The following is a 251,955-nucleotide window of genomic DNA, read 5'->3' on the forward strand; positions in this document are numbered from 1 at the left end:
TATGAAAAGCTTTATAGCATGATTTCTTAAATGTAAATAAGATATTTCCAAGTTGTAGTTAGATATAGACATAACAGATGCTGATAGATATTGATAATGAAAGATACTGATTGATAAAAAATCATTAGACAGCAACTAAAAATGAATAATAAAAATGAATATAACAAAAATATAATAAAATGAATTATAAGTAAATAAATTAGTTTACTTATGCACATATTATTTATGGTTCTATAAATTCAGAATCATAATATCTTATCATTTAACTATTTTAAATCATTTTATGAATGCTATCTTATTCACCCATAATGTTTACCCACATATATAATAAATGTGTTATGTTGAGTTTGGGATGAAGTTAGAACATGTATTTAAAGCAGTGAAGTTAGAACAGGAAAATAGGAGCCATGAAAGAAATCTGTAGAAATAATCTCCATAAGATGTAGAATTCATGACTAAGAATTCATACTAAGGGCTGGAGCAATAGCACAACAGTAGCGAGTTCGCCTTTCATGGGACCGACCCATGTTTGATTCTTCCACCCCTCTCGGAGAGCCCGGCAAGCTACCAAGAGTATCAAGCCAGCACGGCAGAGCCTGGCAAGCTACCCGTGGCGTATTGGATATGCAAAAAACAGTAACAATAAGTTTCACAATGAGAGACGTTACTGGTGCCCGCTCAAACAAATCAATGAGCAATGGAATGACAGTGACAGTGAACATAAAGAGGTAGAATTCATACTAAGTATCACATAGCTAATGCCTGTAGCTTAACATAAGAATTGGTTTATCTAAGAGCTAAATCTAAATTCAAAGGAGCGTTAAGCTATTGTTTATATGCACCTTAGTTTTTCCATCTCTACATTGATATGAAAATGTCTGAGTTTCCTGTATTTTACAATAATGGCAAACTTAGAAATTAATGTTCTACATGGCTCAGATCCCACATTCTCTAATGTGTAAATAACTCTTTAATCCTATGGTTGCACACAGACAGAGTCCATTCCCAAGGGTCCTGGAGAGAATTAGCAGATAGTATCTATATAAAACACATTGTACTTTGGCATCAGTGGTGTTCATACTGCCAGTCCCCCAGCCAATGTACTACTCATAGAACATATTTAGTGCAATTATTGAGCAATGCTTAAAAGTATAGCGACTGCATTATGTATGAGAAGAATCCATTTTAAAAAGACCATAGACATTTAAGCCCAACACTTCATGAGTTGAAAATAAAATTCATTTTCTGTTTTATCAGAATAACACAAACTTATTTCTGAACTTAAAAAATATGATTTAATAACCTAAACTACATAAAGACACTTTAACAGTATCTGACACATAACAAAGCCTTCAGAAAATAAGTGTTTCCCCAGGCCAGAGAGATAGAACAGCAGGCAGGGTGCTTGCCTTGCATGCAGCCAAGTGGAATTCAATCACCGGGACCCCTGTATGGTTCCCCAAGCAAAGACAGGGAGTAAGCCCTGAGCACTCCTGGGTGTGGTTTCCAAACAAAACAAAAATATTTGTTCCCAGTATTCTTTGATTTTCCCTAAAATAGTTCATATAGAAATTTTGGGACTGGAGCCATAGCACAGTGGGCAGGGCATTTGCTTCACATGCAGCTGACCCAGGTTCTATTCCCAGCATCCCAGATGGTCCCCTGAGCACCAACAGGCTTGATTCCTGAGTGCAGAGCCAAGAGTAACCCCTGTGCATCACCAGGTATGAACCAAAAAGTAAAAAAAGAAAAAAAAAGAAATTTAAAAAAATTAATGTCTTTTTTTTGGGGGGTGTTGTTTCAGAGCCAATCCCAGAAGTGCTCAGGGTATAGTCTGTGCTCAGGGAGCATCTCTGGTGGACTCGAAGGGCCATATATGGTGCCACTGGGATCAAACCCAGGTTGGCGGCATGCAAGGCAAATGTCCTACTCTTAGAGTATATCTCTGGTCCCAATTTTGTATCACATAATGAAAATACCCATACTGATTCTAATATTGTGAATTAGTGCTGGAATCAGACAAAAATCATGATTTAGAGAAAGTACATATGACAAACATTAATTACAGGGTAGGGGTAGGGCATATTTTATGATTCTATAATTAACTAAAGATTGTTTTATTATGAGTCAAAGAATTTCAACAGCAGTTCCAATTTGATAAAGATAAATCTACACTCCACTGCAATAAACCTACAAATCAGAAATTTTGGTGGAGTGATTAAAGTTTTTAATTGGAAGGGAAAGTATACAATTCACAAAATATATTTAATTAGTTCTCAGAACAACTCAGTAATTCAACAAATAATTTTGTAAACAATTGTGAATTTCAATAAAAAATAGAACCATATTATTATCCATATTATAAAACTCAAACAAGCTAGTACTTATAGCGTAAATGAGTCTTGATTGGATGAATTGTAGTCCTATTTTTTGGCATTTAACCCAATTTTCCTCAATGTTTCACTTCTCTCAAGATTATTTTTTTATTAAGTACACAAGTCATTAGTATTAAAAGGCAATATAATGACTTCAAGAAGTAGCTTCACAGACTATCTGCATATTTAATCAACTACCTCTAAATTTTTAATCATTTGAATCCAGGTTTTTGTCTTGAAGCTTAACTTGATCATAAACTTAGCAACTTGTAGAAATAATTGGTACAGAATTAGTCAATAATTTATAAGGAAAGGGGGAAAATATTGCATCTTACAAAGGTAAAGTCACCCGCCTTATTTATTTCGGAAATGTAAAAGCAAAAAGTGTCTGGCTCTAAATTTCCATGGAACACTGGTGACATCCTCTGGCTGTCCCTTGGCATTGTTAAAGTTCAATGGGTTTTACATATTTATACCTTTCTTTAATGTTAACATCAATTGTAATAACATACACATACTTTACATGCAATGCATTATGTGTCTGATGTTTAAAAGGTTCAAAATCAATAATATATGAAGGATCATGCTCTGTTCTATGCATTAGAGTGACTCTGGTGAAAACCCTCACTGATAAATTTGGAAAAATGTCTTTCAAACAGAAACAAAGTGAAAGGAGATAATGCCTTCACTGATTATGCAATAATTGATATTGTCATTTTATACAAATGGCGATTTGTTGAACTGTCTAGCAATGTCACTTTGAAACAATGATATAAAGACTAGAAATGCACAAATATACTAGCGGGCACTTAGAGGTAATAAAAGTTTAGCAATCCTCGGGATCATTGAATAACTTATTACAGATGTAGATTTCTGTGTCCCATTGCAGAAATACATCAGAATATTTGAAAGAACTTTTTGATCATTGATTTTATCATGGCTGGTAAAGTCACATTGTTATACTCAATACTCCAGATACAGAATTCCATATAGAATTCATTTCACACACTATTTCGGATCACTTAGTGGAGGCAACATGAGGAGAAAGTCCAGCTTAATAGTGGAACTAATTCTTTAAATAATTCGTTTTGTGTTGGGGGCTGGAGTGATAGCACAGCGGGTAGGGTGCTTGCCTTGCATGAGGCCGACCCGGGTTCGATTCCCAGCATCCCATATGGTCCCCTGAGCAGCGCCAGGGGTAATTCCTGAGTGCAGAGCCAGGAGTGACCCCTGTGCATCGCCGAGTGTGATACAAAAAGAAAAAAAAAAGATAAAATAAAGAATTTATTTTGAGTTATGTCACTTCCTAAAATTTGAGTACCAAATTAGCAGGGAAATATTTTTAACTTTCTTCTTCCCTTCCTTCTTGCTGTTACAATATAGGGGGCTGTTCACACACCGAGGCATGGTGCTTACTATAGGTCACATCCCAGGTAACATACCTAAGCGTACTTGAGGCTGCACTCCTTTGTGTTGTTTGCGCACATGCTTAATCGGGGTCACATTCTTTATCTGTGCTCATCTATTTTCTGGTCATGATGCTAACTAGATGTCACTTGCGGTATTCACACAGGTGATTACCAGAGGTTAGTCTTCCTGGCCATAGTGTTTGAACATATTTTTACATGTCACTCATCAGTGGTTACTCCTTTTTAGTGGTGGTGCTCATAGACCTGTAGTTACACAACCAAAATTGTTTACAGCTTTGCATCACAGAGAGCAGAATTTCCAGGATTGGCCACAGTACATGGAACAACACTAGGAATTGGACTTGTGGGTTTAGATTTGCAAAACAGGCATTTGAGGCCCTTTGGATGGGTTGTTAAAGAGAAAAATAATCCCTGTTTAGACCGTGCATGCAAGGCATAAATATCCTATGATTGTTTATAGATATAAATCAGATGTTCAGAGGCAGAAGAGGTAGTGAAGCCCATAAGGTGCTTGCCTTGCATGCGGATGACTTGGGTTCAATCCCCAACATCCCATATGATCCCCCAAGCACTGCCAGGATTTATTGCAGAACTAGGAGTGACCCCCAAGTACCACCAGGTGTTGCCCCCACACCAAATATTAATAAAATCAAAGCAGATGTCCAGTTCCTATGCCAGTGTTTGTGAGGCCCAGTGTTCGATTCCTTGTACTTGTGGTCCCTAAAAACTATATTGCTGAGTATCACTGGGAGTGACCCTTTGGCCTTCTGGCCCTAGCACCAGTGTCTGCTCTTTTTAAAAAGTCAGGAACCCAGAAAAAGATGGTATTAAATGAGTGGCAGGTAATTAATGTAAGAAATTCAAAATTAATATATAAATTGTACATATTATGCAGATCAGTGTGTTAGTAGTATTGGTAATTTGTATATGTTAATACTTAAAGTGACAAATTTTTGTTGTCTTTATTTTTCTGCAATGAAAATGTGGTTTATATGAAATTATTTTAAGTTTAGTCAAATATGAACTACAGATTCTAGGGAAGTTATGATTAGACTGGGAGAAGATAGTGATGAATTCTGCAGTCTTCATTGTCATCATCATTATCATCATCATCATTATCATCATCATCATCATTCCCTTTAATGCCATAGCTAAGTTTTTAATTAACCAGAAAGTTCAAGGATGATTTTTTTTTCTTTTTGGGTCACACCTGGCAATGCACAGGGTCTACTCCTGGCTCTGCACTCAGGAATTACTCTTGGCAATGCTCAGGGGACCATATGTGATGCTGGGATTCGAACCCGGGTCAGCCGCATGCAGGGCAAATGCCCTACCCTCTGTGCTATCGCCCCAGCCCCTTCAAGGATTATTTTTAAGAATTGAGTCACCAAGCAAAAAAAATGGCGTATTTTCTTGGAAGCTCTGATGTAATAACTTTAAGTTAATAATTGTGACTTGGAGTAAAAGACAATTTTGAAAAGCACCAAGAAGGTAAGTTACATAGGGCAAGAAAGCACAAAGGCTAAGCTATTTTCTAAGAGACACCAATAAACGATATTACCGACAGGGGTTATGAAAGAATAATAACAGTAGAGATGCATTTGGGACTAAGAAGTAAAAGATTTTCTTTTTCTTTCTTTCTTTCTTTCTTTCTTTCTTTCTTTCTTTCTTTCTTTCTTTCTTTCTTTCTTTCTTTCTTTCTTTCTTTCTTTCTTTCTTTCTTTCTTTCTTTCTTTCTTTCTTTCTTTCTTTCTTTCATTCTTTCTTTCTTTCTTTCTTTCTTTTTCTTTCTCTCTTTCTTTCTTTCTTTCTTTCTTTCTTTCTTTCTTTCTTTCTTTCTTTCTTTCTTTCTTTCTTTCTTTCTTTCTCTTTCATTCTCTTTCTTTCCTCCTTTCTTTTCTTTCTTTCTTTCTTTTTCTTTCTTTCTTTCTTTCTTTCTTTCTTTCTTTCTTTCTTTCTTTCTTTCTTTCTTTCTTTCTTTCTTTCTTTCTTTTTCATTCTCTTTCTTTCCTCCTTTCTTTTCTTTCTTTCTTTCTTTCTTACTCTCTTTCCTCCTTTCTTTCTTTCTTTTTCTTTCTTTCTTTCTTTCTTTCTTTCTTTCTTTCTTTCTTTCTTTCTTTCTTTCTTTCTTTCTTTCTTTCTTTCTTTACTCTTTCCCTTTTTCTACTCCTTCCTTCCTTCTTTCCTACCTCCCTTTCTCCCTCCCTCCCTCCCTTCCTTCCTTCCTTCCTTCCTTCCTTCCTTCCTTCCTTCCTTCCTTCCTTCCTTCCTTCCTTTCCTTCCTCCCTCCCCCACTCCCTCCCTCCCTTCTTTCCTTCCTTCCTTCCTTCCTTCCTTCCTTCCTTCCTTCCTTCCTTCCTTCCTTCCTTCCTTCCTTCCTTCCTTCCTTCTTTCCTTCCTTCCTCCCTCTGTTCCTCCCTCCCTCTCTCCCTTCTTCCTTTCCTTCCTTTCTTCCTTCCTTCCTTCCTCCCTCTGTCCCTCCCTCCCTCTCTCTCTCCCTTCTTCCTTTCTTTCCTTCCTTCCCTCCTTCCTTCCCTCCTTTCTTCCTTCCTTCCTTACTTTCTTTTTTCTTTCTTTCTTTCTTTCTTTCTTTCTTTCTTTCTTTCTTTCTTTCTTTCTTTCTTCTTCTTCTTTCTTTCTTTCTTTCTTTCTTTCTTTCTCTCTCTTTCTTTCTTTCTTTCCTCCTTTCTTTTCTTTCTTTCTCTCTCTTTATTTCTTTCTTTCTCTCTCTTTCATTCTCTTTCTTTCCTCCTTTCTTTCTTTCTTTCTTTCTTTCTTTCTTTCTTTCTTTCTTTCTTTCTTTCTTTCTTTCTTTCTTTCTTCCTTTCTTTCTTTTTTCTCTTCCTTCCTTCCTTCCTTCCTTCCTTCCTTCCTTCCTTCCTTCCTTCCTTCTTTCCTTCCTTCCTTAGGAGGACTTAAAATTAACCAATTATATTTCAACCCAGATAAATTGTTTCAGTTTACTATAGTAATATGTCATGTATTTGAATGTATAGCAGAATGTCTTCTTAGAAACAAGCTCAGCAACCTTCAATCTCTCAAGGACCTCTGTCGGATTCCTGTGTGTCAGAGCTAATGCCACTGGAAGAGGACTCGGTTTGATATTAAAGCCATGTTGTAATCTTGACTAGATGCTCAGGATAAAAGGTGAAAGCTAGCCTCTTCTCAGAAGGTAAAAAATGGTTCTTTGCTTATGAAAATTCTCTCATCCTTTGAGTTTCAAAGAGCAGAGCTCAGAGAGAAAGACTAAATGTAGACTTCTCCATGAAATTCATGTATAAATGTATGTACACAGAGACCATCTTGCTGAGTGAAATGAGTCAGACAGGATGACTGCAGAATGATTGCACTTATTTGTGGAATACTAAGAAAAAACATAATATGAGACTCATACCCGAGGACAATGGAAACAAGGGCCAGGAGGAATTGTCCATGGTTAGAAGATGGTCATAAGAGGTGGTATAGCGAGGGACGCTAGGATAGAGAAGGGACAATGATGTCAAAGATAGTTGGAAAAGATCACTATAGACAAGATGTGAGTGCTGAAAGTCGATAAAGGACAAACGTGATAAACTTTCAGTACCTCTGTTGCAAACTGTAATGCCTAAGAAAAAGGGCATTATAAATAAAGAGAAATAAAGAGAGAGAGAGAGAGAGAGAGAGGGAGGGAGGGAGCAAAGAAAAGTGTCTCCTCCATAGAGGTAGGATGGGGCAGGGGGTGGGAGGGAAACTGGGGACATTGGTGGTGGGTAAAATACACTGGTGAAGTGATGGGCAATGAAACACTGCATGACTGAAACCCAATCATGAATAATTTTGTAACTGCTTCTCGTGATGATTCAATTAAAATTAAATAATAAAATAAATTAAAACATAAAGAAAAAATTTAAACTTTTCTACTGTTCTCATGATTTGGGCAGGCATCTGCCAAGAGGTGTTTCATTGACTTATGAGAGTAATAGAAAATAACTAATTTACATATTTTGGAAAATAACAACATGCTCTGATTCAAACACTAATTAGGATGGAGAAAACATGCAAAAATCAACATGTATATTTTAGTAAACAAGACTTCCAACTCACATTAAGAAACTACAGCGACTGCACAGAATGGGAAAGAATATTTACCCAACTGATGAAAGATTAATATCCAGGATATACAAGAGACTAGAAGAATTGTGTAAGAAAAAACTTCCAACCCCATCAAAAACTGAGGAGAAGAAATGTACAGAATTTTCCTAAAAAAAAGAAACATTAAAAAAAAAACACAAATGGCCAAAAGGCACATGAAAAAATGCTCCACATCACTGGTCATCAAGGAGATGCAAATCAAAACAACAATGAGATATCATCTCACACCACAGAGACTGGCACACATTCAAAAGAACAAAAGCAACCATGCTGGCGTGGATGTGGGGATAAAGGGATGCTCTTCCACTGTTAGTGGGAATGCCGACTGGTCCAGCCTTTCTGGAAAACAATATGGACAGTCCTTCAAAAACTAGAAATTGAACCTCCATATGACTCTGCAGTACCATATCTCAGAGGATGCAAAAAAGCACAGGTGAAATGATTTATGTACCTATATGTTCATTGCAGCACTGGTCACTATAGCCAAAACCTTTAAATAACCCACGTGCCCTAGAACAGATGACTGGTTAAAGGTACTTTGATACATCTACACAATGGAATACTATACATCTGTTAGGAGAGATGGAATCATGAAATTTGCTTATAAATGGATAGACATGGAGAGCATCAAGCTAAGTGAAATGAGTCAGAAAGAGAGGGACAGACATAGAACGACTGCACTCATTTGTGGAGTATAGAATAACATCACATGAGGCTGACACCCAAGGACAGTAGATACAAGGGGCCAGAGGATTGCCCCATAGCTGGAAGCCTGCTTCGTGAGTGGAGGGGATAAGGTAGATGGAATAGAGAAGGGAACTAAGGAAGTTATGGCTGGAGGAATCAGTCGAGATAGGAGATGTGTGCCGAAAGCAGATAATGAACCAAACATGATGACCTCTCAGTGTCTGTGTTGCAAGCCATAATACCCAAAAGTAGAGAGAGAGTATGGGGAATATTGTCTGCCATAGAGGCAGGGGAAGGGTGGGAAAGGGGGGGTATACCTGGGATATTGGTGGTGGGGAATATGCACTGGTGAAGGGATGGGTGTTTGATCATTGTGAGATTGTAACCCAAACATAAAAGCTTGTAACTATCTCACAGTGATTTAATAAAATTTTTTTAAAAAGTTAAAAGAAAGGAAGAATCTACAGTGGCTGTAAAAATACCACAGAAGTTAAGTCACTTGCATGCAGCAGCTTCTGGCAAGAGTCTGGTTTAAACCCCAGCTCCTTTTAGCCTATAGTAGCCTGAACACTCTCAGGGGTCCCTCCTGAGGATAAAGCCAAGAATAACCTCTGAGAAGCCCAAGTCTCCCCTGTAAAAATTAAATAAAATACATAATAAATTTTATTAAATTTTATTAAGATAGAAAAATTGAATTTTCCCTGTATAGATGAATTATTTCTACTCTAAAATAAATTTTTCCCAATAACAAAAAATGCATCCACTATAAAAATCTATAAAATTAAAAAAATATAGAAATAGCAAAAGATTGAACTTTTTTATGTTATGGGCAGAACAAGATCAAGTACTTCTATTACTTCTGTGGACATTATGCCTGCATGCCTATGTGTGGGAAACATGGATGTACACACCACACACATAGCTGTATTTGTGAACATTTTTTGTATCAGTCAATAAGATGTAGGTTCATCCATTTTGGTGATCATATATTAAATTCCTTACTTAATCATTATTTCCAAAATTTTACTATTCTAAATAGTGTTTTAAACATTTATTTTTCCCACTTCCCATTTATTTTCTACAAAAATTTTAATGGTAACCTTGTTCAAATAATTTCTATTTATCATTACCATCAATGATTTGCCATTGTATTTACCCTTAGAATGAAACCCAAATTACTTTTCATGACCAAAAATAGGCTATGTTAACTCAATATCAACATCTCTTCAGAACCTGTCCTCCTTATTCACCATGCCCAAGTATTGTGCTTCATATTTTTATTTACCTTACGAATAGTGTGCTTTTGTTTCCTTTTTCTTTCTTGTCTTTTTAAGAAGCACTTCACCCATAGGACTTGTGCATAATTCCTATTTAATATTTTTCTTTTTTATTCTTTCCACCCAAAAAAAAATCTAAATAAGGTATTGGATAGTAGCACTGTAGCAGTGTCGTCCCTTCTTCATCAATTTGCTCAAGCGGGCACCAGTAACATCTCCATTGTGAGACTTGTTACTCTTTTTGGCATATCGAATATGCCCCGGGTAGCTCGCCAGGCTCTGCCATGCGGGCGAGATACTCTTGGTAACTTGTCAGGCTCTCTGAAAGGGATGAAGGAATCAAACCCGGGTCAACCAGGTGCAAGGCAAACATGCTACCCGTTGTGCTATTGATCCAGCCTATTGGACAGTAGTATTACATAAATTTCAGTTTTTCACAGTTACACCAAAATTTATATATACTAGCTATGTTTGCCTTGAAACATCTAGCTTCCTTTTTTCACCATACTCTTACCTGGTCAGCTCCCACCTCCCCTTTGAAGCATATATTCTCTTCCCTCTGGTAGTATTCTGTTCATATAGCCTAAGAGTTGTTGTGTTATTGTTATTGTTGTAGGTCTTAACTTGTTCTGTTCATTTTGTTTCTTTAGCTCATACATATGAGTGAAATTATAAAGATTTTGTTTTACTTTTTCTGACGTGACATTTCACTAAGCATAGTACCCTTCAACCCCATCCAATTTTTGATAAATGGCAGGTTTTTTGTGCCTGGTTTTTTGTCATATTTATCTGATTGTATACTGATGACATTTTGGGGTATTTTCAATTTTTTTTGGGGGGGGTCACACCTGGCGATGCACAGGGGCTACTCCTGGCTCTGCACTCAGGAATTACTCCTGGTGGTGCTCAGGGGACCATATGGGATGCTGGGAATCGAACCCGGGTTGGCCGAGTGCAAGGCAAACGCCCTACCCGTTGTGCTATTGCTCCAGCCCCAAGTATTTTCAATTCTTAACTGAATAATGCTACAAAGTTGTGCAAATATTGGAACAGATTGGTGTTTTTTAATCTTTGGGTAAAAATCCAAAAGTGGAATAGATGGATTATACGTTATTTCTTTTCTTAGCATTCTGAGGAATTTCTATGCTGCTTTCCAAAATGGCTGCACTGACACCTTTTTCTCCATATCCTCATAAATACCTTTTATTTCTTGTTTCAGCCTTTTGAAGATAACCGTTTTATAGCTGTAAGGTGGTATCTCACTATGGCTTTGTTTTTTATTTTTTATATCCATTTTTTCATATGGATATTGGCTATATGTATGTCCTCCCTGGGAAACATTTACTAAGATATCCCTCCCATTTTTAATCAGGTTGTTTTCATTTTGTCGTTGAGTTTTAGGAGTTTTCATTTAATTTGGATATTGATCCCTTGGATTTGGGGTTGTACACTTTTATTTTATATTTTTTGTTCTCTTGGGTTTTGCCTCTATGTTTATGTTCTTTAACCAAAAATAAGCTATGTAAGACCTTTGATTATGTCTTTTACATACATAAATTTTCATATAAGCATAAAATGAGCACTAACAAAATATCTCTTGTATGAATAGTGAACAAATAGTGAATTGATAAAGACATCTAGACACAACACTTGATCAATTCTATCACACAATGAATTCTGGAGTTTCTAAACAAAGAAAAGTCACATTTCTATTTCATATAAATATTTCCATATATTATTCTATTATAGAAAGAAAGGAAATCTGTATAGGTTACAGTATGGATAAACCCTAATGGTATTATGCCAAGTGGAGAAACTTAATCATACCCTGAAGATATGAGAATTACATCAAGACACTTCTGATTTTCTTGGCTCTCGCTCTTGCCTACAGCCTTTTCAGGTAGAGAATAGCTCCAAAGCAAAACTTCAGCTCAGTCACTATGAGCTATTCATGCCCGCTCAAGCAAATTGATGAGCAACGGGATGACAGTGACAGTGATAGTGACAGCTAAAAATTAACTAGATACATTATTAGTTTAGGAGAGGTGCAGCAATCAATGAAAAGATATGGATATACTATTTTTCCTCACCCAAAGAGAGAACTTATCCCACACAAAATTAATCCTGGAGTTGTCTTACTAAAAACCTGGGAAAATGAATCTTCCTATCAATGACTATTATATGGATGAGACTTTACGAAGTTATCTTAGCACTCCCACTGCTATAAAACTTGATGAAATTTCTAGTTAGGTTCATGAGGAGAAAATGAGTTCATCTTCATCATCTGGTGATCAGACTCTGACAGAGAGCCTATAGAGGATTTGAAACTTCTCTTAAGAAAACCCAACGTTAAAAATTAAGTTAGGTCTGTTAATTTTCAACATGTCTTCACGGGGATAAATAAAAGGAGAAACAATTTCCTTTGCAGCAGACTCATCAGAATGCGAAAGAAAGGAACAAAAGCTTATACTATGGCTATTTCTTTTTGCTTTTTGGGTCACACCCATAGTTTCACAGGGTTTACTCCTGGCTCATGCACTCAGGAATTACTCCTGACGGTGATTGAGGGACCATATGGGATGCTGGAAATCAACCCAGATTGGCTACATGCAGGGTAAACACCCTACCCAGTGTGCTACTGCTCCAGCCTCACTATGCTATTTCTTTCTTGTCCTTTTAAACATGCAGCCTTCCCTGGGTCAGGGAAAGCTTTTCTTCTCTAGGGGAGAACAGAAAGAAAGAAAGAAAGAAAGAAAGAAAGAAAGAAAGAAAGAAAGAAAGAAAGAAAGAAAGAAAGAAAGAAAGAAAGAAAGAAAGAAAGAAAGAAAGAAAGAAAGAAAAGAAAAAGAAAGAAAGAAAGAAAGAAAGAAAGAAAGAAAGAAAGAAAGAAAGAGGGAGGGAGGGAGGGAGGGAGGGAAGGAGGGAGGGAGGAAGGAAGGAAGGGAGGAAGGAAGGAAGGAAGGAAGGAAGGAAGGAAGGAAGGAAGGAAGGAAGGAAGGAAGGAAGGAAGGAAGGAAGGAAGGAAGGAGGGAAGAAGGAAGGAAGGAAGGAAGGAAGGAAGGAAGGAAGGAAGGAAGGATGGAAGGAAGGAAGGAAGGAAGGAAGGAAGGAAGGAAGGAAGGAAGGAAGGAAGGAAGGAAGGAAGGAAGGAAGGAAGGAGAGAAAGAAATCTAATCTATCTGATTTGTTTTTCAGACTAGGAGCTGTAGGACCCAATAAACCATTGGCTTTAGCATGAGCTTTCACAGAAGACCTTAACACAAATATTACTTAAAAATTCAAAGGGGTTAAATCTGGGGGTGGGATGTTATGGCAGATAGATTGTATGGTCCTGGTAATGAACTTTTAGAAAATAATAAAACTTAAGGACACATTGCCCAGCCCTGAAGGAGTCTAGAGGCATGGAGAAATATACCATTGAGATTCAAACCCTGTGCTCGTTAAAGATGGAGAAGCAGAGGCACAATTCAGAAACCAAGATCCTTAGAGAAAAAGTGGATAGAGGAGAATTGAAAGGTCATTATGTGACTACAATAGGACCATCAATTTTGCAAGACTTTCCCAGTGGCAATGTATGCTGTGAGAGCTCTAAGACAAGATGATTTGGAGAAATTGTATGTTGCCTTCATTTATTATTCATTTAGTTAGTTTGTACTGGGGCCACACCCAGAGGTGCTCAGGGGTTACTCCTGGCTCTGAACTCAGGGCTCGTTCCTGGTGGGCTCTGGGAACCATATGGCATGCCAGGAATCAAACCCAGACCAGTCATGTGCAAGGTAGTCTCCCTCATCACTTCTTCACTGCACTATTTCTTGGCTCCTCTACATGCCTTTCAATAAAAAACTATTTGCTGAGAGAAAGAGAAAATAATGCATATGTTCACCTGAATGTGGAATCAAAGAGAAAAAATTAGATATGAAAGTTGGTAACTGTCAGAGGTGAGGGATTGTGGAATGGATGAAATGAGTGAAGGTCATCTAAAAGCATAAATCTTTCAGAAGATAAATCTCTTAAGGATGTAATGTACAGTATGGTGATTATAGATAAAAATTCTACATCATGCATGAAAAGTTTCTAAGAATAAATCTTAAGTTTTAATCACACACAGAGAAATTATGCGTGTGATACCAGAGTGATAGTACAGTACTTGTCTTGCACGTGGGCCACTGGGGTACAATCTGTAGCATCCGATACAGTCCCCTAAGCTCCACTAGGAGTGATCCCTGAGTGCAGAGCCAAGAGTTAAGTCCTGGACATATTTAGATGTGACCCCCAAACAACCTCCACACCTTCTCCTCTCCCCCACCCTCCCACCACACAATAATATTGCTTTCTGAGGGATCTTTTTCCATCATAAATGAAACTGGTACTCTGGAAGGTCTATTACTAACTCTAGGGACTGCTGTTGAAGTCCTGTCTAAGCGCTGAGGAGATAGTCCAGTGGATAGGGTGCTTGCTTTGCCTGTGGCTGATGTGGGTTCAATCCTCCACCTTCCATATCGTTCTACTTCCCCAAATCAGGCAAGAAATTAGCAAAAGTATTCTATTAGATTTTTTTCAAAGTAAAACAAATCTAATTGAGTCACCATGAGAGATACAGTTACAAAGTTGTTCATGATTTGGTTTCAGTCATACAATATTCCAACACCCATCCTTCTATCGGTGTACATTTCTCACAACCAATGTCCCCAGTTTTTCCTCCTGCCACCACCATAAGCAGCCTGGCTCGATGGCAGACACTTTATCTTCTCTCTCTGTTTCTCTCTAGGCATTATGGTTTGCAACGCAGGTACTGAAACGTAATCATGTAATCTTTACCTCCTTCTAGTACTCAGTTCTTCAGAGTGATCAGATTCTTCTCTTGTCAGTTATCAGAAAAAATCACCGAAACTAAGTTTCTTCAATATATATCAGTGATATCCTCTTTTCCAGTATTTTAAAATTTCCTTTGTAGTATCACAACCCTTTCAAGCTGCTCCTGGTTATTCTTGTGTTTATTATTAAAAAAATACTTATCATTTCTGCGCTTACTGGACAGTTTGCTTTTCTGATCACCCACCCTCTCCAATGTTTCCCAAAGTGGGTGATTCTGACCCTCAGGCCCACTGGAATGTATCATGTGAGTATGTATATTTATTCTTATGGAAAATTTTATTCTATCAAAGGAAAAATGATTGCATTTTGATGGAATTGTACTGAACTTTTAGTTTTGTTATTAAGACTCTAGCAATTTTTGTTTGTACAATTTATGAGGATTGGGGCCACAATTCGCAATGCTCGTAGCTAACTCCTGGTTCTGTGCTCACACATCACTCCTGGTGGGTTTCTGGACACCCTATGTGGTGCTATGAATGGAACCTGCGTCAGCTGCATGCAATGGTTACCTGTTGTACTATCTCTTCGACTCTTCTAACAATTTTTTAAAGAAAGAATAGGAGAGATACTATGCCACTGGCCCAGAAAAATAGGAAATTTTCATCAAATTTGATGTGAATGCAACTCCCAAATAAGAATAAATTTTCAATGAAGAAAAACAAGAAGGAATAGAGATGAGAATAATAATCATATTAGGTGAATAATCACAACCTATCTGAATTCTGATATTTCTGAGGCTATATGCACATCAGCATGTACATATATATATTCACAGATAACTAAATTTATATTTCTAAATGTCTAGAATATTGACCTTATAAATATTGCACAGAAAATCTAGAATTAGAAGTTCCAGGATTTACCTTATATTCTGTTCCTATCTATTTCTATACTGATCCGTTCAACAAATTGCTATTAAACTCTTAATATATTCTTAGGCAACTTGTTAAGTTCTGAGGTAGTTTGAACAATATAGCCAGAATTTATATCTAAAAGGGAACACAAAGCTTAGTTAGTAATTCAATATAGTTGCAATTATCATAACAGAAATATTGATAGGTTATACTGTAAATGCATACTACTGGTCAAGGAATTGGTTCTGAAAAAAGTGGCATATTACATAAGCTCTAAAAGGGAAGCAGGACTAGCTAAATCAGACAGAAGGGTAAAGGAATATGTTCAAGGTAAGGGGAAGAACGGGTGCTTTAGGTTACCACAAAGTGCTGGAATGCATGATTTGCATGCAACTGTCCTGGTTCAATCGCCAGCACATGGTCGCTAGAGCATGTCCAAAACAAAACAAATGACAAAGGAAATTATATGTGCAAAGGTACAAAGTTTTAAAAAAAAGTGTCAGAGCAGACCTTACTCTAAGGAGTAGGCCAGAAAATAAATTGAGAGGGAGAATCGCTAAAGATGATGCTACAAATACAAAGGTCAAAACATGAAAGTCCTGTAGTCTTTTAGGGCAGCCTTGATTTAAGGGCAACAGCAAGCCACTGAAGCTTTTAAGTCGAAAGATACTACAATCGAGTGGGTGTTTTTGAGAGAAAACTCTGTAGAGTGTAGAGTGAACTTGGGGAGGGTAAATGTGGAATAAAAGCAGTGGAAGACCTTTCAAAGGTCTGCACTGGGATAAAAGTGTCCTATTGGACTAGTCAAAACATAAGGACCCAGTGATGGAAGGTTTTGGGCACTTTACTGGCGATTGGGTGCAGTCACTTTATACATCAATATCATAAACTTTAACACAACTGTTACTCCCTGTGCCATAATAAAATAAAACAAAACATGAAAAAGAATTATGACATATTACACAGATATAACAGATATATGCAGTATTTGGTATTCATTGACAGTGAGGCTTTTGACTTTGGTATATTTAATCATGGCACCATGTTTACTGTGAAGCGCTGCTTTAGAAAAGATCAGATCATGAGGAAAAATAAATCTTTGGAAATATGGAGTATGGTTTACCTGTAAAATTGGGATACTAAACAGGTATAACCAGTCTCATATTGCTGAATGTATAGGCTTAAAGGAGATATAGATTTCAAAGCCAGTTCAATAGTATGTAAACCCATGGAAATTAAGAAGTCTATAAGGGTGCAGTAAAGTTAAGAAGGAAGGAGAATTAAGCCTAGTCTTAGCATGAAATTATTTAAAGTTTAAATTGAAAGATGAGTTTGTAAAAGACCAAGAGAAGCAACCAAGATAGGAAGAATTTGAGAAAATCTATCAGTAGGGAGTCTAAGAAAAGGGTCTTTTCCAAGGATTGGTTGTTCATTAGCACCTGTGTTGTTGAAATAGTAGGAAATATCTCAAAAGTTTTCTTTCATGTCGTTTCTTTTACAACTTCAGACAGGTAGAAGAGATGTCAGTAATTTCGACCTAAGCCAGCAAATAAATAGTGATGTGCAAGAAGGTAGATTAAACAGTAGGGTCAAAGTGAGTAAAGTTTTATGCTAAGGTCTTTGAAAGGTGTTTGTGACTACTGACCAAGCAAGTGGAAATATAAATAAACAAATGGGACTACATTAAACTAAGAAGCTTCAGCACCTTAAAAGAAACAGTGACCAAAATACAGAAAGAGACCACAGAATGTGAAAGACTATTTACCCAATACCCATCTGATCAAGGATTAATATCCAGGATATACAAGACACTAGGAGAATTGTATAAGAATAAAACCTCTAGCCCCATCAAAAATGGGGAGAATAAACGAACAGAAGCTTCCTCAAAAAAGAAATGCAAGTGGCCAAAAGGGCACATGAAAAAGTGCTCTATATAGCTAATCATTAGGGAGATGCAAATCAAAACAAAAATGAAATATCATCTCACAACAGAGACTGGCACACATTCAAAAGAACAAAAGCAACCAGTGCTGGCATGGATGTGGGGAGAAAGGAATGCTCCTTTACTGTTTGTGGGAATGCTTACTGGTCCAGCCTTTTTGGACCATTAAACAATATGGGAGTACATTCAAAAACTAGAAATTGAGCTTCCAAATGACCCTGCAATAAAATTTCTGGGAATATATCCCGAGGGTGCAAAAAAGCACAGTATAAATCACATCTGCACCTGTATGTTTATTGCAGCACTGTTCACAATAGCCAGAATCTGGAAATAACCCGATTCCCCAAGAATAGACGACTGGTTAAAAAAACCTTTGGCACATCTACACAATGGAATACTATGCAACTGTTAAGAGAGATGAAGTCATAAAATTTGCTTATAAGTGGATGGTCATGGAGAGTATCATAATAAGTGAAATGAGTCAGAAAGAGATGGATATAGAATGACTGCACTCTTTTGCGGAACATAAAATAACATGAGACTGACACCGAAGGATAGTAGACACAAGGGCCAGGAATATTGCTCCATAGTTGGAAGCCTGCCTCATGAGCTGGGAGAGCAGCTGGAATAGAGAAGGAATCATTAAGAATCATTAAGTCAATGATGGTTGGAGGAATTGTTCGAGATAGAGTTGTGTGCTGAAAGTAGATAAAGGACCAAATGTGATAGCCTCTCTGTATCTATATTACAAACCATAATACCCAAAGGTAGAGAGAGAATATGGGGAAAATTGTCTGCCACAGAGGCAGGGGGAGGGTTGGGAAGGTGGGGGGCTGGATTCTGGGGACATTAGTGGTAGAAAATGTGCACTGGTAGAGGGATGGGTGTTCGATCATTGTATGATTGAAACTCAAACATAAAAGCTTTATAAGTATCTTACGATGATTCAATAAAAAAAAGTCACTGTCACTGTGATCCCATTGCTCATTAATTTGCTCAAATGGGCACATTGTACCGTCTTCATTGTGAGACTTGTTGTTACAGTTTTTGGCATATTGAATACACCATGGGTAGTTTGCCAGGCTCTACGGTGTGGGTGTGATACTTTCGGTAGCTTGCCAGGCTTTCCAAGAGGGACGGAGAAATTGAACCCAGGTCGGCCACATGCAAGGCAAATGCCCTACATGCTGTGCTAATGAAAAGGAATTGGAAATATGTGCCTACTGAAAATGAACCAATTGGGCAATAATTTTAATGGTATCATTGGTTGTATTTGCATCTATGATGGATTTAGCAGACAGGAGAATCTGAGCATTTTGAGAAGTTCAAAAATTATGCAAAATTGAGCACACCTTCTTGCTTTTACTTTAATTATCATTTCTTAACACTTCTTTCTTCTACCCCTTATGTGTTTGCTTATAGAAGAATGAAGAACTATTCTCTAACACGACTCTTAAATGCTTATCTGAAATAAGTTAGAGCTAACACATGACTGGGTTGATAAGTAAATTTAAAAAGACAAAAGGTGTTTGTGGGTTTCTGTTCTATTATAGAAAGTCCAAGTTATATGTTAAAGCAGCCTAACCTTGGTGTTTGTAAAACAAATTACATCCTTTTGGAAAGTAAATGCCTTAATCAAAAATTGTTACTTGTTTCTGCAGTTTAAATTTCCTATTTCTGACCAACATCCATTTGTTTTTATCTTACCTTTACATAATGTCTAAACCTAAATGTGAACCTGTACTTTCCACAAGTCTCTTCCCAGTCATTTTTGTGTATGTGAGACTTGATTTTAAGTGTGACATGACAGAGTTGGTTAAATGTGGAATTCAGAGAAAACAACATCCTAAAACATATTTATTCAAAGACCATGTTCTTAAGAGTTGTTTAGCCAGCTGGTCTCTGGGCTTTCTCAATGGCCATATCAGGATGGTGGGAGATCTTTTTAGTCTCCTATCATGCTCTTAGGCCTTTTATCATTCTCTCACTACATCTCTCTACTTTCATGTCCAAATTTTTCTACGCAAAAGTTTTCTGTACACCACTTACTTTTTGTTAGAAGCTTTCAAGACTAACCTCCCTAAACAAAAGGGGTTACAATGACAATTCTTTACAATGGTTTATGCCTGTTAAAAATCATTTTTGTGCCATCAAAATTATCACCATCTTCCTATTTTCTTTGGTCCTAATTATTTTTGTCTGCTTCCTTTTCTTTCTTAATCACCGATTTACACCATTCTCTAGAATTATTTCTGTTTTGGGGCAACACCTGGTGATGTTTACTCCTGGCTCTGCACTCAGGACTTGCTCCTTGGTGGCACTTGGGCAATTTTAAGTGATGACGGGGATCAAACCTGGGTGGCCTGTATGCAAAGGAAGTGCCCTGCCTACTCTACTATCACCCTGACCCCTGAATCATTTTTCAGCACTAAAGCCCTAGAGCAATCAGTCTGTCCTGAATATTGTCAAAATCACTTAATTTGGGGGAAGAGGCAGAGTGCTGGAGACTGAACTCATGTCTTGTGAAGCATGTACTCTACTACTGAGCTTACATCCCTTGACCCCTTTCAATGCTGTCTTGATAGATTGCCTTCTTTTGTTTCTTTTTTCCATTTTTGTTCCATTTTGAAAACAATTGTTTTTCTAAATAGATATATTCAGGATGCTTACATATTTTGATTATTTCATTTACTCAGCATTTCTAAGGTTTCTAAGACACAGGAAAGATATTAAAAAATGAATAAAGCAATGTGCCTACAAATTAAGTACCAGAGGATGACTTGCCTTAACTAAATTTTCAGCCATTTTTCTAAATATTGCAGTAGGAGCCTGACTACACAGTTATGAATAGTCATGAATGTCTGGTTCACAATGAGGCTACCATTTACTGAACAACTACAACTGAAATTCAATTTGTGTGTTTTCCAGGCCACTTTTCATTGCCACTCTTTGATGACACTGTAGAGTTCTCCAAGATTTTGTAAATTCAGCTGCTATAGATCATTAAAGGCTCAGTCTATTTCTGCCATCTTCTAAGGAGTGAAACTAATGTCTCTCTCCTTTTATAAAGGAGTCTGACTTCTCAAACAGATACTTAAAAATCAGTACTCTATTATTTTATTTTGAATCTTTAAAAACGTCTTTCACATAATAGAACTCAAGATATGCAAAAGTGAGCTTAAAAGCATATAAGATCATAGTTTTCAGGTTCTAATCTGATTGCTAAAATTATAAGAGCTTCTGAAGCAAGCAGAATCCACTCTGTTTGACCAATAAACATATTCAGGAGTGAAGATCAATTACTACTACAGGTCACCTGTCACCTAGCAGTTTTTCATCTTCCATTTATGCATCAGCTCATTTTCTATATTGCTCTGGTGGAGTCAGTTGTTTGTATTTTTCATCCTGCTAATCACTGTTATTTGAGAGAAGATAAAAATATAAGAATACAAAATTTCATTTTGTATCCTTAATATGTAAGAGGAAGAAAGCATGTACATGAAGGATCTGGTGCATGTAGGCACTCTTTACACTAAAGTCATAACCACATCCTTCATAAAATTGTGAGTCATATTAATACCAACATGTCAACAGAGAAAACAATCCTAAGCCTAAACCTTATTGAAAATGGTTTTGATAGCAGAAGTTAAATTGAAATAAAATATAAACCAGAAGTAACTCATTTTTTGAAAATCCATTTTAATACTGTACTAATTCTGAAGGTATGCAACATTCTCATATTTAATTTTATATTAGATTTACACACGCATACTCACACATTCAAAACCCCTTATCAGAGGAATCAGGAATGATAATGCTAACCTTTCCTCAATAATTTTTCTTGACTCATGCTTTCAGATCAAAGTAAGCAATTACATACAAAATCTGGGATCCACAATAATAAATTTAGGTTCTCAATGAAGTTAAAGATGCAAGTAACAAAGACAAGCACAAGTAGGTCAATTTATGAGACTCTACTATTTAAAATATTACATTATATGATATTGTTGATTTCAGTTGGGCGCAAATCACGTTTTAATTCAGAACAGAGAGTTTTTTGGTAAGTTGAAAACAAATCAGAAATACTCAGAAAAATACTATTCTGAAAGGGGCAAGTGTGTTTATCACTTGCCTCTCCATTTAGAGTCTGTGTGTCCTCCAAGATAGCAGATCAATATTTTATAGCAGATTTATACTCTAAGTTTTAGAAGTTTAAAAGTTAAGTTTGCATTGGCTAAAAATAAATTTAATATTTTAAAAATTTCACCAATAATTCTTTTATTACCAACAAATGATTTATTTGCATTTAATGTTTTCAGAAGCCTTGCTTAAAATGTACCTTCTTTAAAATTAAAGTGTGTATTTAAAAATAGTGTCTAAAACATTTTCTCTCAACTTTCTCAAAATGTCGTCTAAGTCAATTAGAGGAGATGAGCGATATTTTTGTATGCTTTTAATGTGTATCTTGGATAATTTGGTTTTTTCTTATTGTTTTCCTTTTAATACAATGAGTATCTTCCCACAGAGTAAGAAAACAGAATCATAGAATTCCAAATGGTATTAGAACTACAAGGGAGGTTACTTTCATAAGTTTCAAAAATCTTTGGCTCCCATATTGATGCTGTCATGGTAAATACTCAAAAATTTAAAGAAAAGAAAAGAAAAATGAAATGTAAATTAGAAAAAAAGAAAGAAAAAAAGGGTATCTGTTGGGGAGGAGGGAAGCAAAGAGAATAGTGCAGATTGACCTGTTAGTATCTTTCTAGATTTTGAAACTTTGTTACCAATTTAGATCAGGTTAGTAATCCAACTGTAAAAGTATATGAAGATAGAAAGAGCTGCCTGAAAGTTGCAGCACGGTATAAAATTTGAACTGTTAAGGAGACAATGCTACACTGTTATAGATGATGTGCTCAAAGGCAGAATGTGCAACTTACATAAATCCCCCCTATATTTTGACCATTTTTTAAAAAACAACTGGTTCCAGTCAACTATTAAATGAACGAAAAAATGTAATGAATAAGGTACCACTAAAAATAGGTACAATACCAGTGTAAATATTACTGTAAGTTAATAACTTAATGTAATAAAAGTCATCCTGAAAAAAATCAATATATGTTAAATTAAGTTTAAGTTGCTACTTCAAAATGTGGTTTAATTTTAAGGTTATAATAAACTCAGAAAAAATATAATTTAAGAGTTTTTAATTTATTACTAGGTTATAGGTAGCTGCTTGTAATTAGGAATGCAAGTATTTATCATTTAAGTTACAAAAATGTCATGTAATTGAAATCTGGTCTGCAAATAATTCATTCTGAATCTCTACTTTTCTCATTACTTTGTGGTTGAGAATTCCAATGACTCTAAACAAAAAAAAATGTTTAAAATTTGCTTATCTGAAGAAAATATCATAGTAATGTAAAATCACACAAGAATACACATCATTTTTTCTGAGTTTTAATTTTAACTAATAAACTTTAAATGATGAAAGTAATCGCAATCCAAATCTTTGCTTCTATGCAGTGCTCAAATCATAATTTGTAACTTGTAGGTAAAACACATTCTTTTCACCATGACAATATTCATTTGTGATCATTCTTTTTTCTTTCTCTTAAGTCCTTTTCCTTCAACAGTTTAACAAGTCACTTTTGGCTTTGCTAAAGAGCAATTCGGGCACAATAATGTTTCAGCTTGCAAGGAAGAACGCCCTTATTGAGCTGATAGAACTCCACCAGCTGAATTAGATCTGTAAATCTGGTATGGCCTTCATCTAGGGTGTGGAACATTTCACCATCATCTTCTACCTGAAGACAGAAAACAATAAACCTGTAAGAAGGTCACAATCTCAAAAGAACAATCATGTACTATAGCATATTCTGTCTTTATATATCATACCTGACAAGTTTAGAAAAGTGAAGGCTAAGAAAAAGAATGATGACACACCTACCTCGTTTTGTGTAAATCACTTTGTATTTAAAAGAAATATCTTATTCTAAGAAAAGCAGTGACTTTACTTTTCTCTCTCAATTCTTCCAATGTTCTGTAGTTAGAAAGGTCTATTTTTAATCAATAAACAGTGATATATTTGCGCTATTCTGTGTACAATAATAACAATTAAATATTATGTAGAACATTTTTATGTATTTTATATTTTAATTTGTATAGAACTTAACTCTTAATATCCACTGAAAAATTTAGCATTGAAAATAAATATTCAGGGGCTGGAGTGATAGCACAGCGGGTAGGGCGTTTGCCTTTCACGCGCTGACCTGGGTTCGATTCCCAGCATCCAAATGGTCCCCTGAGCACCACCAGAAGTAATTCCTAAGTGCATCAGCCAAGAGTAACCCTGTGCATCACTGGGTGTGACCCAAAAAGCAATAAATAAATAAATATATATTCACTAATTCATATTGGTGACTTGATATTGGAGCAATGAATCATACTATTGATAGACTGATAGCTATCTGTTTTGTGGGAGGGGAAATAAAGAGTATCATTAAATAATTTTATTTTCTAGGGCTGGTTTACATAACCAATGAAACAGGATACTTTACGTGGGTATTAGATCATTCTAAAGAGGGAAAAAAAAGACCATCTGAAATTAAACACTAGCCAATTCAGGCACAGCACTTCCTGATACTATACTGAATTTCTATTGTATACTAGAGCCTTATCCCCTTATACCTTTGTATATACAAATCACATGAATATACACTAACAGAGACATACGAACATATGGAAATGAGAAAAACACAAAAAGAGAATAACAGACAACTTTAAATGTACTTAGAATAATTTAAATGTTCTATAATTTAACCTACTTACACATCTACTTGTAATGACTGAAAAATATTTTGAGATAATAGGAAAATCAATTTTTAAAGAACCACTGGAAGTACTGAGAAAGAGTCTTTAGTGGCCTTTTAACAATCAGTGACATGGAGTCTATGCGATATTGCTATATCACATTTCATAGGAAAGCAAAATTTAATTTTAAGAATTCCTGCATTTCTGATATTAATTTAGGTCTATAAAACCATTTCTGTCAAACTTCAGTCTAGTCAAAACAAAAACTCCTAAACTGTATTTAAAAAAAGAACCAAAGTAAACCAAACCTTCCAACATCTTATGTTTTAAGGTAATTTCTATTATGAGTGTGAAATCATAAATTACTTACAGGTATAATTTGAAAGTGCTTTATTTTTTGTCCATGACTCATTGACAGTACGAAAGTTTTGGGGTTACTCTGACTATCGCGAACCAAGAAAACACTAAGGAGAGAGAAAGAATTTTAATATGCTTCTACATTTACTCATGGATATCATAGAAATGCAGCATATAAAAAATTCAGGAAAAATATTCATAAATATCATAAAAGCATTTCTTTGTTGTCTAAACACTGAGACCATCCAACACTTAAACAAAATAGTATAAAGCAATCCTACACATGAAACTGATGTTACTGCTAATATAATTTTATTATCATAAATATATAGTCCCCTTGTCAAATTATTTACTAAGAATAGCAAATATAATGCTAAGCAGGCATTAATAATTAGTGTTGTGTTCTTTTTTCCATCTGGGATAACCATAACCATATTTCCATAAAAGTCTTTTGAGGATAATAAGGAATTAGTACATAAATATTCTTACTCTGAATCATGTTATTAGGCTTCAATAAGAAAATTATTTAAACTGAAATAATTTCTAAACTTCCTTTTACCCTGCATGCTACTTTTACTTTTGATTCAGATTCCTACTATTATATAGCACTGTAGCACTGTCGTCCCGTTGTTCATCGATTTGCTCGAGTGGGCACCAGTAACATCTCCACTGTGAGACTTGTTGTTACTGTTTTTGGCATATCAAATATGCTTCGGGTAGCTTGCCAGGCTCTGCTGTGCAGGCAGTATAATCTTGGCAGCTTGCCAGGCTCTCCGAGAGGGACAAAGGAATCGAACCCAGGTCGGAGGAATCAAACTCGAGTCGGTCACGTGCAAGGCAAACACCCTACCTGCTGGGCTACCATTCCAGTCCACTGTTATATATGTAACAGAAATTAAGAAATAAATACTAAAAAAAATCAGTACTGAAATAATTTATTAAATGCTTGAGCAAAATGTTTTAAGTAAAAGAAACACCTAAATGACATATATTTTAACTCTAAAGAACATAGTCAAAAAGTTTTAATAATGTTATGCTACAAAAATGAAACATGGATCACTTCTAGGCCTTTTGGCTAAGATCAAGTGTAGTATGTGTAAAAATGAAACATGGACTAATATCTTAAGAGGAAAGGCTCCCAGGCGTGGATTCTAATCTGCTGGCAAAACTGTGCAAAATACGCTTCCTATGAATTGTGGGGGAAACACAGTCTCCACTGTGACTCAAATACTAATTTCATTGTGCCTGGGAAAAGCTTTAGGCAACTAAATTTGAGTCATCGCAGATACCTAATTAGATTAGCCATTTCATTTGTTTAGTGTGAGATTCCAACATTCCAACACTGAGAAACATTACAAAAAGGAATTTCGTTGATAAACTAAGGTGCAATGCTTTCCTCATTCCCATAGAACACCACTACCACCTAGTGGACTAACTGCAGTCATTGCATTCATCCAAAAGAACCCTCACATTTATTTGACATAAAAAATAAAGATAATGCTACTGTTCACACAATTATTTACAAACACTGTGCTCAAAAGTGAAGGATATAATAAAATTATTTTGACAACTATTTATGATTTTGTGGGATATCATCACATTGCAATTCTATAGATTGCTCAAATTTGTATCTAAAAGAATTCTGCTGTGAAATGCTGACTCTCACATTATAATTCTATGGATTGTTCAAATTTGTGTATAAGAGAATTCTGTGCTAATTCCTCTCCTTTCTTTTATTGCCACACCCAACAGTCCTCAGGGCTTACTCCTAACTGTGCATTCAGAGGTCACTTCTGGCAGGTGCTTTGGGGACAGAACCCTGGCTAGCCACATGCAAGGCCAGAACCCTACCCACTACTCTATTGTTCCAGCCCAACGCTGAGTTTCTATAAAAGGCATTTTAATCTAAATGTGAATATAAAACCACCTTGAAATCTTATTATAATCTTACGCTAACCCTGAGGTAAGCAATCCTTGTTTCACTTGTTTAAATAAATGCTAGCTTCATTTCTTCAGACAAACCCCAAGATAACTTTACTTTGCATTGCATTTTATTTTTGCTTTGGGGCACAGCTGGTGGTGATCAGGAGTTACTCCTGAATCTGCACTGAGGAATTACTCCTGGCAGCGCTCAGGGGATTCTATGCTGAGGATTGAACCCGGGTCAGTCATGTGCAAAGCAAATATCTTACCCACTGTAATATGTCTCTGGCGCCCTATACTGAATTTGAGTAGAGACTTTAGCTAGTATTAGAAACGTTATAGAAAATACTAATTTGAGAACAAAGACAGTTCTTCAGATAATGCAATTCTCTCAATTTGTTCAGAAGGCATTTAATATTTCTCTTGTAATCTATGGCACTTTACTAAAAAACAAGAGAAAACAGTTAAGAAGTATTATTTTCATAGGTTTCTATTAGCTATACAGAAATTTTAAAGAGAACTTTTATGAAAAATGGTTTTGCAAACATAAAAAATAAAACAAATAGTCAAAATAGTAAGAACAGTGGGGTGGAGGCAACATTGAATCACTGGTGGACAGATGCTGACAAGTTGGTGGGTTTGGAGTTGGAACATTGTATGCTTGCAACTCTATCATTAACAACTTTGTAAATCACTGTGCCCCAAAAAAACTATGTAAGAAATATTTAGGAACAGTTCTTTAGTCAATACTGTACTAAACTTAAGAATATATAACATGTAAGATAATGTCATGAATACTTTAAAATCATATGTTCAAATTCCATACTTTCCAATTCCATTTTCAAATCAAAACATTAACAACACAAAATAGCTCAGTTGCCCCAAGCCCTAACTCCCCATCAATTAGTATCTGAAGTGCTAGTCTGGTCACAGAAAGGGTATTTTTAGTAATCACTGACTAAGAGCAGAACATTCTATACAACTCTCTCTTTATGTAAAAATACCAACTGAACACTATGTAAGGACAGCACAGGGATACAATCACCTTCAAAGGAAAACATTCCTTTTGCTTTATGATAAACTGAAGTCAAAATTCTTTGGCACGTTAAGTAAGAAATTGCTGATTATGAGAAAAATCAAAATCACTGTCCCTCCAAATTAAACTTACCCATCTACAAGTCCTTGCTGAATAATTAATCGTTGAGCTTCATCTCTAGAAATTTTGTGGTGAAACCATGGTTGGGATCGGTGGATAGCTGAAGAAACAAAAGGGAACAATACAAAGTTTTGCTTGAAATTCTAACAATATAATTGCCTGTACTTTCCTCTGGAATCACACAGTGGCTATGCCCAAGTGCACATCCATTCATTCAGTCATAGTGAACATGCACAGACATACCCATGTTTGTGGCAGAACTCTGTGAAGAGGCCGTGGGGCTACCATGAGTACCCAGGCGTAAACATCCTTTTTTCTGTACAAGGAAGGGGGAATACATGTAAACTTTGGGGGTGACTGACATTTAAAACTGTAAGTATGTGAAGAATGTGAAGCTATTTGTACCCTCCAAGCAAGTCCTTCTTCAACTGCGACTGACAGGGCTTCAGTGGGATTTTCTATGACTCTGCTTTTCTGGCCCGAGAAGTCCATTGCAACCAGGGAATTCTCTGATATACTTCTCTGGAAATAAACATATATTTTATGATGAAATTATTGTTGAAAATTATTTCAGTGTATTGCTTGTAATGCAACATTTTCATTCTAGAATGTGATGCCTAAGGTGGATGGAAAGATATTTTTTTAATTATAAGAGAAAATGGTGCTATAAAACATTTGGTTAAATAAGTAATATAACTGTTCATTAAGGTCATTGGATTAAGTATTGAATAAAGTTATAAAAGCTTTCAAAGTAATCATGTATTTCTCCTCATTCTATCATCTACATTCTCTATAAAATGAAAAACACCAACTTAGAAAGAAATAATGCTTTCTGTGGTTAAAAAAGATTCACAACTTCTGATGTGATTTTTCTATTATGCTTTGGGATTCATCATTTATCCATTAAATTGGAAATCATCTAGCTTACGAAGCAGCAGTTTTAGAAGATTCAATCAAGATAAACAAAGGCTATATTTCTTTATCACTTCTTTAGGAAAAAATAGTACTCATATTTTATAATGGAACAAACAACAGTCTATAGTTTTAATATTTTTCATACTAGAATCATCTTATAAATGAAACAATAGTTGAAATAACTCCATGATAGTAAAATTTATATAACAATGCAAATATTTTTATTTTTCATGAATATGACAAAATTACAGTTTAATGTGTGTGAATGACAAAACAGCTAATATCAAAGGAAAACATCTTAAAACAGAGTCAACAAGTAACAAGTTTGAACAAGGAAAAAATAAGTGACAGGTCATATTTATCAATAATAATTTGTATTTATGAACCCTGATGGGTGAAAATACAGCCCAAGATTGGGCCTTATTTTTATTTTTCTTGCCTCGGGATTTAGTTTGCTACTATCACTTAAAATGTATGCCAAGATACAATGAGTCATATATCCTAAAAAAATAAAAGGCAAAATCTCCAGTTACTCTCATTCAGTTTATAAGAACTGAAAACTCTAGAGAAGAGAAAACTCAAACAACAAATGGAAAATGTTTTTAAAATACATGTAAACTTTGGGTTTATCCCCAACTAGTGAAGACTGGAACAAAAACAAAGAAAATACAGTTCAACTAGAAAGGGAGTTCTAGTGTGAAGTAGGGGCCAAGCTGCAGCCAGAGGCCTGTGGTTTAAGATCACTTTCTATTTCTACATATGGATTCCGTAACCCCTAGATGGATACAATATATTATAGCTCAATTAAAACTTAAAACAAAACCTTTCTTACACACACACACACACACACACACACACACGCACACACACAGAACTAGTTTATCAGTGCACCACACATTCACTTTATTAGCATTTTTTATTTTCTTTTCAGACCATACCTTAGTGGTCCACAATCTTATTATTGCTCATCTTTATTTCTGGAGATCCAGCATGCAATCTTTCATTTGTTACAGGAGCCTTTATAACTGACAGCTGCTCTTTCCTGACAGATGCTGTCTCTGTAATCTCTATTTGCTGTCACACCTTACTTTGCCCTTCTCACCTCATGATCTTCTGTGCCGGGCTGTGGACCAGTTGGATATACTTTTGCTTTGCTGACATTAATGAAAAGCCTCCACCTGCCCAAACCACAGAGTAACTAATCTCAATCATAATGATAGCTTTATCCTTATAATATCTCTACCATCACATGCCAAGATGGGTTCTGTTTGTCACAGGCCCTGATAACACAAAAATACTGTTAGGGAAGAAAAATAAACATAACAAGTTATTCCTGTTCTCTTGCCTTCCCCAGCATCCATTCTTTTTCACTTTGCCTACAAAATGAAAGTACTAAAGATAAAATAAGATCTCTAGTACCGTAATTACTTGATATAAGTAGGGACACTATAATACAAATAAGTAATTTCACATGTTACATTAAAGACACTGGAAGAAACAAAGGAATATAGTAAATATTTTCTGCTGAATGGCAGGTGGTGAATGAAAAATTAATAGTTTACCTTTGGTGGACAAAAAAATGTAAGTGAAGCAGAATCGGATTTGAACTCCAAAGGTCATTTTCAGCTCAATTTCTTTCACATAGAAAAGTGATGTTGATAACATTCAGAATCGGTGACTTTTTCAACATTTTCCCCTTTTCTAGCTCTTTCTTCTGGTGGGGTAAATAGGGAAAACTTTAAAAAAAAAGGGGGGGGGGTTCCTGCCTTTAATGGCATGCCTCTCTTGTTTAGGAACAAGAGGCCTGTAGTTCAGTCTGGATTATCCGGGCCACCTGAGATCAGATCCATCACTCTTAGTGAGGCTCAACATAAAATGTTTCCCAAGCAGTTTGGCAAGGTGGCATCTAGTAACTATGCAAAGTCAACCCCATTTCAAAGATCTAGATAAAGTGCAAGAGGGTACAGAATCTCGTCTGATACTATTCTCTCATGTGCTTCTCACCAAGTCACAGGACACAAGAGCTGACAGTAGTTCTGGAGATTATGAAAACATCATATTTTATACTGCAGGACACCAGTGACTTGTCTAAGGACATACAGAATTTATAGTAAAGCCAGTGACAGTAAAATCAGTGCTTTTCTGTATCACAGACTGAAAGAAACAGGAAAGAAATTGCAGTTCAAAATGTCTAATTGAGGGTCAAAAGTGAGAAGCAACAAGAATTTGAAAACATTTATTTTCTTATTCCCTTAGTCCCAAGACCAATATAACAGACCCACTGTTAAGGGAATTCTTGGCTTGTTTTAATCTTGGTGGTTTTTTGTTGTTGTTTTGTTTGTTTTGGGGACCACACTCATCTGTACTCAGGATTTACTCCTGGCTCTGTGCTCAGGATCACTCCCGGCAGGGCTTGGGGGACCATGTGGGATGCCAGGGACTAAATCCTGGTCAGTCATGTACAAGGTAAGCTGTACACAAGGTAAACTGCTGTTCGGTCTCTTTTCATTTTTGTTTATTTACTTTGGAGGTTTGAAGTCACACCAGACAGTGTTCAGGAGGATGTTCCTGGCTCTGTGGTCAGAAGGGAACCCTGGCTTTGCTCAGGGAAACATATGGTGCTGAGGATTCGACCCAGGGTTTGCCACTTGCAAGTCAAACACCGTACTTCTTTAACTACATCTCTGACCATTCCTTTAGTTTGCAAAATACCAAAATGTTTTCATTACTTTTTACATGTTAATTTATTGCCAGGGAAGAGCAAATAATAGTGACAATGACATATCATCTCACACCAGTGAGCATGGCCTCAAAAGGATTGGAAACAATTTCAAAGGGGATGTGGTGAGAAGGAATACCCATTTACTGTTGCTGGAAATGTCATGTGGTTCAGTCTCTATGGAAAACTGTAGACAATTCTCAGAAGAGTAAAAAGAAAGCCTGCATATGACACAGCAATTCTATTTCTGGGCATCTACCACCATTCTCCCACCAAATACAAAAACATTAATTCATAAAGAAATGTGTACTCATATATTTATTACAGCATTAAGAACAATCGCCAAGACATGAAAACAACTGGAATGCCCAATGAAGTTGCAGGATATATGCACAACAGAATATTATATAGCTATGAGAAAAGATACCATTATGAAATGGCTATAACTTTAATGACATTGAAATGTATCTTGTTAAGTAAAGTAAGTCAGATGGAGAAAAAAAAATGTCAGATGATCTCAATCATCTGTGAAATATAAAGGAACCAAACCAGAGAATAGATAGATTAGAATGAGGACAAACCCTTGACCTTACATTACAAAATTGAAAATACCAAGCAGCGTAAGGAGGGAATAAGGGGTTATCAAGAGGTGGACTGGAAGTAACATACAACTTAAGTAACATAAAATAACATAAAATTCACGTAGAGAGTCATGATCACATTATTGGTCATGAGATACACTAACTGTACACCAAGACCATAAACATTAACACCAGTGAAACCATGTTACCTAACCAATATTAATATGTTTTTAGTAAGTAAAAACATACACCCCCACATGTATATATGATATATATATATATGATCCTCTAAAATATCTAATGTTGTTTTCCATTTCAAAGGCTGACAGGGCTGGCTATTATGTGTGACATACAGTTATGATGCTCATCCCAGTGTGCAATTTTTTCTTCTTTATCTTCTCAAAAAGTATTCCTTAAAAACTTAAGAATGTTTTTTCTTGAAAAATAATATAATTAAATATTCTAAGTTTGCTCATTTGCTCACTGAAAGCAGCGCTTAGATAAAGCCAGCAAAGGCAGTTGAGGTCACAGGCATCTATTAAGTAGGCTACTGATTCTTTGATGAAAATCAAGAGAGACAGGATTCATACATACACCAGAGCAAATATGAACACGTCCAAAATGTATTAGTTTTATTTGTGGAAATTAAAAAGAGTAAAGATGAATCCTCAGATGATACTGTCTCTGGTTTTGAACAAGTGCCACACAATATGGGCATGCCCTCAGCATAAAGGCACATACATCTCTGTTTTTTCATTGTATTGGGGGATAACTTCCCTCATCATGGTTCTAATAAAAGTTACTCTGTCATACATGATGATCAATAGTAGGTCACTGCATTCATTGTTGTTTGATTTGGGTTTTGAGGTTATATACAATGTTGCTTGGGGCTTACTCCTGACTCTGTGCTTAGGGATCATTTCTGGCAGGGCTTGGGGGACCAGATAAGGGACTGAACCCAGGTAGGCTTGAATGCAAGACAAGTGCCCTATCCACTGTACTATCACTCTAGCACCAATAGTTGGACTCGTTGAAAAAAAAAATCAGTATCAAGCATGATACTGATTACAATGATATTAAGAAGTTATTTGCAGTAATACTATTCTCTGATTAAAAGGACACCAAATAATAACCATTCCCAAATACATTGCTCCTATTAGTATGCTCATCCTAAAAGCATTATACGCTAAAAGAAATTCAGAAGGACTCTGGAAAGATACGAAAATTCATTTTTTATTTTACATGTCAATATTGAAAGGAAAAGGCAAATTTTCTATGATGAAAAATTACATAAGCGCAATTGTTGATAAAAAAATTATTGCATCCCATAATTTCTTACAAACATTATGGTACAAAGATGAACAGTTATGCTTCCATAACTTAAGGCAGTGCAACTACAGAATTGGAGTTCCTGTTCCATATTAGTATATCAGACTTCATAATCAACATTATTTCATGCCTCATTCCTAGAACTGAGTGTTTCACCTACTACATTACATTAGGTAGGGAAATGCACCTCCCTCATGACACCATGAAGAGGCTATTTTCAACTGAAGTAGAAATGCAGCATGTTAGCCAACCTGTAACACAGACACATACCTATGGATTCCTAAAGTACTCATTAGTAAAAAGTCCAAATGAAAACAGAAGAACAAACCTGTAGGATTACATAGCCTCAGGTAGTTTAGGTTTATTGGGTTACTCCCATTACTGTGCTCCCACTCCTCTTTGTTTATTTGTAGCTTCTTAGTGTTCTGTTGACTTGTAAATATTGTTTTTCTCCTCTCCTTGAGTCCTTTGCATAGTTTATTCAGAGCAATGTCCTTTTTGTATGGACACAGGAAGACTTAGCAAATGCTATGCTTTTGTAACCTGGGAGTCATTTGACTCTACATGATATTTTCATCTGTTCTCTCGACCTAAGCCTCAGCTGCCCTTACTTCCTAGCACCCCCAAAAGCAGGGTCCCAACGAGGGACGAGACGGACCCAGGGCAAGCGGTGAGTTGTGTGCTACCCTGGCATCGAGATGGGCCTGGCCAAAGTGCCTAATGCTTAACTATAAGTTAAGAGCTTGATCATGGACAAATGCTGTCATGATCCAAACAGTGATAACTAGATTTGGACCCTGCTAGGGTGAGGAATGATTAATCTGGCCTGAGTGCTGTGGTCTGAGTCTGTGGCAAGATGTTGCCTGGAGAGCTGCCTTGCAAGCCTCAATGTATCTCTTGCTATGTCCATGCAAAAATAACTAGTATTAAGATGTTAATAAGTGTTTGGACTAAGGAAAGGAAAAAAAACCTTAAGAGTCAGGAAGGGCTTTGGAATGCCCTGCCCTCAGAAAGGGCTTTCTTATGTTGATTTTTGCTATCTGGCTGGGTGTAGCCTAGAGGGCAAGGTGGGAGAGACTAGTAGGAGGAGAGACAGAGAACAGAGAGGCTGCAGTAGATCCAGAGTGAGGACGGATCTAGGAGTGCGGGAGAGGAGAAAGACGGAAGATTGAATAAACGGTAACTAATCAGCAACCAGCTTGGTCCTCGTTCTTTCACCTGTCCTTGGCCAATGGCCGTCCGGATCCAGACCATACACAGCGGTTCCAGGTTCCAGAGCACCGAACGCTGGCAGTGAGACAGAGCCAGAGCCGCCCGGAGAGCCTGAGAGTGTACGTGCCCCTCGGTGTGCTATAGTTTTTTTTTTTTTTTTGCTTGTTGGGTCACACCCAGCAATGCTCAGGGGCGCAGCGTGCAAGGCAAACGCCCTACCCACTGTGCTATCGCTCCGGCCCCGGTGTGCTATAGTTTTTTACACAAACCTTAAATTCAAAAATAAATTTCTTGAATGAATGCAGAGGAAACTAAAGTTAGGTCAGTGAGAAGGGAGAAGGCATACCTATATGTATTTGTAAATAAATTTCCAAGTGACATTAATCTGAGAAACAGTTAGTCTTTTTTTTTTTGATTTTTTTTTTTTTTTTTTGCTTTTTGGGTCACACCCGGCAACGCACAGGGGTTACTCCTGGCTCATGCACTAAGGAATTACTCCTGGCGGTGCTCGGGGGACCATATGGGATGCTGGGAACCGAACCCGGGTCGGCTGCGTGCAAGGCCCTACCTGCTGTACTATTGCTCCAGCCCCAGAGTTAGTCTTAATGTAGCATATGGCTGACACTTGGTTAGCAACTTTTTTGGTTTCCTGGAGAGAGTAATTAGCTTTTCAAAGATGTATAACTTAAAATTTTTAATTCGTAGAAAACAAAATGCATAAGAGCATACAGATGTATCAGGCAGAATTGAAAACTACAAACCAGACCCAGGGAGATAACTCAAAAGGTCTACCTGAAGCCCTAATGACATTTATAGTACTGTATTGTCCCCCAAGTATTCGTAGAGCTACCCTACAATATAGAGCTTAGAGCAGTGACTGAGCATTCTCATTTGTGACTCCCAAGTCAAAATAAATAAACAAAAATCCCAAACCACTGGCATCTTTCTATTAGACTATGAAAACACAATAATTAGCATTAAAGTAAAAAAATCAATCATCAAAAACAATTACTAAGAAAACATCTATAATCCCAAGGAAAATATCTAGGACATAATTATCCTATCAAGACCCAATCCTGAAATGTGTTGACAAAGAATTCACATAATTCTTCTAAGTATCTAAAATTTTTTCATTAATGTACTTACCCTAATGGACTACTCCTTGTATATCCTGTACACCTGTGATTTTATCGCATAGGTTCCTATCATATAACACCCAGAATAAATTAATAAAGATTTTGTGATAATGTGATGGCAAATAATCAACAACAGGAGACATACAATATTGTTATTTTTAATGTGATGCATAACTTCCAATTAATACAATTACAAGACAAAATATAGGTTCTGAAACAATGCTTACCATGGGTGATATACTCTGAGAATTGCTGCCACTTCTACCTTGATATGGATGCATATAATTCTGGTACAGTTGCATGCCATACTGCAGAATAAATATATAAATAAATTAAGACAATTTCACCACTTTCACTTTAGGAATAATCAACATTAAAAAGAAAAGCAACAAAAACTTAAAAGGTAACTTTTTAGTGTCCTACAATGAGATAATAGAAAATATTTTCAACTGGACCCTTACTTTTGACACACAAATAACTGGAATTCTTGCTTATTACTCTTAGCAAGAGCACCAAGACTATCTTAAGTGGTACATCACCTGGAGATCAAAGAGTTCAAATGGATGGGTACCAGGCATGAAGACTCCAAAAATCTCACACACTCAACGCTTAACCAGGTAAAATTTAACCAGACTCATCAATCACTGGCTGAATTACACTATCCCTTTGGTAAACCTGTAAGTCTGATCGATAGTGAAAATTCTTTGCACTTTGCCATTCTCTTGTAACAATACCCTTAGTCATTACTTAAGGTTTGGTTTTAAATTCAGAAAATTCTCAATTGAGGCATAAGTCTGATTCCAGACAAAGAGTCACAAAATACAAAGTAAATGGCAGTAGTGAAAAACTGCAGCTTGTTTACTTTTAGGACAATGCTGTGTGAAAACTGGGCTGTCAGGCAACAAGAGAATGAGGGTCTGGATTACAATTAGATTTTTTGTTTGAGGAAGATTAAGAATGACAAGTTCTGTGACTGAACTTAATCTTGTAGGTGTTCCCATCTGAAGCTAAAAGATGGCCTCCTTGGAGTAAAGTCATTTTGTTAAAAAGAAAGAAAGAAGCAAACAACAAAGGAGATAAATAGCACCTGGGTTTTTTCTCCCTTCTTCCTTTTTGGTTGTACTCTACTATTCTCTTCTTTACACGAAGCCAAAATGATTTAAAGCAGATTCTATAAAGTAGATGAGAGAGAGAGAGAAAGATAGAGAGAGGGAAGAGAGAGAGAGAGAGAGAGAGAGAGAGGGAGAGAGAGAGAGAGAGAGAGAGAGAGAGAGAGAGAGAGAGAGAGAGAGAGAGAGAGAGAGAGAGAGAGAGAGAGAGGAGAGGAGAGGAGACACCCTGGACTATGATCTTAGCTTCAGGATGAATTCCATTTCAACAATCCAACAGCGGTGTTTCTCTACTAAAGATTATTTTCTGAAAAGTAACTCTAGCAAAGTGAGTATGTTTGGTAATGATAATTAGGCAGAAAATCAGAACGGGGATGGCAGAATCACTTTTAACATGAAACAAACCCACACTTACGTAAAGTTCTCTGTGTTGACGGCTTCACCCAATTATTTTCTACTTCTGAAAACTTAATTTTTAAATTTCAGGTTTGATTGACATTAATAGGATCTAATGAAATTTATTTTCAGTCAACTCGATGTTAACAATAACTTAAAAGGAAGACAGAGAAGCTGAATTCCTAGTCAAGTTCATTTAGGAAAATCTACAAGAGCCCTCAGCTACCACTTTCACAAGGCACTGCTGCTTTAGTTGCCTTTCACTTATTTGCAGCAAAAAGCCTGCAACCTACTAATAAGATGGTTTTCTTCAGGGGACTGGAGCCCGAGCCCGGCGGGTAGGGCGTTTGCCTTGCACGCGGCCGACTCGGGTTCGTATTCCAAGCATCCCATATGGTCCCCTGAGCACTGCCAGGGGTAATTCCTGAGTGCAGAGCCAGGAGTGACCCCTGAGCATCGCCGGGTGTGACCCAAAAAGAAAAAAAAAAAAAGATGGTTTTGGTTTTCTTCAGAGATGAACTGTTGCTGGTACCTGTGGTGTTGGGCAATTGCTTCAGTGGTGCGGGAGGTCTTCAGTAGGCATTTAGTTTAGTGCTGGTGAGTAGCAGGGCATGGGTCACCTTACCATTTCTCTGTCCTTTGGAGGGTAAATAAGTGACCAAAATACATAGGAGACAAGCTAGGAGAGTTATAATTGAAGGAAAGGGAAGACAAGTAGCTCAGATATTGTGCATGAGCAAATCTCTCCTTTTTTTAAATCCCTAAAACTGGAGAGAATGGAAGTATCTCTATCTATACATGAAGATTATACACAGATATAAAAACAAAAGGAAATAAAATTAAAAGGTTAAATTCTTGGGGTGAGTGACAACTAATAAGGAAGTAACCATTTAATGGACACAAAGTTTGCTTCTGAAGTGATGAAAATACTTGGTTACTATCTAGAAGGGATGGTTGCACAATATTTTGAATTTACTAAATGTCACTGAATTGTTCACATAAAGTTAAATTTGCTAAACTATGCTATGTAAATGTTATGTTAATCTCTAAATATATAATTAAAATAACCATTTTTTCAAACCTGCTTTTGCCAACTAATAATTTTGATTAAGACTGATTTTTCTTTGGATCTAAATGTTTGATTTTTTTAAATTATAAGTTTGATGCTGTATTAAATTTACTATCATAAGTTTTGGAAAATATGTATTTTCTATCTGTTCTATAAGAATCAACTCTATGTCTCTCTTCCTTACCTACCAACAGAACATTTAATTCCACTTAAAACACTCAGTAATATATTATTTATGCTTATGAAAGCTATAATTTCTACTTAGCACAATACCAGTGTTTCAAAAATACAGTTAGAATAAAATTTATATAACCATTTGAGTAATACTTACCAAGCCAACAAATTAATTTCTACAACACTTAAATGAAGTATAAACAAATGCATGAAGCATAATCATATGGGTACATTTTAAAGTACATTTTATAAAGGATTGAGGCTACTACTTAAAAAATTTAAAATAATGTTCAAGAAAAGCTTGTCAATTATACTGGCTACCTGTAATGCTCTTTCAAAAATAAAAATCAGAATATTTCTTAAAAAGAATTCTCACTCCCTACACAAAAGATAAATGTATCAGGTCATTCTCTACTCTGCAAATGTGTATCTTTAAGATTAAAAACAAAAAATTAAGCACATGCATTTCATGATGGTTCTGTTTCTTATCTCTCCTAGATGTACAGAGATTCACAGTGGGTCTTTATGTAATGAAATCAGATGTTTTCAAGCTTCTGTGGTATTACTGAGCACTTACTAGATGTTCATGCCTGCAGTGAGATTACCTTAAGCAATCTAATGGCGGTCACCCAGCACGTCCTACTCTGCTCTTCTTCTGCACAGAGCATTTTCAGGTCTCGGGGCCCTCCCGCTTTGTTAGGCTAGAAGGCCACAGCACATTGTTTATCGTTAATGCATATCTTGAAGGTAACACCTGTTGAAATAAAAGTCACTAAAATTCTCCTATATATAAGAGAAAGCTGTCTCTTTTTTCTTAAAAGAAATTAAAAGAAACTCAAGCTTACCTAAAAGGCTGAGGCTTGCTTTATTCATTCTATCAAAATATTAAGCCTGTACCTTAAAGCAGAATCCATAGTTAGTCGGTGCTCCGTGTTTTTTTTTGCCTGCCAGTGACACATAAATATCACTATTGCCAAATTCGCTGAAAAACTGCAAATGCCGTGGTTCCTTTAAAAAGATACGTATATGTGAGGGTTGAAATATTTATGTTCTTTTTGCATTCTTTTTTACAATGTTTACTTTTTTATATCACATTATAAAATCTGTACCTAAGCAAAAATCAATCCAAACATGATCACAGAAACATAAAGGCATTCTGCTTATTTTTACCATTAAATAAGTAGAAGTTAGGTTATTTATTTAAAAAGTGGCAATTTGCTTTTGAGCTAATCTCCAATATGCAAAAAAAATTATCCTCTATTTCAAATTATTTTATTTAGCCATCATTTCAAGGAATCTGAGGGAGAGAAGCAAAATATGACTTTTCAAAATTGTTTTCCTTGTCCAGATTTCAAAGAACAGTAATTTAACAAGAAGAAGAAGAAGGTGAGCTTGAACTTCTTCAGCAGTTGAGGAGGAAACAGGAAACAGGTGATGATTCTGTTTTGTTCAGAAATGACTACCCTTCATGTTTGTGCACTGTCTAATACACCACAGCAAGCAAAGTGATGGGAAACATAACTATCTCTCCAGAAAAAAGAAGGCAGTGCGTACAGATGATTTCAGGGAAATTACCTGGCAGAAGAGTGTATGTGAAGCTCAAAGCAAAGAGGAATCATGAACAGTTATTCCTTCTCTGGGAAATTCACGAAACTTAGAGATGGTTATGGGAAATCACTGGGTCATATTATTCTGCGATAGGTTAATAGCTTGGAGAAGTGCTTAATGCGCAGGTTGAATGTATAATCAAAACTGACCATAATGCATTTGTTCTTTCAAACCTTGCTGCTAGTAGTTTAGTCCTAGACCACAATATCAGCAACACCTGGGAGCTTCTTACAACGGCAGAATCTCAGAACGCATCCCAGACTACCAAATCAAACCCTTCATTTGAACAAGATCCTAGTAATTTATAGGCACTGAAATTTGAGGGAAAATGCTTTTTAAAAAGAGAGACTGAAACAGCATTCAGCAATTTGAAAAATCCAGTCAAATCTCAATCCAAGGACACATCAGTCATTTATCATCCCTAACCACTGACAAAACAAGAGCTTCTTTGCAAGTCATTGTTTCTGTCTGTGTCATTGTTCTCAAGAATTTTGGCATAAGATCATTGAACAGCCAGAGTTTCCAATTCCATGTGAAAATAAAACAGAAAAGAAAATTATTACTAGAGATCCAATCTAGGAGCTTCAAACAGGGGAAGGAAAAATAATCTTATAGTCATGACTTTAAAAAGTTTATCCCTCCATAGAAACTGGTTTACTGCTTAAAAATGGCTGGCTTCTTTGAAAATGGACTAAAGTAATCCCTATGAAATGATATTGTAAATGTCAATGTTGTTGGATCCCTAGGATGTGAGAAGAAGCAGTTAAAGAAACCCCATAAGGCAGGATAAGTATTTTTCTTTTGACTGATCAAGGCTTATGGCATTATCAGGGAGAATTGGCATGGTCTGCAAAAGTTAGGCATGAATGGGTATATATAAAAGAAGGTCATTGGAGAGCTACTTTGGTGTTTCTATGCAAAGAGAAGTTATAGACACATCTCTAAGTCCAAGCAGTGGCATTCTAAATCCCACACATATAGATCTTTGAAAGTAAAATGGAAAAGATCCCATACAAAATATCATCATATATTTTGGAAAACCTGCATATTTTGTGACAATGCTATAATCCCTGAGATTATCTAATACTTGATTTCCTTTTTGAGGGGCAATTTAAAATCATTTTCAAATATAGATTATGGTGCACAAGCTTATTAGGCTAGGGAAAAGAATATTATGTACTGATGCACAGCAGTCAGCCACTAGTTTGTTGAGAGCTAAGATACAGCCTGAGAATAGAGATTTGATGTTAATAATTTTGTCTAGGCAGGGGGGAATTCCTAGCAAAGCCAAAGACCACTGAAAGGAAAAAAACAACATGATTCTAGTAGTTAGAATCAGAGCTTTCTTGTACAACGTTATGTCTAAGAGGAAAAGGAGATGATAATTAAAAATATAATGGGAAGTAAATTTCAATGAGCAATCTGTTAGAGAAGTCAGAATTTAGAGATCTCTGAGATTACCATGGCAGGGGAGCAGGGGGGAAGCAGACACTCTAGTGAAGGATGTGGTGCTGGAGCATCATATACATGGTCCTTCATCATTAATAATATTTTAAATTATAGTGCCTCAAATTTAAAAAAAAGTTCTCGTCTCAAGAAAAGTACTTGGGGAGGCCCACTAACTACTTTCGGCACCCAGCGGCTTCTTGCAGAAATGCCTCTAGACTGTGAATTAAGCTACATACGGTTCCATGCTGCCCCGGGAGGGGAAATGTTTCTCTCTCTCGGCCTTTCCTTTCACTGGTGGCGTAGCGACCGCCATCTTATAAGGCCCACTAAACAGAGGTACCAGCTTGCAGTGATGCGACTTCTGGCAGAAATTTCTCTGGACTTAATTACTAAAATACCAGAAATCCAAAACCTCTCGGCTGAAGCCACCTGACCTCATATGCTTTTCATTCTCAGCAATGGAAAACAAATTATCAAATGATGCCTTTTCGGCAGGTCTGATTGTTGGAAGAAAATTTCAAAGAATAACAGTGAGTTTTCTGCTGAAATATTGAATGTAATCAAAGTAAAGAGACAGTAACGTGAAAATCATCAGCCACACAGGCGGGGGATGGTGATGGGATGGGAGGTATACTGGATTTCTTGGTGGTGAAACAAGTGCACTGGTGAAAGGATGGGTGTTCGATCATTGTATGAATGAGACTTAAACCTGAAAGCTTTGTAAATTTTCATGTGGTGATTCAATTAAAAACTTAAAAAAAAAGAAAAATATTTGGCAACTATAAATTTATGATGACAGATATAAACTAGACTTTCATGTGATCATCTTGTAACATAAATATGAGTAGTGAATCACTAAAAAAATAGAGATTATCATATCTTCTAATGAAGAATCACTGAAAATAGTGAGACAAACATGATTGCTGGATTTAGAAACCACCGCATATGTATGTTAAAAGTAAAAAAGATAATCCAGCACACACTTGTTTAAAAAACAGTTACTGGTTATTTCGTGCAGTAGGAACAATGGAGAAAGAGTACCTAATTAAAATTTTAAGAAAGTTCTACAATTTTAATTTAAAAACTGGGTATTTATTCACCCTGCTATTTCATCCTAAGATTTTTTTGGGGGAAGGGGTGTCACAGCGATGCTCATGGGTTAATCCTGGGTTTCGCTCAGGAATTACCCCTGGTGGTGCTTGTGGAACCATGTGGGATACCGGGGACTGAACCCGGGTCGGCTGAGTGCAAGACAAATGCTCCACCTGCTGTTCTATTTCTATACGCCCCTAAGATTTTTTATGACAAAAACATTTAAGTGTTCAAGAAAAATTAGATAAGTGCATATGTATGATAGAAAGTAGTCAAACAATACATACTTAAGTATCTGTGTAAGGAAATGGGTCACAAACTAGTACAGCCCAATTTTACTGACAAAGCGAAGTGTTCCAACACATACACCTCAAGGAAATATAAATATGCACAACATACACACATATATATGCCCCACAAGAACATATATACACCCCCACACAAACACACACGCCAAATATAAGCACACATAAAGCAACAAAATAAAACTACATAGAAAAGAGAGGAGGAAACTGCAGAAGCAATCAGATAAAAACATGGAAGAGTCAGGCATCACTTCTTTCAGATCTGTATTTCCTATTCAATGTCCAAATGTCTGGTCTTTGTCATTAGTTGTGTTCTGAGCATTTTCACTTAGAACTTGACTCTCGACATGCTATGTCTGAAATGATCAACTTTATTCTAAAAGAGCAATCATCTGGCAAAGCTCATCTTGTTCTTTATTCTATCTAATCATTCTCTAAGAACATTTACAAATCTTCCTCTTCTTTCATCTGAGTAAAAAAAATCTAGATAATGGTGTTTTAACCATACACCTTTCACTTTCTTTACTCCAGTTCCCATCTAATCACCTCTATTATGAATATTCAATATATAAATATGATGTTTGACTCAAATCAACTTCTCTCTTTAGCTTTCTTTCTCCATGATCTACAAAACTCCCTTTTTCATTTCTCCCTATTTTTACATGATTTTAATTGGGAGGTTGCCAAGTAGTGCACAGGAAGGCCTCAGGACCAGCTGTACAATGCAGAGTCAAGCATGTGGTGCTACTTGGGCTCTGTGGTGCCTGTGGGTGTCCAGGTCACCCCAACAGCAAAGCATTGGGCCTCTCCAGAGCTACATCTTGTAATGCTCAGGGAACAATATGGTTGTTCCCAACAATAATGGTGCATATTTTGACTACTTTCTATCATACATAATCCCAACAATATGCTAATTAGGATTCAACCAAGTAGGCCACATTTAAGTTACACTTTCAGACCTATACTATCTCTCCAGCTCCTTTCTACATGATTTTTCAAAACACTCACTCAGTACTTGACTTAAAGCTCCCCAAGGTCATTCTAAACTTCTAGTAACTTGATCATTTCAGTTTCTTGTTCAATAGTTTCAGTGACTTCATGACACAAGTTGAATAGAAATTTTTTTTAAAACATCTGTATTTTTATGCCTGAAATCCAAGAACCTGTGAATGCTTCTTTTGGAAAAATGGTCTCTGTGCATGTAATTAAGCTATGAATCCACATATAGACTGTCTATGGTTCTACTGATGGGTCCCAAACTCAAAGATAGTACCAGTGTAAGAGATACAAATAGAAGAGTAGACAGTGAAGAGAGAGTTTGAAAGGGGTGGGGTGGTAGGGAAAGAGACAGGCATAGGCAGAGACAGAGAGATACTAGAGTTAAAAGCCAAAAGTACAGGGACAAAAAATAAATTTTAAAATAAGAGACATTGGAGTCATTACTGGCAATGACTGAAAATCTACTGAAAGTTTAATATTTTCAATAAAGGCAATGATAAATAAATAAAGGATGAACGTGCCAAGCATAAAATAAAAATATGTATGTACAAATTGAATACATGTGCCAGAGATCAAATTTAGCTGAATTTATAAGAATATAACTAGAAATATGAAAAGAAAATTACACAAACTAAGTTATAATAATATTTGAAAAACTTTTAGAGAAAGATGGAAAGATGCAACAATGTTCCCACTGTCAAAACTGCATGAAAAGAGAATCATAAAAGCTCTCTAAAGTAATCATACTGAAAAGATCAGTGCAGAGCCCAGACATGGGGTGGGGGATGGTTCAGTGGCTAAATACATCTGCCTTGAGAATCTGGGACTCTCCGTATCCTTAGTGATACCCACAAGCTCTGAGTGTGGCTCGGATCCCCATGCTTGACTGGGTATATGAATGCCACAGCAAGTGTGTGTGTGAGAGAGAGCTGGACATCACAAAACAGCACAAAGGAAAGGGAGTCAAAAGCATGAGCACATTGCCTAAAATTTCAATACTTATATAGATCATATGGAACTGTTGGCATCTACTACACCACCTAGAAACACAGACCATACAATTCTGAGTCTGATAGAAAATACAAGACTACAAGATTGTCTCTTTGTGCATGAACTCTACAAGGATAGATCTATATAACATTATACAAAGTATACAAGTATACAATATACAAAGGCAAAAATATGAAAGTATAGCAATAGACATGTGTATCTACTCTTAATCATAACATGATGATTTCTTCTAGGAATTTGCAGTATCCATGAGGAGACATATCTAACTCAAAGAAATTAAAGAACTTTTTAAGTTAGTCATCCTAAAGTTACAAAGTTGTTAATGACTGGGTTTTAGGTATACAGGGTTTCAATATCTCTCTTCACTAGTGTCCACTTCCCTCCATCTCACCTCACTCCCACCTCCCACCATTTGTCCCCTACCCACCAGTTTGCTTATATGGTTTCATACATAACATTTTACCACCTTTCAGTACCACTCCTCCTCCCAGCTAAGTGCTTCCCTGCATTCATACTACCTTCCTCCCACCAGCATACTATTCCTATTCCCTCACCATGCTATCCTTATTTCCCTTCAGTGGCCTACTTCCTACTGAATACCAGTTCTTATGCTCTTTGTTTCCATTGTCTAGAAATTAAAGAACAATTATGGTATCAGGTGAGTATTACTAATTGCATCAGAATAAACAGAAGTTCAGAAGTGGACAAGAGTAGTCATAGAATCTGGGGTAAAGATAAAGGTTGTAAAGTATGTTTGGCTTCAAAATCTGCATTTGAAAATAAACAAGGAAAGTAAAAAGTAAATAAGATATATGACACTGAAATATGACATAGAGTCCTTCAAAGGATGCATATTGAAGTTAATGGGGTGAGGGGGATGAATAGTTTTGAGAGAATTACAGCAAATGTTTGAAATTTCAGTTTGCCAACTCTTCATATCAACAAAATAAGAAAGAAAATAGAAGCTATTTTAACCCTCTACCTGTATATGATTCATAACATATCACAGCTATCACAATTTACCTTTGATGTCCCTTTAGTAGAAAAATATAAACCCGATCTTCTCAGAAGGAAGTAAATCTTTTTCCAGGACTTCTTTCCCTGTTCTTTTGCATGTAAGAAGCCATGGATTTCAGGATATGTGCTTGAACTTAGAAACATCTGGAAAGAAAATTTTGATGCTCTCAAACTGTTTTGGCTATTATATAGTAATCCCATAAAATTCAAATGCAAATATAAATTATACAACATTGATACCATTTACTTCTTATAGAAATGACCATATATACAACAGTAAATGTCTTTGAAGAAGTCAAAGGCAAATTTTAAAGTAATATATGCTCACAAAAAACATGTATTCTAAATGATGATAAGACTTGAATGCCACTTGAAAAGTTGGATTCCTCTATGGTGCCACTTGAAAAGTTGGATTCCTCTATGGACTTAAGTCCTGACACTGTACGTTTTACTATCGTTGATCCTGAGATGGTAGGTTGCTCCATCAGATTCAGACTCACTCAAAATAAGGCCACAATTCTGGCTTTATCTATTTAATTATTCGAGAAGTTGAGACATGTTCACCTCTTTGATAGAGATAAAGCTAACCATCTCTTCTTTGTTCTTTCTGTCTCTCAGTTGTGGTGCAGGCTTTGTTTTTCAAAGTGAGTGGGTGAGACTGAGTGTGTGGAAAGAAAAAGGCCATGAAAATACCCAGTACAAATAGTGAAAAACCCTATTAGATGGGAGGAATCCTCTATCTCCAAGATTCAGCGTGCCTCTGACATGACCCACCCAGCTAAGCCCTCACCAAATTTCTGACCCATAAAATTGTGGGCAAACTTTGAGTGGGTGCGTAAGTCATTAAGATTTCGGATAGTATGCTCTGGAGTAATAATTAACCAAGACGGTGGGCGTGTGCTGATCGGAAAAAGGAGAATGGAAAGGAACAGCTCTATCTGTGCGTGTGCCCAGCAGCTTTAATAAGACAGTGGACAGACATTAGCATTTCATTAGGAGAAGAAAATAGAAAGCCCCATTAACAAACAAATGCAAAAAGGAAAGAATGGAAAGTACAAGAAATTATTAACTAAAACATTGCAACATTTTTAAGCCTGCCCAGGAAAACACTGATAGCAGATATTTGTGGGTATTTTTTAAGTAAATTAATAAAAAATAATTCTTAATTTAATGAGCCACAGATAATAATTAATTGACATGCAAAACAGGCAAGTAGGACTTTTAGTTTGAGTGCTTTCCAAGTTATTAAACCAAACCAATTAAATTTTAAAAAGGGAGTCAGAGAGGTCACCCAAGAAGAAGAAAAAATGCTTTAAAAAGTGGAAACATTGCCTCAGTGGAGAGAAGAGGTCAGGGGCACATGCAGGGCTATCTGATTTCCAAGCTATGATTTTTCTTGCTTTTATAATTTAACACTAGAGTAATAGAACTCTATTAGAAGAGTATTTGGAAAAGGACACAGAAGAAAAACCCCAAGCCCACCAGCTCATCCTAGACCAATAGTCTTGAGAAGGTTGTGCTCTTGCTGCTACTATTCTATTCAACCCTAACATTCTGACCAGGTGTCTCCGAGAAAACTCAGGTTTTAGAAAAATCTTCTGAGATGGATCATATTTATAAAATACTCTAAGTGCAAAAAATAAAGTCTGCATTAAAAATTCAAGGAAAACAAATCTGTGGGAGCTATACCTCCCCAATATATTCAAATCATATGTACTTTGGAAGAATTAAAGGTTCCTTTGTTGGAGATCTAATACTGTTGAGTGAGGCAGGTAAAGCCTGGACTTGGCTCAAACATTTACCATTATAAAGAAAAATGCCTGCCATAGAGGCAGGTGGGGGTGGAGGGAGGAAATGATGGGAGGGGAACTGGGGACACTGGTGCTGGGAAACGTACACTGGTAGAGGAATAGGTGTTGGGACACTGACTGAAACCAAATTATGAACATCTTTGTAAAGATCTATCTCATAATGATTCAATAATAAAATATTTTAAAAAAAGACATTATTCAACCTGCTAATATGTAGAGCTACTCTTATAAAATATGTTTATCAAAAATAAAATTATAAAAATCTTTCCTAGCACTTTTAATTCAAGTAAGAACATTTCATAAACAGTAAGTATATCCATCTTAAGTTAACTAAATGTTAGTTATAAAATATATATGTATATATATATGTATGCACATACTCTTTTTCTCCTTTTATTTAATTGTTAAATATTTACAGATAATATTGTACAATTTATTATCAAGGCTCACACTGAATATGTGTTGATAAAAATCTGTAATTTCTTGGGATTTTGACTTAACAAAAAATCTAAAATCATTAAACATATCACAGAGCAATACAAATTTATTCCATGATTTATAATTCAGATACTTTAAATTCTTCGACAGTTGGGTAAAAGTAGGAAAAAAATATTGTTAGAGGGATTTATTGATTTTAGGGATTTCTTCATCCGAGTTTTTTCTTTTTGTTATCTTGCAGTTTTATTTCCAGCCAAAATTAATCATTAATCACCCACATGGGTAAATGTGGGTGATAAAGCTTTATCTTACTATTTAATTACTTATGTACTTTAATGAAAATATATTTTACCTGCAAAATCTGTGTGGGGGATATTTCACCATTGGTTTCAGTTGCAAAAGACACCATATGCTCTGGGAAAAAATACTGACAAAAAGATTCAAGTTATATTATCTAAGAACCCATGCAAGGAAAGATTAATTATAAACAATGCAGTAATCTAATGCAAAAGCTAAATCAGTGTATTGAAAATTCACCCAAAGTGTTTTCAAAAATGTTAGTCCCTATATGTATCTAGTTTCAGATACTATAATAAGATACATAATTAACTGCAAAATTTGCAAGCTCCAATAGGTAGCAAATGGAGAGAGCTCAATATACCTCCATTTGCAAAATAATACATCCACAAGTTAGTGCCATGGTTGCTTCCATAATTACTCCTCTACTCCTGCTAAAGCACCATGCACTCCTATTTTACAATTTCAAGGCTCAGGAAAGTAAAGCATATGCCCAAGGTCATTGTTCATAGTATTTGGAAGCCAGGATCTAAACAAGAGTCTGGCAGCTAATACTCCCATTGGCTTCACCCCTGCTTCATCAGATTTTATTTACCAAGGACAATTATTTTAAATAGGAATTTCTAGACCTCATTTCTGGAATGCCTGATTCAGTAGGTTTTGGTGGCATTCTCTCACTGTCCATGTAACTCCTATGATCAGACAAGTTTGTGAATATATTTATCACTAAATTGCCCTCTACAACAGTCCATTATACAGTTACTAATATAAAACAGGTAAAATTAATATTATATTAAAATTAGAATTTGGACAATACCAATACTTGGACTAATAATGCTCTGTTGTTGAAGCCATTCAATATAGTGCTGCATGTTTAGCAGCCTTTCTGGCCTTTCTTCCTTCACTTATGACAACCATCAATGTCCTCAGACATTGTGCAAAGGACTCCTTGCCCCCTTACTGCCACTTTAGTTGACAACCACTATACTGTGCCCACAAATTAAATCAGTTATTTTTGCTTGAACAAAATAAATGCAACACAAAGTGGAGGATAAACCACGTCTTAAACCTGACTTAAATTGTTGCTTTAATAATAATTCACACCAAAATAAAAAATCAATTTACCTTCAAATTCTATTAAATTTTTATTAGGATTTTATAGTCTTTGTTAAATATCAGCCATTATAATTCTATTATTAGTTCCAAATAAAAAAATTAAGAGGTCTTCTGGGTTTGAAAATATTCTGTTATGTGCTATGTATTTTTTTCAAAAATGTTCATTTCAATTGAATTATACAAGACTTAGTATAAAGAAATGCTTAGTATAAATAAATATAGCTCCAACTATAAAAAAATTGAAATAATGAGCCCAGAGGCTATCCTGACTTCTTCAGATCCCTAATCTTCATTAGAATGTGACATACATTTGTTTTCTTTTAAGGAGAACTACAATGAACATTAAGAAGTACTAACAAGATAATGTATTGATAATTACCTCTTTTCAACTAAGCTCAGTAATTATTGCACTCAAAACAAAATAATTTGGATCATTAAGACACATGTCAATCTTACATTACTAAATTACAACATTCCCAACAGTCATCAACCTGTTTTTACTTCAGAAATTTTTATTTTTTAATTTTTTTGCTTTGTTTTAGGGCCTCAAGAGTCCTCAAGGCCCTTGGGCTTTCACCTTTCACAAGGCCGACCCGAGTTCGATTCCTCTGCCCCTCTCGAAGAGCCTGGCAAACTACCAAGAGTATCGAGCCCGCACGGCAAAGCCTGGCAAGCTACCTGTGCGTATTGGATATGCCAAAAACAGTAAGTCTCTCAGTGAGAGACGTTACTGGTGCCCGCTCAAACAAATCAATGAGCAACGGGATGACAGTGACAGTGCTTTAGGGCCAAGTCTGGTAGTGCTCAGGGGTTACTCCTGGCTCTGTACTCAGGTATCACTCCTGGTAGACTCATGGTACCCTTTGGGATGTCAGGGGATCTTCTGTAAGACAAGGACCTTGCCCACTGCACTGTATCTTCAGCCCCAAAGTATATATTTTTTTAATCTAAAAAGCTATTAAGAAATCTAAGGTATATTTCTTAATATCTTACATTAATTATATCATCTAAACCGATCATAGATCAGACTTCTGGCAGTATAGCAAACAGAATTTAAAAATTTACCAGTGTATCTGAACTTCTGGATATGATGCTAATTTTGTCAGAACAAAAAAATCTGATAAGATTTGAAGTGACCAAAAATCATACCTACAACTTACCAGAAAAATGCATTTCATTGATAGTGACTGAATAAAATAGAAAATAAAATAAACTAATTCATTTATTTCCATCATCATTCAATGGCGATTCCACTTACCATTGGGTTTTTAAAGAATTCATATTTGGCATAATTTTTTCTAAAGTATAGCTTATTTTCTTCTTCCATTCCCCAGTTAGATAGCACTTCAATTACCAGCTCATGGTCTTCTATTGTTCTTTCTGTAAAGAATGTTTTAGTGAGTTGTATGTCAGTTGATGGATGATGGATGGATGAATAGATGAATAGAAGGAAAGATAGGTATACAAATACGTATTGATATGGACATATAGCCAAATAACATATAAATATATTATCAAGTACTTTTACTAACAATTATAAATATAACTCGCAACTCAATTCTGTAATAGCCAAATTGATAAATTTTCAATTTTAAATATGTAATGTTGAATTTTATATCAGTGAAGACTATAAACAAGTGAAAAATGACACAATACCACAATGTATTTCATGTTAATTCTCAATCCTTTTTTATTGCAATATAAATTATAAGTCTGATAATAAATCTGCACTAAGAACTTGGGAGCTATTATTTTTCTCCAACTCATCATGATGTCAAAATTAAAATATTTGCCTCAAGGTAGAACAATTCACCCCATTCAGAGATGAAAAATTTTGACAGGTTCAATATGCATCTAAGACACATAATCTGAACAGTTGAGCAAAATTAAAGACTTTAAAAGGAAAATTTTAATGCAAGTGCATACAAATTTTGAAGAAGCCTAATTTCCTGTGGCACTTTATATTTCTAAAACTAATATTCAGGCAATATACTTGTATTAACAATGAAGATAATTAGGTAGGATGGGAAGGCACTTAGTAGAAAAGGCACTTAATGAAATAAGCAGTGACAACATTGAAGAGGTGAACATAACATGCCCAAATTCTATTTTAATAAAAAACTCTGATGTTCACAGCAGTCCTAGTCATAATAGTACTAAAATGGAAATTATCCAAATGCCTATTAATATGAGATGAATAAATAAATTTTGTAAAATCATACACTAAAATATAAACTATAACAATGTACAAATGTTAGAATATAAACTATAACAATGTACAAATGTTGGATGAACTTTGCAAACATAATACATTATGGCAGTTTTCTTCCTTTTTTTTTTTTTTTTTGGGCCATGCCCAGTTCTTTTTGAGGGGTTTCTCTCAATTGTGCTAGTTGGACTATCTGTGGTGTTGGAGTTAGAACCTGTGTATCCTGTATGCAAAACATACACTATTTATAATATTAAATGAAAGACATTAGATAGAAGGAGAACATTTACATGAGGCCAAACAGGCAAAGCAAATCTATGGCTTTGGAGATCAGGATAATGGGAACAGTGGGTAAGTGCATAAGAACATGAAAGGAACCATTAGAATGTGGGGAATATTTTGTCAGTTAATTTGGGTGTAGGTGATCACATATATATAGCTATATATATATTTTTTTTTCAGCTAATATATATATATTAGATATATAGATATATATATTCGCTGAAAATTCATTTTTTGGTTCATATATGGCTTGCTCACTTTTCTTAAGTATGTCATATTTCAATAAAAAGTAACAAACAAACATAAAAATATTAATGTAGGGAGGGGGTCTACCCCCCTCAGGGGAGCCGCAGTGAAACGGCCTGGCTCAGGGTCTGGAGGCATGGTTATGGTGACCATCATGTTATGCTCCTTTCTGGGAGGGAAGGACACTCGATCTGGACAGTGGCTGATGACAAGATTATCTGGTGCCAGCCAGAGGTGGCTTATGGGCGTGACTGCTGAGTCGCCGGAGACAGGGGTTAGGGGTGGAGGATCTCCATTTGTCATCCCATTGAACCCAGAGTTCTCCCTCCCCAAAGGACCCAGCCCCAGCAGCTGAAAACCTCCAGAACCCAATTGTCACCATACCCATGGCCATTCTCCACAGCAGGCACCCACGAGTGAATCTATTCCTGGACCTCGTGGCTGCAACTTCAAACCACACACCTTACTCATACTCCAAGATTACCTCACCACATCTGATAGGGTTCAAAGCAGGAGGCAAATAATCTTAGAGAGAAATATACATTTTCTTTTACAGATAGAAAGCACACAAGGCTCAATCTTTAACAACATATAAGTAAACTCTTATAGAAGGGCTTAATGGCCCCTGGGTGAAATACAACAAACTCCACACTTTTTCCTCTAAGAATATATTTTTGGTGGCATTTTTCAGAAGTTTTTCATAACAAACAATACAAACTATATTATTTCAGTTCTGCTTTGGGGCAGGGATTGGGGTTCGGGATGGAAACATCAAAAATATGGTGGTGGAAAGGTGTAATGGTGGTGGGATCAGTGTTTGAATATTAAATGTAATGAATTATTGTGAATTCCTTTTAAAATAAAAAAGTTATAAAAAAGAAAAATATTAATGCAAAACAAGAAATGGAAAACAATAAAGAAGAGGCTTTCTGAAATTCTTTTGAAAAGTATCTGTGTTTTAGAAATTCAACACTCAATAGTGATCTGTGACCTACAAAACATGAACTCTTCAAAGTAATAATGTCATATTTAAACAGAAGCTCATTCACCCGAATGAAGTTCTTGTAAGAATGTCCAATGAATATGGATGAGTTTGAACTAAGTATGTATCCATACTCTGGATTCTATTTCTAACTTTGTTCCTTTTCTTTCTCATTGACTATATATCATAGCTTTTTTACCTCCTAAAATGAAGTCTTCAACTCTTTTATTTTTTAAAAACTAATTCACTAATTCAGTCTCCCTTCTTCAGTCACTATAACTGTCAAATTCATTGAAGTGAAATTACTACCTACCATTGCTTTCACTCACACTCCAGTCCTATCTGACTCTCTACTACTAAGAACAAATTTTGTAAATCCAAAGTAAGTAGGAAGAATTCTTAAAATATTAAACAATTCTAGCAATTCCGTATCTTTGTATCCATGCAAATAAAATGAAAGCAGGGCTGAAACAGATATCTATAGGGTATCATTCAGAATAGTATGATTTACACTAGCCAAAGGTAGAAACATTATCAATCCAGCAGATGAATGGACAAAAGAAATGTAAGACACACATACAATGGAATATTTAATCTTGGAATAAAAGTATGACCCACATCATCCAATATGAATGAAACTTAGAGATACTATGCTATGTAAATGTAGACAGAAAATAACATATTGCATGATTGCAATGTTTATAAAAATATATGACGGGTATAATATGGAGTCACTGTCAGGCCCTACAAGGACTTAATATAGAAATCAACTGCAGTTTCAACCTCTTCCCAAGTAGAAATTTTAAATCAATCAACCTATAATTTCTAATTAACACTAGTATGATAATCTGCATAATAAATCCCATAATATTCTTCTAAATTAAATTTATTTTACCTGAAACACTCTTTTCTTACACTAAAAGCTTTTCCCTGGCTCTGGATGTGGCCTAGAGATAGAGCAATTACCGTGCAAGTGTGAGGATCGGAGTTCCACTATAGCACTAAATCCATTCCACACCCCTATGCCTGCATTGGGAAAAAAAGAAAAGAAAAGAAAAAGAAAGAAAAGAAAAAGGAAGCAAAGCCAAGCATCTATCTTTGTGACTGCAAAATCTTCTAATTTTGCATAATTCTTGGGATACTTCTTCCATTAGATAGAACAAATGCTATCCATAAAAATGCCAGAACAAAAGAGATTCAACCTTCAAATTTCTTTCGATGATGTTTGTCTTTATAACACCATTTACTTAAGTATCTAGAATAGATAAATTCATAGAGACAGAAAGCAAAAAGCTGGTTGCCAGGGTTGGAGGAAGGAAGCAAAGAAGTTACTGCTTAATGGAAAGGTATATATGTATGTTAAATACAATGTAAATCTTAAAAGGTGGCAATAAATCAGGGAAGTGGGAAAGTGGATAATGTAAGAAGGGGAAAACATCCATTTTCCATAGTTTACCAAGGAATGCTTCACTGGGAGTCTGAACAAAGGCCCAAAAGATATGAGCTAAGATATGAGATAAGCAGATATCAGGACAAGGAAACAGAAGAAAGCCTTCAGGGCATGAGCAAGACTTACATTCAAAGCATAGCAATGATATTAATGTGACTATGTCTAGTGAGCAAAAGGAAAGCTACCAAGAGAAGTGATGTGTAAAATAACACAAAACCCAGAGATTCTTCTTCCAGCGATTTATTAAGAAACCTTCTCATGCAAACGGAAAAGAGGACCAACGAAGACTGGACGAACGAAGGAACAGGAACCAGGGGGAACCCACTAGCTAGGCAGCTTCCCCGCTTATATACCTCTCGCTGCTAGTTTACGCCCAAGTGTCTGCAGCTGATAGGCTAGTTACACCTTGTGGGCGTGACAGGACATCCTGTTTTCTTACACCTTGTGGGCGTGACAGGACATCCTGTTTTCAAAGCACGATGAAATTAACAAGAACAGGTGTTATTTACGAAGCACGGGGTCCTGTGGAGGCTCTCCACAGTGATGGTGGTAGTTTGTGTGTCTGTGGGGATGTGGGCACAAACAGAGAAAGAGAGATGTGCTGAATAATGCCTTGTGAGGATTTAACTTTTCTTTTGTGTTAAGTAAGAAATCATATTGAAAGAGGAATAATTGGGACTTATGCTTTCATTCACTCACAATAACTGATAAATTGTAAACTGGTTTTAGAAGACTTAAGGACAAAACAGTAGAATCATTTGGTAGACTGTTAAGAGAATCTTGGAAACTAGTGGCATTATCAAAGACATTCAGTTGTTCCTACCCAAATCTAGAGAAACTGTTAACTTTTACTAACCCTCTTGATACATAGTCATTGTGATCTAACAGCAATAGGTAGTTGTCATGCATCCTTCTTTTATTCCTAAAGATTCCAGAACTGGTAACATTGGAAATATGCCTCTTCTGAAAAGATTTTTCTGATCTCTTCATCACAATCAATATATTAAAACATTTTGTATGCAGAAGGCCAAGGTTCCAGGTTCAATCCTTTGCTCCTCTTGGTCCCCTGAGCACTGCCATGAGTAACCTCAAGCATAGAACTCTAACGTATAGCCTAAGCACAACCATGTGTACCCCTCCAATACACTGAAAACAACATTGAAAGAAAAGAAAGGAAAAGGTGGTCTGAATATGTATTGCAAGGACTATCTGAACTGAGGTCAGAAGGACAGAACAGTAATTAGGGCATTTTTCTTGCACATGGTCGTCAACCCATCTTGATACCTGGGATCCCACATGGTCTGCCAAGCACTACCAGGAGACCAGAAGTGATCACTGAGTACAGAGCCAAGAAAAAGTCCTGAGCACTGCCAGGTAAGGGCCAAAAACAAAATCAAACAAGCCAAAGGATTACATGAGCTTACTGCATCACTGTCATCCCCTTGTTCATCAATTTGCTTGATCGGGTGCCAGTAACGTCTCCATTTGTCCCTGTCTCATGCTAGTGTAGTCCAATGGTATACTGGGGGCACTTTCAGGGTCAGGGGAATGAGGACCATCGTTGTTACTGTTTTTGGCATATCAAGTATGCCACCCCTCATTTTCTCTTAATTCACCATATCCTTTAAATATTTCTCTTACCCAACAGTCAGAAAGATAGTTACTAAGTTATAGAATTGCATTCTCCTCTGTCAGTACCTCTAGAAATAACCCTTAGGAAACCATATGGCAATTTTTCAAAAGATTAAAACAGAATAACTATATGATATAACAATTCTTATTCCAATGATCTATTCTAAGATCATAAAAAACTAATTCCAAAAAGATGCATAAATACAATTATGGAAAAAAGATGATAAGTACAAATATTACTGTCTTTTAATATAGTGTATAAATACATCAAGTTGAAAAAGGCTATTAAAAAGATACACATATCTTGTTTTATCAAAGTAGTATATTTACAATAGCTAAGACATGAAAACAAAGAAACTCACCTAAACAAGTCAGGTGAGTAGGTAAAGAGGTTGTGGTATACATACATAAGAGAATACTACTTGGCCCTAAAAAATGAGAAAGTTTTTTGGTGCAAAATGGATGAAATTAGAGGGTTCTTATCATAATAAGTAAACTAAGTCAGAAGAAAAATAAAATACCAAATGATCTCACTCTTGTGTGGGAGTTAAAAACATAGTGCAAGGAAATAGAAAAAAGTCCAGTGGGGAGGAAAAAAAAAAAAACTCTTATGATTCTGACACCAAGGGAAATGTAAGACTGAAAAGGGTTGTAGTTTGTGGTATAGGATTATCGACACCTTGATGATGTTTGTAGAGTGGTAACATTATCCCACAAAGAATAAAAACATTCATATTCTTATATAATTCTAGGTCAAATTAATAATTTGAAGAAGTAAATATACCTTCTATTGATGGAAAGCTTCTCATTGTTAGTGTTTAACTTTCTGTGCAACAAATGATAAGCTCAACTTTACTACTACGAAGATTAATTCAATCAAAAAGGGATTAGATGATGCAGCCTAGATTAGAGTGGTAAGTAGTACACATGGGAGAAGTAGGCAGAATCTCTATATTTGTGAAAGGAAACAAGTCTTGCTGATAAATTTCATAAGGAATAAAAGAGGGAGAGTGGTTAAGGAAGAAATCAAAGTTTCCTGTGCTAAGAAACTGAAAAAATTAAGATGCCATCAATAAACTTGTAAGACTATACGAGATGTGAAATAGGGAAGATCTAGTTCAAAAACACGGAGGGGGGCGATAGCACAGAGGGTAGGGCATTTGCCTTGCATGTGGCCGACCCGGGTTTGATTCCCAGCATCCCATATGGTCCCCTGAGCACTTCCAGGAGTAGGTCCTGAGTGCATGAGCCAGGAGTGACCCCTGTGCATCACCAGGTGTGACCCAAAAAGCAAAAACAAAAACAAACAAACAAAAACACAAAGGGGGAAAAGTCACATCCTTAATAATCTTTCTATCACTGCTCTCATCTATTTTCATACAAACTCATCTGGCATTTACAGGCTTACTAAAGGTAGGTTTATGCTATTAAACTTCTATACATAAAATGCTGTTTATATGCATTGCAACTGCAGAAGTAATTGCCTGATATGCAAGGTATGCTTCTCTGTATCCATTGTTTCTCTCTACCACTAAGCAAATGACTTCTGTTTTGTTATCATAACATACTATATAGAAAAAGAAAGAACACAGATGCATGTTTCTTTTATTCTAAACTGTATGGTACACTTTATCACTCTTTGACAAATATAACTGTTTGGGGGAAAATCATACTTAGCCAATTCCATGATCTCATACAGGGATCGAAGGGAGTTTGAATTAAGAGGTTATTAGAGGAAAGGGTCCTATGATGATACAACTCCAGTGAAGTTTAATAGTGGAATCTGGTTCAAACTAGAGTCTAAGGAAATATCTAGCTTCAAATAGAAGCCTTGCTTCTGCCAGGTAGAGAAGCTATAGCTAAGTGCAATGTGGAGATGGATGAGTCCATTGTATAACCATATGGAGAAAGAGAGAAAGAGTAGTCCATCCAGTAGAAGGTGCATGGGAGGACTACAAAAAGATTACAAATATAAGGGGCTTTATGATACAGGCAAAATGCTTGAGAAAAGCAAATCTACTAGAACATAAAGAATATATATGTGTGTATATATATGTATATATATATATACATATACATACATAGCACTGTCGTCCCATTGTTTTTGGCATATTGAATATGCCATGGGGAGTATGCCAGGCTCTGCTGTGCAAGCAGGATACTCTTGGTAGCTTGCTGGACTCTCTGAGAGGGACAGAGGAATCGAACCTGGGTTGGCCCATGCAAGGCAAAAGCCCTATCTGCTGTGCTATCGCTCCAGTCCTGTCTGGTTAATTCCAATATATATACATACAGATATATATATACACATATATATATACATATATATATATACATATATATCTACATATGATTTTCTCTCCTGAAAATCAATTGCCCCCATTAGAGTATTAGAAGAGTTAAGGAAGGCCTGAAACTTTAGTAGAGAATATTTTAAAACTTTATGTATTCATTTACAAATTTGAATTGATCATTTAATCCAACAGGTCTAAGAACTATCTGGAAAGCAAATTGATGTATAACATTAAACAGTCATCAACAAGTCAGGAGACTCAGAGCAAGAAATTAATTCAAGTTCTTTATACAAAATAATATATAGTTATTAAGAAAGCTTTATCTCTGCAAGTCTCAATTTGGAAACTTTCATTTCTATAATTATATTTGCTGTAGGCTCAGTAATGTTCTTTGAGTGAAAACATTAGGTACTTATCTTTGGACCCTGCAAAGACCACTTGACGTTGCAAGACTTTGGAGATTAAATCAATTTAAGGATACTGAGATGAGAAGACTATCCCAGATTACTCAGGTAGTGCTCAAATCTAATTATAGCTATCTCTATAAGAATAATGCAAAAGAGGTTTTGACACAAAAAGAAAAGGCAATATGACTACAGAGTGACATGGCCATAGATAGGCAAAGAAAAGATGGCACCACCAAAGCTGGAACAGGCAAGGGAAGTATTCCAGCCAAAGTTCTGGAAAGGAGAAGGACCTTGTAAACACTTGATTTCAACCCAGTGAAATTATTTTTGGACTTCTCACCTCTATAACTATTAAAGACTACATTTCTTTTGTTTTATGTCATTAGACTTATGACAATTTATTATAGTGGCCCAAGGAGACTAAAGCAATAATCTAAAAAGCATAACACTCATTTACATTTCATAGAAAAAATAACCTAAATTTCTAAAAACCAAAATTTCCAAATTTGAATGGCAGCTTCACGCTTACCCCAAGCTTCCTATTTCAAGGTTTCTGATATAATTCTATTGAAAATACAGATAACGTCTAAGCAAGCAAGCAAGCAAACAATATGACTAAATGCTCCTAAAAGATTTTTTTTAATTAAAAAAGAATTCATCAGATAAGATCTGAAGCTGCCAAATGCGAAACAGACCCTCTGCTCCTAAAGACTATGATCCTAGAGGTCTTCTAACCCATTTTGGCACCCAGAGCGGCTTCTTACAGAAATGCATCTAGACTGTGAACTGAGCTAAAATATCAGAAATCCAAAAGCTCATAGAGTCTTTATTCTCAGCAATGGAAAGAAATGATTAAATGATGCCTTTTCAGCAGGCCTGATTGTTGGGGGAAAATTCCAAACAGTAATAGTGAGTCCTCTATTGAAATATTGAATGTATTCAAAGTATAGAGAGAATAAAGTGAAGAACATTAGCTACTTAGGTGGAGGCTGGGTGGGAGGGGGTATTTTGGGGTTCTTGGTGGTGAAACATGTGCACTGGTGAAGGGATGGGGGTTCAATCATTGTATGACTTAGACTTAAACCTGAAAGCTTTGTATTTTTTTCACGGTGATTCAATAAAACAAAACTTTTTTTAAAAAAAGAATTCATATCCTTATGTTGCAGCAAATATAAAACTTCTCTACTACACCATCTGCCTTATTGAAATTATTTTTAGTAACATTTTTTGTGATGTAAATTTTTCTGATTTATTTTTAGTGATTAGCAATGATTTATAATAGTGTAAATGTTTTAGGTATACAATGCGACTCCACCACACCTAACAACAAAATGCCAATATCTCCCCATGATTGCTTATAAGTTCCTTTCCAGCTGCTTCCTACCCCAATAACCACTTAAAATGATGGGGAGGACTTATTGAATCATATTTGGAGGATGTTTCTGACCATTCTGTTCAAAGCATGGAGTCTAGATCAGTCTTTTCATCTATGAATACTCTCCCAAATCTGTATGTCACTATTAATACTGAATGCTTAACTCAGCACTCGTCATTCAATAAAGTTTGCTTGATAACAACAGTAAAAAAAAAAAAGATAAAATAAAATAACATTCATGCCACAATCCCAATTTGGATGGCATATGCCATTTCTCAACAAAGACTAATTATGTTAAAAGACTAATAAAACAATAGTCAAATTACCTTAAGTAGCATAATTATTAGTAAATACTTACAAAAAAATTTTAATGCAGAAATTAAAATCCCCCCCTTAATAGAGAAAGTTCGACATGAAGACACGAGATGGCTCAATGAGTAACTCTGAGAAGAAAAGGAAAACATTTAAGGTTAAAAGTTTGAGACCATTTCTGCTCCTTATAGACCTAGACATAACACATAATCATCAAGACCTACAAAGGCGAAAAACAAAACAAAGCAATATTTTAGATACCTCCGAACTAACAGTCTTTATTTTTCTTTGGTTCTATTAGAAATCTATGGAGACTTTTACCAACTAAGTTACTCTATGAAGTATTGTAGCACAGTAGCACTGTAGTCCCATTGTCCACTGATTTGCTCAAGCTGGCACCAGTAACATCTCCATTGTGAGACTTATTGTTACTGTTTATGGCATATCGAATATGCCACGGGTAGCTTGCCAGGCTCTGCCGTGCAGGCAGGATATTCTCAGTAGCTTGTCGGGCTCTCCAAGAGGGACTGAGGAATCAAACCTGAGTCGGCAGTGTGCAAGGCAAACACCCTACCCACTGTGCTATCGCTCCAGTCAGAAGTAATTATATTTTTAAAATATCAAAAAAACCCACAAAATTCTATAACTAAGAATTATTAGCTGTAATGTTTAGAAACAATGACATGAATAAGAACTAGTCCAATAGAAAAATCATACTTTATAAACTTCGAATTCTACATATTTTTCAAATACTTTATTAAGTAAAACTCCACAAATCCACCTAAAATGTGCTATTAAAAAATGTTATTGACACGCCCTCGGCCCAGATAAATCCGGAGCCGCTGAGTGTGAAGCGGACCCTCTGCACCTAAAGACTTTGATTCCAGAGATCTAACACATTCGGGCATCCAGTGCAGCATCCAATAGCAATGCACTGGGACTGTGAACTGGGCTACAACTCTGTGCTGCCAGGGGGTGGATTTTTTTCCTCCCCACCCTGTCTTCCTGCACGGAAAACAGCGGGTTGGTGGCACCCACGTGGCAGGCGCCATCTTCTGAGACTCCAAACCCAGAGGTATTCAGTTTTTACTTTTGGGGCTCCAGGAACTCATGGGAAGGGGGCGTAACCGGCACGCCCTCGGCCCAGATAAATCCAGAGCCGTTGAGCGTGAAGCGGACCCTCTGCGCCTAAACACTTTGATTCCAGAGACTTCTTACAGCAATGCACTGGGACTGTGAGCTGGGCTATGCAATTTCTGGCAGAATTTTCCCTGGACTTTATACAGAAATCCAAAACCTTGACATTTATAATTGTCAGCAATTATAATTCATAATTGTCAGACTTAACATTTATAATTGTCAGCAATGTGAAACGGTTCCTTTTGAACAGGTCTGATTTGGGGGGGAAACTCCAAATAGTAACAGTAAGTTTTTGTTGAAATATTGAAGGTTATTAATGTAGCAGCCACCTCTCTGGACTGTGAACTAAGCAAAAGCCCCACGCTGCCGACGCGGCATGGTGTACACCATACTATGAGGCGCGGGAAGGGGGATGAGGGGGAAAAAAAAAAAGAAAAAAGGGAAAAGGAAAAAGGAAAAAAAAAAAAGAGAGAGTTATGTACTTGTAGCAGTGGGGCTACATATCTCTTCATTTCCAGCAATGGAAAACTAATTATCAAGTGCTTCCTTGGTAGTAGGTCTGTCTGTCTTGGGTGGAAACTCCAACAACTATAGTGAGTTTTGTGTTGAATTATGGAATGTAATCAAGGTAAAGAGAAAATGAAGTGAAATTCATTAGTTATACAGTAGGGTTTAGGGGGCGGGGGGGTATACTGGGGTTTTTGGTGGTGGAATATGGGCACTGGTGAAGGGATGGGTGTTTGAATATTGTATAACTGAGACATAAACCTGAGAACTTTGTAACTTTCCACATGGTGATTTAATAAAATGTTTAAAAAAAAAAAAGAAAGTTATATGAAATAGAGAACCCAAAAAAAAAAATGTTATTGAAACTTCAGCAGCCAGGGACATGACTCAGTGGTAGAATATATGTCTTGCATTTGAGTCACACAACCAACCACCACACATACACAGGTGCACATGTGTGCACACACAGACACACACACAGACACACACACACACACTCACACACACACACATCCCACATCTCCCACAGAAAAACCTTTTTTATAAACAAAGTTTTGAAGCAAGACTTAGGCACTGAAAAATAAAATTACAATGGCCAAATACCTATTCTTATGGAAGTTATAAACAGAACAGGGGAGAAACTTTCTCAATTCACTTTGACCCAGTAACCAAAGAAAAGGAAAAAGGAAAGAAAGCTTTCAAAAAGAAAGATAAAACAAAAGCTTCATGTTATTTGCTTTTGGTTTTTGATAACTTAATTAAGTTTTATGGTAATGGAAATATTACTAAGTAATGCAAGTTCATAAATTTATTTTCTAGTTTTCAAAACTTTTTCTTTGAGGAAAAAGTTTGTTCTAAAACTGTTGATTTAACTTCAAAGTCTTTTAAGAAAACCTCAATCCTACCAGAATGGAAAGTTTTCACCTGTGACCTTCTGCCTGAATTTCTTCTCTAAATCTACTGAAAGTACAGCTCGGGGCTCAAATAGAAACCCGAGTCCCTACTCTTCTCATCACCTGATAAGAGAAGAAACAAAAGTGGCTTTTACCTCTAATTCACCCAGAAAACAATTCTTTGTATACCTCTGTTACAGGAAACTCCAGGAGACAAATGGTCCTTGTACCTCTCCATGCTAGGTAGAAACTACATACATTTTGTCAATCTTATTTTTAGATAAAAATGAACAGCCTCTGACCAAGCAAAACATAAACTGGAGAAGAAAAGAATAAAACAAGGCTCAGTTTCTAAAAGTCTCCTTAACCTAAAAAGACCTACTTAATACCAGCAAGATCCCCAGGAAAATTGCCATGCCAGATTCAGTTCCTCAAGAGCAATAATAAGAAAATCTTGACACTTAAGCTTGATGGGTTTATAAAGGCCTTGTGGGTCATTCTTCAACAAATCAAAATAGTCCCTATATTAACTCTGTCTCAATGATCACAACTACGATTCAAAGAAAGTCTTATTTTTCCACAAAGTATTTGTATATATCTTATCTTAAGCTGACTGGTAAATATCTGAGTAGCTTAAAAGCCAGTTACCATAAATTCTGTTTCCTAATGCATCACTTAAGAACTCAGTAAATTTCCATCTGGGCATGATATATGATTTCTTTGGCTTCTTTACCATGCAAGTCCTTCCTATGTACTCTGTAATACATCCTTTGAGCTGTTTGATCAATTTAATACGGAAGTTCCCAAACACACTTATTTAGCCTAATGATCCCTTTCACATGCAAAACAAGAGTCTGATAGAACCTGGACCCTCCATGACATAAATTTCTTTCGCATTCCTTGTCTCAGCGCCTCTGACTGAACGAACATTCACACAACATCTGGTGCCCAACGTGTAGGCCCGAAGGAATATATTTGCAAACAGAGTCTCTTAACCCCATGCCTGGCTGTCTTCACCTGGGCCTCTTGAGTTTCCCTCCCCACCCCGAACAGAGCCTGGGCAGCCGAAGACCTCTGAAACCCAGCCACATGCTCAAGGCCACTCTCTACATGTTTGGATGAGCCTCGCACATGAAGAACCGGCAGAGGAACCCAGGTGTGTGGGACCCAGGGTTGAGATCTCCAAGCCTGCTTGGATCGGGCCTCCTCCACCCAGGTCCTCCATTTTCCAATAGCTTGGCAGCCACACCCACAAACTGCCCCCCGGCACTGTGTAATTCCCATCAATGGTCAAGATCCAGAGACTATAAAACAAAGCTTCCAGAAACGATCTCTAATAGCCTAGTTCTCCCTTTCAGAGATCCTGGCAAGGTACGGAGAGCAAACTACTTGCATGGCAGAGTCTGGCAAGCTCTCTGTGGCATATTCGACATGCCAAATACAGTAACAATGATGGATCTCATTACCCATACCCTGAAAGAGCCTCCAATGCAGCACCTCTGGGAAGAACGAGGAAAGAGAGGCTGCTAAAATCTCAGGGCTAGGACGAATGGAGACGTTACTGGTGCCCGCTCGAGCAAATCAATGATCAACGGGATGACAGTGATGACAGTGACAGTGATGACAGTGGTGACAGTGATGACAGTGCCCCTTTTAGCCCAGCTGAATTCTATCTTCTTTAAGCAAAGAAATAGAAAACACTGCACACCCTCCAACCACTGCACCAGAGAGAGGTTACCTATGGCCCTCCAAGCAGTAGGGTTCTGTGTATGTGTGTGTGATGTGTGTGTATATTGTTGTTGCTGTTGCTTTTAGGAAACACTAATACTTTATAGTTCAGTATAATTTTGTAGTTAAGTAAAACTAATTTATATTCCTCTTTCACTGAGTTAAAAGAGTCCCAGCTCTAAAGGAATTAGTTTCAACAACTTTATCACTATGACAATAAAAGTAAAAAACATTGGTAAGATAGACAATATGATGCCTGGCTTTAGAAAGGAAGTCTTGAAGAATCTTGTTAAAAAGATTTTGAAATTGGTTTCTCTTTGTGTATTTGGTAAAATAATTAATTTCTATTACAGAAAATTGAAAAGCACTTGACCATCTGTTTGCAAATCAATTAGTCAAAAATAAGAATTTAATATTTCAATATATTATCTTAACTTTTTGGGTTTGTTTGAGCATATTTGAGTATATGCTTTAGCACAATTTAGGAGTTACTACATATTAATATATGGCATATCAATGTGTTGCATATTTATCGTTAATATGTTAATATAGGTTTATATTAATATATGGTAAATAAACATTTAAAATAGTTTTTATTTAATCAGCATGAGATACACAGTTACAAAGTTGTTTATGATTGGGCTTCAGTTATATCTAAAGATATAATTATATATCTATATAATTTTAGATATAGTATAGATATAATTTAGATAATATATATTTAGATATAATCAATATATTTATATCACAAATATAAATTTAAATTATTATGAATTTTATGAAAATCTTTCACACATACACTCACATTTATGTTATACTTTTATTCTATCATCATTACAATCTGATATGCGTCCACAGTAGTGTGAAGGAAAAACTCCACAAATGTAACCCAAAGCTGAATAACTTTAAATTCTAGAGATGTATGTAATTCATAATTTCTATTATTTCGTAGCATTATGTCTTACTTTTCTAAATAATGGGAATCATAGATGATTCTGCCTGAATAGCCTTATGTCTAAGGTTATTCAAATTTGCTTGTTCAAATTTGCCCGTTTCCTGCATCTATCAATCACATGCACACAAAGGGGTATTGACTCCAGGACAACTTTTACCAGCATCACTAGTCCTTCCTATACCAGGAATCTGTTATTTTCAGGATTCGCAATTTCTTAAGAACTGTATGAGATTGGGTAGTGCCAATAAATATCCTAATCATCTCAAGGAATAGCACGGGAGAAGCAGAAGTCCATTCCTAGAAACCAGGCATATGGAAGAAGCAGCTGTCTCCCTTTATGAGATGGAAAGGCGGAATCCGGCTTCACAAGACCAGCCTTCAGCAGCTTTTCTTCCTAATTTATTTCTCCAGACTCTAGAACAAGATTAGCTGCCTGTCAGCTTGGCCAGCTGAGAGATTTCATCTTATTTTATTTACAAAGGTGATTTTATTTATTTCTTTTGAAATCTCACAACCATAATTTATTATGAAGATGAATCCAACACCCACAACAGGATTATCACTAGGATTTTGAGAACAACAATATTGAGTTCACTCATTTTGCTCTGCCTTCCAAAGAATGCATGTGAGAAAAGGAATCATCACTGCCTTCATAGCTAGCAGCTGTACTTTATTGGCATTTTTTGTTTGTTTTGTGGTACCAGTGATCTAATTAATACATTCTCTTGGTAAGCCTCATCACTGGCCCCATAACGGCCATCTTAAAATTCTGAATAAGTTTGGAAGCTGAACAAGCAATATTTTGACAGTTTGGAGGTGAGGAACCTATATACATCAAAATCCAAAACTCAAGAGTCAACACTGTTAGAACTATACAGTTGTACTGTTAACCCAAACTATAATAATTAGCTTTAAAAACAAACTGAGTTTTCTAAGAAAGTGTGGATGGGGAAGGGAGGGAACCTTGGTTATTGGTGGAGGGATCCTGGCACTGGTGGTCAGTTTTGAGGTAAAACATAGACGTTCAGAACTGTGTTATCAAAAGTTTTGCGTAAATCATGGTGTCTTAATTAAAAAAAAATAAAAATGAAAGAAAATAAGTCTGGTAAGGAGAGATGAGAACTCCCCCTTCACCTTCATCTTCACAGAAAATTAATTTGAGAGTCTTAACTGTATGAACAAGGAAACTAAGAACTGAAGCACAAGCAGGCTACTCCAGGCAGTTCTCCAATGGATGGAAGAGAAGGAGAAAAGAGGAAATTTCAAGTACGAGGCACACTGGGAAGGGGAGTCAGGTCACAGGTGACACAAACCCTGCAAGGGACTTTAGACAGTAAAGCAAATAGAATCAGGTCTGCATCGATACCTTGGAATGAGTGGAGGCAAGAGAATCAGAGAGGGGCTGAGGTAATGCCTTTAAAGAGAGATGTTGAAACCTGAACACAGGACACTGAGAAGGAAAATCAGGAAGAATGGGAGGCAACTGAACTCAAACTCTCCCATACTGCTGTTTTTATATTTCCTATCTCCAGCCTTGGGATGCCACCATGTGTCCTCAAAGTTAAGGAAAAGACCACCTCAGGCCAAGTAAAGTTCAAGGCTTCTTAATTATATTTGTGGGTGATGAACATGGTAACAACTCTGATGGCTGGTAGGTTACTGACAAGACAGCAAGTAGAAAGTAGAACTATACATCAGCTCCAGACAACACTAAAAATACCTGTGTCTCTTTTGTTTAAAAAAAGAGGAGGAAATAGGAAAAAAAAAGTGAAGATGCAGTTTCAAAGCAGCAGGCTCTTAAGGGTTCCCTCATGGCTGCTGCTGTGTATCACTTCTGTCTTAAAGAGATCACATGGCGGGGGTATGGTGCCGCCAGCAGGTAAACCTGTAACTGTGGGGTGAGTGCATCAGCAGCTTGATGATGCCTTCAGATTTCCAGATACTCCAAAATTGCTGCTGTGCCTTTGGCCAGACCCCAATGACTTCGGGCCAAGTTTACCAAGAATTAAATGGCCAAAAGTTAGGTATGTGGGAGACACACCCGTAAAACATCTCTAGCTCAGCTATATAAGCTCATTTATTGGCCTTATTTAAGAGACCCATAAATCTTGAAAGAGACTAAGAGATACAGTTAGGGCCTGTAGTGCAGAGGTAGGTGGGAACCCATGACTGAGAGCCCCAGGCTCGCTTGGATCCGGACTCAGCCTCCTCCTCCCAGGTCCCCAGTTTTCCAGTAGCTTGGTAGCTACACCCACAAACTGCCCCTGGCACCATGTAATCTAATCAATGGCTATAGCCCAGAGACTATAAACTAAAGCTCCCAGAAGAGAGCGGCACAGAATGCCCTGACCCTGCACTAGGCTGTCTTCACCGGGGCACCTTGGGGGGGGGGGTGGGTTGAGTTTCCCTCCCTGTCCCAACCAGAACCATGGCAGCCGAAAACCTCCAGAACCAACCACCACCATGCCTAAGGCCTCTCCCCAAACACTTGGACGAGCCTCACCCAAAACGGGATGAACCTCACCAGAGAGCAGACCGGCAGGAAAACCCAGATATGCGGGAACCCGTAACTGAGATCTCAAAGCCTGCTTGAATGGGGACTGGGCCTCCTCCCCCCAAGTCACCAGTTTTCCAGAAGCTTGGCAGTCACACCCACAAACTGCTCCTGTCGCTATGTAATCTCATCAATGGCCAAGACCTAGAGACTATAAACTAAAGCTCCCTGAATAGAATGACACAGAATTTCCGGGACATTATATTCTATCCATAATAAGCAATACAAAACAAAGTGTCTAGCACTGCCTTTTGGGCAGGTTTGAGTGATGGTGAGACTGGTGTCAAAATATCGAAAATAACCAAAGTAGAGAGAGTGTATGGGGGAAATTGTCTGCCACACAGCAGGGGATGGGTTGGAATGGGGCGGGGAGGCGGGGAATACTGGGGATTTTGGTGGTGAAAGTGTGCACTGGTGAAGGGATGGGTGTTTGATGATTATATGACCAAAGCTCAAACATGAAAGCTGTGTAGCTGGATCTCACGGTGAATCACAAAAATGGGGGGTATAATAATAATAAAATAAAGTTAACATTCAGAACAGAATAAAAAAAAGTAATGTGGAGTTCATGCCCAATTCCATCAGCTTAATCAATGACAAAACAAATAGCAGTACTCCTACATTATTTAAAAAGAGAGAGAGAGAGAGAGAGAGAGAGAGAGAGAGAGATCACATGGATTTAGCGGCACACATAAAAATGGTTTCATTAGAAGCCTTCCATTATTCATTTTGCTTATTAAAGCCACTCCACAATGATATTCATAATGGAACTCTCAGATGTCCCCAGCAATGACACTAAAACACAATTAATTCCTCTTCCCTAGGAGTCTACAGGTATGCACTTGAGTGTTAATTGCAACTGCTTCATATCATGGCTCCAATTAGGAATTAAAATGGGAGCACAAAAAACATGGACTCCATCAAATTCCAGAGGCCTTACAACTTAAGTGCCCCCCCCTCTCTCCTCTTTCACTGATTATTAAAGCCATGAGTCCATCTGGGGAACGACAGTGACATCCAGTGGCTGTCAAAGAAACATGTCAATGATAAAACTTGGTTTAGCGTGTCTTGAGAAAACTGTTGGTTTGATAATAGTTTAAGTTCAATGTCAAAACTGTGCATGCAACTAGAATATCATTGTAACCTAATATGATGCTTGGGAATTTGAATGCAGGAATAATATTCCAAACACTGTCTGTAATCATTAAAAATTGCTGAAAAATTTAATAGGCAGAGAAAGTCATCACAGATGGCTAAGCATCCCGGTTTGTTATAAATCTCAATTTTTCCTGATTTTGGAACACTAGTAGTAGTTATCACACCTATGGATTCACATTAAAAATATTAATAAGATTAAAGTTTCCTTTGACACAGAAAATATGATTCTAAAAATAATCTTTAGACTTCAGAAATCTATCATATTTTTAAATCTATCATCTTTTTCCTTTTGACTTTAGTGATTTGTACTTTAATGGATCAAAAGCCACACAACAGCACATTAACAGCATAGAACACCTCTGACATTTCCTCAGCTCATCATGATCATTAAAATAAACTGAAGTGCACTAACTCTCAACTCTCTATCCCATAAGTTGAAATGCACTTACCTGTAAGGGCCAGGATCTCAGAAACCATTAACTCTTATTTATCCCATGTCATAATGTTCTTACCTATAAGACTCAGGATGTTACAAACACTACACTTCATACATGTGAAGAACATAACATAAGAGGCATGTAGAACTAGACACAGGTGGACTCATGCAAAAGCAAAGGCACTTTTAGCCTTCAAAGCTCAAATCCTGCATTCTGGTTTCTTAGCAATATATTTGAAAGCCAATTCAGATTTATTACTTGCTAGACCCAGTGCTATCATTTCTTTTTCTCAATGTTAATGTCAATCCCCACTCCATGCAACCCTATTGGAGCAGGATTTGAGCTCGGCAACTCTCTGACTTTTCATGACTTCCCTTCTGACTGTGTTCATTATGGGGACCCTGGCCTTTTGGCTCTTTTCTGAACACAAGCAAGTTGTCACACTCAAGTCTTTCCTTCTCTGTTCCTTCTGCACAGAAGACTCTTCCATTTCACTGAGAGCCATGCTGCTGTTTCGGGCGTCAAACATTAAACCAGCAGGGAGGTCTTCTCAGCTCTCCATTTAAAGCCGACTCTTCCCAGCCCAGCACTCCCCCAAAGCCTTTCCTCTGCCTTCCTTTTCTCTCCACATCAGGCATTTTAAGTTTTAGTGATGGGTCTCTCATCTTTTCATATTCATTAGAAAGCAAACTCACTAGGGCAGTCTTTGTAAATTTTGTTTGCAAAATCGCACAAAAATATGACTCACAAAATTGTAACCCCAGAATCCACAGGATTGGTGAAAAAGGTTAAAACAAATGTTTGTTAAAATATGTCAGAAAAGCAACTGGGAAAGGCAGGGGGATTTCCCAATTTTTTATGTAACGTGTAAAATAAAAACTAAAACTACTATGAAGGTATTTTTTAGTTCATGTACATAGAAATTAAAGTAGGCCACAAAAATGAAAACTGTATAATTTCAGATTATGTCAAAATAGAGAAAATAACAAAAGCTATTGTACTGCTGTTAATTATGGATAGCACCATATCATTCAATTTTTAGCATCTATATATCTTACTTAAAATGAGCTGAGCTATTGTATATTAAAATATTGGTCAAGAAAACGTCACTTTCTCTATGTTCTATTCATTGAAAACTCATAATTTTGACTAAAGGGAGACCTAACATTCCTGAAAATTATAGAGAGCTCACAGCTAGTCAAAAAAGTTCTAGAAAACAGTTTGGTTCGTCATCAACTAATCTTTGGATCGGATGTACAGCTGCAGGTGTCAGTGTTATCCTATTGACAAAGGGCATCTACCACTGCCTTGCCTCTTAACTTTATCTATCCTATACGGGAGCCACCGTGGAAACTACTCTGAGGTCATGCAATGTTGAGCAAACTTGAGGCTTTGCAAATGTGAACCATATGCTCTATCATGTGAGCTATCTTCCCAGACCTGTGTGCCATCCTTAAGAGGCAAACACACTTTACTCTAGTTCTTTCCATTTATTTTAATATGCAAATGGGAGAATTACCTAGTACTGCTACTAGTCTAGATAGCTATTGCAAAAGCATTTACAAACCACGAACATAAAAAATAAAATCCCAAACCACTTCAGCTTTATCTGATAGAGGGAACCAAAGCTAGCCCCTCACAGTGGTCATTCTTCTGCTATGCATTAAATAAAGAAACGGAAGATGGCAAAACATATTAGCACCTAGAAAAGAGTAATGTCAGCAATTTTTCTTCCATTTGAAGTTATATTCTGACTTTTTAAAAAAAGAGCACAAGAAAGCTCTGGAACTCTATTACTCAAAAACTTTGGTGGCTGGTCCTGTACATGGCTGATGAAGGCACACGACCTTCTCAGATCTCTGACTTTAACAATTTTCCAGAAAATGGAGAAATATTTTTATGTTTGAATCCCAAATGCTCAAATCTAGTATGAAGCTCAAATTAATTCTTAATGTTTCATGTTAAGCCTGTACGTTAAAAGACTTGTGCTTTTTTTTATTCTTAAATTAATTTGCGGTTTTTTCAGTGAAAACTGCTGCTTTCGGGACACCTGGGCAGTCTCGGGCCGGGGCCGGTGCCCGCTCCAGCTCCGCCGAGATTCAACCCGGGTGGCCATGCCTTTGCACAGCCACTTGGCTGCTGAACGACCAGGATCCAGAGCCAGCTATATGACTTGGGGTTCCAGCGAGTACTTGCAGCCATGGATCCAGACTATGAACTAAGCTTTTGCCCCACGCGGCTAACGGAGGAAATATCCTTCTTCCTTGGTCTCTCTTCCCTCCAGGAGGAGGAGGTGTGGTGTCCACCATTTTACGGGACTTTTAAGCAGGTATGAACTTGGTGCCTCGGGAAAAAAAAAAGTGCTTTGAACTTGAAACAGCGGGACACCCGGGCAGTCTCGGGCCGGGGCCAGTGCCAGCTCCAGCTCTGTCAAGATTCAACCCGGGTGGCCATGCCTTTGCACAGCCGCTTGGCTGCTGAACGACCGGGATCCAGAGCCAGCTATATGACTTGGGGTTCCAGTGAGTGCTTGCAACTATGGATCCAGACTGTGAACTAAGCTTTTGCCCCATGCTGCTCCAGGAAGGGAAATGATTCAATTTCCAACTTAAATCTCCCTGGACTTAATTACTAAAATACAGAAATCCTAAACCGCGCGGCCGCGGCTTATATCTCGAGACTTTATATCTCTTCATTCTCATCAGTGGAAAACTAATTATCAAATATTTCCCTGTCAATAGGGCCGTATTCTTGGGGGATAAATTCCAACAAGAATAGTGAGTCTGTGTTGAAACTCCAACAACAATAGTGAGTTTTGTGTTGAAATATGGAATGTGATCAAGGTAAAGAGAAAAGGAAGTGAAATTTATCAGTTATGCAGGGGGAAGAGGGGGGTGAGGGGTGGGTTGTATACTGGTTGTTTTTTTGTGTGTGTGGTGGTGGTGGAATATGGGCACTGGTGAAAGGACAGGTGTTTGAGCATTGTATAACTGAGACATAAGCCTGAGAACTTTGTAACTTTCCACATGGTGATTCAATAAAATAAATTAAAAAAAACCTGCTGCTTGATTTACGCAGTAGATTTTATGCGTGAAACTCAGATTATTAGGAGTAGATTGTGTAATTATAACAAAGAAAAAGTTTTCGTGAAGTTTCCCCAAAGAAAAACTTATGAGCATAAAACAGTGTAACTATATATTATACTTTTGTACTTATAAAATGTTATATTTCTACAAGCATAAGTGAACAAAATAGTGAGCTATCGATTGAGTGAACACCAAATTTTGTGTTGTGTTTTTTTTTTTAATTAGTGAGTCACAGTGAGGGTACAGTTACAGATTCACTTGTTTTGTATTTCCCTCACACAGTGTTTGGGAGCCCATCTCTCCACCAGTGTCCATTCTCCACCACCAATGAACCCAGTATCCCTCCCACCCCTCAATCCCATCTCCCCCACCCTGCCTCTGTGGCAGGGCATTCCAATTTGTTCTCTCTCTCTCCTTTTGGGTGCTCTGCAATAGGGGTATTGAGTGGCCATCATGTTCGGTCACTAGTCCACTTTCAGCGCGCATTTCCCTTACCACGCGGGATCTCCACTCACAATTTACTTGGGAACACCAAATTTCTAAGAGATTAATTATCATGAGTAGAAGCTAAATTCGTCACAAATATCATGAAAAAGAATCTAAGTTGAGATTTTTTTCTGGTGTAGAAAATTGCGACAAGAAGTTGCACTGGCCAACAAAGCATACCTTAGAATCCATGTTTTCTTGGCAGGTATTTGTTCAACTGTCAAGATCAGCTGACATATTGTGACTCATCAACCATCAATAAGAATTTTAGATGGGGGACTAGGAGTAGGGGTGGGAGCTTGGGTTCAGAATCCCCCAGAAGACTGTCAACTTCTCGTCCACACGATTCACTCTGTCCTATCTCCAAGGTACTGACAGATGCCAGGACAACAGCCTTCAAATTGGGAGTCTATCAGCACATACAGAAACTTTCTGGGAATGGAGATAGTTTTCTATAACCCACGTCGAAGGATTTTTTTTAAAAGGGTGCCTCTGAAAAACCATGCCTTTTCTGAAAACTGTTTTCAATTTCATAAGACAAGAAGAAACTTGTCATTTGAATTGAACCTTATTTTGGTTTTTCACTCTGGGGTGTAAACTGGTCAATGCAATGTTTCACAAAGTGGGATATATTACTGATTGGTGGGCACTAGAAGGTTGTGGGTTGTGTATAGTTCTCTCAGGTAGAATTGTGGGTGGTTTTGTTGATTTAAAGATGATAAACCTCTGGTGGGATAGGGGTGTCTGAGTGATTTTCTTTTTCTGAAAGGAGGGGCGATAGGTCAAATAACTTTGGAATCCTCTAATGCATCAAAGAGAAAATCACATGCATCAGTAGCTAACTATACAAGAGTGAATAAGTTGCATGACAAGTATATGATTCTTTAAACAAACTGACGGAACTGACTGGGCTCTCTCTGATAACTATTGCAAATGACTTATTATTACTAAAATTTTTTTGGCATATAAAATGAAAGATTTTGTGACTTACTTCAGCTCGTCACAGACTGAACAAGGCCCCTAAAGACAGCCACATTTGAATCCAGTAAACACACATATGATATGAACAAACCCAGAACGTTACAGATGTGATTGAGTTAAAGACTGCAAAGAAAGATCATAATTTTTGATGATCTCAGTGAACCCTGAAAGCTCTTACAAGCAAGAGAGAGGAGAAGAGGGAGACTTGAAACACAGAAAGTAAAGCAAAGTGATCACTGAGGGTATAGAATAGAAATTACAGTGACTCAGTGACAGGAGAATAAGAAAAACTCCAAGAGGCAAGGAATTGATTTTCCCTTGAGTCTCATGTGGGAGTGTATCCCAACTGATGCCTTGATATCAACCCAGTTGTACTGATTTCAGACTTCCGGACTCTGGAGATGTGTTTCAAAGCTCTCGGGTGTTTCAAAGCTCTGCAGTTTTATGTTACAACCAAAAAAGACATAGAATTCGAAGAATTAAATTGCACTTCCATAAAAAGAATTCCTTCTTTCTCATTTATTTCTATTGCAACATAATTTTAACACCAATTTTCATAAAAATGAGAATATATGAGATACAATAACTGATGAATCCTGTCTCATTCTGGATGAATAAAAAAATGTATACCTATTGAATTAACTGAAGCAAAACTGAAAACATTACACCTCACCAAAAATGCATTTTCAATAAAAAATTTATAGTAATTGACTTATCACTAGCTCAACATGTAATGTGGTTTCAGGGAATTAAGGTCACAGGTCTGTATGTGTAAGTGACACTCCTTTGACCACCAAAGTTCTATTGCCATCCAGTAGCAAAAAGCCCTCTTCCTCCATATTCTTTCCATTCGATTTTTTCTCCTATAGTCACAAGCTTCTATAAAGTGTAGGCATTACTTTTGCTGCTTTCTACCAGTTAATTTGTTTTAGTTGTTCATACTCGACTGTAGGATTACATAGCTTCAGGTACTTTAGGTTTATTGGGTTACTCCCATCACAGTGCTCCCATTCCTCTGTGTTTATTTGTAGTTTCTTTCTTAGTGTTCTGTTGACTTGTAAATAATGTCTTTCTCTTCTCCTTGAGTCCTTTGCATAGCTTATTCAGAGCAAGTCCTTTTTGTATGGACAAAGAAAGACATTTATTAATATGCCTTTGCAATTGGGATTTAATTGGCTTTGAATATTATTAATTCCCGGACATCTGCTTTCTTGACTGTAGCCTTGGTTGCACAAAGTTCCTAGCCCTCTAAAAGGCAGGGTCCTAACGGGGGACGAGACGGACCCAGGGCAAGCGGTAAGTTATGTGCTACCCTGGCATCGAGATGGGCCTGGCCAAAGTGCCTCATTCTTAACTATAAGTTAAGAGTCTGATCATGGACAAGTACTGTGATGCTCTTAAAGTAATGGCGAGACTAGGACCCAGCTAGGGATAGGAAAGACTAATCTGGCGTGAGCACTGTAGTCTGAGATTGAGATGACCCCAGGAGAGCAATTCTAAAAGTTTAATGCATGTCTTGCTATGCCCATACAAAACGATTAATATTATGAATGCTTATATGTTTGTTGGACAAGGAGAGTAGAAACACAAGCATGGGATTTCATCATTGATGGGCCCTGCTGAAAGAGTATGTGTCCTAGAGAATAGGTGTTCTGCTATTGTTATTGAACCTTTTAAGCTTGAATTGTTACATTGTAGAATGGAGGCTGTGGCCCAGCTTAGTCTTTGGTATGTAGATTTCACGTGCTGCCTAGTTTGTAATTGAGAATGTAGATTTCATGTGGAGAGAGAGAGAGAGAGAGAGAGAGAAAGAGAGAGAGAGAGAGAGAGAGAGAGAGAGAGAGAGAGAGAGGCTGGAGCTGGGAGTGTGGAGATGGAACTTTAAAGATTGAATAAACAGTAACAAATCAACACTTTCCTTGACCACCGGCCATCCAGATCCAGTCCACACACTGCGGTTCCAGAGCACCGAACGCAGGTGGTGAGACAGAGCCACCAGGAGAGCCCTCGAGTGCACTCGCCCCTCTGCAAACCTTAGGTTTTTACACTCGACATATTTATTTATTGCTTTAAACCATTTATCAATTGCTTTACTTCTTTACTTATTTCACTTAGCATAATTTCCTCAAGATCTATCCATTTTGTCCCCAAAGTGATTTTATTTAAAAATTATTTTATATTTACATATTTTTTAATTTAAAGGGCAAACATAGGAGGCTCAGTTTAACCCCCAGCAATGCATGGCCCCATGAGCAACATCAGTGTACAGTATGGCCTCCTCCATATGGGCCCCATACACAAATAATGGTAAAGAAGTTATTTCTTTATGAAAAAAAACTAGGCTGTATATACCATAAAGAGCCAATACTGTGTATTTGTACCATGCCTATTAGTGTAATCTGAATTCGAAAATTAGTTCTAAAAGAAGCGGATTCTTTTATATTATTAAATTTATCTCTTAAAAAAATGGAGTGTATGTTTTAGCTGCAAATGTCCATAGATCATTATTTCATAGCTCATTAAACAAAAGGTGGTCAGTGTATGTAATTTCTAATTTTTTCACTTTGCATATATTATTTTGCATATATTATTTTCACTTTGCATATATTTGTCAATCAGATCTCAATAAAACTTAAAATTCTTTTGAATTTCCCCCTTTTAGTTTATTCTTTAATGCGAACATTTGAAATGTTAACTTGTTTTAAAATGTTTGCATATTTTCTAAATTCTAATATTTTTATCTATTTTGGTTTTATTCTCGGGCCACATTCCATAATGCTCAGAGGTTACTCCTGGCTTTGTGCTCGGGGTCCATATGGAGTGTTGGGATCAAATCCAGGTTGGGCACATAAAAGTCAAGCACCTTACCCACTATGGTATTTCTCTAACCCCTTGAATTTTGTTTTGTTTTGTTTTGCTTTGTTTTGGGGCCACACCTAGCAGTGCTCAGGGCTTACCCCTGGCTCTACATCGAGAGATCAATCTTAGGAGGCACCAGGGGACCTTATTGGGTGGCTGGGATGGAACCTATGTTGGCTGAGTATAAAACAAGAGCCTAACCCACTGTACTATCTTTCTGAGCCCAACTTTTAAAATTTTTATTTAGTCACTATAATTTATAAAGGTGTTTACAATAGGGCTTTAGGCATAAAATGTTCTACCATCACAATTTCTATTCTCATTTCCATCTTCTGCTATTTTGTCTGTAAACCACCAATGACAAAGAGAAAAGAATAAGGCAAAAACTATTAAAAAATTTTACCTACTTTTCAGGGCTGGGGCGATAGCACAGTGGTAAGGCGTTCGCCTTTCACGCAGCCAACCTGTGTTTGATTCCTCCGCCCCTCTCGGAGAGCCCGGCAAGCTACCAAGAGTATTGCGCCTGCACCGCAGAGCCTGGCAAGCTACCCGTGGCGTATTGGATATGCCAAAAACAGTAACAAGTCTCACAATGAGAGACGTTACTGGTGCCCACTCGACCAAATCGATGAGCAACGGGGTGACAGTGACAGTGACCTACTTTTCAACACCTGCAGAAAAGTTTTGAGATACGATTGAAAAGAAAAAGGACACAAAGGCAATGGTATGGCTAGGATTTTGTATTCTTACCTAGACCTGTATGAGGCAGGTGTTCAAAAAGGGTCCAGCTGTGGTCATCGATGTAATGATTCTTCAGGATCAAAAGCTGACAAACATCTCGGGCAGTTATATCACTGGGAACCTCTAGAGCCCTGCTTGTCTCATCTTCGCTGTACACTTTAATAACCTGTGCAGACAGACATAAGGAAATGTTTTAAATATACCTTAAAATATTTTAATATGTCATCATATTAACTCAATTATGAATTGCTCAGTTGTATATCTAACCTGCTTATACAATGCATGAATATTGCCTTCCCCAAACTTTTTATAATGAGTCAATATCACTTTGTCAGACAACTTTTACTCTTTTGTCTTCAGTGTCTATTTAAAGGCCAATGGCCATTCATTTCCCCATGTCTTTAGTCTATTAAGATGCTATTTCTCTCTAATCAATTTTTAAACTTTTCTATTTTTGTTTAAATCCTGTAAGTAATGCAAGTAATGGGCGATTTGTTTGCTGTTATATAAAATCTGTAAGTTAAGAAAATAGAATCCAGTTTGATGGAAAGAGTTCTCTAAAGAAATTTAGGTGAATAATGGCTAGATGTGTACCAAATCAGCAGTTGGGCGTTTGCCTTTCATGTGGCCGACCCGAGATCAATTCCTCTGCCCCTCTCGGAGAGCCCAGCAAGCTACCAAGAGTATGGAGCCCGAACGGCAGAGCCTGGCAAGCTACCCGTGCGTACTGGACATGCCAAAAACAGTAACAATAAGTCTCTCAATGAGAGATGTTACTAGTGCCCGCTCGAGCAAATCGATGAGCAGCAGGATGACAGTGACAATGACAGTAACCCATAAACTTGAGATTCAGTCAGTGGGATTATAAGCACAGACAGTGTTGAACTTCTAAGTTTATTTCCTAAAAATCTTCCACTGGTTTCCTCCATTCTCTTATATGACTTGTCTACAAAATTGAAAGAACTACACATAAAAGTACAACAAAGTACACTCCTATGGAACTTTATATGAATAGGAAGCCAACTTTCATTGTGTTAACTGATTACAAATTTACACTTATCTATTTTAATAGCAAGTGTGACCATTCTACACATTTATAGTTTTAAATATAACATATCTTGAAATAGTTAACAAGTTGTGCTCTAATGTTAGAATTTTTTACTATATCATGGCACATTATATATTAAGTAAACAAATTATAAAAATATAAGTAACAACAGAAGCAAAAATAGAAAATTCTATGAAAATTTAATAAAATACGCCTGTACAAAAATAAGGACATCTTAGCACTTCAAATAAATGCAAATTAACATAATGTTTCATTTTGTTCTATAAACTATTTTAAATTGACTATTAAAAATGCTGTCTTACAGCTAAATATGTATATACACAAATTGGCTGAACTATCTTGTACACCTATTGGAATGCTTTTAGCAAAAACATCAAAAAGTCCATTCCTTTCTTTAATATAGCAATTTCACTTTGGCAAACCATGTCCACAAATCTGTCCTGTATGTGGAAAATGGTTATCTGTATAAATATGTCTAGCAATGCACTATACACAATCCTCTCAACCTGAATATTCAACAAGAAAAATATAGTAAACTGCAATACCTTCACAGGATAAAAGTACAACACATTTTTAAAGAAACACGTAGGTAAAAATCTCACATGAAGCTTTAAAAGGTCACTTGTGGGAATGATAAAAGGACTTTCAAAAAAACTAAAGTAAAACAAGATCATGACATTTGCATATAACAGTGGTACAGTGTAAACTTTCTTGTTGGATTGACACCTGGTACCTACCCTCTCAGACAGGACTGATTTCTTAACAAAGGGACAGCAACAATTCCACCCTACCGATCAAGCCTGTGATTCTGGTGGCTCACCCTTCAGCAACACTGTGGTGTGCAGTAGCTGTAGGCTTGCAAAGGTTTTTAGACATTTAGGAACTTCGCAAGCTGGGCATCTTGACATCAGTCATCATAGGGTTATATACAACAAAGAAGCTAGCAAGTGCTACAAATAAAGATATTTTTTTAATTTAGAATTTTACTTCTTTTTTAAAATATTATTTTATTTTATTGAATCACCATGAGATGGAGCATTCCAAAGCTGTTTCCAATTAAGTTTCAGTCATACAATGTTCCAACACTCATCCCTCTACCAGTGCAATTTTCTAGCACTAATGTCCCCAGTTTCTCTCCCACCCCCCAAATCACCCCCTGCTCCAACCTGCCTCTATGGCAGGCACCTCTCATCTCTTGCTCTTCTCTTTATAGCTCTCATTTTAGGCATTATGGGTTTGCAATACAGATGCTGAAGGTTGTCATGTATATCCCCTTACCTATTTTCAACACTCAGTTCTCATCCAGAGTGATCATTTCCAACTAATGTTGTCATAATGGACCCTGCTCTTTCTTAACTACCCCACACCCTTGTGATAATTTCAAATCATTGGTTGGTCCTCCTGGTCCACTTCCCCTGGCCTTGGATATCAGTTTCATACACTCCCCGCTTGGCTCTAACCACCACCGAATTTCTGGTTTATCAATGTGAGAAACACATACTGGTCATCTTAATGGACATGAGTTCTTATGCTGAAGCACTTCCGAGAGGTAATTTCATTTTTTAACTGTTAAAACTGGATTTGTTTTCAGTGTTAATACTTGTCTTTTCAGCAAGATTTTTTTTTGTGTTGTTTCAAACATTTTTTATAAACTTCCTACTTATTTTAGTAGCATATCTTAAAAGGAAAGATGCAACTTCTTTTCTGACAACTTGGTTGAAATTATTAAAAGATGAGTTTTAATTTCTTCTAGTTACCTTAGGTATTCAAATTAGCCAGTAGGCCTTTTCAGGTTGGTTCTTGTGTTCTAAATCTACCTTAGTAGATGTCAATTAATTTTCTTGATATCTAATAATGGGCTGAAGTGATAGCACAGCGGGTAGGACGTTTGCCTTGCATACGGACAACCTGGGTTCAATTCCTCCGTCCCTCTTGGAGAGCCCGGCAAGCTACCAAGAGTATCTTGCCAGCACGGCAAAGCCTGGCCAAGCTACCCGTGACATATTTGATATGCCAAAAACAGTAACAAGAAGTCTCACAATTTGTTGTGAGACGTTACTGGTACCCGCTCGAGCAAATCGACGAACAACGGGAGGACACTGCTACAGTGCTACTATTTTTTTAATATCCCACAAATGAAGACAGTCATTCTATATATGTCCCTCTCCTTCTGACTCACACTGGGTGTTCCCAAGCAATGCTCAACCAGTGACCAACCAAGGAACAACGAGGGACCAAAATTGGTCCCTAGATCCTGGGTCCAGCAGTGCTTAACCATAGACCAACCAGGCTGGATGGTTCAACATCGGATCCTGATGATAATAACACTGCACAGGCTCAACAGTGCTGAGAAGCACCCCCCTCCCCACCACCAGACCCCTGAAGTGCATGGAGGCACAAAGAAGGATGTGGTCCAGAGATCAAATTTGGGACCTTAAACATGTAAATCATATACTTTGCACCCCTGATATCCATTCCCAGTCCTTAAATAAATCACTTTTACTAGTTGACTATTTCAATTGTACATAGAAAGGCTTATACAGATAAATCTATCAGAGCTCAGAATCCTGCTGGTGACCATGATTGTTTCAGAGATGGGAACATGACTAATCGGAGCCAGTCAATCCGCTTATCTGTTCACATCACCATAGAGTGGGATTTCCTTCTCCCTCTCTTTTCTTTTTTTAAACTGGGAACATTGAGGATTAAGCTGTCATTATTCTTACAGAGAGTGAATGTGAAAAAAAATAGGGCCCACATGAAGATAAGTTATGCCAAGAGATGGAAAGAGTGCTGAGAATATTCTAAGGATATCCCTAGGACTCTCCACCAAACCAATAAGCCTTTGAATTCTCGGTGCCTTTATCAGTGTGGACCATGAGGCTACACATCCCGAGTCACCACCCACCTACTTATCTCCTTGTTTTAGACATGGATTCCCTCCAAATCCTTCCCCAAGCTGCTAGCAGAATAAACTTTTAATAGCCAATCTAATCAGGTCACTCTGTTACTAAACTTTAGCGGCTTCTGTCATCCTAACTCAAGTGTCTCATTGTGTTGATTAACATGCAATGTACTTGTTTTATTTCTAAGTGTTTTAATGGAAGGTTGCCCTAGACATAGATGGGTTTTGTCCTCAAGGAGCTTAAAGCCTAGCGGAAAATTCAGTACTAAGAAAGCAACAATTACAAGTTTAGTAGGGCATGAAGACTCAGCATATTACCAAGATACAAAAGAGGGTTTGGAGTGACCCAAAAGATATCTAAGATTTAAGACAAGAGTTAAATCAGGGGCCAGGAAGAGAGCTCAATGGACTGAGTGCATGTAACTCATGGTTATTTGAGTGCTTTTAGGCATGACCCGAGTGTTGTCTGGGAGCTTGCCAGGTATAACACCTCCCAACCCGCCTCCCACCTTCACTGCCCCCTCCATAAAAATCACAGTATCCCTGGGGCAGAAAGGAGTTGGGCAAGTTCCAAGCCTGAGAGATATACAAGATGACAGAAGAGATACACAGGGAATGTATTTTGCATGGAAACTGAAGTAGTAAGCATGATAATGGGGACAGGACTATATGACCCTCTTTTCATAACTGGCATGAGGACCAACAAGCTTTTATAGGCAGTAACCAAACAAACGGACATGTATACATCTGACAAGGGAAAAAGGGAAGAAGAAAGAGAATCGAAGCCTAGAAATTCCAGTATTCAATGAGGCATTTGAGGTAAGGAAGTTTGAAAGATAAAGTGAGGGAAAAACAGAATCAGGGAGGGTGGAACCCCATGGAATACTGCCCTGACTCAACAGCAAACACACACTCCTAAATCAGTGAGCCTTACATAACAGGTCACTACGTGGTTCTTGGCAAATATTACAATTACCTGCAACCCATTCTCTCTCAGTTGGGAGTGAGGTTTCTTTACTCAGAACACATTTCAATTCTTCTCTCACCAACAGCATGCTTTACTTGACAAATCCTTACTTATCATTTGGCCCAGTTTCCACAATATTCTCAAAAAAAAAAAAGTGTTTCTCAAATGCTCAAGGCTTTTTATGTGCTTCTCCCATGTACATTTATTTTGCCTTCTTCTATCTGAATGCATTTCTCTTCAGCAATACTAGCAAGCTGTTTGAAGGAAAGAAACTCTCTTTATTCATTATTTAAAGCATAATCAAGATCTGTGGAACAAACAAACTTTGTGCTCCATGAAAAGGCTATCAAAATGTTTGGTAAAGAGCAGATACTCAATACAGACTTATAAATTTTAGTTATAGAAACATTTTTATTTCACAGTGTATAATTTATTGGATTTTGATGCTCAGAACATCAAACTTCTTAACAAACAATAGACATGATTGTTATTATAAACAATCCTACTTTTAAAAATGACTCAATATGATGCTGGGAACTAGTGAAAGAGCACTTGCCTTGCACATGGGAAGCCCTGGGTTTAGGCCCCTGCATAGGAAAAAAAGAAAGACAGCGGATGAAAGGAAGGAAGGGAAGGAGGGAGGGAGGGATGGGGAAGGGAAGGGAGGGGAGGGAGAGAGAAAGGAAAGAAGGAAGGAAGGAAGGAAGGAAGGAAGGAAGGAAGGAAGGAAGGAAGGAAGGAAGGAAGGAAGGAAGGAAGGAAAGAAGGAAGGAAGGAAGGAAGGAAGGAAGGAAGGGAGGGAGGGAGGGAGGGAGGCAGGGAGGGAGGGAGGGAGGGAGGGAGGGAGGATGGATAGCAGTTGGGATGGAGGATGCAGATACAGTTCTGGAGTTAAGGTGCTTTCCCTGTGTAAGGCTGACCCCAGTTTTATCTGTGGCCCTAAAAATGGTCCTCTGAGCATTTCCAGAAGTAACCCCTGAGCACATAGCCAGGAGCAGCCCCTGTGTACAATTGGGCATGTATCATCCCCTCAAAAAAAAAAAGTTAAAATGAACTCAATTTTGCTATTGATGACCAGGTCTTAGTTTTAAAGTAATGAAGATAGCTTATATAGTCAAAGAGAAAAACAGACCCCAAAAATATGCTGTCAAAATTATTCATTATAGGGGCTAGAGAGAGAGTACAGAGGTTAAGACACTTGCTTTGCATGCAGCTCATCCCAGTTTGATCCCCTGCATGGTATACTGTCCTCTGAGTACTGCCAGGAGTAAGCTCTGAGCACCGCTGGGTGTGACCCAACATTTAAAAAAAAAAATCACCATGTCAGAGTTTCACTTAAGTTCCTTTATTGAATTACTGACCCATGTGCCTTACTAAAGTCCCGCGTTTGTTCAGTATCTCAGTATTTCCTGTGTTTGCTGTGGACTAATGTGCCATGATGGTTTGTTTCTGTGGTGGGACTCTAAGGGACTATGGCCCATATTCATCCACACCGCTGTGGTAAACCCTAACTGGATGAAGCCAGGGCAGTGCAGGGGTGCGCCTGCCCAAAGCAGAAGGCCACTGCTGGGAGGATAAGAGACCCCAGCTCTCGGCTGCTCCTCAAGTGGAGCAGTGCTGAACACTGTTTCTGGGGCTGCTGCACTTTTCACACCAAGAAATGGAATGTGTCTGTGGGGGTGGGGGAGGAACAGAACAAGATTGGGAATGAGCTGAAGGTCATTGGAACAGCTCCTTGCACTTTCTCACTACCGTTTTATTAAATTGGTAGTTATAAACTACTAATACTGTTCTAATTTATTAAATCAGAAGAATTTAGAGAACAAATGACTAACAGACATTCTGGAACTCAGGTCAAATTCAAGAAAAGGGCAAGAATAGAGCAATAGATAACACTGGGTGTGTGTGTGGGGGGGGATATGTCACCTATCACGGAGTTCCTTTAATTTTTTGAAATTATATTGCTGAAAACTGAAAAGAAATTGGTGGAGAAGAACCAAAACACACATACTTAAAAGGGTTAGGTCCATTAAATTTCAGAAATAAATGCATATGAGATCTGAGAGATGGAAGTATGTTAAGGTGCTTGTCTTGCAAGTTGCCAAGTCCAATTCTATCTCTGGTAACACATGTGGTCCCTAAACATGGCCAGGAAAGATCTCTGAGGACAGAATAAAGAAAGATCTCTGAGAATAGCTAGGAGTAAGCCCCAAGTAGTTATGGCTGTGCCCAAGACCAAAACCAAAACACAAATAAAGAACACGTTCTGAAAATAAAAAATATCTAATGATACTTTTCTTTGTGTTAATTTCAACCCTTATTTAAAAAATTCTATTAAATAATGATATTTGCTCAAATACATATTATCTATAATAGTATCATATTTTTGTTAATATTCCACCGAAGTGTTTTCCTGTTCTCTCTTAGATCTGTTCAGTAATGAATTATGAAAAATCCCTTATGCTAAAGATTCAAAAGGGTGCCTTTGTTTGAAAGTTACATTTTATTTACATTCATTTCTCTAAAATGGAAAATAGGGATAAGACATTTTCTGCTTTAACTTTCCAGTAGAATTAAATAAGCATCAGGAAAAAATTACTACAAACCTTCCTACTTAAGGGAAAAATGTCATCAATGATGATGCATCACTAGCAGCCATTAAAACTTCGATGCAAACTACAATAAACGGGCCAACAGAAATGCAGCAATTGCCTTGCATATGTGAGGCCCTGGGTTTTGTCCCTACAAAATCTTAAAAAAGAAATAAATGAAATGCTAAGTGAAAAATGCTCTTGCCTATGTATAAAGCAAATAGCAGAGCTTGTCATGAGAATAATTTGGAGGGTTGAGGGATGTGGCAGCAACTGTATTGTAGGTGTGCAATTTCTGAGAGCACAGAGAGAACTCCCAAGGACAGCCAGTGGAGTACACACAGTCTGTGTTTAGGAAGCTCTTCCTTGTCACTGCAATCCTGACAATCAAAGCAACCTTGGCCTTTGGAGAGGTTTACAGCTTCAAGAACTGCTTTGGGAGCACAGGGTGTCTAGCAAAGGAAATTCGATGCGGAGCCCTGCAGAGGATATGCTGGAATGTGGGTGGAGCAGGTCTCTGTTTTGGCTGCCAGTCTTATCAACGCAGTTTATATACTTTCTAGCCCACCTCCATTAGATTGTCCTTCATAAAACATCACTGGAGGCAAGAGATTAAACAATTAACAGCAATCCATTTTTAAAGCACTAGACACAATAATGTTCAGATATGGCAAGCAATGGCTCTCTTCAGAGAAAATTTTCAACTTTCTAAAGCCTTGAAACTGAAAAGAAAAATAAATTAAAATATTAGAAAAAGACAGTTTTTGATAAAATGATATAAAAAATGGAATTTGAAAGTCAATCCAATATATTATCACTTTGCCCACAAAGTTAGTATTTCTCAGTTACAATTATCAGAAATTCTGGTTCTCAGAACAGATTAGGCAGAAAGTCTCAAGAAAGCACTGTGCAAGGACTAAGTAGCTAGTCTTCTATTCCTTGGGGATCCCAAGAGTGTGATGATATAACACAGCCTTTCCCAACCCGGCTCATGTAGAGTATCTGACACAAACTAGGGTAGTCATCTGGTCACCTGGAAATGCCACTGAATGAGAAACAAGCTGAATGGCCCAGTAAGTCCAGACTATTAACTCAGTAGATTTCCTTACTAATCCTTTGTCTCTTTAGAAGAGGGAGAGGTCGCTCCCTGCCCAGACGGAGACCCCAAGGGTGGCCACACATGAAAGGCTCCTCCGCTCCTAAAAGACCATGATCCTGAAGCCTAATGACTACTTTTGGCACCCAGCGGCTTCCTGCAGAAATGCCTCTAGACTGTGAACTAAGTTACGGCCCCATGCCATCCAGGGAGGGGAAAGGTTTTTCTCTCTTGGCCTTTCCTTTTCCAGCGACGTGATGGCTGCCATCTTATGAAGCCCACTAACTGGAGGTACGAGCTTGCAGTGATGCAACTTCTGGCATAAATTTCTCTGGACTTAATTACTAAAATACCAGTAATCCAAAATCGTATGGCCACTTTCGAGGCCTCACGACCTCATATTCTCTTCATTCTCAGTAATGGAAAACAAATCATCAAATGATGCCTTTTCAGCAGGTCTGATTTTGGGGGGGAAATTCCAATTAATAATAGTGAGTTTTCTGTTGAAATATTTAATGTAACCAAAGTAAAGTGAAAATCATCAGCCACACAGGCAGAGGGGGATGAGTGGGATGGGAGGTATACTGGGGGTTTTGGTGGTGGAACATGTGCACTGGTGAAGGGATGGGTGTTTGATCATTGTATGACTGAGACTTAAACCTGAAAGCTTTGTAACTTTTCTCATGATGATTCAATAAAAAAAAATATTTAAAAAAAAGAAGAGAGGAAAAATCAAGCAGCAAGAGGTTTTAATAAACAAACAACACAGATTAAGTATAAATTCATGAGCAAGAATCCATAGGAAAAAAGGGGCAAAAAATATTTGAGAAGGAGTGAGAGTGAAGGAAACAGAAAGTACAGCATCCTTATAGTCTTTGTTAATTTTCTATGGTGGGCTAAAGAGAGCTCAAAGAGCAAGAGTAAATGCTCCATATGTCGGCAGCCAGGGCTCCCAAATAGAAACAAGCGGAAATTCTATTCCAGTTCAATTTACTTTCTAAATTAACTACACATAAACATCACACTTTATATTTAATTAGTATTGTTTTTATTAATAACTAAAATACTTATACATTTTAAATGCCAAGGTCTTCTCACAAAAATATATTCTTTTTCAACAGAAATATAAGTCTGCATTTCCTATTAATTGCATATAGCTAATATATATACATATATATAAAACCAACAGAAAACATTAACATGGCCTATAGCTATTTACTTAGCTTCCAAAGTAAAGCTTATTTCCACGAATCATCCAAATACAACCAAATCATAAAGCAATCTCGAACTTATTGTTTGTAATTCTTTTCTGTGTGATAGCATAGCGGGCAGGGTGCTTGCCTTGCATGCAGCTGACCCGGGTTCAATTCCTCCGACCCTCTTGGAGAGCCCAGCAAGCTACCAAGAGTATATAGCCTGCACGGCAGAGCCTGGCAAGCTATCTGTGGAGTATTTAATATGCCAAAATCAGTAACAAGTCTCACAATGGAGACGTTACTGGTGCCCGCTCAAGCAAATCGATGAGCAATGGGATGACAGTGACAGTGACAATTCTTTTCTGTATCACCTCTAACAGATAGTCAATGCACCCAAAGCATGTAAAACAACAATAAGGTCAGAGTAGCCCAGGGTTTTTATATTCTTTTAAATAAGGAATGAAATGTCTTAAGGTAAGAAGACGCATTCATAGATATTTTTAATTAAACAACTGAATATGTTCTCTTAAAGAAAATAATAAATAATACATGCATTATCACTTATTCCAAATGTCTAAAAAAAGTTATATATTTTGGGGTCTGGAGAGATAATGCAGATGTTAACATGCTTGCCTTGCATACATCCAATCTAGATCTGATTCCCGGTTCTACACATGGTCCTTGAGCACAGAGCCAGGGAAAAGCTCCAAACAATGTAGATGTCCCCAAACCCAGAGAAAACGAAATCACTGTCATCACATCACTGTCATACCATTGCTCATTCTTTTGTTCGAGCGGGTACCAGTAATGTCTCCATTGTGAGACTAGTTGTTAGTGTTTTTGGCACATTGAACACGCCATGTGTAGCTTGCCAGGCTTTGCCATGTGGGCGAGATACTCTTGGTAGCGTGCTAGGCTCTCCGAGAGGGCAGAGAAATTGAACCCGGGTCAACTGCGTGCAAGGCAAATGCCCTACCCGCTGTGCTATCGCTCCAGCCCAGAGAAAAAGAAACACCAAAAAGTTTTATATATATATATATATATTAATTATAAAAGCTATTGCTTTATTATTTTCATCCTGCATTATTTTGAAAGTTGTCAAAGTTGTGAAATTTTGTGCCTCATAAATATTGAGGCACAAAATAACACATAGTTTAGAGAAATCAAGTCAGGGAGTCAAATTATTTCCACTGAAGGAGTCATCTTCAACATTTTCCTTAAGCACTAGTAGTGTATATTTAATGAGTTGCAATATATAAACTCAAAACTGTATCAGAATTACAGGAACTATGGAACACAAACAGATCCATTTCACATCCCTGGGGTCCCTTTATAATGCCTTACAATCCATTTCTTACGCTCAAACACTGATCATACAGTTTTTGGTTTTGTTTTTCCCCCTCATTGTATAGATGCAGGGTATTTGCACAACTACTCCTGCTGCTTGGAACACAGACTCCCTACCATTCATACTCTCGGTTCTTCAAACAAATCAAGACTTCTGTGGGGAAGCTCTCAATGATCATCCCAATTTCGGTCCAGGCCCTCTGGTGAATGCATGCAATGTGCAGCCCTATAATTACTATCCCATGGCCTCACCACTGCACTACAGAATCCTGCATGACAGCAGAGATGGTGTCCAAGAGAGGTTCCCATTATATCTTCAGCAGTTAGTACCTGGCACAGAATGGATGATCAAATATGATGATGAATGAAATCATCATATTTAAACAATACTGGAGGCAACCTTTGGCATTCCAAACTAGTTGCTAAGAAGCTTCACGGGGTTTGAAAATGTCAAGGGATTAAAAGGACACATAATGGGGTCAAATAAAAATGAAGGTTAAGTTTTCATGAAATTTGTGAAGTGAGGAGAGGTAGGTTAGGGGACTTGTGTGGCCCATTTTTCAAGTCTGGAATTCTATAAAAAGAAGATTACTGAAAAAGGTGGTGGGGCATAGAGAGAAATAAGAGGATCTCTAGATTAGATCATATTGTGAACAGATACTGATGGTAGAAAAGCAAAACTTACACAAAGGAACAGCAGATAATTTTGTTCAGAGAAACAAAGAAACTTATAGAAAGACATGAAACAATGCATATAGGTGTCAGGGACAGCCTGCAGTCTTCAGGGATCTTGGCCGGAAGTTAGGAGAGCATGAAGGTAAAGAAGAGGAAGATAACACAGACTCTAGAGACATTAAGGGGAATTTCAGGACTCTCTTTGTCTGGAGACTTCTTTTGGTCAGAGGCCTAGATGTGAAGGAGTCTATTCATTCACTCAGCACTCCTGAACTCAGGTTTGCTATTTTCCACTAGTACAAACTAACCAGGAGTCTCTACAACTGGGAATCCTTTGTTAATTATACAAACGCCAGGGGTCCATTTTTAAATGGTCGGAACTATGAAGTTTAAAATGACAGTTTCACATGGTTATGATTACAAGTATAAGAGTTTGATCTTAAATGGCCACCTGGTGACTAACTCATTTAGGTTTGGCTGCAACAAACTGAATCTCATCCTTATACTAGTTTAACCAAAGACAAGTTTATTGGTTTTTGTTTTATTGTTTTGTTGTTTTACTTTTTCTCTTCTCACACTAAGAACCATAGGCAAACTGCCCATGATGGGGAAGCCAGTTCATCAAGTCACTGGTAACCAGGCACTTCCTGTTAGTCCACAGTTTTTAAGGTCACAGGATGGATCACCACTACATCACCTCTATAACAACTCTGAACTTCTTGTACATTTGTATGTTATTACATTTCAACAGGAAAATTACTGAGCCAGCCTGGATAAAGAGAAGCAGTTAGAGGACTGCTCAGAGTTAAAGAACCTATGTTCCTGGGGTTGCATATAGATCTTCCAGGAGTTCTGGAGATAACGACTAAGTGTAAGAATGGAGCTTTCTGATATACTGATTTGCTTCCCATTCACATGAGGGTAGAGGGGCCCAGTGTTGTTTCATTACTGGAAATGCCCCAGAGTTGACCTGGCAAGATATTCAGCACTGCCACACCTGACAGCCTTGATCAGTGACACTGCAGAATCATGCCGCATCTAGGCTTCTGACCAAAAGAAGTCTCCAGGTGAAGGGAGTCCTGAAATTCCCCTTGAATGTCTCTAGAGTCTGTGTTATTCTTCTCTTTACCTTTGTGCCCTCCTAACTTCAGGCCAAAATCCCTGCAGACTGTTTTTTCTCTTGAGCTTCTCTCACATGTAGAAGGACTACATCAAATAGAGATTCAATTTTACAAAGACTGAAACTGGTAATCATTACATGCCATGTGCTCTGTTAGGTGGTGGCAAAGGAAACAGTCCCAATTTAATTATTAAAATGAAAATAAAACATTAAAAGCAAAGTCTGGAAATATCCAGTAACACACACATCTATCCTCCATATATGTACATATTACTTTAGGGCTTAAATTCAATATGAATAATGAGAAGGATCAAATCACAAATTTCATACTGTTTCCAATGACTTCATCAAAGGAAGCTTCTCTGAAGCCTCAGTGTTTTTAAAACTCATGTAATTCCTGCAAAGATGCCAGTGCTGACTAATTCATCTTTGAAGTGAAAAACCTTCACAAGTACTAATGCTTATTCACATTTAAAGCAGAAAACCACTGGTTTTGCTTATGTTGGACACAGTGTTATCCTAGTATCTCATTTCAGCTTTTTAAGCAATCATTTGTTCCCAGAATAACCATAAGACTTGTGGAAGTGAAAAATGTTAAAAACTCTTTCACACAAAGAGAAAGACAAGTAGAACTGTTTAGAAGAGAAAAGGAGGAAAACAGGAGAGGAAAGAAACTTTTCATTAGAGGCCAGAATACATCAGACTTTACTACAATTCTTCAACTGCCTGGCATCAATTGAAACATTTTCAGGGACTAAGTCATTTCACTGATATTTTGAAATCACATTTTTCTTTCTCACATTTAAATTTTTCTGAAGCTTGGATGGCAATTCACCATCAATGTATGTCATAGTTTAATTGGAAGCATATGAAATAATGATGCTCCTTGCAATTTTAGGTGCCACAGAATCCATAAAATATGCTATTTTTCATCTTTCTAAGAATTGAAGGTATTCAATTATACATGTAAAAAAGTATACAAACTATCACTTTCTAAAAAAATTCCACACTGGCAACACCCCAACTAATACCCATTTCTGTAGTTTTATTTTTTCCATTATTCTTCTAAATATTTATTCATTTCAGTGTAAAATGTGTGTTGAGTGGACTCTTCTAAAAGAAATTGAGGGGCTGGAGTGATAGCACAGCTGGTAGGGCGTTTGCCTTGCACTCGGCTGACCCTGGTTCATTTCCCAGCATCCTATATGGTCCCCTGAGCACCGCCAGGAGTAATTCCTGAGTACAGAGCCAGGAGTAACCCCTGCGCATTGCCGAGTATGAACCCCCCCCCAAAAAAAAAAAGAAGTTGAGTCGATGCTGTCAAAACTGTAAAGTCTAATAGTCAGAAGAGCTCTTAACAGAAATCTTCTCACATTACAGATTCAGAGGCAGAGGCTGAGGTTCAAGCAGATGTGATTTGCCTGGGTATCCCTGGCTGGCCACAGCAGAGGCAGCCATGGGACCCCAGCTTCGGGCTCCCACCTGCCTCCTGTTATTTCTGTTCCGCTCACACAGCTTGCATGCTGTGGTCGGCTGCTGCTTCTACACATCTTGGATAAAAGTAGCAGAGAAAATGGAAAAGCGCACATATGCCCCAAAGCACCGAGATTTTGAATGTCAAAAAAGGGTGTGTGTGTGTGTGTGTGTGTGTGTGTGTGTCTGTGTGTGTGTGTGTCTGTGTGTGTGTGTGTTTCACTTTTCTCAATAAGAAGCCAAAAAAAAAAAAAAAAAAAGCATACAGTGAAACAGCCAGCAGAGGGAGTCTTTATTTCTCATTGGGTACAAATAGAGAAAGAAAATGTTTTAAAAATTATAAGTCCGGTAGGCTCCCCAGAAAGCAACAGTCACTCAGAAAGAGTGGTACTGGTTTGAGGGTTTTTTAATCCCCCTGTGGAGCTACAGGATTCTCACATCCATGACTGTGCTCTCGAGAAATTGTGATCAGTGCGTACTTTGTCTAGGGCCATCTTAGAACGCAAGATCAAACTCAAATGGCCGTAAAGTAAACACGGACACCGGCAGGAACCATAATAGGAATTTTTAAAAATAAAAATCTGTTGCCTGTATTTAAATAACGCCTGTGCCTTTTACACATTTTAAAAAAGGCTCTACACTTTAAAAAAAAAAAAGCTAACTAACATTATTAACCCTATGGAGTGCCAACTTAAGATAATGCAAGATTTTTTAACAAAGTTCAAATCTAATTTTTTAATCTTAACTACACATCTTAAGCTTTCACAGAAGAATATTCAATGGATATGTATATATATTATACATAAAAATATACATTATATATATATATACATAAGCACATATATATGTATTAGGATATGTGTACACACATATATATAAGGAATCTTTCCTGAGCATTTAACTGAAGTTCCTCAAATCTAAAACAGTCATGCCAATTTTTCCTTCAAGTCTTTACTGAACTCTCCAAACTTCTCATCATTAGACTTCTAAAATTATAAAATGTTTCTGATATTTTCACAAACACAACTGAAAGCAAATATTCAAATATGCAACTCTGATTAGCGACAATAAAGGCTTTCTGATGATACTATTTGTGTCAAAGCAATTTTTGAATTGTTCTTTTGGAACTGTCTTCGGGGCAAGAATTTTAAAACTAGATTCTACCAGAATAAAATAATCTTTGCCCTTTCGTAAGGCTTAATATCTGAAATTACCAAAAGTCTCACTTCTTTATTCCTGCCAAGAAGAGATTCTTATTTTCTAGATTTGGCTCCGGATGCTGGGGTATGGCCAGGGAAGCTGGGCCCGACACAGCCCCCACGCAGGAGGCCGCGCCTGTTCAGACTGCTCATCAGTCCAGCTGTTTCTAATCTGCCCTCTCTGCCAAACGTGGACCAGGCACTGTCATTAACAAAATATTCTGAAGTCTGGCGCCCCTGGGCCCCTGGTTCTTAGGAAGCTTTTTAGTTCAGGTACCTCTAGCAACAGTGTGTGTGCTGCATGCACTCTGTCCTCAGATCCTAGGGCACTGGTTTATCAGTTATGAGTCAGTCTTAGGGTTCTCATTCTGTAAAATGGGCAAAAGTCTGTCAAAGGGATACACTCAGTATTGGAGATTCTATACTTTCTTTTTTTTTTTCCTGGTAGGGACAAGAATCCCAAGCATTACTCAGATGTCTGGGGCCACTGATAACAACACTCGGCCACCTTCTAGTTCAATGCATGAAGTTGCAGAACTGCTCAGGCTCATAGTTCTGGGAGCCACCTGGGTCATACCTGAGGATGCCGGAGAGGAAGGTGAGGAGCATGCAGTGTCAGGGTTCAAAATGAGAACTGAACACTGAGTTTCTCCCCAAGCGCTATATAAATGGTTTTAGGAAAAAGAGAGGCATTTAGGAGCACACCTCAAATGACATCTCTAGTTTTACTGAGCTAGAAAGAACTCCGACATGTGGTTTAGTACTATGAGGTAAGACTAAGTGCCTAGTGAGAAAAATAACCAGATAAGCAAAAGACAAGCTGATATAAAGGGAAGATGTACCTCAGGATATGAGGAGAGAGGAGAGCTCTGAGGCTGACCAGCATGAAGATGGTGCTCAAACTAGTTGGTCTGTGGCTAACCAGATTAGCCATGTGTGTATTAGCATAAGAAACTTAGGCATCTCCAACCTTCTCTTTCCTCACCAAAAACTCTGTTTGGCCACTAGTCCCGTACAGTTCTTATGAAATAGGTCATGGTCACAAAAAACACATCATTAGTGCTGAGAACATTGTGGGCTGCATCACTGCACCCAATAGCCCAGAGCAGCGAGCAAGAGCTGGTGGACAAAGATCACAGAAAGGCAGGTGGAGAGGCGGATGGGTTCCTGAGTACAGGGCTTTTCAGCACATGATAAAATTATTTGAATGTCACAGAAAAAGAGAGGTAAAGGAAGAAATGCACAGAGTAGGTCAATATTGAAGGAGCACAATATTGTTTTTTAATGTGTCTACTCAACTAAAAGTAATCATATATTAATTCTGTACCATCCTTAAATTGAACTCCATCAAGTGGAGGGTGGTCAAAGGGGACCAGGCCCTGCCAATATAGAACTAATATTCCAGTGATGTCACACTTATCTACAGAAAGTGTCGTAACTATTTTACAGCTTTCATACATACAATACTAGCCAGGGATGTAGGTCAGTTGTAGGACGCAGCCTCAGACATTTAAGATTCTAGGTTAGAACCCCCACACCAATAACAGTGAAGTCTGAATGGGGGTGGAAATTCATGTTAAATACACAACACCTAAGTCTGCCATAATGTTCCCTGGGAGAATGAAAGGGGAATTAACTATCTTGTGTGTATGTGTGTGTGTGTGTGTGTGTGTGTGTGACTGTATGTGTGTCACATCCAGCAATGCACAGGGGTTACTCCTGGCTTTGTCTCAGTGGCTTTGTCTCAGGAATTACTACAGCGGTGCTCGGGGGACCATATGGGATGCTGGAAATCAAAACCTGGTTGGTCGCAAGCAAGGCAAACGCCCTACCTGCTGTACTATCGCTCCAGCCCCACAATTAACTATCTTAAACTCACCTAATTACCTATCTTACACTTATATCTATGATTCCAGATCAAATTTTGAAATAATAGTTGTCAGCATACAAGAGTTAGATTTCTTTTTTAAATTCAAATTAAAATCCACCTAAACATACAAGAACAGAGAAAATAAGCACTGGAAAAGTGCACTGTCTTTCTCTCCTGGATCATACCAAGTTCAACTGCCTTTTTTCTGATTCAGTTGCTACAAAAAAACATTTTACATAATCACTTTAATATGATAGAGCAAAAAATAAATTTCAAATTTCAACCAGTAGGTAGATTCAAACTGTTTCTGAAACTAGTAGTTGGGGTGTGGAGGGAGGAATTCACAAACATTAAACTTCTACTCTGTCAAATATTTCCAAGTCCAAATAAACAATAAGAATAAGATAGTAGTATATGTGATACCTTTCTGGGCAAATATGTAAATTGGTAGGTATTAAAAAGAAAAAGGGCAAAAGGAAGATCAGGAATGACAACTTAGCAAGAATGACAATTCTGGCAAACAGTGGGTAATGCACTTGCTAGCGCTTTACTACTGCTACTTTCCAAGTACGTCCATCATCAAAACTCAGGTCATGACCATCTGTAGATTTCCATTACCCTCCCCCTACTGAGGAAATCTGCTTTCTCTGCACTTACCACTCCTCTACTACCCCCTTACTAGTAATAAAATACATTTGTTCAAATAGCATAGCCATATTTCACACATCTGGAATGACAATAATAATAATAAAAAGAAATCCAAGGGACAAATAATCCCTGAATACTGTGTATGCTGGAGGCACTTGTAGAAGACCTGGATACTTGCCCACCAAGAGCTACCCCACCCCTCTTCCCTTCCAAATGCTCCCTGATTCTGATGAGGAAGGCAGCATTTTCAGCCACAGGCCTACATTTTCCGGCTTCTCTTGGAGCCAGAGCTGATCATGTGAAAATTCTGGCCAGTAAGATGTAAGCAGAAACTCGAGATTATTCCAGAGTGCTAAGCTAGCGTCTGCAAGAACTGCAAGAACTGGCCAGTATGCCCTTGGTCTTTCCTAGTTTGTATGCCAGGAATGTGAACAGAATGACTGGAGATTTGCATTTATCTTTCCATAAAAGGAAAAGGGACCCACACTAAAGAAGACATAATAGAAAGCAAGAAAGAGCTTGGTGTCTCTGCATGTACCACTATAGGGCCTGAAGACACCGTAGGGGAGAGTGGAAGAGTTTTTGATTATGTTTTTTTGTAAAAGGAAGGGAAAAAATACAATCTTGTCCCTGGTTCATTCTCTATTATTTTAGTTTCCTAGCCACAGGCAATTACATTTAGCTTATATCTGACAAAATACTTTATATAGCCTATATATGCACTTTATTTAGCTTATATCTGACAAAACACTTTATTTAGCGTATATATATACATATATATATATATATGACAAAGCACTTTATTTAAAGACTTGTGGAGGAAAAAAAAAAATCTAAGGTCCAAAGACATCTCAAAGGGCTGAGCACATGCTTTGTTTGCAGAAGACCTAGGTTTGATCCCTGGCAACACAATAGCTGAGCATCACCAGGTGTGTTCCAACAACCCCCACTTCCCAAATAAAATTTGGTTATATACACACATATATATTTAATTATACATATTAAATATATAGTATATATATATTGGTTTTAGGCCACACCCAGCAACCCTCAGGGATCACACCCGATTTTGTGCTCAGGTATCACTTCTGGTGGCTCTGGGGACAATATTGGGTGCTGGGAATTGATTCCAGTTCAGCTTCATACAAGGCAATACCCTACCCACTATACTATCTCTCTGGTCCCAGAGAAAAAAATACTTTTTGAAAACCAAATAGTATAAGATGTATGTAAAATACATGGAATACACAGAGAAGACTAAAATGAAAATTGGCAAAGCCAGAAAGCATAATACACCTACCTAAAGATAGCTAGTAAGAATTAAATGAAAAGGGAGGAAAGTTAAAGGATGGCACATAGCAGTAGGTACTGAGTAACAACAACAACAGCAAATAAGAAGCAAATTTATGTCAACTGATTCCGCAACAAGATACAATTAAGACAGCAACATGAAGAAAAGTCTCAGCAGACTCGGGATCACACCATAGTACAAGAGGGATGAACAGTCTTTGTTTTTTGTTTGTTTGTTTGTTGTAATTTTATTGATTCACCGTGAAATATAGTAATAAGCTTTCACATTTGAGTTACAATCACAAAATGATCAAACACCCATCCCTCCACCAGTGCACATTCCCCACCACAATATCTCCATAATACCCCCCATGTTTCCCACCCTCCGACTGCCTCCATGGCAGGCAATATTCCCCATACTCTCTCTACTTTTGGGCATTATGATTTGCAATGCAGATACTGAGAGGTTATCATGTTTAGTCCATTATCTACTTTTGGCACAGAACTCCCATCTTGATCGATTCCTCCAACCATCATTTTCTTACTGATCCCTTCTCTATTCCAGCTGCCTTCCCCCTGCCCGCCCATGCAGCTATTGAGAGAGATGAAGTCATGGGATAAACAGTCTTTGGAAAAGAACCTGGAACCTGGAACAGAACCTGAACATGAGACTGGGAGCCAGAAGTTCAGAGGGACAAATATTCCATTGCTTGGAGCACAAAGAGAAAACCAACTAAGGGGACTCAAGACACCTAATAAAGTTGTGGCACAGCAACTCATGTAGACCCTGAGTACTGAGGGCATTTCCTCTGTTTGGACTGATTCTGTATATATTTAAAAGTCTCTGAGCAAATAGTTGATTTCTTTTAAAAGTAAGATCATAGCAAGGAAGTAACTGAATACATACTACCCTCTGATGTAGACAGGGAGTTAGATTTTCTGATAAGTGATAATGATCTACATTATACTCAACTTGAATACTAAGAAAAATACACTCTAAAAAGTATCTTTATTTCATGATACTTCAGAAGACACTATGTAACATTGTGTTTTAGATATAAATAATCCAGAAGTGCTTGTAAATATAACTTGCAAAATAATGTTAATCTGATAGAGGAATGCATATCTTCCCACAGAATTAGAGTATGGACATCTGGCTTTTAGACTGGTAGGTTTTTCTAAAAAATTAAATTGTGCGTTTTATAGTCTACCTTTCAGTATTTTAGTCCTGTTTTGCTTTTGGTCCACACTTGGTGGTGATCAGTGCCTACTCCTGGATCTGTACTCAGAGATCACTTCTGTGATGCTAAGGATCAAACTGGAGTCAGCCACATGCAAGGCAAGCTCTGTACCTTCTGAATTATCTCTCCCACTTCAAATGTTTTTATGATGTAATAATATACTAGTCTAGAATACTAGATATAATTTTCTCCTTCCCTTTCTCTCCCTCTCCTCTTTCTCACCCACATTCACACACAGCAATCTCTCACAGTCACACTCACTTTGTTCCCTACAATTGTTTTCTGAATAGAAAGTGTCTACACTGGAGCATAAGGGAGTTGGTGAAGATGTAGAGGAAGACTACATCTTGGATTTGCCTAAATTAATTCCAGACTGGAAGTTGAATGGCAATTATGCACACCATAAGACTATTCCATTAACATAACCATTTTCAAGAGGTAAAATATATCTAGGAGAAGGAGCCGGAGCGATAGCACAGCGGGTAGGGCGTTTGCCTTGCACGCGGCCGACTCAGGTTTGATCCCCGGCATCCCATATGGTCCCCCAAGCACCGCCAGGAGTAGTTCCTGAGTGCAAAGCCAGGATTAACCCCTGAGCACCGCTGGGTGTGACCCAAAAAGCAAAAAAATATATATATTTATATATCTAGGAGAAATATACTAGAAGTCACAAGACCTAGATTCTATTTCTAGCTTTGCCATTGACCTTCTAGATGACCTTGCATAAGTCACTCAACCCCAAGAGACTCAATTTTCTCATTAAAAAAAATGGCATAACCTAGTAGTTATCTAAAAAAAAATGCTATGTGGTAAAGGATTTATTCAGAGCACTTGGTGGAAAAGTGATAATTTCTGATAGATATAAAAAGCTGTCTGCATCAGAGTCAGTTAACCACATAGATCAAATAATGTAGTTGATAAAAAAAAAGACTTCCTAGTATATTAAGCATTTGCAAAAAGCCCTCAACTTTTTAAATGATTAGGATTCGTGTTGCCAAATCACTTTGCAAGAATCATCCATGATGAGCAAACATTTTATGAAATTTGTGGAAAAGATACTGACCTACTCTGGGAAAACGAGAAGCTACACCACAAATGCTATGACAGTTGCTTATACACATTTATAGGATTATCTTAAATGATAGTGCATGCAGAAATGTCAAGGTAGTCACAAGATTGGAATGATTCCCTATCTTGAGAAAAAAGTTATGATGTGACCAAAACAGACAGATGCTTTTTAGTCAGAAAAAAAAATTAATTTGGGGGCTGGCAGTGCTCAGGACTTACTTCTGGCTCTGTGCTCAAAGACCACTTCTGGTGGGGCTTAGGGGACCCATATGAGATGATGGGGATCAAACACAGTCAGCTGAATGCAAGACAAACAAACACTCTACCTGCTGTACTGGCTCTTCTGCCCAAACTTCTTAAATGAGATACAAAGGTTTTCAAAAAAACTGAAAGACAATGGGTACTTTGAGGGTTAAAATGTCAGGATAAAGAAATAGCATCAGTACTTTCAGCAAATGGTATTATACTAAATCAGATGAACATTTAATATGTATAATATGTGTACTCACTGGAAGGAAATAACATGAACTTAGACTTAGTGAATCTTGACTTGTGTAATTATTATAATAGAAACCCGACAAGAAGCTTATTATAAAAACACCAAGAGAAATCACAATGATGTGTTCATTGGCAGCTCCGACCTAACATCAATTATAATCACAGCTTTCCAGTGTAATCTAGTTTTGCTACGTACCAGTTAGGGCTGGAAGTTACTTCCCTGCCAAGTTTATCGTCTTAGCAATTTGCCCTAGACTAACTGTTCATGTCCTTGGAAACAATAGAATATTTTTCCCCCTGATGTCTATTTCATCCCAAAAATAAAGAAATGATTCAAATATTTTCTGATAACTACAAAAATAAAAATATTTTCTTTCATCCACAGGGCTTATATACAAAAATGAGAGTGAAGGAATGATTTACAGAAAATCTTTTAGCTACTACCTTTTGGCTAAGAAAGCAAAGACTTAAAATTTAAGTGACTTACCCAAGCTCACTTGCAAAATTTAAGTGCCTTACCCAAACTCACAGCTAAAAAATAGAATCTAGATAGCATGCTTTCTACCACACCAATATGCTATCAAACAAACATGATGGGGGATGGAAAAGTCCTGACTTTAATCTCAGCCCTGCATGTCTCCCCAAGCACTTCTGGGTGTGGCCCAGGTGGCCCCTACACTAGTTGGTCCAAGCAGACCTACTCCATCAGGTCTGAGTACTGCACATTTGGTCAAGTATCACAGGTAGTGGCCCCACTGCCCCAGCACTGCTTTTGGAGGCCCTCCCAAAAAGTCAAAAAAGTAAATAATAAAACACACACACACACAGTATGAAAGTTGCTTTTCATCAACACAAACTGCAATATTAACTAGATAAAGCAGAGCTCAAGGGCTGAAAAGATAGCTCGAGGCTGGAGCACAAGCTTAGCAAGCAGGACACCTGGATTTGATCCCAGCACTGTATGTCCCCTACGCACCAAGTTAGGAGTAGTCCCTGAGCATGCCAGCTGTGCTCCCAATGCCCTCTAAAATATTCAAGCATAAAAAGTAGACATGGGGGCCAGAATGATAGTACAATGGAAAAATTGCTTGCCTTGCACTTAGCCAAACTGGGTTCAATTCCTGCCTCCACATATAGTCCTCTGAGCCTGCCACGAGTGATCTCTGAGCACAGAGTCTGGAGTATGCCCAGAGCATCACTGGCTGTGGCTCCAAAACAAACAAAGGAAAGGAAAGTAGATTTTGGGGCTGGAGCAATAGCACAGCACGTAGGGTGTTTGCCTTGCACGTGGCCAACCTGGGTTCAATTCCCAGCTTCCCATATGGTCTGCTGAGCACTGCTAGGGGTAATTTCTGAGTGCAGAGCCAGGAGTGACCCCTGTGCATTGCCGGGCGTGACCCAAAAAGCAAAAAAAAAAAAAAAAAAAGAATTAGATTTGATGTATTGTTAATATACTTTTTAACATGCCTTATGCCTTATAAGTAGGGAACCTATGTAGTCAATATTGATACACTGTTACATATAAATTAAAACATTCAAGCTCAAATGTAATTTTTATTAAATCTTCTTAAGATGGGTAGAAGGAGTGAAAAAAAAACTAATGGCAAAATTATCATATACCATTTCAATGCAAAGTAAAATGACCTCAAAGAAAAAAATAATTAATCAAATAAGAAATCTATCTGAAGACCTAACAATTAAGTTAAAAAGAAAACTGAAAAAACCCTACTTTGTTCGATTGCCATTTTTTTTCCACTTTAAATATTGTCTTTTTTTTTTTTATTAGTGAATCACCGTGAGACAAAGTTACAGACTTACAGGTTTTCATCGATTGCCATTTTCAAATAAATTAAAGCATGACCTTTGACTTAATGAAATACACTAATAGTTAACCGCTAGTCACTAGTTAACTATTAAAAGTCAGGTGTAGAAATAAATGTTATAGTTTCTTATGTTACCAAGATCACTTGAAAAGAATACCAAACTAGATTATGGTGCTTTCCTTTTCTATGCAATAAATTTGATTCTTTAAGGAGCCTATGCAATTATACTTATTTAATACACTAATAAGATAATCTTAGTATATTCAGTTTTACTGAAATATTGTAATATAGCATATATATTACCCTATTAAATACAATGCCACAAGTAAAATTGGAAATTGTCTTTACAAAAAAATAGATAACATATTTTTATAGGAGGATTGTGTTAATAATTAACAGACAGCCCTTTCAGACGGGGAAATTTAATGGAAAGTTTTTCTTAAGTAAATAGGCAGAAACTCAACAGAAATGGGTAGAAAATAGAGGATAATAAACTGGTACCATATGTTTAAACAGTAAAACAATTATACAGTTCATTCAACAATGAAGATGGATGTACTATGAATTATAGTAAAACAAAGAAACTGTTCCTTAGTAAACAAACATAAAGCATAATAGCTAGCAGATTTCCTATTGAAATAAAGGCAAAAGGCCTAAAGTTACAGAAGGGAAAAAGAAAGCTCCATAGTCTCTAAGTCACAATGATTTGAAATCGAGACTAAACTGCTTTTAAACAGAGGTTTTACTACAGAAATGTTCTAGCGCAGCATTTATTTTCCCCAACTCTAATGCCAATATGTCCTTTAATTACCTGTAGCCACAATAAACTACAGTCCCTCTCACGATACAGAACTTCAGTTTTCAACATATTAATAAACAACACAGTTAACTGAGGAATAAAAGGAAAATAAAAATGGAAAAAGCAGTCACATACCCTTTTCTGTAGAACTATTGGTGTTATTGCAGGCAGAGTAACTCTTCTCGCACTCAAACTCATGCCTGCTCCTCTCAGAATGATCCACTCTCACGATCATGAGCAAAATGAAAGAAAACTTTTACAGTTACTCCTTGGGAATCACAGGGCTCAGTGCAAAGAAACAACTAGGAAAGCAATAAATGTCACCCTGCTTATGTGATTCCAATCTACTCAAAGCCAATTAAGGATGGCTGTGGGACAGGACAAGGCAGCAACCAATCAAAGCCCAGAAAACTCTGCCTTTGTCCTTGGAAACACATTCTGATACTTTTGTTTATGATATTTAAAGAACCAGATTAACAGGCATCTAGTTCACTTAACTTTTTTTTCCAAAACAGTGCAATTCAATGCCATCTTTGTTGACTAGGCAGTTGTCTTTATTCTGCTAAACATTTCAACATATGGCAGATAAGACACTGTTTACATTCGTGTATTTAAAGTGTATAAATATGCAGATGAACTAAACTGCTTATGCCACTCATTACATTGATAAATGGGTCAATTTGAACATATCATATAAGACACAAAAAATAAACCAGAAGTTAAGATTGATCCAAAGTGTTAATTTACATTATAAATGTTTTTACTACACACTTATGTATATCATTTCTCAAGCTGCATAAGTGGTAGCATTATGTAACTTTAAGCTAACTATAAGATTAAATGCCTAACTATTCCATTAAACTTTTCCTTGACAAACAACCTAAATAATAATGTTAGATATAAAAATGGTATTAAACTGCAAAACACAAATCATAGGCATTTGCTTTTTAAATGCACACAATTTAGCATAATTCAATAAAAAGTATTTAAGCAATAATCAATGCTCAAAGCAATCAGAAAATTTTAGCGACCATTTTGCCGTGTTTTCTTAAAGCAACAAAAAGTTATATTCTAATAATTTTGAGCATTGGACAAGAAGTACATCTAAACATACCGCTCATTAACAGAGAGAATTTTCTTTACTTTTTTCCTTCTCTCTTCCTCCCTCCCTTTCCCCCTTTATTCCTTCCTTCAATTCTTTTTCTTTTTCTTTGTGCCACACTCAGCTTTACTCAGGGATTACTCCTGGCTCTGCACTCACTCCTGGTGGATATGGGTGACCATCTGAGCTGCTGGGGTCAAACATAGACTGCATTCAAGTCAAATACCCTACCTGTTATACTATCTTTCTGGCACTAAAAAAGAAAATTTTCAGTGAAGTGTAAATAAAGAATAAAATTTTTAAATATATATATATATAAAGGATTGAACTATTGAAATTCATCAGAAGTTTATAATTATAATAAAATTCTTCCTGGAGCTATGGCTTCGAAGCATCTACTCAGTGCTCATCAGCCACAACCCCCCTGCCTTCAACACCAGAGAAACCAAGCCCTCACAATTTCTACATTACAAAAACAACAGGATTATTGCAGTCAGAAGGCAAACTATAAGATTTCTGAGTGCTTGGACACAAACTTTCCATCTCATTATCTGAAAGTGCTACCAGGCAAGCTTCATTTTACTGCTTAACACTGGGGTTTTTGATATGCATGGTGATCTCATGTTCCTCAAAAGAAAAGAAACTCTATAAAGTGTAAGGCACTATGCTTTGAATTTTTAAAACTACAATCCCTCCCACTAGTAGTTAAGGGAGTACATTCATTTAATACCAAAAGTTGCTGACATCTAGTTGTTGCATTCATTCTATCTGGATCCAGTTAAGTTTATCATGGTCTTTTAAAAATAAATCTACCAACAAAAATGTACCATTACGGGGTGTTACCAATAAAGTTAATGAATGCTTTAACCTTGAATCCCTTTTTGACAGGCCAACAATAACAAAGCCAACAGTAACAACATCATTTTAAGAAGATTATCTGAAATATTTGAAGCTTTATTTAACTTTATCTCAGTACTCCTTAATATTATATAATGAAATCATATCTCTGGTGTCAAAACTCATAGTGGGGTGTGTTAGAATCAAACAATTCATTTCACTATATCATGAAGAAAAGTATCCATTATAATCCAGGCACTATGTGAGGCTATGGGAACATGCTACTGAATAAGATATAGCCACTTTCTCATAATAGAATGGAGTTATTCATTTAAAAAAATAAAATGTACTTACGAATGCACTGAGACTAATAATAATTGAATGCCGAATAGCAGGAGTGTGTCAAAATAAAATACACTATACATCTAACATGAAATCATGGCAGGCTTCAAGGTAGGAGTGAGATTTTCTTTGAAAAGTGATTCAAGGGGAAAGAATATGCAAAAATTGATATTGCTGTGGGCAGAGAATGAAGCAGACTCCAAGGCTTGAAGGATAGAGGATCAAGAAATTAATGTTGCTTTATATTACACGATAGCACTTTTTAAATACTAAAATTAATTCTTCAACACAAAATAATATTTAGAATTTCATTATCATATGTAATATTTAAACCTGCCTTTTGAGTACCAAAAAACTAGACAGCTAACTCTTAATATTTCATAGATCATAGAAAACCTTAGCTCTAGAAAACTATAAATTAAAAAAAAATACAGTTGCAAAATTTTTCAGTGAATGAAAAAAATGGGGCATTTTGTGATTTTATATTACCCAAACAGTAACTATCTTTCAAAAATAAAACACACATATAATTTTTTGTAGGCAACACGCTGAAATGCTAATAAGATGACATTCATACTTAGAACGGGCAGAGCCTCATTTTTCAATAGCTCTTTCCAAGAGTTCCTGTTAATCTACTTTATTTTACTTCCTATTTACTTCCTTTCTTTTGCTTTATTTTACTACACTTTATCACAGACACTGATTCAAAAGTCAACTTTATTTTAGGCTTTTCGAATCATTATTATAAATGATCCTTGCGCTCACTAACCTTGTCAAATAAACTTTAATTTCTTAGGCTGCTAAAAGACTGGGATAAAAAAAACCAAAGGCAATGATTTTGAAATTGTGATAGGGTCCAAGAAATCAAATGTGTATAGGACCTGAAAGAGCCCCAGGCATATGTTGAAAAAGAAATACTCATTAAACTCCTCTTGAAAACAATTGAATCTATGATCCATTCTCCTTGAATTTAACCATATGTCATTATTTCCAAAACTGAAATTTTGACACAATAGAGTTTTTCATTTAAAAATACAGTGTAACAATGAAATATCATAGAATTTTACATTATTTAGTTTTTTGCTCAATGTTCTGGCAGAATAAGAATGAATTTTGCCACTCCAAATGTAAGCAAGGCAAAGTTTTAATGTGGTATAAACTTAGCCAAAACAACAATTATCATGATTACTATTAACACTTATGTGAGTGCTAAATATCAGTGAGGCTCTGGGATTCATTTTCAGTCAACCCTCTCAAAACATCTAGGCATTAGCTAGTAAATGGAGGAGGAAACAGTTCAGAAGAACAGACAGCTAAGGAAAAGATCTCAGATATAAGTACATATTGCAAAAGGCCGTGCCCAAGTTCACAAAGTACAAAAGTCAATAAGTGAGGTGAAATCCACATCTGGTGTTCTCCAAGAATTACACTCACTATTCTACTTTACAATAGTTTCCCCCACACCACACTGCATATACTCTTAGCATAAAATGTCATCTTCACATACTCCTCAGTTTTAAGGTACCTAAGTATTTGTTTTAACTAAGTCAATATGTATCAAGGGCCTTCCTATGTGTAAAATACTATGGTATTTGTTATGGGGAATTCAAACTTAGTTACTTCTAATTCCTGTTTACCAAAGGAGTGGACACATGGTGACATGTTAACAATTAGCCAAAGTAGTATACAGCACAAGATCTAGGCAGAAGGGGATTGCATAAGCAACAAGAAATCGCTATACTCTAGATATACCTTCCAAACCTCTTCTCTACCAAACTTCAACAAAACTCATAGATACTTTCAAGCACATTCTGTATTGTTCTTTCTACTCATTTCCCAATCCCTATAAATCTCAATTTAAGTCAGGTCTCTCTGAAAGCTTCATTGATGAGGCATCCTTCCAAAATCTTCCCCTAGCCCATCATTTCCCTTTCTGCAGTTCTTAGTATGGAGAGGTGGGGAGGGAGAGAATGACAAAAAGCACAATCAATTTGCTAATTAAACACTGATCACTGGGAGCCAGAAGATGCTTGGGTTCTAACCCATGGCTCTGAACATGGAAGACAAGTGCTTTACCACTTTGAGCCACAGCCACAATCTCTTATTTCATTCCTTTAACCATAATACACCATCTACCCTGTACTGTCCTAGAGGCTTTATATGGGAAAAAAAAATGTCAGGCTAAATGAAGTGATTCAGAAAGTAAAAGGCTAATACCAAGTGATTTTGTTCATATGTTGAATATAATGACACAAAGACAGGTATTAAACAATTCCCAAATACAAAGAAACCCTGAGATCTTATCAATAAGACTGGGATCTGGGGAGGTTGGGTGAATGGGAAGGAAAGGGACTGTGGGACAGTTGTGGGGGGATCCTGAAACTGGTAAGCAATTGGTTTAATAGCACCGCAACTGTAAAAGAACAATAGCAAGGACCAGAGAGACAGTATCGAGAAACAGCATTTACCTTGCAAGCAGTCAGTCACTGTTTAATCCCAGTCCCCCAGCCCTACCAGGAGTGATTCTGAGCACAGAACCAGAAGTAAGCCCTGAGCACTGTGGGGTATGGCCCCACCCCTTCAAAAGAAAAAGAGAAAAAGAATGATGACAATAGTATTGTGAGCCAAGACACCTCAAAAGAAAAATGTTACTAACTACAAGAATCCTTCTTTATTGCAATAGTTATTCAGCCAACGAAACAATCAATCTCCCTTATTACACAAAACACAATTTATTCTTCTCTTTTGCTTATCTTCTGCGTATTGTGCAACGGACTGGGGTAGTGTGTGGTCTATCCAGAGTTTTTATCTCTATGGAGGATTCAGATCAAAATTTACTCCTCCAGGAAGTAATTCCGTCTAACTATATCTATCATTCCCTGTTTTATATATTAAAATGTTCCATACATTCTCCTTTTCTGTACCCACTAGCATATTACTTTGATAATTTATAATTATTTTCATAGGTCTTATGAAAACAGTTTTTTACTGAACAAAAATCAAATTCATAAGGGTGGAACCACACTCATTTCCTCTACTCTCTCAGAATCCCTAGTAGGATCGAGGTATGCAGTAGGCATTATGATCACTCACAATCAATGTGGAAATACTAGTCACTCTGGTTATGTAGTGGGCAAGTCTTAACAATTGCCAGCTTTATGATTTATTCTGAACAAAAGTACTGTCTTCTGCATAGAACATTTGTATATTCTTTTGCTATAGGACAAAACTCTGTCAGTCATTAGTAGGATGAACACTGAATTTAACTGCTATCCTGAGAATACTGGTTTCAAAAATTTCCTAAATTATTTTGTTATAGGAATTAACTTATAGTCGAGATACTTAAGACATAAATTCCATCCCTAAAATTCAACTATCTCACCTTATTTTAGTAGACCCTTCACTCCCTAGGCATTTGACATGTTGCTGGCCTTCACACTTGAAGAGCCTGATTCAGTGATTAGTTTATGCTTCCCCTCTACCCTAACAGCTATTCCTCTGTTGTGAATGTCTAAGATTTCTTATAATTCAAACTTAAATAAAAATGTCCTCTTTCATAGAAGTTACTAAAAATTTATAAACATTTAGTCAAGATAAATATACCAAACCACAGGTCATTCACATATTTGAACATTTTCAGTGTATTCTATACTGGACTGTGTTTTCTAGGAATACTATGCGTGATGACGAAAGAAACATTGTCTTGGGGCTGGAGCAATAGCACAGCGGGGAGGGCGTTTGCCTTGCATGCAGCTGACCCGGGTTCGATTCCCAGCACCCCATACAGTCCCCTGAGCACCGCCAACAGTGCATGAGCCAGGAGTAACCCCTGTGCATTGCTGGGTATGACCCAAAAAACAAACAAAAAAAACAACAACAATAACAACAACAACAAAAACAAACATAAAAAGAAATATTGTCTTCAGGAAGTCAGATGGACACCAGGTTTCTATGAAAATAAAGTGCAAAACAGTTAAAGAATAAGAGATTAATTTTGTTATCAGATAGTAGACAAGTTCTCTGAGTGGACAAAAGTCAAGAATAAAGGCAGTTCCAGGAAAAACAACTGGTATAATGATGATCTTGGAGAAATCTGAAAGAAGAGTCCTGGCAGTATCAAGCATGCTGAAGAGATTAGGTCCCATACTCAGTGGTAGTGAAACTTGATGAGTATCAAATTTTACCACGGTGTTAAAGATGAACTGTGTGGTTTCTGGAAACAAAATTTGGAAGTAAGGGGAAAAAAGAGTAAGTCCAAAAGAGAAATCGAAATTACCAGATTAGAAGTTAAGTTGAAATTTCAGAGATAGCAAGAAGTGAAAGGATTAAGTGGTCAAACAAATACTTTTAAGAACAAACACATGAAAGAAAAAACTTCCTGTATATGAGTTTACAACATGGATTACAATTAATAAAGTATAGGCTATAAGACATAACTTTACTCTCTTGAAATTTCATATACTTGAATATTATTTTTAATTGTTTAAATATTCTTGGAGACTCCAGAAAGATTAGATTAAGAGAAGTAAGAAAAAATAGGTGCCTATATTTCTTTGTGCCCTCAAAATTTTAAAATGACAATAAGGGGCTTTAAAGGCAAAAAGAATCTTTCATTATGAGGAAGAAGTAGTTTATTTTTCATTTTACTTACTGAAAAAATTTCCAGCCTAGAGTCCACTACCCTGCAAATCTATCATTTAAACTTGAAGCAGTGATAAGAATCTTTCAGACAAATAAGAACTGACAGTATTTGTGACAACTAAACCAATCCTGCAAGAATTACTGTAAGACAGTTTAAAAAAAATAGGACTCTTGCAAAAACACCTAGATCACATACACACACAGACACACACACACACAAACACACAGAGCAACATAGCCCTTTATGTCAGTAATCTCTCTGATCGGAATGCCAGTGGACCAAACTCCCCTATAAAAGGCATAGAGTAGCTGGCAGGAACAGGAAAGAAAATCCATCCAATTTTTGCCTACAGGAAACACACCTAACTCACATGATAAATGCAGACTTAATGGAAAACAATCATACAAGCCAATGGACAACAACAACAGTACCAAAAAAGCTGGGGCATCTATACTTATATCAAACCAAATTATATTCAATATAAATAAAGCAATTAGACGACAATGATGGACATTACTTACTGGTAAGTGGAACAATAGATCAAGAAATAATTTCATCAACGTGTATGCACCAAATGAAGGCTCAACAAAGTTCATAAAGCTTCTGCTCACAAATCTAAACAAACACATTGATGGAAACAAATAGTCGTGAGAGACTTCAACATACCACTTTCCAACTGGACAGATCAACTAGACAGAGTATCAGTAAAGAGAGCAGAGCCCTAAACGAGGAGCTGAGAAGAACAGGGATTGTGGGACATATACAGGGCTCTGCATTCCCCAGAACAAAAATATACACTCTTCTCTAATGCACATGATACATTCTCCAGGATAGATCACATATTAGGGCACGACTCAAACCTACATAAATAAGCATGCATGCCTATAATTCAACTATCAATAACTTTGTAAATCACAGATCTTAAATTAAATTTTTAAAAATTATAAAAGAAATGGGCTTATGAAAGAAGATAAGGGGTTAGAATTGATTTTGATTGTGTTAATTTGAATACCCATTAGATTCCCAAATAAAGATATCTCTTATTTGTAACCTAATTTATATTAGTCTGGCATAAATTATATACTTTATTTATTTTATGGTTATATATTAAGTTTATGCAATCACAATCACAATATCCCATTAATCACTGGTTTCTCGGGCGGCCTCAGAAACATCTCATTTCATCCTTTCCCTGAGATCTTAGAAGTCTATTTCAACTTGGCCCTCCTAATGATGTTGCACTGAGGGCTCTTCAGGGTCAGGGGAATGAGATCGAGCTTGTTACTGGATTTTGCATATGAATACACCATGAGGAGCTTGCAAGGCTATCCCATGGGGGCAGGAAACTCTCAGAAGATTACCAGTTTCCCCTAGAGGGAGGAGAAAGCTAAAGATATTCTCCTAGAGGGAGAAGAAGGCTAAAGAAGGCTAAAAAGCAAGCGGCCACGCGCTTCTGAGAGCTTGCTTTTAAGTCTCCCTCTAGATGTTGGCCGTTGATGAGATTACACACATCTGGGTTCCTCTGCCGGTACCTTCATGGATGAGGCCTGTCCGAACTTGTAGAGAGGAGCCTCCAGCATGGCTGCAGCTAGGTTCCGGTGGTCTTCGGCCTCTGGGAGCTCTGCTTGGGATGGGGAGGGAAGCTGGAGCCCATCCCCTCCAAGGGGCCCTGGGGAAGACAGCCAGGCGTGCGGGCAAGAGACTCTCTGCCAAGTTTATGCAATAATAACCCAAAAGTAAATTATGAGCTGAGTTTCAGAGGTGTACTCTTAAATGTACTATATCTGAAATTTAGCAGATGCCATTTCTTACACTAATTTTCAAATAAATACAGATAACGATTCTTATAAAAGTTAATTTTAGGAGATTTATTTTAAAAACTTGAGAAGAAAGGGACGCTGAGTGCTTGAATGTTTGGTCCATTGTATGTTGTGATGTTACCATTTTTGAATTAGGAGATATTGGGGGACTGGAAAGGGGTTAAGATTCTTGTCTTGTACCTTGTCGATTATTGATTTATCCCACAGGGCCCTCCCCGCCCACCCCGTCTGCTGATTCTTGGTTCATCCCACCTCCACCTCCTGACTCCCCCACTCCCAACTCCTTCAGGAGTGATCTCTGAGCTCAGAACCAGGAAAGCTCTGAGCACCCTCAAGTGCGGTCTTCTAAACCAAACTAAACCAAGGAACAGAAGACATGCTTGTCCTCAGAGAAGGAAACTGTTTACTTGGTGAGGTTTGTGCCTTCCCAATTAATGCCCTGAAGTGTGGTTGTCATTGACCAGGACCCATTTAGATTGCTGATTCTGGGTTTCTTGTTCAAACTTTTGTTCTGTTGTTCCAACCTAATCTTTTGCGTGTTTCCTCTGAGTTTTCAGCATTTTCAGCATTTTTCTTACCACTCTTGTCTGGTAATTGCCATCTTCTTCCAGTATCCCAAATTCTTTGTTACTTGGGAATTCTTTCAATGTAATCTTTTGAAGCTTGGGAAATAGCATTTTGACGCAACAATTTTTTGAGGAAATATTTTTTCAATTCTTTTTCCTTGCATAATTTTTAGATAATATTACACTTTACCTTAATACTACTGCCATTTTTAGTCTAAACAATTCCTAAATAAGTTGATCTCGTTACATTTTAGATTCTGTGTACTACATTGTTATAATGGACTGGAGCGATACCACAGCTGGTAGGGCGTTTGCCTTGCACAAGGCTGACCCGGGTTGGATTCCTCCATCCCTCTCCAAGAGCCCGGCAAGCTACCCAGAGTATCCTACCTGCATGGCAGAACCTGGCAAGCTACCCATGGCGTATTCGATATGTCAAAAACAATAACAATAAGTTTCACAATGAGAGACGTTACTGGTGCCCGCTCGAGCTAATCAATGAACAATGGGACGACAGTGCTACAGTGCAGTGCTATGCTAAAATATGAAAGAGGTATTTTCAGGAGATCATAATTCAAATAATTTCTAAATGCCATAGATTATTGAGAACAAACTGATGAGAACACATGAAAATATAGGTAGAATTTGTATAATTTTTTTAAAAATCTGAAAGCAAAACCAAAGAAATTATCCTCAGAATGAATCTAGAGAAAATACAAGTATTTTATAGCATAGTCTAATTACTTAAAAGAAATTCAGAGGCAGAAGCAATCAAGAGTTTTCAAGACTCTCTCTAAAGATCTAAATTTGAAGTCCAACATAATTAAAAAGACTGGGCACCCAAGGATGACTAGACTATTTGACGAAAATAAGAAATTAAACAAAGATGAAAGTTTTTTATATGAATAAAAAAACTGAAACCTTCCCAAAACTATTGAGACAATTGGGGCAGGGGGGAAGAAGGGAAATCCTGTATTCCATGCAAGGTTTTGTTTTCACCTTTTTTTTTTTTTCTTTTTTTGCTGCTCTTGTTGCAATGATCAGGATTCATCCAATCTTGACTGCTCACCAAGGGGTCACACATACAGCTGTGGGGACATGCACAAACCAACTAAGGTGTTCTCCAGGGGCCACACACTTCAGCTGCAGTGCTTTCACACACCTGCTTGTCAGGGCCACAGTCATTTATGGTACCTGCACAACATTCTGACTGTTCTGCTTGCCAAGAATTGGTGGGGTCTTCACTTAAGTGTCCCATGTGGGTCCTACTTCTTGATGTAAGACTTGTACACCATCAGTTACAGTGCTAACCATGGGTCATGCTCTGGTTGTGCGGCATGCACACACTCCACTGTGCACCGGAGAGTGCAAATTCTGTGCAGAGCTGAGGAGCATGGACAGCAGCTCCAAGGGGATCACCCTTTGCACGGTAGGAAGCACCTGAGATCAAATTCATGGTCTCATTCATGAAATGTTTTAGTCATAGCCTGGGGCTTCCAGCAAATAATAATGAACAGTCCATGGATCAAAGGGAAATTACAGGAAGTTAAGGTGTTTGCCTAGCATGCAGCTGAGCCTGGTTAAAATCTTCAGCACCACATATGGTGGTTCCCTGGGCACCTCCAGGGTTCACTCCTGAGTACACAACTAGGAACAGTCCCTGAGCACTGCCAGGTGGGGTGCCCTCAAACAAACAAAAAGTCTAATTGAACTTCTCAGATAGCATCAAGATTCAAGGCACTATAAAATATTGATAAAATAGAATTCTGTTCTGTGTCATAGTAGCAATTACAGAACTAACTAATAGCAGCAAAGGCATTTAGCTTGCAAGCAGCTGACCGGATTCAGTTCTCCATATCCCATATGGTCCCCTGAGCCACCAGGATTGATTCCTGAATGCAGAGCTAAAAAGCCCTGAGGACTGTTGGGTGTGGTCCCCAAACAAACAAAACACAAACAAACAAAACCGCCCCAAAGATCTTCTTTGATATTATAAAATAGTGCTATAAATAATAATCATTCTTATGAAGCTATTAAGTAGTGAATGTACTAAGATAAAGTTGAGAGTATCACCCATAGATAAAGGAAATGTCAGGGGAATGAAAATTTTTATAAGACAAGAAGGAACAATTCAGAGCAGTCAGTAGACACAGCACATAAGTTACAGAATTAAAAAAAGAAAATGAAGCAATTAAAAAGAAAAGATGTTCTCAGAGCGGATAAAATACAAGCAATTCTTTCAACGGGGCTAAATATTATATTAAAATGGAGACATGCTGTGTATTCATGGTTATTATTTTTATAAAATTATTATCACAAAAAGATAAAATTATTTAATTCTCCCAGAGTGAAGTTAATATATACCATCAAGGTATAAGGTTTTATATTGGCATCAGAATATTACATGATCTCTTACCAATATTTCTAGTTAACATAAACACAAAGATCCTTTGAAAACCAATGAATAGAAGTATATCAAATATTCATCTACATAGGGAACAATACCATTTTTCTGTTATTCTATGTTAGCACTGGGATATTATTAAATTAATGGTTTATCACCATTTATTTAGAAAAACTAAAGACTGAAAAATATTTTTTTAAAAAACCAAAAAGGATATCTTTGTGTGTATATATGTGGTGAGGAGAATTGAACAGAGGGTATCCAACATGCAAGACTGTGCTCTAACACTGAGTCATGTACTAGCCCAAGAACAGTTCTTTTTAATTTGACATTTGACCCTTCACTATCTTTCTCATTTCAACCTCCTATCAAAAAATAAATAAATAAAAAGTAACCTCCCCACTTTAAAGAAGAATAATAGAAGTAGCATCCAATCTGTGCAAACATACTGAAAAAGAAAGGAGCAAAGGTTCAAGGAAAACAAATGGCAGATGAAGACTAATTACAAAAAAAGTACTGCCAAATAGCAGATAAAATTTAATATCATACATTACATCAATAATAAAGAATAATTAGGGACCAGAGATGTAGCTCAGTGGTAGAACATTTGTTTTCCTGAATTCCATCTGTAGCATTCAGCCACAAAAGTTTATCAAGCAAAATCCTATATATTCATACAAGATAGGAAATTAAAAACATAAAACTCAAGAAATTTAATTGCTTGTACTGATATTCAAAAGCAAAATAAAAATTAAATTAATGACAGATAAAAGAAAAGTAGTAAAAAGGAGAGAAAGAACTTTAAAACCCAGTATCAGAAACAGAGAGTTAAAGTCAAGAAACAAAATAATCAGAGACATGTAACTAGTAAGTCAATTAGAAAAAAAAAATGAGGAAAATACGTAAATATAAAAAGATACAATATAAGAAAACTTTCTGAACAAAATGCAAGAAATGAAAAGTTACAAAATTCCCCACACAGGAGTTCTTTATAGCAGTTAACAGTAAGTCACCCTAGTAAAGCTGCTTGGACTTTAGTATTTGAAAAAAGCTTTGGACATCAAAGAAAAGTACTCTGGAAACTTATAACAAAGTGAGGGAAATCAGCCTTTTGTAGTTATTTCCCACAACAACATTCAACAACAGGTGTCAGGGGACCCTAATGCTTTCTAGTTTCTGTTCTGATGGAGTAATGCCCACGTAATCCTAGAGGAAAGAAAATAGAAATGAGGTTTTTAAATTGAGCCAAACTCATTAATTACAAAGGCAACAGACAACATTCAAAAGTTCTGAACATATGCAAACATATAAAAATTTGTTCCCACAGGATCTTCATGAGGAATTTACTAGAAGAAAAGCTACAGTCATCCAAGAGATGACTGGAAGAAAAAAAAAAAAAACAGCATAAAAGGACTAGACTAAATACCAAAACTAATGATGGGAGTAAATCCCTGTGTGATTATATTGCTACAATTAAATATAAGAAATAGGAGCCTTAACAATGCAGACATAATAAACAAACAAACAGAAAGATCAAAGCAAAAGGAGGAAATATCTGGAATGCTACTGAGATCAAAAGATGCTATTTAAAACTGATAAAGGAAATTGATATAAATTATTTTATAATATTAAGATTAAATGGTACAAAGGGGAAAGAGGAAAAATTAATTTTATTATTTCTTTTTAGAAGGAACTAACAGCTAAATTTAAAGACATGAGTAATAAGTTTTTTTTACACAGCTGCAATTATAATAATAGTGGAAATAGAAACCTTTCTCATGAAAAAACATTAGTTTTTCAAAATTTATAGATCCTAAATTATAGGATAAAATAATATAACAGTACTACAAGTAACTGTTATTTTAGTAAAGTTTAGAGTCAAATTCACCCACTGAAAGGAAATAAACTTCCACTTGAATCAAAAAACATATTTCACTCTATTCTATGGAAAGAGACCTCAATCAAATAACCAAATGATTGAGAAAGTTTGAAAAAATATATAGGAAAGAAGAGAAAAAGTAAAGATGGGGGAGGAAAGAGAGGAGTGAGGAAGAGAAAGAATGCTGTGGTCCATAGCATGTAGAAATGAACTCAGGATATTAGTATTAAACAGGCAATAAAAAATGTTTCAATAATGAATAATGTGATTCACAATGAAAAATATGACAATATTTTTTGAATTATGGAATATGTTTCTATTTTAAAGCATACCTTACTAGGAGATAGGAAAAGATTCAGTAAAAGCAAATTATTAATAAATTACTGTTCTACTCTTTTTTGAGGGAGAAAGCTGGTCCACAGCTGCCTGTGCTCAGAGGCTACTTCTGATTCTCTGCTGAAGGGTCATTTGTGGTGGTGGTGGTGGTGCTGGGGGATAAGGGGAGGAGGTGTACAGATATGGTAACCCAGTGAACAAGCTGGGTTAACCACATGCAAAGTAAGTGCGTTTGTCCCTGTACTAGCTCTCTAGGCCTGTTTTACACTCAAACCATACAACAGGATCAAATGGTAGATGCAAATTTTAAAATTACCAATAGGTTAATATAATTAATAAAATAAATTTAACTTACATACTGGATTTAAGAATAAATCAGAAACACATAATTTCCCTTTTCATTAGTGATTTTAAAACTAATATTTGGGGGCTGGAGCTATAGCACAGTGGGTAGGGCATTTGCCTTTACATGCAGACGACGCAGGTTCAATTCCCATCATCCCATATGGTTTCCTGAGCACCACCAGGAGTAATTCCTGAGGGCATGAGCCAGGAGTAACTCCTGTGCATTGACAGGTGTGACCCAAAAAGAAAGAAAAGAAAAATTTTTTTAAATGGTTAAATTAGTGACATTTTATTTTTAATCAAAAAATTCTTTTTAAAGAAATCACCATGAATAAAAAAGTTAATCATAATTGAGGTTCAGGCATACAATGTTCTAAAACTAAGCATCCTTCACTAATGTCCACTTCTCCCCCAGTCTCCCTCCTGCTCCCCAGCCTACCTCAATGGCAGGCACTTCTTAAAATTGTTTCCTTTTAGGAACAGTGGTTTACAATACTGTTACTGGTAGAGTAACACTTGGCAACTTCTCAGAGCCCACTTCTCATGGAGAGTGACCACTTCCTTCTATCATTGTCCTAATAGTCCCTTCCCAGACTTCCCCAACAGAAGCAAGCTTCCTACTAAGGACTAGTTCTCCTTAGTCTGAGCCCAGACTAAGGAGCTATAACCATATAAAAGGCTAAGAAGCACTGCTATAAAGTATCTACAGAGCACAGAGTAATACAGGACAAGTAACATACTCCTCAGTGAAGTGCAGGTGCTTCTATATCCACCCAGTCACCAAAGATCCGGACAGCAGCTCCTCCTCAGTATCTGTGCCATCGTTATCCTATGGGTTCTCTTTCTGCCATGATTGAATCTCCTGCACTCATTTCTATTGCCTTTGGGCAATTTGGTCACATATAAGCTTATGGGTAAAACCTCGATAAATTCAAAGTGTGGAGGGAATACAAACGGCTTTAAGTTACAGTACAATAAAATTAAAATTTACTGAGTCTGCAAATAGGAAGACTCCTGTCATGTATAAAATTTTAAACTTTTCAAATAATTCTGTCAAAGAAAAAAATGCAGTGAACACAATACAATGAAAATACGATCTCATGGTGCTAAAAGAGTTCTCATAATGTAATTTATAGTCTTAAGTACACATCTATTAATAACCAAGCATGAAAATAAATTAAGTTCTCAAAAGTTTAAAATGCCATTAAAACAGAAGTTTCAAAAGTTGAAATAAGAGGGGTTGAAATAAGAGGAAAGAGGCAGCTCAGACATCAGGAGTTCATGCGCTGTATGGGCAGGGACCAAAGTTCAAACTCCAATATCACATTGCCACCAGCTCCCCCTCCTCACTCAGCACCACAGGCCTCAGCAGCACTGCACTGCTGGACTCTAGCACTGAATGCCTGGCACAGATGGTCAAGTGGCCCCTTGGTCCCACACACACTGTGTGGGATGTCTCCCCCCACTGCACCCACCCAAACTGAATCTTGGAAAAGATCAAAAGGAATCAAAAGACATTTTTTAGGGATGAAGAATAACATAGATAGTGAAACAAGTCTAGAGGAAAAAAAAACGTATGAAAAAAATGAATTTATCTTCCCCATTTTATTCTAATAAAACTTGGATAAAATGAAGAGTTTCTGAGCCAATTTACATAAATTGAATACAGAAAACAGAAACTTCAAAGACTTTAATTGCCAGAGAAAAAAGAAAGTTTTCAAAGAGCTACTCCCTGAAGAATGGCCCAGTTTTTTTCTGCAGAGAAATTCTATACAACTCATAAAGAGCAGATAATTTCTCTGCTATTCAAATGGTTTCATATTATATTAAAGAAAATGCCCAATTATAACCAAGACAATAAAAAGAATAATATGACTGAGGAGGGTTTTTCCATAGCTGATAAAGTTCTTACATTAGAAAATGTAGCTAACCTACTTTAAAACAAACAAACAAAGACTATGCTGACAGATCCATATGATACTGAAAAAAAGGAAATGCATAAAACATTCAAAAAATACTAACAGTATCCAAAGTGATAGTAGAGAGGGTAGTGGATTTGCCTCGCACGTGGCAGACCTGGGTTCAATCCCCAGCACCACATAGTTCCCCAAGTACTGCCAGGAGTAATTCCTGAGTGCATAGCTGGATGTGGCTCAAAAAAGCAAATAAATAAATAAATAAAAGAGAGAGAGAAACACTAACAATATCAATGTTTGACTATATATGGATTATGGATTATTTATTTATTTAGCTTTTGGTTTTCAGGCCAACATCGGTGCTAAAAGGTTATTCCTGGCTCTGGGCCCAGAAGAGATCATGGCCATGCTCAGAGAGAACACACGTGGTACCAGGGATTCAAACCATGGTCAGCAGCATGCTAGGCAAGTGTCTTACTTCCTGTACTATCTCTCCAGTCAAAGGCATAGATTTTTAACAAAACATGATACACTAACAACTCGACAGGGGTCGTGTGACATCTTATGCTCTTCATTATCAGCAACAGAAAACAAATTATCAAATGATGCCTTTCAGCAGGTTTGATTGTTGGGGGGGGGAAATCCAAATGATAATAGTGTGTTTTCTGTCAAAACATTGAGTGTAATCAAACTAAAGAGAGTACAGTAAAAATCATCTGCCACACAGGCAGCATGGGGGGTGGGTCCTACTGGGGTTCTTGGTGGTGGAACATGTACACTAATGAAGGAATGGGTTGTATGACTGAGACTTAAATCTGAAAGCTTTGTAACTTTTCTCACAGTGATTCAATGAAAAAAAAAAAAACATGATATACTAAAATGGACTCCCAAACTGGAAAAGTAAAGAGAAATTTCCAAATGTTAACAAAAGAAAAACAATCTTCCTAAATTAAAAAAAAGTCATTTGTAAAAACCAATAAATTTTATTCATAATGAGACATCTTACATAAAATTAAATATAAGACATGAAGAGAATATGAGTGTAGTGCATTTTAAAAAGGGGTAGTGTATAGGACATATAAAGAATTCCTAAAAATTAACACAAAAAAGTGTACACGCAAAGAAAAGTACACAAAATAACATTAATTCATACATACACAGAAACACATTATCCCACTGAATAATATGAATACTTGAAAACCAACACTTGAAAAAATATCCACTAATACTAGTAGTAAGAGAAATAACTATTAAATAATACATTTTAACCACTAGTGGAGATTTTAAAGGTTGGTGGTACATCAAAATGAAAAATCATCAAAAAAAATCAAAATGAAAAATTATTCCATATTACTAAAGTAAATTGCATCCATATTATGCAATAGTAACCAAAAATATTAAAATTACTTGTACTCTTAATTAAAAACAGTAATTTGTTCTTAAGGCAGAAAAGAATTGTGCTTCCTTGCATATGGAAGGAATGTCTTAACCACTATATTATCCCTTCAATTACTGAAATGACTGTAAGTGAGGATTATGACATACTCATAATCTGTGCACATAATCTGTGCTCAGAGCAGTAACCCTGGTTATGCTCATGGGATCCCCCTGAGCATAACCAAGGTCACTTCTCTGAGCACAGAGATAGGAACAGCTACCTGGGCACCACCAGGTGTGCAACTAGTTTCCCCTGTCACTGTCACTGTCACCGTCATCCCGTTGTTCATTAATTTGCTTGAGCGAGCACCAGTAATGCCTCCATTGTGAGACTTGTTGTTACTGTTTTTGGCATATCAAATACACTACAGTTAGCTTGCCAGGCTCTGCCCTGCAGACAGGATACTCTCGTTAGCTTGTCAGGCTCTCCAAGAGAGACAGAGGAATTGAACCCGGGTTGGCTGTGTGCAAGGCAAACACCCTACCTGCTGTGCTATCACTCCAGCAGTTTCCCCTAGCTCCCAAAATCAATCAAGCAAGCAAGCAAGCAATAAACAACAACAATTTATTTCCAAAACAGTGTGAATCATTTACCCCCCCCCCAAATTTTTTCTATAGTTTTGCTCCTACACAAAACTAGGTAAACCTATAGAAAAAAAAAATGAATAGATCACAGTATCTCGTGATGCCTAAAATACCTCTGGTGGCAGTTCCGGTACAGAGCTGGGAGTAGCACTCAAGCATCACCAGGGTCCATTAAAAAGAACATCCATCCCCTTACCCCAAAAGTTACAGAAGATCCCAAACCAGTATTTTCTTTAGTAATCATAATCTTCATGGAGGAAAATGAGAAGAAGAAAAGGTGTAATCATGAAGTAGTTACATCATGAAGTGGCTAATTACAATGCAAAAGTCTGTAAAATGATTTTAGTTAAATGTTAAATATTTGACAAAAGTAGAGAATGCCTTTTTCCAGTATTTTTCCAGGTTTCATGTACAATATCCAAATTCAATTAAAAAAAAATCAAATAGTATATACAAAGACAAGAGGTGAAGGTGGGAATAGAGGGGACCAAACAATGAGAAAAGATCTGGAAATTAGAGTCATCAAATACAGACTTCAAAATAATTATACTGCCGACACCTGGGCAGGCTCGGGCCGGGGCCGGAGCTCGGGCTCCGGCCGAGATTCGACCCGGGTGGCCATGCCTCTGCACAGCCACGTGAATGCCGAATGAGCAGGAACCAGAGGCAGCTATAAGACTTGGGGTTGCAACCATGTATGCAGACTGTGAACTAAGTTTTTGCTCCATGCTGCTCCAGGAAGGGAAATGATTCAATTTCCAACTTTAATCTCCCTGGATTTAATTACTAAAATACAGAAATTGTAAACCTTTTTATCTCTTCATTCTCATCAATGGAAAACTCAATATCAAATATTTCCTTGTCAATAGGGCTGTATTCTTGGGGGATAAATTCCAACAAAAATAGTGAGTCTGTGTTGAAACTCCAACAACAATAGTGAGTTTTGTGTTGAAATATGGAATGTAATCAAGGTAAAGAGAAGGGTGAAATTTATCAGTTACCCAGGCGGGGGTGGGGGGTGGGGGTGGGAGGCATACTGGGGTTTTTGGTGGTGGAATATGGGCACTGGTGAAGGGACGGGTGTTTGAACATTGTATAACTGAGACATAAGCCTGAGAACTTTGTAACTTTTCACATGGTGATTCAATAAAATAAATTAAATAATAATAATAATTATTATTATAATAATTATACTGCCAATGTAGTCAAGAAAAATAATTATCAGGGGTCTAAAGAGATAGTACAGTGGGTAAGACAAGTGCCTTGCACGCATCTGGTCCGGGTTCAATCCTTGGCATCCCATATAGTCCCCTGAGAACTGTCAGTAGTAATTCCTGAGTGCAGAATCAGGAGTAATTCCTGAGATCTCTGGGAGTTCCCCTCCCCCAAAGAAATGAAAGGATAAGAAGGGAAGGGGAGGGGAGGGGATTGGAGGGGAGTACATGCAGAAAAATACTCAAATCTGAAAAAAATAACAAAAAACCCGAATGAAACGGGTAGTCTCAGAAGTAAAATCATAAAACTAAGAGCTCAAATATGGCTTTAATAGAAAGTTGGATATAGCCAAAGAAATTCGTCAACCAGAATATCTCAGCCAGTAAAAATTCATCTAAGGAAAGCAAAGAAAGAAGCAGAGATAGACTGGAGAAAATTTCATTTTTAGTTGATAGAGGGTGAGCAGCCTTATAGATAACACTTAGTACTAGGAGGCCACTCCTGACTTGTGTTCCAGGGTGACTTCAGGTCATTCTTGGGGGACCATAAAGTGTTGTGGAGTGACACAGCAAAGTAGGCTCCTTAATTCCTGTACTATCTTCAGCCTCTTGAAGAAGAACATTTAAGAAACATTTTTCATGTGAATCACACTCCAAAACTGGGTAAAATGTCAAAAAATTAAGAAGCACTAAATATGTCAAATATAACAATAATAACAATCAAAGTCACAAAATATGAGGGGTGGGTCAGAAACAATCTAGAGTGGGGATATTTTTGAAAACCAGTAAGAAAATAGTGTTCTCTTAATAGAAACTGTAAGTCAGAAGACAATTAAAAGGCATCTATAAAATTTTAATAGAAAATAGTACCAGTTTTATATTAAAGAGAATTCTTCAGGCAGAAAATAATTTCATACTTTTAAAACACAGTCTGCAAAGAAAAGCAATACAAAAAAGTAAATATATCAGTAATTAAAGTGATTTTTCAGAGCATGTAGCAATGTTTCTACTAAAAATAAAAACATATATCTCAATTAAAATAAAAATATTTGTCATTAAACATTATCATATAAACACAAAAGATGGAAGGTCAATAACAGAATAGGCTGGTGTGAATAATAGTAGTACTTCAAAGAATGAAAGAGGCACAGTACAAAACCTAGGGTAATTACAAAAGGAAGATTAAATAATGTAAAACCAAAACTTTAATAGAGAAATCTTAGAGTACTACCTCCCTGGGCCACATTTAGAAACTAGAATGATATGTATTTGTGCTCACCCAATTCTACTATTTAATAGTGATGTCACCATGGGCAAGTGATTTATTTTTCAATGCTTCAGTTTTGTTACAGTAACTGTACATAGAAGCAATTGTCACTGTCACTATCACTGTCATCCCATTGCTCATCTATTTGCTCAATCAGACACCAATAGCGTCTCCATTGTGAGATTTGTTGTTACTGTGTTTGGCATATCGAACCTGGGTCAGCTGCGTGCAAGACAAATGCCCTACCGCTGTGCTATCGCTCCAGCCCAACATAGAAACAACATAAATCATATTTATTAGTCGATAATATCATTATAATAAGGTAGTACTGGTGATCTTAAATTCTAAGACTTAAGTTTTTGTCTCAGACCAACTGCCCAAATCTACAAAAGGAATCTGTACAAACAGCCTCACATATATTTTCATCTATGAAGGAGTAAAACCTATTAATGTAAGCTTGAAAATGCACTCATTTCCTGAAAAGAATCAAATATTTGTAGATTGAACACAGAGATATTTAGGTGTGTGTCCCTACATCTCTTTCAGGAGATTCAAGTACTTTTTAGTTATTGTCAGTTACAAAAATACTTAATAGGTATGTGTCAATTTGCCAACCATCAATGTCACTCCGCTTATTGAAGAAGCAAAATGATGGCTGTTCTCTCAAAATTCACAAACCTCACATAACAAGCTGCCATGTGATGTCTTCTCCTGCCCTTCATTTCCATTAAGAAAACTTGAGTGCCCTAATTAAAATTTGCACACTCCCTTACATAAAATGCTGTGACTAAAGCTATCAGAGATATTCAGTTATCTTCAATTTCATCAGTAAAAATAAAGAAGAGGATACATTTTGAAGGAAACCTCAACTCTTAGCAGATTTATTTCTGCCAATTCAAGGAATAAATTAGTTTATTTTCAACTTTTTCCATAGCAAATCAAGTTAGAGGGAAGATAAATTTTATTAAGATGCATAATATCCTTAGTAACAAATTGTGTTAGATTTGATTGCCATTTCTCCTTTCTTTTTGTTTATGAAATGTGATTATAACAGTATAGAAATTCATAGTATTAATTTTATTCATAAAAATTCTGAAATGAAAAAGAACTGAAAACAGTACTTGCTTATAATCAACCAAAAATAATTTTGGTCATTCAACATTTATATTTACTACAAACAAAGTAACAAATTTACTTTGCTTCAAATAAAGCCTAACAATGCAGGATGACTTGCCAGCATTTACTCATTTGTCCATTCAACCATATTTACCAAGCTATGCTTAATAGATCACAGTTGAGTATGTCATAATCCCCACTTACAGTCATTTCAGTAACTGAAGGGATAATATTGTGATTAAGACATTTGTCCCTAAGCACTAGCAGGAGAAACTTTGTGAACAAGGCATCACAAAGCATCATCCCAAAGTTAAATTAAAAATATTGTCACCTCACTGCGAAATTGTAAGTGCTAAAAGAGATGCATAAATTAGTTAAACAGAACATAGGAGTTACAGAGATTGGCAAAGTCTTTAGAATTAGCCCTTAAAATAGTAAGATTTTGCTGGTAAAACTGTAAAGCAGGGAAGGGTCCAGAAAAAAGAGCCCAGTTAAAAAGCACTGGTTAAAATAAATAAAGCACTGTTAGATCTGGAATACATAGTAAGGTAATTTTAATAGACAGAGGGGGTATATACACACACACATACATATATATTAATGCTAGAATAAAATACTAAAAAGTTTCACAATATTCAATCTTTCAGATGAACTTGAAAATTTAGTGTAAGAATCTGATATTAATATTGTAGGCAACAGAGATCCAGTGAAGACTGTTTAAAGTATGTGAACTAATCTGGAAAGATTAATCTGGCAATCATTCATTATATGAACCCACAAAAAATAATTATAGATCCACTACTTTTTTTAATAGACTTCCACCTTAAAACAAATGGCGTCACACTGTTATTTAAATTTCTATCTTTATTTCCATACCATTTCTTCATGCGAACCTTTTTTACCATATAACACAAACCACAGTAATCAAAGAAACCTTCAGGAATGAGGTAATGCTACCTTGAGGAAGACCAGAGTCATGTCCAATAACCTTCACGCTAAAAACAGCTTGGACATCAGTTTAAGAGTCAGAAGTCTATATTTAGATTCAAGTGCCTTGATCAAAAAGATAAGCTCAGAAGAGCTTAGGCATCTGAAGAAGAAAGAATAATTACCATATTGGGTACTGGACTCTGAAGATTATAATTTCTTTTTTATAATAATGCAATTGATGATCAAAGATGTTAGAGGTTAACTTGCTCAAAACCACAAGGCTGACATAATGCTTGGCAAAATTTATACCCAGAAGGGGAAAACAGAAGAGAGAAAATAATGAAACACACAATGTTCTCTTAGCTTGAATAAAAGACTGTACACTTGAGATTAAATGAGCCCACAAAGTACAGAGAAGGCATAGTGTATTTTTAAAGACAGTATTAAACACAGTTTAGATACATATCAAAATTACAACAGTAAGTGGAGAACTGCAAAATTTTCAGGGAGAAGATTACAAATGAATAATCAAAGCAGCAAAGAAGTCATATAAACAAGCAGGAATCTGACTACAAAAAACTTTTATCTTAAAACTGAATGCTGCATGATAATCTTCAAGATCCTGAGACTGCAATTATTTTGGACCTAGAATTCAATATCAAGCCAAATTACTATCAGGGGAGAATCAAATGAAGATAAGTTTAAAAACAGATCCCCTTCCCCTGTTAGTTATTGATATACATCCTTTCTGTTTCATGCATTGTGTGAGGCAATCATTTCAGGTGAGCTTCTTTGTCCAATAAGTTTTCTTCACACAAAAGCTGCCCCTCCAAAAAAAAAATGTATTGAACACAATTTCCCTAACATGCTTAACTTTCAATATTAATATCACTATAGATGACCAATTTTATATTTCAGCTTCTATAAAACTGTCTGTAAATGCCCAGAGTGACTATTTGATGAACTATAGATAAAAATATATAATATTGTTTCTATTTACTCTCATACTTAAAAAAAGTAAATAACTAATCATTTGTAGTGACCTTTACTCATTTTTACTTTCTCCAATTCAGAATTTTCCAAATGAATAGATCAAAACCTGACATATAGAATTATCTTCCAAAGCAAATTTTCTATATATTTTTAAAGAAAGCTGCACCTGACATAGTAACTTTCTCTATTTCTTTCTTGTATTAAATAGATATTTAACTTTTATTTATTTGAGGGAGGGGTGGGGTATGCCACATCCAATTGTGCTCAGGGCTTACTTTTGGCCCTGTGATCAGGGATCATTTCTGGCGGGACTCACAGTACCATATGGGTGCCAGGAATCAAATCCAGATCAGCCTCATGCAAAGCAATGCCTTACCCACTGTACTATTTCAATGGCCAATGACATAATTAAGAATTTTCTCTAATAAGTTTATATCAGAGATGGGCAATAATAGAATCACTGCAACAACACTAGAAAGGGGTGATCAGGAGTCTTTTCTAAAACAGTGACTTTGAAGGCAACATCAGGGGCTGGAGCGATAGTACAGTGGGTAGAGCATTTGCCTTACATGTGGCCGACCTGGGTTCAATCTCCGGCATCCCAGGTGGTCTCCTGAGCAACACCACAAGTAATTACCAAGTGTAAAGCCAGGAGTAATCCCCTCACATCGATGGATGTGACACATAAAGCAAAAAAATTTTAAAATAAAAAAGTAAAGGCAACATCGAAAGTCCGTTTTCAGTTCTAAAAGAAGTTCTAAAAGAAGTTCCTGCAATATTTTCCCTTGCTGTTGTATATTTATTTATTTGGCCTCCCAAGGAAAGCTGGGTCCCCACCAGCAATTCCTAACCAACACGGCTGGCAGTTCAATGGAAGGGCCCTGCAGTGCCAAGGGATTCCTGGACCACCCCAGAGGTGTTTGGGCCTCCAAGACTGCTCCCAGCAATTCTCAAGGAAATAAGTGATGCCAGAAATCTAACCCAGGATAATCAGCCTGGCATATACACTATCTGCCCATATACAAAAGGTACTGCCAGACCCCTTTGTCAACTGCCAATTGTTTTTGGATAAATTTGTTATCAGTCCTCAAAAATTCTCTGTAAGTAACAGGATTTAAATCTAATGACACCTTTAAAAATTGTACCACATGGAAAAATGCTTTTAAGTTCTTAAATGATTCATTTAATGGTTATATAAAGATAAGAAAACTAGCATGACAATGCCTAACCAAGGGTAGGCAAGAAATGTAGAAATGTTGCCAATGTACCTCAATCCTAACAGCAGCATCCTTATGTTCTCTCATTAGACTCTCCTGAGCAGATTGAGTAGAACTACTGAATTAAATAAGGGCCAAAGAATTTCTCTACTCAAATCAACAGACCATCTGGTCTGCTCTGCTGTTTCTGCCAGTGGTCACAGCAGAAACTTCGAGAAAGCAAGCGTGGACATCATTATAGGATTGTATGTAGGTGGAGAGAGAAAAGTATTCTTAACTGCAATTGTGGGAGACTATGTTTTTTTTTTTAGCCACAAGCTCAAATATTTATAAGGTGTGACTGTGATAATGATACTGATTTAACAAATATACCAGCACAAATAAATGCAGCAAAGGAGTGAAATCCCTCAAAAGTCACACTGGCTCAGAAGTTTCTCAGATAAATCTCATGCAGAGAGAGCTTTGTTGCAAAGTGATAAATAATATAAATCTATATTTTTATATTCAGCACACTCATCCATTTGATCACATAGTATCAAAAGAGAGACCATAATTTTCTGGCATAAACAGGAAGAAGTTTGAAGTTATTTTAAGTACTATGGTTTTAAATTCAATGCAGTAGTTCTAATGTTCAGCCTACTATACGAAAGGCGATTTTGAAAAAGCTGGTTTCTGCTTAATCCTCCCAGACATCTTTACTAAAATTCCTAACTGACATAAAATACTCCAACTATTTATTTTAGATGATATTCACATAATGAAACATATTAGTTGCATGCATGACAAAACCCATGAGATAGAATTACACTTTTGATGCTGAATACATACACAACACAGTAACAGGAGTCTAAAGGGGACACCATGGACATTCATAGACAATTTTATAGGAGATGAAATACAATTGCAACTAATGACTACTACTTTTAAAAACTGTTCCACAGCAATGCATTTAATTCAAATTACAACCATAAAAATACCTCGTCCTTAGTAAAAAATACTATTCTAGGTACTACATTCTATTTGAAATTCCTCAATAAAAGTTCCAGAAAAAGCTTTAGTCTGGGGTTTGGGATAATACAGTGATTAAGGTACACACATGTGGTTGAGCCTTTTACATCCTTGGGACCACAGGGTCCTCTGAAACTCTCAGCCACTTCCACCAGGCCTATAAGCAGAACCATATTCTTAGCCAATTGGCTGGCATCGCCACATTAGCCCCATTTGATCAAGAGGGGCCTGTGGGCATCCTGATCACAGCTTAGTGTCTCCCACCAAAACGAAACAAAAAGAATCTTTAGGCATCCTATATTCTTTCATATTTTTAATTTTCTCTACATATTTAACTGACAGTTTCTCTCAAATCCAGCAGTTAATGAGGAAAAGAACTGTTTAAAATGTAACTACCTACCAATTTTCTGGATATAAAACAAGTTTTCTAAAACTTAGGCTAGTAAAAGGGTATACAGAGGAATTATACAAACATTTGAAGATTCAGAGTGTTTTAAAACATTCTCTCTCTCTCACATTTGTGTGTATATGTGTGTGTAGCTTTATATAGATTTACATAACAATAAATTTTTATCCTTTCTCTTTCCCCTTCCAACTCTCTACCCCCATATCCACACACTTAAGACCTAGGGACTTATATTCTTTAATAAAAATAGGAAAAGGAAATGGCTACTCTGCCCATATCCCACTGGGTCCTGAGACACCATCCAGTTATTCTGCACATCCTCAGAGAACTAAAGAACATTTATACTAAAGCCAGATATACTCAGTCTCCTCAGTTTATGCCAATGTCAGGGGTTTCCAAAGGCTTCAGGGCACTGACTTCTCTCACTAATCCTTGGGAACTACTTCCTGATCCTACTGCCTTTTTCAAAGCAATATCTATTGTTCTGGGCAGCCGAGCAGACAGGTGTGGTAAGCTTGGCCCAAAATCTCTTAATAAACTACTGGCCTGTAAGACCTTCGGGGACATAATCCTGAGCAAGATAGTTCTGACTCAGAGGCCTTGCCTCTTGGGCACTGCCAGGATGGTATCCAAGCAGTTGTCTGGCATTAACTACTAGGCACACAGTGCTCATACAGCCTTCTTCACAGCATGGCATTCATGTACATGGGTGGCATCCTGATTTGAAAAGCTAAAGGAAAAGAGCCCTGGACTGGAGCGATAGCACGGCGAGTACAGCATTTGCCTTAATGCGGCCAGCCCGTGTTTGATTCCCAGCATCCCATATGATCCCCTAAGCACTGCCAGGGGTAATTCCTGAGTGCAGAGCCAGGAGTAACCCTTGAGCATTGTCGGGTGTGAGCCAAAAAGCAAAATAAATAAAATTAAAAAAATAAATAAATAAAGGAAGAGAGCCCTGAATCTAGTAACTTTGTATACAAAGATCATCAGAGAATCTTAGTTTTCACTCGCCTCTACTACTTTTGACAGAGAATTTTGGCCAATTAGTGACACATAATTTAAATTAATTGGGTCTCTGTTTCTTCATCTGTAAAACCAGAAAACAAACAGCCACCTTCCTGCTAAAACATTATATGATTCTAGATCAATACATAGTATTTGATTAAAAGTTTTTAATTATTTAATGCATCTTCAGATGTATTAAATATCAGAAGAATGCATTAAATATGTTTGCAGGCATTAATTTTTCTTCTTTTTCTATTTTTCTCTTTTACATTTCTGATCCATACCCAGTGGTGCTGGGTGAAGATGGTGTTGGCTATTTCCTGGTGTAGTACCATATTTGGGAGTCACTCCTGGAGGTGCTCGGAAAACCATTTGGTTCCAAGATCGAACTTAGAGTTCCCACATGCAAACATGTGATCCAGTCCTTTGAGCCATATCTCTGACCCCAGTAGGTGTTATTCTAAATAATGAGATCATACTCTCAGCGTTTTTTGTTTGTTTTTGACCACATCTAGCTATATTCAGGACTTACTCCTGGTTCTGAGCTCAGGAATTACTTCTGGTGGAGGTTAGAGAGGCCCATATGTAGTGCCACGATTGAAACAAGATCAATTAAGAGTATATCAAGCAATTACCTGCTGCACTCCCTATCCTGTTCTTGTGTTTTTAGTTTCTGATCACAGGTTTTAGCTTTATCTTTTGTTTATGGTTATTATTTCCATAATTCTTAACAATTTAAATAAGCCAGAAAAATATAAATATTTATTTCATACATACCGTGTATCGCTGTATCACTATCATCCCGTTGCTCATCCTTGGTCGAGCAGGCACCAGTAACGTCTCCATTGTGAAACTTGTTGTTACTATTTTTGGCATATCAAATGCGCCACAGAGAGCTTGCCAGGCTCTGCTGTGCGGGCGAGATACTCTCGGTAGCTTGCTGGGCTCTCCAAAAGGGGCAGAGGAATTGAACCCGGGTCAGTTGTGTGCTATAAATTCAGTAAACCCTACCTGCTATGCTATAAATTCAGTAATAAAAATATATCAATAAAATTACATTTTTTTATTTCTTAAAGATTGATGTTTAGCATCACTCAGGCAGGATTTTCTCAAATTTCTAAACTTTTGTCTTTGTATTAGCAAAACTTTTTCACATGCAGGTAGATGAAAGGTGATAGGTGATAGGGAGGAAGAGAGAAAGGGTAGGGAGAGAAAGAGAGGATACATGAGGGAATGATTTGTTCAGGACCTATTAACTGGATAACAGTTAGTACATTTTTGGAGACACTGCCTTTATACAATGCTGATATAAAATACTTGGAAGATAATTTTCTTGAAGGTATCATTCTCATTCTGAATCACTGAACCATATTTACTACTGTATGTACATGTGCATGTCGCAAGCCATGATAATCTTTCCCAGTCTCCAGTTCTCCAAAATTTCAGGATGCATAATGGTAGTTATTCCTTTTTGGAAACAGCAAATTTTTCAGATGCAAACTTTTCTATTCACTAGAGATATCTGAGGAAGCTTATGGTAAGACTAAATCTATTCATTTTGATTAGTTGCTGTGAGTTTTCACACAACACCACAAGAACAATGAACATAAAGGGTGGAAAGAAAGGTGTGCGTTGGTGGGCCCACGCCTGTGGGTAAGACACTTCGGCGTTCAATGGCCTGGAGCTGCCTCCCCAGGCTCTTCCAGACAGAGGATGAACAGGAACAAGGTCCTGGGCGGTCCTCTCGGCATCATCCAATCTCTCCCTTTATGGCATAATCATATCATCTTATGGTCGTAGTCCTGGTCATCACAGTTCCATCATCCAATTCTCCTCATTCACCTCAAAGTCTCCAAAGTCTCACTCTCAGTTCTCTTCCTCATCTTCAGCATCTCGTCATCGATCTTCTCATTCTCAACCTCTAGTCTTCTCTTGGTGTCTTCTCTAGCATCAATTGTCTTCCTGAGTCTGTACAGTCTTTAATCTCTCTCTGTCTCCTGGTTTCTAGTCTGCTGTCATTGTCTTTTTTCCTTTTAGTCTCTTGCCTCCATCTTCCTCTGCTGCTGTCTTCTTCTCCCAAGTCTTGCTCCTTCTCCCAAGTCTTGCTCTGTCGTCTCCAGTCTTCAGTCTCTATCTCCCTGTGCCACTGTGCTCTATCTCCATAGTTCTTCTGTCATTCTCTTCCTCTCAGTTTTTAATCTCTCGGTCTCTAGTCTGCTGCCGTTGTCTTCCGTCTCTGTCTTCTGCAACTCCCGTCTTCAGTCTCTCTATCTCTGCAACTCCCCACAACCCCTTACAGCACCGATACATAGGAATCATGTAGGGTGGGGATACAAAGGTGGAGTTGAACAATGACAAATCAACAGAGAGGTAAAGGCCACTCCTTCTCAAGGACAAAATCTCATCTAAAGAGATTACTCAAGATTACTAGGAGATACACCCAAGGGCAGGATTTAATCCAGAGTGTATTGCTTTCTCCTCAGCTACTAATCCACTTAAACAGTCACAGTAAATTTACTTCTTATAATATTTCTAGCAATGTCATTTTGTCTGAGCACAGTAAGACATATATTAAACTAAAAGTTTGGTTCTTCTTGGGGACATCTCGCTATATGTTCCAGGCTACAGTACTCAGGCCAGGTTAGTCTTCCTAACCGCAGCAGGGTTCTTATTCAGTTACCTCTTTTTTGGGTGGCATGACAGAATTTTTCCACGACTGCTCTCTTAACTTATAGTTAAGTATCATGGTGCTTGGCCTGGCCCATTTTGATGCAAGGTAGGCCCATTTCGATGATAGGGTAGCTCACAGCTTGCCCTGTGTCCATTAGCCCCTCGTCAGGACCCTGATCTTGGAGTGCGAGGCACTAAGGGTAACTGAGGTGCAAACCAAGTAAATATGGATGCCCAGGAGTAATTATTATTTTGGAGTCAATTAAGTCCCATGTTACACAGCATAACATCAACTGTCTTCCTGTGTCTATATAAAAAGGACATTGCTAAATAAACCATACAAATGATACAAAGGAAAGAGAAAGTAATATAGGATTATTCATTGTGCCTCAGTTGCACTGTTGTAGGAGTGGCTCAATAAACCCTAAGCTCCCTGCAGGAGTAGCAAGGACAATCCAATGTTATCCAACAAGTCTGTATGTGACTTATCCATACAAGGAACTTTCTAGACATAATCCCTCTATGTAGAAACGCTTCTCAGTTTAAGGAAGTTCGTTTAAATATCCACCTTTCTTACTTACATGATTGTTGTGCTTCTCTGCTTAGTTATGCCTCAACCTGCGTCCAAGCACTACCTCTATTAGTTATTTCCCAGTTTTTCACATTTCCCCATACAAAACTTAAGTACACTAAAAATGTGACAGTATATGTACATGAAACAAATCTGTTATCAATGCATACAAATGACTTTGTTCTACTGTACTTTTCATCTTTCAAAGCGCTTTCATGAGAGAAAACTATTAAGCCAACGACAAAGTTAAGTCATGCCTATTAATGTATAGTTATTAGTATTTACACATATGTAGAATAATAAATAAAATATGTGAACTATTGTTTCAAGAATAGAAATGTGAACAGACACAGAAGGACAAGTGAAATAAAAGAAAGATTTTACTGATTATCAAGGAAATGCAAATCAAGTCAACAATGACTGCACCTTATAAGAGTGAGAACGGCCTATATGAAAAATCTGGAAACTGCAAGTCCTAGAGAGAAGGTGAAGAAAGAAAACAATCATTCACTCTTGGTGAGAATGCAAATTGGTTCAACAACTTTAGAAAACAGTATGTCTATTTTCACAAAACCAAAATAGAACCACCATGTGATTCAGCAATCCTGTTCCTAAATAGCTATACAAATAACACAAATACACTAATTTGAAAATTTATGTACATATATTATATATTTGACATGTAATAAGTGTATATATGTGTGCATATGTGTGTTTATGTATGTACATCCACGTTCACTGAAGTGATAGCCAAGATCTGGGAACAAGCCAAGTCTCCAACAACAGATGAATGAATGAAGAATACTTAAGCACAATGGAATAATATACAGCTATAAGAAGAAATCTTGAGGGGCTGGAGCAATAGACAGTGGGTAGGGCATTTGCCTTGCATACAGCCAACCCGGGTTCAATTCCCAGCATCCCATATGGTCCCCTGAGCACCGCCAGGAGAAATTCCTGAGTGCAGAGCCAGGAGTAACCCCTGTGCATTGCTGGATGTGACCCAAAAAGAAAAAAAAAAGAAATAAATCTTGATACAAAAATGGATATAACTGGATTACATCAAATTAAGTGTAATAGAAAAAAAAAGGCAAATACCATACCACTATCATATGTAGTAGACCCCCCCAAAAAAAAATAAAGAAAGAAAACAAATCATATAACCCAAAAGAAACCCAAGAGGGGCTAGAGTGATTGTACAGTGGGTAAGGTGCCTTGAGTGTGGCAGAATCACATTAGATCCCAGCACTCCATATGATCTCTCAAGCCCCACCAAGAGTGATCCCTGAGCACAGAGCCAGCAAAAGCCCTAAGCATAGACAGGTGTGTGCCCAAAACCGAACCAAAACCAAAACAAGGGACTAGACAATATCCAGTGAAAACAAGTCCTTAGACTCTGTCAATAGAGCTGAGGTTACCAAGGAGGGAGGTGGATGAAGAGAAAGCCTAAAGATAAAGAAAGGACAATGTAAAAGGAAAACTGGTACTTTAGTGGTTGGTGTTGTGTGGAAACATTGCATGCCTAAAATATAAACAACTGGATTAGTATAAATCAGTTACCTTAATCACACGAGTCACGGAATCACGAAATCCTGTTGATTGTCGATTTCTCAAATGGGTTTAGTAACCTCTCTATTCGTCCTATTCCTGATAGTTTAGAAACCTATCTCGACTCCGTCTTCCCAATGATGCCGCATTGGAGGCTCTTTCAGGGTCAGGGGAATGAGATCAAGCTTGTTACTGGCTTTAGCATATGAATACACCATGGGAAGCTTGCAAGGTTGTCCCATGTGGGCAGGAAACTCTCAGTAGCTTGCTAGTTTCTCCCAGAGGGAGAAGTAGGTTATAAGATATCGCTTTGGGAGCTTGCTTTTAAGTCTCTGGATGTTGGCCTTTGATGGGACTACACACACCTGGGTTCCTCTGCCGGTACCTTCATGCGTGTGGCTTGTCCGAACGTGTAGAGAGGGGCCTTGAGCATGGCTGTAGCTAGCTTCTGGTGGTCTTCAGCCGCCAGGAGCTCTGCTCGGGGTGGAGAGGGAAGCTGGAGCCCATCCCCTTCTAGGGGCCCCAGGGAAGACAGCCAGGCGTGCAGGCAAGAGCCTTTCTTACCTTAATAATTAAAAAAATAATGGGGGAGCCAGAGTGATAGTAAGAGGACAGGGCATTTGCCTTGCACATGCTGACCCACGTTTGATCCCCCAATATCCCTTACAGTCCCCAGAGCACCATCATGAGTAATTTCTGAGTGCAGAGCCAGGAGAGCACTGCCGTTTGTGACCAAAAGAGAAAATAAACTTAAAATAATGGGAACAAGATTTTTGATTTTTCAATAAAACATTTTATGTTTTTCATGAACAAGGCTCTAGGTTCAAGTGTCAACATTTAAATATATATATTTTCATATTTATATATTTCCACATAATAATGTAATATTTCACATTATATATTAAGTATTATGCATTTAATATTAACAAATAATATTAAGTTATAATTAAATATGTTCACATAAATATTAAATAATATTTATTAAGTAGTTGTTTAAATATTGTATCGAATATTTTATATTTTCCATATGTATACAAATGTTTCACTTATATGCATGTCTACTCATGGGAAAAGTAAAAAACAAATAAGTTCATAGATTTGTTTTCAGTGGAATTTAAGTTCCAAGATTACAAAGTAATGCTTTTTCATCTCTTCCGTTTCAAATTCCTCCAAAGCAAGAACAATAAACAAAAGTGCTAACTCCCTCTACAAAGAAACTATAAAGGAGATGTAACCATGACCTTTCATATATGAAAACATAAAATGACTGAAAAATAGTGTATGGTTTAGGACAATGAAAAAAAAAAACTGGTGGGCAAAAGCAATGAAAAGCAATCCAACATATCCTATACACCCATAAAATGTACAGAAACCAAAAATATAAGCATATATATGTAAGAGATGATGTTACTGAATATAAGAAAAGACCATGGGGATCAGAGAGTAGTATAGCAAATAGGGCACTGGCCATGCAATTGATTGGTTCCTACTTTGATTCCCAACACTGCATATGGCTCCCTGAGTACTAACAGTTACGACCTAAAACTTGAAAAGGTGAAAGAAAAGAAAAAGGACCATGTCTTTGCTCCATGGCTTAGAAGCCAGCCTCACATGCTGGGGGAAAAGGCAGCTCAGATAGAGAAGGGAACTCCAAGTAAAGTGGTTGGAGGACCCGCTTGGGATGGGAGTTGAGTGCTGAAAGCAGACTATAGATTGAGCAGGATAGCCACTCAATACCTCTATTTCAAACCACAACACCCAAAAGGAGAAAGAGAACAAAAGAGAATGCCCTGCCACAGAGGCAGGGTGGGGGAGATCAGATTGGGGGGGGGAGGGATACTGGGATCATCGGTGGTGGAGAATGGGCACTGGTGGAGGGATGGGTTCTCGAGCATTGTATGACTGAAACACAAGCACGAAAATATGTAAATCTGCAACTGTACCCTCATGGTGATTCACTAATAAAAAAATAATAATAATTTTTTTTTATAATTTATTTATTTTTAATTAGAGAATCACCGTGAGGGTACAGTTACAGATTTATACACTTTTGTGCTTATACTTCCCTCATACAAAGTTCGGGAACCCATCCCTTCACCAGTGCCCATTCTCCACCACCCGTAAACCCGGCGTCCCTCCCACCCTCCCCAATCCCATCTCCCCCCCACCCCACCCTGCCACTGTGGCAGGGCATTCCCTTCTGTTCTCTCTCTCTAATTAGCTGTTGTGGTTTGCAATAAAGGTGTTGAGTGGCCTCTGTGCTCAGTCTCTAGCCCTCATTCAGCCCGCACTAGAGGTTGAGCTCCCATTTGACCCAGCAATACCACTGCTGGGAATATATCCCAGAGAGGCAAAAAAGTACAATCGAAACAACATCTGCACATGTATGTTCATCGCAGCACTGTTTACAATAGCCAGAATCTGGAAAAAACCCGAATGCCCCAAAACGGATGACTGGTTGAGGAAACTTTGGTACATCTATACAATGGAATACTATGCAGCTGTTAGAAAAAAGGAAATCAAAAATTTTGTAGTTAAGTGGATGGGCATGAAAAGTTTCATGCTGAGTGAAATGAGTCAGAAAGAGAGAGACAGACATAGAAAGACTGCACTCATCTATAATTTTTTTTTTAAAAAAGGACCATGTCATGAAAACCTCTGTTAAGGGTCTGTATAACTCCTGTAAGTCCTCTCTCCCAACCTCTAGAGTCACACTACAATTTCTACCCCACCCAGGGAGATACTGAGATACTGTGCTTATAAAAATGAGGTTCCACAGCAATCGAAGTTGGGTAGTGAAAAGTCTATTTCACTTTTAACTAATAGAAAGATGGTTACTCCAAACGGGGTGTTTTCTCTCAGCGCTCACATGTCAGAACCGAGCGCATAGCCTCAAATTATTGGAGGACACCCAGGTGAAACAGACACGGTGATCTCAGATAGTAACCCCACATGGTCATGGGGATACCCCAATAAACTTGATCAATATTACCATTACATGAAAGATACTAGCCATTGTACAGAGCTTTCAATATTCGTTTTGTGGCTTTATTTTAAAATACAAATGGACTGCCAAAAGTCAACAGGCATTTGAGGAATATTTCCATCACAAAGGAAAGGAACATAATAGAGACAAGAATCCGATATAATGAAAGGATCAGAACGTAATTTCAGAGAAGCAATGAATAATATCCTTAGAGAGATGACAGAAATAGTATCAAGACACTATAAAAATTTAAATGATTATTTATGAATAGAAAGAATTTAGACATTAAATATATAATTATTCAAGCACATGGTTATTTCAAAGACATACATTGAAACAATCATTCAGAAAGCAGAAAAAAGGTAAGAGATAAAAAAATGATTTTAAAAATTAGATATTGAAGCAGCTCAACTTCTGACAATTATTATTTTAAAATATATACAAGAGTAGGGATGTACCACTTTTTTTAATTGAGAAATTCAAGTGGCTTAACTTCTGGTCAATATAATAATATCTGCTCTTTGAAAGTCTGCTTTAGCATCCATCTATCTATATATATAGGAACTAAAATATTTATAAATAAATTCATGAAAAAAGTAGAATACACACAGATAATTAAATACCTTGAGGACATGCTAAACTGCTTTTTAATCATCAATGTTTATATAACTGAAAGGATAGTTTTTACTTTGTAAGCCTATTCATTCTTTCATTCAGTTAATTTTTTATTCCAAGGGCTACATGAGCATTTGCTAAGGATCCATGAATATGTAAGTCACAATTCCTATTTTAAAAACTTATGTTTGATGGGCCAGAGAAATAGTTGAAGTTGTAAAGCAATTGCCAAGCACATAGGCTCTTAGTTAACCCTGGCACCAAAATGGTCCACTGAGCACTGCAAGTTGGAGCCATGGCACCCCTTAAGTACTGATCATTGTGGCCCCTCTTTAGAAAAAAAAATCTTATCATCTAGTAATCTACTTGGGATGCATAGGATACATCAGGCCCATGGATAATATGATCCACTTTTCTTGAGAATTATTAAGACACATCTTGTAAAAAAGATGAGAATCTTTATGGGCAAGCAATGCACAGAGCAAAAATAAGATGTGATATGAGACAAGAGGCCAGTGGGAGGTTGTCAGAAGTCAGATAACAGAAGACATGTATGGTACATTAGAGAGCATGGGTTCCAAAGCTTGCCTATCTCTAGGCAGTGAAGAATTGTTCAAAAAACAAAAACAAAACACAAAAAAAAGTAAACAGACAACATCAGTGGCCAACAAAAGACAACTGGTAAAAAAGTTATTATGGAATAACCAATTACAAGAAAAGATTAAAATGGTTGGCATTATATGGTGCTTTGCCAAGCAAAGTCAGAACGATAAGGACAAATCTCACTTATATATGGGATATGTAGAAAGAAATCAAGGGATCTGGAAACAAACCAAATCCAAAACTACCCCTGGGATTTAACCTACGAACTTGAGTTTATCAGAGCAGGTCATAGGGGTTACAAAGGGTGAAGAGAGGTAGAATGACTTCAGCATGATGGTGATGAGTGTGGTTTGATAACTCACTTTAGAAGAAGTGTGGGAAGTCTTTAAAAAAAATACAATGAAGGCTTGAGAGATGGAGCAGGGGTTAAGGAGCACGCCTTCATGTAGCTGATGGAAGTTTGATTCCCAGCACCACTCAGTCACCTGAGCATCGCCAAGTTTATCCTTGGCATCTCTCTGGCACTGTGATTATGGCCTGAGGGACACTGTAATCCTGGGCAGCACCAGCCAAGAGTCATGGAGCACCAGAGCACTGCTTGGGAGTCCCAACCCATAGAAGAAAAAGAAAAGAAAAATATGACATACAAGGACATAAATCAATGTCATTTCAATTTAAAAAAATTAAAAGAAGAGAGTCAATGTTAGTTGAGACTTCGTTTTTAGAAAGACTACTCTAGCAATTAAAAGAGAAAATTTATAATCAGGAAGACCAGTGAAGATACCCAGAGTCTGCGGCAGCAGGACACAATGGAGTCAGAATCGAACTGGAATGTGCTTTATGGAAAAGATGAATAATTCTATACTTGACACCTAGATACAAACTCTTAATTTGCAATGTGTGGTTGGTAGATAGTCTAGTTTCTGCGCAATTGCAAATAAAGATTTCTCCCAACATAAGTGACTAAGTAATGCAGTAAGGTACAATAAATAACATTTTATAAAATCTACATTAATAAGTTCAGTTTGAGTAAGGCAAATAGACTTAAGCTCCACCTCTGGAAATATTGCTTTTCTAAGGAGTATGACCCCCGACCCCTGCACTGGATAGCTTAAAAATATTAAGACCTATCTTGTAAAGAAGTTAATTAATACCCAGAGTCATTAAAATGCCAGCTTACTTTTAAAAAAAAGACTAAGAATTAGCTAAGATCTTCAACATAATGTTTCCTTACATGTTATTCTAAATTTCTCTTTAAATTACTATTTAGAATTCTCTTCTAGCCATATTTTCCTTTTTGATGACTAGAGAAATTGTCCAAAGTACATTTGGTCTACAAAGATAAAAATAGCAAATAGTTTAGGAAGGCTAGAGCAAAGAACTGATAAATGAGCAAAGATAACATTTTTGTGGGATAGCATGTTCTTCAACTTTGGATTTCTTCACATCTTATTTTTACATTTCAAATCAGTTCAAGGAAACAAAAAACACAAAAATTACCTTGAACTTTTTCGGCACATTTTTGTCTTATCTTTGAGGAAAGCTATAATTCTCAAAGTGCAAATTTTTCTGTTCGACTGAAAAAGGACAGTTCACTTCTCATCAAAACACCAGCTGAAAAAAATAATTCACAAATCTAGTTTTTAATTCTTACAAGAATGCACAAATTCATCACTTATATCATCTTATTCTAAGGAATTTAAGGTCAAGCTATTTCTCTATCAGTAGTGAATTAACCACTCTCTACCAATGACCAATTCCCCAAATTCCTTATTTGATAATATGAGATTCAATCAATACTTCCAGAGCAACAGTGAAGATAAAACATAAAGAGAAAAGAGGAAACCAAAGGCAATTTTTTACAAATATTTGTAAACACACTCTAGAAATTAAGCAATAGGCAAGCAAGCATTCACATGATCTCAAAATAATTTTCAGGACAGTTCAACCTCTTTCATAGTGCAGATATATAATCACATAAAGTTCATAACTATGAACTTCATTTGGGGCTGGAGCGATAGTACAGTGGGTAGGGCATTTGCCTTGCGCGCGGCCGACCCGGGTTCAATTCCCAGCATCCCATATGGTCCCCTGAGCACTGCCAGGCGTAACTCCTGAGTGCAGAGCCAGGAGTAACCCCTGTGCATCGCCAGGTGTGACCCAAAAAGCAAATAAAATAAAAAAATAAAGAGTGATTCTTTGCCGGTTACTTTGCTCTTGGGCCAAATAGTCCAATCTAACTCTCTCAGTGTGAAGAGAGGAAAGAGTGAGGCAGCCGAAGGGAGATAAAGCTCCTGAAACTTCATTTATTTATGCAATAATTACTGCTAAGTATCTGAAAATTATGTGAAATGTAACTATATAGAAAAATTAGGGGCTGGAAAGCTAGTACAGCGGGTAGGGTGTTTGTCTTGCACATGGCCAACTTGGGTTCCATCTCCAGCATCCCATACATTCTCCCAAACACTGCCGAGAGTAATTCCTGAGTGCAGAACCAGGAATAACCCCTGAGCATCACAGGTGTGGTTCCTTCCCGCCCCCCCTCACCCGCCCAAAAAAAAAAAAAACAGAAAAATAACAAGAAAAACTTGGATGTAGTCTTTTCTATTATCTAGTAGAAATAATCTGTCTTATTTATATAGGAATAAAGGTGCCACTCCCCCTTAATCTAAGTATAAACTGAAAAAAAAAGGATTAACTTCAGTTAATTTCCAAGGAATAAAAAAAAGAGATTTTTTTTTTAATTAAGACGAAGGAAGGAAGGAAGGAAGGAAGGAAGGAAGGAAGGAAGGAAGGAAGGAAGGAAGGAAGGAAGGAAGGAAGGAAGGAAGGAAGGAAGGAAGGAAGGAAGAGAGGGAGGGAGGGAGGGGGAGGGAGGGAGAGGGGAGGGACAGGAAAGGAAAGGAAAGGAAAGGAAAGGAAAGGAAAGGAAAGGAAAGGAAAGGAAAGGAAAGGAAAGGAAAGGAAAGGAAAGGAAAGGAAAGGAAAGGAAAGGGAAGGGAAGGGAAGGGAAGGGAAGGGAAGGAAAGGAAAGGAAAGGAAAGGAGAAGAGAGAGGGAAAGAGGGAGGGGGAGGGATGGGAAGGAAAAAGGAAAGGAGGAATGGAAGAGGAAGGGAGGGAAGAAAGGGAGAAAGGGAGTGAGGGAAAGAGAGATGGAGGAGGGAGGAGGGAAGAGGGAGAAAGGGTGAGTGAGAGAAGGGGGGGAGAGAAAAAAACAAAAGAGTAAGAGTAAGAAAAAATTCAGGTGACGTGGCACGCAAGAGATCATGGGATGAGGGTGTTACCGGCACGCCCTCTGCCCAGATGAGATCCGGAGCAGCCGCGCAGGACACGGCCCCTCTGCTCCTAAAAGACTATGATCAGAGAAGTCTACTAACCCATTTTGGCACCCAGAGACTTATAGAAATGCATCTAGACTGTAAACTGAGCTAAAACAACAGAAATCCAAAACCACAAGGCCGAGACAGCGGCCTCGAGAGCTCCTATAATGTTCATTCTCAGCAATGAAAAACAAACTATCAAATGATTCCTTTTCAGCAGGTTTGATTGTTGGGGGGAAATTCCAAATAATAATAATCAGTTCTCTGTTGAAATATTGAATGTATCCAAAGTATAGAGAGAATAAAGTGAAGATCATTGGCCACTCAGGTGTGGGGGATGGCGGAGGGGTGGGAGGGAGGTATATTGAGGTTCTTGGTGAGGGAACAGGTGCACTGGTGAAGGGATGGGGGTTTGATCATTATATTACTGAGACTTAAACCTGAAAGCTTTGTAACTTTTGTCACAGTGATTCAATAAAATAAAATTTAAAAAAAGAAAAAAATTCACCATATTAACCTTTTAGAAATAGAAAAGTATAAAAAATAGAAAGCTTTTATCCAGATTTCTACTGAGTTTTGGAAGGAAGAAGTTTCTGTGAAGTATGAAAAAGTAAAGATGTGTACTAATCTTTAGGATACTTCAAAGATGATGGGAAGCACTAGGAGATAATGGGAGTTAAGGGCTTTAGTCTGCAAGAAATTAAACTATTGTGTTGTTATCATCCAAGTAGAGCACACTGGAATGTATGAAGAGCTCAGAACCTTTAATACTTTTTCCTTAAACATGAGACATCATTTGCCACCATCCAGGGCCAATAGCAAGGTAAAACACTCACTCCCACTGGTTACAGAACAGAAGAGGCTGGTTTCTAAGCATAAGTCAAATAAAGGGAGAGACTGGAATGAAGTGATGAGAGATTCTAAAGTGGCATTCCAAAATGTACACCCACACACGCAAAAAAAAAAAAAATGGACACAGTGACTAAGCATCACATAAGGCATTTTTCTATGTTAAATTGAAATTTAAAATCATTTCATCCAATGGGAAAATGTATTCAAAATTTTCAATTTAAACAAACGATATTTAGAATATAAGTTGCATAAATGTTGAGATTATTACACTGGGGAGATAGCTCATAGCAATGGATCACATTCCCAGAGAATTCCCTAGACCCTAAATTCAATCCCTGGCACTCACATGACCACCCCACCCCTCACCCCTACCCCAGCACAGCAAGACAGTAGAGTGTATGTCCTGGTAGTCCCCAAGAACTGCTAGGCCAAAGCACTAAACCATCATATACCAACTATTACTGGAAGTGACACTGAGGTGTCCTAAGGACTGCCAGAGAGCCACCACCCCACCCTTCACCCACCAATTAACTAAATTTAAACTGTTGAGATTACCTGAACAAAAAATAAGCATCCATCTCTGTATATGTATTTATTTTTCTAACATTTTTGCTGTTTGAATATTAAGAAAAACAGTATTTACAGTGAATTAGAACCTTTTCTGAAAGGGCTGCATTAGACATTCCTGGAAGCGTTGTGGCATCCTTTTCAGGTTTTAGTTCTGTCAAGGTAGAAGTTTGCTGTGTAACTATTGGCAATATCTACATGTCCTCACTTCCTACCCATAAAGTTCAAAATTTATGATGTTATGGGGTTCTTCAGAGGCAAAGGCAACAAAGATTATAGAGATTTGACTGTGACCATAATTTTCTGTTGTCTTAAAGTGAGAGTCACACTATCTTTCTGTAATGCAGTTATTCCAATAAATTGGAGTAGTTTTAAATAACATTTTTTCCAAAGTTCCTTCAAGTTGCCACCATTTATTCTCCTCAAATATTTTGTCTGTTTTCTGTATAACAAAGTAACCCTAAACATGATGACTTAAGAAAGATTTTTTCAGTTTTATTTATTTTTTGTTTAGGGGCCACCCCTGGCTGTGCTCAGGGTATGAGATGAGAGGTCACCTCTTAGTAAGAGGTATAGCAAAGAATTCAGGGCCGGGGCGGGAGCCATAGCAAAGCGGGTAGGGCGTTTGCCTTGCACGCGGCCGACCCGGGATTGATTCCCAGCAAATCATATGGTCCCCTGAGCACTGCCAGGAGCAATTCCTGAGTGCAGAGCCAGGAGTAACTCCTGTGCATCGCCAAGTGTGACCCAAAAAGAAAAAAAAAAAAAAAGAATTCAGGGCCATCCAGTCTAACATAGACTGTATCTAAGAACTGAAACCAAGAGTGACACTCTTATTCAGTCCACTGTTTCATCAAAGTTGAAAAGATAAAAAAGCATGTGACCAAAAAAAGTCACACAGTCAGAGAGATAGTATAAGAGTTAATGTATCTGCTTGACCAAGGTTTGAATCCTTATCACATGGACCCTTGAGCATAGAACCACGAGATAGCTCCTAGAATTCCCTAGAAGAGGAAGAGCCCTCTGAACACTGAGTGGTGTGACTCCAAAACAGAACAAAGGTCATACTTTGACAAAAGAATGGCAAAGGATCCAGGATTCAGGACTGGGACACATCCAAGCCGCGGGGGGGCACTGGAGTGGGGCGGCGCCAGCCCAAAACTCCAAGTGGTCCCGGCCGCCGGAAGTCACGCCCTCGACCCACCCTCGGCGCCATCTTGATGCCACAATCCACAGAGAAGCGGCAGGCATTCTGGTGAGCAACGCGGCCCGGATAATGCTCCGGACCCGAATCGGGGCCAGCAACACCGGGGGGCTGGAAGGAGGAGGTGCCGCCAGCACACCTTCTCCAGATGGAACCCTGGCAACACTGAGCAGCAACTAACACGGCTCCAGGATTCGGGACTGGGACAGATCCGAGCCGCGCAGCCGCATTAGCGGCCGCGCGACCTTTTCTAAAACCTGAAAACATACAATCTTTTAATGAAAACTAATTATCAGATGCCTCCTTATTAGGGGTATCTTGTTTGGGGATATAACTCCCACAACAATGTGAGTTTTGTGTTGAAATATGGAACGTAATCAAGGTGAAGAGAAAATAAAGTGAAATTCATCAGTTATACAGTTGGGGTGGGGGGCGGGGAGTTTACCCGGGATTTTGGTGGTGGAATATGGGCACTGGTGAAGGGATGGTGTTTGAATACAGTATAACTGAATCATAAACCTGAGAACTCTGTAACTTTCCACATGGTGATAAAATTTTTAAAAAAATAAAAATTAAAAAAAAATTTAAAAAAAAGAATGGCAAAGGAGGCATTTCTTTTCTGCTCAACCTAATTGAGGAAAGCATATTGGGAAAAATAAAAAGACACTAAAATATGTACCTTTAGACATAGTATGAAAAAATAGATATAATAAAGAGACACAAAATCTACTAGATCTGGAAAAAATAACAAAAGGTTTTAATAGGTGACCTTTTTTTAATTCTTTAGGGATACAATGTGGTCTGAATGATATCTATCTTTATGACATAGATAAGACACTACCAAAAACCTACTCAACAATCTGTGGAATATATTTGCAAATACTTGTTTTGTAGTCAACAATCACTTTAGCATATCAGATACTTAATTATTACTATAACAACCCAAAAAAAAAAAGGATTTAGAGGACAGTGACAGTCACTGTTTATAATATAACATGAAAACAGGAAAATAAAACTAAAATTATTTAAAGGTGTGGTTTAAGCATTTTTATTCAAATAACTTATAAAAAGTTAGAATCATGTGGTCCTTTCTTAAATCATTTGCTGGTGGTCTAAATGAAGTGAATTAATGATGCAATGTAGACTAATTCACACCAAAAACGATCATTTTGGGTTATTTGAGTATTTTAAAGCATGGTCTCTCTTTGTATGTATTTGGAACTAACCACACACACACAAAAAAATATCTCAATAGCGCCCCCCTGTGTGAAGAACTTCAGCAACCACTTTAGCAATTATGGAGCCCTGAAAATCAATCTGCATTACCATAGTTCTTTATCAAACAAATACACTTTAAGAAAAAGAAAAAGGCAATTTAAAATTTATAGAAAAGCTAAACATCTTTAAGATGAAGTAAAAATATTTAAACAAGTATAATTCTCCAAAGAGATCCCCAGATATTTATAAACTAACATCACCCCCTTTACAAAAGAAAACATATCATTCAGCATTCCACTGGAAATCAATCTTCTTTAAACAAACTAGAAGAAAGCACCCCAAGCCCCCACTGCAGCCAAGGCTACAACTTGGCCTGTACTAAGGTCTGGTCCCCTGAAATGGTTCAGAGTACCCCTCCCCAGTGGGTGATGTCACCCACTTTAGAAAGCATTGTGCTAGAAAAATATTACAGAACCACAAATGTAAAAGAGCATGTGGGTGTATAAATACCATCTCTTTCCAAAATTACAGCTGATAGCCAAATTCTCCGAGAAGAAAATAGTGTTTTGCCAACTCCAGATTCAGAATATATTATGATCTCAAAATTGGTCTATAGAAGACACTTTCATCAGAATCTTCAGAACCTTGTGCTATGTACTTGCTAAATGTTCTAAAGCTTTGATTCTACACCAGACCTACGGAAGTAAATTCCCCAGGAATAAAACTCATAAACCTGCTCTTACATAAAATATTCCATGCCTGGTGAGTTACGGGAACTGTCACCTTAAAGTATTACTAGTAAAACAAGTTTTCCAAGATTAAAAGGCAATTGCATTGGTAAGTGAAGTACTGCTGACTTCTATTTTTTAAATTAGAATTTACTGTTATCTCAAATTATTTTACTTAGTTCTCCATCCTATTCCGGTATTCTGGAGCTGGAGGTTAGTAGAGGGGTTAAGGCATATGCTTTGCTTGTGACTAACCCCAGTTTAATCCCAAGCCCTCTGAACCCACATGGAAAGGCCTTAGAGATGTCCCCAAACACTACTGGGTGTGTCCTGGGAGGACTTGGTCATTTCAGACACCACAGGGCCTATGCCGCAGCATATTCTCAGGCCTTTACACTGAACCACAAACCTAGTTAATTGAAAACTTCCAGTGCACCACCATTCATGTTCCTGCCCAGGGCCTTCTGTGCACTATGTGGAATACTCAAAAGGAAAAAGATAAACAAGATAAAATTTAAAAAATAATAAACAGTACTCTCTGCACCCAGTTTTCATGGCCCCACACTGGTTCTAATAGGAATTGTTTGACTTGGTAATGGTGAACAGTACCTGTTAAGACAAGTTAACTACTGAATCACTACTCTCTCTGCAGGAATCTGTATTTTCTCCAGGACAAAAATATGTTGAGAAAACATACTCCTTTAAATTTTCTCTGCTCTGTTCAATTGTTCTCTAGGTCATAGTACAGGGTTTTCATGAACTTAAATCTCAATTAAATCCCAACCAAGGGTCTATCAATGAAAATTAATTTAACATCCCAGAGTACAGCTAAGCTCTTTCAGTCAGAACACATCCTGACTGAGAATGATCCAAATCCCTGCAGTTTCTAAAACTCACTCAAAATTTTACAAGTTAAAAAGAACAATAAGGGTTTATGATATTTCCTGCAAGAATAATAAAAAAGATTTTTTATATTTCCTAAAAACAATAGCATAGGAAACCAGTACCATATGAAAAACACTGAAGATGAAAAGAAATCAGAATACATTAAAGTCAGGTCTTATGTTAGCTTTAAAACAATTTTATTATTGCCACAACCCATTTTTTACTACATAAAAATTAGTGATACAAAAAGCACAACCATGTATTTTAAATATGTTTTTAAACAGAATGTATCTACTGATGTTATGTTAAGTAGCTCAGGACTGGAACTGAAATCTAGAGACTTGAGTTTAAGCACTCAAATCTGAATTTTTTCCAAGGAGAAAAATAATCAAGAAAATACATTCCTCTGTATTTCCTCAGAAATGGTGGGTCATGCCATAAGATTAACTTCATTTTGGTCCTATTTCTTGCTACCTATAAAACAGATAAAACTCTTCTTAAATGTTCACATGTTAAAAAGATAAAAAGTATCAGGGGAAGGGTGAATTACTCCTGGTTTGCTGTTCCAGGGGTCGCTCCTTTCACGCTCAGGGGAACATGCAGAGCTTAGGGAACCACAGGGAGCCAGGACTGAACCAATGGCTCCTGCATGCAAAGCACGAGCTCCAGCTAGTCTATTGAGCTAGCTGGCTGGCCCCCAAATGATAACATTTCTAAGAGTGCCCTGAAAATTGTGACATGAATAATAATATAATCACCCTTATAAACTGGCATAAAGGAAAAACCATCACACTTTTCTGCAACTCATAACTCCTACAACACTACTCATAGTATGGGCCTAGTCTAATAAAATCATACCATTTGTTTTCAACATTTTATTATTATTATTATAAAAATGTAGGAAGGGGGCCACAAACATAGTTAAGACATTTGCATGAAGCAAACCCCAGTTTAATCCCCAGCACCTCTGGGTCCCCTCAGCAGTGCCTGGAGTAACTCTCAAACACTGAACCAGGAGTAGTCTCTGATTATCCCTGAGTATGGCCCAAACCCTAACCCCTAGCAAAGGAGAGAAGGAAAGAAGAGTTAGAAGAATGACAGAGTCTGAAATTATCACTTATACAGGCAGCTTCATCCTGTCTCTGACACACCCCATATGTGTCATCTGGATCATATATAATATTTCTTAAACCTAAATGTCTTTATAAATGAAACTGATGTTGGTGATGAGTTAGAAATGACGTTAGTATCTACCTCACTGAGGTAGTGGGTAAAAATAGACATTAGGAATTTTAGCACTATGTGATGACCAAGAGGACTGGAAAAATATTGATGGTAACAGAAAAACTGATAAGTTATTACTTTTAAATAAGCATCTTGACAGAGAAAAAGAATTCCTATGGATAAAGATGTTTTGATTTCTAAAAAATAATTGAAAATGCCTCATGACACTCCTGATAGAGTGAGATGGAAGATGACTGAAGTAAAACACAATTCTACAAACACAATGACTAGTAAAAAATAAAGCCTGAATAAATAGTGCTTAAATGGGTTTCCAACATTCTGTGAAAATGTAATATATTTAATTAATCCATTAGCATCATCCTTAAAATGGAAGGCTACTGTGACAAGTTTTACCATCTCTACCTATGTATGGGCATATAAAGGAAAACTGAGGGGCTCAACTCTATAAAGAAAAAGTTCAATGCAATAATACCCAGACATGCTGGAGTAATGGGTGAAAATTAAGGTTTAAACAGGGAAAGGCAAATTCTGCAAAAAAAAAATAAAATTAATTTTTTCCCCTAACTATATATCCCTCCTCCTCATTCCCCCACCCCCAGTACTAGGAATCAAGACAAGGGCCTTCACACCTTCAAAGGATACTCTCCACCCTAAGCCACGGTCTGGGCCTGTAACTATTAAATATCAACTCGATTTATACTTATTTCAAAGAAAGCATTGTTATCAATAAGGGATCTTACTGATCACAAGCAAAATAAGTTCATACCATTGAAACTGCAAGATAAAATTATATACTTGGTTAACTAGGGATTTTTAAAGAACTAAAACCTACTTGAAATAGACATGTTTGGGGTATGTTGCCATAGGCAGGCGAGTGCATCAGCAGCCTGGTGTTGCCTTCAGGCTTCCTGATACCCCCGAATTGCCACTGGGCCTTTGTCCAGACCCCAAAAACTTGGGAACAAGTTTACCAAGAAATTAAAGGACCAAAAGTTAGGTATGTGGAAACCACACCCCAAAACCACCTCCGGCTCAGCTATACAAGCTCATTTATTGGCCTTATTTCAGAGACCCATAAAAAATCTCAAAAGAGATCAAAAGCCACAGTTTATCTTGGACCTGCACATGGCTGAACAGATCGGAGGGGAGTGGGTCAGCCTGCAGCTTTTCCGAGCAGAGCCCCTGGCAGCGGCTTGCTTCCACAATCCCAAATCACCACCATACCCCCAGCCAGACTCCACTGTCTCAGGACGGACCTCACCAAGATAAAATCTGCTGAAAATCTGGCTATGCGGGTTTTGTGACTGAAATATCCAGGCTAACTCATAGTTGGGATGGGCTACCTCCCACCACTTCCCAATACTCCTGCAAGCACTGGCAGTCACCCCCACGAACCAACTTCAGTGTCACCATGTGAATTCTACTACTGGCCTTGCTTCAGAGACCCATAAATAAACCTTAGAAAGAAATCAAAACCCACAGTTAATCTGGGACACACACAAGGCTGGTTGGTGCCCATCTAAGCAGAGCCCCCAGCAGCTGCTTGCTTTCACAATCCAAAACTGCTGCCATGCCCCTGGCCTGATTCCACTGTCTCAGGATGAATCTCACCGAGACATAATATGCTGAAAATTCTGGTATTCGGGTTTTGTGACTGAAATCTCCAGGCTTTCTCAGGGCTGGGATACCTACCCCCACCTTGCTGTACTTCTAGAAGTTTCAGCAATCACATCCACAGTCAAAGCTGCCACCCAATTGAAAAGCTACTGCAGCCTTACTACCGCAATAAAAATACCGAAAGCCCTGAACAAATACCACGACCTCTTAGCACCTGTATTGCAAACCATAATGCACAAAAGGAAAAGGAGAGAGAGACAGAGCAAGAAGAAAACTGGGGGTGGGAGAGTGGGGAATTGAGGGATGGTGGTAAGGAAACAGGGGACACTGTTAGCAGATGTACACTGGTGGAGGAATGGTGCTGGATCATTGTATGACTTAAACCTAATTTTGCATAGTTTTATAATGGTCTATCTCACGAATATTCAATTAAAAATTTTTTAAAGTAATGTGGAGTTCATGCTCAATTAAATCAGCTTAATCAATGGTTGAATAAATAGCAGTATTCCTACATTAAAATAAAAAAGAAAAGAAATAGACTTGTTATCTGAACCATTTGTTCACTTGGTATTATAAATATTTGCAGAGATGTAAAATGTGCCAGGTACAGTGTTAGGATATGAAAATTTATTGACTTCCAAGGCTGACTTGGGTTGTGCTGCCTGGAGAGAGCTTTCAGGATAGTTTCCAGGCAAATAACAGATTAATAATGCACCAGAACTTATTAATTTACTCTGAGCAGGGCACCAAACACAGATCTGGTAGGGAAAGAGAAGTCTCAGCTGAGTCTCCAAAGAGATCTACTTGTGCCTTTTAAAAATTAAGAAAAATAAGTGAAGCAGGAATATGGAAAAACTATGGTAAGACTGCTGTTCTTTACTGGATCAGGTAAGAGAAACAGGAATGAATGAGAAAGTAAAAGAAAAAAGAATGGAAAAAACAAAGTATAAGGAGGAAAGGGTTAGAGAGGTGACCCAGCTTCGTTAGCACCTCCAAAAGTCTGATTAAAATCAATATTTGAAGAATGATGGAGGTTCTGTAATGATTTAAGAGAACAATGACCTAAAATTTGTCCTTTAAAATGATCACTTCACTGAAAAAAAAGAAAAAAGAAAACTTGACACATGGGCAAGAAATGTTATAAGGCTTGGAACAAAAGGAGGAGAGAGCACCTTAATAAAATGGTACTTTTATAAGTAACATGGGAAAACATTAGATCTCTATCACACACACTCAAAGTCATGTTGTATTAGAGGCCCAAGTATTAAAAAGTGAAATGTTATAATGACTAGATGAAAACGTGGTGTAGAGGAAAGAAAAAAAATCTAAAATAAGATCTGCACAAGCACAAAACTGGGGCCAAAGAGATAGTGCAGTGAGTAAAGTGCTTTGCACGCAGCTTTCCCAGGAGGTTCAACCCCTAATAACACATATGGCCCCCTGAGCACTATTAACCTTGAGTGTAAACCCAGAAGCAAACCCTGAGCACTGACAGATGTGCCCCCCCAACCCCGCCAAAAAAAAAAAAAGCAAACAAAAACATAAAACCAGGTAAACTAAACTACAGAACTAGATTCAACTAAATTTTTTAAATTTTCTGTATCATAAGAGACACTGGAAATAATGTTGTAATTACTAGAAGAAAAATTGCCATGTTTTAATTTTTCAAAGTGAAGTGACCTTAATATTATGAGCTAGATCTGGAACAGCCGCACACGAAACGGCTCCTCTGCTCCTTAAAGACTACTATCCTGGAGGGCTACTAATCATTTTGAGCACCCAGAGGCTTCTTATAGAAATGCATCTAGACTGTGAACTGAGCTCCAACCCCATGCCGCCCCAGGAGGGGAAAGGTTTTTCTCTCTGGACTGTTTCTTTAGGTGGGGTGGGGGTGGCGGCAGCGGCATCCACGTGGTGACCGCCATCTTCTAGAACCCACTATCCAGAGGTATGAGTTTGCAGTGGCGTGGCGCGCAGGAGATCTTGGAATGGGGTGTTACCGACACACTCTCCCCAGAGATGAGATCCGGAGCAGCTGCACACAAAACTGTGAACTGAGCTAAAATATCAGAAATCCAAAACTGCGCTGGAGCTCATATATTCTTCATTCTTAGCAATGGAAAACAAATTATCAAATGATGCCTTTTCAGCAGGTTTGATTGTTGGGGGAAAATTCTAAATAATAATAGTATTCTGTTGAAATGTTGAATGTATTCAAAGTATAGGGAGAATAAAGTGAAGATCATTAGCCACAGAGGTGGGGGGATGGGAGGAGGATTATACTGGGGTTCTTGGTGATGGAACACGTGCACTGGTGAAATGATGGGGATCTGATCATTGAGTGACTGAGACTTAAACTGAAAGCTTTGTAACTTTTTTCACGGTGATTCAATAAAAAAAAATATGAGCTATGATTCATATTATTAATAAGAATTAATTTAAAATTTAGGGAACAGAGATCATATAAGGGGCCAAGGCATTTGCCTTTCAAAGTTCCAAATAAGGTTTGATCCCCAGCACCACATCTGGTATTGAAAGCATTGCCAGGATGATCCCTGAGCAGGGAACAGGGAGTAAACCTTGAGCCCAACCAGGTATAGCCCAAACCCTGTAACCACTCAAAAGATATTCCATACTATTAAAAAAGACTTATTATTTTTTTAGAAAAGAATAAAATATACATATATGTATATTTCACAAAGAAATGTCAATATTCAACAAACGAAAAGATGCTCAACCTTAAATATGATGAAGCTAATTCATATTAACAGTGCAATAAAATTTCATAAATCACCTGTGGATTACTGTCACTGTCATCCCGCTGCTCATCGATTTGCTCGAGCGGGCGCCAGTAACGTCTCCATTTTGAGACTTCTTGTTACTGTTTTTGGCATACTGAATACGGCACGGGTAGTTTGCCAGGCTCTGCTGATGGGGCAAGATACTCTCAGTAGCTTGCCAGGTTCTCGGAGAGGGGCAGAGAAATCGAACCCAGGTGGGCCTCATTCAAGGCAAACGCCTTACCACTGTTCTATCACCCCAGCTCCATAAATCACCACACTGGAAGAAACTATAAATCTGACAAGACCAGCTTTTGAGGAAGAGGATGACGATTTAGACACAAGGTGCTGATTGGGACAACCACTGTGGAGAACATTCTGGAAAGACCTAGTAAATCTGAAGCAGATATCTATTCTGTCATCAAGCAACTTTTGACTCCTACTAATGGAAAATGCTTGCATACAGCACAAAAAAAAAACAGTGAAATTTTTAATAATGTAAATTGAGGTTTTTATTTTCCTCAACAGTGAAAGAACATTTTGTATTACATACTTGAAAGGAAATAAAATTAACTACTTTTTTAACAGATTAATAAAGATGTTAATGAAATACCTTGTTGCAGAGATATAACCATAATATATTTTTAAATCACTGTGTCACTGTCATCCCACTGCTCATCGATTTGCTCAAGAGGGCACCAGTAACATCATTTGTCCATGTTGCGTGTTAGTGTAGCCCAACGCTGTCTGCTCGCTAAAGGAACATGAAGAGCACATTGTTATTACTGTTTTTGGCACATCAAATATGTCACAGATAGCTTGCCAGGCTCTGCCATTACTCTCTGCTGGGAGCTTTGTTTTACAGTCTCTAGATCTTGGCCGTCGATGAGCTTACATGGCACCTGACGAGGGTGGGGGAGGGGGAGTTTGTGGGTGTGACTGTGACTGCAGAGCTACTGCAAAACTGGGGATCTGGGTGGAGGAGGTCCAGTCCCACTCCGAACAGGCTTGGAGATATCAGACAATGGGTAAAGGACAAGCCTCACCCACACCCACCCATATTTTTAAATAGATCACTAAAACAACAGTCCAGTGTTACATATCATAAAGTGTAAAAACATGGAAGGAAAATTGTCCATCAACCTCACAACAGTGGTTCCTTTGTAGAAACAGGAAGGAGAGACCAAATTAAATTGAAAACAAAGAAACAGAGACAAAAGAAGCTACCACATACGAACAAACTCCTGGGTGTTTACATATATGAAATTACTTCCTGGCTGAAAGCCTATTATTACATGCTATGATGCGGATGAACTTTAAAAAAAGGTAAATAAAATAAACCAGAGACAAAGGGTCACAAATTGTACGATCCCACTCATATGAAATATTCAGAATAGGTAACTGCATAGAGATAGGAAGAGGATCAGTGCTTGCTAAGGGTGAAGGAAAAAGAAGAATGTAGAGAGACTATTTAATGGATATTGGGTTTCCTTTTGGGGTGACAAAATTAGATAAATATTACGGTTGTATACTACTGTAAGCGTATTATGACACTGAATTTTATGGTTTACAATAATTAGCTTTCTGTTAGGTGAATTCAGGTGCTTCGATTTAAAAAAAAACATGGTACAGTTTAAGAGTAGGATGAGACTAAAAATAGTGCAATCAATGAGGATTGTAAGACTAAAAATAGTGTAATACAATATGTCATCAATCACGTAATGTGATTCAGAGATGACCACTGGACTAGAGCTGTTACCGACTGGTTTCCACAAGACGTCAAAAGACCGTGTGGACGCCCACCAACGAGATGGTCAGACTTCTTCATCAAAACCCTGAATGAACAATTTGAGGCTCTTCATGTTCCTGAAGCAAGCAGATATCATTGGGCTACACTAGCACGTGACAGGAACAAATGGTGCCCGCTTGAGCAAATGGAAGATCAACAGGATGACAAATGATACAAGTGATACAACCAATGAGGAAACTCTCAATTTCTTGATGCAATTGTGGAAGAGATGTATTGGACCTAAAATACAGCAATGATGAGACGGATAGGTATAAGAGTTATTTCTTTCAAGAGGACTCTGTTTTGGAAATGAGGCGAGAGGGGAATAAAGAGAAATCAAAGATGAACTATGATCTTTATTTATTTGGGCAGGGGGCACTGAAGTGGGGTTCTGCATGCAAGGCAAACACCCTCTTCTTCACTGTACTATCACTCCAGCCCCATGAAGCATGGTTTTTATATGTGAGTACAGAGTATTCCCAGTGAAGGGAAACACAGGAAACGTATCAAGTTTAAGTGGAAATTGATTATTTCAGTTTGAAATAATTGAGCTTCAGATTCCTATGAACTGTATAAGTGAAGATGCCTCACAGTTGGTGCAGGTAAATATCTACTCCATATTTATATGTATACTACAACTGAAACCATGAGAGTTGATGAAAGTTTCCTAGCAATAAAATAAAAAGTTCAAGAACAAAATCCTAAGTAATATCCACACTGAAAATCTACAACTGAGACCTACAAGAAGTCGAGAAATCATTTCAAAAGGAAAATAGTTTTTTAAAGTCCAAAACTGCAGAGATATCTAAATAAGAACTAAGTCTTCGGGAATAAAGGTCATCAGAGTCTTTAGTGAAAGTAGTGACTTCCTGTCAAGGATAGAAAATTGAAGTGAAAAAATAAAAATGGGGGAGAAGAACCTTTCAATGTCTAACCACCAATATCTGCAATATTAATGATATAGGTATTATAAAAATCAAGAGATACTTAGAAAGAACTTGAGCTAGAGAATTAACGTAGAAAGGTGAGATAATGACCAATCCTCCAGAAGACTGCAAAGAGCTACTTCCCATAAATGAAAACTAGGGGTTCTCAAAGTTTTCCATCAGAAATGCTGAAAATGCAAAAGAAATTAATTAGACAGTCTTGTCGTATCAGAGTACGCAATTAAGCATTGACATTTAATTTTTCTTTAAAATTAATTCACTTGTGTGCACTATTCATAAAAAACAGGAGTGTGGGGCTGGAGAGATAGCACAGCGGGTAGGGCGTTTGCCTTGCACGCGGCCGACCCGGGTTCAAATCCCAGCATCCCATATGGTCCCCTGAGCACAGCCAGGGGTAATTCCTGAGTGCAGAGCCAGGAGTAACCCCTGTGCATGGCCAGGTGTGACCCAAAAAGCAAAAAAAAAAAAAAAAAAAAAAAAAACAGGAGTGTACATTTCCATATAAAAATGTTTCTCCCATGTTTTCAGTTGAAACTGCTATTGCAGGAAGGTACACCATATTTAGTATACAATTTTCCATGTCACTCTTCCAGAATCCCCAGTCACCCCCTGTGTACACATGCATCAGATGGTCCCTCTTTTAAAAATATGGAGCTTTTTTATGTCATAAGAGTGACATCGTCTGATAATCTCTGAAGAAAAATTTTGCTGGAACCATGGAAGTGCTACATCACCTATAAATTTTTCTTACATTAATTTTTTTTGAAACTACCTCACTTAACCTTCAAAATAACATTGCAGATATCATGGAATTTGATGGCTCCATTTATACTAAAGAGACTTCGATTATGCCTCCTCTTCATCTTTCTTAACTAGACTGGTAATTTATCAAATACTCTTTACGTGAAAGTTCATCCAATATCTGCAAATATTTAATCACTTTTCTCTAAACCTCTCCCATATATTTCACAAGGTGCAGAAAAGGTTTTGTAAAGGAGCCCTTATGCCTCTGGGAAAAAAGTAGGTTCAAGCCTAAATGAGGTCATTAAAACAAAACATCGAGTTCCCAGTGCCCTAAGATTCCAAGCCAATGACCTACAGAGTGCTCCGGCTGATCCTAATTTCCCTGGCACTGCACAGTAAGAGTACTGTAATATAATGCAAAATGTCTCTAAAGAGAAACTAGATACCAGCCAAGCCTTGCCAACACACAGTTAAATAATACCAAAGTACACCTTTCATCTGAATTCTGGGCTTCTGAATACTGAGAGTATATGTCACTCTCCCCAAGAATGAAAGCAATCTTCTACTATGAATGTGGATTGACTGTAAAGCTTTTACTGGACTCTGTCCCATTGAGTATGCGTGTTTTTAACTGGCACGCATGCACTGGTAAGACTAAAATCACTTACAAGGAACCAAAGAGACAAAATACAGAACTTTTCATGAGCAGAGGTAATCCAAATTTAGAATGTGCTAGTAGTGCTAAATCAATAATTACTCTAAAATTGCTTTGAACATTTAATGATATCAGACCCTTCCCTGTAACTTATACTTTTTAGTTGTAAGTTTCCTTACAAATTTTATCAACTATTGAGCAATTATGTGTTACCAAATATTGTCTCATATATTCCCTTTAAATAATGATGTTCAGTCCCTCTCCTTTTACTTATTCATTCATGTATTATTTTTGTCTTGTTTGTTGCTCTCAAAAGTTTTATTTTTTAATATTTATTGAAGGAACATTGGTTTATCGTACTGTAAGTATTTTTCAGGTATACAAAACTAAGCTTTGCCATCTATATATGCTATATATGATTCCCACCAGAAATCTAGTTTCCATATAATCTTAGGATCAGACAATTTTCAGGGTCTATTAAATGCCAGTCTACATAATAGAAACTGAGTAATACAAAGTCAAAGGTGGGATATAGCAAACTCCATAGCATATGTGAATCCTTGGATTCAATCCCCAGTTCCATATGGCACTGACCAAACTGGACGAACAATGAAAAAGTCCCTGATTTGATGGGGCTTATGATCTAAAGGAAAAAGGTACAGCAATAACATCTATGTGTGAACATATAATATACCATATGAATGCTACAAGGAAAGAAAATAAGTTTGGGTAAGGGAAAAGGGGAAGTAAGGAGGTGGTGGAAGTCACATCATTTTTTTTTTATTTCATCTGAACTAACATGCTTGCTTTCTCTCTCTCCTCTCTCTCTGTCTCTCTGTCTCCTTTCTGTCTCTGTCTTTCTCTCTCTTTCTATTTTTTTGGGAGGGGGGGTTTGCTGCAGGTGGGGAGAGGTACCAAGTGGTGTCCTGAAGGTTCAATGGCTCGACTGGTGATTCTCAGTCAACTGGCCGGCAGTTTACTGCAAGAGCCAGAAGAGACAATACTGCTTAGACCCCACAGTTTTGGGGATAACTGGACGACCCTGGCAGTGCTGGGGGTGTCCAGGCTATATTTGGCAATGCTCAGGGGACTATGTGGTGCCAGAACTCAGAACACTGTTAAGCATATGTGCCCTAACTACTGTACTATCTCGTACTCCATGAACAAAAACAATTTCCAATGACCCACCGTCCAGTAAATCATTTAATGCCTCTATAATGTAACTGAAATCAAGTTACTGGAAACCTCCTGACTTGAAAAAGATGCATTACCTTATAAGAGTCATTCACTTTCTCAAACTGTGGATAGTGTAGCAATAAGGCTTTCCCAATGATGATGCCATTCTTTCCCTTTGTTTAAAATAATACACTCACAAAATACTCAGAAAGGGGATGTTATTTTATCACACATTAGCAGACAAACTTACTGGTCTTTTACATGATAATTTATAATTTATTTTTAATATTTTTAATAATTTTTATCTTATATGTCTTATATTTTTCATCAAAAATAAATTTGAATCCATTTCAAGAAAGTTTTATCTATATATTGAAAAACTGGGTCTTCACTTTCAATGAACCAGCATGGCAGATTTATATTCTATATGATAAAGTTCAATTTCTCTTTGCAATAAAAGTACACATATCACTATGCATTCTGAGAAAAAATATTTTAAAATATTAAAAATTAAGTACAACCATAGTTAATGAGAAAAAAATGAAAGCAGACAAAACTACAATAACAAAGAACTAAGATTTTTGAGGAGCATGATGAAATTCCAGAAAGGGAATTTTGATGTTTGTTGTGTTTGTTATATGTGATTGTATATTTCACCTTGATGTTCTGTTTTTGTATGTAATTAAATAAAAGGGGTAAGACACTAGCCTTGCATTTAACTGATCCAGCACCACTTTAGGGATCCCCTTGCACTGCCAAGAGTGATCCCTGCGCACAAAGCCAGGAGCAATCCCTGAGCATAGCCAAATGTGCCCCCAAAATCAAAACAAAATAAGTAAATAAACATAAATATATAATTATAAAAAATAATTTCATTTTGATAGCAACAGTCATAATGAAAGTTCATGGTACGCACTTTTAAAAAATACCTTATGGGAGGCAAAATAGTATAGCACTAGCATTTTTTAATTAACAGATGGACAGGAGAAATAGTAAAGTATTTTATGATGAAATAGATAAGAACTGATTGATTTGGAATATGTAGTCCATATGTATTGAGAAAATCAATTTTAACCACAATATTAAATAACATACAAAATCTAAAATTAATCATGTACAGGTTAATTCTTGAATTTTATCCATTTTACGTTACAAAAAATTTGTAGTCCCTGAAAGGACCTGTTGAATTAAAAGGGTCAGTTATGACTGTTGTAGATACTAAGGCATACCATCCTCGGACTTCCCTTCAGGACAAAGGCCCTCATTCTCTCCCAATCTCCTCTAACTTTGAAATAAGTAAACCAGTAAGTCCTTGGCTAAGTCCTGCCACTGCACTCAGCTGAGGAGGCCACCATGGCCAAGGTCAGGCCCTCACTGGGCAGCCTCTGCCCTAATTCTGAACCATTCTGTAGGACATCACAGCTCCAAAACTCCTATGGGATTGGTTGAGGGCTCTGCTGTGGCTACACTGCCATTTCACCAAACCTTGTGTTCATGCCCTAAAACACTGTTTCCAAGAGCTCATCCAGGAAAACTTCCTGCAGGTAAATTTATACAAGTTATCTTCCAACTGAATTAGCTGAAAGAATAATTCCTAAGTCTGCTTATCTGCTCTCAATTACACATCAATATATACTTATACAAGGGATTTCATTATTATTTCATATAAATTGACTTTTTCCAAACAACATCCATAATAGTGCAAAAAGCTTTTTCTTAAATTTATAAAGAACCTGAATTATTCTAATTTATTTTCTCTCGATAGACCATACAATATGCTCCTAGGTAAAAACAAACAGACAGTAAGTTAAAGCTCTTAAAGTTAAAACTTCGGGGGCTGGAGTGATAGCACAGCGGGCAGGGCGTTTGCCTCGCACGCAGCCGAACTGAGTTTGATTCCCAGCATCCTATATGGTTCCCTGAACACCGCCAGGGTCGATTCCTGAGTGCAGAGCCAGGAGTAACCCTTGTGCAGCGCCAGGTGTGACCCAAAAAGAAAAAAAGAAGTTAAAATTTGGGGCTAGAGGGATAGGAGGGCAGATATAAATCCAACCTGGGCTCAAACCCTAAGCCAACCAAGAGAGATCTTAGAGAGCAGAACCAGGAGTGAGCACAGCCAGGTGTCACCCAAAATATAGAAAAGGAAACAAAAAAGAATTCAAAATTCAAATCCATGTTGCAGATAAAAGTGCGAATGAGGAGTTAGACATCTCAATGGCCTGGAGTGAATGCTCTGCATACAGGAGGCCAGGTTCAATAAGCAGCACTTCGTGGTCACCCCAATGCTGCCAGGAGAAATCCCCAAGAATGACAACAGGAACAAGCCCTGAACAAAGTAGAAAGTATACCACTTCCATCACAGAAAAATTTAAAAAAAAAAGTTGGACTACAGATATAATATGTGCCTGTAAATTATCAAGAAATTAGAGGAACCTTCAAACTTGAAATGAAACAGAGATGAACAGAAGAACTATCTGGGGATTACATTTTAGAATAAGAAGAAACAGATATTTCCTGCTATCAATGAAGGTAACTATATGAAGTGGGGAAGGTCCTGAATTGGTAGTAGAGTGGCAAAGATGGGGGAGGGGTAAGACACTTGCCTTGTACATAGTTAACTCAAGTTCAACTACCAGCACCCTATATGTTCCCAGGCCTGCCAAGAGTGTATTTCTATATATTCTTGCATATAGCAGGTGTATAATATAGAAAAACTGTAGAATACTTGCTCTGCTTATGTGAGATGCATGGCAGGTGCTTCCCTGGAAACCCACCCACACATAGTTTTCTGGGGCACTCAGTCTACCTCCAAACTTACTTACTTATCATGCACTTTCTCCTGATGGACTGCAATTCCACAACCCTGGTTAGATAAACAATGGTTAAAGGTCTCTATATCCACCTTGGCCACAGCTCATTGAGTAAGAACTGAACACACTAGACTATTATCTCAGATACAAACTCTAGTTAGTTACCAACTGCTGAACTACTAAATAAAAGGAAATATTTATTTCAGTAGAGGTGGCCATTTGGGACCACATGCACTAATTATAAGCAAGACAAGACTTTGGAGTACTGTCAGGGCACAAAATGAATTTAGAAAATGAGCTAGAGACAATGTGTATTCCTATGAAAGAACAAAATGAAAAAGTGGAGGAAGTGGATGTTTTGATTTTTGCTGACTTTCTACTTCAAAATTCTAATCTTCTATGAGATCAATGAACCTTTGGTCTGCAGGTATTACAACATGACCTTTCAGGTTAGTTCATTTGAGGCTCTGCTACCTTCAAAGAATCAATACCTGGATTTAAAAAATAAAAATACCTAAAGTCCATTTGGGATATTTCTACCTTTTCTGAATTACATAAAATAATCCACAATTTTAGGGGCTGGAGCAATAGCACAGCAGGTAGGGCATTTGCCTTGCACGCAGCCGACTCGGGTTCCATTCCCAGCATCCCATATGGTCCCCTGAGCACCGCCAGGAGTGATTCCTGAGTGCAGAGCCAGGAGTAACCCCTGTGCATCGCCAGGTGTGACCCAAAAAGCAAAAAAAAAAAACCCACATCCATAATTTTAAAAGGCCAAATGCTCCCAAATTCTTAGAACTGACAGAGTCTAAGTATACCTCTAATTTATAAATATGTCAAAAGAGAAAAATTCAAATTCTTATGTCCTTCACCTGAACACTGTCATTCAACAAGTTTTGCAGAAGGCCTATATTTTCATATTTTTAGCAAGCATTCCTTGTTGGTCCTGAGCAAAGTTGCCCATTGATTACACTTAGTGAGAGAAGCACTGCCATAACTCTTGTCTCCATAGTGCTAAAAAGATTTGTATACTTTCAATTTCTTTTTGTCCGATAACTTAATATGGAGCAGAGAGACAGTACATTGGCTTGCTTTGCACACAAGTTCACAGGACTGATCCCCAGCACTGTCTGTTCCTTGAGCACTGACACCACTAGGTGCGGACCAAAACACACACAAAAATGAATTTTACAAAGTTGTCAATATCCAAAAGCAGCCAAAATGCTAATGAAAGTAAATTTCTGTTTGAAACTGTAATAGAAATAAATTCTGTTTCCATTTTTCCCTCTGCATATTTAATAGCATGTTTCAATTTTCATTAAATGGGATTTTGTGAGATCACTTGGTGGCCTAAATACTATATGTGACTTCGTTTCCCACTGAAAATGAATTTAAATATACAGAGTTAAGACATTCAAAGTAAAATCAGTTTATAATGTAAAAATTTCACATATCATTCTGACAAAATGTGATTATAGATGGTTTTAAATAACCAAAGAAATTATTCTTCATTTTCCTAGGGAATGAGGATGCCTTAGTTCCACATAAAAAAGAATTTTTCAGATATGAACACAAAACCAGGTCGGATGCAATGATAGAAAGTCAGGATTTGCTTTACAATCCTTCAACAAAGAGGATGAAGAGATGGGGCAGGGAAGAATGGATGCCTTGCATTTGAAAGGCTCAGAATTCAAGTAGAATTTCACTGAGGCACCATAGCACTGTAGAGCTGGACAGCAGTTCATTGTCAGGTCTGACCACCTAACCATCAGGGTCAAACTGTAAGAGTACTATAGAGGAGACTACCCTGTAACACTTTAACAAAGGCACTGAAACTTTCAAAGGGAACAGAATAAGTAAATTAGACATACCTTGAAACTCATTGCTTCTGAAAAATGAGAAATAGAAGCACAGTGTATTATATTTGCCTTCGGAGGCTACTGGAGAAATGAGTAAATGAGAGTTCACAGGACTGCCATAGGACCAACAAAGAAGGCCAGCATTATTCAAATTGGACAAGTACTGACCTCCAGGCATAAGAGCAGAGGCCATAAACTTTAGGGACAGTGACAAACTTACCATCTCTTAGTCCCTGACAGGAGAGGAAGAAGAAATCAAAGATAGAGCATGTGGAAAAGTAATTTAACTGTGAGATATTTTAATTTTTTTCAAGATATATTACAAAAAGACTTACATCAATACAGAAGAGACCAAACAATGTAGTGAAAGATAGCATATTAAAAACATGATATTCTTTTATGTTTCATTTTATTTAAGCTATAGAAGCACAGGCATATCAATTAATAAAAATAAATATTAGTTACATTTTTTAAGTCTTAAAATGTGGATGGCAAACATGCTTCCTGGCATTCTTATGAATCTAGACTATCAACCACACATAAAAGATTTGTTATTAATAATATAAATCTTGTCTGGTGAGAAGGGGAAAAAGAAGAAACTAAGATTTTATAAATATGCTCTTGAAACATAACGAGTTTAACCTAACAGAACCAACACTTTATCATTTATGATACTTTTTTCCTGAGAGAGTCTGAGGAGAGTGAGCTAAAAATCCTTTTGGAGGTAAAGGGGGAAAGAATAGGGCACCCCTATATAAAGTATGTGCTTTAACACCCAGTTCCCAACCCATACTATCTCTCCAGGTCACAATTTCCATGAAAATAGAATTTCTTTTTTCTATTTTAATCTTCTTTCAAAAAAAAACTGTCAAAGACTCAAGAAATACACATTTGGGGTCCTCACTGTGCCAACCTTCAGCCAGAAAGTGATTGTTGGCCTCAATTTCCTCATCTGTAAAAGAGCATTCAACTTGATGATCGCAAAGATTTCTTCCAGCTTCAATATTTCACAATGCAATTTTTTATAAAAATTTCGACTTCAAAATTTCAGAGACTTCATTCTGAGGTAGTTATACTTAGTTCTAGGAAGAAATTAACCAAAGCTACTACAAAAGCTGAGTCCAAGGACAAAAATTACCTGCAGGTAGACAAACTTAAAGGAAGTAATGATTTGCTGAATAGGCTGTCACTGTCACTGTCACTGTCACCCCGTTGCTCATCAATTTGCTCAAGTGGGCACCAGTAACGTCTCCATTGTGAGACTTGTTGTTACTGTTTTGGGCATATCGAATACACCATGGATAGCTTGCCAGGCTCTGCCATGCAGGCTAGATACTCTCGGTAGCTTGCCGGACTCTCCGAGAGGGGCGGAGGAATCGAACCCAGGTCGGCTGCATGCAAGGCAAAAAAATGCCTTACCCACTGTGCTATCGCTCCAGCTCGCTGAGTGGGCTAACATTTTCTATTCTTTGCCTTTCTTCAAATAACTAGTAAGGGGGATTTTTTTGGTAAGTTCAAATTTAAAAAAAAGGGGGGAAGGACTGGAGCAACAGTACAGCAAGTAGACATTTGCCTAGCATTAGACCAGAGATCCTGGACATCCCATATAATTTCCCAAGCACCACCTGAGTGCAGAGCCAGGAGAAAGCTCTGGGTACGACTGGCTATGGCTCAAAAGCAAAAACAAAACAAAACAATGACAACAACAACAAAATAGGGGGGGAAATACATGTCATCTTTAATATAAAGTTCAAATTGCACAAAATTTTGTTGGCCACAATATGAAAGAAAGTACAACTGCCTTACTAATATACATTTTTTTAAATGTGCCTAGAAAATATATCTGACCAGTATTATAATCAAGGGAAAGAGAATAAGCATCCAATTCTGTTTCATTCCTGCTTTCTTTATAAAATAAAAAATACTGAATAACAATAGTATATGTGTAGGGATATTTTATTTGCAAAGCAGAGATAAATTATATATCCTATTTGGGCCATTAATATGCTTTGTTTCTCATGTATTGTATTCCAAATTTTTTTTTGTATTCCAAATTTTTAAAAATAGTATTTATAACCTACAAAATGATTTCTGACCTTGGTTTTAATGTTTTTTATGTGAAATTTAACATTATAATTTTCTATCCATTTTTTTTTAAATTCTTTTATGTTTCCTTTTCTCCACCTAGACTTTGTGATACAACTGTTCTTTTGTTTTTATAGTTGTATGTACTCAGTTCTTCGGAATGTGTAAAGCTTTGAGAATAGATAACTCAATCATAGTAATTTCCTAAAGTTCAGTATGTAATCTATTTTATGACGTAGATTACTCTTTTCCAAGGTGGCATTTCTCATTTCTCAATGTTTTTTTTTTTCTGACCTTTGGTTGAAATGACATAAATGACTGTATGTCATAGGCTTCTGTTGAATATAGTTTACGGTTGAAACAAAATAGGAGTGATGTTTTTTATTTATAATTTTCCTTTCATTAATTTTGTTGGATGATTCCACTTATTTAGCAGTTCTTCCCCCCTTTCACCCTTTTTTGAGGTTCCAGGAATTGAATGCAGGTCCTCACACATGAAAGTCAAGCACTATACCATTGAACTATACTCCCAACACCTAACTTATTAATTCCTTTTCCCCCATGGAAACAATAAAGAATTGTTATTTTAAAGTAAATGACCAAAAAAGCCTTCTTCTCCCAACTTTGGACATTCTTCGCTTCACGAAGATTCCAACCTTTGGTCCAAAGAAGAGATTTGGCATGGCCTGAGAGAGTGCTCCAAGAGCTGAGCACATTCAACTGGGCTCCCCCACACTCCAATCCCCATTCCAGCTACTCTTTTTCTGTGGGGAGATGGAGGTTGGGGAGATGGGAGTAGCCATGAGCAAAACACTACTATGAGTGGCTCCAAAATAAACACAAATTAAATAGCAAGAATAGCATTTTTTTCAGGTGAGAACTGGCCTGGTCTCCAGGATCTGGCCATTGCCCTCTCTCTGCTCATGAAACAGCACATCTGTGGGTGCAGTGCTCTCTGAGAAGGTCATTGTGGAAACAGAACACAAGACCAGCACAAAAAAACAAACAGAATCAATAGAAATAGAACACTTTTCCTAATTTGCCAGTTGGCTAAATAAAATCAGAAGAAATGCTGTCATTCACCAAGACGTTTTACTTATAGGATGATAATACCCGCCATCACGGATATCTGCTATAGGACTTAACCCAGACAACAGCATCCACTCTATCTTTCTTTTTTTTAAGCAACAACACTTATTCTCTCTATTCAACACCCTGCCACACCCTGCCACATCAACAACATGTCAGACACAGGCACTTTCCCATGACCATTCAGGAAATTTTAGTGAGATAAAGTCCAGACCTCTTTCCCTCTACAGACTACTGACTCTGTCCAATTCCTAACCCCAAATCAAAACCCACTTTTGAAAACACAATAAAAGATTTTGCATTGTTCAGTTATTTAGAGCCAAAAATTGGTACAGGGAACATAGCAGGTCCTCCATAAAGAGCATTTTAAAAAAATCTATTAAATTCCCCCTATTTATGACATAATGTAACGATTATGTCATTATTTGACATTTCTTTTTCCCATAATGGGTCACATAAGTGGGCAATCCAGAATAATTTTTTCCACCACCATGTAACACAGTCAAATCTGTCAGCCATATTGCTATCTTATGCCCCAACCTAAAAGTGGCACCCTGAAAAGACCAAGAGTTTGGGCAACAGGAATGTTTCTTTGCCTTAGTCTCTGTCTTAAAATCTTACCCTGAAAATAATGTGCTCATGAGAATCTCCTCCTTGTTCATCTCCTGATGGAAAGTCACAGTCCGGCCTCTTAGTGACTTGCCTCCCCCATCAAAGACTCTAAATCAGAACAAACCTCTGCTCTAAGAATATTTACTCCCACTTTCTCTACACCTTATTCAAAGACACATGAACCAATTAAACTTCAATTCTAACCCCTTAAAGTAACATACATAAGGCTTGTTATTCCAGGATTTTATTGAAAAAAAAAAAATCCTTTTCCTGATAGTACAGAGTTAAGGCACTTTCCCTACATGCAGTCAACCCATTTTCGATCCATGGCACTACATGGTCCCCTAAGTGTGACTGAGAAACCCCAAAACACTGAGCTGGAAGTAGTTTCCTATAGGATAACATTAGTTTTTCCTTTCTGCCTTGCCACAGGGAGCTTAGGTTTATTGGGCTACTCCCATCACAGTGTTCCCATTCCTGTGTTCATTTGTAACCTCTTTCTTTGTGCTGTGCCTTCCCAACCAGTCAATCACCTTTATCTCCTAATTAGACTCTGTTAACTTGTAAATATTGCTTCTCTCTTCTCCTTAAGTCCTTTGCATAGTTAATTCAGAGCAATGTCCTTTTTGTATGGACACAGGTAGACAGTTAACAACAATATGCTTTTGTAACTTGGGAGTTAATTGACTCTGAATAATATTCACCCCAGGCATCTGTTATCTTGACTTAAGCCTCAGTTGTCCTTACTTCCTAGCTCTCCAAAAGCAGGGTCCTGGTGAGGGACTAGATGGACCCAGGGCAAGCTGTGAGCTACCATGGCTCGAAATGGGCCAGGCCAAAGTGCCATAATACTTAACTATAAGTTAAAAGCATGGTCATGAACAAATTCTGTCATGATCCACAAAGTAACATCTGGATTAGGAACCTGCTAAGGTTAGGAAAGATTAATCTGGCCTGAACACTGTAGTCTGAGATCTATAGCGAGATGTTCCCAGAAGAACCACCGTACAAGCTTAATGCATCCATTACTGTGTCCATTCAAAATAACATATTAAGAAATATAAGTAATATGTTAATTACGATGTTAATTAAGTTATAGAACTAAGGAGAGGAGAAACACCTTAAGTGGTATTTTCCCCTTGAACAGAAGAAGAGCTTTCATATGTTAATTGTGTGCAAGGAGATGGCGTGTGGTGGTACCACAATGCCAGAAGATGGGGAGAGACTATAGAGAGACCGAAGCAGGGAGTCAGAGCCCCAAGAGACTAGCAGGGGGGCAGGAGGAGACAGGAATGAGGAGCATTGTGAGACTAGAATGGGGAGCATGGGGAGAATGGAATAAACAGCAACTGATCACCAACCAGCCTGGCCCTCATTTCCTCCTTCACCCACCGACAGCATTGGCCTTCCCAGGTCAGGAAGTGGCTCAAGACCACCAAAGGAAGGCGGCAAGAGAAACCCATGGGGTTCCCCAGCCCTCTGTTGATTATACAGCTCTCTATCAATCCCTATGTAGCCCAAATACTCCTCATCCCATCCCCCAAAAAACATTCTATAGAGATGGCTTCCGACTGTTTCTATTATTACCATATATTATCAAGATTACATGTATTATCCAGGGCATCTCCTCCATTTCTAGAACTACAAGTACACATTAATGAGTTCATCATAGATAGTAATAGTGCAGAAAAAATGGGGGAAGGTTCTAGATGGAGAACAATTACCAACTATCTTCTCCTCTATGCTCATTATTTCTGTCTCTCACTGAAGGCATCAGAGTATTCAAATTTAATGCATTTATCCTTGCAAGAACAAGGTATACGTCACATCATGAAGACTCTCTTGGTATTGCTGATTCGAAACTGAGAGGAAGGCTATTAGGAAGAGAAATGGCTATTTTAGGATACATTATTTTTCAAAAAATAGATAACTATGAAGGCTATATTCATAATTGCCTGGTCTTTAAAATCTCATTTGCTAAGTAAGTCCCAAACTGAAAACTAGAAAAGGAAATCTTAAAAATAAAATCTATTTTCTAAACATCACTTAACAAGTCATCTATCTTCTGTAGCCAGAACCTCCGAGAGAAGAATTTCTAAAATGAAGAAGACATAGAAGACATGAGACCTAAATTATAATTACCTCTTGCCATATACTGGCTATATCACTTTGCTTTAGTAAATGGTCTATGCTGAAAATGTGAAAAATCAAAGAAAATTTTCTGCCAATCCCTACTGTAGACCAATAATTACTGACCCCCTTTTGATTAGTGACTTAAAAAAATAATCTAGGCTGACTGAATGAATCCTTGCCTCTGTCCCCAGATCAGAAATGAAAGGGAAGACTTCACAAGAGATCCCACAGGAATTCAAAGGATCATGATGTATTACTTTGAAAATCTTTATGCACAAAAGGGTTAAGCTAGAAGAAACACATCAGTATTTAGATTCCTATTACTTCCCCAAGGTTGAACCAAGGAAAAACAGAATATCTGAACAGACAAATTAATTACTCTTGAGAAAACTGAAATGGCCACATGAAATGATCATCAAAAGTCTCCCCCAAAATAAAAACTCAGGCCTAGTTGTATTTCCTAGTGAGTTCTCCTAAACTCTTAAAGAATAACTGCCAATAATTGTTAGGCTCTTTCAAAGAGTTGAAGAAATGAAATCCTTCCAAAGAGTGTCTATGAGGCAAACATAACCCTGATTCCCAAAGCAGACAGACACTACAAAAAAAAAAAATCATAGACCCATCTCCCTCGTGAAGAGAGACGAAAAGATCCTCAAAAACATATTAGTAAATGGAATCTAACTACACATCAAAAAGACCAAGCATCCTGGGGATGCTAGGACAATTTAACGTATACAAGTCAATCACATAATGTACTATATCAGTACAAGAAAGAATAAAAATCATATGATCATATCATCAGATTCATTGAAAGCATTTGATAAGATTCAATAGCCAAAGTAACCCTAGGAAAAAAAAGATGAAAGGCTTTACTTTCCCCATGTTCAAATTGTCCTTTTATAGTCATAAGTTGTCATCCTACATCGTAATGTCATCCTACAATAAGTAAAACAGTGTGACACTGGAATAAGGACACACTGTCAATCAATGGAATAGAATCAAGAGCTCAGATACAGACCTGCAAGTATAAGGATAGTTAATTTTCAATAAATGAGCTAAAAGTATCAAGTGGAACAAGGAAATCTCTTCCATAAGTGGTGATGGGATAACTGGTAGTCTCATACAAAATAAAATAAAATAAAATAAATTCTGTCCCATTTTTAATATCATACATGGAAGTTATATCAAAATGGAATAAAGAACTCAATATCTGTAAGTTATATTCAGGAAAACATAGGCAGAACACTTCAGGGCATTGAAGCTAAAGGTCATCAAGGATTCAATGCCATTGGCCAAGCAAATGGTAGCAAAAGAAATAAACAAATGGGATAACATCAAACCAAGAAGCTTCTGCATCTCAAAGGAAATGATGACCAGAAAAAAGACACTACGCAAACTGGGAAAAAATATTTGCCCACCACTCTTCTGATAAAGTGTTGATATTCAAGATAAATAAAGGAGAGGTAGTAATTTACAAGAAAAAGCAACAAACCCTATCAAAAAAATGGAGATGAAGAGATGAGTAGAAACCTCCCCAAAGAAGACTTACAAATGACCATAAGGCATATGAAAAAAAGGCTCTGCATCACTAGTCATCGGGAAATGCAAATCAAAACAATGAGTTATCACCTCACACCAGAGAAACTGGCATAAAGAACAGAAACAACCATTGCTGACATGGATGTGTGGAAAAGGACCCCCATTCACTGTTCGTGAGAATGTAGACTGATTCAACCCTTTCGAAAAAACAACATGGACACATCTCAAAAAACTAGGAATTTAACTTTCATATGACCCAACAATACCACTTGTTGGCCTATACCCCAAGCACTAAAAAACACTACTTAGAAAAAAACATTTGCACTGCTATGTTCATTGTAACCCAATTCACAACAGCCAAAATCTGGAAATACACCAAATGTCCAGGAACAGATGATTGAATAAAGCACATGTACACAATGGTGCATATATACAATGGAATACTACGAGGCTGTAAGAAAAGATCAGATCACGCAATTTGCTGCTACGTGGTTGAGCTAGAGAATATCATGGTGAGTGAAGATAGTCAGATGGAGAGGGGCTGATACAGAATGATCTCTCTTGTATGTGGTATATAAATAAAGGTAGGAGGGGGATAATAAATAACCAAAGGCAACAGGAACTGAGAACTGGTCTTCAACAGGATGCGGACCACCAGGGAGAGGAAAGAGGGACAGGATAGGGAAGCAGATACTGAAATGAAGGCCAAGGACAGTGGTCCCTCTGGGAAGGTTTCAAGCAGGAATGTGTCAGACATGAAACCCTAACAGTAACAGTATTGTAAACAACAGTACATAGAATTTAAAAAAAAAAAAAAAAGAAAGAAAGAAAGTGCCTGTCACAGAAACAGAGCAGGGACACTGATGGAAGAAAGTTCGACACTGGTGATGGTATTTGGTACTGGAACACTATATGTCAACTAAGAACAACTTTGTAAATCATGACCTTAGAAACAAATAAATATATATATATTTCTTTTTTAAATCTTGGCACCAGACAGATGGCTCAAAGGGCTGAAGCACGTTTGCATGCGAGAGGTTCAGAGTCAGTCTCCAATACCACATGTTCCTCCAGGCACCACCAGAAGCAACCCTAAAGAACCAAGCCAGGAGTCATCCCTGTGCACCAGGGGTACAGCCCAGAAACAAAGGCAAAGGAGCAAAAATTAAAATCGTTGATGAGCCCCAGGCTGCAACCAGGCTGGCCCTCTGTTGGGCCACAGCCGCTCACCTGGACGCCCCGGCCCTCCCAAACCTCCCATGCGTGCCAGGGCGGCCTTGCGGAGCCGCTGAGCTTTGGGTCAGCCTGGCCCAGACGTCCACCGGCCCGCCCTCCCGTCAGGGATCTTCCCCAGCCCTGAGACCAGAGAACCCCCCACCTCCGAATGGCCAGCTCACTCCCTTAAGGCCTGGCCAGGATTTCCCCAAGCAACCCCCATTCCTGCCTCTTCCTCAACCCCCCTCTCCCCCACCTCTGAGGATCTCATGTTGAGTCTGTGCAGCCCCCTCCTCCAAACCCAAGCAGGGACCCCACTGTCCAACCCCACAGCTCCCTGCACTCCCTGTGTGCACACCTACTACTACCCCGACTCACAATCCCACAGACCCGCAATTCCAGGCATTCCCATGTCCCCTGCCCCCAGCACTGTCACACTCTACCCAGACTCTCTATGACCCGGTGTCCACTTTCTCACACGCAGCCCAACCTCTGCCAGGACACAGAATACCCACATGCCCCAGCTGTTATTGATTTGTTTTATTCCACACTGGGCTAGAGCGTTTGCCTTGCATGCGGCCGACCGGGGTTTGATTCCTCCGTCCCTCTCGGAGAACCCAGCAAGCTACCAAGAGTATCTCGCCGCACGGCAGAGCCTGGCAAACTCCCCGTGCCATATCGGATATGCCAAAAACCGTCACAACAAGTCTCATAATGGAGACGTAACTGGTGCCGGCTCGAGCAAATCGATGAGCAACGGGATGACAGTGCTACAGTGCTACCTAAAACAACTGCTTCCAGACACAATATGAGCATTCTCCCACTTAGCACATTTCCAAATCCTGAAATAAGTTTCAATATACCCATTACATAGCTAAGAAAACTAAAAGACCCTAAAAGAAAAATGCCAAAGATCTATGTCAATCATATAATTTTTTTTAATTTTTTTTATTTATTTATTTTTAATTAGTGAACCACCGTGAGGGTACAGTTACAGATTTATACACTTTTGTGCTTATGCTTCCCTCATACAAAGTTCGGGAACCCATCCCTTCACCAGTGCCCATTCTCCACCACCAGTAAACACAGCATCCCTCCCATCCTCCCCAATCCCATCTCCCCCCACCCCACCCTGCCACTGTGGCAGGGCATTCCCTTCTGCTCTCTCCCTCTAATCAGCTGTTGAGGTTTGCAATAAAGGTGTTGAGTGGCCGCTGTGCTCAGTCTCTAGCCCTCATTCAGCCCGCAACTCCCTTCCCCCACATGGCCTTTGACTACATTATAGTTGGTGATCCCTTCTCTGAGTTGCCCTTTCCCCAGAATGTGAGGTCAGCCTCCAAGCCATGGAGTCAACCTCCTGGTACTTATTTCTACAATTCGTGGGTGTTAGTCTCCCACTCTGTTATTCTATATGCCATAGATGAGTGCAATCTTTCTATGTCTGTCTCTCTCTTTCTGACTCATTTCACTTAGCATGAAACTTTTCATGCCGATCCACTTAAGTACAAAATTCATGACCTCCTTTTTTCTAACAGCTGCATAGTATTCCATTGTATAGATGTACCAAAGTTTCCTCAACCAGTCATCCGTTCTAGGGCATTCGGGTTTTTTCCAGTCAATCATATAATTTTTTTAAAGTAGGTCATCACACTAATCTTCTGTACTATTGAAAAGTACTGAATATGTTCAAGCCTATGCAGATTTCAAACTTATAAATGTATTTTTGAAAAAGAAAAAAATTAAATGCATACCTGTTTTTTCCTTGAATTTGCTTTGGGAAAGAGGCCTGCTGACAACACAGATGTAAATGGAGAACAGCATAGCTCAGGAAAGGGATTTGGAATAGATGGCATTTCCAGAACATCCAGATCTTTCTTTTTTCTCCTACAACAAGAGAAGATAGGATGTAATTTACATAAATCAGAATGTAAAATATAATTGCTGTCAGGATTTAAAAACTAAGGCCAATATACACTACTTTGGATAACACTAATACTATAAAAAGTTTACAGAAAATATCTGCCGTGTATTTCCGTAGTTAAAATAAAATTAGAATTAATAAAAACCAACCTATGATAATATTCATACGAATATTCAGGGGGAATGCGGTAGAAATATATTAACAAGAATGCAAATCTCATTATTAGCACTTTTAATAATTTTCCAAAAGCTGAATGACAAACTATATTATTTTTGATGTGCAAATCATTTTGAGGAGTAACAGTGTTAGGTATCCATTAAATTGACAGTCTACAAACATTTAGTAAAATCATTCCTATGCTATTTTACTAATTACTTTTGGAAGTTATGGTTTATTAATTATAGCTGTGGTTCATCTCACTTCAAATTTCATTCACAATGTTGCCCACACACAGTCTGTTGATTTTGCAAGTGCTTATAGATACTAAACCTCAAGGCATTGTTTCTGAGGAGGTAACTCAATAGAACCCGCTCGTATAAATGTACTCTAGTGCAGAGTAATTTTAACTTCAGTGAAGTTGAAGCACTTTGGAAATCTAAAAGGGGGAGAAGGACCATTTAAATGTGTGAATATAAAGGACTATAGATTTTTGTATTGCTGCAGCCTTTTCCTTGCCTAAAGTATGTGCAAAATTGTGAACTCTAAAGGCACTTAATGCTGAATGTTACGGAGATTGGGAAACCTTTTAAAGCCTCTATTCTTTCCTGCTGAACAGGAGACTGCTCAAATGTCAATCCCCGCTTTGCTTCTCCAGGGTCGCTGTAAGACTCTGTGGGAGGTGAAGTCACTTAAGCTGCAATTCTTTTTTTTTTTAAGATATAAAATGAAAGAAGGTATTTATTTATTTATTTGGAAAACGGGGCCCCAAGAAGTCAGAAAAAGAGGAAGTGGGGAGGGGGGGTGTCAAGCGTGAAGCTTTGGCCTAATAGTTATACCGATCTGCCTAGAAGAGAGAGAAAGAGAGAGAGAGAGAGAGAGAGAGAGAGAGAGAGAGAGAGAGAGAGAGAGAGAGAGAAACAGACAGACAAACAAGAAAGACAGGAGAGCGAGAAGACAGGAGAGAGACAGGAGACACACAGGAAGAGAGAGTGGGGGAGAGGGAGAGAGACAGAAACACAGAGAGAGAGACAGACTGACAGACAGAAGACAGAAGAGAGGAGACAGGAGAGAAGAAAGACAGGGAGAGTGTGTGGGGAGAGAGAGAGAGAGAGAGAGAGAGAGAGAGAGAGAGAGAGAGAGAGAGAGAGAGAGAAGAGAAGGAGAGAAGGAGGGAGAGGAGAGACAGAGAGGCACACAGAGACAGACAGAGAAAACACACAGAAGAAGACCGAGAAGAGAGGAGACAGGAGCGAGGAAAGACAGGGAGAGAAGGGGAAGAGAGAGAGAGGAGAGACAGGAGAGAGAGACAGAGAGACAGAGCGAGCGGGCGAGCGAGAGCCCCGGAGCTCTCAATGAAACCGTGATGCTATTTATAAGGCGCCGGGAGATCGCAATGTCCCGGGCTCGGGCGGGCGCCAGCTCGAAGGGAATTGTCTTCGGAGACTTTCACAAACTTGGCCCGGCGCTGGGCACATGGCTCACCCCCGAGGACCGCCCCCTGCGCCCCGAGGCGCCGGGCCCGCCAGGACACTCCCGCGCCCTCGGGGGCTGCCTACCTGTCTGCCGCGCCGCCGCGGGTCCCGTCCGGCGCGGGCGGCCAGGGGGCCGGCGCGGGGTCGGGGTCGCGGGCGTCGCCCCTCCCCTGGGCAGCGCCGCACACCTGGGCGGCCAGCGGCGAGCGGCGGGCGGCCGCCCGGCCCGCGGCGCTCTGCCCATCCCGCAGGGCAGTGGTCATCGTCGTGGCCGGCGCGGGCAGCCGGGCGACATGGGCGAGCCGGCGGCGGGGGACGCGGCGCGGGCGCGGCAGGTGCGGTGGCCTCGCGGCCGGCGCTGGCGGCCCGGGCAGCCGAGACGCGCGGCCGAGCTGCCGGCGAGGCGGCGGGGGAGGGGAGGGGGCGGAGGAGGAGGGTGGGGAGAGGGGAGGAGCGGCCGGTGGGTGGGGGCCGCGGGGCGCGGCGCGGAGGGGGCGGGGAGGGCGCGGGGCCTCGACAGCGCGGCCGCGGGGGTCGCGCCGCCCGCACCGGGGCCCTGGGCCGCCGCGGCGCGCGGGGCCCGGGGGCAGCCGCCGCCTCCTCAGGTGGGCGCCGGGGCGCGAGGCCGGGGTCGGGGTCGGGGTCGGGGCCGGGACGGGCCCCGCGCCGCTGCCCGCGGGGACCCCGCAGAGCGGGCCGAGCGCAGGAGCCTGGCCGGGGGACCGCTGACCCCGCGGACCCTTTCATGCCTCCTGCCTGTGATCTGAGAGCACCTCAGCTGTCGCCGGGCCGCCATGACAGGCCCCACGGTGCCAGGAGGCCAGGGGGGCAGGGGCCTGGCTGGCCCCGGCCCCCCCCCCCCCCAATGCTTCATCTCCCTACTCTGCCGCCTAGGAACAGGATTAGTGCGGGGAAACCGGGAGGGCTGGGGGGTGCGTGGGGGACGCGGTGGCAATCCGTGCAGAAAACTACTGAGGTGTTTGAGCATTTTTAGTATGGCAAGAGTCCATCTGGACTCCTAAGAAATGATTTTCTCCTCTTGATGACAGCGTTTTAGAGAGCCCTCGCGCTCCCTCCATGCCACTCCCGCCACTGCCTCTCGATTTAGAGGTTTACCCATTTTACAGATAAGGAAATTGGGGCCCTAAGTCAGCGAGTGGCACCTTGCGCAACATCGCACCAGTAATGGGTGCAGTCAAGCTCTTCCAGCCCAGAAGATACTGTCTCCGAAACCTCCGGACCAGCTGAAACAGGGATTCCCATTCTGAGCACGCTCTGAGAGGCAGCAGCTCTACTTTGAAATTCTGGATGACACTGTGTCAGCTCTTCCTGTGAGTGCCCCCATCCCACTGCGCAGTTGAGAATTTCCAAATGTTTTACACACTCTTTGTTCTTTGACCAAATTAGGTAACATCATCTGTCCCTGGCATCTGTTACACCAGGTTTTCTTAACCTCCACAACCTCTGCCCAGGGAAAGGCAAACACTGCCTCCAGAAGAGACAACCCCCTACTCTTTCATAGCCTTGTTTTTCCAGCACCTTGCCACCCCCCCACCACCACCCCCTCACACACATACACACACACACACACACACACACACGTGGATGCACACCAATACTCTATGACACCTCTGACAGACCCCGATGGGTCGCGGACTTACAGCCTGCGAGGAATCCAGGAATTCTCCGCTGAGGCAGAAAATGTTTGATTTGCCACTTTCTTTGTTTTTCCTAATTCAAAGCTAAGACTCAACAAAGAGTAGGACTGACCAACTCGTGATGGTTGTGGACTCCAGGAGGCTTAGTACACTGCAGAGACAAGACAAAATGGTAGTTCTCCCGAAGGACATGATTAATAATGTCAAGTATGGTATCACTCACATGTACTGGTGTTTTATGCTGGGCAATGCCTAATTCATGTTCATTACTCTAAATTGGAGTCTAGATTCTATCTGGGGGTTGTAGGCAAGTGTAATAAAAAATATGCAGATATAATGAAGCCATTGCAGACAAGTGGAAAAGAACAATGTACGTGCAAATCGAAATAAAGACATGAAGAAAATTTCTTCATCTTCATCATCATCATTCTTATTTCATCCCAGCCACTTGCAGGAAGCAATTTACCCTCTAAAAAATGATAGAGGGTCAGAGAGATAGTACAGGACTTAATGTGCTTGTCTTGCATGCATCTGACTCCAGTTCAATCCCTGACACCATATATGGTTCCCTGAGTACTACTAGGAGGGATCTCTGAACATAGATCCAGGAGTAAGTCCTAAGCATAGACAAATGCGCCACCCCCCACCAAAGTAATATATTTTTTTAATTATGGGTAGTCAGTAACAGATTTCCCCCCTCCTTACTCCTAATAGTGCACATTCTTAAGTCACTCTCTGTGGGAGATTGCCTAACAAAAACCCCTAACAAACCCCCCCCCCCAACAAAAACCCAACCCAATGGTCAGATAGTCCTCTGGGCAAAAGGTCTTAGAATATATACTTGGTCTTAGAATATGAACTCTCACTGTCATCCCGTTGCTTATAGATTCATTCGAGCGGGCACCAGTAACGTCTCTCATTGTGAGACTTATTGTTACTGTTTTTGGCATATCCAGTACACCACAGGTAGCAGGCAGCAGAAATGTGCACAAGAGAGAATAGAATAAAATAGTCTATGGTCTTCTAGATGTAGATGGCCACATCAGTAAAAAACAGAATAGGAAACTGTCACAACTCTATACTTTAAGGGTCCTACTGAATGGCCATGTGAAACATACCCGTCTCTACTCCTAATGAGCCAAATAAATTTGAATTTTTGTTTTTTGTGTGGGGCCACACCTGCCAATGCTCTGCACTCAATTATTACTTCCGGTAATGTTTAGGGAAACATGAGATGCCAAGGATTGATCCTGGGTTGCCTGTAGGCAAAGCAAGCACCTTACCCACTGTACTGTCTCTCCAATACTTGACCCACTAAATTTTGATGTACTTACTAACTGTTCATAATGTCTCTGCAACTTAACATTAACTCTTGTGTTGGGAACGAGGGTGGGGAAGTGATAGTATACTGAATAAACTGCTGGCTTGTGAGTTCACTTTTGGCTGCCCAGGTGACCCCAAAATTGGATAGTCCATGTATTTGTTTGTATCCTTCTGTGTTTGTTTGTCTTATTCTCTGTGACTGAGCCCCTCTGGACAGTAGGAAGGTGCCAATCCTATTGGCTTTAGACAGCGCTTTTTCCCCTATTTCTCTTTCTCTTTCTCTGTGTGTGTGTCTCTCTCTCTCTCTCTCTCTCTCTCTCTCACACACACACACACACACACACACTTTTTATTGGAAAAAGGATTGGTGGATTCTGCATATTCTTAGGATAACAGTAATATATATAATACATGTGTATATATATACATATGTGTATATATATAATATTCATAAAGCATATCATCCTCCACTTTCCAACATAAATGTTTATCCTCCATAAATAATAATCGTTGGTTGGAATGATATACCAATTGTCTCTTCACTCTCTGGATGTTTTCTCATTTAGTGAAGATCCAGGAAATAAACATTTATAGGCTTCATGCTATTCTGTTAATCCTTATGAGTGTTTTTAAAAAAAAAGTAATACCTCCAGTACTCAGGGGCAAAAACAGAAAAGAGCAAGTCTCCAAGGAGTAAAAACCTAAACAGTTTCGTAGATTGGCATTAAGTACTGAATTAACTCTCAGACACTTTGAAGATATGTACCAAGAATTATTAGAATTAGCTCACTCACATTTTTTTTGAGACAAGACCAGAGTTGGTTTTTGTATCCCAGAGGTTTACAAGAAATGGTGCTAAGGAACTCTGTAATATAAAAGGTTCACAATACTATCAACCCACTAAAGCTTAAAAGAATGCAATGCAATAGAATGCAATGTCTTCATTCCCCCAGAGTTGACTTCTGAAACAGGAAAGCAGTTATCTTACTACCCAAGATCTGGGCCTCCCCTACTTGGCTGTTGTCCTGTTTGAAATGAACCTTGTAAATTGCAGTGGAAGCAAATTGACTCCTGGTTCTTGCTCCAACAGTGTCCCTTTTTGACACATTTTACCTTCATTTCCTATTTACTCCCAAAGATCTCTAGAGTTTTATCCTCAAGGAAATTGTGCCTTCCTTTCTTTCTTCTCCTTTTCTCATCAACTCAAATGTTTTAACTCTTCATTTGGGAAAGATCTAAACTTTCAGAAAAAGTTCACAAGGGAATTCCTTGATGACTTATTGCAAACAAATCCTGACGTAAGAATATGAAAAAGATACTGTTGGCTCTCCCAAATGCTGATTTTCACAATAATCTTCTCTATGTTTATAGATAAGCCATAAGTAGTTATTTATTCTCTTTGTGTGTGTACACAAAGGTGTGAAGTAAAACAGTTTTTATTGAAACTAATTTAGAAAAACATAAAAAGAGAAAGAAATTCAAGTTCAAGAGGGAATACCGGTTTCTCTAGAGTGGAAATAGGCAAACTAAGAAACATCAAGGGGAGCAATCAGTGTTCAAGAGAGAACACAGGCTTGAAGAGCAAGCCCATAAGTATTATTACTTAAGCATCATCAAGTGGATTATTTGGATTTAATCTTTATATAAATAGAATCGTACTCTTATACTTTTCTTTCAAGTTGGCTCCTTTAATAAATTATTTACGATTTTTTCTATGCTTTTGCAAATTCCTACAATTTTTTTTATTTTACTATTTGTAAACTTCACAACTGATTTATCCTTTTTACTACTAATAAACATCTGTGGTGTTTCAGGCTTTTACTGTCACTAATTCTGCTGAAATTAATGCAAATTAATATTGCATGTCTATTGGAGCATAAGCACATGCATTCCTGATCACATGTGTATGTGCAGGAGTTGCAATGTAAAGTCATTGTATCTGTGTATGTTTGACTTACGAGATACTGCCAGTTGTCCAATGTACTTGTACCAGTTTTCACCACCAGCAGCAATGCCAAAGTTTCCCTAGTCCCCTACTGTCATATACTTGACAAGTTGACTATTGGTTTGATTGTCACAATAGACCGTCTGTTGAGTGATTAAATAGTTCACAATTATGGACTTTTTTCCATTGCTTCAATCTTCTTTTGACATATACCCCTTTAAGTTTTCTGGCCATTTAAAATGATGTATTAGACAATACATCTTTTTATTCTTTCATATCTATATGAGTAGATAGGCCATATCTAGTACTGTTCAGGGCTTATTCTTGGCTCTACATTCAGAGATCACTTCTGCAGTGCTCTGGAACCTTAGGTGGTAGCGCAGGGATTGAACCTGGGTTGGCCACATGCAGGCAAGCTCCTCTACAGAGTTCTTTTGTAAATTAATTCTAACTCTTTTGATAGCATGTTTTAAAATATCTCATCCTGGGGCTGGAGCGATAACACAGTGGGTAGGGCATTTGCCTTGCATGTGGCCAACCCGGGTTCGATTCCCAGCGTCCCATATGGTCCCCTGAGCACCGCCAGGAGTAATTCCTGAGTGCATGAGCCAGGAGTAACCCCTGTGCATTGCCAGGTGTGACCCAAAAAGCAAAAAACAATAAAATAAAATAAAATAAAATATCTCATCCTATTCTGTGTATTACATTAAAGCTCTCTTACTGATATCTTTTGATAAGGAGGTGTTCTTAAATTTAATATAGTCAAATTGATGTTTTATGATTATATTTGTTTATACTGCTTAGAGTATTTTTCTATATATCCCAGAAATTCATTATTAACTTTCGCTATTAAATCTGTGCTCTACCTAAGACTGAAATTTTTTTGTTTTTGATTGAAATAGAACTGACACACATTATTTTAATTTCAGGTGAATGACAGACTTGACATTTTATGTATTATAAAACAATTATCACAATAAGTATAACCATCTTGGCAACTTTAATATTTGCAATTTTATATTATTTATTATAGTGCACATGTTTTACCTGATGTCTCCTTGACATATATGTTGAATTATTTGCCATCTTAGTAGATTTTAAATTTGCAATGCAAATTATTGATTATATTTTCCATGTTATACATTTTACCCACTTGACTTACTTTATAACTTGAAGTTTGTACCTTTGATCTCACTCATCAATGTCACTCAATATTTATTCTTCCTCCTTTCTACTGAAATCTTACTTTTATAATTATAGTTTTGTGTCATTTTCTAATCTTTTTTGTCCTTTTCTAATTTTTCACATAAAGGTGAAATAATGATATATGACTTTCTTTTTGGTTTCTTTAACCATGTTTCAGCCATTTTGTCTCAAACAGCAAAATTTTTATTATTTTATGGCTAAAGAATATTGTGTGCTTGGGTGGGCATGTGTGTGTATGTGTGTGTGTGTGTGTGTATGTAATCCTTTTGTTATTTATCCATTGTTGGACATAGGTATATTTCCATATCTTCGATATTGTAAATAATGTTTTGGTAAACATTGAAACATTTTGACTATCACTTAAAATTAGAGTACTCATTTTCCTTGGGTAAATACTCAGATATATAGAATCATTTAATAGTTTCATTTGTTAACGAAATGCCACATTTTTTTCTTCATTGACTGCACCGATATAGTGACTAAACCTAACAAAAGTACAGGTTCCTTTTATCCCACAGTCTCATTCATACTTCTTTTGTCTTATTTTGTAGATAATAGAATTATGATAGAAGTGCGATGATATAAAACTATAGTTTTGATTTACATTTCCCTGTTATTAGTTATATCAAACCTCTTTTTTCATATCTGTTTACTTCTTTGGATACTTATATATCTTCTTTGAAAAAAGCATCAATTCAGTTTCATTTTTTAAATTGATGTTTATAATTGTATCAGCCCTTCATGTATTCCTTAAAATCTTTATTATATTTGATTAAAATCCAGCAGTTTGCCTTGTCATTTTGTTTAGTTTCCTTCCTAGTGCAAACATTTTTTTTATAGTTCTGAATTGATGACTCAAAGGACTGAATGTTTGCTTTACATGTGGCAGCCTTGGGCTTGATCCTTAGTACTGCATGGTTCTCCAGCACCATAGGGACTGACATATGAACTCTGTTAGCAACAACCCCTTAGCACCACTGTTAAGCAATCCCCGAGAACTGATCTGGGAGTTAATACCTAAGCATCACCCAATGTGGGCGTTAAAACAATAGCAAAAGGGTGGGGGGGGCAAGGGTGAAGGTTTCTATTTTGATATAGACTCATTTGTTCATTTTGTTTTGTGCATGCCTCTCATGCACAAATTAAGAAAATAAGGAAAATAAGGTCAAATAAGGAAAACATTTCTAAGGTTGATATCGAGGAATTTATCACCTGAATCTTCCAGAATTTTATGTTTTCAGATATTTTGCTCTAGGCTTTAATCATTTTTGAGTTAATTTTTTGGTTTCTTTTAAGAATGCTACACATTTATTCTTTTGTACGTGGCTGTCCAGTATCTCTAGCACCATTGATTAAACAGATTATCTTGTACCTTATTATGTTTTCCCCTTTTTTGTTGAAATTAATTGGTCATGTGTATGTAGGTTTATTGACAGACTCTACTCTATCTCACTAATCTATATTCTGTTTGTCACTACCTTACTTTTTTAAAATCAGTAAACATGATGCATTCAGTTTTGTTTTTTTTAGTATCTCAAGATTACTTTGATTATTCACAAACTTTTATGTTTCAAAACAAATTTTAGAATTGCATGTTCTATTTCTGGGAATAATGATGTTAGTGTTTTGATAGCAATAGCATTTAATTTGCCTTGGGGTTTTGCTTTGGGAAATATATTTTGTCAATATTATTTCTTCCAGTCCATGAGTGTGAAATGTCTTCCCATTTCTTTGTGTCATTTATTTCTTTAATCAACATCTTACAGTTTTCAATGTATAGGTCTTAGCTTACTTAGTTAAATTCAAGGTCATAATTCCCATGAATTTTATGCATTTTTACATGATGGTTGTAAGTGCAATTGTCTTCTTATCTTTCTAGAGTTCATTGTTGGTGTATAAAATGTCATTAGCTTGTGTGTTACTTTTATTTTGTGACTTTATTGAATTTCTTTATTAATTTGAACAAATTGAGAGTGGACTTTAGTGTTATCTGCGTTTAAAATTACATTGCCCACAAATAGTGGATGTGGTAGCAACACTGGAGCATAAAGAGCTGCATTACACTGAATCTTCTGTAAATAATTGACCTGGAGGAAGACTGTCTTAATATGGGTAACCAACTTGTCCAAATTCAGCTTGATTGACAAATGAGGTATGTTGAATTCATCAAATCTAGCAAGTACACATTGGTGATACCCACCAGTGCCTCTGTTTTTTTTTTTTTTAATGCAGGAGTACTTCTATTTATTCAGCCACTGATTAAGCTGACTGAAGCAAGCATGAACTCCACATTGCTTTTTAAAAAAAAATTTAAATGAATATCCATGAGATAGACCATTACAAAACTGTTCATGATTGGGTTTTAGTCATACAGTGATCCAATACCCATCTGTCCATTAGTGTACATTTCCCACCAATGTCCCCATCTCTCTCCCACCATCCCCCAACACCCAACCCCCAGCCTCCCTCTATTTTTGTGCATTATAGTTTGCAATACAGGTACTTAGAGGCCATTTTCTTTGTTCAAGGCATTCAATATTTTTATCGGGATGGGAAAGCTGGAGTAGCTTTTTAACTGGGTGGCAGCTCTGGGTGTAGATGTGTCTGCCAAAGCTTCCAGACATACAGGGAGGTGGGGGAAGGTAGCCCATCCCAACCCCGAGAAAGCCTGGAGACTTTAATCACAAAACCCATATACCCAAATTTTCAGCAGATTCTATCTCAGTATGGTGGTGCTTTTGGATTGTGAACGCAAATAGCTGCCAGGGACTATGCTTGATGAGCACCAGGCTAACCTGCCTCCCCCACTCACTCCACCCTGATTTACCCCTATCTGTTCAGCCTTGTTTGGGTCCTAGATTAACTGCTGCTTTTTGATCTCTTTTGAAATTTACTTATGGTTCTCTGAAACAAGACCTGTAGAAAAGCTTATGTGGTGGTACTGGAGCTGGTTTGTGGAAGTGAGTGTCAGTGCTTCCAGGAGTATAGGAAAGTGAGGGGAGATAGCCCGTCTCAACTCTGAGAAAGCCTGGAGATTTCAGTCACAAAACCCAAATATCCAAATTTTCAACATGTTAATATCTCGGTGAGGTCTGTCCGGAAACAGTGGAGTATGGCTGGGAGCATGGCAGCCATTTTGGATTGTGGAAGCAGGTGGCTCTCAGGGGCTCTGCTTGGGTGGACACCAGGCTGATCCACCCCCTCTGACTTATCCCCTTCTGCTCAGCCTTGCCTGGGTCCGAGATTAACTGCGACTTTTGATCTGAAACTCTTTCGAGATTTATTTATGGGTCTCTGAAGCAAGGCCAAAATATTAGCTTATATGGCTGAGTCAGAGGTAATTTGTAGGCATGACTCATACATACCTTACTTTTGGCCATTTAATTTCTCAGGGAATTTTGTTCGAAGTTGTTGGGGTCCGGCCATAGACACATCAACAATTTGGGGGTGTCAGGAAGCCTGAAAGCACCATCAGGCTGCTAATGCACTCACCCCGCAGGTACAGGTTGACCTGCTGAGTGCCTCTATCTTGGTGGAGAAAAAAAGCTCCAATAGGCCTGTGCTGTCCCTGGGGATTAGCTGATGAATTTTCTTTATATATGATTTAGGCACTTTCACATTATAGCTTTTGTGCTAAATCTCAAAGAAAGCAAATCTTTCCATTCTTTAAGATTTTATTCCCCATCACCTGTTAAATTTCCTGTTTTTTTAGAAATTCCTCTATTTTTCAAACATAAGATTTGGGGAATGACAGAGTAAATGATCAAAGCGCTGAACACATTTTGCATGCAGCAGATTTGGGTCAATTTCCTGACTTTCATGTTTCCTTGGCCACCATCAGGCGTGACTCCTGAACACAGAGCTATGAGTGGTCCCACAGTGTTCAGACTGTAGGAGGAGTTGAAGTAACTGAGATTCCTCACTCCTCTGGAGCACCATATTTGTTCAATCTCTAGATCCATAGGTCTGAGGTGGGGCATCTTATAAAGTCTCTCTATGCCTTTGGGGGCCAGGGAAATAGTAAAGTTGGTAGGGTGCCTACTTTGCATGTGGCCAACCCAGGTTCAATCCCCCGCTCCCTATATGGCTTCCTGAACCCCACCAGAAGTGATTCATGAGTACAGAGCCAGGAGTAATCCTTGAGCACCACCTGGTGTGGCCCCAAAACAAAGAAATAAAAACAAAACAAAAAGCCTCTTTTGCCTCTCTCACCTATTTTGGTGTGGTTGCTTTTCCCTCATTATAAACTGTCAGTTCATTCTCAGATGGTTTTCAGAAGATATGTTCTATAAATACATACACATTTCATGTATCCATCGAAGTTGTGAGCCCAGGATCTTTCTGCACCACATTCATGAAGCTTGTCTTGTTTTTAATTTTCTTATGACATGTTTTTAAGAAAGAGAGGCTTTTTCCCCCTATAAAAATATATAATTGTCAAACTGGAAAGCTAGTACAAGTTTCTTGCCTTGCATGCAGCTTATCCCGGTTCTATCTCCAGCACCAACTATGGTCCTTCAGAACAGAGCTGAGTATACCCTGAACACAGCTGGGTATAGGCCCAAAACAAAATAAACAAACAAAATAGTTAATTGTTATAGCATCACCTGTTTTATTGTTTTTTTAATTTTATTGAATCACCATGTGGAGGGTTACATAGTTCTCAGGATTGTCAGTTATACAATACTCAAACACCCTTCCCTTCACCAGTGCCCATCTTCCATCACCAACCCCCCCAGTATACCTGCCACCCCCTCCCACCTCCCCAGTCCCCACCCTTGTAAGTGATAAGTTTCACTTCGTTTACGCTTTATCTCGATTACATTCCATGTTTCAACACACAACTCACTACCGTTGCTGGGGTTTGCCCCCAAAAAGAAAAAGACAGTCCTATTGCCAAGGAGGCATTTGATAGTTCTCCATTGCTAAGAATATAGAGATATTAAGTCCCGCTGTTTGTTACATAACTTTTCTTTTTCCCCCTTGCCCCTCGCCATCGAGTTCACGCCTGTTTAGTAATCGCCACGCTGTCTGACAAAGGGAAAAAAACCGAAAAGGGACAAAGGGAAAAAAACCGAAAAGGATGGTTATTTCCCTTCATCAGCAGACGTGGGGCTCTGGCTTAGTTGATAGTCTAGTAGAGTGTCTGCAAGCAGTTTCTGGAACCAAAGGTCTTGCACTGGTATCGGCTCCGGCTCGAGATTCCACCAGCGTCCCGCTGTTCCATGTAGATAATTTTTCCCCTTATATCCCATTCCCACGCCACCAGGTCTGTTTGCTTAATGGACATCACACTATGGTTGACGCCATGCCGCGTTTCTTCCCGAGAAAGAAGGATATTTCTTCTCAGCCGGCGTGGGGATATAGCTTAGTTCAGTCTAGAGAGATGGCTACCACTTTGATTCCTTCAATATTTTATCAAAAGACGTACTATTCTTGTTAGGATCTCCCATAAAAGTCCGACCCATTAAAAAGGAACCATTACATATTGCTGATGCTAAGATGACACTAGGTTGCGCGGCCGCGGCCGCGCAGTTTTGGGTTTCTGTATAAAGTCCAGGGAAAGTACAACCAGAAATAACATCACTACAAACTTTTACCCTTTTATGGTGCTCATAAGATGGAGAAAACTAGAGAGAGGCTCGGCGTCTCCATTTTGCGCTCAGAAAGCCGTGGACCCTGCGCTGTGCTCGGGAGGAAGGGGTTGAGAGAGAGAGGTTAAAAGAATTGGGGGATGCCCGGATTCCACTGTCTCAGCCCGCCATGGGGTCTCCGATCCCGTACCGGAATTAGTTCAGTGGGCTGCTTGGAGTCCAAGGGCGTTCTTTTGAGCTCTTCCATCATGCTCGCTCCGCAGCCGGGCCAAAAAGGTGCATCATCTGTTTTAAAGATTTTCCTTCCTTACAACTTTCCAGTGCCTCTCATCATAATTAATTATTGATAGATCCATGGGCTTTTCTGAAGTTTCTCTCCTATTCCGTTAGTTTATTTTTCAAAAACTATGTGAATTTCTTATTAATGTGATTAACAGTAGTCTTATTACTCAGCAGGGTAAAGCATTTCATTTTACACTTCATTTATTGCATTTAGACATAGCAAGATTTGTAAAAATGTAATAAAATGTTTGTATTTTGGAGATATTTATGGTATGGGGGCCACATCTGGTGATTCTCAATGACTTCTTCCAGCTAGATGCTTCAGGGTTGTTTTTGGCAGTGCTCGAGACTGTATAGTGCATGAGTTCCTGCATGCATAACATGCAATCCAGCATTTTGAGCTGTCCCCCAGCCCCCTTGGTGGAATTTTGTTGCAATTTTACTGTATCTATAAATAAGCTTAGTGTTTAAAAAAAAAAAACTAAAGCATGCCAATTCATAAAATATCTTTTCATTTGACTATATCTTTAATTTATTGCAACTATGTTTTAGGATTTTCTATTTAGATATTTTGCACATGTATTTTAAGACATTTTAAAATGTTTGATGATTTTCAACCATTTCGTATATTTATATTAAGTGTTTCTGTCATTTTTTTCATGAGAAAATAACTGGTCTCTTATTGAGCTTGCTCTCATTTTAATTTTTCACATTAAAATTTAAATAGCAATAATCGTTTTTAGATTTTTCTACATATGTGGCTGTATTATGTGGGAATAGTGAGATATTTATTTCTGTATGTCTAATGTTTTGTTTTATGTGTATTTTGTAAACCTTATTAGGCTTCTTCATAAGAATATTTACTCATTTTTGAATATGAGTGTTTATAGCACAGTTTTTAGTAGTACTGTTGATTTGAAAGGGATACAAATTAAATTAGCACCTTCATATAAGGTTTTTTAGTGTGTGTGTATGTATGAGTGTGTTCATTGAGTATTGTGTGAATGTGAGTATAAATGTGAGTGTGTGTATGAGTATTATGTGTGAATGTATGAATGTGAGTGGGTGTATGAGTATTATGTGTCAATGTGATTATGAATGTATGAGTGTGTATGAGTGTTATGTGAATGTGAGTAGGAATGTGTGAGTGTGTATGAGTATTATATGTGAATGTGAGTATGAATGTGATTGTGTGTATGAGTATCACTGTCATCCCATTGCTCATCAATTTGCTCGAGCGGGCACCAGTAACGTCTCCATTGTGAGACTTGTTGTTACTGGTTTTGGCGTATTGGATATGCCACGGGTAGCTTGCCAGGCTCTGTCGTGTGGGTGGGATACTCTCGGTAGCTTGCCCAAGAGGGGGCAGAGGAACCGAACCCGGGTCGGCCGCGTGCAAAGCAAATGCCCAACCACTGGATTAAAATAGATAACCTTTATTTATCTATCTATCTATCTATCTATGTGTGTGTATATATATATACATATATATATATATATAAACGCTATCTCGTTTGCCAAGGTGTCAAAAATCAGATGGGCCGGACCCGCAATGTGATTTGGAGACGACCGCTGGACTAGAGCTGTTTGTTACCAACTGGATTCCAAGGGATGTCAAAAGAACGCCTGGTCACCCAACTACAAGATGGTCAGACTTCTTCAAGACCCTGAATGAACAGTTTGAGGCTCTTCATGTTTCTGGAGCAGGCAGACACCATTGGGCTACACTAGCACGCAACAGGGACGAATGGAGACGTTACTGGCGCCCGGTCTAGCAAATCAATGAGCAATGGGATGACAAGTGATACAACTGATCCTTTATCGTTTAGTAAGGTAGGAAAACTTATATTCTTTGTTTACTAAGAAGTACTTACCATGGGTTAGAGAGATAGTAAGTTGTTTGCGTTGGATCGCTCTGAATCCCCTTCACTATATATGGTCCCCTGTCAGGGGATATTCATGAGCAAAGAGCCAGAAATAGTCTCTGAACACTACTGGGTGTGATGCAAACACTATTTGATCACAAATGGATATTGGATATTTAAACCATTCTCTTCTTGCCCATAAAGTCTCATTTGCTAGATCTGCTGTGAAGCTTTTGTGAGTTCCTTTGTTTTTAAGTTTCTTCTTTGATTTTGCTTCTTTCCATATTTTATCTTTCACTTTTTCTGAGTACAGTATGTCTTAGAATATTTCTTTTGGGTCTGTTTTCTAGGACACTTCCAGGCCTCTTAAATCTGGGTGCATATACTTGTCAACTCTGGGATATTATTATCTATGATTTACACAAATGGCTGACCATTGTATTTGCCTTCTGTTCCTTACCAATGATCTTACATTCTCTTAAACTAATCCCATAGTTCTCTTCATTAATTTTCAGAACTTTTCCCACCTTCTGTTATTTCCTTTGGGTTTCATGCATCTCAACTTGGAGCTCACTGATGTTTTTCTCAGCTGCTGTTATTCTTCTCTGGAGGTCTTCTGTTGGTTTTTTTTTTTTTAATTTATGTTTTGTTTGTTTGATTTTGGGGCCACATCTGTCTGCTCAGAGCTTATTTTTGACTTATACAGTCAATAGTCATTCTTGGCGGACTTGGAAGACCACTTGGGGTGGGTGCCAGGGATCAAACCCTGGCCAGGCGTTTGCAAAGTGAGCACCTTTTACGATATCTCCAGCCCCTGAGTTTTTTATTTCACCTATCATATTTTTCATTTCTGTTACTTCTTATTGTAGTTTTCTCATTTCCTCTATCACACTTTCTTGGACTTCATTGACTACCTGTATAATCATATCTTCAGCTCATTAAAATTCTCATCATAGTGTTTCTGTAGTCATTATCCAAGAAGGTATTGAGCTGGTTGGTACTAATAGAGCCTTCCATGCTATTATCTCCACTTGTTTAGCTTGGAGGATCTCTACACAGCTTCTCTATTATGTCTGTTGTTCTCTAATGATGAATCTTTATAGTTTGCCTTTGTGGTAACTCTTTTTAGGATACGGATAAGTTTGCTCATTTCCTTCAGTCATTCCTCATCCATCCAGTGCCAGGACATATCTGACAAGCAGAAATGTAGCCACGCAGTCCAGGATACAGCAGTGGTGAGAAAGAAGGCAGTCCACTTCAGTTTCGAAATTAGGCCCTCGCTATGTCAGCAGGTAATATCACCTGGGAACAAAACAAGCAGAGGGTCTGGGCTGTCAATATGGCCCTGCAGAGATGGCTCAGATCAGGCATGGAGGCTGCCAGGAGCTGATCTATTTCACAAACTTAGAATATTCAGGTATTCTAAAGGGAAGCATTTAACATTTTGAGATGTCACTGTTAATATCTAGTAATTTATCTGCCTTCAAATTTTAGCTAATGTTAATATTTTTATGCTTAAGATGTTTCTTTTCCCTTATTTTCATTGTCAACATTTTTATTGCCATTTATTTTTTAAATTTAGAATACAATTTACACTACTGTATGTTTTAATTTTCATGTTACCACAACCACAACCAAAGTATCAATTTCTCTCTTCCATAGTTTATTGGACTCTCCCTTCATGATCCTCAATATCAATGCTTTAGAAGTGTCTCGTAAATTATTTATAATTGAGATTTAGTGTTCCTTTGTTTTTATACAGTTAATTGTTGCTATTAATTGAAGCGTTTAAGCATTTGACTTTTGACTTAAATATCTCTATTCCTTTAAGTACTATCTTTCTATCTAACTATTTCTATGTTCTTTTTTATATTTCTTCCTTTCCCTCTTTTTGGATTTTGTATCATTCCATTTTCTCTTTTCTTTCTGATCTACACTTGTCCAATTCTACCCACTATACTTCCTTCTCCACCGTGCTCCAGACTGCCGGAAGGTTATACATAATAGAGTACATCAAAGAGTTTTTTTGGTCCCTGACTTCTGGTTGGTTTTGCTTAATGGAAATCACTGTGGGAGGTTGAACAGTGGGAAGAATATGATTTTATCATATTTATTCTCTTTTCACCCTGTTTGTCATATTTACAGTATTCCTCTCCTGCAAAGTAATTCACTATCTGGGCAGTCATGTTACCTCACCCTCTTAGTATTACTCCTGCGGGAATTTCAGGTGTGGAGAACTGTGCAAATGATATTGATATGACTGTGGCTGACAGACTGTCCTTTGTTTTTGATCTAGGAATCATGTGGCTTTCTACCTGCATCCTTGCAACAGTAGTGAAATAATTATTTTTCAGCTTTCAAGAGCATAAAATCTCAGTTCATTCTCAGTTCTTGACACACAGGAGTGCTGTACTATCTCTTCAATTTCATTTTGTGCTATTAAAATTCCTCGTCTTTTTAAAGAACACCTTTATTAAACTCTCCTCAAATTACCCAACTTGAGTGTGCAGTCTGTTTCTTGCTTCTTTACCTTTGAAATAATACTCACTTTCACTGTTCTCTTATGATTACATCTGAGGTTATAACATATGTCCTTGACTTACTACAGTATATTATATGTTAATAAAAATTAAAATTCATTAATTTTCCCAGATAATACAAAAAGTTTAGAATAGTATGTCACTATATACCATTCTGTCAGTGCCACTTTGGTATTATTGCTATATATATATGAATCTCTGTCTGTGTTTCTACGTGGTAAGTCTTCATAAAATATGACTAATATAATTTTAAAGTTAATACTCATTTGATGAAAATCTGAAACTTATTGCTAAGTCTATAGGTCTTAGACTGCTAAATCTAATAGTCTGCATTTTTATCTAAAACATGACCATCTTGCCACTGTTTTTCTACCCATAATATTGAGTTATAGTTTGCATACAATTCAGTATTTCAAACATAAAATTAAGCCTTTTTTTCATAAATACACAGATTTGTACATATAGCAGTACAATCAATTATTCATTTCAATCTGCTGTAGCTCTGTAGCACTGTCATCCCGTTGTTTATCGATTTGCTCAAGTGGGCGCCAGTAATGTCTCCATTGTGAGGCTTGTTACTGTTTTTTTTTTTTTGGCATATCAAATATGCCACAGATAGCTTGCTAAGCACTGCCATGTGGGCGGGATACTCTAGGTAGTTTGCCAGGCTCTCTAAGAGGGATGGAGGAATCGAACCTGGGTCAGCTGCCTGCAAGGCAAACGTCCTACCCACTGTGCTGTTCACTCCAGCCCATCAATCTGCTACAAAAGAAATTTATTTTCAGGGCTAGAGAGAAAGTATGGGGTAAGGTTATTGTCTTGAGTGTGGTGGAGCCTGGTTAAAACCTGATAGCACAAATGATCTCCCTCAGTCATTGCCAGAAGTGACCACCTTATCAGAGCCAGGAATATCCCCTAAGTACTACTGGATGTGGTACTGGACCACCTTATCAGAGCCAGGAATATCCCCTAAGTACTACTGGATGTAGTTCTAAAATTCAAACACTTCTCCCCTATTCTGCCATAAAATAATCATAAAATAATAACATTATCATTAGCAATCATTTAGAACTTCAGGTTTCCACCCACTGCATCTCTAGGAAACCAGTCCCTCCATCCCTCATTTATTGGATGTCTCTGCAAATTTGCTTAATCTAAACAGTTCATATAGAAGGAATGATACAATGTATGTTTTTTTACAAATGACATAAATTTGCAAGTTTCAAACATATTCAGCATATATTAGTATGCTAATTTTTTATGATGTATATATTTTTGTGGGTTCATTTGTTAGTTGATGACATTTGAACTGTTGTCACTTTTTGACTATGTGAGTAGTGCCACAATGAGCATTTATATACAAGTTTATATAGACATGTGTTTTTATTTCTCTCTGGAATTTCCAAGCCATATGGTAACTTAATGTTTAATTATTTAAGGAACTCTAAAACATTTTCCAGAGTGACTGTGTTTCTTTAACTTTCCCTCATTTTGAGAGGATTATTGTTTCTCTACATTTTAATACTTGTTTGTTATGTCCTTTTGACTATAGGCATACTAGTAGCTGCCAAGTAGTATCTCCTCATGATTTTGATTTGCATTTCTCAGATGGTTAATGATGTTAGAACATCTTTTGATGCATCTACTGGCCATTTGTATATCTTCTTTGGAGAACTATCTAATGAAGCCTTTTGCTTTTATTTTATTTGTATAATTTGTCTTTTGATTGTTATCTTTAAAGTTTTTGTTTTATTTAGGGTCTAACTTGTGGGGACCATCTGGGGATCCAGGGATCAAATCTAGGTCAGACGTGAGCAAAACAGCCACGTTACCCGCTGTGCTATATTTCAACCCCCAAGACTCTTTATTCTACTTTTTGTTTCCTTGTTTGAAGGCCATAATTGGAAGAACTTAGGTGCTATTCCTGGATCTCTGCTCAGGAGTGATTCACAGCAGTACTTGGGGGACCATTTGTGCATGGTGCCAGGGATTTGAAGAGGGTTTATAACATGCAAGTCAAGCAATTTACCTCCTCTTCTATCTTTCTGGCCTTCTGTATCATAATGTTTTGTTTTGTTTTGTTTTTTATTTTGGAGAGCCACAATTGATGATGTTCAAGGCTTACTCTTGGCTGTGTACTCAGGGAACACTCCAGATAGTGGTCAGGGATCATACGGAGTGCCAGGTATTGAACCCAGGTCAGCTGGATACAAGGCAAACACTCTGTCCACTATACTATTTCTCCATCCTCCTAGATTAATATTTAACCAATATTCAAGATTAAAGTATGCTGTCAGATTCATGATTTTCAAATATATTCTCCAGTTCTGTAGGTTTTTGGTTTTATGATTTTCACTTTGATGGTTTCTTGATTTTGGTAAGACTTTTTTTTTTCACACATGTCCTTAGTGTGTCATATGTAAGTAGGTCAAGCTCTCCAAGATTTACTCTTACTTTCTTTTAGGAGTTATATAGTTTTAGGGGGCCGGAGCAATAGCACAGCGGGTAGGGAGTTTGTCTTGCACGTGGCTGACCCGGGTTCGATTCCTCTGTCCCTATCAGAGAGCCAGGCAAGCTACCAGTAGTATTCCGCCCGCCTGGCAGAGCTTGACAAGCTACCAGTGGCATGTTAGATATGCCAAAAATAGGAACAAGTCTTACAAAGGAGACGTTACTGGTACCCACTTGAGCAAATCAATGAACAATGGGACTACAGTGCAGTGCTATAGTTTTAGCACTTACATATAAATTTATGGTATATTTTATTTTGAAAGAGAAGAGTCCAAATTTATAATTTTGTGTCCATCTAGATGTCCCCGCATTATTTATATAAAAGATTTGTTTTTCTGCTAAATTGTTCAGGTATTTTTGTCAAAAGTTAACTAAGCTTAATTTTGAATGATTACTTTTGAACTTTCAATTATATTCATTGCAAGTTTCAATTTGTATTTATGCAAGCAACTTTTCAGAGGAAAAGAAAAATATCGATTGATAAAATATATATAAACTATACATAAAATATATTATATACTCAGTACATGTTAATCCATCAAAGTTAATCCATCAAAGTTAAATAAGTTTGTTATCTATGAACCATATGTTAAAGCTTAGTAGTAGCCAGAGAGATAGCTCAAAGTGCTTGTAGGATAATGATGGTTTGCCCTTCCTCCCTGGCTGCTGGGAGCTTGTGTTTGCTGATTGCTCCCTCAGCCTGTCAATTACCTTTGTCTCCTGATCAGACTCAGACTTGTAAATGTTGTCTTTCTCTTGTCCTTAATGTCTTTTGCAGGGTTAGCCATTACAGAGCAATTGCTTTTTGTATGGATACAGGAAGACAGTTAAAAAGACAAGCCTGTGGCTTGGGAATTCATTGACTCCAGATAATATACATACTGGACATCTGCTCTCTCGACTTAAGCCTCAGTTGCCCTTACTTCCTAGATCCCCAGAAGCAGGGTCCGGACAAGGGACCCAGGGCAAGCGGTGAGTTAACTACCCTGGCATCAAAATGGGCCTGGCCAAAGTGCCATAATATTAACTATAAGTTAAGAGTATGGTCATGGATAAATTCTGTCATGATCCAAAAAGTAATAACTAGATTTGGACCCTGCTGGGGTTAGGAATGATTGATCTGGCCTGAGCACTGTAGTCTGAGTCTGTGGTGAGATGTCCTCAGGAGAGTCACCGTATAACCCTAAAAGTGAATATTACTGTGTCCATACAGAATGGTAAGTATTAGGAAGTAGAATTAAAGATGTTAATTAAGTTGCTGGTAAGAAGAGAAACACACCTGAAGGACTATTTTGCCCTCGTGGGCTGCAGGTGGTCAGGAAGACTGGAAAAATATTTTGATTGCACTTTCCATGGGGAGGTGTGGTTGGGGAAGCGTATTGAGAGGAGAAAAAGAGCAGCTGCAAGGAGGAGGTGAAAGGTTGCTGCGGGAGTAGATAGAGGGAGGAGTAACAGAGCAGACGGTTACAGCAGGGGTGGATTGAGTGAGACGGAGAGTTCAAGGAAGATTGAGAAAGAGAGATGGAGAGAAGAAGAGACACAGAGTTAGAGGAGAAGGTTGCAAGGTAGAGAGAAGGCTGAGAGCTGAGAGTAAGAGTGGCTAGGGAGATTGGAGAGGAGTCACGGAGAGAGTTGTAGAGCGAGTTGGAGAGAGGGTTGGAGAGAGCTGGGAGAGATGAGAGGTTGAATAAACGGCAGCTAATCAGCAACCAACTTGGCCCTCGTTCTTCCTTCGTCCGTCCAAGGCAGTGGCCGTCCGGGGTAGGGAAATGGCTCTGCAGCACCGAACACTGGCGGTGAGAGAGAGCTGCTTGGAGAACCCGAGAACAGCTGTTAACGTGTAATCCCCCAGCAAAGGAGTTTACACAGCTCCTCGTGGGAGGGGATTTCACAGTGCTGGAGTGTACACAATGCATAAAGGAGTCCCAGGTTTCGTTTCTATCACTGCATGGTCTCTCAGCCACCACTGGAAGCTCAGGGTGTGGTGATCACCATAGGATGTGCTAACATGCAGAGGATGTTAGGAAGAAGAAAGAGAATGCTTTTCAAAGAAGGCGCAGTAAAAAGAGGAATTAAGCTCTGATTTAAGTTATGCAGATTTAAGCTCTGTCTTCTCCATTGACTAAATCTTTTCCATAGACTTAATGACGGTGTTACATGTAATTACCTCCCTATTCTGCTTTCAGGCCTCATTTCACAAAATTAAACTTTTACAAAAGACATATTTTGAGGTGGCAGATACGTGCTCCTTTGTAGTTCTACCTTTAAATTTTCTTAAGAAGTTGCACAATTCAGAATCACTCAGTTATTTCATAGAACCAGTTTTAGCACTAAGAATAAATCAATCCAATTAGATAATTGTTTTCATATTCATGAGGCAGCTCTATAGGTGAGTCCTAGAATTAAGTTTATATAATGCAAGTAATTAAAACATTTCTGCAGTGACAATGCAATTTATCATTGTAGAAAAGGCTAGACAGTTTTTATTTAAGAATCATACTTTTGTTCTCTATGTTTTTTTTTTCTTTTATGGAATTCCAAGCTGTGCTCAGGGACAATATGGGTTCTGAAGATCAAACCCAGGTCAGGCGTTTGCAAGACACGTGCTTGTCCCACAGTGTACTATATCTCCAGTCCTTTCAGTGACTTGATGCAGATGAAGGGCACATCTGATGAGGATAAGATAAAGATAAGAAAATTATACAAAAAATTTAATTTATTCTGAGAAGAGTGTAGTACTATGGCCAGCTTGTGAAGAACCTATTAGATATACTATTGTCTTCTATTAAATGTCATTCTCCCAAGGATGGTTATTTTAGAAACTATTTCACCCTAATTAAAGATAAAATTTCTAGTATCAGTAGTTGGAATGACCTTAAAAGTTACCTGCACTTAAGAATGTATTTATCTCCTGCCACGGCCTTCAGATGTCAATCTGACTTATGTAAAATGTTAGCATGTTTATGAGACTTTTTAATGTTCAATTTAAGTCTTATTATAAAATAACGTTTCAGCAAATTGTGTAATAGTTCTGCCTAGGCTGTTCTTTGCTTTGTGAGGAAAAAATTAAAGTTCAAGAGCTATATGCCTGACACTTTTACTGACTACATTCAATACAATATATATGTTTTTTAAGTGTAAAAGAAAGTCATTACAGTGTTTCCCTCAAGATAGGCCTTGTACAGCACTGAAATATGACTATTGGTGCGTACCTATCAACATACTTGTATGTGCCTGCCTTTAGTAGATCAAATTTGTGCACTTTTTAGACTCTTGACCTCCATATGGTTGGAAGAGATTCTGCCATCAAGCTTTTATATGAAAATGTAAAGTGTAGTTCTTATTGCTTTTATTGCCCAAATGTAGTCCTTTCCTAATTATTAGTTAAAATGAAAAAATTACCCCTTCCTTAAATAGAAATGACGGGAAAGCCAAAAACAAGATAAAAACGGAAATCTTAAATGACCATCAGTGTTAGATGGGGCGGGGGGGGGGGGGACAGGGAGAATTTCGTTTTTGTTTTTCAGTACCGTAGTTTACTGTTAACAATATGGTTTCATGTATATAAAGTTTCCACAACACACCCTCCACCAGAGTTCCTCCTCAATTACTCTCCTAAGCCCCCACCAGGATAAACTCAGTTCACAGCTTCTCTCACCTTTGGCCATTTGTTATGATCATACAAAAGTGGGCGGGGGGGGGAACAGAGAGATTGAGACAGTGCTAAGGTAAAATAGAAGTGAAAAGAGGAACCAAGAGAGCAACGGCACAACAACACAGCACAACAGCGCGTGCCAGATCTGGCAGATCTGCGGCAGCTCTCAATACTCTGAAAAGCTGGCTGATGGGGTCATGCAATTTCTGCGTGATTAAAAGTTAGGTGCCCTTTAAATATTCTATCTCAAAGAAAATTGAAACCAACCCCACAGAGCACCAACCCTCAATGAGACTCATGAAGATGACTGCAGCGCAGCCTTGGGCATCATGGTGGACGGAATCATGGCAGCTCTCCATCTAGTGTTACAGGTAGCAGGCCGCTGCAGAGGTAGAATTCTGGCAGTACTGAGCAGTGCTCTTTAGGTCCAATCTGGCACCTCCAAGGATTGTGGGTCCTGGAGTTGAAGGGACACTTCAGGTTCCCACCATCCGGGACCAACTCAGGTGATCCTGGCTACTCAGGTGGCTCAGGCAAGACTGGCAAGACGTCTGGGCTGCCACTGCTCTCTCCAATCAGCCCTCACTACTGGTGCCGCTTGCAGCATATTATGGGGGAAAATATTCCTGAGTGCCAACTGGCTGGATGCCAGACCTGAAGATGCGGACCGGTGCCCCTTGGTCAGGTTCTGCTGGACTGATGGTGGTGGCCCGCACAGAGAGCCTGAGCTGCATACAGTAGCTTCCCTGGCTACCAGCCTGGTCTTGCCAGGGCTGTGGCTGCTGTCATCACTGAGGCCCAGAGGGTGCAGCACCACCTGCAGGCCAACCTGAACCTGGTGGGGTGAGAGAATCTGCAGTCTGATGGTGCCCTAGGGCGTCCTGAAACTCCAAAGTCATCACTATGCTTCCAGCAGGACTCCAACAACTCGGAACCAAGTTTTCCAAGAAATTAAATGCCAAAATTTAGGTATGTGGGAACCACAAATCACCTCCAGCCTTACTATTCAAACTTATTTATTGGACTTGCTCCAAAGATTCATTAATAAATCTGAAAAAAGATCAAAAGATGCAGTAAATCTTCTCTGACCCACCCATGACTGAATAATTTGGGCTGCATTGGTTGGGTGACAGTTAGCACTGTACCCAGCCAAACAGAGCCGCCAATAGTCACTTGCTCCCACCCACAATCCAAAATCATCACATGTCCCCGGCTAGACCCCACTGTCTCAAGACAGACCTCACCAAGAAATTAACCTGTTGAAAATTCAGGTATACTGGTTTTGTGACTGAAATCTCCAGGCTTTCTTGGAGCTGGGTCAGGCTACCTGCCCTCACTTCTCTATAGTCCCAGAAACCCCAACAGTCACCCCCACAAACCAACTCCAGTGCCATCATGTAAACTCTTCTACCAGATTTGCTCCAGAAACCCACAAATCAAAAGCAATAGTAAATTTCAGAACCATGCAAGGCTGAATAGTCCGGGGTGTCAGAGGGGAATGGGTTAGCTTGGTGCCCTCCCAAACAGAACTTCCTGAAGCCCCCCCAGTCATGTCCACATCCCAAAGCTGCCACCCAGTTAAAAGGGCTACTACAGCTGCACTTTCCTGATAGAAATATTGACCTCCCTGAACAAAAAACAGTGACCGCTTAGTACTTGTATTGCAAACCATAATACACAAAAGGAGAGAGAGAGATAGAAAGAAAAATGTCTACTATAGAGGCAGGGTGGGGGTTTGTTTGGGGGTGGTGGGAGATGTACACTGGTGGAGTGATGGGTGTTGGGACACTATATGACTGGAAACCAATTGTGAGCAGCTTTGTATTGGTCTATCTCAGGGTGAGTCAATAAAATAAATAAAATAAAATGAAATAGAAGTGAAAAACCACAAAAAGATTATTCCATAGGAACTGAAATCTCAAGTAACTATCTAAACTGGTCATGCACCATGGATCTACAATTATTTAACCCCATCACCACAAAAATAACCAGTTCCCTCCACCATTGTCCCTATGTCATCTCTAATCCAACTCTTCTTTCCCCCTACTAAGTTTCAAAAAAAAAAATGCTTTAGGAAATTGAAACTAAGTGTTTCAATTCTGGAATCTTTCTAGAGTTGATGTTCCAGGTGCCATCCATTCTACATATGTGCATTATAAAAGAAAGTTTAGGGGCTGAAATGATAGGACAGTGGGTAGGTTACTTGCCTTGCATGCAGGAGACCTGAGTTTGATCACTGACATCCTATATTGTTCCTTGAGCTCTCTGGGAGTAAACCACCTAGGATTATTATCAGGTGTGGCCCCAAAACAAACAAACAGTTTTATCACCTTGTTTTAGACATTGATCCATGTGGCAATCAAAGCTCAAGTCAATGGAATATTTGAATGTTTACTTTTTCTCATTCTGATTATATGAAATTACCTGGTCAGCCAATGTTGAGGGACTAGTTTTGATGTTTTGGTATGCTATGTGTGCGCACATGTGTGTTTACAGTTACACTTTCAGTATAAGTAAGAAACTTATCTGGAATCATAGATCAGTGTGAAGGTCATTGTTTGCAAGAATAATGTGCATTAAGTCCATTTATTTCAGGTCATATTTCTTAGTCTGCAAAACAGATAACCAGATTTGTTGCTGAGGGGACATTAAATTCAATCTGTTTGCTTCCTAAACCTCTCTTCTACTTTTTTTTTTTTTTTTTTTTTTTGGTTTTTGGGTCACACCCGGCGATGCACAGGAGTTACTCCCGGCTCTTCACTCAGGAATTACCCCTGGCGGTGCTCAGGGGACCATATGGGATGCTGGGATTAGAACCCGGGTCGACCGTGTGCAAGGCAAACGCCCTACCCGCTGTGCTATCGCTCCAGCCCCTCTTCTACTTTTTTGAAGGGGGACTGATTTGAGGCATACCAAATTATGCTCAGGAGCTACTCCTGTCTCTGTGCTCAGATGTCATTCTTGACCATGCCTAGAGATCAAACCATAGTTACTCACATGTAAAGCAGACACTATTACATCTCCCATGAATTATCTCTCTGGCCTTTCTACCTCTCTTTTCTAGGTCCACAGATGGTATAGGATGTGTCTGAATAAATGAAAATTCCTTCTCCTTCGGCCTCTTGGAAACCACTAAACTGACATGGATTTCTTTTGAACCTCTTATTAGCCTTGTTATTCCTGTTTTATTGATGTGAAAACCAAGACTTCGAGTAGTTCAATAAATTTCCTATTGTAAAGCTAACAGAATGCATCTGAAATATAGATGTAGAGAATTATAGAGCTGAAAACATTTCCTGTACTCTCTGTTGTACATCAATAGAGATCATAGTGAAGCTGGAGCCCCAGGTATAATCTTCTGGAAAATGTTTAGTTTGAATTTAGTTTTTAATGCTGTGGGGTCCTTCAAGTTGTCCAACAAATTAAGTTGTGGGGTCCTTCAACCTAGAAAAAGATGCACAGTATAAGAAAAGGCAAGGAGGCAAGATATTACCTATTGTTCTGTGTAAATATTAAGTAATAAAATCTAATTTTAATAGTTATGCTATAAGTTATATAATAATATGCAATAATTATAGAAAAGTATATTATTAAGTTCTCAGATGGAAGTTTAAGAAATTTGAGCTATCTTCCATGGGAAATCAGAAGCAAACAAGTTTTTAACTAAAACATAACCAATAATGTAAGTCATGTTTTAGAATGGTCATACAAATTGAAAGCTTCCTCAATTGGAATTATTGATATTAGTTAAGATTTCACTGAAAATAGTACGTGTAATTGTAGTAAGGATGGAAATGTAAAAAGAAAAAAGAAACTTCAAAGAGCTCTGAGTCTGATGGAAATTTGTATACGATATAGATCTGGATATTGTATTTTTGATATTGTGGACATAAAGTTTAATTCTGTGTATTATATCCAGCAAGAAGTTAGGATCTAAGCCTGGAGCTTGAAAATTCTCAGCTAGAGTCAGTTATTTGGGATGCTTTTGCAGAGAGGTAATAACTGAAATCATAGGGTAAATGAGATTATCACAGGCAAGGGTATGAAAAGCAAAGAGTAAAGGCAAACAGATCCCGGACAGGAACATTTAGGGGTCAGAAGGAGGAAGAAGAAGCCTCAATGTAGACAGAAACGGAATAGTCAAAGAGGTAGGTAGTTATTACTTCTCTCAGAGGGTTATTTTTGCTATTTTCAAGACTGAGAACTACTGTCTTAGTTTAATGATAGAAGATGATGAAAATAGCTAGGAGGAAGTAAGTTGGTGAATATGGATTAGGCCAAGGCAAATTTAACGGCTGAATAGAAATTGTTTGTGACCAAAAAATATGCTTTAAAAATGTTTGGGTTTTTTTTTTTTTTTTGGTTTTTGTTTGTATGTTTGTTTTAGGGGGCAGAGAATAGTACAGTAAACAGGGCATTTGCCTTGCATGCTGCTGACCTGGGTTTGGTCCTTTGTCACACCATGTAGTCCCTGAGCCCACCAGGAATAATCCCTGAGTACAGAACCAGGGGTAAGCCTGAGCAAAAACAAATGTTAGTGCAAACAAAAACAAATAAATTATATATATATATATATTAAATTATATATATATTATAGTGTTACTTCAAGCAGTTTATCTTCTCAGTTTTTTTCTTCCTATTTTGAATGAATGGACACTGGCAAAAATACTCCACGCCCCAGAAAGCATTCAGGTTTTACTTAATTCAGATTTGAATTGAATTAATAGCAATTGATGTAGTAACTTTTAAAGTAGTCAGTTCATAGAAGACTTTATCTCAACTATTAATGTGTTTTTAAGCAAGTTTTTATTCCCTGGAGTACTACTTTTTTGCCTTCTGCTTTTCAATCTTTAGCAAGTTAAACTTAAATTTTTTCAGTTTGACATAAGTAATGGTTATTTTCCCATTCTTTAACACTGAAAAAGAGATAGGAGTACTATTCTGTCTTTGGATATTTTTGGCTTATAAGACACAGCTTATTTCTATATTTCTTAGTGTGCGAAACTTTTATAGTAAGCAAGCAAAAATAATTTTATTCCTCAAGACCTAAACTTGTTTTCTCCATCTCAAGAATATAAATATTTTATGACTTTCTGAATATATTTGGGAGCATTTTTAGTATGTACAGTCAGTGCTGTTCAGTGGCAACTCCCAGTTCTATTGAGGAATCACTCCCAGGGGAACCATGTGGTGGTAGGGACTGAACCCGGGCTTCTACATGCAGAGCAAACACTCAACCTTTTGATATGTCTTTCTGGCCTTTTGTTTTTGTTTTTGTTTTTCAGTTTTAATAGTTTTGTTAAACTCTGCTGATTTTAGGTAGTAAACGGAGACTTTGGAAAATTGCTTTTGAACACAGAGCTATTTTTTATACAATCACTCTCTATTATTAGTTTTGTTAATATGAGAATCCAGGAAAAGAATCGGCATAAAAATCTATGACCTGGGGTCAGAGTACAGGGTTATGGCACTCACTTTGCAATACCTGGGCACTACCAGGTATTGAATCAATTTCCCCCAAATCTATTTTTCTTGTATGGATAACCACACTCCCTGTGCATATCCAAAAGGCAGGGACATACAATGCTTTCAGAATATGCTGAGAACTTCTGATAACATATAAAGCTCTTTGAGAATTACTCCATTATTTTTTGTTTCACTTTGAACTGTTTGCTCTGTATTACTATTTCCTTGTTTTATTAACTAAATTTTAAAGTCTATCATTTTACATATTGTGACATTAAAATATTTGTGATAAGGAAATAGTGACAACAAAACTTCAGTCCTACAAAAAAGTTTTCTAGTTATCATATTAATGTTGTTGAGGTGGCTGTTAAAAGGCTGAGATAAACTTTTTTTAAATTTCCAAATTAGATAATGTTTTAAATTTGTTGGATCTTTTTTGCAAATGGCAAAACCAATGGCAGGTGGATAACCTTGTAGTGCTGTTTTATAAAACGTTTTCAGAAAATAATTTTTTTTACTCCAACCTATCACGATAAAACCCAGTTTTCTCTTTGGCAAGGAGGACTCATAGTGATACTTAGGCTTTATTTCTGGCTTACACTCAGGGATCACTTCTGGCAGACCTGGGGTTATCCTATAGAGTACCAAGGAATGCGCTCAGGTCAGTCGCATAAAGGCAAGCACTCCATCTGCTCTGCTATCTCTCTGGCCCCTACAATTGATGTAACAGTGAGTGATTCACTATTTTTGAGAGAAGTTCCTTTTGCATAAGCATTTTGAAACACGCGCCTTCAGAAATATTTAACTGGTATATATTATGTATTATGATTTATAATGTAGTTCCTTTAATGTTCTTTTTAAACTAATATATATAGACTGTTTTCAAAGTGATTTTTTTCAGTTATCTCATAAAAAACCAAAGATTAAAAATGCAAGATAGTACAGTGGCTAATATGTTTGCCTTGCATGTGGCCAATCTGGGTTTACTATCTAGCCCTACATATGATTCAGTGAGTACCTCCAGAAGTTATCCCTGAGCATAGAGTCAAAGATAAGCTCTGATAGCCAAATATGACCCCAAAATTCAAGCAAACAAAAAAGGTGAGCCTTTAATGGGACTCCTGGAGCATTCTATCTATATTTTCCTCAATATACTTTATTGAGAAAAATTTTACCAGTACCATTTGTTGAAGAGGTTGTCTCTACCCCATTTTATACTTATAAAATTGATCGTCATCATCCCATTGATCGTCGATTTTCTCGAGCGGTCTCAATAAATCTCCATTCGTCGTAGTCCTGAGATTTTAGAAGCCTCCCTTTACTCGTCCTTCCCAATGGTGCCGCTTTGGAGGCTCCCTCAGGGTCAGGAAAATGAGACCTATCATTGTTACTGGTTTTAGCATATGTGTACGCCACAGAGGCTTTACCAGGCTCTCCCATGCGGGCAGGAAACTCTCGGTAGCTTGTCCGGTTCTCCCAAAGGGAGAACTAGGCTAAAAGATGTCTCGCTTCTGGGAGCTTGGTTTTAGAGTCTCTGGATGTTGGCCACTGATGGGATTACATGGCGCCGGGGGCAGTTTCTGGGTGTGACCACCTAGCTACTGGAAAATGGGGGATCTGGGTGGAGGAGGCCCAGTCCTGATCTGAGCAGGCTTGGAGATCTCAGTCCCGGGTCCCACACACCTGGGTTCCTCTGCCAGTTCCTTCATGCGTGAGGCTTGTCCAAAAGTGTGGAGAGGGGCCTTGAGCATGGCTGTGGTTGGGTTCCAGAGGTCTTTGGCTGTGGGGGCTCTGCTTGGGGCGGGGAGGGAAACTCAACCCACCCCTCCGAGGGGCCCCTGTGAAGACAGTCAGTTGCGGGGACAAGAGACTCTGCCATGAAACTGATAACTGTCAACAATTCTAAGAACCAAAAAAAATGGACTACATTAAATTAAAGAGTTTCTGCACAGTGAAAGAATCATTTAAAACTGAAAGACAGCTAACTGAATGTTTTAAAATATGTGTGTTCACCACATCAGACAATGGTTTGATATCAAAGATATGTAAAGTACATTGATTAACAACAATTTAAAAAAAATAACATCAAGGGGCTGGAGCAATAGCACAGCAGGTAGGGTGTTTGCCTTGCAGGTGGCCAACCCGGATTCGATTTCCAGTACCATCAGAGGTGATTCCTGAGTGCAGAACCAGAAGTAACCCCTGTGCATCGCTGGGTGTGACCCAAAAAAGCAAAAACAAATAAATAAATAAATAAATAAATAAATAAATAAATAAATAAATAAAATAATTTCAAATTAGGAGGCGTGGAAATGAGCAGGAGCTTCTCAGAGGAGGACCAACAGATGGATAACAGACACATTTAAAAAAGTGCTCATCAAAAAAGTATAGTTGAAATGACATCTGCACTCATATGTTCATCGCAGCATTATTTACAATAGCCAGAATCTGGAAAAAACCTGAGTGCCCTAGAACAGACGACTGGTTGAAGAAACTTTGGTACATCTATACAATGGAATACTATGCAGCTGTTAGAAAAAATAAGGTCATGAAGTTTGCATATAAGTGGATCAGCATGGAAAGTATCATGCTAATTGAAATGAGTCAGAAAGAGAGAGACAGATATAGAAAGATTGCACTCATCTGTGGAATATAGAATAACAGTAGGAGACTAACACCCAAGAATAGGAGAAATAAGTACCAGGAGGTTGACTCCATGGCTTGGAAGCTGGCCTCACATTCTGGGAAAAGGGCAGCTCAGATAGAGAAGGGAACACCAAGCAAAATGTGGTTGGAGGCCATGCGGGGGAAGGGTGATCCGTGCTGAATGTAGACTAGAGACTGAACACAATGGCCACTCAACACCTTTATTGCAAACCACAACACCTAATTAGAAGAGAAAACAAAAGAAAATACCCTGCCACAGTGGCAGGGGGCGGGTGGGGGGAGATGGGTTTGGGGGGTGGGAGGGATGTTGGGTTTATTTGTGGTGGAGAATGGGCACTGGTGAAGGGATGGGTTTTCGAACATTGTATGAGGGAAACATGAGCAAAAATGTATAAATCTGTAACTGTACCCTCACTGTGACTCACTAATAAATAAATTAAAAATAAAAATAACAAATTAAAAAAAATTTTAAAAGACCCTGAAAAAAATAATAAAATGTTCATTATCACTTATTATTAGGGAAATCCAAATCAAGGTGATAATGAGACACCACCTCACACAAGTAACAATGACACATATCAAAAATGCCGGCAACAATCTGTGTTGACAGAATTTGGTGAAAAAGGAACTCTCATCCATTGCTGGTGAGAATGTAGTCTGGTTCAATCTTTATGGAAAACAGTATGGAGATATCTCAGTAAACTAAGAATTGAGTTACCATATGTCCAGCAGTTCCAATATATCTGGATATCCACTGCAAAACTAATCATTCAAAAAGACATTATTCATTATTCATTGTAGCATTTAGTATAATAGCCTAGATATGGAATCAACCTGCGTGTCCAATGATAGATAAATGGATCATGAAGATATAGTATACATATACATTGGAATATGACACAGCTTTAAGGATAGATGAAATCATGAAACTTGCTGCAACATATATGGAACTGGGAAGATACCATGTTAATAAAGAAGCCAGAAGAAGGACAAATGCAGAATATTCTCACTTACATGTGGCATATAAAATAATTGGATAAGGAAATGCGATTTTGAAAGAGGGGAGCCTAGATTATCTTTGATTATAGAGCATAGGGAGGAGGAGGGTAGATTAGGAAAGAAATCACAGAGGGTAGAAGAGATAGACAGGAAGCAATGGGAAGCAAGGGTCTAGGTACATCAGTGGTGTAAAGGAATGGTACAATTAAATATCAAACCACAGAGTCAACAAAAGTGAAAAAAATTTTCCAAAGTTCAACTACCAAACTTAAAATGTGCCTGTCAAGATGGCAGTCTGGAGAAGGAGGTAATGGGGTGCCAGGGCAAGTGTGAGGTAACCTGAGAACCCTAACAGAGGAAAGAATACACTCGTGGTGGGATTGGTGCTGGAACATAGTATGTCTAAAATCCAAAATATGAGTAGCTTTGTAAGTCATGATATTTTAATTTTATATTAGCATATTCAACAGTATTGTTTCAAAAGGAACAATTATTTGTATTTTCATCAAGGAAAAATATTGAGGCTGGGCAGATAGTAGAGCAGATAAGGCACATGCTCTCCACATGTCTGGTGCAAAACCCTATTTGGTGACCCAAGCCCTGGCTCGAGTGATCCCTGAGTGCAGAGTACCACCAGGCGTGGCCCTAAATAAACAAACAAGAATATTATGTGTATATAATTAATAACTTAAGAATTATTTAAATATTATTGATCTTTAATCTGTTATTTGCATTACAAGTTGGACCTGGTTGATAGTTTAGTACACATTGATGGTGGTGGAAGCGCATAGCTTTCTCAAAAAAATAAACATTAACACTAATATGAAATAAATTAGTAAATGTTATGTACAATGACAAGAAAATTAAATTGAGCCCTCAAAAATTCAAGCCCTTGTTTTTATTTTTATATTTGTTATATTTTATATGATTTAATAATGTAGTAAATATACATTTCTATTAATAAATACACAACTAGGAGATACAGAAAAGTTCTTTATTAGTTGTTTGCTATTCAAATAGCATAGAGAACACTACCTTTGTAAATGTGACTGAACAAAAACCAGTGTTTCTCTATCAGAGTAATAATTCAGTATGTAGTATCTCTGATCACATAACCTTTGTGCCAGCATATTTATATCTATCATGTGCCCTAGACACTTGCTTTCATATGCCTCTTTATAAAAAAAATTTTTAATTATATTTTATGAAATATATTTTATTTTAAAAATATATTAAAAATATATTTGGTTGTACCTGACTATATTGGTGCAAAATAAGTTTAATGATATAATTAGGTTTCTTCAACCTAAGGTTTATTTTTCCTTCTAATTTTAATATTAAATTAGGCATTTTTGTGAGTTCCATGGGACAGATTTGCCCTAGCTAGCATCTCCACCATAAAAAAGATTAAGTAAAGGTTCTCAAAGTTAGATTTCAGTTTTCGTTTTTATTTTTTTTGAGTGTGTGTGTGTGTGTGTGTGTGTGTGTATATGTGTGTGTGTGTGTGTGTGAGGGCTGTTAGAGCTACACTGATGGTGCTGAGGACTGACTGACTCCTGCTCTGCTCTGCATTCAGGGATTGCTCCTGCCATGGCTGAGGTGGGGAAAGGTGGTCCCCACATGCCAAGCCAGGGTTCACCACATGTAATACAAACACCTTAACTCCTGTACTAGCTCTCTGGCCCAGATTTCAGGTTATATTGCTAATGAACTATTCGTTGCAAATAGCCACATGTGCGGACCATGGGAGGACTTTAAAACTAATGAACTGTAGAGTATGTGTTCTCTCCAAATCTCTTAAAGACATAGAATCATCCCATTTGATAGAGTGTGTATTCTTGGCTACAACTGCCAAACAAGGGGAGAGAGAGAGAATATGGATTTTGAATTTCAACCTAGTGCCATATGAACAATAAAGGCGACTATGTGCAGGTACAACCAGAATCAATAAAACAGGTGGGAAGGGATCCAATTTTTAACTCGATTGAAACTTATACTCTTTCCCGTGTCTTACAGGTGGGACCTGTCTCCTCACTCCCTCCTGGTTTCTTCATCAAGTCACTATCACACTGACCTCCTTACTGTTCTTCCAATGTGAAATACTAAGCCCTCAGACCTAAGAGTTTCTGCCAGGACATATGTTTCTGCTTCAGATAAAGCAGCTCCCATGACATTTGGGCCTCTATTTAGATGTCAGCTCCTCAGAGAGTCTTTCCTTAGTATCTGGCCCCTCACCACTGTTACATCACTCCATTTCATTTCCTTATAGTGTGTTCCACTGTCTGAAGCTGCCTTCTTCATGTATTCATTTGTTTATTGTCTGTCACCACACATGGTATATGGAGAACAAGTCTGTTTTGTTCACCTGTAGTTTGTCAGTGCCTGGAAGAGTGCCTGGAATTCAAGAAATACCAAATGAACAAATGGAGATTGATTTCACAGCTGCCAGAATCTTTCCCTTTTCTGTTTCCACTCAAGCAGCTTACTTCATAGCCCTGTCCACTTCATTTTTTTTCCTTTTTAGAAATACCACGTTTATATCAATAATATAAATACCTACTTCAACTTTGTATACATGGCAGTAATCATGACAGGATATAGTACAATTCAGTCAAGAAAACCCCATGTGGCTGGAGTGATAGCACAGCGGGTAGGGCGTTTGCCTTGCACGCAGCCGACCGGAGTTCGAATCCCAGCATCCCATATGGTCCCCCGAGCACCGCCAGGAGTAATTCCTGAGTGCATGAGCCAGGAGTGACCCCTGTGCATCACCGGGTGTGACCCAAAAAGCAAAAAAAAAAAAAAAAAAAAAGAAAACCCCATGCCCAAATTTTAAATATTTGCTTTTTGCTGATGCTAATAACACTTTGTTTGTGTATGAAGCATTATTATGGCATTATTAATTAAATGAAACTCCACTATCATATAAAAACCCATTGTGAAATATCTATAACTTATATAACAGTTTGGGTTAAATGGCATAAAACATTTAATGAATCAGTGAATATCTTTGCCTCTCAAAAGTAATGGCCAAAGCAGAAATTATCATTAAAATACACATAATATTATCCTTAGGGTCTCTTTTTCTGCTTGTGAAACCATTCCTCAGCAGAAAGATTTTAGAGGTAATTCAGTAGTATTTGCGTTAACTATGGGATAGTGTGAAAAATCTACTGCTAAGTGTTTTTCTAATTGGTTATACTCAACTTTAAAAAATATTTTAAATTAGCTTTTAAAAATTGTAGGAGGGGTGGTGATGAATAACTTAGTGGAAGTAGACTTGCTTTGTATATATGAAGCCTTGGTTTTGATTCTGGCACAGAAAAAGAAATGTTTTCTTTTAAAATAAAATGATAAAAATCATACAGAAGATTATATCCAAATCTCTCTACTCCCTACTCAGACACGTTTGACTTTAGTCATTAGGCTTTCTACTTGAAACACTTATATGTTCTACTTCATGCTTAAAATGCATTCTCCATCTACCCCACTTTCATAAACCAACCACTAGAGGATATTTTTGCACTGATGCGGTGCTCAGTACTGTGCTACAGTTTGGAAAATATGGAGGTAACGTATTCAGAATGACTCCTGTGTTGGAGATCTGATAGCTCAGATAAGATATAAAAATGCTAGTTGTAAAAAACATTAAGGGTCTATGCTAAGTACAATTAGCCTGAAGGAGAAAGACAAATGCTAAAGGACTTCACTGATAAGTGAAAGTAAAGAAACAAAGCAAATGAACAAACTAAAAAATGATGCAAACCTTAGGTTTTTACAGAATGGAAACTCCTGGAGGGGAAGGTGAGGAAGGTCCATAGAATGGGTACAGTGGGTGAGTTGCATAAAGGTAGTGAATGAAGATTAGGCTTTTAGTGGTGAGAATAATATAGCATATATGTGCTACTAGTGTTTGGTTCAATTATGTTTTTGTTTTGTTTCATCTTGTTCTTTTTTTTTTTGTTAGGCATTGACACGTAAAGGGTAAAATATAGCGGCAGGAAATATACTACAACCTAATTCTTCAATAATAGGGAAGAGCTTTTAGGTCAATGGAGAAAGCATAACAAAAGAATGAATCTTATTTGTGGACTTTGAGGCAACCTGATTAAAAGTGTCTATACGGGGAAAAAGTATGAAATGCCATGAGAACATATCGTCAAGATGTTGAATACCAGACAGAAATATTTCGATTTGTTTAACCAGCACACTTTGAATTGTATTTACTCCCATCTTTCTCTCTATGTCCCAAACTTGTAGAGAAAATAAAAGACTTCTTTTGCTGAATAATGCCTTTGTGGATGTCTTCTATTTGTAATAATGATAGTCAAACCCTCTGAAGGCACGTTAAGAATAGTGACTGAAACCTCAAGTGGGGATTTTTTAGCATTTACATGTTTTTTTCATAAAGCCCTTCGCTATTTTTAAATTTAAATAATTTGGTTTGGAAGAATGAGAGAAATGATCTTTAATGAGAGATGATGCTTTATAATGAGAGATGACGCTTTCTTTTGACAGCAAATGGATGTTTTACTTCATCTGTTTTTAAGACACAGTTATTTTCTCAGCTATCATAAGCTGATCTTTGTTTGTTTTCCAAATCTGGATTAAGAATGTAATAAATACAACTGGGTAATGCCTGCTCTAAATTTTAATATGATTATATTTTTAATTTAATGCTTTTTCTATCACCCGGTGAACTAAATTATTGTTAGAGGGTAGAAAAAAATATTTTTGGAGCATACATTTGGGAACAGCATATTAGGATAGACCGAGAAAGATTGCTGCAAAAAAAAATCACTGTCAAATCCCATTTGTTAAACAAAATAAAGCTTGATTTCTATCATGGGTTGGCAGGGGTCCTACTCTAATAGCTCCTCAGAGACATTGGAGTGACAGAAGCTTCATCATCTAGAATGCTGTTTTTTGGGATTTTTTAGGGGATGAAGGTATGGAAAAATCACACTGATTTTTTTCAACATTGGCCAGAAACAGTAACATGACTTTCCTGCAGGGAGCCTGGGAATATGGTCTTCTGTGTAACTGGGATATGTAGGAAAGCAAACTCAGGGGTATATTGGTGAGCTATACCGTTGACTTTGTTCTGCAGGTCTTTGTTCTGCATGTTTTATTTAGTCTTCACAAAAGCTCAAAGGAGTTTTAACTATCCTTGTGTGCGTGCGTGCGTACGTGTGTTTGCATGTGCATGTGCGTGCGTGTGTGTGTGTGTGTGTGTGTGTGTGTGTGTGTGTGTGTGTGTGTAGACAGAGAAAGAGAGAGAGACTGTGATAAAATTAGTTTAGCAAGTAAAACAAAGGTTTGGGTCTGCAATCTTAAACTATAATCTCAGTTGTTCTGCTATATTACTGACTTATTGTAAGACAGGGCTGGAGTGAGAGTACAGCAGGTAGGGCATTTGCCTTGCATGCGGCCAATCTGGCTTCAATCCCTGGCATCCCAGTACCAGGAGTAATTTCTGAGTGCAGAGCAAGAGTCACCCCTGAGCATCACTGGGTGTGGCCAAAACTCCCTCCTCCCAATTATTGTAAGACAAATCAGGAGGAACAGAGAGCAATTTCAACAAACTGGTTACATAGTTTAAATGCAGGAAACTTGAATTTGATTCCCAGCACTAGTCACCATAACAAATGATTCCTCACACCTAGATGGAAATATTCCCTAAGTACCAGTGAATGTGGCACCCCCCCACACACACACAAACACACACACCAACAACAATAACCAAAACAAATTATCTGACATGTCACTCTTTTCTTACAATTAAATTGTGTACTTTACAATAAGTTGGTCTTCCTGACCTCTTGGTATTTAAGTATTCTTCCTCTGTCCTTCTTCTTCCCTCCCCTTATTACAGCGATTACATTATAACTGCTGTTATAATGGTAAATTTCTTGAGAAAAAAGGCTGTTCTTATTCAAAGTTTTTTGCTAGAATATTTCCTGGCATCTGGGAAATTCTTATTATTCACTGAGACATTAAATGCAAATAACGAACTTTCTGGTCATCTGTTGGGTAAAGATATTAGGCAAAATGGAAAATTTTTTTGGGAGATAACTCCAGTGAAAGAGCACATGAACAGCATGTGCAGGTCACTGAGTTTTGTTCCCAATATCCCTGTCTCCCACAGAGCCTCCTGTTGAGTTTCCTTCCCTGCCCCGAGCAGAGCCTTGACAACCAAAGATCTCCGAAACCCAGCCACAGTCATGCTCAAGACCACTCTCCACACGCTTGACAAGCCTCACACATGAAGAAACCGACAGAAGAACCTACGTGTGCGGGAACCAAGGCTGAGCTCTCCAAGCCTGCTCAGATCAGGACTGAGCCTCTTTCACCTAGATCCCCCTTTTTCCAGTAGCTAGGCAGTCACACCCACAAACTGCCCCCAGTGCTGTGAAATCCCATCAATAGCCAAGATCCAGAGACTATAAAACAAAGCTTCCTGTTCTTATTGTCTAGTTCTCCCTCTTGGAAAACCCGACAAGCTACCAAGAGTATCCTGTCTACACGACAGAACCTGGCAAGCTCCCCCGTGGCATATTCGATATGCCAAAAGCAGTAACAATTATGGGTCTCATTCCCTCGACCCTGAAAGAGCCTCCAATGCAGCACTTTGGGGAAGGACAAGTAAAGATAGGCTGCTAAAATCTCAGGGCTAATTACATTCATCTGTGGAATATAAAGTAACAGAATAGGAGAGTAACACCCAAGGATAGTAGAGATAAGGACCAGGAGGTTTGCCCTATGGCTTGAAAGCCAGCCAGCCTCACATTCTGGAGGAAAAGGCAGCTCAGACAGAGAAGGGAACACCAAGTAAAGGGTGCTGGGAGGACCCACTAGAGTTGGGAGATACAAAAAATAGACTATAAACTGAACACGATGGCCACTCAATACCTCTATTGCAAACCACAATACCCAAAAGGAGAGAGAGAACAAAAGGGAATGCCGTGCCACAGAGGCAGGGTGGGGAGGGTTGGAGGTGGGGATGTGGGAGGGATACTGAGATCACTGGTGGTGGAGAATGGGCACTGGTGGAGGGATGGGTAATCAATCATTGTATGACTGAAATGCAAACATGAACATTTGTAAGTATGTAATAGTACCTCACTGTGATTCACTAATAAAAAATAAAATAAAATAAAATAATTGAAAACATTTTTAAAAAATCTCAGGGCTAGGACGAATGGAGATGTTAATTGTTAATGGTGCCCGCTTGAGCAAATTGATGAACAACGGGATGACAGTGATACAGTGATCCCTGTCTCCCTAGCCAACACCTCCAGTTGTAATCCTGACTCACCACCAGCAATACTTTAGAGTCCAAGCAGTAAATCATGAGGCCTGCACTTACAGGGTTATGTCCCACTGTGGGTTACTTCTATTTTAAAAATGGAGATGTTGATAGTGGCACAGAGTAACTTGTCATATTCCAGAATAGCATATCATATGTACTTTTTCAAATTTCTGTTTTTATTAATCTATATCATAATTCACCTTACGGAGAGAGTTGTACAAGTTGTACAAGACGACTACAAGTCAGCCAGATGGTTCCCTGTGAGGGCTGTGAGAAAGAACCTGCTCCACGCCTCGCTTCCTGGGTTCTGTGGATGACTGGCAATCCTTACCATTCCTTGGCTTGTGACCGTATTACGATAATTTCTCTTTGCTTCCTTCTCTGTATGATTATTCCCTTGTGTGATTCTATGTTATCTAATTCCAATAAACCCATTCTAATGACCTCATTTTAACTAGTTTTTTGTTTTTGTTTTTGTTTTACCAAAGATCCTATTTTGCAATAAGATTGCAATCTCATTCCCCCTATCAAGGGGGAGAAAAGAGATCAGGAGATTAGGACTTCAGTGAATCTGTTTTAGGGAATATAGCCTAACTCATAGCAACCATTAATAAGAACTGTGGATTTCAAATAAGAACCTATATTTCTCTGGTTTTTCTTTTGAGAAATAAGACCTCAAATGGGAGGTTCTACGTTCCAAAGTGGTATCAGTCTTTGGAACTAACCAAGATCGATCTCTTTACAGAAAAACAGTGCTTTCCAGCTTGCCTCACTCCCCACTGACCACTAATGTGTCTCTGGCCACGTCTCAACTTCAGTACTGAACAGAAATTGTGACAGCATCGAAAGGTTAGAATTCTCACATTCAACCCACCTTCATCCTCTAGCTCCGATGATTTAAAATTTTGCAATTTCTGTTAATTTTCAAATAATCTGAAGATAGAGATAAATCTCACTAAATTATCTTTAATGTATAATTTTTCTTTTAAAATCCGCAAGATTGGGCTGGAGAGATAGTCTAAAGAGCACATGTTTTGTGAGAGGTCTGGGTTCCATACCCATCACCACATGATCCCCAGAGATCAAACAGAGTAGCTCCAAGCACCTAGCAGGAAGAAGTCCCTGAGGGCCACCAGATGTGCCAAAGAAATAAGTAAGACTGAAAATTAAATGTTATTTACTAACCAAATTAATTCCTGGCAAAGTGTATTAAAATGACTTTTTTTTTCAAGAGTGCAGAATGTAACCTGTGAAGGAATGAGAAAGGTGGTATCAGAGGAGAAAGTAAGGTCAATAGTTACATTTAACAAGAGTCGCTGAAAGGATGCCTGCAATAATTAAGAGGAAAAGAAATTTTATTCTTTGACCCACCCGTGGGAAAAATTAAAAGATGCTATATTAAAGGGGAGGAGGTGTATAGTACTATTAAAAGCCGTAATAGTCAACTTGTAAGGAATACAGAAAGATAATTTATAATTGATAATAAGAAAATCCCCAAAGGGACTCAGGAAATGGGGATAAAATGTTAACACTCTCTTAACATTGCCTTTTCAGTTTTCACTAAATAGAACGTAGTACTTTTATGCAGTATTCAAGGGCCTAATAAAAGGAGCAACAGTGAATCCTCAGAAGTAGAGGAAGCTGCATCTCTCAGTAATTGCTTTTGACATGTTCAAGACTCATCCCTTCCTAACTTTTCATTTTCCCCACCAAACCCAGACTTTTTTCCCTTTGTTTTTGTTTTTAATAAAGAAACAAAACAAAATGGTTGAGTTACTTTTCTTCCTTTTTTTTTTATTTTAAAAAGAAAAGCAAAACCAAACCCTGTTCTTCGGTCACCTGAGCTATAAACGCACCTAAATTTTTACTCTCAAACAGGTTCAGGGAATTTAGATCTATTTAACCTTTAAATATCTTGGGAGAAATTAATTTTCTTTTTTCTACCCTAATATCTCCACCTTCACTATACCTTACACTCTTAGCTACTAGAGCTATGAATAATCACAATGAATTATTACTTATTCCCCTCATGGAAGGTTATACTTCCAACACATTGGTCTTCCTGCCACATACCTCCTCAAATTTGCAATCTCTTTTCTACCCTCATCCCATGGTCTTTCATACTACTGCAGTACACGAAAACATTCTTTCCACTTGAATGATTTCACTATCTCCTTCTCCACCCCTCTTACCCATCAGTTTGAGGTATCTTCAGGGGTAAGTTCACTTTCTTTTCTTTCTTTCTGTTTTCATTTGCTTGTTAGTTTGTTTGGGGGCCACACTTGGCAGTGCTCAGGGGATACTCCTGCCTCTACTCAGGAATTAGTTCTGGTGGTGCTTGAGGGACCACATGAGATACCATAGCTAAAATCTTGTCTAGCTGTGTGCAATGCCAATGTCCTCTGTGTTGTATTTTGGCTCCAGTCCTGAGTTAGTATTTTTTTTACTTTTGTGCCTCTGTAACATCTTTCTGTATCTCAAATCCCTTACCCCTCAATCTGTGGTCCATTTCTCAGCAATATCTACAGTCTAACAAATGCAGAACCTCAGAATCCACTTCTCCAGCACTGCCAAACCACTATGTGTTCGTATTTTAAGAGATTCCCAATTCAAGCCCAGTGAATATTTTGTACCTAAGAGATTGGGATGTGTTGCTAGAGATGATATTTTTAGGCTTTGGACTTTTATTGTAAACTTAGGTCTCTAGATGAGAGTCTCACAGGTCTCCGCCCTACCCCTACCACCCATACATTTCAGGTTTGCATCATCTATCATTGTATCAGTATATGCTGAGTTCTTTCAGGGTGTAAAGGTAAATAAGTGAAAGATAAAATGGAAAGAAATAGTCATTAGTAACTCAGGTAGTAGAGGCAAAAATAAAACTCCCTGGACACCTATGGATCAGAGCTTTTCTACCACCTATGCTATGCCACTTACAAAATGAGTTTCTTTTCATTTCTAAACCTCAGAGATGTTGGCTGGCACACCATCAGTCACCAGGCTATTTTAAGTAGCAAAGAGGACTTTAGAACATTAGTTTTTCTCTTGACACTTAGATGAGGATCTTTCCACTGTGTCATTTGGCCTCTATCTGTCAGAAGCACAAATGGGAAACACATTAATTGAACTTCTGTTCTGACAATTCAACTTTCAAAGAGCATCTGCCATGATAAATAAAAATATATTTGTATTTTGTCAATGTGCTTTTGATTTATTTGGTCCTGGATTACAGTCCAGTAAGCAAAGCTCATAAATATGTTTATATTTCAAAGTTAAGACAGATGCTGTAACTGAAAAATGAGAGAAAAGTATGGAATAAGTACAGATATAATTTGTCAATTTACAAGCTTAATTCCAATTGTATGGTGCAATAATTTGTAACTTTAATATTAAATGTATGTATATGACATATGAAATGTTATATACAATGATTACAAAATTTGATATTGAATAAAACATATTAATACCACAAACAGCATATTTTACTTACATATTTCCAATATGCTTGACTAATTTTCTAAGAAAACAAATATGATGCCTATATAATTTCCACCAATAAATTTGTTTCATTTTAGAAATGGCAACCATATTATTCCATTAGTGAGCAGCTTATTCATGAAGGCAGTAAATATTTCTTGCATGTGTATTATATGCCAGGTACTGTCACAAACTCTGCCCTAAAAAGGTAATAATTTTTGAATCTAAGTCCCAAAGAAGAGTAGAATTTAATCTGGAAATTATGCAAAGGGAGAAATTCTAGATAGGAGAGCTACATGTGCAAAGTCCGTAATTCAAGAAAGCAAACAGAAAATTTTAAACAACTGTGCCTGAAGATATGATTCAGTGGTAGAGCACTTGCCTTGCATGTGTGAGGTCCTTTGTTGGTTCCGGAATTGCATTCGCCCCTGAGTACTACCATGAGTGACCCAAGAGCACAAAGTCAGAAGTAGCTGCAAGCATTGCCAAGTGTGGCCCTCAGCCAGAAATAAATGAGTAAATGAAAGCACTGCAAATCAGGGCTTATGGATGTGTCTCAGTGGTAAAGTGCCCAACTGATACATGTGAGGAATTTTAATCAAAATAGTAAGCTAAATACCAATTAATACCTAGTTAATAAATTAATTTGAAAATTGACATAATTTTAAAAATAAAAATATCTAGGTTTAATTTTGAAAAAATAATATGATATGTAGCTATTTTGTTACTTCACTTATTTTTTTTAATTTATTTTATTCTTTAATTAGTGAATCACCATAAGGGTACAGATACAGATTCACACATTTTCGAGCTTGTTTTTCCCTCATACAATGTTCGCAAACATATCCCTCCACCAGTGCCCATTCTCCACCACAAATAAGCCCAGTATCCCTCCCACTCCTCAATCCCATCTCCCTCCACCCCACCCTGCCTCTGTGGCAGGGAATTCCCTTTTGTTCTCTCTCTCCAATTGGGTGTTGTGGTTTGCAATAGGGGTATTGAGTGGCCATTGTGTTCAATCTCTAGTCTACTTTCAGCACAAATCTCCCTTCCCAGGCGGGATCTCCAACCACATTTTACTTGGTGTTCCCTTCTCTATCTGAGCTGCCTTTTCCCCCAGAATGTGAGTCCAGCTTCCAAGCCATGGAGCCAACCTACTGGTACTTATTTCTACTATTCTTGGATATTAGTCTCCTACTCTGTTATTTTATTTTCCACAGATCAGTGCAAGCTTTCTATGTCTGTCTCTCTCTTTCTGACTCATTTCACTTAGCATGATACTTTCCATGTTGATCCACTTATATGCAAAGTTCATGACTTCATTTTTTTCTAACAGCTGCATAGTATTCCATTGTATAGATGTACCAGAGTTTCTTTAACCAGTCATCTGTTCTTGGGCACTCGGGCTTTTTTCAGATTCTGGCTGTTGTAAACAGTGCTGCAATGAACATAAAAGTGCAGATGTCATTTCAACTATACTTTTTTGCTTTTTCGGGGTATATTCCCAGTAGTGGTATTGCTGGGTAAAATGGGAGCTCAATTTCTAATTTTTTGAGAATCGTTCATATTGCTTTCCAAAAGGGCCGAACCAGTCGGCATTCCCACCAGCAGTATAGAAGGGTCCCTTTCTTCCCCCATCCTCTCCAACAGTGGTTGATTTTGTTCTTTTGGATGTGTGACAGCTTCTGTGATGTGAGGTGGTATCTCATGGTTGTTTTGATCTGCATCTCCCTGATGATTAGTGATGTAGAGCATTTTTTCATGTGCCTTTTGGCCATTCATATCTCTTCCTTGGGAAAGTTTCTGCTCATTTCTTCGCCCCATTTTCTGATGTGGTTGGATGCTTTCTTCTTGTAGAGTTCAACCAGTGCCTTATATACCCTTAATATCAACCCCTTATTGGATGGGTATTGGGTGAATATCCTTTCCCATTCTGTAGACTGTCTTTGTATACTGGTCACTGTATCTTTTGCGTTGCAGAAGTGTCTTAGTTTAATGTAGTCTCATTTGTTTATCTCTGTTTCCTCTTGGTTAGTCAGTTGCATGTCATCTTTGAAGAAACCGTTAGCTTCAATATCGTGGAGGGTTTTGCCGACCTTGTCTTCAATGTACCTTATGGTTTGTGGTTTGATGTTGAGGTCTTTAATTCATTTTGATCTGATTATTGTGCATGGTGTCAGGTCGAGGTCTAAGCCCATTCTTTTGCATGTGGTTGTCCAGTTGTGCCAGTACCATTTGTTAAAGAGGCTTTCCTTGCTCCACTTCACATTTCTTGCTCCCTTATCAAAGAATAGATGGTCATACATTTGGGGTTGTGTGTAGGGATATTCCACCCTCTTCCATTGGTCTGAGGCTCTACCTTTGTTCCAGTACCATGCTGTTTTGATTATTACCGCTTTGTAGTAAAGTTTGAGGTTGGGGATATTTTTTATTCCCCAGAGATTCCAGGAATTGAAACTGGATCCCATGCATACCAAGACAAAGCTGATTGTGCTGTTTCTCATTACTGATGGGAACTCAAACTTCACTCGGATTTATTGCAAGTTTCAGTCTATCCTTGATCACTCAAATATTCAGTTGTGTGTATTTTTCTTAATTTAATTTATCTATTTTGTTCTGGTCATTCTTCTGCTTTTATTTTGTGTGTGGAGGGGGACATGATTCGAGGCCACACCCAGAAATATTCAGGGGTTACTTCTGATGGTGCTCAGAAGCCCATATGCCATGTCAGAGCTTGAAAGGGAGAGGATTTTATGCAAGGTAATTGATTTAATACCTGATCTATGAGCCTTCATTTCACTTTTTTATGCCAGTGTCTATACTTGGGCTTTTGAGTCTGCAATGCCTTCTATTCATATATCTTGAATCCTGATAGTTCTAACTCAAAATTCTTATTACCAGCTGACAGATCTCTTTTGTTATTGTTGTTCATACATAATTTTTATTGAATCACTGTAAGATACAGTTATAAAGCTTTCATATTTGAGTTTCATTCACACAATGATCAAACCACCCATCCCTCCACCAGTGCATATTCTCCACCACCAATGTCCCCAGTATACCACCTGCCTTTCCAGTCTTCCCCCTACCTCCATGGCATACAATTTCCCCTATACTCTCTCTCTACTTTGAGGCATTATGGTTTGTAATACAGACACTGAGAGGTTATCATGTTTGGTCTTTTATCTACTTTCAGCACACATCTCCCATCCCAAATGATTCCTTCAGCCATCATTGTCTTAGTGATTCCTTGTTCATACATACATGTCTGGTTTCCTTTGCTTTGAGATTTTTTGGTAACAGTGGTGGTGTTTTGAGAAAACTAACATCTGTTGCACACTATATTGCATACGAATGTACACCGTAGTGTATAATAAGGTGTTGATTAACTGATATTCTTGTTTCTTAAAAGTCTAGACCTCAAAAAGATGCTATTTAAATCATAGAATTTTATTTATTCTTGTGATGTGTGCACCCTTTTCTCTGTGGTGTTTGACTAAGATTCTAACTCTTTTTCAGTGTCATGTCTTCATCTCTTAGTCTTGTTTATAATTTTGTTTTTGATCTTTTTTTAATATTCTCACTCCTTCCACCAGGAGGAATGTTAAATTGGTAATTAACACCCTTTTTTTCTAGCAGGTAATGATTTAAATAGTCAAAATTATAATAGTATGTACCTATATTTTGAAGATAACCTATTAATAAAGAGAGAGATGAATGAAGAAAAATTATCTTAATAAAGGGAAAGGATAACACATGGCACTTATAGAAAACAAAACCATAAAATGGAATCTTTTATCAGGGAAAGATTAAAGAAGAAAATAAATTCTTTATCATTTCCTCCCTCATATAAATACTATGTTATCATTTCTATCCCTGATATGAGTAATAAAAATTATCAGTTCAAAGGAAAGTTTGAAGACTACTGGATTGAAAGTAAATCTGTAGGTTTATTAGTAGTGAAACCAATGGCAGTAAGACCCTCAACTAATGAATTTGTAAATTCAGGAAAAATTACAAATGAAAATTGAATTATGAATTTAAGCTTATAATGCCCAGAAGAGAAAAAAACCACAAACAAATAACAATAGTACTATATTTATATCATTACCATCTGTGTAATCAAAAAATAAATTAATTACAAAGTGCCACCGCATCTTTCTCTCTCACCACCTGCATTTGGTGGTCTCGAACTGCTTCCCCTAACCTGAGGTGGCCAATGGCAATGGGTGGACAAAGAAGGGAATGAGGACCAGGCTGGTTGGTGTCAGTTGCCGTTTATTCCAATCTCATCTCCATTCTCCTCTGAATCTCTTCCGAATTTTCCCCTTCCCTGATCCCTCTCATCCTCCTCTTGGATTCTGCTCCTTCATACTTCTCCTTCGTCCTTCTGCCTCCCCCAGCCCACTATTATGTCTTAGTTAAATCCTAAAGCATGAGGGGTTGGGGATTATATATAGATGTGGTCATACAGTCAACAGAGGTAAAATCCTACCCTCAGGGGAAGATTTTTCTAGGACAGATTCTCATCCAGCAAGATGACTGGCCTAAGGGCAAAATATGGGTGTGTTTCTCCTCTCCTTAATCCAACAACCTTATAAACATTCATAATATTAGTCATTTTGTGTGGACACAGTAAGAGATACTTTAGGCTTATAGGATGGCTCTCCTGGGGCCATCTCGCTATAAATTGTAGACTACAGTGCTCAGTCTAGATTAGTCTTTCCTAACGCTAGTAGGGTCCTAATTTAGTTGTGACTCTTTGAATCATGACAGAATTTGTCCATGACCATGCTCTTAACTTACAATTAAGTATTGAAGCACTTTGGCCTGGCCCATTTCGATGCCAGGGTAGCTCACAGCTTGCCCTGGGTCCATCCAGTCCCTCATCGGGACAGTGCTTTTGGGGTGCTAGGAAATAAGAGCAAATGAGGAGGCTTAAGTTGAGGAAGGAGATGACCAGGAGTGAATATTATTTGGAGTCAATTAACTCCAAAGTTACAAAAACATAATATTAACTGTCTTCCTGTATCTATACAAAAAGGACATTGTTTTAAAGTAAACTATGCAAAAGGACATAAGAGAAGGAGAAAAAGGAACATTTTGTTCACAAATATAATATCATATATTTCTGAGGAATCTGACCTTACAAGTTAACAGAGTCTGATTAGGGGGGAAAGGTGATAGACCTGTTGGGGAAGAGAGCACAGAGAAGAGTTTACAGAAAAACACAGAGGAATGGAAGTGTCTCAGGAGCACTGTGATAAACCTAATCTCCCTGTGGCAAGGGAAACAGGACATACCAATGTTTTCCAAAAATGTTTGGAGCTATATTTCAATAAATGCAGAGAATGGAGATGCTTTGGAAGCATTGTGATGGGTACCACTCAGTAAACCTAAACTCCTTGTGGCAGAGGAGAAAGCACAAACCAATGTTATCCTACAACCATCAACATTTAAAATTATTCCATTGCTGGGATTTTGTTGTTTCTCACCTGTACCAGATTTTACAGTCTGTGCTGTGATCAGCATATTCCAGCTGACAGGCCTTCAAGTTAAGGAAGTTCTTCATATGACAGAAAACAATCAAAATAAGAAAACAGCTCTATAGTGTGTGAAAATTTAATGCAACTCAAAATTCTGTCTTCATAAAGTTTTGTTGGAACATAGTCACACTGTTGATATGTTGCTTTTGTGGAACATTAGTTGCTTAGTAGTGGCAACAGAGACCACATGAGCAAGAAAGCCTGAAATACTATCTCATCCTTCACCCTTCTCAGCCCTTGGTTTTGTGACTAACATGTTTCATCTTTGTGACTTTCAATCGAGATATTTTTCAATCCCTAAAGTAATGGATGCCTATATAATGACATAATATACAGAAAAATAAATCATCCCATTTCTAATACAGATTATTGAGTCACTTAATTACTGTTCCCATTACAGCAATGGATTTTTTTTCACATCACACAGTTCAGCAATCACAAAACTTACCTAAATCATTGTATTGCATATTCTTTGTCTTCTTATGCTTCTCTGGAACATTCTTTTATTTATTTTTTATTTTAATTAAAAAGTTTTTTTAAGTTCTTTTATTTATTTATTATTTTTTTGTCATTTTGGGTCACACCTGGCAATGCACAGGGGTTACTCCTGGCTCTGCACTCAGGAATCACTCCTGGCAGTGCTCAGAGGATGATATAGGATGCTGGGAATGGAACCAGGGTCAGCCACATGCAAGGCAAACACCCTACCTGCAGGGCTATTGCTCCAGTCCCAGTTTTTTTAATTTTTTTAAATTTTATTGAATCACCGTGAAATAGTTACAAGCTTTCATGATTGGGTTACAATCTCACAATGATCAAACACCCATCCTTCCACCAGTGCACATTCCCCACCACCAATATCCTGGGTATACCCCCCTTTCCCACCCTCCCCTTGCCTCTAAGGCAGACAATATTCCCCATACTCTCTCTCTACTTTTCGGCATTATAAGTTGCAACACAGACACTGAGAAGTCATCATATTTGGTCCATTAGCTACTTTCGGCATGCATCTCCCATCCCAACTGGTTCCTCCAGCCATCATTTTCTCAGTGATCCCTTCTCTATTCCATCTGCCTTCTCCACTCTACTCATGAAGTAGTCTCTGGAACATTCTTTTAAAAAAATACAGTGAGACTGATTTAGATATGCAACAGGAAGTAAAAGCCCTTAGATCTCATTAAAAAGAACTAGGATTAATGACAAATAAATAAAGGGAACTATATATAATTATTATCACTTTTGAACTTGGGATGTGACTTTGCTGTAGAGTAGTTATCTTGCATATGTGAAGGCCTGAGATTGGTCCCTGGTACAACAGCAATGATAACAATAAAAATAAATAAATAAATAAATAAATAAAACCCGTAAGAGTACAATTATTGTCATTTTAAAAACACATGAATATGTTACTTCAATAACATCAGAAGTGTTACCTTTAAAAATGCCCTATAGTTTTGAAACAAGTTTACCATGATATTATCAACCTGACTCCAGTGTGAGAAATTCACAGGAACAGTTCTTTCAGGAAACTTATTGTGTTTACATTGGTCTTAGATAGTATTAAGTTGGTCACAGTTTCACTTAGCCTTAAATGTTAAGACACAGTAAGAGATACATTAAGCTTGTAGGGTGGCTCTCTTGCGGACGTCTCACTATAGATCTCAAACTACAGTGCTCAGGCCAGATTAGTCTTTCCTAACCCTAGTAGGATCCTAATTCAGTTGTGATTCTTTGGATCATGACAGAATTTGTCCATTATCATGCTCTTAACTTACAGTTAAGTATTATGACACTTTGCCCTGGCCCATTTCTATGCCAGGGTAGTTCACAGCTTGCTCTGGGTCCGTCCAGTCCCTCATCGGGATCCTGATTTTTGGGGTGCTAGGAAATAAGGGTAACTGAGACTTAAGTCAAGAGAATAGAGGCCCAGCAGTGAATATATTCAGAGTTAATTAACTCCCAAGTTACAAAGGCATAGCATTAACTGTCTTTCTGTGTCTATACAAAAAGGACATTGCTCTGAATTAACTATGCAAAGAACTCAAGGAGAAGAGAAAGGCAATATTTACAAGTTAACAATGTCTGATTAGGATACAAAGGTGATTGACAGGTTGGAAAAGCAGAGCTCAAAGGAAGAAGTTACAAATAAACACAGGAATGGGAGCATTGTGACTGGAGTAACCAATAAACCTAAGTAATCCAATAAACCTAAGTCAGAAAGGACAAACCAATGTTATCTTACAAGTGTTCTTTGTTTCCTTTTCACCTCCCACACTGCCTCTGTTACAGGCACTATTTTTCATTTTTTCCCCTCCCCTTTCTTTGTAGGCATTGTGTTTTACAATATTGTTACTTGATAGGACATCATGAATGTCACTGTACCTCACTTCACCATCTAGTCCAGATGAAGAGTGGCCACTTCCCAGTATCACTGTTATGATGGTGTCTTCCATAGTCTGTTCTCCCCACCAACACCACCGACCCCCTTCCCCTATGGCAAAGTTCCTAGTAAGGAGAGTTCTCTCACTCTGCAGTTCTATTACCTTTCAACATTGGTTATACCCCTAGTATGTTTCTTTATATCCCCATATATGAATTAGGTCTTTCTGTGTCTGTCCCTCTTCCTCTCTGACTCATTTCACTCAGCTTTTTAATACTCTCCAGATCCATCCATGTAGGAACAAGTAGTATGATTTCATCTTTTCTTATAGCTGAGTAGTATTCCATTGCAAACATGTACCATAGCTTCTTTATTCAGTAATCTGTTCCTGAGCCCTTGGGTTATTTCCAGTGAGTAGGGCTGCATTGAACATAGGAGTGCAGATGTCTCTGTAATTTTGGAAGACTCCTGAATAGATGCTGTGAAAGAGAAAGACACAACTCTGAATGTAATTATCTTTTCCTCCATAAAATCATTGTCATCCTTCCCAAATAGGAGAGAAAATATTTTATATTGTTTTTAAAAAATGTAATCATTCTATGAGATAATGGATAATGTTAGGTCACTGAAGGGATGACTAAAATGAGGGGAATTAAATGAAAAGTCTTTGTATTCTCATTGGGAACCTTAGAACTGAGACTTTCATGAAAGGATTTGTTATTCAAGAACTTGCATTCTCCTGAGAAAGGTGTTTCCTGAGTTTCCTGTCCCCCTCACTCTCCAAGTCATTCAAGCTCTTGGGATTCAGAAAAACAAAATGGAATACCAAATTACCAAATTCTGGACAAACAATGGAAAATTAGATCCATAAAAATTAACTTTAATCAACTTTGTTTAATGATCTTTCTACGTATGTTTATATACACACATAAAAATAACCCATCATAACTTAAAAAAATAGTCCTTTCGATCATTAAAGATATCTTTAATTTTAGAAAACTAGTGAAGCAGAACTGCCAAGTATTTGGCATATAACTCCACCATGTGGATAAGCTTCTGCAAATAAAACTGAATTTTTATATAGTTTGCATAAGAAAGTCAGTTATAATCAACATCAGGGATCAAAGGTCAAACCCTATTTTGCTTCCAAGAAAAGATAATTTGGGAAGTTAAATGATTTTCTCTGTAATGCAACAATAACAAATCTAGAAACTTGGACTCTGTTTATTAATGTAGCTGCTTGAACTAATTAAGTCTTGTTAATTCACCCATTTGTTCATTTTAATTATTAAAGAGTGAGATTTATTATGTCCAATGGGTATTTGCTTTTTTTTTTAATCTACCCATAATTTGCACTCCCTTTCTGTTTGGCAGGAATCTGTAACATTAAAAAGGCAAAGTCCCATTACCCTCTAGGGAACTAAGAGGGATATTAATTTCCTCTTCTCCTCCTGAGAGCTAAGATGTCCATAGTTTGATCAGCAGGAAAATCTGGGCAAGAATATTGGATCTATAGGGAGTGAGTGACTCAGGGAGAGTTAGGCATTATTCTGGAGTCATCAGAAGTTTGTTCACATCATAGTGGTGGCAATATTAAGGATCCAGTAGAGTCAGTGCTATGTGTCTATGATTATTCAGGCTGATCCTAAGATATGAGCTCATATAATCTCTTTGCTTCCCAATCTCTTATTAAGGTACTTTATAAACTTGGTCCTATGGATGATAAACTCATCCCCTCTAATGTAGTCTTGTTACTTTTTTTCACTAAAACTGGGTCAGTTTCTGTTATACAAACAATTAAGCAGAAATTTTGTAAGTTATAGTATAAACTCTCATTGAAGGTGATCTGGGCTTTCTTCTGCCTAGTTAAGGGTAAGTGAATTTAAAATCCAGGTCATTTTAGGAATAGGATTTAGATATACTAAACTGCTATATGTGACAGTGCACTAAATATTTTAAAATATTTCATGAGATCACTTATAGTGTAATCTTACTATCCAATACCATTATGTTTTGTAGTCACCAAAGATACCACATTAGGAGATACAGTCACTACTCATAGTCCTTAAGTCAGTTAGTTTAAGTACAAAACAGGTGAGTCAATGAGATTTCGAATGGTTCCACCAAATAGCAATAATCCCCTCAAGCTTCATGATTTACTGGTATGGACACCAAGAATCATAGAGCAGGGGGAGGGAAAGAAAGCCATATCCAGTGTCTCACATTCCTTATACACCAAATTCATAATCATAATAAAGTAATTTGCTTTAAAAGTTTTTTGTTTGTTTTGGGACCACAGGAATTGCCCATTAGCAGGAATTGAACCAGGACTACTACACACATAGCTCATGCTCCAGTTCATTGAGCTATCTCCCTAGCTCTAAAATAAATGTTTTTAAACTATTAAACCGTGGTTAATAATTTTTTCAGCAAACACTACAAAAATAGGAGCTTACACAAATTTAGTGGCTAATAGGATATTTGTATGACCATGCTATTGGAAAGAACAGGATTAGAGGCTTGTTCCATGAATTTGAGGAAGAAATATCAGCATAGAGTAACATAGCCTCTTGTAATTTGTCAAATTATGTGAAAATCTTCTCTTCTCCTAACTATTACTTTACCCACTCAGTAGATAACATCAACTCCTTTCTTATTGGTGTGAGTGAACTAATAAGTGAAGCATTTATCATGGAGGAAATGAACAATAGAACAACAGAATTTCATCAAATTGGAGCTTTCATTACTGACCATCTTACTGTAGCCATGATGAATATTCCATTTTTTTCTAACAGTAACTAATTATGGACTCCTGAAAAACCTATCTAGATGTAGCAAATATTTGGTATCAAGTTGTCTGTTTTAGAAACTTATTATCTTAAATATTTGAGGAATAGGGACTTTTTCTTAACTGTATAAATACTTTTTTTCAATTTGTTTTTACTTTTCCTCATTATTTTTCTTGTCATTACACAATATGTAAATTAATTCATTTCCATATTCTAGGCCATAATATCCCAGGCAAAGCTGGTTCAGTTTAAAGGAACACATTTTAAAAAATAAATAAATAAAAAGTCATTTAAAAATAAATAAACAAAATAAAGGAACACATTTTCTAAAGAAACAAGGCAAGAAGGTAATGTTCACAGATTAAGTGGTAATATTGTATATCCCATGTTTTACAAGGAATTAGTCTTCAATAAAGATTCAAATGAGCTTAACATAGTTTTAACAATTTGGGATTTGAGACACTGGTCTTCCAGGTATTGTTTATACTTTCTACAGACTGACCACAACCTGGAACTCTTTCCTCCCTTAGACAGTATCCAAAGTCCACATTCCTTTTGTTTTGGTCTTGTTTTGGTCGTGTGTATGTGTGTGTGTGTGTGTGTGTGTGTGTGTGTGTGTGTGTGTGTGTGTGTGTGTGTAAGGGGGTGTTCAGGCCACACCCAGGAAAATTCAGGGGCTATTTCGGGCCTCAGTGCTGAAGAGTGAGCCCAGGGTCACACATGCAAATTGAGGACCTGCATTATCTCTCCAGGTCACCTGTCAAATTCTTTGGCCAATCAGAATGATAATCTTCATAATTGAGGTGGAGATTCCCAGGCTTACACATACTGATTCACTTGCCAATTATTTGTTCTCGGACTTAGAATCCTAATTGAGTATCACAAGAATATAGGATCTCTACTGAATGGAAGCTAAGACTGCTTCAGTCAATATGGACCCTCTTTGCTCTCACAGAAGTAGGCAAAAACAAAACAAATAGAGGCTGGAGTAATAGCACAGTGGGTAGGGCATTTGCCTTGCACACCAGGGTTCCATTCCCAGCATCCCATATGGTCCCCTGAGCACCACCAGGGGTAATTCCTGAGTGCAGAGCCAGAAGTGACCCCTGTGCATTGCAGGGTGTGACCCCCCCAAAAAATAAACAAATTGGTATTTTTTATTATGTAAATTTACTTTCCTTAAGGGAAAATAAAGTCACAGCCATGTTAGTGGATAAGCAGAAAATGTCAGTATTCTGTAACTGAGCTTAGCAAAGGCCACTGTGGACTCAGATCTTTTACTATATGGAACGTAGATTCATGACACAGAAAGGTCTGAGCTGAAGGCAATACAAAGTACAGTCACAAGAGGAATCATAAATCCAGTTAAGGTCCGAGCTCTAAAACAAGCTCAGATTCCTTTTATCACTGTCGATTCATTGCCTTGAGGTTTTTGTTTGTTGGTTTTTGTTGGTTTGCTGTTTTTCACTAAGAACTCTTGACTGATACTTTCTTAACTTTGTTGAATCAGTTTTTTGGAAAATAATATAAAAAGTAATATTCCTATTTTTATACAATAGATACAGCCTATTGGAATAATATAAATTTGCATTTATTTATTATAGTTTTATTTATTTTGGCATCTGGGTCAAACCCAGACTCTCATACATGCAAAAACATGCACTCTAACACTAAGCTATATACCCAACATCTTAATCACATGTATTTTGGCAAAATTATACTACATGAATGATTATAAATTTAGGGAGACTTATATTTGAAATATAAGTAAATGAACTTAATATTAATTGTAAGCTATAAACAGGATGTAGCTCAGTGGTACAGGACCTGCCTTATATTGATGAGGCCTTGAGTTCAATCCCCAGAATTGACCCACATGAGTGTGTTTTTTGTCACTGAAAAAGTATAACCTCTGGCAACCCAGATTATGAGCACAATCAAATATCTGTGACCTGGAGCATACTGCAATCAAATGTGAGAGTACTACAACCAAGTGTGTGGCCCCTGGGGCACAAGTGCAATTCCCAAGAATACCACCACTACCACAGCAATAGCACAATTCCAAAATAGGGATTATTAAGTTTGATTGTTTCCTCAGGAAGTTATTTAAATCTTAGGGATTTTCTCATTTCTGAGTTCAGTACTTAGAGTGATTGCACCTGGAAACATTGATTTTAGACAATAATTTATGATTAAACAACTTATTTCTCAGCATCACATAAAATTTTTGACTTTGTAATTAATGTAACTCAACTAGTCTTCCAACGAAATTGATCTTTTCTTAAATTTTCTACTTTGGACTATTTTTTTTTTATTTATGGGGAGGGAAGTGGGCACCATCAAACCCACCTAAGCTCAGGGATTACTCCTTGCTCTGCACTCAGAAATTGCTCCTGCTCAGGAGACTATATGGGATGCCAAGATCGAATCGAGGTCAGCTGCTTGTAAGGCAAGCTCTCTATCCGCTGTACTATGGCTTCGGCCCCTTAAATATTCTTCTTCTATTTTTTTTTCTTTTTTGGATCACCCGTAGATGCTCAGCTTGACTTTGCACTCAGGAATCACTCCTGGTGGTGCCCGTGGGACCATATGGGATGCTGGGAATCAAACCTGGGTAAGTCACATGCAAGACAAATGCCCTACCCGCTGTACTATCGCTCCGGCCCCAAATATTCTTGATAATAAAGAGTTGAGTCCGAAAATAGAGCACTAAAACTTTTTAGAATGTTAAATTAAAGTGCTTACTATTGGGGAGGAGACACTCCAATTTTGAATCTAATAATTTTCATTATTGAAAAGATATAGTTTACCATGATATTTAATATATTAAAGTAACATAGATCACTAGAACTTTACAGTGTTAAATTAAAGCGCTTACTATTGTGGAAAAAACACTCAAATTTTGAATCTAATAATTTTTATTATTGGAGAGATAGTTTGCCATGATATTTCATCATCATCATTATCATTCCGTTGATCATCAAATTTCTCGAGTGGTCTCAGTAACGTCTCCATTCATCCTAGCCCTGAGATTTTAGGAGCCACTCTTTACTCGTTCTTCCCAACAATGCCGCAGTGGAGGCTCTTTCAGGGTCAGGGGAATGAGACCCAGCATTGTTACTGGTTTTGGTATATGAATACACCATGAGGAGTTTGCGAGACTCTCCCATGTGGGCAGGAAACTCTTGGTAACTTGCTAGGTTCTCCCAGAGGGAGAAGTATGCTATAAGATGTCCCTTGCCCACTTCAGCCTCGTGCTTCTGGGAGCTTGGTTTTAAGTCTCTGGATGCTCGCCTTTGGTGGGATTATACAGCGCCGGGGTGGAGGGGGGTGGGGGGAGTCCCTGGGTGTGACTGCCTAGCTACTGAGAAATGGGAAATCTGGGCGGAAGAGGCCCAGTCCTGATCCGAGCAGACTTGGAGGTCTCAGCCCCAGGTCCCACACACCTGGGTTCCTCTGCCAGTACCTTCATGCGGGAGGCTCATCTGAACATGTGGAGAGGGGCCTTGAGCATGGCTGTGGCTAGGCTCTGGAGGTCTTTGGCTTCAGGAGCTCTGCTCGGGGCAGGGAGGGAAGCTGGAGCCTACCCCTTTCAGGGGCCCAAGGGAAGACAGCCACGCGTGTGGGCAAGAGACTCTGTACCATGATATTGAATATATTAAAATAACATAATATTGACTGTTTAAAATCATAACAATTATGGGATGAAAATAAACATTTTTATAAATGTTTGAATTATTTGTTACAGGATAGGAAAATCAATTCCAGAAGGATAAAAGCTAGGCATAATAAAAAGAAAATAGTATAATGATTTAAGGTTATTAGAGACATTTAAATTATATTAGTAGTTATGTAAGAATATTATTTCAATGCTCACAGAATAACTTTTCACAGAACTATGTTCAATTGAGTTCCCCAAATGATTTAACCACAGACATTTTAGGCATATCTAAACAGTTCCACATAAATTAAACATGATGTAATTGAATGTTACATTAAGCAATGTACCACTATTGATTCAAGTGGAAATCACAGAAGTTTAACTGATTACTATCTTTTCACTGCGTATTAATTTTTCATTGGTATTTATATGAAGACAATACTGCAAATCAGCTTTAATATATAATTTTACAAATTGAGGAGGAGTTTTCAAAATGTCACAACTTGTTTACACTGATTTATTGACTTTAGAATTTAATTTATAAGTACTATTAAGTTTACTCAAACATTATTATATATTTTTAAAAAAACATTTCCCTTGCTAGCTACTTATGTTTGCAATTGCAGAGTTATTTTATTAAAAAGTAGTTTTCTATTTAGCATAAATGTAATTAACAAAGTATGTTTCTTTATAACTCTGTTTTTTAATTGTCTGGTAATCACATAAATTACTTAACATCTATTTATCTATGTGCCCAAAACAAATTAGGATCAATTGTCATTTTTTCTTTAAGAGAGAACATTTGTAATAAAAATAGGTTTTTTTCCACTCTGGAAAATCCTGTATCTTTTCTCTTTTTTGGGTGGGAGAGAGAGCCACTCCCAGCAGTGCCAGCAGTGCTCAGGGATTACACCTGGTTCTGAACCCAGGGATATCACCTGGCAGGGCTCTGAGGACAATATGGGGTGCCCGGGATTCAACCCAAGTTGACCATGTTGAACACAAATGCTGTACTATCTGTACTGTACCTGCTGTACTATCACTCTGGCCCCTCTACTTTTTCTTGAACATGTATTCCTCTTTTTTTCTCCTCATATCTCTCTAAATTTCTTTCAATAAAAGCTATTTGCCTCAATAATAACTACTATAAAATAATAATTGTTTTAAAATAAAGTAAAGGAAAAATAAGAACGGAAAAGTTAAAGGGATCAAGGAGTGAGGTTAATATCTGAAAAACATACACTTGCTACTGATGAGCTGCAAATTTGGCTCTAAGCTCTCCAGCAGCCAGATATTCCTTAAATAGCTTGAGGCTGTCTTCACATGGAAGCCAAAAAAACAGTCTGTCTGACCTTGAGGCTACTCTGCCTTGCTTAGTAGAGTGTAAGAGGATTTAAAGTAGATTATGCTTTACATAGTCGATTTGTTACTGAAAAACTGTAGAAACAGAATGTCACAAATTAAATCAAGATTTAAATGTACTCATGGAGGGATAATAAATCATTTCTTTATAAGAAAACCCACAAATGACTTCTTGTGTAACATGGAACTAATATACTCATTTCTCTGAGGAATTTAGAATTGGGAGGTATGGGCAGCACACTTAGTGGTGCTCAGTACCTCTTCCAAAGAGGAAGAGGTATTTGGGGACTATATAGTCTTCAGGGACTGGAGCAATAGCACAGTGGGTATGGTTTTTGCCTTGCACGAGGCTGACCTGGGTTTGATTTTTTCTTCCCTCTCGGAGCCTGGCAAGCTAGCGAGAATAATTCACCAGCATGGCAGAGCCTGGCAAGCTACCCATGGCGTATTCGATATGCCCCAAACAGTAACAAATTTCACAATGAAGACGTTACTGGTGTCCACTTGAGCAAATCAATGAGCAACGGGATGACAGAGAGAGTGACAGTGATAGTCTTCAGGGGACTGTGCGGTACCAGAGATTCAACCTGGGAGTCCTACACACAAATCCTGCACTCTAACTCTTTGAACTATCTCTCAGGCCCTGCATTTAGAATTTTTAATGTTGGATTTTCTGAATAGTCACTGTATAATGTTATAGGATTATTTTTGAAGTGAACCTTATGGTATTAGAAATAGTCAAATTATGCCTTGAATTTCTCCAGGAATATTTCTAAGCTATATATAGAGAAAAACTCTAATTTCTATTTTTTTAATTATGTTTTGCTTGTTTTATTCTATTTGTTCAATTTTCTGAAGGTAATATGGGAGACTACACATATAAGTTTGTTTTGTAGTATACATATAGTTTAAATGTAAATGTAAACACCTATTAAATATAAATGTAAACACCTAAATGTAAACACTGTTAAAATAAAATTAAGTCAACAAATATTGTCTTAACACAATGAACCCTAAATACACTTCACTTAAGCATTTTATAAGGACTTTTTGCTTTTGCTAAAATATCTCATTTGATTATTGAAATAAAAAAATAAAAATTAAAGACTAATACTTAAAAGGGATCTTAAGATGAGTTAACACATTTTCATTTTGTAGGTAAGAAGCATATGATCAATTCTGAAGATAAAAATGAATGGAAAAAAATGAACAGCTACAAAAAAGGGAAACTTTGATATCAGTAAGAATATATTGATATCTTACAATTTGTAAGAAGAAAGAGGATAAGTACAATATCTTCTCTGTCATATTTTTCAGGAGAAAGGATGTCATCAATTTTTGAATTGTTTGTCAATTGACAAACCTGGTCCAGAAATTTATTCTCAATCTCTTCTCACTCATGTGCCTGATTCTTCTATAAACCCAAAACTTTCCAGCCCTCCTTGAAGACAGACAGAAGAATGTCTGTCTGTCTTTGATATGTCCCATTGTTTTTCATCTCTTGTATGAGCAGGGGAATATTGCCTTATCTTCTAACAACAAAAGGCCCTCAAGATTTATTTTATTTGTTCTTTCTTTTGCGTATCTCAAGTAACATTTAAAGACATAGCAGAGGGGAAAATTACATACTTTTAATTTCTATTTTAATACCATTGCTTTCATTATTCACTGTTACCTTTCTTTCAGTTGATGTGCATCATATGGTATAATAAAAATATATATATGTGTATATATTTATATATAAAATTTAGTTTTCTGCTTTTTAACTTTTTGTTTTTCTTGTTATATTGCACTTTATGTTTATAATTATTCAGGGAAATAAAATATTCCATGAATGTTTACTTCTCTGTTTTCTATTGTTTAACAATCACTTGCTCCTTAAGTTTTATTTATAATTAACACTATATTAGCCTATTTTCTGCATTTCTGTTCTTTTTCTCTGTAATTACTGCCTTAAGATAAACTCCTAAGAATTAGAGGAGCTGTGCCAAGTTGTATGAACATTTAAAGTACACGTTGTAAATGTTGCCAAACTCTGCTAAAAGCAATATAATTTATATTTTCATCAGAAATTTTGGGACATATCAGTTTTCCACAAAAGTTGACACCAATTTTGCTTTATCATTTGATCATACCTGAATGTTTTTATTTGTTTGTTTCTTCCGTTATCAGCCAAAATGGAAAAGCAGATGAATTTGGAAATCATAGAACTTTTAAAATAGTTTGGATTGACTGAGAATTTTTTTTTAATTCAGTAGTCATTGCTACAATCCCTCAATGAAATATTACACAGGAATAAATAAGGATAAACACAAATGCTGCACAGTGCATAAAAGCTACTTTCTGGAATTCAATTCAAAGGAAAAGGAAGACTTAAAGGGTTTGGCTTGTCCACTTATGTTTCCAAACCCACACCATCTGAGAGACAACTGTGTATACTCACTCTTGTTTTATGCCAAAGACTTTCTTGCAACACAGTCTGTTTCCAAGGGTAATACAAGTCTATTTTTCCAAGAACACTGCTTGCTGCCTAACCATTTCTAGCTACTTACCAAGTTCAGAAGAAATGGTTTGAATGTGAGGCCCCGTGACTTTGTTGGATGAGCATAACTGGCCAATTGGGATTGTTGCAAAACATTCCATTTTAAAAAACAAAAAACAAAAATCGAATTATTTTCATGGTAGTTGCCTATTTGGCTCTTTTTAATTAACTGAAAATCGTACTTTCTTAAAAAACTTTTTGACTCAAACTAATATTTACAAAAATACTGTTCCATGTATGATTTTACAGATGTTTAATATAATGAGTATGAGGTATTTGATTGCATTCAAATTCCATCTTCTATATCTAACTGAGACTGAAAATTCCTTAACCTACATTTGACTCAGTTTACTCATGTATAAAATGAGATAATAATAATACCAACTATCAATAGGCTATTATGAAGATTAAGTGAATTATGACAACTTTGTGTTTCTGGGTCCACATAGTGAAGCACTTAACACATTTTTTGTGATAGGTACATGGTAATTCTATGAGGAAACTAACTATACAGACCCAGAAAGCCCAAATCTCAATCACTTGCAGGTAATCCTTAATTTTACTCTGTGAATTACAATTTTTCTAGTTAAAATATAATATATAATGAAGATAATAAACTGAATAAAAAATCAGTCTTTTTATTTAGACACTGATTTACAGAGTGGTTGACAATGGAATTTCAGACATGCGGTATTCCCAACTTCAATTCTACCACCAGTGATCACATGCCTCCACCCCAGTTTCCCTCTCACTACCCAAATCTGTCTCCTTGACACATTTTTTTAAATTTATTTTTATTTAGGAACCATGGCTTATAATATTATTCATAGCTGGACTTAAGGCATACGTTTTTTTAGCGCCTATCCCATCACCTGTGTCAAGTTCCATCCACCAGGGTCCCCATCCCCATTTACCCTCCCACTCCCAGCTGCCTCATTGACAGGCATATTTTAAAATTTGGTTATTGTGACTTGGATCTCCTTCTTTCAGTTCCGTTGGTTCCATAATTCAGACATATAGCTGAATAACACCCATTTACCACCAGTGTGTCTGGGGTCCATGCCCCTCCCTTTGATACTCTCCATCTACCTTTCCTTCTACCCACCACCTTACAGTTTCTTTCCTTCCTGATCCTCAGTTTTGTAATCCAGGGACCAGGATAATCTAGGTATCTCCCCTTTTCAATGCCTTGCTTTCCCTTGCTTGTTACTCTATATAACAGACAAGTGGTTGCATCTAATACTTACCTTTCTTATCTGACTTAATTTGCTCAACATGCTAACATTAAGTTCCATTCAAATTGCAGCTAACTGCACGACTGCATCCTTCCTCACTTCCTTATAGCATTCCACTGACAGATTTTTAAATTTAATCACTGTAGTCATATATATAATGTAGCATTATAGCACTGTCATCCCGTTCTTCATCAATTTGCTCTAGCCGGCACCAGTAATGTCTCCATTGTGAGACTTGTTGTAACTGTTTTTGGCATATCAAACACACCACAAGTAGCTTGCCAGATTCTACCGTGCGGGCGGGATACTTTCAGTAGCTTGCCAGACTTTCCGAAAGGGATGGAGGAATCGAACCCAGGTTGGCTGCGTGCAAGGCAAACGCCCTACCTACTGTGCTATCGCTCCAGTCCCATATATATAATAAAATTCTATAAAATTTAATATATATAAAATTTACATATATAAATTATGCAACTTATCATATGTATAATATAGTTATTAATTTTATATATATTACATATCACTTCTATCCCACAAAAGAGCCCAAGAGCCTTTTCCATATAATTTCTGACCTTGTCTTCTCACTTCTCTACTCCCTGGTATTTTCATTTCTATAATTTAGAGTCAATGGTTTCCCATTTGATACTTGCCGTTCTCTAGATATGTTACTCTACATAGTATATATTGATGGGAATGTCTGGTAGTTGTCTGTGTCATTTTTGACTTGCTTTACTTTACATATCTTCCACTTCCATCCCAAATGCAGCAAATTGCATGATTTCATCATCTCTTGCAGCTGCATAGCATTACATTGTATATTTATACGAAAAGTTCATCATCCACTTTTCTGTCATTGGATATCTAAGTTTTTATATCCTGGCTGCAATGAACATGACTGTGCGTATATCTTTTTTCAATAAATGCTTTTGTGTTTTGAATTCAAACAGAATTTTTTGAATAGTTCTTATGTACATTATAGTACTGAAATAATATGCATTATCTCATTAATCCTTTTATTAACTCTGTAAAGCAGAAGCCAGTGATAGATAATTAGAGAAACTAAACTGCCCAAGGCAAATGACTAAATGGCAGAACTTGAATTAAAAAGCAGTTTTATTGTAAGAATATGTGTTGAGTCATAAAGATAGAACAGGGATTAAGGTGCTAGCCTTGCATTCCGTCAACCCTAGTTGGAATCTCTGTGCCTACACAGTTCCCTGAGTACCACCAGGGGTCACTCCTGAGAACAGCTCCAGGAGTAGCCCCAGAATAGCTCTGGGTATTGCCTTAAGCCCTCTTTCTCCAAAAAATATGTACAGAAAAAGATAGAAAATGTACCTGAAAATTACAAATGGTTATCTATGGCTTATAACATGAGTTGTAATGTTTTAAAATACTTCTACATTTATTTCTGTTTTATGTAATCAGAACATATTTCTATGATAATAAGAAGTTATTTAAATCTATTTGAATCGTGCAGATATTAGCATTTCAACTTCACAATGAATAATACTTTTATTACTTGCTCCTGTGAACTAAAATGTAGTCTCTTTGAATCACTTTTTTATCCTCTGCACAAAGCAGTTCTATTAGAGCTTTCCAAAAATGAATAATGTTTTAGAATTTAAATTCCATTTACTTGTTCTTAGCACAAATGTAACATGCACATGTTTTCCCCCTCCCCCCAAAAAATCCATTTAAAATCTAGCACCAGCTTTAATTTGGCATCAGAAGGTATTATTGCTCTAAGTCTTTATATCCCTATGTGAAATGCCCCTGAGAATATGCATGACGATCAGTGAAAAAGAAAAGAGGCTCGATGGAGGTAGAAACAGCCTAGTGCCACTCTCAGAGGAGGCAGGTTTGTTCCATACTCAATCACTTCTTAGAACTTGTAGAAAATGAAAAAGAGTGGGGGGAAATGCAGTGTGAAACAGATTAAATTCACAGTCAACTAGCATTTATTCTAGTGCTGCCTAGGTCCTATATAGTTTTGCCAGTACTGTTCAATTTTATAGTCAAGAAAATGTGGAATAGTTTCACCTTATAGGTGAGGGTGATGTCCAGATATCAAATAGCCCACTTGAGTCATTTAGAGAAGTAGTAAGTAAGCAAAATATTTGAATCTTGTTCCCTAAATCCACTCCTTTTTTTCTGTTTCATGTCAATACATTCAGCATTCTAATGTGTGACGTGAAAGAGAGGCAGTATTATTATCACAAGTATTATATATATATATATACATAGACATGTATGTATATATATCCACAAATTGAAATACTGTAATAGAAATTAATTACTGAATAAAGAGGTATGGGGCTGTTTGTGTACACAATTCTGTACTTCGATTTTTGAAAGAAACCTATGTTTGGAGTACAGAGTTCACCTCAAAATATTTTCCTGTCAGTTTTTGACTAACCTTAGTGGTCCTTGCTATGAAGTGCAAAGCCAAATTTCATTGTATGCCACATGATCAAAAATTTATCATTATCTGTAAAAACAAAAAGACCATAATATTAATTGTATGTAGAGTGAAAATCAACAGACTTTTAAATTATTCTCTCCTGTGAGGTTTCTGGAAGAGTGGTGATAACTAATTCTGTCGATGATAACCAATTCTATGACTCATCTCCAAGACTTTTTTTTTAATCATCTTGATGTTTCTGTCAATTTATTATTCTATATATCTGTCAACATGGAGATTACGCCAAGAGGAGTGTGGACTTATATTGCCTTTCAGAACTTCACGAAGATAAGGACATTTATACAATGGAATGTGTTACTGAAGCATGTTATGAAGATTTTTTTTTTTCAAGAGGCTGAGCTGTCATTTGCCTGGAATGGTTTAGGACAGTTCTGCCTGGAGGCAGGGCTATGGACTCATTAACCTCCTAGCCCTGCAACTCTGTCAATCTCAATTCTCTCCATGCTTCAATCAGATATAGCTGCCTCTAGTCGTATTCCGGTTGGCTTAGTGTAGCTGTGTGCTCTTGCAATTTTTCATATTGCAGAGGGGGAAAAATACATCTTCATTGTGTATTTGAGGCTGTGTGTGAGACAGTGTGCATGGTGAATCTTTCTTCACTGAAAAGCTCAGCACTCAATATACTGATAGATGAGCAGAGCGGTAGAAAGGCACTGAGGGCCAAATATAGATGATTCTTATTATTTCCCTTTGCATATAGATGAATACACAGCTGCGACTCTCTCCGGAGGCCTAGGAGTCGACTTGGTCCAAAGGAGTTACTGTGCTATTTTTGCACTTTCCCTCACATTATTTCTCAAGGCTTGAGGGAATTTAAATGTGACTTACTTGGCAATGACAATCTCTGTCCCCTGGTGCCTCCAAATGAGATTATTTACACAAGTCACTTCACCATAGCTCATTCTGTTTCTTTACAGAGAAACAGTATCACTTAGATGAATTCTAGATTTCCGAAAAAGGACAATTCTATTCTCTGCCAGCCCCCCACCAGCATCCCTTAAAAAAGCAACTTAAAATATGTAACTGGCCCAGGGATGTGGCTCAAGTGGTAGAGCACATTGCCTACATATGTGAAACCCTTGTTTGGTCCTCAGAACCATATGGGGCCCATGTGTCACCAAGTATGGTTCTGGTAGCCACGGAGCACTAGCCAAAACCACTGGGAGTGGATATTAAATAAAATATTACTAATAAGCTCCCAGTACCGACATGTTGATTCATTGAAATATAAGTTTTCTGGAAGAGACAAGGGTCATGCAATAAAATCTTCAATCTGTGACACTGCTGTGACTAGAAACCAACTCTCCAGTGTACTGACCTAGCACATAAACCTCACTGTGTCTGTGGGAACCTATGCAAAGCTGAATGCAACTAATTTTAGCAAAGGTACAAAGTTTCTACTTAGTTTAATGCTAGTGTACTTTATTTATTGTCATTGTCACTGTCATCCCGTTGCTCATCGATTTGCTCGAGCGGGCACCAATAATGTCTCCACTGTGAGACTTGTTGTTACTGTTTTTGACATATCAAATATGCCACGGGTAGCTTGCCAGGCTCTGCCATGCAGGCAAGATACTCTCAGTAGCCTGTCGGGCTCTCTGAGAAATGGAACCCGGGTCGGCCATGTGCAAGGCAAAAGCCCTAACCGCTGTGCTATGTATTTTATTGTTATTATTATTATTTAAATTGAATCACCATGAAATACACAGTTACAAAGCTTTCATGATCTGGTTTCAGTCATACAATGTTCCAATACCCATCCATCCATCAGGTGGGAAAAGTTTAATACTATGATACTTGAAAAGTAAAATTTAGGAACAAACAAATGTATTTATTGGTATGTAGCACATCACCTTTTCTTTATGATTCTGAAGGAAATTTATTATTTACAAACATATAATTTTTGTCTCCCAGTGAAAATCTATTAAAATGGAGACAATAATCAAGACAGTTAAAGTATAAAATGAATACAAATTCATAAAATATGGTCATTCTGTTATTATATTTTATAGAAGGAATAATAAAAGGCAAGGGAAAAGTGGGGAATTGATCAGAATCTATAGTCAATTACAGAGATGTTACTTAGTGAATATGTTTTTAATTAATAAATTAACTCAGAGGAATTTCTGTCTGATATTTACTTTTACAATATAATAAAAGATTTCTGAGCTTTCTGATGTTTTTTTGTGTATGTATATATATATATATACATATATATGAATGGCAGAATATGGTGTTTTGTTTTTTTGGTTTGTTTTTTTGCTTTTTGGGTCACACTCGGGGATGCACAGGGGTTATTCCTGGCTCTGCACTCAGGAATTACTCCTGGCGGTGCTCCGGGGACCATATGGGATGCTGGGAATCGAACCCGGGTTGGCTGCGTGCAAGACAAATGCCCAACTGGCTGTATTATCACTCCAGCCACCTGAATGGCAGAATATGTTTAACTGTATATCAAAAACTAGTCTGATCTAAATGACCAAAATTTCCTTGTAAATTCCCTTTACATTTTGGTGAAATTCTACAATATCTATAGCAAGACAAAGTTTGTTTATTGTCATATTATTATGTCACTCACTGCCAGTATTTTCTTACTTATGTTGATGGTAATAATTTTACCAATTATTGTTAGGGGTCAAATGATTAAGATTAATAAAACATAGAGAAGACTATTGGACAAGAACGAAATAAATGTTAACTGATACTATTATTCTGTTTATGTACTATAGGTGGAGGATAAGGAAGTAAAATATATTTTCACCTTCAGACAATAAAGATTAGTAGTGGGAAAATAGACATGAAATACTTTTTTTGATAAATAACTTCTATTATGTTTAGTGCATATGAAAGTACAGTAGGAATTGTGTAACAAGAATATAACATCTTCCAAAATGTTAATGAGTAATTTTCTCATGCTTTTACAAGCAAGGAAAGCCTCATTTCACTTTGCTATCTCATATCCTGGGTATGGAGTCTTGAAATCTTTGGTATTTCCCTTATTTAATTTTTTATTATTGAATACCTATGAGATATAGTTACAAAGTTGTTCATCATTGCATCTCAATCACACAATGTTCCAACACTCATCCCTTTACTAGTATACATTTCCTGCCACCAATGTCCCTGTTTCCCTCCCCCATCCCCACGCCCCTGCAGCCCATCTCTCTGGCAGACACTTCTCTCCCATTCCCTCTGTCTCTGTCTCTTTCTCTCTTCTTTTCCTTTTGTCCCTTTTTGGCACTGTGGTTCAAAATATAGGTACTGAAAGGGTATCATGCATATCACTTTACCTCCTTTCAGCACCCGGTTCTTGACCAGAGTGATCATTTCCAACTATCATTTTCATAGTGGTTCTTTGTTATTTCTTAGGTAAATCAATCTCTTAAAATTGAGTAGCAAGTACAATTTCAATACCACACTGGGAACATGTATTGCACAGACAACCTAGGAATGATTTCTTTTCCACTTTTCTTCTCATTTTTTTTTTATGACCACATAAAGTTTCAGGAAAGCAATCTGAATTTTTTTTTTTTACTACATTTCTTAAGACACACATCTCTGTGATGCTCTGAAGACCTTTGTCTTGATAAAAACAAGTATTTCTGGGAAGAAATGAAAAGACCAACTGCCAGTGTTTGTTGAACAGGAACTCCGCTGCTCCTCACGTTATGCAACAGATGGCCCTGACAGTCTGATGATTAAGAAGGAGGAAACATATATTCCCATTCACCCAACCCTGTTATTCTGCCTCACAATGCCACATTATAATTACACATTTCTTTCTTTTCTCCTGCTGATTCCACTTTCAAGACTTCTAAAACAGAGCTGATTTGGATAATTTGCAAAAATATTAACCAGCTCACCCTCTACACACTAGCATTTTGGCCCTAACTCAGATTTCAGATATCAAAGATGTTTGAGGCAGATTTTAAATTTGTATTTAACTGAATTGTCAGTGTGTTCCACAGACAGCTTATCTAGACAGGGATTTTAAAAAGAAAAGAAAGCTGTCAAAGAGCCTCCAGGAAATCAAATCTTTTTCTCGTCATTTTTTTTATAAAAAAAAAAAAATTAAGAAATTTACATTGAGTCCCAAAATCAAACCTGGCCAAAACTCCCAGTGTTGCTAAAAATGTTTTATGTTTGTACTTATATTAAAAGTCTTATTTTTAGACTTTGTTTTAATTCAGGACAATCAAAATATTGTATTCTCTTTTATTTCCTTTTTCTTCTCTCAACAATAGGAATTTCTTTAGCATAGGTAGATAGGAAAGCTTGAACTCACCTTTCAATATGAAGACACAGAATCTAAGTATGGCCTGCCTACTATACAGACAAGTGTGGCCCAAAACTATTGTGGTTGTATAGCAAAGTGTTAGAATATTTCCATGGTGTGGTGCTTGAGTGCACTAAAAATAGGCAACCCTGAACTATTCTGCAGTTGAAGGACAAGATAAAAATAGGAAATAAACTTGAAAAATCATTGTATAAATAGAGTACTGGGATTAGCAACTCAATTCACAGGACTGAGTTGACTATTAAGATTGGTTATTTGTGTTGAATGCAGAAAATAGGATACCAGTTAAATATGCCAGAACAATATTGGTTCTAGAAGTGAGTTCGAAATATGAGAAAGACATACAGGCAGTTCTACATTATACTGTTGAATTTGGTGCAGGATTTCTTTAAGCATCTCTATCTTGAAATAGATTTCTACCCATTGTAAAACAAAACCCAAAGTCCTAATCCAATATGGTTTAGAATGATCAGATAGATAGTTTAAACTGATCTAACAGATGGAGCTAGAACCTAACCATGATTTGGGGACACAGCGTAGTATTATTATTATTTTGTGTATGTTTGTTTTTCTCAGAAAATGGGATGGCTGGAGATAGCTCAAGTATTGCATAAGTTTGGTCAGTATAGGAATACAGTCAAATTTGCTTTATACTATTTGATATCTCCTTAAAAGATTGTATTTTGAAACTCTGGCTTCAACTTTTTTTTTTTTTTGCTTTTTTAGGTCACACCCGGCGATGCATGGGGGTTACTCCTGGCTCTGCACTCAGGAATTACTCCTGGCAGTGCTCAGGGGACCATATGAGATGCTAGGAATTCAACTCGGGTCGGCCTTGTGCAAGGCAAATGCCCTACCCGGTGTGCTATCGCTCCATCCCCCAACATTTTTGTAGAAAATCTCAGTTATTTATTCTTAGTGTCCTATTTTATTCCTGTCTTGTATTTGCCTTAAGTTTTCACCAAGAATACTCTTGCTTGTAAAGCCATGCTTCTCATTCCTTCTTTTTCTTTCTGATGTCCTGACTTTGGGTCAGAACTTCATCAGTTCAAACTTGGATTTTGGGAAATGATCTTTATCTCCTTCATTTCTGCTTCCATTCAATTGCAACAGATTAGCTTAAATTTATAGTTAGGTCAAATTATTCTGTTTGAACATTTCAGACAATTCCTCAGAGGAGAAGTTGTAAACCCTTAGTTTGGAATTTCTATTTTTTTCTGAACTATGCTATCTATCTATCTATTTATTTATTTATTTATTTATTTATTATTTACTTTTTTGGGTCACACCAAGCGATGCTCAGGGGTTACTGGTGGCTCTGTATTCAGTAGTTACTCCTTTCACTGCTCGGGGGACCATATGGGATGCAGGGGATTGAACCCGGGTTGGCTGAGTGCAAGGCAAATGCACTACCTGCTGTGCTATCTCTCCAGTCCCACTATGCTTGTTATTTTTGAGAGTAATGGTTATACCTTCATATTTATTTATTTATTTAAAATTTATTTATTCATACATAGCTATCAGCTTTGTAACGTAGAACAATAAAAATGTTACCAATAACTCATGTATGGGATTCTAGTCAGCACTAATCCTATCTTTCTGTCTTCCTCTCAGACATCAATTACTGTCTTATATTTGATGTTTATCACGCTTCACTTTGTAAAGTTTTAACACATGTATTTACATATAAGCAATGATCTTGACTTTTATAACACACTTATTTCCAGTTCAGAGAGATAGTACAGGGAAAAGATATTTGCTTAACATGCAATCAACCCTGGTTTGATTCCCAATAACTATACAGCCTCTGAGCACAGAGTCAGCAGTAAGCCCTGAGCACTGCTGGGTGTAACCTGATACAAAAAAGCAGAAACAAAAAATTACACACACACACACACACACACGCACACTTAATGTGCTACAACTTGCCTTCTATGTTATGCTCAAATGATTTTGCTTGATGGCCAGTCCGAGTGCAGTCGTGTTTACAATTAATTGATCACAGCCAGTTACAGATTTCTTGGGGCTGGAGCAATAGCACAGCGGGGAGGGCGTTTGCCTTGCACAGGGCCAACCTGGGTTCGATTCCCAGCATCCATATGGTCCCCTGAGCACCACCAGGAGTAATTCCTGAGTGTACAGCCAGGAGTAACCTCTGTGCATCACTGGGTATGGCCCAAAAAGCAAAAAAAAAAAAAAAAAAAAAAGTTTTTGCTTGACAATGGTTACTAGAACTCACCTATACTGGCAAGTGTAGTTAGAGCTGATTAACTTTCCCTTTTGTGTAATAGTATTTTGAGCAAATATATCATAGTTAACTTTGGACTATTCACTTTTTTTTCATGTTGTTATTGCTGTTATCTCTAAAGTATATTCAAACCTTTCTCAACTTGTGTCCTGGTCTTCTGGAAAGTGCTGCATTTTTAGTTTATCTTGGATATATTTTTGAGTGAAATTGTTAAATTTTTGTTGTGCTACTAAGGGCCTTGTGTGAATAAAATCAAATTATGTAAATGAGGAAAGTTTAATGAAGGGATGATTATGGGATAATAAGACATGCTAAGGCTTGCAAAGGCAGAGAGCCATAACCATCCTTATCTATCTCTGAAGCAGCCAGGAAAAAGTGATTTCTGGTCCCTAAAAATGCCAACTGCAGTGGAAGAGAATTACCCCACTGAACTCCAGCTTTTAGTAAAAATCAGCCAATCAACCAACAGCTTGGTAGAGTGGGAGCTAAACTCACCAGAACCCCTGCCCTTCCCATTGCATTTCCTGAAATGATTGCCAGCATCTTTCATGAGCTGAACCCAACCAGAGGCAAGTGCAAGGAATCCCACTGATGAAATCTGAAAAGGTTAAGCCTCCAAGAACACAGAAAAGGGTAGGGAAGAGTGAATATAGAGAGGTAAATCAACATATGAGAAACAGAAATACTACATAATTTCATCCTGTTTTTTTTTTGCTTGGGAGAGTGGTGGGGCATCTCATTGGGCCACATCTGGTGATGCTCAGGGGCCATTCCTGGCTCTGGAATGACAGAGGAGTGCTGAGGAGTGACACCAGCCGGTGCACAGGGGACCATCTGTGGTTCCAGGGCTTTGAACCAATGTTACAGTCCTAGCCACTACAGCCACAGCCACATGTAAAGCAAGTGTCTTACCTCCCGCACTACCTTTCTGCACCCTCATCCTGTTTTTCAGAGTGTTCCATTTTTACTCCACCCAGCGGTGTAAATGAGATTCTGTTGATCCATATCTATTCTAATACACAGTAGTATTTTATTTTTGAACTTTTGTCAGTCTGTAGATTCCTATTGTGGACTTGATTTACATTCCCTCAAGTATTTCTGGTTTCAGGTTGTGCAGGATTCATGTCTGACCTGGGTTCAATCCCTAGTGGCAGACGACCTCCTGAGTACTGCTGGGTGTGGTTTTGGAGAAGCCCCAACTGTTACCAGGTGGCTAAGAGGAACTTTGGTACCACAATATCCAAGTAGTGGGATATCCTTGGACCCTGGGCCCTAGTACTGAAACTTTAGCTCTTCCCACCCACCCCAAACAGTGCTTGGGAGCTCCTAGCACCCACCAAGGTAGAATAACAGTGAAATATTGTTCACTTAATTTTCTTTCCAGGCTAAAGCAATTAATGTTAAGTTACATAGGATAGTGATGTGCTCTATAAAACATACTCACTACAAAGAAAGAAAATCGTTTGAAGAGTGCTTACGTACAAGTATGAGTGGAGAAAGACAGCAAAATATTGTGGAAAACTGGAGCATTGGAATCATGTTGTCATCCTCAGTCCTGTCTTTTTTTTTTTTTATTGAATCACCATGTGGAAAATTACAATGCTTTCAGGTTTAAGTCTCAGTTATACAATGCTGAAACAACCATCCCTTCACCAGTGCACATATTCCACCACCAAATAAAACCCAGCCATACCTTCCATTCCCCCACCCACCCACCCCCACCTGTGTAACTGATAAATTTCACTTTACTTTCTCTTTACTTTGGTTACATTATTTCAACACAAAACTCACTATTATTGTTAGGAGTTCCCAACAAGAATTGAACCAGCTGTGAAGAGATATGAGGCTTTGGATTTCTGTATTTTAGCAACTAAGTCCAGGGAAATTTCTTCCAGAAACTGGATCATTGCAAGCTTGTATCTCTCATTAGTGGTCCTCATAATATGGTGGTCACCACACCTTCCCCCCCACCCCCGCAAGGAAAAGGCGAGAGAAAACCTTTCCCCTCCTGGGCAGGCATGGGGCCGTGCCATAGTTCGAAGTCTGGAGACATTTCTGCAAGAAGCTGCTGGTACCAACAGTAGTTTAGCTGGCCTTGGAATCATGTGTGGGCAGCTGCGTTGAGGCCACTCTCGTGTGGCCGCAGAGATCACATCTCGGCGGAGAGGCTCAGTCCTGTCTTTAGTGAGTTATAAAATGGGATACTAAGGAGGGATCTGGAGAATATCATGCTGCGTGAAGTTAGTAGGAGAGAGAGCAACAAATTTGCTCTCCTATGTGGAATATAAAAACACACAATGAAATAACAAATACCCAAAGACACAGGAAATAAAGAATACGAGAACTGGTATTCTGTAGTGAATTCAACACTTGAGAGGACAGGGGGATAGGGCAGGGAAGGGGCTAAATCTGTGATGGAGGGAAACATTTAACTGGGAGGAGGAGGTGGTGCTGAAAGGTGGTAAATTGTTATATAGGAAACCCTATCAGCAATGGTACTATAAATCACAGCGCTAAAACATATATGAAAAATTAGAATTGTGGAAGCAAATTAGTGGGAAGGAGGCAAAGGGGTAGAAGGGAAGTTGACACTGGTGAAGGGATACGTGCTGTAGCAATGTGTGCCTGAAATCCAATCATGAATAACTTTGTAATTCCATGGATTTTAGAAAAATTCTAAAATTTAAAATAAATAAATAAATAGAATGAGAAAGTAACCTACCTCTTATTATCTAGCAGAGTAAATGGTGCAACAAATAAATGGTGCCACAATAATGGTGCAACTAATATTGTACTCAGCAAAATGCATTTTCCTAGCTTCTTATAATACTGTACTCAGTATTCAGTCGGATCTAGAGCAATATGATTTTCAGTTAAGGGTACATAATAACTTCAGTGAACTTTGCTACTAGCACACCACTTGTACCAAATGAGTACTTAAGCATTAGCATCTATTCTGACTTACCTACAATTTTCTAAGGAAAATAAATGACCACAAATAAGTCTCATCATATATACACATTTACATACATACATATGTATATACACATATATGTATAGCGTATTTGTGTTGCATATATAAGTACATATACACATGTATATATACTCATGTATGTTTCTATACATATATAACATATATGTTTATATGTTACACATATATATGTATAGTGTGACTGGCTACTATAGTAGGAGTACCTCAATAATTTATTTTTTCAGATTTCATGAATAATTTTAAACATGTAGGAAAGAAAAAATATGTATATAGGAATGGAGATATTGTACAGGGGTGACTCTTACATTGTACATGGGCAACCCTAAGAACTACCAGAAGTGATACCTGAACCCAAAGCCAGGAGTAATTCCTGAGCATCTTTGGGTGTGACCCCAAAAATAAACCAAAAAAAAGTGTATCAATGATAAACCATATTCCTTCCAACAAAATTGTAACAGTTGTATATTAACTATCATTCTAATAATGCTGAGGTAGATAAGAACATTAGTAAATTAAAGAATATTACTATGACTTGAAATGATCTAAAGCCTACTAAAAGAGATAACTGAGAGTTTTCTCATTGTAAATAATTCAATGAACTTTCCCCCATTCATTACTCGAGGGTTTTTTTTGAACTATAAAAGAGAAAAGGTTAAGCTACTTCAGGGCTTGCTCTGGGCTTGCTCTCTTCTCCTTTCCCCATTCACTGGATGCTTGCTTCTGGATTAATTCTTCCATATTTTCAATAAAAAGTAGTGGGGGCTGGAGTGATAGCACAGCAGGTAGGGCATTTGCCTTGCACGCGGCCGACCTGGGTTTGATTCCCAGCATCATATATTGTCCCCCGAGCACCAGCAGGAGAAATTCCTGAGTGCATGAGCCAGGAGTAACCCCTGTGAAATGCCGAGTGTGACACAAAAAGGGAAAAAAAAAAGTAGTGGCTAGACTTAGCAAAGAAAAATATGGCATTCCCAGCTTATATTTAGATTTTTTTTGAGGGGTCACATCCAGCAGTGTTCAAGATCCTTCTGGCTCTGTACTCTGGGGTCACTCTTGGCGGGACTCATGAGACCATATGTGGCACCAAATATTGCACCAAGGTCAGCTGCATACCAGGCATGCACCTCCAGTACCTGTTTATGTTTTTGATAATCAACTTTAGTATAATTATACCCCAATATTAATGATGTATACTTGGGCTAAAACCGGATTAAATATAATTCATACTATATTTTATCAAGAATCTCTATGAAATAGTACATTACATAGAACTGTGGGTGTCTGATATTTGGACTCTTATGCTCCCAAGTCTTAAGATAAAAATAAGATAGTGACTGGAGATGTAATACAGAGATTGAGGGACTTGACTTGCATGGAGTGGACCCAATTTGATCCACGGTATTGCATAAGTTCCCTCGATGCACAACCATGAGTGATCCCTAAGCACTGAGCTAGGAGTTATCCCTGAGCACTTAAGGAATACCCTTTCCCCAATGAGATAGGAAGAAAAAAATATTTGTGTTGTAAGAAATAAAGAAGTTATATAACAGAATTCTTTTGAGTTAGTTGAAGGAGCTAGACAGAATGTCTGAGGTATATTTGTGTTGGATTAGTCTGAGGAACTCTTGGTGAAATAGGATATTTGGACCTGAACAAATTGAATGAATCTGTGGTTAGGGGTACAGTCACAAGTTTGCTTAAGAGGGTGTATTGCATCTATTGCCACATCAAAACTGTATGTCAAACA

General features: G+C 37.8%; 1 protein-coding gene, 1 long non-coding RNA gene, 1 other non-coding gene and 1 pseudogene across 6 annotated transcripts; 2 read left to right on the forward strand and 2 right to left on the reverse strand.

Annotated features, from left to right (window-relative positions):
- Window positions 1-21,114: 21,114 nt before the first annotated feature.
- GRB14 (growth factor receptor bound protein 14) lies at window positions 21,115-176,506 on the reverse strand. Of its 2 annotated transcripts, XM_055121743.1 has the most exons (14): window positions 176,256-176,506; window positions 174,371-174,503; window positions 78,324-78,480; window positions 50,859-50,980; window positions 48,540-48,614; window positions 45,945-46,082; window positions 39,355-39,465; window positions 39,063-39,158; window positions 35,937-36,017; window positions 28,223-28,339; window positions 28,061-28,133; window positions 27,830-27,917; window positions 24,752-24,845; window positions 21,115-23,375 (listed from the first exon to the last, which is right to left on the reverse strand). In XM_055121743.1, the coding sequence occupies exons 1-14, from the start codon at window positions 176,432-176,434 to the stop codon at window positions 23,229-23,231; spliced, it is 1,611 nt and encodes a 536-aa protein (XP_054977718.1). In that variant the 5' UTR covers window positions 176,435-176,506; the 3' UTR covers window positions 21,115-23,228. The 2 variants fall into 2 exon arrangements, with proteins under 2 accessions (XP_054977718.1, XP_004608146.1); XM_004608089.3 differs by lacking the exons at window positions 174,371-174,503; window positions 176,256-176,506 and adding an exon at window positions 103,325-103,482 and having other exon boundaries at window positions 21,117-23,375.
- On the forward strand, window positions 25,794-25,970 carry LOC129400323 (U2 spliceosomal RNA; annotated as a pseudogene).
- Window positions 66,572-66,660, reverse strand: LOC129400602 (small nucleolar RNA SNORD116). Its single transcript, XR_008627809.1, has one exon. It is a non-coding gene; the product is annotated as a small nucleolar RNA SNORD116 (small nucleolar RNA).
- Window positions 176,371-214,836, forward strand: LOC129399960 (uncharacterized). 3 transcript variants are annotated; one of them, XR_008627314.1, is made up of 5 exons: window positions 176,371-176,506; window positions 177,299-177,502; window positions 189,702-190,012; window positions 195,874-196,067; window positions 214,031-214,836. It is a non-coding gene; the product is annotated as an uncharacterized LOC129399960 (long non-coding RNA). The 3 variants fall into 3 exon arrangements; XR_008627312.1 differs by lacking the exon at window positions 214,031-214,836 and adding an exon at window positions 209,899-212,161; XR_008627313.1 differs by lacking the exon at window positions 214,031-214,836 and adding an exon at window positions 201,815-203,056.
- The last annotated feature ends 37,119 nt before the right edge of the window (window positions 214,837-251,955 follow it).

This window comes from Sorex araneus, chromosome X (assembly GCF_027595985.1).
Source record: "Sorex araneus isolate mSorAra2 chromosome X, mSorAra2.pri, whole genome shotgun sequence".
Lineage (NCBI taxonomy): Eukaryota > Metazoa > Chordata > Mammalia > Eulipotyphla > Soricidae > Sorex > Sorex araneus.

Coding starts and splice junctions, on each gene's coding strand:
- GRB14 (XM_055121743.1), bottom strand. CDS start 176,434: ATGACCACTGCCCTGCGGGATGGGCAGAGCGCCGCGGGCCGGGCGGCC. Junction 46,083..48,539: donor CCCCCACACAGATTTTGCAG/GTAAAATATATT, acceptor TTTTCTTTCCAG/ATGTTTCTAAGTTCAAGCAC. Junction 23,376..24,751: donor AGCACTTTCAAATTATACCT/GTAAGTAATTTA, acceptor TTCTGTCTTCAG/GTAGAAGATGATGGTGAAAT.